Raw genomic sequence first — 277,832 nt, forward strand, 5'->3', positions numbered from 1 at the left:
AGCCCACATATGGATTTAAGCATTTCTCTTATGCTGACTGTTTACACCAATACATAACACAGCAGTGTCTCACTCTGTGCCATTCAAAAGGGAAGAAATGCCAGTAACTCAATCACCTGCACCACATATGAAGGATTTTTGGATTTACCTCAAGATGGTTCCAATGTCATAGCAGCTGAAAACTTACAGATTCATTTCCAAAGCTGTTTTGTCAGGGAGGCCTGCTAACAAGTTTACAGCTGCAAAAGCAATTGCTGCAGTGGTTAGCCGCTCTTTGTCTCTCTGAACAGGCAGAGCAGGGAAAACTCTGCCTAGTAGGCAACGGAACAAAGCCAGGTACCAGGCGTTTCCTTTTGGACTAAGTAAGAGAGCTAGGAGTTAGCAATGACACAGGAATACCTGGGTTCGTGTTACTTTTTACATAACTGAAGGAGTGTCTCTGAGGGTTTTAGTGAGAAATCTCTAGCTAAATGGAATATTCTGGTTTCCTCCTCCTTTGAAGGAAACTGTTACCTCCCTCCCCTGTTCAACACTCGATGTATATCAAGTTTTGTCTTCCTTTCTTCCTTTCTTCTTCTTCTTTTTTTTTTTTTAAAATCTATGCAGGAACAGGGGAACAGCAACAAATTAAAATGAAACAACAGAATTTTGACTGAAGCATACTGAATGTCTGAGTAGCTGCTGCAGTACAAATGTGTCTTCAGGCTGGACATCATGCCCATCCTACTCTATCAAAGGGACTGTTTCACTGCCAGAAGTGTCTTTCCCATCTCAGATATCTCAAACTTCTGCCACTGCATGTTATCACTATTTGTCCATGCAGGGATCCTCATTCATGCCACATCTAAGATGTAACTCAGTTTCTGTGTAAAAAAAATTTAACATCACCTCTAACCTGTTCACACAAAGACAGCCTAGCCTTAAAGCCATTAAGTCAGTGAACAGCTTCCATACAAAATTAAAAAAAAGAAAAAGCCTAAAACAAGTCATAGAAACTTTTTATATTAGAAGTTTGATAAGTTACAAAGATTTTTATACAGATCTGCTGTGAAAATGATTATTAGGTGTAAGATTGTCTCTGGGAACAATGATGCTCAAGAAAAGTTACCAGCATTTAGGGAAGGCTTTACTGCTGTCTCACAGGTAGCTTGAAGCAGCAAAGAAACACCTGCTGTGAAAACACTATTTTGAAACATCTACTGGTACACCACATAAATATGGTCAGGGCATGGCTAGGGGCAAGCTTCAGATAGCTGGCCAGGTAGGGCTTCTGGTCTTCTCCGGTGTTGTAGGCAACCACTCAGAAAGCAGGTTGTGAACCAAATGTGAAAAATTGCTGCAGGATCAGCTGAGTGGTTATTCCATAAGGGGAACTTTGAGTAAGGCATTGCCATGATACCATGGTCACCATAAGCTGTCTGTGAAGCACTTCTACTGCAGGCTATTTGAATGTCAAAGGAAGGAAAAGTACAGACTTAATATTTTTGTGTATCAGCTGTGGTAGGATAATATATTAGTGGATCTGTTGTTCTAATGTGGAAAATTGTGCTCGAAGATCCAAATTCTTTTCCCAAGAAGCTCCTGATCTGCTAAGTAACTTCATTTTATTAATAAGATGAGAGAATTAAAAAAAAGGGGAGCTCTGAGAGAAATGGCTTTCAAAAATCAGTGGTGTGCAAACAAACTAGAGGAGTATTTGTGAAAGTGAGTGGATTTCTGAATTCCGTCTATTGCACTATTATGTTAATTGGGCTAACAGATATTAAGTTTATGGTCCTGGACAAATAAGCATTTCTCTGTCCATACTTTCTTCTTTTTTTCAGTCATATTTCCAGCCTAGTGAGAATGCTTTATGCTGAAATTGGTGTTCACATTTGAAGACCCTAAAGTCTTCCATGCCACCCTAGTCATGCTGACACTATGTACCATTTAGGGCATCTTTGTGTGGCACATTGTCCTGCCTCTATTTCACTAGTCCTTGTGGCATCCCTGCCAATGTCTTCTAGAGCTTGGCTGTTCCTGAGTCACTTTTTTCATACACAACCCTGGACACCCTTCTCCACCAGTCAGCCCTTGTATGTGGAGCCCTGGACTAACTTGTGAGAAAGTATGGGGAGGCATGGGTCCATATTTTATTCAGATAAAAAGCCCTATTATTCAATTGGCCTCAATGTAGGTGAGCAACAGCTGTGTGAAGAGCTTATTGCCTGTTCAGCAGTGGTGCAGCCGCATGCAGCACTTTCTGCTTCCAATGGGAGACTGGATAGGGATGTGCTTGGGTGGGGACCAGATAGTGTCCTATACAGGAGCTGGAGGGGAAAAAATGGCATGAAGCAACTCTGTTCATGCAGTACAAGCCATGCAAGCAGGCTGTGTTCAGTGGATGTCATTGTGGGCTTCTGCCGTGATGGCTGATTAGGAGATTGGAGTTGTTTGATGACGTAAGTCTTTGGGCTGTGCTGGTAATGTCCAGTTGGAATTCTGGGCAGAAAGGAAAACGTGGTAGGCTGTGAAATCCAGATTGTTGGGTGGACAGTGCTGGTGTTGCTGTGGTTGTCTGTGGAGGTGGTGAGACAGGGTTTGGTTCAAGAACAGATACATGGTATTCTCTACCAAGATTCAGGCAGTAGTTTCCTGGGTGGTGCAGGAAGCCCTTCTTCCTGGTACGCTCTGTGTTTCTGGTTTGGCAAGATGATCACCCAATTTGCTGTGGGAATAGCAATGTATTTTGTGAAGCATGATGATGTGAACTTTCGAGATAAGTGCTGGTGCAAGAAAACACCTTCTTTCGTTCCTGCTAATCTTCCAGGTGACTGCTTAAGTGCTGCTCATTGGAAGCTTTCAAGGCAAAGACTGCAGTATTGACCTTAAGGTTGCTGAGAGAGGCTGTAAATACATCTGCGAATAGACATCATCCTTTCACCACCTGTATTGCCATTAATTGATGTGATCTCAACATAAAAAGCATTTAAATACTCCTATTAACTGTGGGGTTTTTCAGCACTGACATGACTTATCTTTCGAGATAAATATTGCTTGAAGTAAAGTCAAGATTGATATAGATGTCTCAGTTCGATACACATTTCTCAGTTCTGTATATCTTGATGGTATCTTCATGGAAATTGAGTGCCTGCTCATGATAATTACAACTGGAAAAGGTAAGCAACATTTTTTCTCTTAGTCATTTATAGCCTCGGAATTCTGAGTGCTGCCTGAAGTTTTTACATTTCATAACCATGAGGCACATGGTACTTGCCAGTGCAGCATTTCTGTTCTGAGAATCTAGAATTAGGAACTGCATAGGTATTGCTTTTTGTTGGTTTGCGCTAAAGAGCAGCAAATTCAAAAATTCAATGTTGTGTTTCCTGGCACGATCTTGTGTAGAAGCCATTTCAAAGAACCACAAGTGGCTGAAGCTGGTCAGCACCTCTGGAGATCACCCTGTCCGCCCCCACAGTCAACTACGCAAGTTACTCACAGCCTTGTACAGGCAGACAGACTCCACAACCTCTCTGTTCCAGAGTGTTTGACCACACTCATGGTGAAAGACATTTTACTTATTTCTAGTCTGAACTTCCCATGCTCCAGCTTGTGTCTCTTGCTTTTCATCTATTGATGTGCACTTCTGAAAAGAGTCTGGCTCTGCCTTCTCTGTATCCTCCCATGAGAACATTGAAGGTCAAAGAAAGCATACCCCCCAATGAACATGACTGGCAAACTGGTAACAACAGAGGAGAAGGCTGAGGTACTCAACAACTTTTTTGTCTTTCTTGCCAGTCTTCATTGGCAAGCTCTCTTTGCACACCTCTCGAGTGGATGGACCGCAAGACAAGGATTGGGGGAGCAAAGTCCCTCCCACTGTAAGAGAAGATCAGATTTGAGGCCGCCTGAGGAACCTGAACGTATGTAAGTCTATGGGTCCTGACGAGATGCGCCCCAGAGTCCTGGGGGAATTGGCTGATGTAGTTGCTAAGCCACTCTCCATGATATTTAAAAAGTCATGGCAGTCAGGTGAAGTCCCCAGTGACTGGAAAAAGGGAAACATTGAACCCATTTTTAAAAAGGGTAGAAAGGAGAACCCTGGGAACTACCGAACTGTCACCTCTGTGCCTGGGAAGATCGTGGAACAGATGCTCCTAGAAGCTATGTTAAGGCACATGGAGAACAGGGAGGTGATTCAAGACAGCCAGCATGGCTTCACCACGGGCAAATCTTGCCTCACCAAACTAGTGGCTTTTTATGATGGAGTGACTACATCAGTGGACAGGGGAAGAGCTATGGATGTCATCTATCTGGACCTCTGTAAGGCCTTTGACACAGTCCCCCACAATATCCTTCTCTCTAAACTGGAGAGGTATGGGTTTGATGGGTGGACTGTCCAGTGGATGAGGGATTGATTGGATGGATGCATCCAGAGGGTAGTGGTCAACGGCTCAATGTCCAGATGGAGATAGGTGACAAGTGGTGTCCCTCAGGGGTCCGTATTGGGACCAGTACTGTTTAATATCTTCATCAATGATATATGGGGATCGACAATGGGATCATTGCAAGTTTGCAGATGACACCAAGCTCAGTGGTGCAGTTGACATGCCTGAGGGATAGGATGCCTTTCAGAGGGACCTGGACAAGCTCGAGAAGTGGGCCCATGTGAACCTCATGAAATTCAACAAGGCCAAGTGCAAGGTCCTGCACCTGAGTTGGGGCAACCCCCACCATCAACACAGGCTGGGGGATGAAGGGATTGAGAGCAGCCCTGCTGAGAAGGACTTGGGGGTACTGGTGGATGAAAAGCTGGACATGAGCCAGCAATGTGCGCTCACAGCCCAGAAGGCCAACTGTATCCTGGGCTGCATCAAAAGAAGCGTGCCCAGCAGGTCAAGGGAAGTGATTCTGCCCCTCTACTCTGCTCTGGTGATACCCCACCTGAAGTACTGCGTCCAGCTCTGGAGTCCTCAGCACAGGAAAGACATGGACCTGTTGGAGCGAGTCCAGAGGAGGGCCACAAAAATGATCAATGGGATCAACAGAAACACCTCTACTATGAAGAAAGGCTGAGAGAGTTGGGGTGGTTCAGCCTGGAGAAGAGAAGGCTTCGGGGAGACCTTATTGCAGCCTTTCAATACTTAAAGGGGGCTTACAAGAAAGACGGGGACCTGTTGTGATAGGACAAAGGGTTTAAACTAAAAGAGGGTAGATTCAGACTAGATATAAGGAAGAAATTTTTTACAATGAGGGTGATGAAACACTGGAACAGGTTGCCCGGAGAGGTTGTAGATGCCCCATCCCTGGAAACATTCAAGGTCAGGTTGGCAGGAGCTCTGAGCAACCTGATCTAGTTGAAGATGTCCCTGCTTATTGCAGGGTGGTTGGACTAGGTGACCTTTAAATGTCCCTTCCAACCCAAACTATTCTATGATTCTATGAAGTTGAAGAAGCAGCAGATCCCCCCAAATCTCCCTTTCCTTTTTCAGGTTGACTTCAGAAGTCTGGGGGCCTCTGCTGAACTTGCTCCAGTGTATCCATGCCTTCCCTATGTTGTTGGGGATCCAAAACTGGACTCAGCAATCCAGAGCTGCCTCACAAATGCTGAGTGGATAGGAGGGCAGGATAACTTCCCTGGTTCTGCTGTCTATGCCCTTGCCAGTACAGCCAAGGATGTGGCTGGGCTTCTTTGCTGCAGTGCTGTTTCCCAGACGATCGGCCCTAAGGCTGTACTGCTGCATAGGGCAGTCATGAAAAATAATTGTTTAGTGCAGTTTGTCTGGATCAGCAAGAAGCACCAATTCTGAACTAGTCAAAGAGATTTTGCCTAAGAAGACATATTGGAATTAATTTTGTCTCTTTGGTTTAGAAACTGGGACTGGGATTGGAAGTCTGTGGAGTCATAACTCAATGTTTTCACCTTTGCTTTCTCCCCATTGACTTTTATGTGAAGGAACAGGTAGACCCTGTTGCTCAGTTAAAAACATGCAAGAGGCCAGAGATCAAAATATTCTTTATCCTGCACAAACTGTCCCTGTCTTGCAGCACAGTTACTAAAGAAATAATCCCAATAGGCAGACTGAATTGAATATTGTGTGGTTGGTGGTTTTATCTCCCTGTTGATAGCTGAGCCAGAGCCTGGTAACCAGAGGACCTCTCCATGCTGTAAACTTCGAAACCTAGCAAAACAGGTGGTTTCACAGAAATTACTCTTCAGAAACGTTAGTGTAGTCACAACTGGTACTTACATATCTGAAGGCTCCAGGGACCACTGGGGAGGTCTCTACCACACTGCCATAGCAGAGTTGTCAGGCACTCGGCGTATCACGGGCTGAAGGTCTGCAGTTTCTTATCCTGGTATGGGTCGGCAGAAGATCCGCGCTGTGATTAGGCTGGAGAAGCTGCAGCTGTGTCCAACATGATTATGACTTCCCAAAAGTGAGTCTGGAGCATGAATGGAACCTGTCTCAGGTCTGTCCTACAGAGGTCACTGCAAACCCACTTCTGAGACAACTGCAGTGCTGTTTCGCAATACCATCACACTAACACTGAATGCAGGCTGAAGGCTCTTTGTCTATGAACAGTATTTACAGCTCGTGCCTGTTTGCACAGTGACAAATAAAAATGTCATGTATTCTTCATAGACAGATTCCATATAACTGTGATACCAAGACATTAGCAAACACTGTGTTTTGACTTAACTTCTCTGAGCCAGGAAAAAAAAATTAGGACTCCAGGTCATTCTGCTTTTTAAAGATTGACCCTGAACTCTAAGTTGGAATAAAACTCGCACAATCTTGAATTTTGAATTTTGGATTTTCTCCTACCTTAAGCTGATCTGCAGTTTCCAAGATGTCTATGTCACTGTTTCTATGATTTTTGGTGAAAGATTTTTATTGTTTGGTAATACTTAAGAGTGGTGAAATAAAGTGTTTCAAATTAGAAAAATGCTAATAATACCCTTGAAAAAACAGTTTCAACATTTGGAGTGAATCTAAGATTGCATTTTAGCAAAAAGTTGTGTCAAATGTTTGCCCTCACTTAACAACAATGTGATTATATTTAATAATGGGTTTATTTTTCAGATGAGAGTTAAGTGTTTATCTGCAGTGTTGGAGTGCAAGGCGCGAAGGGAGATATGGTGCTTCTTTTCCCATGACACTGTTTTAGGAACAGTGTTTCTAAACCACTGAAATAAGCTTTAGGAAAAAAGCCCAGTTCATGCTTCTGGCTACATGCTACATTAGTCTTTTTAAAATTTATACTAAATCTGGCTCAAAGCCAGATTAGGGCCTCATGGTGTTTGATTTAGCACCTTCTTGATTATGAGCTGATGAAGCCCCAGCTTTGGCTCTGGTGGGACTCTGCAGCCAGTGCTTGGAGAGACTGTGTGAACTCTGTTTTCCCATGCGTGAGTCCTGGGATTAGAGCCTCACCACTTCTCAGAGTGACCCTGGTCAGACTCTAGAGATGTGGTAAGATGTATTCCTGCCTTAAAGACCCTGCAGTCTAGATAGACAAATTGAGCCATAGCAATGTGATTTCCCTGTGGGGATGTGAGGCACATAAATTTCAGAGGCCTGCTCAAGAATAGTCAGAAAATGTATAGCTGACCCCTTGGATATTTGTGCTTCCTTCTAGATGTGACTTCTTTGGATTCTGGCCCTCTAAAACTGCCATAGACTTCAGTCTGGGATGAAATTAAGGCCTTCTGTGACATCAGGTAAAACAGTGTCAAGGAGCTGAGTCGTGCAGTTGATAGGCTTGAGCGAAGGGATGCCATCCAGAGGGACCTGAACAAGCTCGAGGAGTGGGCCCATGTGAACCTCATGAAATTCAACAAGGCCAAGTGCAAGGCCCTGCACGTGGGTCAGGGCAATCCCCAATATCAGTACAGTCTGGGTGGTGAATGGATTGAGAGCAGCCCTGCTGAGAAGGACTTGGGGGTACTGGTGGATGAAAAGCTGGACGTGAGCCAGCAATGTGCACTCGCAGCCCAGAAGGCCAACCGTAACCTGGGCTGCATCAAAAGAAGCGTGGCCAGCAGGTCAAGGGAGGAGATTCTGCCCCTCTGCTCTGCTCTGGTGAGACCCCACCTGGAGTACTGCATCCAGCTCTGGGGTCCTCAGCACAAGAAAGACATGGACCTGTTGGAGCGGGTCCAGAGGAGGGCCACAAAAATGATCAGAGCGCTGGAACACCTGTACTATGAAGAAAGGCTGAGACAGCTGGGGTTGTTCAGCCTGGAGAAGAAGAGGCTTTGGGGAGACCTTATTGTGGCCTTTCAATATATAAAGGAACCTTACAAGAAAAATGGATAGAGACATTTTACCAAGGCCTCTAATGATAGGACAAGGGGCAATGGTTTTAAATTGAAAGAGGGTAGATTTAGATTGGACGTAAGGAAGAAATTTTTTACTATCAGGGTGGTAAGACACTGGAACAGGTTGCCCAGAGAAGTTGTGGATGCCCTATCATTGGAAGTCTCTGAGGTCAGGTTTCACAATTTGATCTAGTGAAAGATGTCCCTCCCCACGGCAGGGGCGGGTGGACTACATGATCTTTAAAGGTCCTTTCCAGCCAAAACCATCCTATGATTCTATGATTCTAACTAATAAAGCCTCCTGGTTGTTGATTTGCTTTACAGTAAAGAAAAAAAATGAATGTATAGTGAAATGCAGAATCTTGAAAAAAGATACTTGAATACAGCCACTTTATAATAACAAAAGATGACTCCAGAGTCTGTCATGCTTGAATACCAGCCAAAAATAAATCCACTGATTTTACGCCTGTTATTTGAGGTATCAGCATCTTCTGTTGCCCATACAGTAAAGGGTGTATACTAAGAAGCAGATTAATCTCAGAGTGAAGCTATGTTATAACAGCTGCTCTGTCTTGAGCTGAATAATCATAGGAACCTAAGAAATCACCTAATGATCTTATTATGCCATGTTACAGAAATTATCTTAGGAGCTGTGATTACAATATGGCAATTGAAGACAGAGGTGGCTGGGATTTTTTTCCATGTGGTTTATATTACTAATGTATTAATTTAATCTGTAATTTTAAAAAGATTCACCATTTAGCTTTAATAGTTGGCCAACTTCCAAAATCCCTCATCCAAAGCAGAGAGAAAGGAGAGTAAAATTTCATTCTATTAAGCCCTGAGATGGTGTGGTCTTTGAAGGTACAGGTTTTCAGGAGCTCCAGTAAGACCTGAGTGAAAAAATGTGATGCTAAGCTCTCAGTAAATAAGACCCAGTGCCTCATTCTCATGTTTGGGTGCCCTTTTCTTACTTTCTTTCCTTCCCAATAATATCAGGGCCTGTAGGACAGTCCTGACTTGGCAAATATATTCCATGGAGTAAGGAACCCAAACAGCACAAAAATACCTGGCAAAGGAGAGAGGCTGGTTGAAGAAGCATACAGCAGTTTTCCCTCTCCCAGCCACTATAACATCAAGTCGAGAAGCACTTATGAATGTATTCATGGCACCGCAATGAAAGTTAATGAGCATCTACTTGTGAGGTCAAGGTTTTGATTTGTGCCAGTACACAAATGCATATGCTTTAAAAAATCATTAGCTTGAGGAAAGTGCTTCAGTTCACCCATGGTTTCTAGCTAGACTGCATTTCTTTTTGTATTTTCCTTCTTTTCTAGCATTTCTACCTTGTGAGGCACAAAAAATCATGGCTGCAATCCAGCTAAACATTTAAAACTTGCTTAATTGTAAATATTGTTAAATTTTTCTGTTGAAATCCAAACAAATTCAATTACTTCAGGTCCTGGAAACGTTTCCCTGTAATAGTAACATGCAGTGGTGTGAAAATTGCAGGAAAAAAAGCATATGAGCAATGCAATGCAACAAAAATTCTCGTAAGTATTGCCAGTTGTTACTGACATGCAATATTATTTTGCAATTTTATTTTGATGGCTATAGGCTTGCATTAGACATTGATATGATTACTTTTGTTTGGATTCTTGAGTGTATATATGTGTATATGTGTGTACATATATTGAAAAAAAAATAGCTTGTGCCAAAGCTCTTGGATGCTAATAGGAAACAAAAAGGTGACACAGTGTTTTTAAAAAATTACTAGTATTTAATTTTCCTGTTTCTCTGTGGTCAAGTTTTTCCACAATTTATGTATCCCCACAATTTTATACACCCACAATGTATGTATGCAACGTTATGTGTTGTCAGAGTTGTCAGAAAAAAAAAGAACCATTTTAGCACATATTACACTTTGCATCTAACCCAGCAACAACAGGCAGTCTGAATTCAGCTGCACAAGAAATAATTTACATGAGTTTCTGAAAGTCAGGACTCTGTCTTCATAACAGGTTTAACTGGGAATCTAGAAAAGGAAAGGTACGAGATCTCATTAAGTATCACAGCACTTCTCTGGAGAGCTTGGAATATTTTCCTCCTAAAGCTAAAGTTCGCTGGATTTGTTTCTCTAATTCTCTAATTTCTCTATATTGTAGATTTTTTCTGACAATGTCATTTTTCCAACTCAGCTCCATCTTAAATCTATGAATGCCAGAGGTTTTTGTGGAAATGCAACCCCTTCAGTTACAGAGCACAGAAAATTAGTAACTTATGCTTTGAATGAAGAGATATTAAAAGGGAGCTTTAAGTGCCCTTACAGAATAAACTAAATACATAAAAAAGCAGCATATCAGAAGGATAAGAATATGTTTTTAGCAATGTGGAGAAAATGGATATAAATGTACCTAAATCACTTATTTTTATGGATTTATACTGTCAGGCTCACAGAAGTTAGTGAAGTGCACAGGCATATCATAGAGTAGAATTTCGTGTAGTATAAGAAATAATAAGTAAAAACACAACAGGAAGCATTCAAAAGCTGAAGTGACTACGATAAATTTTCAAGTGCATTGCATGAGCATTTGGTTTCATCCTGATGCTTAAAAGTCTTGGGAAGTACTTTCTACCACGGCCTATCAGAGTTATAGCTTGAACATAGGTGTAGAAATCTGAAAATAGAAACTAAAATAGTGGGATCTAATCTGCAACATTTGCTGTAATGCAAATGTGCTGAACTGCAGTCAAGCTATAAGCCTTCGGGACTGGAAAAAATACAGAATTTTGAGATAATGGGTTTCTAAAAGTTCTTGTACTTTTGAAATTATTATGAAAGAAGACACTTGTCTAATTTCAATGTTTTTACAGAAACGTTTCTGCAATTCTGCACTACAGAATACTACAGTGTTAAATTAAAAATACACCAAAGATACTGATGTCACACTAAATAAGCTACAGCTTACTAATAAATTTAGGTACATTTGCAGATTTTTGATCACTTTGGAGACACATCATATCGCTAGCAACAGTGGGGCATGTGTTCTTTTTATACTCTTTTCTGTTTAGAGTCCATTTAACAAGAACAAAGTAGTATAATAGGGAATTAGCAACAACTACATGTGGTTTGTGCAATGTGCACTACTGCAGCTTAGAGTACAAAAGTCAAATGGAATTAAGTAAAGACTGTAGTACTAGATCACCATGGCTGGTTTTATATCCATTCTACAAATGGATAAAAAGAGAGAAGTTGTTAGTGTTGCTTTACACAAAATCAAGGCAAGACTCAGGATCTGAGTTTCTAATCCACTATATCCCTGTACTTTAAGATTCTTATAGAGCTAATTAAATGTGAAGATATGTGTATACAATTATATGAACAGGGTTATATGAGTGTGTACTGTTGTGAGAATGAAATCAGGAAAGTCAGTATTCTGACACTTGCCTAGCATGTAGACACCTTTCTTATTTCTAACATGTGTCTAAACACAAACTTCTGAGAATACTGTGTGACCAGCCCTATATCTGAACCTTGATTTAACTTCAGTAAAGACTATAGGAGTCTTTATCTGACCCCAAGTAGGGAAATACTCTTTTAGGAAGTATATTCAACTGTGCAGAAGCAGAAGACATGAGAGAAACAAATTCTGACAGTGAAATACATGATGCTAGGAAAAAGTTAGACTTCTAATCTATTAGAAAGATTGCATGTAAAATTGGAAAAAAAAAAAGGTAGCATCAAATTATTCACATGTTGTTTTTAAATTGCACATCTTCCCATGGTGGACACATACTAAACAATGAAAATAAGGGAGTCTGGGTGATTTTCTTAAAGACATGGTATACAGTACAAAGTCAATACACCTTTTACTTGGGTTTTAGCATTGATTGAACAAGCCTGAGAAAGAATATTTATTTATAATGAGGATAAACTCTCCCTGCCCCTACACCACCAAAAATTTTAATTTTACAACTTTTAAATTTTTCATCTGCCAGATTGGATGATACAGCATCACTAATTGTAGTGACCGACATGGTGCACACATCTTCCTCTCCTACTGTATTTAAACACAGGAAAGGTGACCGGTCATCTTAAATCAGTTTACCAAAGTGACAGCCCATTCTCATTCTCCCTTCTACGGCTTGAGACAAAACCCATACTACATGGGCACAGTCACACTGGACATATCTCAGACAGTGTGAAAGGAGAATAAGAACTTTCTTCTGCTGTCAGCAGGCAGACTTCTGAAGATCTGGGGCTACCTCTAGCAGTCAGCCTGCCTCTTCCCAAAGATGACATAGAATTTGGAAAAGGGTTTGGGAGAAACACATCTATGAAGCTATTGCTGTTGCATGTATTGTATTGCCATGTAAAGCCCATTACCTGGAAAGAGAATCATAGAATCATAGAATCATAGAATCATTAAGGTTGGAAAAGACCTCTAAGATCATCACGTCCAACCGTCAACCCAACACCACCATGCCCACTAAACCATGTCCCTAAGCGCCTCATCTACACGACTTTTAAATACTTCCAGGGATGGAGACTCAACCACTTCCCTAGGCAGCCTGTTCCAAGGCCTGACCACTCTTTCAGCAAAGAAATTTCTCCTAATGTCCAGTCTAAACCTCCCTTGGTGCAACTTGAGGCCATTTCCTCTCGTCCTATTGCTAGTTACTTGGCAGAAGAGACCAACACCCACCTCGCTACAACCTCCTTTCAGGTAGTTGTAGAGCACGATGAGGTCTCCCCTCAGCCTCCTCTTCTCCAGGCTAAACAACCCCAGTTCCCTCAGCCGCTCCTCATAAGACTTGTGCTCCAGGCCCTTCCCCGGCTTTGTTGCCCTTCTCTGGACATGCTCCAGCACCTCCATGTCCTTCTTGTAGTGAGGGGCCCAAAACTGAACACAGTATTCAAGGTGCGGCCTCACCAGTGCCGAGTACAGGGGCACGATCACCTCCCTGCTCCTGCTGGCCACACTATTTCTGATGCAGGCCAGGATGCCATTGGCCTTCTTGGCCACCTGGGCACACTGCCGGCTCATGTTCAGCCGGCTGTCAATCAGCACCCCCAGGTCCTTTTCCTCCGGGCAGCTTTCCAGCCACTCTTGCCCAAGCCTGTAGCGTTGCATGGGGTTGTTGTGGCCGAAGTGCAGGACCCGGCACTTGGCCTTGTTGAACCTCATACAGTTGGCCTCAGCCCATCGATCCAGCCTGTCCAGGTCCCTCTGCAGAGCCTTCCTACCCTTGAGCAGATCAACACTCCCACCCAGCTTGGTGTCGTCTGCAAACTTACTGAGGGAGCACTTGATCCCCTCATCCAGATCATTGATAAAGATATTGAACAAGACTGGCCCCAAAACTGAGCCCTGGGGAACACCGCTCGTGACCGGCCGCCCACTGGATTTAACTCCGTTGACCACAACTCTCTGGGCTCGGTCGTCCAGCCAGTTTTTTACCTAGCGAAGAGTGCACCTGTCTAACCCAGGTAACAGATCTCTCCATGAGTAGCCATGCACATGGATTTTGCAGGTTTGGGGTGAATTGATCAACATCTGATTGATTAAGGACCTACTTTTTAATGTGCTTTCCACCACTGTTTTTTGAACTACAGTAGTTCCTTTGGTGGAAATCCTAAGGTACTACAGTGATGAAAGCTAACTACATACATGTAGGTATCTATTACAGGGTATGAAGTATAATTCAACACTAAAAATCAGTGTTGAAGTGAGTAGGTAGAGAAACAAGAGTAGGATAAAAATTGCAGTGGTATGTGCATACCACAGAAGTGATTAATAAAATGCTTACTCTCCCAAAACAAGAAAAGTGAGTTTCAACATTGCTCTTATCAGTTGTTCAATCTTAAATTGCTAGAGCCTACAAAAGAAATCATTATTAATATCAGAAGATCTTACTGTAGGACAAACAAACAGTAGTTCCACTTTATCGCAGCATTTTCTTCTAAGGTTTCTAGGTAGACTGTGGGAAATTTCCTTCTTTGTTGCTTACTTCACCCTCAATTAGTGCCCTACCTATAATGCTATTTCTAGCAGTGTCAGTCATCAGGAGATACTAGGGAATGGTCTGGATGTCACACCAGCTCTTGATAATGAAATCTCTTATACTCTCTGAATGGAAATTAGGCATGTTTGGTTTACTATAATTTGGTCCACATCAAACTCAATTTGACTTCAAATTCTGGTCAGGCATGAAGACTGAAGTTCCCAGGCAAATGTGGTCCCTCTGTTCTCTTCACTTATTTGTTGATACACGTGATGTTCACACTTTGTGACCTGAACCCCAGTGTATGAAACACCTAGTGAAAATGTCAGTTAACTATTGATATCTGACTATGTTAGCTAAACTGCATTGCTGCTATTAAGTCTTCTCCCTGATTAAATTTTTATGAGAGTTGGAAAATTCATTCCACTCATCAGTCTCAATTCCAGCTTCTTCAGGTGCATTGTAGGAACCTAGAACTCCCCTGCAATGAATTTTCATCTAATAATTTTAGTTTCTGACCATAAACTGTTACATGGTATCACCACATGCTGATATAGAAAGTGACTGCATTCTTCTGAAACAGTTCTGCACGTACGTTCGTACCATATATGATTGGTCTACATTTTAGTTACATTAATACTGTTTATCAGCAACTGTTTGTTCTGTAGAAGAATACTGGAGAATCAAACTCTGTTTCTTTGAGGAGGTAAGCAGAATGAGTATTTTTTTAAATATTTATTCCATGGACAGCTTTCTCTCCACCTGCCAGCTTACATTTAAAAATGTGAATGGAATGGTCTTTATACATCTCTTCACATCGCAGTGCAGGGTGAGTTGCTGGAGCTGCAAGGAGAGGAACTGATTTGTTGTAAGGATCTCTAGAAGCTTGCGAAATCTTAGCAATGTGCTCTTCATAATGTTAGTATATTGTGAAGGGGAGGAGAAATATGTGGCCTTGTCTCCTGTGTAGCAAGTAAAACCCACCACAAAAGTATTATTTATGAAATCTGGATATAGAAATGGGAAATAGAATTAAATAGAAAACAAAGCTCTGTGGCCCTGCTGTGTCATGATGGTGTCAGACAGCCCTCCTTGGTCTCATATGAGGAGTGGGTAAATGTAACCTGTGACTTGTGATTGGAAAGATGAAGAAAAAGGACCTGGCCCCAGAACTCATGCCCACAATACCTGATTTGTTCTTCCAGACCTCTGATCTCCAGATCTCACCTGCTCTGCTGCACCTTCATACTAAACAGAAAGAGGTATCAGCCCAGAGATGCTGCACCATGGATGATGGGAAACAGAGCACCCTTGCAGAGCTCCTTCTCGCCAGGGAGTCAGTCTAACCTGACATGGGGGAGGTGCAAGACTTGCTTTTGCAGCTAAACCAGGAAAACCCAATTTTATGATATTCGAATATATTAGTATCAGTACAAGATGGCTGTTATACATTATATTATTCAAGATGATTACTTTTTTTGTCATGTCACCTTAACTACTGAAAATATTGTTATTAGTTACACAGTAACTATGAAAATAGAATAGATACGAAATGGAAGATCTGAGGAAAAATTAAAGAATTAGACCAAAATGGTTAGTTAGCAAGATTTTTTTTATCATTTGCCACAAAAACATATTGAAAAAGCTTATGCATATCTGTTTGTATCTGAGAAGTGAATGTTCAAACTTAGGTTCATTCTAGTCAGCATGTCTATGGCATCACGAGGCAAACCCTTGTAGTTCTGTTGCTTTTCTCTAACCAAGTATTATTGTATTCTAGCTACTCTCTTGAATTCTCTTTATTTTCAAAGGTGACCTTGTCCTCCAGTTAAACTGACTGCCACTGATTCCAAGGTATTGGGGTCCAAAATATTTTTTCAGTCTTGCTACAGAAAGGCAACAAAATTAATTTGTCTTATAATCTTTCTACCTAGTTTTCTCTCCTAAGAATTCAGTACTGCTACTTTTGGTATACGGAAGAGAGAGATGAGGAAAACTAAAACCAGCTGTATCCTCAGGTTGTCACGTTCCTTGTTCTCTATTCCCTCTGCTACAATGGCTTTCCTCTGGCCCCTGAAGGAAAAAATTTGACTTTCCATAAATTATGCTTCATTGCCCAGAAAGTAATTCCTTACTCAAAAAGCCCTCCAAAAATACCAGTAAACAAAATAAATAATTTCCTCTTCATGCAGTTTCTCTCCCCTCATTGAATGAGCTCTTTTCAGACATCTTTAGCCACTCCTTTCATCTCACCCAGAAACATGGTCTTTCTCTAGGACAAAGGAGACAAGGATTTATGTGAGCAGGTGTCTTTCCCAGCATGCCTGGTAGTAACACTCTCTTGGACAACAAACCCAGTGGCATAATGCAACCAGAATCAGGCTAGAAAGAGACTGGAGTGGCACTGTTGGAGACCATGTTATTCCAACAGCCTATGAGGGGTGGGGGGACAGAGAAAAAGAAGAAAGAGAGCATGTATTTTTTCTCAAAAAAATGTTTGGAAAAATGCTTCTGTGTTTGACAGTTTGTAAACTGAAGGCTTAATTTAAAGGCGCACTGTACCCTCATATAGCATGTAACTATACAATTCGTCGAGAGGTAACTAAAAGATTTTACTGAACTAAGAAAATTTAACTGGGACTGAAGTGATAAAAATTTTTATCCTCAGGTCTTGGCTGGATGACAGAATAAGATCACAGACATTGCTGTGGATTCTAACACAGTGAACTTTAATGTATTCTTTTCTGAATCCACTACCTCCATTAGATACATGCTTTTAGCTAGAGGGGAGAAAATTTGCAATAGAGAAATACAAGTTCAATGTAATAAAGAGCAGTAGTTTTCTGAAGGACTAAGGCATAGCCTTTTCATCATCAAGATGGATGCTTTATGTGGGGAACGGGTATCATTCCACACATATATGGGTATATGCGGGCTCATACTGATGGGTATGAACACGCAATGGTGTTACCCACTAAGAAAACTTCAGATGTACTCACTTTCAATATACTTATTAGTCTTATCTGGTTTATTTTGCATAAATTTCACTTGCTTCTTCAGCACATCAAAAATTAAGGATGATCTTTAGATGTGAGTTGCGGTGTCTAATGTTAACTTTGGTAATATGAGATCTTTGTTGTCCTCTTTGCTCCCTGCTCAAAATACTTCTCAGAGGGCTTCAACCACGGCAGCAAAAACTCTTACCCTGTGTGTAAAGGCTGCTTTTACCTTGTGTTTTAGACCATGCGTTTCTCAAGGTGGTACATTGCTAGGATCCATCACTTTTTTCAGTTGAAGAACTGAGGCAATTTGCTTCCCATAGATAAGAATGACTTAATAAAGAAAATCGATTTTTTAATGGCTGTCAGATTTGTTTTCTGACAACATTGTCAGTGTTTATTTAAACCAATTTATTTAAAGCAAATTCATTGTTTATTTAGTTGCTTTGGTAGATTTGAATTACAATGAGTATTTTGACAATTCCCTTTTTTTAATGAGCCTTTTTTGTTGGCTAAACCTATATTACTCATTTGCAATGAGTCTACCACTATTGTTACAGTGGCTACCGTGTCAGTCCAGGGATAACCCTTGAAATGTTTAGTGAGGAGTTCCAATTAAAATATAATTGCATAGAAGATTCTGGCATATGGTACCAATAAAGAGACAGTAAACAAAACGGATACTTTAAGTCATTGGGCTCACAAGTAAATTCTGTGCTTTCACGTGGCAAAGACCCCTCCTTCAGTTGTCAGTTCTTTTAATACGCTTTTTAAAGTGAGGCACAGCTTACAAATACTTTTGTTTTAAATACGCTATATATAGTAATTTTATTTAGAAGTGACTCACTGCCTAAGCATCCATACATTTAGAAACAAAAAGACTGAAAAGCAATGTAACCTTACACAAAAGCCTAAAGCCTCAACATCTCCACCATGTTTTCTAGGTGTGTAAAGAACACACAATGTTGTCTTCGTACCAACTTTGCAGTCACATTAATTTGATGTAATATGAGTGAATGGCAAAGGAGCTTTAGCTCAGAAGAGCTTATTCAGCTAAGGAGATCAGGGCTGGCCTTGAGGAGCCCAGTGATCTGGGCACACCATGACGCGTCCCCCCTCCTCAACCCTCCACCTAACGGCTCTTGCAGCGCAGCACAGATGCAGGCTTCTCTTCTCCTTGGAAGAAGCAATCAGGACAGCCACGGTGCCACTCTCATTCTTTGAGAATTGTGATTAACGTAATTTCTAAGTGCTGGGCTGATCTTGCTTTGCATGAAGGGCCTGAGCCTGCTGCACTCTTCCAGTGCCCATGCAGGCAGGTGGGCGCCCCTGCTCCGAGACTGCTCTGCTGACAGCGTGCCCTGCCACAAGGTCTGCATATTCGTGCCCATTAGAGTAACAGGAAAATTTGCTGCTCTCTCAGCCTGGCTTTTCAGCTGCTTATCTTCACCTCATTTACACTGTCAATTCCCCAGTTACAGCAAAAAACCTACCCAAACTGAACCAAGTTAACACGTTTCAATTACTGGGCCATGCCCTCCACGTGCAGGAGACTCCTCCTGAGCAATGGGTGCACTTCGCGGCACGTACCTCTGGGCTGCAAGAGTTTCTGCAAGAGGCTGATCAACAGCCTGGGGGCTAAATATTCCTGGGGCTTTCTGGGTGAAGGGATGGGGGCAGCAGATCTGCCTGAATATTTTCCTTCCAACTTTTCTTAATCCATTTCCAGTCCGCTGGTGTTTGCAAGTAGGATCCCCACTTTATAAGAGAAGAGCTCCTCCTTTCACACCACATTCCTAAGATGTGCGCAGGAAAGTGCCACCAGGCATCAAGCCCCTTCATCCTCTTTCCCACCCCTAAGGTATTGTCCCCTCTCTTTACCTGCTCCTTTGCCCTACCATAGTTTCCCGTACATCCCACAGGCAGGTCCCGTGCAGGCCCCCTTACAGCCCCCTACAGCCTCCGTACAATCCCCCATGCAGCCCCTATAAAGCCCGCATGCAGCCCCCCGGCTCCCCTCCAGCTAGAGAGCTCCTGAACATCCCCCTCCAGCCCTTGTGCAGCCCCGCAGCTCCCCCGGCCGCCCCTACACGGTCCTCCGTGCAACCTCCTCCAGCCCCTGGGCAGCCCCCAGTCCCCCCTTCCCCCAGAGTGGCACAGCCTCCAGCGCCTATGCAGCCCCCCCAGGCACCTTCCAGCCCCTACAGAGCCACCCCATCACGCCCCCCCCCACCGTCTGCGCAACCCCCAGTCCCCCCCAGTCTACACAGCCGTCCCCCCACGCACGCCCCCCCAGCCCCAGGGAGCAAGGCAGCCCGATGGGGCACGCTGGCAGCGGGACCTCCCCGCTCCCCCCCGCGTGGCGGAGCAAGCGCGGCTCCGCGGAGAGAGGCGGCCCCGCTGCGGCGGGGAGCCCGGCGCCGCCGCGGGGCCCAGCCCGCCGCTCCGGCCAGCCGCGGCAAGGGTTAACGGCGGGGCCGGCGGGCACATGACAGCCGCGCGGCACGGGCCGGCCCGGCAGGGCTCTGCGCGGAGCCGCACGCTGCCGGCGATACCGCGCCGGCCCGGAGGCGGCGGCGGCGGACGCGGGAGGTGAGTGCGGCGGGACGTGTGCGGCGGCTCCGCGCCCCAGCCCGGCTGCCCGTGTGTGTGCGGGTGGTGGCTCGGCCCCTCCGCTGCTCCGCTCCCGTGAGCGGCCCCGTGCCCCCCGCCGCCGGGCCGGGCGGGGAGCGGGTGAGTCGGCGGCTCCCGGCCTCCGTGTCAGAGCGGGCAGAGCGGGGAGGGGGGAGGAGAAGAAAAAGCAAAACAAACCCTCTTGCGGTGAAAGTTACTTGGCAGTTACTCACCTCGCCGGCAAGCCTGCCGCGGAGATGAGGGCGCAGCGCTGTCTGGGAGGACGGGACAGACACCCGCCCGGGAGATTTGTCATCCCTCTGATGAATAAGCGGAGATAGGTACCCGCAGGAGAAAGCTGCGGCGCGGAGAGCCTGCCCGCCGGCCGCCCCTCCGGCGGCGGGAGCACAGCGGGTCAGCGCAGAGGCAGCGCGGAGGGCAGCGCGGGCAGCGTGAGCAATGCGGGCAGTGTGAGCAGCGCGGAGGGCAGCGCAGAGGGCAGCGCGGAGGGCAGCGCGGAGGGCAGCGCGAGCAATGCGGGCAGTGTAAGCAGCGCGGAGGGCAGCGCGGAGGGCAGCGCGAGCAATGCGGGCAGCGCGGAGGGCAGCGCGGAGAGCAGCGCAAGCGGTGTCAGCAGTGCAGGCAGCGCAAGCGCTGCGGGCAGTGTCAGCAGTGCGGACAGCGCGGAGCAGCGCGGAGGGCAGCGCGGGCATCCCGGAGGGCAGCGCGGGCGGGGAGCCCGGGGTCGGACGGGGGTGCCGGCCAGAGCGGTGCGCGGCCCGAGGCGTTGCCCCACGGAGGCCCATGGCCCCGATGCCGAGTGGTGTCTTGCCCGGGGCTTGCCGTCATCCAGACAGTGTCCCCGCGGGCAAAAAACCAGACATGTCGTGCCTAGTGAGGTGACAGCTCTTCCTCATCTGCGGGTTTCTGTGTTGCTAGTAACTCCAGCCTTTTAAACTTAATAGACTTGAAATGCATGGCTTTCAGCTGTGTGCTCCTCTCCCGAGATCCTGGTTAGCTTTTGGCCCTGGTTGAAGCTGCTAATGCTTTAGCTTGCGAGGTCTGTGGGATGTCATGGGTGTGATAAGGATGGCAGTAAGTATCTCTCGGGCCATCTGCCCGGCAGCATGTGGTGGTTGCCTGCACTGCCCCACAAGTGGCAGTCACAGCGAGGGCACCAGGGCAGTGCAGGTGCCCCTGGCCCTGTGCCTCTGCCTCTGCATTGTCACCGGCTCGCGTGGGGACACTGTTAGTGGTTTCCCATGTCCTGCTTGCACTGAAGCTCTCACCGTTGCTGATGCTGCAACATTAGCAATTGTGGCTGCACTCCTGGAAAGTCCAAAGTCATTATAGGGAAAGCTAGTAGGGCAACAGTGTGAGTAAAAGGTGCACGAGTCAGGGTTTGCAGGAGCCTTTGGTTACTGGGTAAGGATGCTGCAGCTATTGACAGCGTGTCAGAAAGCATGCCTCCCATTCTGGTACTCAGCACTGCCAGATTTGTATTAGGTTTTTCGGGCAGCTTGTCTGAAGTTTGTAGCTACCCCTAATGAGAATAGCGGTGCTCCCGGAAAGCTCATACTGTTCTGTTACAGCAACCACTTGCGGTAGCACAGTTCTGACATGGTCCTAATAAAGAAAAAGCTTAGGAGATCTTAATTATCATAATAAAAACCTGAGTTTTTTTCTGGCAGAATGGTAAAAATGCTTCGTCCCAACTACACTAGGATATACATCATCCTGTCCACTGATAACGGCTGCACTTTTGGTGGCAGTTGCAGCAGTATCAGTGATTGTGCTCTGCTCTGTGTTTGTACAGTCCCTCACACAAAGGCATTCCTTTCTGTGACTAATCTTCCTAGGAATTATAGTGATGCAAGTAATAAGTAATTAGTATATTTCATTACGCTAGGTCTCAGAAACTCAATCATGTTTGTGGCTGGTTGTCTCACAGTGCTGTAGAGGACCTCCTTTAGCTTTCACTTGCCTTGCTCGTTGATGTTGTATCAAGAAGGCACTCTGCCGATGTTTGAGAACTAGAAACTGTCAGATTGTGTGACCCTTTTCTAGTTTTCCTTGGCTGACCACCTGGGCCTAAGAAAAATGTGATATTATCAGAGTATTGCAGTTTGGAACGAAGGCCCCTGTGGTAGTCCAAGAGTACAATTGTCAAGAAATGGATACAAATGACCAAAACAGTGGATGCTAATGTGAGGTATTTATTATTCTCAGTAGTGCATGAATTCTGAGATGCTGGCTGGCATGGAGGGTGGGGAAGAGATTCTCTATCAATTGAGTGGAAAGCTTATTTTGTAGTTTCAGTTTTGAAGCCACATTGTCTTCCTTCATTGCAGCTGTGATTCTTAATGTACGTATTGTTCCAAGCCTAATTTCAAACTCTCAGCTATTATTTTTTTTTCCTAGTTAAATTTCTGTGTGGTTTTCCTTTCCAAGAAGAATTTATTGCCATACTTTGGTCTGTGAGCTATAGCTGTACAAAAGCTGTAATACAGCTTTTGTAATATAGCTTTTTTTTTTTTTGTATTACAGCTTTTGTGTGTGCACTTCCTATGTGTGTGTGCACTTTTTAAAAAATGAGTTGCTAAGTTGGTGGCTTACACCTATGTTAGGGTGTATCCTTGTCACAAGCAGTTGTGAGACACAAAAACCGCAGGAGCCGCCAAGACCCCATTTCTGTAGACATGAGTGGTCAGTGAGGCTGAGGTGAGGCATCCTTATAGCTTTTGGTGGCTGTCCTTTCCTCCTCTCCATGCCGGTCCTCGAGTCACCCAGATTGACTCATCAGGGGTGTGATGTCAGGGGAGGCAGTGACTTCTGAGTGTTTCACCATGGTGCCACTGACAGGTGATGCTCCAAATACGATGGCCATGCAAGGAGGGAAGGGCTGGCAGGGGAGAGCAGATCTTAAAGGGGAGGTAGCCCCTTTGGGTGGCCTTGTGGTAGCTCAGCCCTGGTAGGAAGTAAATGTTTTCCTGGACTTGTGCCAAGGAGATGGTGGAGGGGAACATGGAGAGAGGCTTGGCTGTCCCTGGTTGTGGTGGGGATGAGGGAAGACCCTCACAGTCTTGGAGCGCACAGTCCCAAGGGAGAGGGTTACGGTTCACATTTGCTTTCTGTGGTGCATGGTAGCTGTTGCAGAGGTGAGGTGTCTCCAGTGGAAGAATGGAAAGGAGGGACTGTTCGGTGCATTGTCTTTCAGTTTTCTCCTTTGGTTTGGGGTAGTGCTCGCTACCCTATGCGTGAAGTGCCAGTGTCTGATACTTTTGTGGAAGTGTCTCTTGAGCTGGATTTATTACAATTCCTTAAACTGATCTTTGCAGTGGAGTAATTCAGCTTTTATTGAAGTTGCAATGTATCTTATTTCAGTGGGTGAAGCAGTAAGCCAACTCTGATTACTTTTCAAAACTGCACTGTAAAAGTAGACTGTATGTCATACTGTACTGCAGGCACAGATTTGTGAATTCTTCTTTTGTTTTGCTTTCTGAAGGATTAGTGTTTGGATTTTCCAGGGCTTCAGCTTGAATTTTAATTTTACTACATGGCTTTCCGAAAGTGAATTTATGAATCATTGTTATGGATTTTGAGTAATTATGTTGTCATGCTGTTATTGATAGATGCAGAGTCATACAGCTTTGAGTAATGTCAGCTTAAAAAAAAAGAGACTTTAGAAGCAGTAGACATAATTCTATTTCCTTTAACATCTGTGGGAGCAGGAAAAGGTCACTACAGTATCTCACTGATGGACAGAAATATTTCATTAAGAGGTGGCAAGTGCTTGTGTTCCTTTGGTAGAACAAAAGAATTTGTCAGCACAGCCATTCAGTTTCAGGATAGTATTCTTTTCTATGTTTTTTTGTGTTTTAAATTAGTACCTATTAAGCTTCAACCCTGTTCAGGATTTCTAAGCTTATTTCTAAATAAGCTGTTGTATTTGGTGCTGTATTCCTACAGTTCCCAAGATCACTTTGGTTAGAAATTTATCGTGCGTTTTTACTATTACAGGTAGCTATAATTGGGGTCTATTTATGGATCTGATGTTAGACTTTTACAATATAATTCATGTCCAAGTGGCATTTAGTCAGTTATATATGCTTTAATGCACCTCTAGGTAATCCGTTGTTTTGGTTTGAATCAGTTTGGCCACTCTGACTTTGATATGAGAAGGTCCTGACATCATGATGGAAGTTGACACTAAACAAATCTATTTAATGAAAAGTCGCTCATGAACAAGTAAATAATAATGAATATACCACAAAATAATAATTAAAAAATGGGAAAAGTTACGCTCTCCAAGGTGCTTTAATATTTTAAAGAAAGGGAATGCTGATTTGCGGGTTAGTGTAATGTTATACATTTTCACGATAGAATCAGGGAGGAGACTAGAGGAAGAAAATGTAGAGAAATTACTTAACTTGTTTCTGCTTTCATAAAAAAGGTTGGTTTTTTTGTACTTCCAGGTCATTCGGTTCAAAATACAGCTTACTAGCATGAGGAAAGAAATTACGGGCCCAGAGGCCTTTCTCCAGGTGTAAAAAAACCAGCAGTAGTCAATGATAAAATTGAGATAACAATAGCATATTACACTGTTAGTCATTGTAAGATATAATATTACCGGAGAAGAATAGCAAAGGAGACCAACCTACTAACAACACAACTTGTATATTGAGCTGGATTTTATAGGGCTGGTAGGTCTGCGTAAGCTTGGTAGAAATATTCTTCCATTGATTAAACCAAAGGTGCTTTTTTTGAGTAAAGCTAATGCATTTGTCATGTGTAATCTTTTCTTGATTATGTTAGTACTTTTCTAATGTAGTTAAAATTGCAGACAAGAATTACAGGCAAGAATGATTTTTATTTGTAGCCAATTTATAGTGACATGGTGTGTAGCCTTGCCAGCAAAACAACTGCCTTTGTATGTCCTTTTCTAAGGATCTAGTCACCTGTGTTAGGGCAAGGTACATTCTGCTTTTAAAACAAACTCTGAGAATTTGAGAACATTCAGCTCTCCCTGTCCTTGGTTGAATTGCAGAGAGTGATTTATGCTTCAGCCAGGCATGAAAATAAATAATATTGCTTTTAATTGGTGTGCTTTACAATTTTTATTCCCATAATATAAAAATGTAACAAAAAAAGTATGTAGAATAAACCTTCTATGACCATTTAAGTGTGGTTAAAGCATATTTCTCTTACTAATGTCAGCAGGGATTTTGCTCTTGCCTTTGAAGATAATATGCTTAGGCCTTTCATTATTAGTGAGTTTTAACTGAAGAGTGTGTGTGAATATCTATGCATATATGTCTATACAGACAGATGGCTTCTACTCTAACGTGGAAGCGTGCTATGAATGCAATTTTGCGAAATGAACAGGGATGTTTCGTTTTGAGTTTTTTTGACAGTTCACAGATGGAGAAAATTGAGGCATTGCAGAATCGTAGTAAGCGAAGGGTTAAATATGAAGGTTTTACATGAAATTCCATCATGAATATACTGGTTATAATCTTACTGGCTTCAGTGTTGAAAATCTCGTGTGCTGAAGGTAAAAGTTACGTTTCAGTGTTTTGCTGCAGCAAGATCGTAATACTTAATTAAAACCTTAATATATAAATGAATGAAAACCATAATTGAAGCCATACTTCAGTTTTATTTCTGTCAACTTAATTTGTTTGTCTGAACAAGTTAACTAGGCACTGAGTCTATGATTGAACAAACTACTTAAGCATGTGCTTAATGTTAAACATATGAACCTAGTGATGAAAGTTGGGCATGTGCTGTTCAGCTGAGTTAGGGCTAAAATTACCCCATCTGTGCGATATCTTAGCCCACAGATTTACACTGACAAGTGCAGCTTTTGCCTACAAATCTTTTTTATGTCAGGAAATGTTTAGATCTAGTTGATTCTGCCTTGGGGTAGGTTGTGGCTGAGATGATCTCTCAAACCCCTTACCAGTCTTGTCTTCTAAGATTTAAGTAACAGGAAAACATACGTGACGAAAAGTCAGAGTTCATAAAATTATTGGTAGTATTTGAAACATGTCCTTGAAAATTTGCTACTCTATGATTACATTTAAATTATGGCATATTTATAGGCTTACAATAAGCATCCGCTTTTGAAGTGATTGCAGTTATGTTTATGAATACTTCTGTGCTGTGCTTTCTTGCAATACTTTTCTATTGTGAAGTGCTACAGAGTTTGAAGGACCATAGAGGCATTTCTATGGTTTTGTTGTTCCCTATTAATTTTGTGGTATGCACATCCTTTAGAATGTGAACTGGTATCTCTTTTCTGTTTTGTCTATATCTGCATAGTGCTGGCCTACTGTTTGTGCTTTTCAGCACCATTTTAATTAACAGACTGAGGAGATGGCAGAAAAAGGGGTGATAGCCATGTTCATCCTAATGACAGCTCCCTATCAGAGAGTCTCTTCACTCCTGGCTGCCTTCTTGCACTTGGTCAGCATTCACTTAATTTCATGGCTGGTTTAGTTAATGTGAAGGCAGCTGACCTTATTGCAAACTTCAGCTTTTGAAGAGGCAGGTTTTCTCCGTGTTACAGCTCTAAGTCATTGCTTGGCTTTGTTCTTTCTCCCTGACTGAGAAAGTGCTTGTACCTTGTTTCTTGTAACCAGTAATGTCAGAAAGTTAATAGTCATGTGCAGTCCTCTTTCTACTAAATGTAGACATTTACTACAATATCAATTATTTTTATTTATGTATTTTTTTTAAACAGGTGTAATACACAATGGATTACTTACTGACTTTGGATTGATATCAGTCATAGCTGTGGGTCTGTAAAAACACACTTTGATTACATTAACTTCTTAAAAATGAATGGGAGGTCATGCAGTGTGAGCCATCGGACAACAGGTATTTCTCATGGACCTAGGATGATCAGTGGACAGCAGATTCCACCTATCAGAGTTCATGCAGGAACGCCCTGCCCATCTTCAAATAGCAGCACCCCAAGCCCAGCTATTGGAAACTTGTCTGCCAGCCTACACTTAAAGATGCCCCTTGGAGAAGGGGTAGCTCCTCAGAGCAACATCATTGACAGTACTATTCACTTCCCTGCTCTAAGTTGCAGGAAACAAGTGGTTACAAATGGGAAGCCTTTATTACAAGTCCCACAGCCCCCAGGACTGCCAGCCCCACAGTCTTTAAAGCCAAAACAGCAAGAATTTGGAAATACTTTCTCCCCATGCACAGGTGAAGGTAAGACTCCTTTTTCTATTGCTATTAGTAATAGCATTTCTTCTCCAATATCACATACCCAGATGGTATTGGTTTTAGTAGATGGAATCCAGTCTCTTCTTTACCACTCTTCTACTACAAAGGACGAGATACTGAACCAAAATGTTTTGCTATTTTCCACAAAAGTAATTCATAATTTGATTATTCCCAGGGGCTTTGTATTACACAGCAGTTGCTCAGAATCCTTGTGCTGTCCTAAGATTCTTTATAAACGGTGTAGTGTGACTTTGCTTTGCTAACCTAGCCTCTTGACTCAACAAATCCAGATAGTCATTTTATGTTCTGTGGCACCGGAATTTTGTGAGTGCTATCTGAAATACTCCTTCTTGGATGCATGAACACAGCTTTCCACTGGTGACTAACAGCTGCTTACTGATGAAAGCAGCAATGTAGTCATGCTTTTTAGAGTGCTTAGGCTAGACAAGCTGTAAAGCACTTTGGAGGCATGTCTTGACCATAGATTTGCAATCCATTTTTTGGAACCACTGTTTATGCTGTAGAAAATAATGATGCATAGCCCTCACAAAATTTGGAGGCTGGTCCTCTGTGAGTAAGTGCTTGTGCGTCAGAGACTTACCTATCTATGAGAAAGTACTTGACTGTCTGCTCTTGGGATTTTGAAGTCAACACAACTTTTAGGTTTTCAGTACTTCTTGACTCTGGTCATGCTGGAGATGGGGATACTCTTTTGAAGGAATTTTGGTATCATACGTTTGGAAGTGAATGTACATAGACATGAGAATTTAATGTATAGAAAAGAATTAAGTGGTTTAAAATACCAAGAAAAGCTTGGGTTGATGTCTGGGTGAAAGTGCAGGAAAGGAGACAGAGATTTCCCATTTTATTCCAAGTGTGTTGCCTCTCTCCGTTTTCTGTTTTTCTCCACTATTTCCCTTTGAAAACTTAGGAAGTCCATCCCTTTTCGGCAAGGCTTGCAGCCTTGAAAGCAGTATCATTTCAGAACAAGTTGAAAGTTAACTGCATGCTTGAGTGCTCTGCTGAGTCAGACCAATGGTAACGCATACACATATTCATTGGGTGACCTCTGAGATCACCCGTCTGGTGCTCACTTGGTGGTGGTGGTGGGTGTAATTCACAGCATATAGCTTTAAGCTTCTGCTACAGCAAAGAGAGGTGGACTCCTCACATGATGAGCTTTGGAGGAACTTTTCTCTCTCTCTTTCATTACAGGTAGAGCCTGATTCCTGCTGTCTTCAAAATTACATGCCTAAAAACAGGAAATCCACGCTGGGATCTCTGAAATAGCCCTACATAACAGCTAGTCCACCTGCAGTATGTGTTGCAGAGCAGCATCACAGGGTGAAGAGAGCATCACCTAGTTTAATGCCCTTGGTTTGGGGATTTTGATCTGCTGTGCCTGACTGCTCTGTTCTTAGCTGCTGTCATTTCCATCTTTCCTTCTTGGCCTGATTAGCTCTTACATATGTAAAGCAGTCTGCTATTTTGTGGGATAGTGAGTAGAGAATTCAGTTGAAGGGCTGGCATGAGGGAAGCTTATGTATAAACAGTGCTGGTTAGATAAGATGCTGTGGACTTCAGACACAGACTTCAGATTCTGTGTTTCTATGGATTGGGATTAGTCATTCCTCATGCTTTTAAGTTCTTGTTATTAGCAGGACCACTTACAGAGTTGAAGCTTATGCGTGCTGGGAACGTACCCACTATGAGGAAGAGCTAAATCTCATTCACTTGGTCATGTCCAGATAATTTTCTAAGACTTTGAACCTTGTTATGCTGTATAAGGCATAGCACGTATGTAAATAAGATTGTAAACCTTATAAAACTATTCATGTAGTTTATGCTTGTGCAGCTCTTTCATATTTTGTCCTTTTCTAGTGGCAGGTATGTGGAGGGAACTGTCTTTTGGTAGGTACTTACTTTAGTTAAATCTTCATCTCAAGTTTTCCTTTTACAGTTATCTCAGTATCAGTTACAGAAGTTTGCACTATTCAAAGTTGGTTTTTGTTGTTTTTTGTTTTTTTACTTTAAAATAGATGTGATAGTGAAAGCAGCAAAATACACAACAAAATGACTTGCTGGTGGTTTTGGAATAGTTTCCCTGCATTCTTTCAATAATAGATAAAACAGTTCGAAAAAAAACCCCAGAAGCTTCAGTTTAGGATGGAGGAAAGAGTAGAACATTTTGGGGGAATCCAATTGTGTGTCTGATTTTTTACAGAGGTTTTTTCTTTGACAGGAGGTGGTGCTGAGTGCGTGAAAAGAGAACAGTAATAATCTACCACAACACGCAGAGAGTCTTTACTTTGCCTGAAGGCTCCCTTTGTCTTGTATAATGTTACAAAGCTTTGAAAGGAGATGATTTTTAGAAAGCATGCCACCTAAGTCACATTAAGAGTAACTGTTACACTTCCGTGCATGATGAGAACCTGAAGCACATTGTGCTGTGTTACTGTATGGAGAAAAAAAGCGAGTCTGAACATGCACTGGTGTACATCTCTGACTTTCGTTACTTTTCTTCCTGTGTGGTACTGATGGTATATATACTTTCTAGTACTATGTTGTGCATATGAAAAAGAAAATAGTATAATGGTGGATTTTTTTCAGTGTTGAAATGTGCCAGTACAGTGTTTTTTTTTTTTTTTTTTTTGCTAGGAGTGTACACTTTTGTGTACATATATTAGATACTTTCACATAGAAATTAGGTGCAAAATGCAGGCATAACAGTACACATATTCATATTTGGCATTGGAAATCTACAGTCTCTCATTTTGTTTGATATGCGTATTTGACCATTTTTTGTGAATAATCAGTTTCACACCTTTTAGATTTACTCAGGCCTAGAAAGAGATCTTTACTGACAGTATCTACTGAGGTGAAAGTGAGCTAGAGAGACATCAGGCAGGAATGAGCAGAAAGGGGAGAAGGGTGACAACAGTAAAGGAAGACACAAGACCATAACTTGGCCAGCACTGATCTTCAACTTGTCTCATCATCGCAGATCTTTTGACAGAAGTCTTTTAATGAAAAATAATATAATTTTAAAAATTTCTACTGAGTGTTCTATCAAGAAGGGATTTTTTTAAAAATTGTGTAGATTTCGGATACTTCAAATTAGAACTGTGATCTAAATGTAGTGATGTCCAAAAGTTATGTATTGAAGAATTTATTACCAGCCTATCTGCACTTTATACACAACTGAATAGTATTTTGTTTTCTAGAAAACCTAGTAGCTGTTCTTGTTGCTTGTCTTATTCACTCCTCTGTGCAGATAATGGACTTGTGAGTGTGAGCTGGACTATGTTCAGGCATATCCTGAGTGTTCTCATGTCTCATGTAGTAATAAAAGTCCCGAATCTTTCTAAAAACAACACATATTTTCTGAAAGGACCATTATGTTCAACACCTATACTGGTTTCTCAGTGAATGAAAATATGTTTTTGAAGTCCATCAAGAGGTATTAAAGATAAACATATCCCTGCTGGTGTAGGTGGTTGCGGAAGGTGGCTGTGGGAGTAGTTCGGCAGGACACCTTGTATTTTTCCCTCAGCATTATTTGTAAGCAGCACTGGGGGAGGGTCCTGCTGGGAGAGTTGGATCCTTGGTCTGAATCGCCGTGATCATGCTTAACATGCTTATGGCAGTTCATTCAAAGTTTAGGAGTGGATTTTCCTGTCCTGTAAGACAACATATTGTAGTCTTAAAGCAGCTTGGATTTGGCTGATGGAGAATTTCCATTGTGACCGAAATTGTGTGCTGAGGTGCTGTTGGTGGAGGTGGTGCAGCTGCTGCACCTCCGGCCACTGTGCTCATAACCTGGTGGAGAGATCCAACAGGGATATGGGGAGGGGAGAGGCAGCCTGTCAGCCTGGCTTTTGGTCTTCCTTATTGTGATTGTGGTTTGAGCTGGTATGTCTGGCACGACTTTCCAGAAATTGTGAGCAGCTCTCAGTCATGAGAGCCGTAGCCATCTCCTTGCGTCCTCTGTTCTCCCTGGGTGACACTGCACACGTGGCGACTTCAAGCCTTGGAAACCACTCTGGCCTTTTATTCCACCCTGACTGCTCCGCTAAAACCAGTGTAGTCAACGTGTGGGTATGTGACTAAGCCTATGTTACAGTCGTGAAGAGCGGACATCAGAATACTTGAGGTGGACTTGAAGAAGCAAATCTGGATATTTGTTTCTAAGAAATGCAGACACTTGTGCAGATAGGCATGAACCCCTTTTGTTCTCCTTCCCAGGGCCATTGAAAAGACAGTTGTCATCTTCCATTTCTGTCGTTCCTGCTGTGTTAAGTTTCTTCCTTGACACGAAAAATCATTATGTATTTTATTTCCTATTTTCTTGCAAATGTGACTGTAAATTTTTTCAAGTAAAATGAGTCAGTTAGCTAACGTTCGTGTGTAAGATGAGCATGTTTCCTGTTGGAGATCATTAAGGCTCTTCCTTATCCTGGAAATAGAAGACAGGCGTTAAATCTTGGGATTGGGATTTTTTTTCCCCCCCAGAGGCTCTGGAAGAAGCAGCAGCTCCAATGCTGCTAAGCTGTGTGAGAACTGTGAACTTGGTCAGGGAGGATCCTTTGTCTGCAGTTGCCAGGAGAGCCTTGTTTCACTTTTGAACAATAACCACACAGGTCTGTGTGGAGTGTTATATGCAGAAGTGTTAATCAGTAAGCAGCTTGAGCCACACTTGAAACCTCTTTAACATACTTATTTTGCTCTGTGGTACTGTTGTTTTTATGTGTCAGTTGGCACAGTCTGAAAAAAGATGTTCATCAGTATTCTGTGCAGTTCCTTACACAGAAAGCTTGACTCAAGACATTTTCTTTTTCAGTTGTGTTCTATAATCAATTGTCAGCAGTTTTAAAGTCTAGTTATTGATGATGTTTAGGTACAGCAAAGTGATTAAGTGATAATGATCTTAGTTTTATCCAGCATGACACATTTTCCAGCATTGCATATGCTTCAGTGGCCTTGATATGCTTGAAAAACAACACAGGATCCATCGAGGCAAAGAAATAGTAACTTACAGCTCTGGCAGTTGTTGGGGAAATCCAGTCCGAAGACAGTAGGGATGGGTCTTGGTGGATTCTTTTGTCTGGTCTAGGACTTTCCAAAAAGACATAGCTGAGAACATGAGACTCCCCGAGTTTAATTCTGCAGTTAGTTTTAGGGGCTGGATGACCAGCAATCCTGGTCAGGTTTGAGAACTGTGGTTCACTGTGGTTCCTGGTATGCCTCTCATAGAATGTACAAGAGGTTTACTTCATTTTTATGTAAAAGGTGGTGCACAGATTCCTGTTGCAAGACATTCCTTTGGAGTGCTTATTTCAGGTTAATTTTTTTTTTCCTACCTGTCACGTTTCAGTCATGGTTCAACTCCTGAACATAAATGATGTTCAGGCAGCTCTTGGACACAAATGATGGAAGGCCGTGATTAACATTGACTTTGACTCTGTACTTTTAAAGTCCTTATCTTAAGCGTTCAGACTTTTGTTTAAGAACAAAATGTTTAAGAAAATAAAAATAGCTGGTGATACCGAAACGCATGTTGGACTATGTGTAATGAAGGCCCCAGGCAACTTACAAAAATTCCCTGAAGAGTGTTAGGCTTAATGCCAAAAAGGATCTACTTTACACAGGAACTGTAAAATCCCTCAAGAGTATTAGGCATATTGCCAACACTTAGCCATTCTGTGTTAAGAGTGTAATTTAACTTCTCTCATACCCAGCTTTATACTTTTATCCTCTGCTTTGTGGGCCTGGACAGTGAGCTTTAAAATGAATTGCAGCTATCCAAAATATAGTATAGCGAAGGGGCAGATTTAAGTAAAGCTCGTATTTTATAATTTTCTTAGACCAAATATTATTCTTTCAGACAAGGGCAAACCAGTTGAAGGTGATAGGGTGTATTTATCAATAGCTTTATGACACCTGTTTTCACCATGATGACAGCTTGCTGTTGTCAGTAGCACCCATAGAGTATCTCCAGCTGGAAGGCTGCAAAGAAAGTGTGGGCAAGCTGGATGGGGGAGGCTACACCAAGCTCATGACCCCATGGACAACCTCCGGTGGAGATCTCAGTATGCCTTTGAGTGTCCTCCCCAGGAAAATTCCCAAAGGATAAAACCAAGGCAGATGTACCTTCCTGAGAGGGTGACTTCCAGGAATGTAGCATTTCCTGTTTTTTTCTCCATTGTCACTGATTAAAGGATGCTTATGTATCTGCACTTATGTCATCCTAAAAATGGCTGATGAATTTTGTATCCTCCTTCAAGTTTGCAGAGAGGAAAATTTGATGCCTCAGGTCAAGCCATCATAAACAAGTAAACCAAAACAGACCAAACTATATTTTCACTTTACTTTGTTTGAGAATCTTCAGCTTAGTGCATGATTTTTCAGTTTTGTTTTATCACCAGGAGATGGCACTAACAAAATCTGTTTTCATGCAGAGATATGCATGTTTCAGCCACCTTTTCATAGGAGAAATTTGGAATAAAACTCCGGTTGAAATATGAAAGTTCTGGAAGTTTTGTACCAAAAAATTCTTGAAAACTGCATTGAGGCCACATCTCCCTCTGAGTGAAGTAAGGTTTGAGTATTTTGGTGTGAACATGGGTAAGTCACTTAAATTTGCTGTGCTTCTATTCTTTTCATTGTCAAATCTTGGAGAAGTTATTTTTACACTTATACAGTGCTTTGAGATCTCCACCTGAAATACAATTTATTGATGTCAAACACAAAATTAATTTCAGGGCTGTATATGCACCTACAGAGAGAGAACAGGTTCGTTGTACCTTTATGTGGAGGAGCAAGGGGCCAAAAAGCAGCCTGGTGCACAGTTAAGCATAGATGTGTGCAAATACTGAATTTTGCAGATGGATTTGGCTTTTTTGCATATTACCATTGTGTTCTTCTTGAGCTGTGTTGCTTTTCCTAGCAGTACTACAACATGATCTTCACCAGGGTAATGTGTTCCTTCATTTGGTCCCCACTGCTGCAGACCCGTTTGATGATGGCGAACAGGAAGCATACCAACTGCTTGCTTTGTTTTAGCTGCTCTGTCCTACCCCTCGTCCATGGAAAACAACGAGAAGAGAAGCTGCTCTTCTGGCATCATTTCTGTACATAAAGTGCAAAAATGGTCTTTCATTTACTTTCAGGGTTCTCACATAGTTGTAAATACCTGGAGTAGTCCTGCGAGGAGCAGGGAGTAGAACTCAGTGATCCTTATGGGTCCCTTCCAACTTGAGATATGCTGTGATTTTATGATTCTATAATACCTCTGTGAATAAAAGGGGGAATTGTCTGCACCAATGAGATTTTTTTCTTTTCTATTTTACTTCTGGCTGATCTTTCTGAAGCTGAATTTGATAATTAGTTCTGTCTCAGAGTTCAAGGAAGCTAGGGGAATTAGTATGACTTTTTTTAAAGGACCATGCTTACATATTTGAACTTTGGCTTAGCTTGGACAATAAACTGCCTTAAAATGTATCTGACCTGTTTCTAACTGGGTTATAGATAGCCTGCACGTGTTCCTTTGTCTGTGTTTCTGTACCACTTATCCCTTCTAGGGCAAATTTCACCTCAGGCCAGTGAGATGTTTGCAGGCATTGTGTGTTACCTTACACTTGAATTAGTGGAGTCTGTCCTTCACTGCTAGTTGTAAGAGTGTAGATCATCTTTTCAGCAGACTTGAGATACCAGCTGAGTATGTATTGGGTGCAGCAGGTGGGACAATGGGCAGGGAATGCAGAGATGCAGATGTACAAACATGGCTCAATTGATGTTGTTGTCAAAACTCGGTATTCGCATCAGCATGGCAGAATTTTATTTTGGTCTCTGCTGTGGTACTTGCTTCTGGAGCTTCTTGAACTATTGTGTCCCGTTTTAGCTCTATGTCCCCCTATTCTCACTCTCTCCGTTTGTCTGTCTTCTCTGTTTGGATTCATGGTGAAGACCATTATTTTCTGTTTGCTCAGTGACAGACACAACTGCTACTGCAGCCTCTGGGCATCACTACAATGCAAGTCATAATGACAGTGATGAAAATATAATACATAGTGATGGGTGTGATGTAAGTGTCTATAGTGAATAAGTAAATGGGGAGATTATTCTCTCTTGAACACACAAAAAAAATTTAAATGTGGTATGAACAGTGAGGTACCAGAACAAATATACTGCCATGAAATGCTTACTGTAGTCTTTTAAACTGTATTAATATGAACTGCAGCAGCAAAGTGTGTTTTTTATCTTTTATCTCCCATGGTAAACTTGTTGGGTAAACAGAATTATGGTAAAATAGTCATTATTGACTGCTGTGACTTTACCGGTGAAACTTGTTTGATGGTAAAATGGTACTACTTCTGTATTTCAGCAAAGAAACATCTTCAGTTCTGGTGCCTCGAGGTGGGATTTTGATCTCCTAATTTGTCTTTGATTGATAGTTGATCTTGCAAAACCAATAAACAATTTCTGTTCATTGTCTTAAAATAAAAATTGAGGTTATTCATAAAGGGGGAAAATTTTTGAGACTGGGTGAACAGCTAGAGAAGTTTGTTGTCTGCATTTAACCATCATATTTATGGGGCTAAGTCAAATATTGCCATTTTTTACCGATGTTTGTGAAATTCTGCAGGTGGCAAGCATGCTCTTCAGCTGTTTTGCGGCTGGTGGTTCTAGAGAGAGATAGGAGATAGGACTAGTAGTGTTTGGCTGTCACAGGGCTACATTTGTTGCTGAAGCTGTTGAATTGTTTCTAGAAGTTGGAAGTCAGCTCCATAGTCCCCCCAAAATGGGAAGGGGGTATAAGGAACCCATCTCGCATCATGAAAGGCAGGAGGGCCTGGGGCAGGAGCAGGGAATGAGCTCTTTCCTTCTCTGAGCCCTTCCCCTCAGTCTCGTGATAGAGGATATAGCTGATATGTAGACTCTTGTGAAAAAAACAAAACCAAAACACGTGTCCCGGCAATATTCTCCTGTTGCCGCTCTAAACAGATGAAATGGAACCTTTCCTTGTGATAAAAATCTGAGTTCATTGGTGTTTTCTGTGGTCAGTTCTACAGATACCATGCAGTTGATGAAATCACTGGTTTAAGTGGTTTTCCCTGGGCTGTGTAGAGAAATCTATCCCTGTTTAGTCTAACTATTTGACACATTAATAGGCTGAAACAGAACATGATTCACTTTTGCTACTGCTGTCTTTTCACCAAAAAAAACCCCATTTTATAAGCCTTTATGACAAGATGATCAGAAAGAGGAATTCCTTTCTGGAGCAATTACCCTATTCTGTAGTGGAAGTTGTTCCATTCAACTCCTATCATGAATTTTATTGTCTGCTCAGGCTGAACCAGTATTTCGACAGTTAGGACTTTAGCAAATGCTTTGCTAATTGAGTATCTTAGACTTTTTTTTCTGTTGTGGATGCATATCATTCAGATTTCAAGGAATGAATGAATAAATGAATAGCAGCACTGCAGTACGTTTCTTCTGACATGATATTTTAAATTGCGTAAATTGCCAATCGTTGCAGTCAATTATCCTACTTGCTCTATAACAAGGCTGTACATTTGTACACATGACATTTCTAGAGACTGACCTTCAGGAGATGTTCTTCCCTTTTCTTATTGGTCAAAGGTAATATTAAAAATGTAAGTAATTAAATTTGGCAGATGTGATTTCTGAGTCTGGTCTGTAAGTGGTATAGCTGTGCTGAATAGTCCCAAGAAGGTTTCAGGAATGCTGTCTCCGTGCAATGTCTGATTCAGTTCTCCAGTTGTTTGTGGAAATAGCAGCTGTTAATGCCTGAGATAGAGAATGCTGGTTGGCCATTGTACAATAGCTGGGCCAAGACTTAAGGTAAGTTTTCCAAATTAGCCATTATAAAAAACAGGATAACAAATAGGGCTAGCTTCGTAAAAAGAGAAAAGTTAAAGTAGTAAGAGGAGAAATCAAAACGTTTATTCATAAATCCCACAGGGTCTTATATGGAGTCTTTGCTGGCAACCAGTGCAGGGATTTGGATGCAGTGGCAAGCCCTGCCCGGTCCTCTCCAGTCCTTTGCAAAGTCTTTGTGTCTGTCTCCCCTGAGATGTGACTGTCTGTCCGCCCACTGCCATCTCTTCAGCTCCATCTTGGCACTGTGCTGTACCCTGCAGTCTCTCCAGCCCTGTCTTCCTCCACTAGCCCAGCAGGTCCCGAAAGAAGGAAGGGTCTCTCTTCCCCAGGGGTGACCACGGCCCTGTCCCTTCTAATAGCAAGCACATGCGACCGAGAGCACACTGCTCAGGTCAGGCTGCCACAGCTTCATTGCATTTTCAGGATGCACAGGAGCTGTGGGATGGAAGACCTGCAAACTGCTCTAGGAGCTTCAAGGCAGAAGAAATGTTATGTCATTTCCAAAAAGAGGTTACGTTCAAATGGAGAGTGATTTTTGAGGCTGGATTATGTTTTATTAACATTATAATGTATTCAGGTTTTGTTGGTTATGAACACCAAGAGTGATGATCTCGTATGAGCAGCAATGAAATTGCACAGGTTCCTCTCTTTGGGTGGTATTTGGTATTGACTGGACTGAAGATGGAGATACAGTGATGAAAAGTATCCTCAAATCTTGGGGGTTTGATGAAAAATGTTTCTCTTTATTTCACCTGAATGGCTCTTTTCTTCATTGTGCCTTTTTTCTTTACTGTTACTTGCATGAGGAGTCTAAGGCTAAACTGAGTGCTTTTAACTGTTATATCCTGCCTTTTACACAAAAAATTTAGCTTTACTTTACAGTTCGGGAATATAGTTTGTCTCAGTCTGTCTGTTTCTGAGACTTGAATGAGATTTGGCCCCTGAAAAGGCTTTAGGGTTACCAAGAATTTTACCATGAATCATTTGGAAACATCCTAAATAAGTGTTTTGAGCACAGAAGTTTAAAACAAAAATCTATATACAGTTTAATAATTTTTACTTAGAAGGGTAAAAAGAAAATAGATATTCTTACTAAAATGGCACTTGAGAAAACCCAGAATAAATTTTAATATTTGCCTGAATTTATAATTCATGCTTTATTGAAATACTAGTATAGTATGATAGGCAGTCGTCATTGCTGACATTATCAACAGGAAGTTTACTTTGGCAGCTAAATACAGTTCTTAATTGCATAACACATGCTTTAACATCCTTGTTCTATTCTGCTGAGATGTTTTCAATGGCTTATTTGAGAGGGTAAGTCAAGAGTTCAGCAGTAGCATATTTGATCTAGGTTGAACTTATTTTTATTATATACTACTGTTTGAACATCTGTTAATAAATCTTCAGTTGGCTTTCAATTTCCAGCTAATCAAACTGTAATTGGTCTATCAATCAGCATTCCCAAATAAATGTTCTTCTGAAAAACTACTGACCCAGCATTGGTGTCAATTAATTAGTGAAATGTATCTTCTAACACAATCCACACTGTTTCTTGTGAATGTTGTGATGCTTTTGGCAGAAAGAGAGGACTGCTTGGGTATTTATTTGCTTAAGCATGTAGCTAGAAAATGAGTTGGCTTTCAAATAAGAGGAAATGTTTAAAAAATCTTTTGTAATGTAAGAGAAATGCTGTTTATTTTGGGACCTCGAGGCCTGCTGGAAGACCACTTTTGATGCCGTGTGTACCCTTCCTGGCCAGTTCCTGAGCAGCAGGATGGTTAATGCTGCTGCCTGACTCTTCTTTGCCCATAGAGGTGCAAGGCTGGTGGGTTTTGCCCACTTAATCTATACTCAAATTCTAGCTAGCTTTGCTGCACCACCTGGAGTGGCTTTCTATTTTGACTTCTTGCTGCATTGGCATCATTCCCATCTTGCATATATTTTCTCAATTACTTTCTTTATTGGTGTGAAATACGGTTACACGTCTTATTTCCATATGAAAAACCATTTATTTTTTAATGCATCATGTGTGTTCATAAGAGAACAGGGGAATTTCTGCCCTGAGCAATGAGTATTTATCTCTGAAATTCCTGGGGTTCACATGATGGGAATATTGTTTCTGGCATGTTGATTGGTTGCAGTGGAAGTGATTGTTATTTAACCGCACTTGTTTTGGTGTGAAAGTGGAAGAAGGAGCAGAGAAGTCATAATGAAAGGTTTTTGGATCATTAAATGCATTTTAGAAATGCATGGGGAGGAAAAGGAATGAGGAAATTAATTTTACATAGATTTGTATATTCACATCCATTCATTAATTGGTGATTACACAAATTCTGGGCAGTATTCAAAACCCAGTGAAACTGTCAATTTTTGGTCAGTCTGTTTATTACGGTTAACTTGGATGGGGATGGGAAGCATTTGTTTCATAAAATGGCTTTGTGTAGTTCATAGTCAAATTGCTAACTCTGCCTAGAATCTTGTGTAATACCAACACCATTAATTTTTTACGTTTTTTCCTGTGGTTGTTTTGAATTCCTTTCTCACAAAAGAAAAATCATTTTCTTGTTAAGTATGGAAGCTGCTGAAGGCTTTGAAACTTTTACTGACCTCAGGACAAGTCCTATGCAGAAATTAAGTAGGGTTATTATCTCATTGGGCATTTGAAAGGTGGAACAGCTTTGAGTCTGCCCCAGGAAATACTTGAAAAACAAATGAGACAGACCATGGAAGACTTTTCAGCCATGCCTGTTCCACATAGCCTCCTGACTGGTGGTTACAAAGGCCACTGGTCCGCACCTGTTGGGATGGTGGATAAGTCCTGGTATCCCCAGCATCACAATTCTGTCTTCTTTCCCTCTACGTCTCCTCTGTCAGCAAGCCTTTCTAAAAACCAGCATGCTTGTGCAGCATGTGCCTTGGAGCTTCATCTGTTTTCATAGATTTGGGTCTTCATATTCTATATATTGAAGGACCTATTTAGACTTGTGGATTTTCTTGTCGTTGTGTACTGACGTTTATCAGGGGAAGAATTAAGATGGGTTTTTTTTGGGAGGCAAATGGCTGAAGTATTCTGAGCCTTCAAACCTGAAACACAAGGCACAAGTCTTCCTCCCAGGAGAAGGAAAAGGACATTCCTGTGTGTGCATTCTGTAGAAGACAGTCACAATCACTGATAGCTATGGTACTAGGAAGGTGGATTGAGGAGAAAACGTGGACCTTCTTGGGCTGGTGACTCTGCATAAGGCCTTATGAATGGGAAGATCAGCCCCATACTGTGTGAGAGAGTTCTGAAAATACGAGCAGGGAAGCTCTTTCTACATGTCTGTGTCCCCCGTTGGCGGGTGGACACGAAAGCAGGAGTTTGTTCTTATTAAGAGAAAATATTACATGAACATTCCCTGATTCCGACATGAGTTTCTTCTTTAATCTGGATATTTTTTTAATTAACCTCTTCTACTGAGAGAGGTGGTGGGGTCTGTGCAGCTGCAAAGACACTTCTTTTAGATGGTAACAACTTCTCCCTGTCAAAGGATGAAGCTGAAACTCAGAATGAAAGGTTGCTGGAGCAGTTTGGTTTTTAGTCTTTGTGGACAATTCTATAGGAGTTTTATTAGAAAATGCTAGACTTTTATAGAACCTAATGGAAAACTATGCCATACTAAATATTTCTGCAGAAGTGTAGGAAAAAAATTTATGTTAGATTCTAGAGGTTTAAACTGATTTATTTATTTCATTCCAATTAAATTCCATAATATGGTATTCTTCATAGGAGAGATTTTGTTGAAATTAATATGGTAAAAATAATGTTGCAAGAAAGCTAATTGAGTTTAGATTACGAAAGATAAGTTACTTACTAAGGAATAATAGTAGCTTTGAAAGATAAAAGAAAAAGAGTATATAGGATTTTTTTTTGTCTAAGTGTCTTCTCTAAACTTTTCAAAAGCCTTGGATTATTTTAGAACAGGAAAAACAAACTGTTAAATAATAAGGTGCAGAAGACTGGCAAAGCATCTAGTTTTCCAACTGCAAACATTTTTTAAATACTGTTTTGAATTATTGAAAGAAAAAACTGAGCATCAGTATTTTCGGTTGTTCATACCTAATACTTAGTTGCAAAGGATGCAATCTGAAGTTCAGATGACGTCCTTAAAGTAAGTGAATGGCTGCTCCTAATGCAGTGTAGTAAGATTTAGTGTTTGATTCTTAGCAACTATTTTCATCCATTTTTCTGGTGAATATTCTAATTGTTTACAGTATTTCTGCTTATTATCTATTTACATAGTAATATATGCACATATCCTAAATTTATATGCTCATGACTAATGCAACACAAATTCAAAATACAAGATGCAAACCTACTTTATTCCCATGTACAAGTGAGTCAAATAGTGTAGCTGTCTAACTTGTGACCGGAAAAATAGCAGCCACTGATTACTCCTTGTGTTTGTGATAATACTCTCATCACCTACGTGAAAAAACATATCAGCTGCTTTTTTGTATTGCAGTAGGACATTATGCCAGATTTCTCCTCTTATATTAAAAAAAAACCCAAAACCCACGTGAAATGACCTATCTGTATTGTATTCATGTCTGTTAGCTTTTGTGGAAAACTACCATTTCTTTCCCTGATCTCCAGTTTTGCTGCTTTCTCACTAGCAATTCCTCTTCTAGGTTCTCTGAGTCATTGCTAATACTGTATCTGCCAAAATCTGCTGCTGTTACTGTACAAAAAATTTACAACTGCAAATTACTGCAGTGTCTTAATGTCTGCACAGTGCCTGTGGCCATACCTCTCAATTACCTGTCATATGCCTTCAGCATGTCTCTTTTTGTCTGAAAGGTAACTGGTCTATGAATATTAATAAACATTTTCCAGATGCTGCTAAGTCCTATTCAAAATTTCATAAATGATTCTTTGCATTAGGCCTGTAGTTGTATGTGGAGGGTAGCACCTCTAAATTAGTGCCCGTGGCAGGCGTAATAACTCAGTAAACACAGAGGCTGGTGTTTGTCATTTCCGCAAACTGGTAGTACGTGTCAGAAACTCCTTTGGGGAAGTGGTCCTTTAACAGATGCAATGAAATCAGATGAGGTGGAGGCAGTGGTAAGTGTAACTCTTGCCTTTCATCCCTCAGTGATTGTGTTCTTGCTACCAGTCTATCTTCTCCCAACCTCATTGTGCTCTGGTTATTTCCCCATCATTGCTACCTTTTCTTTTTTGACTTTTCAAAGCACTGTTCAAATCCCCCTTCAGTCTCCAGTTTCTTTACAGAGTGATGAAGAACTACTGGAACAGCACTCACAATAAGCAACAATTTTGCAGTATTAAAAACACATACTTTACATACAGCTACAGAAAGGCATAGATAGAGAGCAGGTATAGCTACAGTCTGGAACATCTGTGTGAGTAATTGAAGTCGTCTTCTTGCACAAGAAGGCAATGTTTTTTTTTCATGCAGATTTCTTTTATTACTTTGCCTTTTACTTCTAGTAAGACCAATACTGATTGAAATTTGTTTGGGTGTTGGAGCTGAAAGTGTGTGAAGGGATACCTGTGGGAGGAAGAGGGAGAACAAAGTGTACGTGCCCATGTTTACTTAACCACAATATAATTCTCTCAGCTGGACAAAGGGAATACGCCTGCTAATTGCCCTGCTACAAGCCAAGAGGAACACCAAGGACCAAATCTGTGTAAGTGACATTCAGGTTACTTGAGAAGTTTTGCAAAGCTGTACTTCCTAAGGGAGAGACCTGGGAAGCACTGTGCCTCAAGTTCAAAGGTTTCACTGGGAAGATGCAGTTTTGCTTTACTTTCTTTTCTATACTTCATTTTCTTTACTTTTACTTCACTATTGTCTGCCTTTGTCTAGACTGTAGGGTCAGTCTTGTTGGACTGTTGTCCTGTTGTTGGACACTGAGAAGAGCATAGCTGTGTTAGTCTGGTACTGCTTGTTGCATCTTATCTGTGCTCCTCTGAAATACAAATTGTGATTGTCTTATGGCCTCATACATGAAAGGGAAAGACATGCCACTGAAAACAAAATTTCCAGACCCAGCTTACTGCACTCTGATCCTCCGTAGCCTTCAGAAAAAAAAGGATGACAATTTCTTTATGGAAGCCAAGAGTAAAGGAAAGACAATGAAGGCTAGAATCTCTGCATTACAAGAAAAAAAAAACACTGTACTTGCTTTATTCCTTTTAAACAGCATAAAACACAACATACCCTGCAGAAAAGGATCAGAGTGTTACCACACATTGTACAATTCTTACTCTTACAGTGTACGGGGTGTAAAAGCACCTAGAAAGTATTTTAATTTTTCTTGTTTCTTGTGTTTTCACAAAAGCCTGTGAGGAAAATGAAGTCTCAAAACACTGACTACATGATGATGAGCTTGAATTTGCTATAGCTGCTTGCACATTTCATTGATGGGCTTTTTTAAAACCTTCAGCGATGGTCTCACTTTGACTGATCCTGAGGTCTGAGTATAGTGAAAGTGAACTAAAAACTTACTGGCACTTTTTGAAAATCTCATTTTACATTTATGGAAGTAGAGGCAGGGCCTGAGTGCAGTGGAGGTGTAAGACAAGTTCATATTCAAGTGCTGCTGAGAGTGGCTTATGTAGGGAGCTGGACTGCACAGGTTCCCCGCTGTTGTAGACAACACGTGTCTCCAGTGGTCACATTTAGTTGGGTTCTTGCACTGCAGAGTGCAGTTGAGACATCCTGATCTTGGTTTTCTTACTTTGCCAGCGGATTAACATGAACAACTCTTGAAAGAAAAAATTGTATACATTAAAGCACTGTGCAAACATTAACTAATTATGTAATTAGTATAATTGTATACAAACAAAATGGTCTGTTTTGCTATTGTTGGCACCATGCAAAACTGTGTAAAGGTATTGCACAGCCTTTTTGGTTTTTAAGTATGTAATGATCAGTTGATTATGAACTACCATAGAAACGTTTTGTGAATACCAGCTTTTGAGTTTTTAGGTAAAGAAATTAGGAATAAACTCATGAAAACAAGGTTTGCAGCTGTAGTAGTTTTTTAGCAGGTTTCAGGTTTTTTCAGTGTCTGCAGATGGTTTGACATACATACTTTCTCAGTCTAGACAATATTCTGAAGAACAGTGCTGACATTTGCCTGCAAGAGGTAGAACCAAGGAAGAAGCTCATTTTCATTTACCTTGAGTTAAGGAGCGTATTTAGTCCGCCAGTGGCTTGTCTGCAGTGGGCACCTGCAGGTGTGCATGTCCCTGGTGAGTATAGACCCCTCTGTTCACACAAGTGGCTCACCATGCCAAGACCAGGTTCCCCTTCTGTTTTGCCTCCTGATGGCAGGTAGGGGAAGAGCACGAGTAAGCTGGCAAATACCAAGAGACAACGCAAAATGTATGGGACAGCATGGCCGGTGTTCAGGGTGGAGGGCAAACAGGGTCTTCTCAGTACCCTTGCCAGTCCCTCTTAGCTTGACTTTGAAAAGAAAGTGTACATGAGTACAGTTACAGACAGCTCTGTGGTTGAAAAATGTTGAGAAATGTCAAGTCATTAATACCATTTGAGGCATGCAATGCCTTCTATCACTCCTATGTGTAATGAGTAACTCAGCAGAATCACCAAGAAAAAGTGTGTGTGAAACTGTGTATGTATTTTTAGGAAAAAAGATACATTTCTGACCTGATGTTTTACTGTGGTGAACCATATGTTGAGTGTGATCTTTAACTTTTCTTTCTCCCAGTTCATGTTTATAAAAATTGACTTTTATTGAGAGGTGTTGTTTTATAAATAGAATTGGGAGGGTTTGAGAATAGAAGAAAAATATATTCCCATTCTTGACTAATAAAAATGCTCTCTTAAGTGCTACAGCAATTAGCCTACAGTCATGCATCAAACATTAGGACATGGATTTTGTGCAAACAAAAAAAAATCACTGTTAATCTTTCATTCTGCATTTCTTCTTATATTCAGTTTTGGGGATTCTGGTTCAAGAAAGATTCTGAATTCCTCAGTCTCTGGGGAGACTTAAGAAACTTTGTAGTATGTTAAACCAGAAAGAACCAATCCATGTTGATTGGATTAAAAAAAAAGTAAGTTCTGCAAAACAAGAACAAATAGTCGTGAGCAGATTCTTTCCACATGATTGCTCTTGTCATGAATTCCTTCACCGTATACTAACCTATAAGTTCATTAATGGTCAAACTGAATGATTTGAATCATTCTTTACCCAGAGATCACTAAAATGAGTCTTTTAAATTAGATGCTGGAATCTTTTGCAAGGGGTTTGTTGTGTGTTGAACACAACGATAATAATCTCCTTTTTTTCTTTGCAACTACCTAGTGTGTTATAGCTAGACTAAGATTTCTTTCTTTTAAAAAATTCATGGAGAAAGAAATAATTTTCTAAGAGTTGCAAACAAGAAACCGGGGGCTAAATTACAATCCTAACAAACGTGCTCTTGATAAAGCATCTTTCATTGTTTCTTTAAAATAGAAAACTTGGGTGTGGCTATTGAGATTTGTATGATTTAGTTGTTTAGGTTAATGAAATGCATAGGTTTACTCTGATCACAGCTATGATCCAATCCCATAAATACTTAAGAATTTATACACCTTTACTGATGTGAGATACCCTGTTCCAGAGGATTTACTTTGCTGCATGTGGTCAAACTGATGGGTTGTTCATCCATTTGGCCGATCACACTGTATCTTTTCAAAGTAATATCACAAAGATTGCACATACGCACAAAGTAATATCATAAAGAGGCACCCTACTTTAGCCCATTGATAACTTTAGAAATATTTATGTTTTTTTCCTGCCCCTCAGCTGCAGCCTTTTGAAAAACATGGTGGCAATCTACTTAAAAGTTTTGTGATAACCATAACAGGATTAGAAGGGTAGAAAACATGGAGAAGATCAAAATCTAGTCATGAAGACTTCAGACTTTATAGGTGCCTGTTTATGAATTGTTAATTTAAGAACTGGCAAAGTTAAAGACAGGTGGCTAGCTGTACTTTTGCCCCTGTGTATGTATATATTAGATGGTGAAACATGCTTATCTGTGATAAAATGCAATATAGTTTAGTTTCACATGCATTCTTAGTAGTACCCAGGTATAATACCTAAAGAGAAACAAAGACATCGTTAGAATAGCAGGTATTTGTTATGTGAGACTATGATTGTGTTGCACTACTTCTTGTGGAATGACATTAAAACAATGACCCAAGAACTTGTTTTTAAAGATAATTTCATTAACATAAGGCAAAAATTAGAGCTGAAACTGACTCGTACCTATTTTGGACCAGAAATCAAAGGGACTATTGAGTAGGTAACTGATGAGGCTTAGGAGCAAAAATTCACAATCTAGTGTATGTGGGTATTATTTGGGTATGTGGGTGTTATTTGACATTGCAGAAAATGCTGCTGATTTCCAGATTTCAGCACCTGGCTTTTAGCAAGAAATATTGTAAAAGGGCCTACAACATTGTCTTAGCTTACAAATTTGGAGTGTCTCCAACAGTTGTTAGGCGCGTTGAAATTGTCTCAGGATATATGCTTCTGGCCTTTTCACCTAGGAAACTATGTAGGAGTTGTCTCGCGTGTTAGGCAGAAGGAACAGGGCAGTCCCCGTTGTTCAGTTTCTCTTCTGATCCTGAGGACAGTCAGGAAGAGCTACCAAAAGGAAGGATACCTAGTTGGTGTATGCACCTAGTGCTTTCATGCATTTATATGGGAGTAAAGCCAGACCTAAAGAGAGGATCTTTGAACAATTGTTGGAAATTTTATGTGAAATTTGCTTGCTGGCTTACATTTCCCTGTGAACATCCATATTCCTATGAGATAGTTGTTACTCCGGGCTGCTTGCCTCACATCCTAGCTTTTACCCCTCTTTGTAAATTGTATGAGATAGCTGTCACCTTACACGCTGTGCCTGTATGTGTGGTGCAGATGTGCTCCTCCTGGGGCAACCGAGAGGGCAGGCTGTGGTTGGGGTTCTCTTTTTAGTCTTGGGGGAGAAGCAATTTACATCACAGCTTTTCATCCCACCACTGCATTTGGCCCACTGCCCCGATTCTGCAGAGAGGAGCTACTGTCCCTCTGCCTGTCTGTTTCAGGGCATCTTGGGTAAGTAACTCCTTCTATACATCCAAGTCATATCTGCCTGAGAAGAGCAGGGGAAGGAATTGTGGTGGTTTAGTCAATATAATTTCTGGAAAGGAAAGAAAACAAGATCACCTCTGTGGTACCTACAACACTTAGCTCAGTTTGCAATTTTGGCTGAGCCTTCAGAATTCCTCTTTGCTTGGGTTTCTCAGGCAGAAACATCCTTTTGAAAAAACACCTGCTGATTAAAAAAGCAACAACCTTTGTGTAATGATGATTTAAAGGCAGAAATTGGCTTTCAAAGAATTATTCAGAGTGAATAGAGTGAAAGTATTCGTATTCATATTCAAAGTTCTTGCTGTTGTCTGAAACCGGTAAGATATCCCTGGTTATGAAACTAGTGACTTTCTTTCCTGAAAATGCAAGCCTTGTGAAATCCTAAAACTGTATTATTTGAACAGAAAACTGAATGTTTAATACCTATCCAATGTTTAATTTTCCTTTTTCTCACATATTTTAAAATAAAATCATAATGGGAGAGCATTCCTCTTTTCAAAATGGACTCTGATAATGTTTTTAGAAGTAAATTCGAAGCCTGGAGCGATGCCTGAAGTCCAGGCATTCACTGGGAAGCGCTTCCCCTCCCTACCCTGCTGAGCTGGTTCCCCACACATTTGCCTCTCCCAGAGCAGTCTACTGACATTTCTTTGGGTTTCTTCCATATCATAGTATACTGGGTCTGGCTGGCCGGAGTTAACTTTCTTCATAGCAGCCCATATGGTGCTGTGCTTTGTGTTTGTGACTAGACAATGTTGATAACACACCAATGATAACACACCAGTGATAACACACCGGTGTTTTGGCTCTTGGTGAGCAGTGCTTGCACAGTGTCAAGGCTTTCTCTCCACCACCCCACTTCCCCACAAAAAACAGGCCAGTAGGTTGGGGGTGAGCAAGAGGTTGGGAGGGGACAAAGCCCAGACACCTGACCCGAACTGACCAAAGGGATATTCCACACTGTATGATGTGCTCAGCAATCAAAGCTGAGGGAAAGGAGGAGGATGCAGGGACATTTGTGGTGGTGGCATTTGTCTTTCGGAGCAACTGCTACACGTACTGAGGCCCTGCTGCCCAGGAAGTGGCTGGACACCTGCCTGCTGATGGGAAGTAGTGAATACATCCCTTATTTTGCTTTGCCTCTGCACGCAGCGTTTGCTTTTCTTATTAAACTGTCCTTATCTTGACACAGGAGCTTTTCCATCTTGTTTTCTTCCCCTGTGTTATTGGGCTGGGAGGGGAGTGAGAGACTGGCTGGGTGGGCATCTGTCAGCCAGCCAAGGTCAACCTACCACATCTAGGCATTGAAAACTCTCCCAAACCCAGGCTGTAAATCCACACTTGTTCTTCATTCAGCCTGCCTGTGCAGACTTGATCCTTGAATGTTGCACGAAGAGGAGCTAGTCATATAAAAGGAAAAATAATGTAACCATTATTCTCGTTATTGTCTTTTCTTCAATTATACGCACTTTAACTCTGCTGGCCTGGTTTAGTCTTCTGGAGTCTTTTGGAAGTGGAATGGGCTTTGTTTTGCATCTTTAGCGTGCAGGGCACATCAGAAGTACTTCAAAAGCAAATGTTTTTTTAACAAAGTTTTACAAACTGTAGAATAGAGTGTGGATTTCAGTAATAGTGAGATACAACCACAGCTGACTATAAGGGGCGCTGATTTATATCCTATTCACCTTAACTTCAGGGAATTGCAATCCCTGAATCGCAAGGAATCGAATCCCTGCAATTTAATGAAAATCACAGCAGAATACTAAAGAAACACACAATAAATTGTATGAAGAATACTTGAACACCTGCATATGACAGAAGTTTGAATTACCTAAGCAGCTCATAAGGCCAGGTTCTGTTTGTAAAAATGACTTAGGTACTTGGGAATTTATCTTCACTGAAAGTCAATAGGATGAAGTCCTTGAAAATCACATAATCAGTTTTGAACATTTTACTCTAGCCTATGTAGCACATTCTTTCTGTCAAAGTAATGTAAAGATGGGTATCGCTTTATTTTTTTAGAGGTATGGAGGAGAGATACACAGTTGGGATGACCAGCTTCTTAAAAAGATTTCAGGCTCCATCAGGACATTAGCGTGGGTTTCCACCCTTTAACAAAGGTGCTTCAGCTCAGCGGAGCACGCATACATTTGCCTTTTTTATGCCTTTGTCCATGAACACTTCTTTCTGCCCTTCAGACGGCCCTTGCAGACACGCACACTCACCATTGCGTTGGTGTGCCAGTGTGGTTTCCTGTGTCTTCGCATCAGACCTTACTCAGTACCCAACTTGAGATGCCAAACCCTGCCAACACAGCAGCCTCCTCTTCACAAAGTAAGAGCTGTGGTTAAGATGTCATTCTCCGTGAATCAATTTTGGCAAGGATGACAGCTAAAGGCAGGAGCTGGAGTTGTCTTTACGGGGCCTAAGCCATTCAAGTGGCCTTAATCCTCCCTCTTATTACCCTGGCTTTGTGGAAGGTAGATGGACTCACTTTAACAAGACAGAATGAGCTTTTTTTTTTGTCTTTTCTTTTTGGTTACAACAACAAAAGAGCTGGGAAATTGCGATTAATTAGCACGCCTTGGGCTAATGAAAGAATAAAACTGAAAGAAAAATGTCTAAAGGTTTGCGAGGAGTGGAAGCATGTAGTGACAATATAGAGTTTAAATACTTGTGGCTGTTTGTATGATTTTCCCAGGGTTTGCCTCTCATTGACTTGAAGAGATAAGAGTGGAAAGATTAAGTGGAAGTTTTGTTTGGACCATGATGTAATAACATTTCAGCTTTTAAGCAATCTAAGTGGGCTATAACATGAAGGATGCTGATAGTGGCCTCGTCTAAAAGTCAGTTTAAATAGTAAGAACGGCTGTCATTTTATTGTTGCAATGCACCTTACTGACCATATATTTCATAGAACATGACTGCATATGAAGATAGTAGTAGAAATTTCCAGAGAAGTTCTGGTGGACTTTTAAGGAGTAATTTCTCAGTCTGGAAAATGTTCTTCTAAACTGCTCTGAGGTAATCTCATATCCTGAATTGAGAAAATGCATATTCCGCATAAGTAAGTAAACCTTTATATTAGAAAAAATGTTCTCTTAACCACAGAAGTTTCTTTTTATGAGTTGCACTTGGCTTTTGGCCTCTGTATCTTTGCAACTAGTAGTTTCATTGATCTTTATGCTTCCTTAAGGACATAGCTTTCTGACTTTCTGAACTTAAAGACTTTGACAAAACAGCCACAACTGCTGAATCCAAGGTATGTTTGAGCTGATTGTTGTGAAGGTGGAACAACCAGAGATCAATGCGGGAACTTTTTTAATGATGAAAATAACGTGTCAAAAACATTTTGTTTTTCTTGACAAAGTACTTTTGTTTTAGGCAAAAAAAATCTTTCCATTTTGCGTGGAATGAGATTGCATAATGCTTTGAGACACTGCTACTGTAGCAATTCAGACTTCGATAGTGTCTGATAGACATGCTTGAAATGTGTATATCAGTTAACAAGATTATCACTTGAAAAGACAATTGTATTTTTGCTGAAAAGTTTTTTGAGGTGATAAAATATATTGTTGCTTAATGAAGCGTGAAACTTTTAAATGAACCATGAAAGCAATAGTTAAACTAATTAACTGAGTATAAAGCCTCTTAGAATACATACGTTATGTGGGCTGTATGCTTGTTATTTCTGCCTGGTTAAAGTGACAACTAGGATAACATTCTTATACTATCTTTTAGGAGAAACAACATTAAACAGCATCTTGTTTTTAATGCAAGGAAAAAGAGAAAATTGTACTGCTCAGAAACTCAGGGCCAAGCAGTTTTAAAAATTACCCTTTAGTATCCTTGAACAATGGACTTTATCTGGGAAACAAAAACATACTGAATGTGACTGCAAGTTACTTACATTCCTGCTTGCATACTGCAAGGGCCAATTTCTGCAGTTCTTGCCATGTTACATTTGCCACCTGTTCTTAATTAGTATCAGTATTCAACAGGTTGGCATTTATTTTCTCCTGCTTGTGCATTTCAGTGTCTTAAAGGAGGAAAGATGCTTTTCTGAGAAGCAGTGGTCAAATACCTTGGGTAATCTGTAAAGATATAGAAAGAGAGCCTCACATGGGATGACAGTTTAACATTGAACAAAGCTTTATTGCATGCTTTTTTGCTGAATAGGTGTCTCCTGCTGGATCATGACATGCAATGCGGTCTGGCACTGATGTATTACGGTGCAAAGGCTGAGACCTGGCCCATGCTGGAGGTAGAAAGCAACCTCCTTGCTCTGCTATCCTCTGCGCAGGACTCCTGCACATCTGGCAGCAGGTTTTTCTAGGGAGAGGTTGTCATAGATCGTTGGAGTTAAGGCAGCCTAAACCTGCTGAGAGTCTGTCCCCTTACTCTTGGTGCTCTGCTGGATGGAGCTAGCATCCCCCTGTCTAAGTGGGTAAAGGAGACAAAAGATCTTCCCTTTGCCTGGGGCCTGGAGGAGGGAAGGGGTCTGCTTCTTTCTTCCCAACATTACTCACTGCCCATACATCCAGGCTCAAAGGAGAAGCAAATATAAGGTATGCGCAGGGAAGGCTGCCTCTGTGTTAGGTAGTAGTCCAATGAACACAGCAAGAAATCAGAAATTACATGTGAACAGTGGCTACATTGCTATGCTCCTTGCTTCGGTATATGGAACGATAAAGTCTTTTCAGTGATGGATCCGCATGTGCCTATTGTTACAGATAGCAAAGCTCTTATGTGGTATTTTCTAAAACAGTAAGGATATTGAGATAACAGAATTTATCTGATCTGAGCATCTTTTAATTCAAAGTGAGGAAAAAAAACTTCAGGAATTAATGGAAAAAATGGTAAGCATGTATTTCTAACGTGAAGAAAAGCACAAATGTGCAGTGAAGGTTGAACAGTGCTAGAAGTTGTTGTGGGAGATGAAGTGTTATAGAATCAGAGAATTATTTTTCTAAAGTGTTTTCTTATTGTCCCTCCATAGCTGACTGTTCTGCATTGCAATCAGGTGGCATCAGCAAAGAAGTATTCCAACAACACTGCCGGAATCGATCTGCTTATTTTGCAGTTGAATGCAACACTGTTTAATGGGCAAAGTGTTTCCCTATGGATTTCATTTGAGTCCTACCATTCATAATGTATGAGGAAGTTTTAACAATATTATTTTTTGGTTTGCCCCTCAAGTAATGCCGCTTGCAAGTCAGTTGAAATAATAGTCTGTGCTCTCACACATATACAGATGTATGCTCAGTGTTCATTTAGGTCAGATTCAAACAGTAATTTCCCAATGTCACTGGAACTGGAAGTTATTATTTCTAGTTCCAATACAATTCTCTTTTGTTCTTTCAAATATCTGTATATTTCTATTTTGATTATCATCATAATTTTCTCTCCGTCTGTATTGTAATGATATTTTAAGGAGCTGGCCAATACTGAAATTTAAAACATTAAACTCATTTTTTTTTCACCTGGTATTATTCACCATTAGATTAATATACCAGTAGAGTAACATATTACATTACTAGTGGAGTTTCTCTTGATTCATACCAGTTATTTGAGAAGAATGTGGGGCTTGCACAATGTATTAATTTTTCAGAAATACAAACTAAATGGTCACGTGAAGTTTTGTAGATAGAAATTTACCAGAAGCTGGTATGAGTAACTAATACTGTAGAGAAGTGGTAGCATAAACCAAACATGTAAAGCTGTATGTTTTCTGCAGTAGAAGAGCACATACTGTATATTATCCTAACAAGGACAAAAGCAGAAGTCATCTAATGTCACTGATAACAAGTAAGGAGTTACCCATTGCAGCTAAAACATTTATATTTTAGTTCAGTTAAACATTTACTGGTCTGTGCAGTAGTTAACTGATAACTTCTTACTTTTTATGCAAAATAAGAAAACAAAGTAGCTTTCAAAATAGCATTTTAATAGGTGGGAGGCGTTGCTGATATAAATAAAACTGATTTGAAGTTAATATGAGATATTACAAATGCCTGCAGATCTAATTGAAAATCTTTGTTTTCTCCTGGAAGTGTGCATTTTCTCCTGGAAGTTTTTTCCTGAACCTGACTGTTTCGTAATATATTCTTAGTTTAGTCATTACAGGACCACTGTTTTCATTTGTTTAAATTTAGTGGTTAAAGTGTTCCATAGAAGTAGGTGATCTCATTGCTGTCTGCTTTAAACCAGCTAAGTTAATCACCTGTGAGGTATTGTTTTCACCGGTCAGTTCTGGATAATTTTTTACCTTGGTTCCACTTGAAGGGAGACATTGTTTTTCATTGTGCTTTGTCAGTCTCTTTTGTCTCACAGCAGAGTTGCTGAAAGTACATGCTTGAGTACTTCATGCAATGAATGGCAAATAGCATTGGAAATTAGTGCAAGCTAATTTACCAACTGCACTCTGTTAGTGAAGAAACTGCCTATCCAAGATTCAAAGCATGGGGAGCTTTTAAAGTGCATACATAATATTTTCTCATAATACACTAAACAGAATTATGTGACAACATTGTATCTCCTCCAGCTTATTCTTCTTGATTGTAAAGACTAAGTCTCTGCAAACAGTTAAGAACATGGGAATTGCCAATACTAGTCAGATTAATGGTCTGTCTAACTCGCTGTTCAGAGTGGACGCTGCCAGAGGCTTTGGAGGATATTTCTTACTAACAAGGCGTTGCTAATTGTAAATGTTAGGAATATCATGAGCTAAGATCATAACCATGAGGTTAAAACCAGTGAGGTTTGAGGATCTCAGTTTCAGAATTTTCTCTCTAACTACAAAGCCTTGATTTTTTTTAAATTTTATTTTTTAAGAAAATAAAGGCCAAGAATCACTGTTTCACTTACATGTAGTGTCTGTGTGGTGTGGTGTAGTTGAGAAACTACTATATTTCATAAGACTTGCAATAAAAATCATAATTTGGCAACTTTTTGAGCCATAGTTTAGTAATTTACTTGTATCCTGAAAACTTCCAGATTGCATGCCATACAAAAATTTCTCATACCTAATGTAATTTTGACTGAATTTTTGTGTGTTCACCTACAAGCCTGAAGGTCTCCCAAAAAAGACTTGGGCTCAGAGGGTGATAGGAGCGTGAAGAAGCCCAGATTTCCAAATAAACAAAGATTTTGGCTGATCTTTTGCTAATAGAGGCAAGTGGTAATCTTCCCCCTATTCTGCCTTTTTTTTTTCCCCTTTGAAGCTCCAGTTTAACACACTTAAAGAGGGTTTCAGGGGGTCTGATATCCACTGCCCTGCAGCTGGTGTCTCTGTCTATGTGGTTGGTGTGAAACAGTGCCTCTTAGCCGGCTGTAGAAACAATAGAACAGTGGCCATTGTGCTTACGGACAAAGGGACAAGGGCTAGCTCTCTAGTAGTCATTAGTAATACAGCTGGAATTGGTGGAGGGGAAGCCTGAAAGGTTTGGCACGGAGGGGTTGGGATATTTCCCAAGGTGGGAGGGGTTGGGATATTTCCCATCTGGAAACAAGTCTTACACGCAAACCCTTAAGTTTGTTCAGTCAGCAGCTGCTGCAAAACCCCTCCAACTAGGGTGCCACCACCGCAGATGTGGTGATACACAGCAAAAATGTACGTGGTAGCTGGGGACTGCAACATCCAGAAGGTTCGCCATGTTGTGGAAAAAGACCAAATTTGGTTTGAAAAGGCCTTGGTGACTTATCTCTAATCTACGTGAAGAATACGTTGTCACAGTCTTTCTTACTGCTTTGGTCTCTGTCCTTTTTAGTATTTATTGTCTTACAATACGCTTTTTTGGGTGTGCCCTTTTCTCTGCATTTTGGTGAATGCAGAATCCACACAAACAAGGTTGGAAGCCAGTTACAAGGGAAACACTAAAACCGACCGTTTCCAAAACTCTCGATTACTGTACATCAACAGACAGAAAATCCCCTAGGGAAATTACCTTTTGCTCCTTTGTTGCAATTCTTTTATTTCTAGCTGTTATTCTAACAGTACCAACAGGACAGATTTTCAGATACTTTTAATAGCTTTCTTTCATACTTATTAATTCAGTTATTGCAGAATTTATTGATCTAAGAGATGATTGAATTTGACGTATTTGCTCTGTTGTGCGTTTCAGAACACCAAAAAATTAAAACTGGTTTTGCTGTTATATGTTTTGGTTGTATTATCATTTATACATGGGAAGCATAGTTTACAATTTCGAAGGTTTGGTGAAGCAGTTTCATTTTATAACCTGAGTTACTTGGGAGAATTAACAAGTTACTACTCTTGACTTGAAGAAGTAGGTAAAGAAATTGGTTGGTTTTCAATCAATATCTTATAAAAGAAAATGTGTTTAAATGGAAATAATTTCGTATTGGACTCTGCCTCCAAAAACTATGAGAGTGATATAAAATTAAGAGAATCTCATCTGAAATTCAGTGTACCTAAATTAAAGTAGTTGTATTTTTCTGTATTCTTTGAATGTTCTTCAGAAGATTGCAATGAAATATTTTTGCATGTCAAGGATGAGTGAAGCTTAGCTATTAACTAAGTATAGAGAATAAACAAGGAAAATAGGCAAGCTAATGAGTGAGGAAGTGAATGGATTAAAATATTTCTGTAAAATATTTTTACTGTTTATACTTGTTAACTATTACTGCTAGTTACTGATGAAGAGCAGTTTTGATTTATGTGTAATATGTTTATTTGGAATAAACGATATGGTAATCAACCATAGCTCTTCCTGTGAGCCAGCTCAGGACTGATTCCATCACCGCAACTATTGTTGCCTTTATTGGACTATCTCCTGGTTTATATCTTAGTATATAAGAAAATAAATTGCTTCTCTTGCTCATTTAAAATACTAGATCCACATATTTTTCTTAGAATCTACAGCCTCAGTCAAAACCCACGATGTCCTCCAGAGAGGTTCCCATTTATCTCAGCTGATGTGGATTCAAGGCATTAAGGAATTCCTGGATGTCCTTTCATTGTCCTGAAATTTTCAGGCTTTGAGTCAATGATACAGAAAACCTAGACTGAGGGCTCCTCTTGCACTGTGGGTATATGATGCCAAATGCTGATGTGGGACATAGTCATTCTGCCAGTTCACATTTATTCAGTGCTTTTGAACACATTCTCTGACAGCTTGCCTTTTAGCAGCAGGCTCATGCCAGGTCAGATGTCCATGTTGCACCATTTAACTTTATGCTAGATCATATGCGGTCTGCACTCCTGCAGCTGGCTCAAAGTCAGCATAAGCTTCCTATCTTGTGCTCTGACTTAGCTCAACAGACATGTGATTGTCTGCTCACGCCTGATTCAGATCAAATTAATACTGCTCAGACCTGCGGGACACAGATGAGGTATTAATGATGGTCTTTTGGCACATTAACACCTGTAAGAAACAGTGGATAAAATGTCATGACTTTGCTTTTCATAGCAGTAGTCTTTTACTTTGCGGTTTCTTTTGACAGCGGGAGCTGATGATAGATTCTTTCTTGATAATCTCTCTCCCCTCCCTGGCCTTTTAAGTGGAAGAATGGTCATTTTTCCCCATAACAGCAAATGTTTATCAATGATAAAAAGAACAAAACCTTTTCCTTTCACTTCTGCATCAGAGAAATGCTCAGGCAAATGTTTATCAGGACCGGAGTCTTGCATTACTTTTGTCTGTCATCCCAGTAATACAATTTCTCCAAAGTACTCCTTTTCTAATTTTTTGCTTTCAGTGGCCAGTGACCAGACCATCTTTGGCCTTCATCCTTATCCTTACACAATGAATTCTCTTAGCTGTTCTTGGCATCACTGAGGTTCTGTTTATGCACAGATAATAAGAGCAGACCCTATAATTGAAAGGGAAGCAGGATGTATTGAGGATGCAACATTCTGTATTTAACAGCACTGGTCTGACATGACTCCCTTTTCTGGTTTTGCTTTTGGGATTTTTTTTTTTCTGACGTGTAAGTTCCAAGCAGCTCAGGCTTAATCATGTATAAATAGCAATTTCACTGTATGGTTGCAGATTGTTATTTGAACTGTCCCTAAATGAAAATCTTACAAGTGCACAGCCCTTGATTTCCTGGATATGATAAAGTAGGTGTTATTGTTACCATTGAAATCTGTTGTTACCATTGAAAGTGGCTTATGAATGAAGGGCATTATGGTGTCATCCAGGGAAGAATCAGTATATGTTTGGTACATTTTTGTGGTAGAGCTGTTTTTCTCAATGCTAAATAATAGGTTTACATCTTACTATGTAGTCAATATATATAGGCTCTACAAGCATTACAGCCAGTTGGATTTCTTACGTTATTATACACGCTTCCCTGTCTTTTATATCCTTTGGTGCAGAAAGCCTTTGGTTCTACATACTAAAGACACTTTTCTAAAATACAGCTGACTGAACATATGTAATTTACACACACATATAGGTATATTATGTAGTATTATGTATTTTATGTGATGTGAATGTGTCATGTAAATTTTTAACTTCACCCCACCCCATCTTTTGCTAAGAGGAATAGCGTTATTATTATCAGGGGCAACTTATGCTTTTTGCCTAATTTTTGCTCGCTGGTTCCATTTTAGCATTCTGTAACATTATAAAAGCAACTGCTGAGTAACACATTGATTCAGCTTTAGTGAGTTCAAAATATAAACTGCTTCACAGGAAGAAAATAAAATGCCTTCTCTTATTATTTTGATTTAACTGGACATCTTTAATGAGAGCAGACAGTAATCCTACAAAGCTTAAAAGCTTTTTTTCTGGTACCCACAATGGAGTTGAGTGCAGCACAAGTAATTCTCCTTGCATGTTTGTCCTCAGAAATTTCCAGTCCTTGTAGCTAAATTTCAGAAAGGGTTATTAAATGTTTTCTTCTTTCCTTGCCCTTGAGTTTTCAGCCAGATGCTATATTCTTCAGTTATGTTTCGAAGTAGTAGCAATGAGTAAATCGTTTTTCTTAAAGGGTTGCCATATTTCATCCCAAGGAGTACGTTGTGGTCGTGGATCATGCAATCAACTTGTAACATCTTTACGTGAATTTACAAAGCACTTAGGATCCTAGTGGACTGAGAATCATGTATGTGCTCCTCACATTTATGTGAGATATTACGAATCAGTCAAAGAGAAGAAGAATGATTTGAAAAGAAGACACAGACATCTGAAACAGGAATAAACGTATCTATTTGTTCTCCTTAAAAAAAAAATAGAAAAGCTATAATTTGAAATTTCGAGGGTGAATTGCAAATTTTTAGGAGAATCCTGTTTGATCTGGAGGAGATTGAAGGATTTGGATTTTCTTCCTGTGACTGTGAGGGCCATAACTGCCTTAATGTATTCCTTTGTGAAGTTCACAACCCATTTGAACATCCTTGGAAAAAACTAGTATGTAAGTTGTGCAACCAAGTAAAAAGTAGATTTAATTTAGAAAATGGTTTAAATTGAAGTATTTTTCACTATTTGTCCTGATGTTGCTATCCTGCTTTGGAGATTAGTCGGAACATGGGGAAGCAGCTAGAAATGTGAATCATCTAATTATTAATTTCCAACTGTGATGAGGATTTGCTAGGTATCCAACAACTTCCATATTACGACCTACATTTTAGCTTTTTCATCTTGATGTGTTTTAATGCAGGGCATCTTGTAAACCACCATCTATGACCTAACTCAGAACACAAAATACACAGAGCATTTTGCAGATACGTCCCACTTGCCAGCTACCTCTGTAATCATCTTGTGCTACCATGTAACAGCCATCAGTTTGAGTCATCGCAGCAGTGATTATGAGCAGATTGTGGCCTTTTAAAAAAAGTCCAGAATGCTTCTCTGCTTGATGCAGCTCAAATTTTTCTGCCCTGACCTCTGAGGAATGCTGGGTTCCAGCTGTTACTCTCTCCTGCCAGGGAAACGATGCAGCTTCACCACACCAGACCTATTGCAAGGGTTGCAATTTGCATGCATGCCTGCAGTCCCCTTGCTTTTTGGGTGGCTAGTGGTAGGAGTGATGGAGGGGCTTGCAATGACTTGGAGCTGTGGGGTTTGGTAGGATTCAAGGCTCGGTGGTGTTCCTGCAGCCTCCTTGGGTTCTCTCTTCCCTCCCTCTTCAGAGAAAAGTGCGTTTATGGCTTTGCTGTCCCTCAGCTGAGGGCTGATCTTTTACCCACACTCTTCCAGTGTTTTTTTTTTCTGATGTTTATCCATGATGCCTGGTCTTCAGCTTATGTATTTCAGCACAAGTTTTAAATGTGCATAATTTATTAATTCCCCTTTAGAATATTGCATTTTGTGTTTGGAGAAGTTCGCAAAATCCTTCTATTGGTCTCCTGTTTCGTCCTCATCTGAAGATACTTGGTTCCAGTCACTTGTCCTGCTTTGCAAAGTGATGTGAGTTCTGTGGCCTCATCACGGGTTCATGGGAGATGAATACTAACCTGCCTTGTTTATTTTTAGGAGGTCTTGGTTATGGACCGCAGTGCAAGTCCATTGGAAAAGGCAGCTGCAACGATGTAATAGTCACCAGCAGTCCCATGACAGTTCAACAGCTGGGACCTGTTTCACCTCCTCCTAATCAGGTTTCAACAGCATGCAACCAGATCAGCCCTAGCTTACAGAAGTCTATGGATGCTTCCAGCCTGAGTGCTTCTTCATCAGACACAAGGTCCCGAGTTACTTTTTTATATTCAGTACTTTAAAAAGAGGGTATTTTAATTCTCCTGTCATTTAAATGCAACCTTTCTGATTATTAAAATGGCTTAAATGATGCTCTGTTATGCCATGGGAAATTTAATTCAATGCAATTTAATTCACATCAGCTATAATCATACTGTTTGGATCTTTCAAATCATGGGTGAAATTTGGCCACACATTTTCTATGTTTGATAGGGCTTTTTGTTAGATAAAGATTTTTATAGTCACTTAACTATAGTTTTGTACTAAGAACAGGTAATCTGATGGGCGATGAAAGCAGAAATAGTCCACATGTTGCATCTTCAGGGGCAGTGACCTGCTTTAAGCTTACCATAGTGCTAAGAGTGTTATGTTGGTCAGCAGAAATATGCTAATGTCAGATGAAATGAACTTAAATGCCCTGCTAACGTTCCTCTCTGCTCATCAAATACCTTTGCTTTCAAATTGTTTAATTGTTTACATAATTAAGTTAATCAAATCAATTGTTCGCAGTCTGCACTGAGCCAGCAGTTAATTTTATCTGTGTTAGACTTGTGTCCCTGAAAACTTGTCCTTTTTCCTAGTCTGGTGGGTAGTTTAATAAAAACTATGGCCTCTCCCTGTAAATGTTGCCTTTTTATATCACTAAACCACAGATAAATATTTGTTAATTAATTTTTAAATGCTTAAATAACTTTTGAGATTATAGCTATGAGCATTGTCGACAAGCATGAATGAAGGAAAAATAGTTATTTGACAACCTCCATACAAATACATTAAGCACATCGCTGGATATTAGCTAAACATACAGTGAGAAAACATTCTGGTGTGTTATTTCAGAAGCTATGTTCCCACTTTTGTCGATGCAACTGAGTTGAAATGTAACTGTTCTTATTTACAAAAGGCCACAAGAGTCTTTATTCTCAAAACAGTTTACATTTCAGTATATTACTATTACTTATTACAAGCCAAGGAATATTCTTGAAATAATTAAATTTGATATTATGTAATTGGAAGAAAATCTTGCTTCACTCTTCTATAAGATAGTTTGTGACATTTGTGTCACTTCAGTTGTGAAGACGGAGTCTCTCGGGAAAATTTACAAAATTAATTACGTTTCCTATGTAAACATGTCAGGGAAAACCATTCAGTGCTAAGATGATGACAAATCCAGAGACATGCCTTCGAGACAGAACAAAACTGCTGATATAAAAATATCATTAAGTAATTATTACTTACTTAATAAGTTTTAGGTGTGCCTGTATGGTTCCAGACACTGTTACTTTCATCTGAATGTGTGGTTGGGTGTACTATGCCGGTACTGAGTTATACATTCTTGTTTTTATTTTAAAGAAACATTTACTAAGGGCGAACTGAAGTTGAAACTCTGGCACAGTCGAGGCTCTAGTGTCCCTAGAGTCTCTTTCAATGATTTATCAATGAAGATGTTATAAGATCAGTTTGTCACATAAAGAATGTCCATTTCAGCACTTTTGCCCTCAAATTGACTATTTTATAGCGCTTTAAACTAAAAACAAGTTTAAAGTCAGATTTTAATTCACAGATTCTTAAAACACTTTTTTTTTTTTAATTGCTTCAGCAATAAACTGCATTTGCCTGAACTGGTTGCCTAAGTTGACTCCATGATCTTTCATGGGCTGAGTGCCTTCTCTGGATTGTATCTCTCAGGCGTCATGAATTGTGCTCTGGCAGCTCAATCCAAATCAGATTATTTGCTGAATTGACCCAAACCAAAATTACTTGTCTTGATTTTTACTGATGGAAGAAAGAAAAAAGTTGGCAAAATCTGAATTTTGCTACAGATAACATCAGATTTTTGTATATAGACCACGAGAGATAAAACCTTCCCCATCTTTTTTGAGAGTTTCCCAAAAACTTTTTCAGAGTATCAGTTATGCTGCTTGAAACCAAACGTAATACTGCCATTTACTTTGATGCAAGTCAGAAAAGGACCTAGGAAAGAGCAAAGGGTTCTTGGCTAGTAAAACAGAAGACTATGAAAAAAGATAAGAAAACATAGTTTTCACTCTTCCATGTTTATGTTTAAGATTCTGGATTATACTTGACACTGTGGCCTCTGTACACAGAAGGAGAATAGAAAGTAATTGCAGGAATCTCTTGTAAATGTTCGTGAAAATCTGGTCCAAACTCAAGCTGGTTTAGATTACAATAAGCAGACGTGCCGATTAATACCATCTGAAGATCTGGCACAGTGGTGTAGCTGGCCTTTCATTTTCGTATTAGGTATATTTCTTTTGCCCCAGAAAACTACTTAGTCACAGTGTGGGCTGGGTTTTAAAGAAATTTTCTTTGTTTTGGGAGCTGGAATCTTTGTTACTTTTGAATTTAGAGGCTTAAGTGAGAACCAGACTTCCTCAGATTATCTGGCTCTTACTTATTGTATACTTGAAATTCTGGGCCAACTTTTTATTTTATTTTATTTTATTTTAAAATGCGGTTTTTCTTCAGCTTCACTAGATGGGTATGTCCCTTTGTGTTAGGCATTAGTAGCTTTTCGAATGGTCCTACTATGCATCTGATTAAAATTCTTGACATTACAAAAATAGACTTGTTATATTGATGCATGATTTTTTTCCCCTACTTATAAAAGAGAAAATAAAAATTTAAGTAATCAAACTGGTAAAAAAGCCCCCTACTATATTTTCCAGATATAAATATATAGAGCCTAGCATGGGAAAATCAAACCTTACTTACTTTCTTGCTCTGTTGAAGGCAGCGGATCTGTATTGGGGGTCACAGTGTACTAACATGATTTAACTGCCCTATAATGAACTGTGCTTTAACAAAGCCCATTGATAACAGACCCAACAGCCTGAACCAATTTTTTTCATAAATAATTATACCTTTAGATCTAAACCTTACACAAGATTGACCTGATAGAGCAATCTCATTTTTCTCATTTCACTCAATGCAAATTGTAGTCAGCATGTTAATCGTGCTTTTCTTCAGTGCTCTGTTTTGAAAGTGCCATTTAAACCCTGATGGAGTAACATAGCCTCCATAACAGTACCCTATACTGACATTCAATCTAAACAGGATGTTTCCTATTCTGACACGGCAAATCAACCACCCATTACAAAGCAAGTATCTTGAGCAAAGGAGCATTCACCCATCTATCCCATAGGTCACCATAGCAAGGCTGGGTGATATTTACAGCTACGTTTTCGCTGTTGGTGAGCTGTCTCAGTGCGCAGACATAGCACCTGCAAACTGCTTCCTCTCTCCCTCAGCTTGTGCCAAGCTTCCCCTCTAGACAAAAAGGGGCTGAGGGGGCAGCCACGGTGCCCTGAGCACCAATTGCCCTCCTCCAGCTCTTCGGCAATGACCGGGCTGTGTTCTTGCAGCCCGATCCAGCCCTTAAACCAAAGTGACTGCAAACTGACTTTTCTTTCTTCATGTTGGTTCACTTTCAAGTGCTGGAAAATGCTGTAATATTAAGTAGTAGGAAAAAAACCCATCGCTCAGGAAGTGCTCCTGTGTTGGGCAGAATAAGATATAACAAAGACACTGTGATTTTTCAGCTTTAACCTCTGTGGCTAGAACTGAATGTGGAAAGCTATATACATTTTTCTTGCCTGAATGGTTTTACCTAGTGTTTTCATATATTCTTTCAACCTTGCTGATCTAATTGAAAGATAATCCACAGATCTCTGAGGTGAAAAGTCGATTTACCAAGCAAAATCATGGAAATTTGGTAAATATTGCCATATTCACTGGGAATATCTCCAGAGCCATTGTTTAGGTTCTGTTCTTGCTCTCTTGGGTTGTTGGGACTGATGTTGTTGAAATGGGATTCAGATCCCCATTTTTAGCCTACCAGCAATTCTTAAATTAAGCATTTTCATGTATCTCCACCGAAGCTGCAGTCACTGCAGTAGGGCTATGGTGCAGACATGCGATGCATGAGCCTTAACAGATCTGTCCCAAGGATCCTTCTTTCCTGAAGCAGTGTCTATGAGAAAATCTTGCAGAATTCAGAAGCAACTGCAATATTGCTTACCCTGAGTAGACATCAAAACCTGCTTCCCTATTAAAAAAAAAGCAGCAAGTAAAATAGGTAGAAGTGCCTCCTCAAAGGTGCTTACTGCAACTGTGTCTGTATCAAGAAAGAGATGAGATTTGTTTTTATTAATTTTCTTTATGGTGCATACTTTCTCTTTTAGAAGTTTGAAGTTTGTGGTGATATAAAACCATGCAGTAAAATAATTATAAATAACTGACTATAGGAACTTACCTTTGTAAATAAGAATACATTATTCCTTGCCTACATGACAGTTCCTTTGGTTTATTGCATGTAAATATTTCATATACTGTTTACTTAGAGCTTTAAGAAATACTTTTCAACACCTGTATTTAAGGTACCTGTTAACACTTATTAGCTGTCTTTTTTTAAGTTAACTTGACCTCCTGGAGTCTTTGTATGATAGGAGGAACTATTGTGTATCTTGTTTTTTGTGTGAGAAGCTGAGAAGCAGTGATCGACTTGTCCACTTTAAAAAATGCATTTTAGATTTAGAAGAGAAACCAATTTTCCTATGATGTACTTGATCTACCATTGAAATTCCATGCTTCTTCAAAAGTGTATTGTGAAAATAATAAATCCAGGAATTAAGCCCTAAAACATAAGATGCAGAGGCTTCTGTGTCTGTGAGATCTCCAGGTTTATCTAGATACATACTTGGTTCTTCCTACTGTTAGAGACCCTTAAAAATAGAAATTAATATACTAATAGCACCACTGGCTGACAGGAAATCCACGTCTGCCAAGATGTGAACTGGAAACATAAAGACATAAATCCACTTGGCCTCTATCCAGCATTTGCAGCCATGAATCAGGGCCCCTGATGTGCTTGTATTTCCCTTTTATACTTTCTATAGAAAACGGTATTGTTAAGAGGTTATGAGTTCTTTTTTTAAGCTACCCATAGGACATTTGCAGCGTAAACAAGTTTCATAATATTTCTGTGAAAAAACAATGGTAACAGCAAGATTACACTTCTGTGAAAAATTTTGATTGCTGACTCGGAGGTAGATACATCATCAAATCAAAACTAAATAAACCCCTTCAACCAGTTCTTCTACATTATTTGTTTATTTTGTTTGTTTTGTAAAGTTAGATATTATCTGTATTTATAAACTTGAGCTATTTCTGTAGAGAATACTATTTGTATGCATTACAATTGGCAAAGTCATTCAGGTTAAATATTTATTCTTTATTAATCAGTTTTCTTCCCGTTCTTTGCCAGCAAAAATAATAGTCAACTCAAATCAATATGAGTTTTATACAAGGTGGGAGCATAATGCTTTGGCTTCAGAAGCCCAAATGTATTTACACCACAGTTAATGAAAAAATTTGCTTTGATTTCTGCAGTATATATCAAGAACCTTTCCAGCAGCTTTTCTTCAAAATCTTGACGTTTTAAAGTTGGTTTCCAAAGTGACCTTGTTACATATGTATTGCCTGTGTATGCCTGCTGGTACGTTAACTGAGAGTGCTAAAGTTGAGTACCTAAAATTAGGGAGAATTTTTCTCACATGTAGCGTTTCTTTAATTTTTTGTGTGTATGAAGGTAGATGAGCCACTGCTAAATTGTCTAACTGCTTACTTATTTATTGTGCCTTTATTCCAGGTCGCTCTTGCCACGTGAGTCTCTGGCCTCTACAACGTTAAGCTTGTCAGAAAGTCAGCCCACCTTGAGTGTTAAGCAAGAGTGGTCGCATGGGTACAGGACATTTCCCTCTGATCCTCCTGACCAAGGTTTACAAAACGGCAGTGAGCTGGGGGACTTACTAAATTTTTCACCTGGAACATCTGTGTCCAGTAACTGCGTCTCTAACTCGTTACCATCCTACTTATATGGCATGGAAAATAAGCATTCCCCTTACTCTAGTCCTCGCCATTCCTCAGCCCGGTCTCAATCAGCCCGCTCCAAAAAGAGAGCACTTTCTCTATCATCTCCTCTGTCTGACGGCATTGGGATCGACTTCAATACAATCATCCGTACATCCCCAACCTCTCTGGTGGCCTACATCAACAGCTCCAGGACATCACCAGCAAATGTCTCCCCACAGCCTGAGGTCTATGGACATTTTTTGGGAGTGAGAGGAAGCTGTATACCCCAAAATTGCTCTATTCCAACTGCCCAGAAAGGCCTTCTCATGGCTAATGGCAACGTCACCTTCCCAGGGTACGTTGAGAATGGGGCAGGTGAGTACCAGCGGATGCAGCAGCTGGAGCAAGCCAGCTTGCAGATGGCCACCACAAGTAACATGGTGATCCAGCAGGGCGTGCTGCCTGTGGACAACCAGGCGGTGCGCGTCCTGAAAAATGAGCGGCTGGATGACTTCTCAGGCCATACGGTCGACGTGCCTCTTCCACCCCTGCTGCCACCACCTCCTCCACAAGGGCCACCCCCACCATACCATGCTCACCAGCACCGGCATCCACACAGTCTCCCCAGTCACATTCACCCACTGCCTGTGCCTCCTTCTGCCCCAGGCTCCCTGCTTGACGAAGATGGTGAGCTAGATGATTTCAATGGCAAGCATGGCTGTCGCTGGGTTGACTGTGGTGCACTGTATGACCAGCAAGAGGAACTTGTGCGGCACATAGAGAAGATCCATATAGACCAGAGGAAGGGAGAGGACTTCACTTGCTTCTGGGCAGGGTGCCCACGAAGGTACAAGCCATTTAATGCCCGTTATAAACTGCTGATTCACATGAGAGTCCACTCAGGAGAGAAGCCGAACAAATGCACAGTAAGTCTGAATTCTGTCTCTCTTACAATAAAAGCCTCTGTATTACTCATGAAAATACAGAAAAGTTGTAATTCTGCCTTTGTTTTTCCTAGTTAATGGTGTGCTTTTTTAACTAGTCTATATGAATGAATGACTGCTCCATCTTTCCACCTAGATAGAAAGGAAAGGTATTCTTTAATTTAATATGAACCAACAGATAGAATTAGACAAAATTTTATTTTCTAAATTTATAAACTTTTACTGTAGACTGCAAAAGTGGCATGGTAGAACTTCATAAAGCAAAACTTAAGTACCATCAGTACTTAAGTACCTGCATAAAGGATATATGCGGGAAAAATGCTGCGGAATAAATGGCAGAATTTATCCTGACATATTCTTGCATCGTGTTACTCCTTTTTGACTTGAGGAATTTTCAGGATCTTGCATAATGTTACCATGACAAACTGAGAAGAGTTGGGTATTTTTTAAGCAGTTGATTGTTTCATTACTAACAAAAAACAGACCCACAGCCCTGTTTCCATGAATACGGTAGGAATAAAACATATAACAATTTCTCTGTTCGCAGATTCTAGCAGTGAGCATTCAACCCTCAAAGTCATGTTTTTCTTGCTGTTTTTCTTAGGGTCACTGCAAGTCAATCTCACACGTATGTAATCACATGGGGTAACAATCTAGCCAGTAAACCCTGGAATCAGTTTATGTTTAGACTCCAGTGAACCATCTATAATCTCTGTAATTCAGATTCTTGACTGGCCTTACATATGGTCTGTATTTTGAATGACGATTAGCTTACCCTTACTAAGTGCGTATTTAGTGTCAGCAGAAAGCAGCCTCACCAGTGCTGTTTCCAGTCCTCAGCATAATCTAACAAAACAATGAATATATAATTTCTGGAAATAACTGCTGATTATTATTCACTTGGAAGAAAAAAATTTGTTTATATGTTATGAAATATAAATTGGTGCTAGGAGTCTATTTCAGTGTGTGCCTAGTTGAATAATTTTCTTAGCATAATGTAGATGTTTGCTTGTACAGTAGATAGAGGAAATTTTTTTCTTTCACTTTTTTTTCACTTTTCACTTCTTTCACTAGTCACTACCCTAGGAGGACTCTTTATCCTTCCCTTTTGTCACAGCAGAGCCTGAACTCAGGATCTCTGCTCTCCGAATATTTTTTTTAAATTCAGTAATATTCTCTTCTCTCCTTTCCAGACATATTGGATCACAATTTACCATTAATTTCAGTACCTCCTCAGGGATTTCTCATGAGCTTTGTGGGGAGAGAGAGAAGGAGAAAAAAGAATTATTAAGAGTCAAGAAAGTAATTTTTCAAGGGAATAGCACATGGGAAAAAAGAGACGGAGACAGACATCAGCAGATGAGTGAGGACAGACAACAGTATGAAGAAAGAGGGCAGGAATGGTGAAAGAGCACTGAAAAAAAGAGTAATACAAGTACCCAGGGTCTTTCTAGTAGGAGAATTATGATGAGGGATCCAGTAAGACTGGGGAAAACATTGTGTTAGTAGCACTCTATACTCCCTGCCCCTCAGAAAGGGTGCTTACAGTGACCTCCTCATGATTATGAGGCCTCCTTGACGAGTCCTTAGCTTTGAACGAATCATCATTCACTGATGATAAATATATTAATGTTTAAGTGGATAAGGTACTTCATACGATAACATTTTTGAGATTATTAAACCTAAACTGTGTGCCACGTCATCCTGTGTCACAAAAAAATGAGAGGTGTCTATATTAGCTTCTCAAAGAGTGATTGCTTTCATAAACATGAAAAAGTGTGATTAATTTTACTGAACTTCAGCAAGTATTGCTGGATAGTGCCAAGAAGTTTGCATATCAGAAGCAGCAGCCACATGTTTATCTTGCTTTCATATTTAGAAGTGTAATGAAATGTAGAAACATGCAGGGTGACATTATAACCCTCATAAGGGTGTAAATCTGGAACATAAGCCCCCTTTCTTGGGACAAGCACGCAGAAATGGCATTCTTTAGCAGGGTTTCAGTGAAACAGCTTGATGCTTTCTTCCTTTACCATTTCACAAATTGTGTGAATTTGGAAAAACATGTTTGGCTTTCTAATGCCAAGGGGCCGTGGTGTGGAAGTCTCTCAATATATTTACGAAACTGTACTTCAGCCAGACTTCACACTTTTCTCACCAAGCAGTGAAATTTACAATCATATCAATACAATTTAAGGTTTTAAACTGAGATTTTAAGTGAGGTATTAGGGAGAACACTTCGGGCAAGATGATAATGAAGTATGATTTCTGTAATTAACAACAAATTATGCAAAAGAAATCTGAAACTTTTCACCAAACCTGTATGAATTTATGCATTTAAGTGATAAATCAAAACAATCCATTGGTAATCTTTATTTGTCCACCTAGGATCTTTCTATAATTTATTTTCTGCTTCTACGTGTAGGATGCCTCTTTCTCTAAAGTGAAAGTCGATGTCCACGGCAGTCTGCAGAGTAATAAAAAGCAGTCCAGTAGACCAAGCAGGGAAGGAAAAATGCCAAATACACATCTATTATGTGAACCACAGAATCACAGAATCATTAAGGTTGGAAAAGACCTCTAAGATTATCAAGTCCAACCATCAACCCAACACCAGCATGCCCACTAAACCATGTCCCTAAGCACCGCATTGACATGTCTTTTAAATACTTCCAGGGATGGTGGCTCAACCACTTCCCTGGGCAGCCTGTTCCAAGGCCTGACCACTCTTTCAGTAAAGAAATTTTTCCGAAAGTCCAGTCTAAACTCCCTTGGCACAACTTGAGGCCATTTCCTCTTGTCCTATCACTTGTTACTTGGGAGAAGAGACCAACACCCACCTCGCTACAACCTCCTTTCAGGTAGTTGTAGAGCATGATAAGGTCTCCCCTCAGCCTCATCTTCTCCAGGCTAAACAGTCCCAGTTCCCTCAGCCGCTCCTCATAAGACTTGTGCTCCAGGCCCTTCACCAGCTTCGTTGCCCTCCTCTGGACACGCTCCAGCACCTCAATGTCCTCCTTGTAGTGAGGGGCCCAAAACTGAACACAGTATTCAAGGTGCGGCCTCACCAGTGCCGAGTACAGGGGCACGATCACCTCCCTGCTCCTGCTGGCCACACTATTTCTGATACAGGCCAGGATGCGTTGGCCTTCTTGGCCACCTGGGCACATTGCCGGCTTATGTTCAGCTGGCTGTCAACCAGCCCCCCCAGGTCCTTTTCCTCCGGGCAGCTTTCCAGCCACTCTTGCCCAAGCCTGTAGCGTTGCCTGGGGTTGTTGTGGCCGAAGTGCAGGACCCGGCACTTGGCCTTGTTGAACCTCATACAATTGGCGTCGGCCCATCGATCCAGCCTGTCCAGGTCCCACTGCAGAGCCTTCCTACTCTCAAGCAGATCAACACTCCTGCCCAGCTTGGTGTCGTCTGCAAACTTACTGAGGGAGCACTCAATCCCCTCATCCAGATCATTGATAAAGATATTGAACAAGACCGGCCCCAAAACTGAGCCCTGGGGAACACCGCTCGTGACCGGCCGCCAACTGGATTTAACTCCGTTCACCACAATCTCTGGGCTCAGCCGTCCAGCCAGTTTTTTACCCAGCAAAGAGTGCACCTGTCTAAGCTGTGAGCCTCCAGCTTCTCTAGGAGAATGCTGTGGGAGACAGTGTCAAAGGCTTTACTGAAGTCCAGGTAGACCACATCTACAGCCTTTCCCTCATCCACGAGGCGGGTCACCTGGTCATAGAAGGAGATCAGGTTGGTCAAGCAGGACCTGCCTTCCATGAACCCGTGCTGGCTGGGCCTGATCCCCTGGTTGTCCTGCACATGCCTTCTGAGTGCTCCATAATCTTCCCTGGCACTGAGGTCAGGCTGACAGTCCTGTATGTCCCCGGATCGTCCTTCTGGCCCTTCTTGTAGGTGGGCGTCACATTGGCAAGCCTCCAGTCATCCACGACCTCCCCTGTTAACCAGGACTGCTGGTAAATGATGGAGAGTGCCTTGGCAAGCTCCTCTGCCAGCTCGCTCAGTATTCTTAGGTGGATCCCATCTGGCCCCATAGACTTGTGAGCATCCAGGTGGCATAGCAGGTCGTTAACTTCTTCCTCTTGGATTATGGGGGGTTTATGCTGCTCCCTGTCCCTGTCTTCGAGCTCATGGGGCTGAATACCCTGAGGATAACTGGTCTGACTATTAAAGACTGAGGCAAAGGCAGCATTAAGTACGTCAGCCTTATCCGTGTCCTTGGTGGCAATGTCCCCCCCCCCCATCCAATAAAGGATGGAGATTCTCCTTGGCTCTCTTTTTGTCATTAATATATTTGTAAAAACATTTTTTGTTGTCTCTTAGGACAGTGGCCAGATTGCATTCTAGCTGGGCTTTTGCCTTCTTAATTTCCTCTCTGCACGACCTAACGAGATCCCTGTACTCTTCTTGAGTTGCCTGCCCCTTTTTCCACAAGTGGTAAACTCTCCTTTTTTCCCTGAGTCCCAGCCAGAGCTCCCCGTTCAGCCAGGCCGGACGTCTTCCCCTTCCGTTCTTCTTATGGCACATGGGGACAGCCCGCTCCTGCGCCTTTAAGCCTTCCTTCTTGAAGAATGTCCAGCCTTCTTGGACCCCTTTGCCTTTCAGGACTGTCTCCCAAGAGACCCTCTCGGCCACCGTCCTGAGCAGGCCAACGTCTGCCCTCTGGAAGTCCACGGTAGGGGTTTTGCTGGCCCCCCTCCCTACTTCACCAAGTATTGAGAATTCTATCATTTCACGGTCGCTAAGCCCACGCCAGCCTCCGACCACCACATCTCCCACCAGCCCTTCTCTGTTCGTGAACAGCAGGTCAAGCAAGGCACTCCCCTGGTAGGCTCACTTGCCAGCTGTGTCAGGAAGTTATCCTCCACACTCTCCAGGAACCTCCTCGACTGTTTCCTCTCTGCTGTGTGGTATTTCCAGCAGATGTCGGGAAAGTTGAAGTCCCCCACGAGAACAAGGGCTAGCGACTGTGAGACTTCTGCCAGCCTCTGGTAGAATATTTCGTCTGCCTCCTCATCCTGGCTAGGTGGTCTATAACAGACTCCCAGCAGGATATCTGCCTTGTTGGCCTTCCCCCTCATCCTTACCCACAAGCACTCGACCTCGTCATCACTACCATTGAGCTCTAGACAGTCAAAGCACTCCCTAACGTACAGGGCTACCCCACCACCTCTCCTTCCTCACCTGTCCCTTCTGAAGAGCTTATAGCCATCCATTGCAGCACTCCAATCGTGACACTCATCCCACCATGTTTCCATGATGGCGACTAAGTCATAGCTACCCCGCTGCACAATGGCTTCCAGCTCCTCCTGTTTGCCGCCCATGCTGCGTGCATTGGTATAGATGCACTTGAGCTGGGCTGCCGATTTCTCCCCCGAGATTGGCGTGCGGTCCCTAGGCTCTTCTCTAGTGAGCCTGGTTTTATCCCCTTCTCCCTTCGAACCTAATTTAAAGCCCTCCCAATGAGCCCCGCCAACCTCATAGGCGAGAATCCTTTTCCCCCTGTGAGACAGCTGAACTCCGTCCGTCCCCAGCAGGCCCGGTGCCGTGTAAACCTCCCCCTGGTCAAAGAAGCCAAAATTCTGCTGATGGCACCAGCCCCTAAGCCATGTGTTGATCCGATGAGTTTTCCTGTTCCCTTCAGTGTTCCTCCCTGCCACTGAAGGGATCGAGGAAAACACTACCTGTGCTCCCGATCCTTCCACCAGTCGCCCCAGTGCCCTGAAGTCCCTTTTGATCCCTTCGGGACTTCTCTCTGCAACCTCCTTGCTGCCGCCTGCTATAACCAGTAGCGGGTAGTGATCGGAGGCCTGTACCAGACCAGGGACTTTCCTAGTAACTTCTCTAACCTGGGCCCCAGGGAGGCAGCAGACTTCCCTGTGGGATGGGTCTGGCCGGCAAATTGGGCCCTCTGTCCCCTCAGAAGGGAATCACCTATGACAACTGCCCTCCTTTTTTTCTTAGCAGAGGCAGTCGTAATGCGTGGGGCTGACTGACTCACCCTGGGCAACCCCCTGGATGGACCTTCATCTACATCCTCATTTGCCTGGCCCTCAAGTTCCAGGGCTCCATATCTGTTGTGTATGGGCAACGGGGAAGATGAGGGAGGCCAGGCGGGGATTCGCCTGGCGCCCTGAGCAGGGACCTGTTTCCATTCCCCCCCATCTCTTTGGTCCCCGCCTTCTGCCTGGCGACAAGAGGGCAGGGGATCCTCCGCTTCTTGTGGAGCCTCCATGTGCTGCCCTTGCCTCAGGGATGGTAGGGTCTGGCTCCACCAATCTATCTCCCTCTCACACTCCCTGATACTCCTTAAACTCTCTACTTCCTCTTTCAGCTTTGCCACCAACCAGATTTACTACAGAGAATATAGCAGAAGTCTATGGAAGGAACTATGTTAATGTAACGTATCAAGACAGCCTATAACCGAAGGCAGCCAATTACACTAGCCACCTTAGTGACATCACAGACTAGTCACTATGTGAGCATTGTATGTGTTGATGGTTCCTAACATTTTGCAAGAGACAATCTTCTCACTAAGCATATTGCAATGGGTCCTAGTCAGTATATTTATCATGCAGTGCTTGTTTCCGTACAGCTGAGTGTTGAAAATGTATTATTATATACTGTGTTGTATATCCCAATGGATTGCTGTGATAGTTCAACAAGCTTTGCAAGGTTTTAGAAATACAAGGTCAGGGTTCCTTCTAAGCTGTACTATTGCAACACTAATAGAGATAATGCGGAATCAAATGCACAACTAATTATAAGCTGAACTTCATAAAATCATTTTACTCTGTTATCGATCTGTGATGATGAAATCATGCATTTGAGAAGACACTTGAAGAACAGCTGGGACTGTAGTACTTGATGTGCTGCTTATAGTTAAAGACAGGGCCAAGTAGAATATTCCTTTGACCTCAGCATTTGTTTTGCCACATCTGAACTAGTTTCTATTTATCTACGTAACAAAAATCTGAAGTGATAAACTATAGCTACAAGCCATACTCTAGTCATTAGTTCCTTCTCATTCTGGATTAGTAGTAGTCTTCGATTCTGGAAGATAAAAGTGTGGTAGGGTGAGTATTAATCAGGTAGCAGCACATAAAACATGACAATCATGATAATCAGATCTAAAGTCAAGCATTCTTAAGGTCAGAAACTCAGAACATACTTGTCTCTCTGTACAAAGGTAACTAGGGTGGAGTGGAAAATAATTGCATACTGGTCCTGATAGATTTGTTTCGTATTGTTGTTTTAATGTGAATCAGGTTCTTTTTTTCCAGTTTTAACTGCACTTGCTGCCGAAGCTGCGTGTTCAGATTAGGTCTTGGCAATTTGATCCAATATTCTTTCTTTGTGTACTGAAAAATTATGATGTATTTTTCATTCCTGCCCATTTTTAGAAGATTGGTTCTTGTTCTAAAAAATGCACTTTGATTTTAAAACCCATGAATTTCATGGAGTCCTGCATTTTATTTTATATGGGAAGCCATAGTAGGTGACTATGCTTGGCCTCGCTTTATTACATGGCAATTTGTGAAGTTGAAGAGTTTGTGCAATCTTAGTAACCTACTAGTTTTGGTTATGAAGTTTTAGCTGTTTAAAGGAAAAACAAATTATGAATTGTGGGTGTGCCTCCACAAACAGCTCAAACTCATGTGATCACATCAGATGGCATCTAGCTCAAGCTAATAAATCTTACCTCTCAGCAATGGTACTAATGCTCTTTTAATGTTATTCTTTCAGTATACATAATGCGCCCGTAGTTCAAAATTTAATGACGTGTTTTTCCTGTGGCTGCTTAAGATGCATAACTTCCACTTGAGTTCCATGAGCACCTGAAGACTTATGGTATCCAAAGTACTGACCTTTAATATCAAAGCATCTCCTTATGCATTAAAAAATGCAAAGCAAACTCCGTTCTTCATGCAGATGTAGAACTAATAACAGCGAAAAATGATAGCCAGAGAACCATATTTTATGTTACAGAATAAAATTTATGAAACCTCTAATTTTATTCTTGTTTTTCTAATGAATAATTTGATTTTCCTGTTAAGTATTTGAACCAGCTTTTCTTGTCTTTTGACTTAGATATTTGGAAAATTTAAGACAGATTTTTAATGAACTTTTTCAAACAGGCATCTTTTTAATTTCACTGTAATCCAGAACATGACTGTGAAGTATCCAAAAATAACAATGAACATTCCTAATTGCACAAACACTTATGTTTGTGTGGAAAGGTTTCAATTTATTACCTCTTTGGGCTTGTGGATAGGCACAAAGATTATATTTTATTTATTTTATTTCTTTGTAACATGATTTTAATGGAACATTTTTGAGATTTTGTTCATTGCTGTACCAAACTATAAATAAATGGTAAACTGAAAAAATGAAGCCCTCTTAAAATTTTCATCTACTTGAAATGTGGAATCCCAAATAAAACTTTGTATCTGCCAAAATTTCAATTGCAGAAAATTTAGAGGTTGTTTTTGTTTTTTGGTTTGGTTTGGTTTGGTTTGGTTTAATACTAGGGTTTTAAACTAGAAAATTATTTGAATTCTAAGCTGGGGGGCTAATGCTAAGGTTGTGGTTTTGTAACACGTCTGTGTGAAGTATTTGGAAATTGGATTACTCTCCAAGCCACAAAATCTTTTTAGGTAACTTATGCTCTTTTCTGCCAATTTTACTTTGCATTTTCAGCATCCCTGTTTGGTTGATGGCTGGACCTATATCAGGAACAGAGTGAGTAAATTATGAAGCTTTCCATTTACTGATAGAAAAGCCTAACAATATCTGATGAGAAAACAGAAAATGCAAGTTATGATACAGTCACAACAGAAACAGACAGAAACCGTTCCCAGAAAACATGATTCTGTTTTAAAGGAAGGAAGAGAGAAGTAGAGGGAACTAGTTGATAGATTATACTGTGCATTGCAGAGTTAGTTTTTCAGAAAAGAAATACAGTTTTAAGCAAAGGTAAACACACTGTCAACTTTTATTCAGGTGATTGACACTGATTTCCTAAGGATTAGAGGTTTAATTAATGCTTTTGGTACTCTGTGGACAACTTCCCAGACATCTAAGTCTGATGGTTTATCTGTCAACATAGGCTTTAAAATCAAATGTTGAGAATTAAGCATCATAGAACAGTCATTGGATTGTTTGTACAGACTATTTAAGAAATGGAAAAATGCCATGTACTTTTTTGTGCACATATGATTGCACTAATTAAATATCTTGCAAACCAAATGCAAATACATTCTGAAGATATTTTTACTGACTTAATGTTTAAAAGAATCAAGAGAAGGGACTGGTCCTGTGAATTTTTAAAGGGTAAATTGCACAGCAAGGTCTCATAGACTTTAGTGAGATTCTTCCAGGCAGAATCCTGAAGTCAGTGACAGACAACTCAGTGATTCCATTGATTTCAATGGCATGTCTTGGATGCAGGTTTATACACATATTTACATAGAATCATACAATCATTTATGTTGGAAAAGACCCTTAAGATCATCAAGTCCAACCATTAACCTAGCACTGCCAAGTCCACCACTAAACCATGTCCCTAAGCGCCACATCTACACGTCTTTTAAATACTTCCAGGGATGGTGACTCAACCACTTCCCTGGGCAGCCTGTTCCAATGCTTGACAACCCTTTCGGTGAAGAAATTTTTCCTAATATCCAATCTAAACCTCCCCTGGAGCAACTTGAGGCCATTTCCTTTCATCCTATCACTTGCTGCTTGGGAGAAGAGACCAACACCCACCTCGCTACAACCTCTTTTCAGGTAGTTGTAGAGAGCGGTAAGGTCGCCCTTCAGCCTCAGGCATAGTAGCCCAAACACTGAGGAAGACAAAAATCAGCTTGATTCACTCTGATCTGTGAAGCAATTCTGTTTTACTGCCATTGTAGTCCCAATTAGCTGGGGTGGCATTTAGCAGATGCTAAAAGCTTGTTTGCTTTTACAGATAGATACTTGCAGGATAGGTTTCCAAAGGACTTGGCCAGTATAAAAATTAAGCACTGTTCAGAACATGATTATAGTGGACTCTCCCCATAAATGGTTGAAATAGGCTTCTTGGACAAGGATATTAACACTACAGCCAGTGCAGTGGAGTCCTCTGTTACAGAAATGCAATTGCTGTTGATCTTGTGTTAACTGCTTGAATAATAAGGGCTTGAATAACTGCTGAACAAACCTTTCTGAACAAGGCTGCGTGGAAACAGAGAGGTCTTTTTAGAGATAATCACTGTGAAGGTGCAGTCTGTGTCTGTGTAGAGTGCTGAACTAACTGAGAAAAGGAAATTCAGGAGGAGCTAGTGAGGATACTGTTACTGTTCTGTCTAGAACTGCCCTGGGACTCAGTTAGCTCTGTTCAATGCATCTGCATTTGCTAAATGTTAGTATAGCCACATGATGATTGTTTTCTAATATCACCTTTATCTACTCAAGTGCTTGTTCTTCCTGTCTATTAAAGACTGTTTTGATTTATGTTTGGTACTTTCTTACCATCATTTTTAAGGACATATAGCAACTTTATTCCATGAGTACTCGTCTCTCGAGAATTAACATACATCATTACAAAGTTCAAGATCACAAGTGAATCATTTTAGACAGATGTCACTGTGGTAAGAAATTCTTTTTTAAGAGCTGTTTCTGCGTGAAATGTTGAAATGTAATGTTCCTCATCTGTCCATGAAGTAGTGTGCTTGATACAAAGAGTTGTTATAAATAATTTCCCTCCCTCTCTTTTCTCCCTCTTTGAATGCTTTCTGTTGGTCATCAACTGGCACATGCTCAAGGAAAAGATGACAACGTGCCTTTATGGGTACTCTTGGTACATTTCTATAAATATATTCAAACAAAATTAAATTGCTTTGGTTCTTTACTATATTCTTTACTGTTTAACATTTGCAAAATTGCCTCCAAGGTTAATTAGATGTAAACATCAAGCAATGCCACTGTTCTTCAAGGTCTGTTGTACTGCAGATGGATGTATTTTCCTAGTAACGTTCAGATTTCTGTTTTAAGAAATCACAGCTATGCAAACAAGCTTATCTGGGCCACAGTAAAAAATCATTGATTCTAATTAGGAGTCGTCACATAATAGAAAAAGACAAGGCTTCTTTTGTTCCATGAACAGTCTGCTTTGCCTGCTTGCAAAAATGCATGGATTTCTTTCCAGTGGCATTACATAATTGGTATGACAAAGTTTCAGTCCTGTGATCTTACAGTTTCCAAGTGATTCAGACACACTTGTTGAACCTTGTTTAAGGTATTTGATGGTAATCTGTTACAGAAGTTGGTAGATGGCATGAACATGAGGTTTGCTTGGTTTGTTTAAAGGAGTGGGCTATGCATAAACTGAATTAAGGAATATTTATGTTGAGACTCTGAGATTATCAAGAGTCCTTTTTTAAAAATGAGCCACTGTTGAGAAATAAGGCTACTTAGCTCTGACTGACTCACAAGGACTCTTGGCTTTTGAATGCCTGGACAAACGTGGTCTGAATCCATTGTGTAAATTAACAATGTTAGTTGCTAAGTTGTGACACTGATTTTGTCTGCACCAGTGAAGCAGGTCCATTATCGCATAACTTGTCAAGGAAAGAGACATACAGATTGAGCAAATACTGTAGAAATCATTATAATTGATAGTTCTGCAGGCAGTGTGATTGAAATTATACAACATATCACCAGTTAAACTCAGACTGTTTAAACTCAGTTAAATGAATCTCTGTGAAGGCTGGGTTGGGAAAATGGCATTTCAGTGAATCAATGGAGAGTTTGGTTCCAAATTAAAAGCAAGACATCTGCAAGATTGTTGATCTGCTTTAATTGTGATAAGGTTCTCAAAAGTCTGTCATGCATATTTGTGAGAGCTGACATTTCCTCTGAAGGCAGAGGTCTCTGCTACTTCTGCTTCTGGTTGTCAAGAGTCGCTGAAGGGCCACTGAGTGCAACACTAATCTCGAATACTGAGTCTGCATCATCACACATCTTGCAAAATGGTGATGGCCTCTTTGGAAACTCATCTTCTCCCCTCATCCTTCAGCCACCCACAGTGAAAAGCTTTGGAGTTAATTTTTTTCACTTTTACGCTGATCAGTGCAAGATGCATAGTGGTCATACGCTGCAAATAGTCTTTGCAAGGTTTAGAAGACAGCAGAAATGAACTCATCATAGCAGGTTCTGTTTACTAACTTTAGTTCTTTTACTTCTTTCATCATACTAGTATCTGGGTACTTTATTTTTTTCCATTATGTAAGAAGAGATGGGTCACTGAATCCATCACCATGGGCTTTTGCAGATGAACTAAGGGTAAAATGTTAGTATCCTTCTAGTTTATGCTGTGTTTTGCTGGTGTGGTCTTCCGTCACCATCAAGCAAAAATGGTATCTGGTCAGCAAGGAAACGGTATACCTGGCCACTCTCTGAACCTGAGGGAGACAGAGAAGACTAAAGTGAGCTGAATAAGGAAAATTCTTGATTGCTTATAGGAAGGAGGAATGTGTTCATCCAGCCCCTGGAGATTTCCATGACTGTGAAGTTCTGATACAATTTTAGCTCAAAGATGTTAGGAGTTTTTGAAGAGGAACAAAAGATGGGAATGAACTGCTTTGGTAAGGATGAATAACTATGAGAAGTTGTTGCAGTAAAAATGCAGTCTTTATAAAGGAAGGAGAGTGAGACAAAACTGTGCTCTCTTTATATTCCCAGAAAAATGAGAAAAGCTAGTAGGTTATCTGTCTCTCAGGCCTTATCTTGACATACTGTTTTTTCCTTCAATAGTACGTAATGTAACTGAGAAGCAAGAGACCTTTAATGGCTCAGAGCACACAAGTCAAGGTTGCAGCAGGGTGAGGCAGCTGCATGTTCCCTTTTAGATGTAATGGGGGAATCATGTCTCAGATGTGGATACAGAGAGCATGTCTGGGGATGTATGGACGTAGAACATTTCTGTAACAGACTATGCTGGTGGCAGAGACTGGAAACGAATGCTGTGCAGTGTCTTCTTAGACAACCTGCTGCCTACATGGGGTGTTTCTTGCTGCTGCTGCTTGTTTCTCTGGAGGATGGGGAGGAAGGACATGGGTGTCTAGTATGACTTTGACATGCTGTCACAAGGAAGAGAAGAAAATTAGGCTGGCAGACTTTACATTATGTGATGAGCGCAATACACCAGTTTTCGCTATTCTTGTTTTATGCGTACCTGCAATTTGCTTTTTTTTTTTTCCTATTTTCAACCTTTATAGACAGGATTAAGTCAATTTTGTATTAGTTGTGAAGATTTCTCTTCACAGTCCTTGCGAAATTCTGTGCAGCGGGAGCAGTCCACAACACTAATCATGGATAGCTGGTATTTGGATCTATTGTGGCATGTATCCAGCAAGCTCAGAGTTTAGGCAGAGTCAGCTCATTTTTGTCTAAGACCATGTAGGTACAGTCTTAGTGATCCTGAGAGCCTCCTTCACTGGACTAGTGACATGAACCATACAAACAACAAGGTCATCTTTATGAAGTTCTGAAGAAAATCACAAACTCGGTTATTCTGTTTTACCCCTAGAATGACACTGGGGAAGATACAAGAAATGTTCTGTTGGTGTTTCAGAATCTCAGTCATTGCTATGGGTTTGGTATATATAACCTGTGGTGCTATGTATTCCATGAGCTTCCATTTTTATTGAAAGGCATTTAAAAAAAAAAAAAACCAAAAAAATCCCTACTTTTAAAATCCCTTTTTATGGTAAGAGTAAGCTGAATCAAATAGCTTGAACTCTTACCATTTTTGAATGGTACTTGGGGTTCTTTGCATTAACTCATTCAGTATTTTGGCTTGCTTGATCAGTAGACTTTCCAGAAACTGCATGTTTTTCCTTCTGAAGTTAATAGTTTAGACAAAATGCAATTTTTCTTAATGAAGTGTGGACTTAATTTATTAACAGATAGGCTTTTCTTTTTAAGTTGATTAAAATCTTTACAAAGAAAAATGTTTTGATTTGAGTCCCAGAAAAATAATTGTCCATTCTGTAAATTCACAGTAATTTAATTTTTTCAAGGTCATGATCTGATAAAACGTTGTGTCATTGCCATAACACCCTCCACCCCCAACAGTCACCACTTCAAAAACAAATGCAGGTGAAGAAAATAATTTAAATGTGTTACTTAAAGTTGCACAGGAAGTTGTGAAGTATTTGACCTGTGTAGAAAAGACACATATGTTTTTGGAAAGCTAAAACAGTAAATGAGACATCTCTCCCTGGTAAGGAGCAGGCACAGTGTGTTGTATTTATTTATTTGTTCTATTTTTTTTTTTTTTTGAGTATTTTCATCTATATTGGCCTGCAGGATAAGATAAAATGCTCTGTTCTGAGGTTCTGTCTTCTGGCTTTGGTCATAACAGAGTGGCTAGCAACGTTTGGTCATCTAAGCTTTGTTCAGTTGTTGATATGAAGAGCTGATGAACAACTTCTCAAGTTAGGAAAAAATACTGTAGTTTTTTTCATTTGCTGATATAATTATATACAAGATTTTGTAACGTCAGAAGATAAGCTAATCTATGGATATAGGCATTCAATTTCAAATGATGGTATTACCAGAGCTTTGCATGTTACTGGCCACCTGCAAAGCCATGGTAAATCATAATTTCTGAACACTTAGTATGCTACAGCTCCTGAGGTCAGACATGCATTTTATTTTGCATTTGGAAAAGACTGGTTATATACATATGGTATACTACAACTCAACTAATAGGTAGTAACTTGCAAAGTGTTAGTATCTTGATGGCTTGCAAGTGTACCTGTTGACAGTGTATGAGGAGGAACTGTCAGAATCGTAAAACATCCTGGGTGGTTTTCAGTAAGCCTGATTTTAAAAATGTTTGGCAATTTTTGTAGATTAGCCCCATTTTTTGACAGGAAAATTCTGGAACATATTGTAATTGCTAGGAAAAAAAACCTGTTACAAATTAGAAGTATTTTTTCCTAGTTAATCATGACCTTGTAAAATGCACTTGAATCTATTAAATTTATGCATTGGTTCCCATGGTGCAAAAACTGAACCTTGCTATAAATGAACTGTAAGAGCTTTGCGGCTGAGGTGAGAAATGTGATGGAAGGGTAGGGAAGCAGCAAAGAGCTTGATGGCTGTCCTTACAACAAAGATACCCAGCGTGTTTCTGCTGAATTTTCTGTAGGGCGTTGAGCACTTCACAGTGAATACATGACTGTCCTTGAACGTGGACTCCTGGGGAAAATGTCATTAGCACTTGGAACAACTTATTGGCAGTATTGAGGAGGTCAGGTGGATTTTATCATGCCATTGTTTCATTATTCAAGAAAAGTTAATGAAATGCATCCTGACAAGCATGCAGGTGTATACTACATGGCCCGTACACCTATCTCACAGGGGATCCATCCCAGGAAATGTGAAGTTTGGCCTTGTTGGCTTTCCACACAAGTGCATGTGTTAGAATCTGGAGCTAGGTATGAATTGCATTCTTACGTAAAGAAGCTGTTTAAAACCTGTTCTGCTTAGTTTTGCTTCACAAGGTGTATGCAAATAGACATTTTAGTTTTTGAGAACTGCAATTTCAGAAAGCTCAATTTTTGTTTGTTATAAATATCTCTTCATAAAATATCTCTTATGTAAAACACGCTGGCTCCATTTGCTGCCTGTAAGAACAGCAAACAAAATATCTCAATCTTGGCTACTCGACAAGTATATGGTCTTCCTGGTTTGTGGTAATAAAAATATGTTATCCGTAGTGTGGATGCCCTTTGGTTTAAGTGGTGATGTTTCAGAAAACCCACATGTTGGGGAAGATTACAAGTTTTTCTCTCATATTTTTGAGGAATTATTCCATCTGGCAGAACATTAATTAGGTTGCTAGAGGTGTATCGAAGAGTAACACTGGTTTAGGCCACTACAAATAGCTAAGTTGCAAGACACTAATTCTTTCACAGAAATAACGGATTTCTTTTAAGAAACTTGGATGATTCAGAAATACTTGAACAGAAATCAAGGCGCAAGTATCACCATACCCTCTAAGAATAACTAAAGCTGACTGTGCTAGAGCTGTAAACAAGACTCTCATCTTGTTAAACTTGCATTGAAACTCCAATTGGCAACTGGATTTGTGCATTTTAAATAAAGCCAAAATAACATAACAGCATATCCTGTCCTGTCATTTGACTTTTTCTAATAAAAATGGCTGTTATTGCTTAACAATGTCATTATTTTTGTACAAATCTCAGAGTATCTGCTTAACAACTCTTTGTTTTATTAAGATATTAAACATATATTTTCCTTTTTTAATATAAAACCTGCCATCAATGATATAAAAGCATTCTTAAACATGGAAGCTTTTTCAGTGTTGCTGTACAGACCCCTCAAATGATAACCTCCTTTTAAAATGCATTTTTCAGTTAGCTGTAAGTAGAAGAAAATACCTGTGTTTCAAGGGCTGATAACCTCTCAAATAGAGAACCAAACTGACTTCCCACTTTGGGCAGGAGACCATCAATGGGAATGACAGCAGCGTGGTTAAGTGGCTTTTCCTCACCACCAACGTACAATGGGAACTACAAAACTCAGCTGACTCTGGAGTAGTATTGATTGCTGACTTTTTTAAAGGGCATGCCTGCATTGTGTTTTTTTCTGTTGAAAGAAATGCTGTAAAGGCCTTACTTTGCAGTCAATTAATCTTCTAGAGTAATTTGTTTGCCTGATTCTGCTGCCAGATGTACTATCCAGGTACAAGCCACTTTTTGTGGTGGATAAAGAGACTTAGCTGATAAAACAGTTCATTATAACAGATTCTCTGCTGTAAAGTACATTGATCTTGCTCACGGAAAATGTTAGTACTTTCTCCTTTGTTTGAACCTCTATTTTTCCAGTAATTGTTGTCTGTGACTTAGATCTCATTAGGATTATGCCAAGGTCACTGAATGGCATGTCAGCTTAATTACAGCGGCTTTCAAGCTGAACAGTTCTGACTCACAAATAGGAATTCACAGTTAGGTAAATGAACAATCTGAAGTCTCTGAGCTGCATACCATGCGATGCTTAGCTCTTTGCCGTAAGATGCTGAGTGAAGACAGTGTTCCTTGGCTCCAGTGAACTGCAGCTGAAGTTCAAAAGCAACAGGACCGAGCCACCTGAAGGGTTGGCCATAAGTTGCAGTTTTCAGCTGTCTAATTTTAAGCAGTTTAGAAATGAACAGGCCTCTGTTATCCCAGTTGAAAAGTTGTATAACAGTAATGGGAAGTATGAGATGTCTGGTACCCTAAAGGAAAGGCATCAAGGCATCTGTTAACAATGGAGTGACTTGTCCATTGCAAACAGTGAAGTACTAAATAGTTCTAAGCGAGAGGTGGACATAATGTCCAGTCATCAGAGGTTAAAAGTCCAGTTCTTAAGGAAAGGCATAAGCAGCCTGCACTCATTTGCCCCAGAAGTTTCCGTGTGTTGAAAACAACCTTATTATAATTATGTCAGGGCATGTGTCATTGCATGTGTTGTTGCTCCAAAATTTTAGGTCTTTCTGCAGCTGGATGATGAAGAACATGAGAATTCTGTTATGAAAAACATAAGAATTCTATTTGCAGTGAGAGGCAGCTCCCATTTTTAGTGGTCCCTGTTTCTTTTTAAACTCTGTGTTTTACCAAACCGACATTCACATATCTTATAGATCAGACTGCCATGTGCTTCTATAATATAATTGGCTTTATTTTGCACTTCAAAGGTCTTTTACAGTGGTGCTTATCTACACAAACATCAGGTGGATCTAATAAAAAATGTCAGAATACAGCAGAAGGCATAATACAGCAAGAAACAGAATCTTTTTTCATGCATTCCCGAGTGGATACATCAACAACATTTATCATTTATGCTTATAGTCTTAGTGTTTATTCAGATTTGAGCAGACTTAACTCAGGTGTTTTTGAGTACAGGGGAGACAAGAGAAAAGTGCATTTTTCCAGAAAAAAAAAAAAAAGTGTAACTTTCATATTGTCCCTGAAGTTAAAATAACTGAAATCTCCATTGGCAATAGACATAGGCAGTTCTAGTGGTCAGACCTAGGCAACGGTCAAGGGTAGAGTTGGGTATCATGATCAGGTTAAATTATGATCCAAATCAAAGAAGCAAAGAAATGCAGTGTTTCAAAACCCTTGTCAAGAGCATCCAGCATCCAGTGGCTGAAACCAGCAATCTAAGGAGCCTGTGCTGCAAATTTGGATTTGAGCTAGAATGGAAACCTAAGCAGACCATGGGCAAATGGTTAAAAAGCAATAACTAGAACAGAGCAGTGAGGACCAGTGATTCTTATCCAATACAGAATGAAGACTGCTGCAGGGCAAGCAGGGATTAGGACTGAGCAGTGAATGAGGATCTCCGCTGTATCCTAGGGGCTGTATCTTACCACCTGTGTTCTGATTGTTCCAGGCTACTCTGTCAGCTTCACAGGCTTGCTTTTCATCTCCTGGAATATTGATTTATGGGAGCACAACTGTGGCTAGCTGTATCTTGGTTATTTTATTTAGGTTGGACTGTTCCTAATTAAAAAAGAGACATTGCCATGTGGCATCGTCTAATTGATTGCCTGGCTGGGACAGATAAAGCGCTGACAGAAGAAGGAACTTCTTGAGAGGCTCTTAAGTTTTCTGACAAAGCATAGCTTTCACCTTGGCCTTGGTTTCTTAGGATGTCTGAGAATTATGCTTTGGTTTGCAGTGGCTTGCAATCTCTTGAGTACCTAGTCCAGGGAGAGGGAAGGAACTCTATGGGACATGTGCCTTGCCCATTTCTCAGCACTGTTTGCACAGGTTTGTGTATTCTCAGTGTGATGTATACAGTAACATGTTGTAGGTACAAGACCAAATATAATAAAAATACTGGACCATTTTAATGGAGGGAGAAGGAGAAAGTGGGTAGGTTCAGGTTTTTTTGATATGTCATCTGTTTAATTCATTCTCAGTAATTAAACTCATAGGCTGACTATGGAATGGAAAAGAAAGATCACAAAATAGAATTATTGTGTCCTTTAATTTAAAATGCATGTGGCTCTTGACTTAGATTTTTAAAGTACAAAAATTTTTCGAGCTAGTTTCAGATATGAGTTCTGAGCTTCTCTTAGGAAACCAGCAACAAAATGAACCACTAACATGCAAGTCATTACAGTCTCTTTTATCAATATGCTATGGCTTGATTTCATTTTCTGTGGCATTAGATTGATAGATGAAAAGTCTCACAAATACTTCAATATAAATTAAGTAGCTAAACTCCTAGTTAGCACATCAGATATGAATGGTTATTACTGAGTACATTTTGCTGTGGTTGACTTGGCAATTGACAACAGCAGTGCTTACATGTAGACTGATGATGGTCGACCCTAATCAGCTTGTACAGTTCATTGTGACCTGATGCTTCCTGGGACACTGATCAAAGTCCTGTGAATCCTTCTAATGCAAAGAGTTATTCATTATACTCCTCAGCACATTCTTTGAGAGGATTGTCAGAAGATTTGGGATTTCTATAATAAATCTGAAGCATGTAGAATAAGTCCCGGTCAGAGGTGGTAACCTGATATTTCTGCATGATGGTTTTCAGGAGACTAGTGGCTAGTGTTACATAGAGATATGGAACATCTTCATTACAGTATATAGCAGTCTGGATTTAAAAAAATTCTTTTCAAAACTTGGTAGCTCAGGAGTATCTTTCTGAGGAGCCCACTATGCAAAGATGTTTAAGAGGCAAGGAGAAGTAGACTACTGTACTTGCAGGGTATTCATTGATGTTTTCCTCTTCAGTGTTTCTGACTCATGGTTATGAAATGTTAAAACAGGAACGAACATTGCTTAAGACAAAAATCTGAGTTCTCTGAAATATTGTTATTACACCATCCAGATGAACATGTTTAGCTCTATAATTTTCTGTCTGCATGAACAGATTAATTTAGGGCTCATTATGCAAGTGATGCAAAGAACAGGATATATAATTTTCAGAATCTCTTCCAAATTTTTCAAGTGCATGAATTGCCTGTATACTGAATGGCAGCATGAGGTTATGTCACTTTAAGGGAAGGTTTGCCGTACACCTGACATCACTGCAAAATTTGGGTAAAATTAGATCAGTTTCTAGCATATACTTTCTTCTCCGTCACTGTTAGAATTTTAAAGTCAGAGTGAAAAGAATACGGTCTCTCCTAGGAGACAGGGGCAAGGGAAGTCTGTGTGTACTTAATTTGAGGTTTTATTCATATGGGCAAAAGTAATGACATTACAGCTGCATTGAAATACATGGTAGTTCAACCCTGCTGTCACAGCTGCTCCTTGACAACAGACCATGCCTCTGAAGACAGCAGTCTTCCCTGTGGAAAGACTCAGAAGAGAGGTCTGTGGTCCTCGGTAAGCTCAGGGAAGATTGCAGGCGCAACTCCTTGAACAAGCTCTAAACAGCATAAGGTTTGCACCCAGGAGTCTTAGTCTGTCTCTTCACTTCTGCTTACTTCTCTGGGAGGGACTTTGTTCCGCAGGCTGTAACAAGAGTCTGCTGTCTGCAATGACCTCTTCCATGTACCTCACAACCAAAACAACAACAACAACAAAAAAGGTATGCTTTCTTTAAGGCTAAAAACTTGCTCACATGCTTAAAAGAACTTGAAGACTATGTTAATAGTGCCCTCTGGTGACATTTTATGTAACCCTATGCTATTTCTGAGGCAATGCTATATTTTAACATGGTTTTTTTACCTATGTATGTGAGAGTGTTTTCTGCCGTGTCACTAAAATAACTAATGGAATAGATCCTCAAGCATCTTCTGCTCTTTAGTCTCATGAAGTGCTTTTGAGGCTGTTTCCGAACTTGAAGGCAGTTCTTTAGACATGATGACAGGACAAATGGTCTGCAATGTTGCCTTGGCTGGGGATTCCCCACTGTAGGAGGGATCTTGGTCAGTATCGAATTGACAGCTGTTATTTAAAAAAAAAAAAAAAAAGCTTCTTGTAACTATTGGCTATAGTATTGTTCACTTCTACCCATAGCTGGTTAAGTGCTGTATCAGTTATGTGAGGAGAGAGCCAAGGTACACTTTACTCTAATGGGAGACATCAGTAGAGATGCGTATGTAATCACACCCTCCCAAGAAGACCGTACACAGCACTGGAAAATTTGCAATGCAAATTAAGCTGCAACATCAACTTAGTAACACATAAACTGAGAATCTGGGTGCTTTTAGCACATTTTTGCTAATGTGGCTAGTGTATGTTCCTACCTGCTTCTGAAGGCCTCACTTAAAGCGGCAGCAGCATTAAAATTTATGTCTGCAACTGTACCTCAAAGTAGAGAGAAACCAGAAATGCCTGAACTTGGCAAAACAGAAGATGACTGTTGAATTGCATTCCTTAATGCCTAACGTCTTTTTTTTTTTTTATTAAGGGGAACAGACTGAGTTACATTTCCAGAATGCTTAGTGTGTAGTATACTCCAATGGTCTAAAAAAAATACTTTAACATCTGAAGGGATAAGAGCATAACAATCTGAAAGTGTGGAGGGGGGGGGAAATTAAGCCCTATGTTTGTATGTCCCCAGTATTTAAAATTCTTACTCTCTTTAAGTACATAAAGAAGAGTATAAATCTTTACCATGTCGTGAAATGACCCATTCCTGTTGACATTCAGTGAAACCTGGAAATGGTCCACAAACAAGGATTTTTAGTGAGGTTAAGAGTTCAGCTGATGTGCAGCTGACGTGTTGAATAAGTTCTGAGTAAGTAAGTGCTGTCTCTATGATACAATCGTGATTCACAGGTGTGAAGCAAAACAGCAGACTCTCAAATGAATGAGCAAATATTTCAAGACCTCAGGACAAAAGGGACATATCTCTCTTTTTGCTGAGAGGGACTTTATTTTAAGAGATAGTATTAGTGGGACAGGGGTAAAGTAAAAGCAGTCTGCTACATAATCTGTCCCAACCATCTGCTGGGGACTTTTATTTTTTATATAATTAAACTTTGAACCAATAATTTATGGATAATTGAAATATCCCTTACAGAAAGACATTTAGTCTTGAAAAACTTCCGGAAGGAGGAATCAGTAGTTACGCTGATAACTCATTTGCATGGTTAATTAAACTTATTGTTAAAAATGTGGCCTTTTTCTTATTTTTATTTGTATAGTTTCAGCTTTTGAACATTAGATTAATGCTTTTCTACTAAATCAATCAAATGAAGTACTAAGTTAAGTGTACTTTAAATAGCAAGTAAATACTTCCAAGAACTTAAGACCAAACTGTAAGCATTGTGTTGTGTTACTAGTCCTGTATGATCAGCTGAAGAAAAATATTTTTCAGTCTTGCTCAAATAGAGATATTAAATAAATTTTGCTGAAGAAATTAAAATTTCAAGCAGTTAAAAAGCTTCAATCAAATAAAATACGTGGGCTACAGTCTGTTATTAAGAAGAATTTTTCAATCGTTCAGGAGGGATAACAGTTTTCTGTAATCTGTCACTGCAGATATTCATGTCTGATTCTTTTTACTTACAATAGTATTCTTCTGAAAATATTGTAACATCTGTCTAAATATCTCTTTTTAAGCATGGTTTAACAATGTTTTATCATTACCTAAAAGGTGAGGTTGCAATCTGATAATTTTAAAATGCTTTGACCTCTGAAACAATGTTTAAAACAGATTTTAAATGTTCAAGAAAAAGTTAAATGATCCCAATGTATACTTGTGAACTGTGTCAAAGATACTACAGGCTGTGCTACTAAGGGCTGTTGGGGGCTTTTTTCCTTCGGTCATATAATTGACTGTTTAGCTTTTTGACAGCATGGAATCAAACGCTAAATGCTCCCGATAAACCCATTCTAATTCGGTTACACAGGTTTGAGTGATGTATGGCTCTGATGTGACATTCTTAGTTTAAGTGATTAAATTTACATTAAAACTACCATACTATTTAAATCATTTGAGGTAAATGGTGATGAAGCAGCATATCCAGGGCAAGACTTTGGCCGTATGTTCACCATGCAAACCAATTAAAATCATGTGCTGTTGTATCAGGTATTTTTGAATTACTTTCTTGTTTGCCTTGTAATAGATTACATTCAGGTGCTTTAATCACATGGTTTCTGTTTAGGATGCATGATGACAATGTAGAGAGGTATACAAATCTTCAACTGATGTATACTCTGTTATCACTTGATGTAGAACTTCATATAGACATGGTGGCCTTCCTTATTTACTGAAATATTGGACAGAAGGTTTGCATATCAAGACCTTTTTTGTAGGCATGATCACTAGGTATATCTCTAACTGAAACTGTAATACATCATCGTGTATTATTCTTCTCTGCAATTTAACTGCCTGTGCTGTTGCAAGGTCCAGACATACTGAGTAAATATAATCCACTGAAGGATGCGTTGCTGCTTTGTCTGCTCATTAGCAGTGACTGGAAAATCTTGCATTGTTTTTATATTTGCTGGAAAAAGGGTTTTCTCATAAGAGGGTTATATGGGGTACGTAGCTTAGTGAGACTTGTCACTAATTTAGGAATGAATGATTACAAAATTCTGACCTGAGAGGCTAAATATGTTGATTCTCATGGTCAAAACTCTAATGTAATGTTCATTGTTCTTGTAGAGGGTTGGTGCTGTACCATGAGGCGAGATGGGATTTATCTGGAGGAGGACAAAGAGTCCTATTCTGCTTTCCTTTAACATCCTGTAAGTGGTGTTAGTTCAGTTTCTGTAGTCTTGCCAGGGCAGGCTGCCTATAGGATGGCTGGATCAGCACAGGCCCTAATTGTCCATACTTAGCTTTACAGTTTCTTAATAATGTTCCCTCTACCAGTCCTCTTCTGCTTCTAAGGATGTATGTTGTATCCATTGAGCACCTTCCCGGAAACGTGTTGTAGTGTTCTAGTTGTATTCTCCTCAACTGCCATTTCACTTGCCATCTAATTTATCGGCAGCTTCCATATTTCCATCCGTAAGCACCACAAATGTATTTGGCCCATTAATGTGGCTGATATTTATGCATTTCAAACTCCTTCTGTACAACTGGTATCATGAAGCAGAGTGTAGGTGCATAGTTCTGTTCCTTTTTATGTCCTCCTGGATTGTGAGAACAGAACTCAAAGCCATCTTCTTTGTGTACCATCTGCAAGGCCAGTGACATTTTTCGGTGCCTACCTGCCATGATGGCAAAAGTAACATCAACAAGCCCTGCTGTGGGAAAGTGAGCTCTGACACTTTCACATCTTTGCTGTGGCACATACCCAATGCTGTAAGTCAACATTAGGTAGCAAATAAATAACAAAAAATACACCAAAAGGAATTCTACCTTTTTTTAAAGTAGAGTTTATGCTTTCACTTCTAAAGTGAGTGAATTTGGAAAGAAAAGGGGAAAATTATTTATTTATATGATTATTTAGATTCATTTCCCCTTTGGTTTCAAACATCAACACTGACATTGGATGTCTTCTTAAAACCTATTTTCTACTTAAATCATAAGTTAATAAATTAAATCATAAGTTAATAAATTAAATCATAAGTAAATGTAAAGTTTACTTAGAAAGTGAGCAAGAATAATTTCCTAAACTCAAGAAATTAATGGTTGTGTATTGTGTTATTCAGGATGCCAGTCTAGATGCAGGGGATGGTCCCATCATGCTTTAAAAACTAGGAATTGCTCAACTGCTATTCAAGTGGTGCTGTAAACTTTTTAAACATTAGTCTTTGCTTATGTCTATTCACATATCCATGAAAGAAGTTGGCTGGGTCAGAAAATTAACATTCAGAATACTAGTTTTTGAAAGTTTATCCCATGTGTATTATGAAAACATCCATATAAAATATATAAACCTCAGCCATATTTTGGATACTCTAAAATGTTTACTTCAGACACCAAAGTGTTTTGTAACTGCACATCTTCAGTTTGTTTCCTCATATGTGATGGAAAGTACTGGCAGCCCAAGGAAAGGAGAGTTTTTTAACATTACTGCATATTAAAGTATTCAGTAAGAATAAATAAGACGACAACTGTCTGACAACATATCAACAAACCGGGAAGCAAAATTACAAATGAATGGGTAGTCAATTTTGCAGAGCAGCTCAAGCTCCCAAACCAGTTATTTAGCCATTGACTCTACAGAGCTGAGATTTCAGCTTGGACCACTGCTTGGTATTTCTACCCTGTGCAATGAGGAGCAGTAAACTGCCACACATTCAGCCAGTTTTGCCACATCAGTTCAGGAATAAGATCATACTAATAAACCTTGCTTCTCATATTTGAGAGGGCTGTGCTGCTTTGCACTTGCAACACTATCCCAGTGTTGCTGTTGAACTTGCTTTGCTGTCTTTGGGCTCTGTGCTGGTCTCTGTACCAGCCGTGCTGTCCACTTTGGACTGCTGCGGAAAGGCGTGCTCCTTGCAGCTGCAGACTTCTTATTGCTGCAGATTACTTCTGGTCCTCAGAAGACAGATGCAGATTCCCCAAGAAAGCCAAACAGTTACTCTGGTTGTGTGTAGTACCAACACCCACAGCTACCTGAACTCCCAGGCACACTCCCAAAATAACGAGACTGGAAAATAGACTCCCAAAGAGCTGGCCTGTTTAAGCATACTCCAGTCTTGCATTCTTTTCCCAGCCAGCAGAGACCATACTTACTATATCCCATCCCAACCTTTTTTTTACCTTCTCTGTTCACCCGAGTTTGAATTGTGCAATACTGATAAGTAGCTATTTCTACTTTGTGGACAAAGTGATGCGAGTTTTTAACTCCTGAAAAAGTATACATTCATCTTGTTTTGCAAATATAATCATCTGTCAATGACTGTTTAGAAAAGGATAAGGAAGCAGCTGGGTTTCTTTCCCCCACATCTTTTTCTGTGCTCCACTGTATCAGGGGAGTGTGTGTGTTTGTGTGCGTGTGTGTACGTGCATGCTGCTGGCCCCCAAATTCTTAATTTTCCATCTGGCTGCTGCTGTTTCGCAAGAAGCTGAAGACACATTACTGTTATTCAGGCGTGCTTCTTCTGCAGGATGTTTAACCAGGTCTGTGTATTTGAAATGCTACCATTGTTCATGTCTCCACATCAGTTACAAAGTTTTTGCCTTTGATAGATTTGTCCATCAAATTTGATGTTGTTACTGCTGTTGTTACAGGTAAACTGGGACATGTTTTAGCTTTTTCCCATTTAGAGAACTTTCCAGACTCTCCTCAGCTGAAATTACTGTTTTGTTTCTGTAGAAGTACCTTGCTCCCAACAGTGTTACCTCATTGAATGGGAAAGTAATGTTAATAGAACTAATCAATATATGTCAGAGACCTGCTGATGTTGCACACAGTTGAACAAATATTTTTAAAAAAAATGAAACATTATTTATACTGTCACTCTAAAAAAGGCTAACAAGTTTCCAAGCCGGTTTGTCCCTGACCCCTGTGTGGTATGTGCTTTTGTATGGGAAGGGCATGAATACCCTGCTGTTTTTGTGTGCCCTGTTTAAAGGGCCAGCACAGCTCTAATCCCAGAACAACACAGGCCTAGCGAATGCAGAAAGACGATATAAAAGCATGGAGCAACAGTTGTATTCTCTTTCTGCCTAAAAATGTGGTGAGAGAACAGAATGCTCTGAGAGGTGATTCTCCCTTCAAAGGTTTCCAGGCCATATCTGTCTGTTCTTCCTATCCAGAGCTGATTCCTGCGTGCATAACACCTCCCAGCTCCTTCTGGCTGATACAGGTGAGCTAATCCAGATACTGTGGGAGAGCAGGATTCAGCTGGAAATTAGGTGGTTTTTATTTAAGTTTGAGGATATTTTGACTTCCATTTGTGCACTTTCTGAACTATAAATGGATATTTGAAGATATATGCTGTCGTTGTTCTCTCAGAATATATGGCTCTGATAGAACAAGGAAGCGATAGTGGCTCATGCTTAAAAATTACTTTTCATTCAGAAAAGTCTTAGAGTAGTTTACCAGTATTACATATAGGAATGGTTTGCTACATACCATACAAATCACATCTTAACTATGCACAATCATAGGTAAAAACTACTTCTGAGTTGGTTAATTTCCAGTCTTCCCTGATAACACATTAGGCACTAATTATAAACATACTTTTACTTTTGTTGTGGGACTTGCTGCTTGGCTAAGTTGATGGTGTTGCATAAATCACTCTGTTTATGCTATAGACGTCAATTATAACCTACAATGTTATTTTCCACAGGGAACATTTTCATTAAAAAAACCACACAGAAAACATTCAGCTTCAGTTGTTTGTTTATGTACACACCTGCAGATGTGCACTTAGGCTATTGGTAGTACAGAAATGCAGCTGTTGATGTGAGTTAGTAGAACAAGCAGGTACATTCCTGACTCAGTTCCTCCAGGATCTCTGCTAGGACTTTGTCTACTGCATCTATCCAAACTTGCTTTTGTTAAAGGTTGTGCTGCATAAAATCAGGAGCTTTTATCTTGACTTTTCTCATTTTGCAAAGTAGGACTTAAATCGACATACCATAGTATGTGAGGTAATTCTTTTCTAAGTATGCATCCCAATCTCTTGCTAATGAGCAAATAATTTAACATTTAAGACTTACTTCCTCTGTGCAGTCTGTTAGAAACCAAATCTTGGAGATAATGGAGTGCTTTCTGTAAACTGTTATGTCTTCGTATATGTTTGAGAAGGTAGAACAAAAATATGTTCATTGCTTGAGAATGTTGGAAAGACATTAAAAACTATGAGAAGACAGACATTAAAACTTATTCCGTATTTAACCATGGAACAGAAATTTAAAATAAGAAAGGGCAAGGCAGCTTGTGTAATTAATCTCTTTAACATTCAATACTGCAAGCAGAGTAGGTAGTTGCTGGATGGTTACGGCTGCCCCCCACCAAAAAAAAAAAAAAGAAAAAGAAAAGGAAAAAAGAAAGAAGTGGGTAATACACAAGGGAGAATATAATGTGAGTATGGAGAGGGGACAGAGTGGAGTCGGACCTTGAAAAAAACACTGCCACCAGTCAGTTATATTTCCCAGAAGATCTTCTTTCCGATCCCTGGAAAGTTTTCAAGGTCAGGTGGGATGGGGCTTTTGAGCAACCTAATCTAGTGGAAGATGTCCCTGCCCATGGCAGGGGGGGTGGACTAGATGATCTTTAAAGGTGCCTTCCAACCCAACCCATTCTATGATTCTATGAAAGGACATGATCATTTCCATTGATGCGTTTTATTAGCTGAAGCATTGGAAAGTTTTTATCAAAAAACCTAATTGTTCTTTTTAGCGGTCTGGTGAATTGTGCCCTTATTACTCCTTTCCAACTTTCTATGTAATTAAACATACCAACATAGACATATGCACCCTAGATATTCTCTTCTGTACAGATATTATATTTCTCTGCTGTATTTCGCTTATGTATCTCAGAGGGTGTCTTCTTTTTTATCAGTACCAGGGAGACAAAGTGTAACCATTGCATATGGGGGGAGGCAGTAGAGGACTGAAGGAATTTCCATGGCACTGTTGGCTTTTTGTGGGCCTTCTGCAATGAGTCAGAAAGATAGAAACAGAAATAATTATGTGCTCACTCATGTGCAAATAGATAAGTATTTTTCCATGGTTCAGATTCAGGGAAGCAGCCCTATTCAGGAAGGATGCTGAGGCATGTGAGTAAAGCACATGCTTAAGTGTTTGTTGCATCAGTGTCAATAAGCTGTGAAGGAAGAGTACTTGTTTTCAAGCTATTTGTACACCTGCAGCTCTATGGAATTAAAGAAATTGTTGAGGTTCAAGAAGAGCAGGCCATTCTAACTTAATGTCACCATCTCTATTTAGTGGTTTGAGTTGTTTTCTCTATTTATTTGGGGCTGGAATGAGATTAGCCCTATTCTGGTGAAAACCAGAAGTACGGCTGTCTCCTTGCAGCTCTGTGTGCCCATAATGCACAGTACAATTGTGTTCGTCTTCTGAAAAATAGATTTACTGCAAATAAGTGTTGGCGCAGACATCAGTATCCCTGGTAAATATTTAGCCATTCCACACCTTCTCTCACCTTACTGGTACTGTTTTGCTGCTTCTGCTTGGTACTGGCCATAAATACTCAGATTGGTTTGAAAACTACTGCAGGAGCTGCTAACTCTCATCTCCCTATCTTCAGCCAAGCCTGTGCATGCAGAAATACAAACACATTGTGATGTCTGTCTTTGTTACATTGATTTCTTCAGTCATTCCAGTGCCTGTTGTGCTAGCAGCTATGGAAATAAAGAATAATTCTGGCAGAGTTACTATGCTGTTTTAAAATTGTTTTTACCCAGTGCTCACTTCATAAAAATTTTCTTTCAGTCTTCAGGACACAAGAGTGCTTTAGGAGGGATGCTGTTCCTGGACTCTTGTTCTCCATTCAGGAGAGCAGGCTTGGACTTTTTAATGAAAAACATGCAGAAAACCATTACAGTATCAAAGAGGCCTCCAGGCTGCCCTCCTACAAAGTCAAATATCATGGTGTCGCAGCTGCCAGTCCAAAGTGGGAGGGAAGGAAGATACTTCAGTGAGGAATGGAAACTTTCAGCAAAAGCTTACATGAAAATCCTGTTGTCATTAGCAAAAGTCATGATAATACTGGAGTGCCTTTGTCTGAAAAAATAAGAAATACACATGGTGAGGTCAGAAAGGGAAATCACCTAGGTTACACACGGTGAATTCAGTCATACCTGCTAGGCAATGACCACAAGTTAGGCTGGGTTGGATCAGGCAGCAGGTACTCCTCGTTTTCCAGAAAGACAGAACGTGTGCTCCTCAGCACCTGTGTGGGTGATGAAGTTGATACTGATGGGAATGTTTTTGGTGAGACATGTTTTTTAAGAAGTTTCTGACTAGAAAAAAAATCAACCCAGTTTGTGGGATTTTCTTTTGCTAAATAATAACAGCTAGAGTAGAGGTTTCAAAATGGAGTTAAAGCCAAACAAATATGTTAAAAATCCTTACCAACTTGTTATACAGCTGTATGGGGTACAACAAATTAATCCACCAAATAAATAGGACTTGCATAGTAGAAAATAACAGGCTTTGAAGATTGATTAACTATTTTTATTATAAACTTCAGAGGTGTTCACAAAGGGCATTCTCAAAAAATAAAAAATATTACTGATTCTGAAAACTATTTCAGTGGCATAAATACAATAAACTCTTGGGTAGCAGCATTTCTGGCTGAAAAGCTTTTGGAAATAGATTAATCACCATACAATAACATGAGGATTTGTGACTTTGACATGCTAATGCCACTTTCATACCAAGAAATAGTAGTTTGACATTGAGTTTGATGGAGTGTCCCATCTGCATCAGCCTGTCTGCCCCAATTCTCCAGCACTTTGATTTCCTGGGATTTCAGTCTAGGAAGGATCTGGGGCACATTCTAGTTCCTAACCTAGGAACCTAGGTCTCTCTCCTGGTTGAGAGACCAGGATGCCGCAGAGTGCTGATGTACACTTGGGCACAGCCTGTTCTGGCATTTTACTCTTCTGTCAGCGGTGTAGGAAAGACAAGTAATGCCTAATGGTTTCGGCTGCCTTGGCTTTTGAGTACCTAGCTAGAGCCTCTTTTAAGAAGCTTTTTTATCATAGGATTGTTCTCTTGCCTCCTGGAAATGGGGATAATTTGAGATTAATGAAGCTGGACATAATTTGAGATTAATGAAGCTGAAATCAACACTGACTTTGGGCAATATTGCATGATTTTCTGCACAGAAATGCCTTTATTCTAGTAGTAGTAAGAGCAATTGCTGTGGTAATGTGGCATCTAAACTTCTGTTTTGTATGCCCCTATCTTATAGTGAAGCATATCTCAACTGATGTTAGTTCAGTTTTCCTACTTCCCACCTCAGTCTTTGCTAGCTGAGGCTAGGTATGACCTCCTGTGTAGCACATGGCTCCTGCTCCCCAGCAGCAGAAAAAAACAGCTGCAGGTCAAACTGATCTGCCTTGCATGGCTGTAGATAATACATAGCGGTAACATTCAGCCCTTTAATATGTTTTTTTTTTAAATTGAGAATTTTATAACACTTTGCTATATCTAGAAGAAATTTACTACTTCTGCTTGCATGGAAATAGAAGCAGGAGGAGATGAAAAGGAGGAATGAACTGATTTAATCAATAACAAGACAAGGTTTTCTGAAAGTAACTGAATTTTCCTAACTTAAAGCCCTCTAGGAAACCAAATGGAACAGGCTGATAGAAATTAATATGCCAGAGAAGAGGAGACCCTCTTGGCCTTTCCTCCTAAAGGAAGCTTGTTCAAGCATGAGGAGACAGTAAAATAAGCATGATAAAAATCATCAGTGATCAGAATATATTCAATTTTGTGAAAAACAGTCTTTTAGCGTCTCGGTTTCTGATTTTCCGTAATGGAATTTCTGTTTTCTGTAGGGACTTTTTTAGCATGAAATAAATTATTATTTTGTTCCTTGAGTGAGGAAAAAGATCCTGGTACTTCACAACATAACACCAAATAGTTGTCAGGAAATATTTCTTGAATTATTTCTGCCATTAAAATAAACCTTTGTTGTTGAAGCTAAATGCCATATCTGGTCCTGAAGGCCAAGGACTAAAAATATAAAAAAAATAGTGATAACAGTAAAAGCAACAGCTCACAGAGTAGCAAAATAGAGATTTCGTGTTCAAAAGGGGGCTTGCTTTCTGATCAGAATATGCCATTAATTTTGTAAAAAAACTCAAGGGATACCTTTTTTTTTTTTTTAAAACTTTTTTTTAAAGACTGTTCAATCAATGCTATTAGATTGATGGATGTACCCAAACAATTCATTCTGATAGGATCTCATCACTTTTGCATTCCATCATTATTTCCTTTGTAAATAGATGCTTCATGTAAGACATGAGTAAATGGCTAGGCATCACACTTTTCATCAGACGTTATCTCTTCTATAACAATTTTTTCCAGTTTTTTTAACTGTTTATTCAGTTGTAAACCTCCACTGACTCATGTAATTAGAGGTTTCCATGGGTGTCAACAAAAGTAATCTTTATGGCTTGGAAATGAGCTGTGTAACTGTCTTCTGAACTTCAAGAGAAACAATCACTGAAGGAATAATATTTATGGAGTGTCAAAACTGGAAGATGACTGCATGTTAATCACCTCAAAAGAAAATACTCTCACTCATAATTACATTATAAGAGATCTCTTTATCTACATGATTTATTAAGTCGCATTTTCGGATTTGAGAAGCCTAGAGCACTTCTCAAGGCTCTTCTTAAGTCCCACAGACCTGTAGCTATTGTGATGTGCCAGCCACCCTTGCTTTCAGCCTGGGATCTGAGCACCAGCAATTACAGGCATCCACTTCCCCAGGCTCCATAAAACATGGTTAGCGTGACTGAGAAGCAGATTGGATTTAGCAGGAGACCAGTGTCATGGTTTAACCCTCCCAACTTCTTGCGTACCCCCAGCCTACTTGCTGGTGGGGTGGGGTGAGAAGCAGAAAAGGCCTTGACTCCGTGTAAGCACTGCTCAGCAGTAACAAAAACATCCCTGTGTTATCAACACTGGTTCCAGCACAAATCCAAAACACAGTCCCATACCAGCTACTATGAAGAAAATTAACTCTACCCCAGCCAAACCCAGCACATTCTCCACTCCTTATTCCATACTATTTACATCATGCTCAGGTGTCACACTATCCAATACATTCTCATCACCCACCACCACCCTTTCCATCCTTTGGTGTAATACACAGGTATCACTCCCTTAGGCTATGGACCACGCCTGTGAAATGTCTGTAAAATGTCCATAAATGTCCATAAATGTCCACAAAATGTCCACTGCGTTCATTTAGTCCATGACTTTGGGCTCCATCTGTTATGTTACTCAGGACAGGAGAGGTGGTGTGTTGTGTGGAGTTACTGGGCACCAAAGCCAGGTCAGGTCAGGTCACTGCTGCACTTGCACTGCTTCTTGTAAGGCTTGTCCTCCATTGGTTCAGGTGATTCCTGCTATAGTAATTCCTATAACATGCAACTCAAATCATGGGTTACAACAGTTCAAAGGTATTTTCCATGACAGTCTCCACCCCTGGTCCCTTTGGGCCAGGTTATAGGGTTTAACCTTGCAATGAACTCCTCCCCTTACTCCTAGCCTGGCTAGCAACAAGGGGTTCCTGCTGTAGTAATTCCCGTAGCATGCAACTCAAATCCCGGGTTGCAACAATTTAAAGGTATTTCCATGACAGTGTCCACCCCGGTCCCTTTGGACCAGACCATAGGGTTTAACATTGCAATGAACTCCTCCCCTTGCCCCCGCTCCAGCTTGGACTTATCCACAGACTGCAGTCCCTTAGGGGCATACCTGCTCTAAGTGGAGCCTTATCTATGAGCCACAGTCTCTCCAGGGGTATACCTGCTGTGGCATAGACTTATCCACAGCCACAGTCACTTTGCACCTGTTCCAGCGTGGTCTTATCCATGTGCCACAATGCCTTCAGAGACATACCTGCTCCTGCATGGCTTTGCCCACAGCCACAGTCCCTTCAGAAGTAAACCTGCTCTGACATGGCCTTATCCATGGCTGCAGTCCCTCCAGGGGTGTACCTGCTCTGTTGTGGGCTTATCCACGGCCACATGCTTTGAGGTGCTCCAGCATGACCTCATGCACAACCACTGATGCTTCAGGGTGTACCTGCTGCAGCATGGACTTACCCACAGCCATAGATGCTTCAAGAGGAGTACCTTCTCCAGCGTGGACTTATCCTTGGGCCACAATCCCTTCAGAGGTATATCTGCTGCGGCACAGATTTAACCATGGCCACAGACGCTTTAACATGTACCTGCTCTGGCATGGGCTCATCCATGGCCACAGATGCTTCAGGATGTCCTGCTCCCACGTGGACTCATCCACAGGTCACAGTCCTTCGACTCAAGTTCACACTGGAGTTCCAGCCTGTCCAGTACAGGAGCACAGAAACAGCAGCGATGCCCTGGCCACCTGCCAGCCCAGGCGCATCCCCATTGCTGTTATCAAAATGTTCCCAGACACAGCACAGTGCAGCAGTGCAGCAAGCAGCGAAAGCAAAAAGCAGCCACTAATGAGCACTAGACTCTAATTTACAGTAAGGCCAGCAAGCCCCATGGCAAGCACAGAAGGCTGCTGATTAATAGCTAAACAGCAATAACAGCTATAAATTCGATCTAGCAGATTCCAATCAAATTTGTCATTATCTGAAACCCTTTGAGCCCCACATTGGGTGCGAAAAAGGACTGTTGTGGTTTAACCCCAGCTGGCCACCAAGCACCACACAGCTGCTCGCTTATTCCCCCTGGGTGGGATGGGGGAAAGAATCAGAAGAGTAAAAGTGAGAAGACTCATGGGTTGAGATAAAGACAGTTTAATAGGTAAAGCAAAAGCCGTGCGTGCAAGCAAAGCAAAACAAGGGATTCATTCACTCCTTCCCATCGGCAGGCCGGTGTTCAGCCATCTCCAGGAAAGCAGGGCTCCATCACGCATAGCGGTTACTTGGGAAGACAAACACCATCACTCCGAATGTTCCCCCCTTCCTTCTTCTTCCCCCAGCTTTATATGCTGAGCATGACGCCATATGGTATGGAATATCCCTTTGGTCAGTTGGGGTCAGCTGTCCCAACTGTGTCCCCTCCCAACTTCTTGTGCACCCCCAGCCTGCTCACTGGTGGGGTGGGGTGAGAAGCAGAAGAGGCCTTGACTCTGTGTAAGCACTGCTCAGCAGTAACGAAAACATCCCTGTGTTATCAACACTGTTTCCAGCACAAATCCAAAACGTAGCCCCATACTGGCTACTACGAAGAAGATTAATTCTACTCCAGCCAAAACCAGCACAACCAGTTAACTGTCAGGCTCAATTGTGTGGTAACCAGTCTGAGTGAGTGCTGTGCTTGCCCAGGCTCCTGGTAAGGTAACGTCGTGTCTTTCCATTTAAAGAGAAGCAGAACTTGTTCTGTTCTCATGTGCCTGCAGAAATGTACCAGCGTGTCAGCAGTAACTGAAACAATAAATTTTGTAAAATTAACTACCTGCACGGGTAAGGACGTAAAAGCCTGAAAGCCTGTTTTCTCTTTCATTTTCTCAGGAGTAAGTGAGGCATATCTGCATTGAACTCAGTTTCTCGGCAAGGCCACTCAGCTGTTGTAAAAGGAAAGTTTGTCTATATACCTTTGTTCACGCCTAAAGTATATTTGAAGCAATGAATAATAAAGAAAACAGGGTTGCTTTTTTAAATTTTCACTGAAGTCTAGATTACCAAAATTATATTACATTTTAAAGAGTAAAAGGAGGGTTCAGAAGGTACTAAATGTTTGTTTCTCAGTGTGATTTGAAATTAATACACAGGTTCTTCTGCCATATTAAACTTTTCCTATTAGTGTATCTATGTTTTAAACACTGTTTCAAATTTGGATATATTTGTAATATATCAGGCAAACTTCAAATAAAATAATACCTCTCAAAAAATGTTCTGAATAGCAACATCATGTGCAAATAGAAACAATACTGATATTCTTCCTAAGCTACAGAAATATGTGCACTTTGGCCGTTCTCCAAAGCAAGTAAAAAAGTATAGTGAGAGATCTTTGAAAGCCCTTTTGGATCACTGTTAGTAGATAAATCTTTCTAGAAAAGATAGATAAATCTAGATAAATCTTTCCTAGAAACCGTCCCAGTAGGTTAGTATGCTTTAAAACGTGTTTATCGTTTTTATTTGCATGTGTAACTTGAAATCTAGTTGTTAGCAGCCAGAGCTCTTGTATTACATAGATGCTGAAGAAAGCCACCATGGGGATGTGGACTGTGTCATACAGCTCTTTGCATTTGTTCTTGCTCCGTTGTCATTTCTGCAGTGGTGGGGTTCGTCTCTCCTCAGCAAGTTGTCTAGGCTCTCCAAATTTGGTGGAGGGAGACACACAGGCAGGCACAGACATTTCCGAAGGGGCGATTCATCTGATCCTGAAACAGTCATTGTTTGGGACATCTTGAGCTTTCTGCAATGTCTCTGCTAACTTTTTCCAGCAAATAGATGGGTAGAGGAGATGCTGGCTGCCATAAACCAGTGGCTTTTTGAGGTCACCTGTTGCTATAGTTTTGTGTGAGCATGGTACAAAAATAACTATCCACAGGATGCTGCTGCTACACTGCCCACAGGAGTAGTCAGACTCTTGTGACCACTTAATCTTGCTAGTGATGCTTCAGCGTTTTAGCAGAGAAACTGAACAACTAAGGGGAAAAGAGTCCTTAACGTGCTTTTTTATTCTAGACCTTTCTTCTTCTAACAAAGTTCACATCCAAGCTGGGATAAAAATACTCAGGCACAGATTTTCTCTGCGTCTTTCCTTGTTCCTTGTTTACTGCTGGTGTGATGCAGCCATTATTAATTTGCTGCTGCCAATTTGTAAAACTTGTTTCATACTAATTAGAACAACAGATTTAAAGTGCTGGAAGGCTCAGGCCAGCATTTATGCTTTTCTGAGAGCTGCCATCATTTGCAAAAAGGGCTGATCTGGGGAACGCTGCAGCATAATGTGAGTCTTTACAGCTCGTCACAAAGCTCGGTTCTTTAATTCGGAATCACTCTGTAGAGGGGGTCACAAAGGGAACATGCAACTCATACTGACCAGTTGGTTTTGTACTTCTTAGTGATAACTGAATGGGGGCTTGCCTCATTAACAGGCATGAGCTCCTACAGAACTGAGTGAACATCCAGCTCCTCAAAGTAAGGGCTTGGCAGTCCCATGTCCTTTCTAGTGCAGAAGAGGGATCAATAACTGCAGTGAGTCACAAAACACTTACTTTGGCTTGTTTTACAAGAATGTTTCTGACTTAAATTTTATTTCCTGTCTCAGAAATGTGGAAAAAGAAAAATATATCTATAAATACTTGTTAAAATAAAATGTGAGATAGAAAGTGAGATTAGATGAAATATTCATTTGAAAAGGAGATTAACCTACAGTAATGAAGCTAAAAGTTAAAAGGTTGAGATAAAAAGTTTGAAATAAGGAAAATTAAGTTTTTTACACCCGAGACAGATTTTTTATAATTAAATAAATGCTGAACCAATGTTTTTTTTTAGATCATTAAATCATTTAGGGAAAAAAAAATATTTTTTGTAATAATTTCCAAATGTCCAATCAGTATTTTAAAAGTAATTTTTCCCTCTTGAAAAATTTCTGATAGGTTGGTTGTAAATTGCCATTTTTCATGTTATCTTGTTTATGTATGTGCCTTTTGCAAGTGTCTGTGTGCGTTTGTGAGAGGTTATGGTTTCCCAAAGGTTCAGGTTTTTTTAAGGGCATTTCTGATAAGTTAACTGAAACAGAGTTTTTAATCACTGTACTCAGTTCAGAAGTAAAAGGTTTTCTCTACATGAAAACATCAAAACCTTTGTTAAAAACTATGTGTAAACTATTTTGTACAATTGCTGCTTCCCTTCTATGTTGAGGGAGATGATAATTATTTTGAACAGCTTCTGTAGTCCTCCATCTTCATGTACTTTTTGGTGTCCACCTGCATTTTTGATAGCTCAGGTGAAAGGACAGATTGGCATGGAAGGAGAGATTTGGAAGAGAATTTGTTGTAGTGGTAGGAAATTTTACTTCAGGTAGAAATAGCTGAGAGTTCTGTTGCTTGTAAGTGGGGAAACAGTGCAGTTATGCTATTCTTGGTATCACTTTGTGTAAATATAATTTAGTCTTTTACCATTTGTCCATGTAAACTAGCCACCATATGAAAGTTTTGGGTTTTTTATATGCCTCTTGCCCTTTCTTTCTCTGTGTGGAAAATGTTTGCAGTTTTATTTATACATAACTTCTTCAATTCTAATGCAGTGATAATTCATACCTTATTCACAGGACCTGGTTTATCTTCTGCCTGTCACTGTGTTATTAAATAACTGGAGAGTTAACTCCTAAGCCTGACTCCTGAAATGTCAACTTTAAGCACTTGAATGGAGGAAAAGGCAGGAAGGAAGCTGCTTCTCTTTATGGGTTGGAAATGCTGTGTCACCCTTCAGTGCTGCTATGAAGCATTTACTCAGTGGCACAGAGCATTATTAGAGGGCAAGTCTTCATCTGTTACAGAGGGAGGGTCAGACCCAGAAGAAGAAACCCTGTTGGCATCAGAGTCCTGGAAACCCTCGGTAAACTACTGCCTGGCTTTGGGCAGGTCCATAGGCATACAAATTCTTGAAGTCCCATGGGCACCTGCATTTCTGGTTTAGGATGTGTGCAGATACTTGGTGTTGACAGAGCTGAGTGACTCAGCCCTGTTTTCATTCTTGACTCCTAGTCAAGTCCAGCAAATAGATGTTCTTCTGTCTGTTCCTTGAGGGCTCAACCGAGCTGGCATTTTTGGGGAATACCAATTATATCTGTGTATGAGCCTGGCAGAAAATGTGATGGTCGCTGCTGGTTTGGCTCCCTTCTTTTCCCTGTGCATTGCTTGCAACCCAAGAAATCCAAAACTTACCATTGAAATTGTTAAGGTATTTATGTCCCTCGTTGGATTTGGTACTAAGTAACTTGCTCAGTGTCCAATAATGTTTTATTTGCAAGGCTAGAATTGACGAGATTTTGACTTTTGACCTGTGCTCTCAATAGCTGATCGTGTTGTCTCTGACCAACTGTTTAGATTCAGCTAATGACTATTTCTGCTGAGGAAAAAAATGCTACAGAAGATCTGACATTTGATTATTTTTAATAGATTAAATGAACTAGTGTATCTTATTTACGGTCTTTATGGCAAATGTACTTATTGCAAGTAAAATGTATGAAAAATAGTAATTACTCAAAGTTAGCATGATTTGTTATTGCCTAGGCTAATGTATTTCTCTCAGGCACGTATAATCTTAGTAAGAGTATGTGACTTTGAAACACTCAGAGAAACACTGTTTGAATGGCACAGTATTTTCTGAAGAGAGAGGAGAAGCTCTGGTCTGTATCCCTCTCAGCACTCAAGACTAGATAACATGACCATAAGAGCAAGCTCATGTTTGCTATTCAACAATACAGGTGTTGCTTGTTGAGAATTGTAGCTGCAGATGATATATCAGAAAATTTCCTGAGCTGCATTGTCCACCACGGAGACCTCGATCAATCCTTCCAGTGTTTAAGTGTTTCTGTGTGATGGTGGCATTATGTGACCATCTGCCATCTGGTGATGGGATTGTAATGGCTTTGAACAACAGCGTAGTCATCAAAAATCTCAAGAAACATAACAAATAATGAGTGGCAGTATTCTTCAATGTTTCAGTTAGTAAGGAGAGAGTGAGTTAGCACAGCCTTGTGTGGGAGTTTTAAAGTATGCGCAGAACCGCATAACTCTCAGGAAGGAAGGTCCATGCTTAAATTGGGGGCTGCAGTATAATGCTGCAAGCCCACATTGTAATCTTCTGCTTGGATTTTGCTGTCTCTTTGCAGAATACATAAGCACTGATTTCTTTAGGAAGGCTTAACTTGGTCATCCAGCTCCCCTCTGTTTAATCCCTTGGGCACAGAAAAAAAGCCGTAACGAGATCTTTATTTCATGTGTTTTGTATCAAAAGGTAAAATGACAAGCTAATTAGAAGATTGTTTCCCTGAGTCTCAGGGTGAACAGTTACCCACAGATCTGCTAACAGAGTACCTGGTGTGTGAGGATTTAACCTATAAACAGCAGCACAGAAGCACAGACACGTGCTTCTACCTTAGTCATATTCTGGCCTTAGTGACTAGGCCAGTGTGAGAGGAGAGACTGAGCTGGAGCAACAGGTAACAATGGACCAGGAGATAGCAACAGAGAAGGAGGAGGAAGGGAGTCTTTCCTAGCAAGACACAAGGAAGAAGATGCTAGAGAGATCAGCTCCTGCAACCTCCTGCTGTGCCCAGGGGTGCCCAGGGGTGCCACAGGACGGGCTGAGGCCAGTGCATGTAAACACAGTAGTGAAGACAGATGCTGGTGCACCCCTAGCTAAGCAAAACTCTGCAGTTTGATTGCACACCTGCGCCCTTTAGGTTAAATGGGAAATTACCCTTGTTCCCTGTGAAGAATTGAGTATGATCCCAGAACATTTCTCCCAACTGCACCTTGGGTTTTCCCATAAGGAAGGAAGGGAGGGCTGAAAGCACGACCTAGATGGCACATAACTCTTGAGCTGAGGCCTGTATTCAGCTGTTTATGGGGTGGGGTTTTATTTTTGTATTTTAGTTAGCTTTACAAACACATATTGTTTGACTTAATTGATTTAGGATCCTATATATGCTGATCTGTAAGCCTTAGCAACAAGTACAAATCACTAATTTAATACATACATACATGGAGTTGAACATTACATATTTAGTAACAGAGATGTTCATTAAAATCAAGATAAATTGGTGAAGACTGGTTAAAAAGTCTACAGGATGCTGTTGAAATTTAAATCTAAACTAAAACTTGGCCTGTCCTGCACATGTATAAATTGTGAGTACAGTGCATTAATTTTATCTCTTGCACCCTGTCTAGAATTCTGGAAAGTCACTCTTAACTTTGTGTTAGAACCATAGGTTCTAGAGGTTGAGTATTTCCTTATGTCTATCAGGAGCCTAACAAGTCTCCGTGTGTCATGAGCCCGGTAAGTACATATCTGGCCCACAAAGTAAATAGAGTAATGAAATTTGCAGATTCAGACTTATTTGCCAGAATTGAAGAGAGCTCTGATGTAACAGTGACATGCAGCAGTGCATTCCTTTTTTATGTGGAATTTGTTTCCTCATCGGGATAGCGCTTTCTTAAGATTTTTCTAAGAGTTTTTTGGTGGTGTTCTTTTCATCTAGGATGAAGCAGCTTCATGCAAACTTAGTGCAGGCTTACTTTTTCAGTCCATGTTTGTGATTTGTATAGCACCTATTATTTAATGTATTTTGCAATCCAGTAAGTCATCACAAGGCTGCCAAGCTAGGGCATTTGCTTTTCTTTAGCAAAGTTTGCACAGGTGGAAAAAATGTTGCGAGTCTGGGCACAGCAGAGCAGCACAACCTCTTCAGAGCACCCCTCCTGGAAACTAGATTTGAGCAGAGAGATCTGGCTCGGGATGTGGTTCTTAGGTCCACATCTTTGCCAAATATAGTCAGTGGTTAAGCTAGTGTTTTGGTCCACACCTATGTCGGGGTAAGGGCCTGTACTTAAGTCAGGGATGGGGGCTGGCCGTCTGCTGTTTGATCCCTCCTGTTGACTTTCCAGGCCAGAACTGGCTTCTTAGTCATGTTCTCTGCCAGACATAACCTACAGCAGCACAGTAGCTATGATTAGCCTACTCACAATTTGTGGCTGAGATGACAGAGCTTACACAGTTTAGCCAATATTATGTATGACCCCGGAAATGTAGCTTAGAAACCAAAAGTATATATTCTTTGCACAAACAATTCAGAACAAAACCCATTATGGTCTATATCAGATGGATTTTATATATCCACATATGGATTATATGGTTTTGCTGAACAGCTGCATCTAGAGCTTAGGTGGAACATTTAAAATTCAGTAAACTGAAATGTTTGTAAACTTTTAAACATTTCTTCTGGTATTCCCATTTACATGTATAATAATTTAATAGTAAATAGTTTCAAACTGAAAATGGAAAAATGCTGCATGAGGATATGGAAACAGTGTATGTCCAACTGGAAAAAAGGGTTTTCCCATTTAGTGAGACCTGCTTATTCCTGTGAAAAGTTTCTGTTTTGGCTAGTTGGCATTGTCTGACTTTCTTTCTGTAATGTTCCTGACCAGCCTGATTGAAGCATCAGACACAGCAGCAATGTTCAAAATTTGCAGCCCAGGCTGAGGCCCAGCATGCAAGGCTCAAACACAGAAGAGAGAACATCCTTGCTGAAATAGCCTTTTCTACTCTCCCATCAGTGGTTGTTTTAAACCAAAATGTAACTGACTATAGTGAGTTCATATTTTAGAGTGTGCTACCTGAAGAGATCACTCATCCACCCACCCACGTCGTAGAAATTTTGCCCAACCTAGACTTGAAGGCTATATTCAGGTTCCTGCCGGGAAGCATGGTTCAGAGAGGAGGCTAAGCGAGGCAGCCGTCCCGCTGCCTCCCGGCTGCGGCTGGGACAAGCTGTGCTGCTTCCTGAAGTGCCCCTGGGGCTCTTCATCATTTCAGAGAGTCCAGGTATGCCTCTGTCCTTCACAGTCCCATTTGAGATTTCATTTAAAGAAAAAGACAAAACCAGCCAAACAACAGAAATAGATGTTGGGTATTTTGAACGTCTGATTCACTTCAGGGAAACCAGCGCTCCTCTGCGTTGCTGGCAGGGTTGCTGAAGAGGGACGGCAAGCCTGTAATCACAGGCTAGGGCAGGGCCCCAGGGACCGCAGAGCCTGGGGCCCCTCCCGCAGCACCATCACCACATCCCCACGCCCAGGTGGTAGCACTGGGGACGGCTGGTCTGTCCTTTGGGCACGACTAGGCTTCCCAGGCGCTGCAGAGGGTCAGTCACTGTGGCATATGGTGTATGGCACCCACCTTGTGTGCCTCTGTTGCACTTGTGTATTATGTTAAAACCTGTGGGTGCTTAGGGCAAAATTTTGCAGGGTTGAGTGTAAGGTGACAGGTGCATTACTCTTTGCTGGGCTAACCTTACAGCTCGTGTGGTAATGTAAGAAACACATACATATATCAACGTTTCTCAAAATTATCAGGACAAATCCATGGGTGAGACTGAATTACAGTGCAGATTTCAGGCAAGTAACTAGAAAGTGGCAAACTATTTAAGCAGTATGAAGAACTCATGGAGTTTAGATAACGCAGTCAGGAAAACACTGAAGATTGAAAAAGCACAGTTAAACAGCCTGCAGATGTGTAGTACTGTTTGTGGCATTTCAATCCTTTCCTTGAACTGCTCTTTCCATGTTCAGAGTTTATAGACAATTGTTATGGTAAGCAGTCTGTGCTTTATGCTGTATCTGATACCTTTGCTAGCCGTTAGTGCTCATTCAAGATTTTTGGTTTGTTTTTTTTTTTCCTTTTGGGTGTTCATGTTAATTGTGTTCACTGTCTCTTTCCCCTAGTAAAGAATTACAGAATTACAGCTGAATGACTGCTTCGGTCATTCGTAAACATATTTTTTTTTAAATTAACTCCCTTCTAGTCCTGTCAGTTTTCTAAACTAACTTTATTAGCATTTGCTATAAGCTCTCTTTCTGTATGCCTTTAGGCCTGGACTAGTCTGATAAGATCACCTTAAAGATCTGCAGTTCTCTGCAGTTGCTATTCCTTATTCCATGGTCTACTATGATTCTGATTTCCACTGGCATTTTTCTTTAACCTTTGAGAAATCTTGTATCTGAGTTGGACTGTCTTCTTAAATTAACATTGGAGCAAATAATTACTTAATTTGCTAGAAATCTAGCCTAACTTCTAGGCCTAACAGCCTAACTTCTTGGTCATCAAATTACCCTTGTAATATATTTGAGGTTCTACTGTTTAACATATGGGCCTCTTGATCTTTGAGTACATAAAAATAACAGTTTATTTGAACCTCACAGGCACATACGGTTTTCCACCTCATATACAGGAGATGAGTTGTCTCCTGAGCTGTGTGTGCCCACGGTTTGCAGAAGATCCTGTTTGGGGCTGTTGAATATATGGACCCTTACTTCACTGAATCATGATGTACTGATTTCAACTCTGAGTGGTTTGCCGTAAATGATAGGTGCTGCTCAGCGGTAATCACCTGCAGGTTTAATATCTCTTTACTTCTCATGGTGTGATTCACAATACATTGTAACACGTGAGACGTGCCTGGATCAAGCCTCTAATAGGACAGTTTTAGCCACGCTCATAAAGTAGTCGGGAACAAGAGATTACTTCATATGAGGAATGCAGTGTACAAAATGGGGCTTTAAACCTTGCAGTCAATTCTGAACAGTGTCAGTGCTAGACTTCAGCTGCAGTCAGTCTTCATAGGAGGCAGGGTTGCTGGTGGCACCTGTGTTTGACCAGGGAGCAGCAAAACTAAGGAAGATTAAAAACAATTTTGTTTTTACACTTTCAGTCCATGTGCTTTTGAAGCTTTAGCTAAAATTAAAAAAAACCACAACAATCACAAACCAACCAAAAAACCCTATACATAAATGAATGCAAGTTTAAAACTATACATCATCACATTCACATATGCTGAAACATGAATAGGGACATCCATTCCAGTCTCACATACCATTGTAAGGTCCTGTCAGAGGCAATAGACATGGACATATTTACCATAGACATCTTAGTGGGCCAATCAAATGACATTTTGCTGTCCGCAGAAAGTTTTCTTTGACTACGTGTCCTCCGTACATAGTGTTTGGTATTTCCAGTGGGTGTTAAGCATCTGCGTTTTTCATTTTAAAAATCCTTTCTTAAAAACAAAAAGAAAATTGCTGAAAATGTATGGGATCCAAAAGTAGGCTAGTAATTTGACGCTGGATAGGTATGCTTTGACACCAAGTGAAAATAGGTTTAGAGAACTTGACTCATATACTTGGTCACTCTGTATTTACTCAGGCGTTAGATGTTGAGGTAGGAAAAAATCCTGATGGCATGAATAATGTGGTAGCAGACTAGACAAGGGGGCAGTAGAGGTTATCACTACAGACATGTAAATACAGTTGAGCTGAGACTTCAGGAAAATACAGTGAGTAGCTCTATGGATGATGCCGAGTCAGGCTGCATGATTCAAGTGATTCCTCCCTCCACAAATTCCTTTATCTGTGAGTCAGTGTGTGCAAATAAGGACTGCAGTCAGACAACCGAAGAAATAATTTGGATTCTCTCAACTGAGGGAAGACATGTCCATGACATCATCCTTGTTCTCAAATATCTGCTCTATTATTAAAGGCACAGCTTCATTCTAAAGAGCAATTGTTTGTTGTGCTTGGTTTTGTTTTTTTTTCCCTAAGCCCGGTACCACTTATGAGAGGATACTTAGGAGTTCATAGATGCTGTGACTGTTCTATATGCAAGCTTTTGATGCTTGCATGTGATACATATTATAAGCATTGAAGAAATGTAATCATAGAACTGTTGAAGGGTGGCATGCCAATTCACTGAGTAATCCTGCCAGAGGTACCCTGTCAGCAGACCCCAATGATTTGTGTCAGAGAGAGGGATATATCTGAGTGGGGTTTCACAGTCACCTGTCATGCCTAGTCAGTAGTTTGCTTAGCAATCCGACATGTTTATTCAATTTGCAGATGAAGCTAGAAGACTGTGTGTATCTTGAAGGATTAGGATCAGAATACAAAGCTGTCTTGAATTTTTTTTTTAGTTGGTATTCAGTAAGAATAAATACAAGGGATTGTAATTAGGCAGGAATAATGAATCTCGTAGGGGTAACATTTGGCTATGTGACAGATTTTCAGGAGAGAAAAAAAGGATACAATAATGGTGCTCAAGCTGAATATCATTAAATAATGCTGTTCTGCTGCAAATGAGACTTTTAGGACACAGGGACTTACAGGTAGAAGTAAGTAAGACGTGTCTGTAAGACGTGAGATACCATCCTTAGCTTATTCTTGGTCCAGTGTTAATTTGTCCAATTTAACATTGCAATTCAAGTAGACATGGACCAGTTGAAAAGCATTACTCCTGGGGTCCAGGAAGACCAGTGTGAATGATCAGAGATTTAGAAAACACGACCTAGACAACATGCAAGGGCTGTGTTAGCTTTAGCTAAGGAATGTAGGACTGAAGAAGAGTGGAAAGCAGGTATAAATTCTTTGAGTGCATAAAATGTTATTCTGTAAAAGGATCAATCCATTCTTCTTGTTCTGTCCTTCATGGATATAGAGGCTTCTTTCTGAGAAGGGAGATTGTTAGAAAAACCTAGTATCAGTAAGAACGGTATTGCAGTGAATTTCTGGACTAGATTGCCAGCAGAAGCTATGCAATAGTGGATGTGGAGGCGTTTGAGAAAAGTAGCTAAATGTCAGTAAGCAGTATTTTCAGTGGAAGCTGCAAGGTTATGTTCTCTGGTAGGGACATGAATTAAATGCTCTCTGTAGGCATCTTCCATACTTCTTCTGCCACCTGTTCTGTCATCCCCTGAAACGGGTACACTCCCTGAAGTAGCTTTTCCAGGACAACCCTGGCTGAAGAAATGTTGTGTGCCACTCGTTAGAATGATACAGAGCTTGAACATGGTTATGAAAGAAAATGCTTGTGAAATGCTGTACACATTTCTGAAAACACGCCTTGCAGTGGAGAGAATGAGGCAGAGCATGCAACTTCTTCACAGTGAGAAAGGAGACTGGAAGAACACGGCTGGACAGAATATTAAAGTGTTGCAAGATCACATCCTGCAGTTATCTGTACGAATAAATATTTGGCATTACTCAGCAAGCAAAATTTAGCTGACAAAGTACAAACCTCATTTAGGTAAGCTGAACCTATGGAAGCCAACTTTAAATGAGTCATTATTGTGACTATGAGGATAAAGATGTGATGAAATATTTTACCAATGAGCATTGTAGCTTCCAAGAAATAAAGAGATTTTAAACTGCATTTGGATAGCTCCATTAAAGAAATGCCTGTTTCAGTTCATAATTGTCTGGGCTTGACACACAGGATAAAGAGCTATAGACTGCAGGTAGCCAAAATGGTTTTAAGATGTGTACAGCCTAAATATAGGAGAACGGATAGATCTGATACATATACAGAGTGAAATTTCTGATACATATACAAGGTGAGGTTTCAGGAATCTGAGAGTAGACTGAAGTTCTGATCCTCACTCTCAACTTTTTTTTTTTCTTTCTTTCCCTTCTTCAGTAGAAGAAAAGCTTCTCTACTGCAGTTTCTGTCCATCCAGAGAAGGACCAGGGAGGGCAGGGTCTGTCCTGAAGCATGTCTGAAGTTCCTGTAGCTTGTGTGAAAATCGGTGACTGGATACATTAGGAGCCCAAATTATTACTTCCGTCAAGGGAAGGGCAGTTATAAGGCATTCATTCAGACTGGTGGAGACACCCTGTCCAGTCAGTGCACTTTATTCCAACCTTGCTGTGCCACAGGTTGCCATTTGTCCCACCAGTGGCAAGGGGCAGGTCGTGGGAGGGAGCTGGAGTTGTAGGAAGGGCTGAAGAGGTGAGGCAGGGTAGGTAGGAGGGGAAGGCACGGTGATCACAGGCACATGAAGTAATACCCGAAGTGCTGAGAGGAGGTGAGGAAAAAAAAAATAAAATCTGGGTGGAACATGTTGGCAAATGAGGACACTTACTTACAAAAACATTCTACTGGTCTGCCTCTGTGGGCAATAAATTTTTGTGCTGTGCTGTTCACTCCACATCCCATACTCCTGTGCTCAAACTGGACACTTGTCTTTAGCACTATAGCTATTCTAATGTCCTCTGCTTAAACTATTACAAGGCCATGAAGAATTACTCCCTTTTCCCATGAAATAGTTTTCCTTGGATTTATAAGCTAAATACAAGCTATAGAATTTAAAACGGAATGACGATAAAATTGTATAAAATTATAATTCTAGGCCGAGATACGACAGCGGGTATTTAGCACTAAGCTAAACTATAGAAATTTGTTCCATTATTCACTTTAGATTACAAATTATGCTCCTAATTGAAATACTTTTTACTTTTAAGCACAGTTATGTATTTATAAGTCTTGCAGTTGTAAACCGATTTGATTTTTTAACCAAAGAGACTAGACCTCACAACGTCATTTTAGAAATATTATCTTTAATTTTTCTCTTCTCTTTTTTATGATGAATAAAATGTTGATTTATATTTGTAGCATGAACATAATTAAGCTGAAGAATGCAGCTGGTATTTTTTAATTTTATAGAATTAAAAATATGAAACATAAGGGCACCCTCAGCATAGAAGTGAAGAGGAAAAGCCATGCATTTCAGCTGATGGCACCGAAGCAGAGTAGTGTTTGGACTAAAGCATTCTTAGCTATGCTTTGGGAAGCGACTGGAGAGATTCTTAGGATGCTAACGGTATTCTGAATGCAAATCTGATGCCTGCAGTACTTCAAACTTATGCATATAATGTACCGTCAGCAAAGTCCCTCCAGAAAAGAAATTGCTCAGCTGCTTGGAGCTTTTGTATGATTTATGTTTTTATTATTTCCTGAATCAGTTTTGTACGATGAGTAGAAGGAGAGGCCCACAGAGACAAAGAAAAAATTGTCTTTATTCTGTAAAGGGACACTGAAAAAGAAGAATGCAATAAACCTATTAGTGTTAAAGAACGTGTCAGCTTGCAAAGGTTTAAACATTTCACTGCAAGAACAAATGGCAAACTGAGATGCTCCTGGAAGTGGGCTGTAATTCATAGGCTAGTCTTTTCTTCTTTTTTTATCCATCCGGATACTAGAGTAAACATTATTATTTTGTTATTTATGCAGTTGTATTAAAATTCAGAGTAGTCTTACCACATGCTGTTAGAGGCAGAACAAATCATGGGAAAGAGTGCATTTTGGAATGTCATGTTCTTTTCTGTCTCTGCATTAGCAAGTAAATACAATAGTTCTGCAACAAAACAAAGGAATTAAAGTGTGCTATTCTGTAAAGTACTAATGAACTCACAGAGGACAATTCAGAATAACTTCAAAAAAACCCCAAACCAGTTTTATTGCAGTTGAAGTACAGATTCAGGTTTTTACATGAGCCCAGTATCACTGATTTAGAACAGCAGGGTACTGGAAGAAAACTCCTGAAATATGTAAAAGCTGATCCTTGGTGGATACCAAACGGAAAGCTGTTCTCACACATGGTATTTTGAGAATGACTAAATGTGGAGTCTGTTCTTGTAATCATTCCAGGGCTGATTCTGCTAAATCACAATGTCCAAATGTAGGATGTTTGTACCAAAGTTAGACCTGTATCACTGACTTTTTCCATCCATGAAGACAGTACTCCATTCATGTGGACTGTTTGCATCCTGAGTTGGGTTTATATTGACCCTCTTTTTCCACGAGTGTTTCATAAGTATGCCAAAAATAAAACCACAGTGTTTCTCTTTCACTCTGTCTCGGTAATACTCTGAATTCTGTTAAAATGAAGAAGCATCCATGATGTATGAACTCCTTATGCTATCATACTAATGACACAGGAAGAACACTGCAAGTCTGTGAAGCTTTTTATACTGAGCATGACTGCAGAAGCTAGATGTATTTAGCCTCTCAAGGAGTCTATATATCCTGACCAGAGAGTAACAAAACTCCTCTCTTTTCCTCAAAGAACTCAGTACTGACATATGATACTGTCATATAACAGTAACACTTATCTTTATATCAAGTTTGTCCAAAACATCCTAAAAAACGATTTTGGAGAATTTACAGTGAAAACATTACTGTGAATTGATAAGGTCTGCATGATAAATTGCTTTTGCCAGCAGTTGTATACTTTGGACAGCACAGTGTTAATAAACCTGTTGCTTTCATGTGCAATATGTTAGAAGAAAGAAAAACTGCAACTTAGCAAGTTGGTTTTAAAATTACGGGAATCACAATAAAGAACATGAGTGAGTGTTTCATGGCAGCAATACCATTAAGAGCACTAATTTCATCTGTTCAGCAGCATGGGAGCTCTTTTTAAACAGTAATTGCAAGGGTGATACAGAATCTGTGTAGCAAAATGCTCATGAGCAGAGCATGTAAAAAAATTCATCCTGTAACTCCTCAGGTATTTATTTAGAGAAGCTGTTCAAAGTTATATTTCCATTCCAAGGAACAAATCAGAGGGACATTGTTTAGTTGTATTGCAAAGAAGAAGAAAGAATTTTAAGGATTAAGGTCTCATTTGTTCAGCTCCAAAATGACTTGTATCTAGACCTTAGTCAGAAGTGTTAAAATTGGAGCCCTAGAAAGGGCAATGTGTACTTTCTGACTGGGAGGATTCTTGTTTGTGAATTTTAAAGTTGTGGTTATTCCCTACTCATACATATGCCCCTGCTAATGGCATACAGAGTATCTAAGTATTAGGCTTTTGCAGTATGATAACGTACATGGGACTTCAGCATTGATTCTTTGGAAGACCATATATCAATTTGTTAGAAACTCGAGGATAATTTATCTTTAATTGTAGTAGGTTTTGTTTGGTTTTTTAACCTTCATAAGTATGCCCAGGAATCTGATCAAGAAAGTGGGAATGGGATGTTTTTCTTGCCTTGATTATCCTACCTCCTTAAATTCCTGTTTTCCTGCTATTTTAAAGATTTAAGGAGGTGCTCTCGAACACTACTGTTGCACACCATGTCACACCTAAAAACTGTAAGCAGCATGTCTGGTTGGGTGTATCTGTGATGATACTTTATAAAAGGCCATGGATGTGAACACCTCCCACGGTTTGGAACTTAGAAATCTGGTATCAGAGGGCTGCAGGGTCTCCAGGTAAATCTTCTCTAGGTCTTCCACCTCAGTGTTGACCATTGGGAATAAACCATGTCTCAGACAGGGTTGTCTTTGCCTTGGTTTTGTCATCTAAACCCAACTCCTGCAGTGGACATACATCACCACTTTGGGGACACAAAGTTGGGTAGCAACAGGAAAAAGTTGCATTCAAATACTCCGCCTGATAGAAGCATCTGCTGAAACAGCTAAAAGAATCTTTTCATACAGAATTTTCTCTCCATTTTCTCTGCCCTGCATAAATCAGAAGTTTCCTCCAGTCTTCCCCTCTTTACCTCCATTGTTGCTCCTTTACATTCTTCACCTCCTTCCTTCACTTTTCTTTCTTTTTAGCTTATCCCCTCGCTGAAGCTTTTTCATTAAATGAAAATCATGACATTGACATCTTTGCAACAGTGGTATTTTTCATGCCATACCTTTTCCTTTATTGCTTATTTTCTTTATTGCAAGTACTTGCAGGGACAATTAGCTACCCTGTTCATACAGCATGTAGTATAATGCCAACCCATCTTTTACTGGGTCAATAGGCAGTATATGCAGAAATACGATGAACCTGCTTCAGCTGAACAGCGCAGAACTTGTCTGTTGGCTGAGCTAGGAGGCTGGCAAGAGTCCACGGAGTAATCACATAGTACTCATTGAAATTCACTGTCACCACTGTGGTATTTAATTAGCTGATTTGCTGGAAGCTGGTTACAGGGAAGCGAGAATAAAATTCTGAAAGAAAGCAAGCAAGAAACAGGAGAACAACAGAGCCAGACAGTCTGTACCGATTCAGACAGAAGATAGGGTCAGTAGTACTTTTTCCATGAGCCCATTTTCGATACACTTGATTACAGAACATGAATTAAGAAATATTTCTTCTTGAACTGACAGCCCCCCCCCCGTCTTTTACAGAACCCTTGTATTTTATGATATCAAGTACAAATCCTGTTATGATCGTGGGTCTAAATAGCACAGATATTCTATCCTGTTAAAATAATTGGCCCTCATTTTTCACTGATGGCTGCCGTGAGAGTTAAACTGCTGTTGAGTAAGATGTCCTTATTCATTTCCCTAGGCTTACGTGCAAAATATATGCTAGAAGTCAAAAATGTATTGTGCTGGAAGCATCTTGTTATAAACTTCAAGCATTCAGCTTGCAAAAGCACATGAGGGCCAAGATTATGTTCTCTTATACAACTGATGGAGAAACTTTGCATAGTGATGTTCTTGAGGAATAGGTTAGACTGACTTCAGTTTAGCTCCATGCATTCAAAGATCACAGAGATTTATCTCGCAGACTCATATATCTATGAAGCACCTGGAAGATCCTAGAAAATGAAGGAGGGTCTCTTACTACTCACTTTATTTCCTGGAGAAGTCTGTGACATCTTATGTGTTTCCTAAATATTTCATTTGAATGGGAGAGTGTGCCTCTCAGCACATTTGTTTGTTTTATAAATTTCTGAGATGGTTAGTTATGTGAGTTCATGTTCAGTAAATTTTGCTCTTTTTTGTATCTGATTCAAGTTATTTTGCTGGTTGTGACTTTAACTCTGAATTTTCTAGGTTTTTAGTCTATGTTTTGTGAATAACACTCTATCATTTTCAGCCTTCAGTTATTCACATGTATCGTTTACCTTTGACTAAGCTAGTAATTTGCATCTTCAACTCTGTGATTTAGTATGTGTAATTATTGTTCAGATACTGTGTTCGAGTATCAAATTCTTCATCGTGAGAGTCATTTTGATAATTTCAAAAATAGCAACTGCTAGTATGAATTTACCAAGATTTGTATGTCCTTAGGTTTTAATGGGTTTGAATGAAACAAACAAGTATCCCATAATTTCTGAGAAAGGAAGGGAAATTTCTCTGAGCAGTGAAACAGTGAAATAACTGAATATAGTACTCACAGCAAAGAGCAGGGGTATTAGCACCTCCGTTCTGTTTGTGTTAGATTCTCCAAAACCTGAGCTGTTTACAAAAGCATCCTTTGCTGCCAGTGAGTAGGCAGCAGCATCACAATGTGGAGCCAACAGATACAGGTTACTCATGGGCATCCTGATGACGTGCACTATTTTTCCCTGCCAAAGGTGTGGTGGTGGTGGGGAGCTTTTTCAGCTCCTGATTCCCATAGCTGCAAAAAAGGAGGCTTAAAACCTACAGAAAGCTGTGGGCTTGTTTGTTTCCTAGGGCTGCTAAGCTTCCACAGGTGCTGTAAACTTTCTTGAGATGTATGCTGAATGTATGAAGTTTTCAACAATGCCAAGCTTGTGCTCTCTCATGTGGAAAATACAAAGCATTCAGATCATGAAGCTTTTTATTCCTAAAAAATATTATTAAAGTGGCTGCAAGCACCCTGTCTAGTCTGGGAGGAGGTTTCCTGCCTCATGGTGGGCTTTTTCTGCAACAGGTAGGAAAAAGGTGATGTTATCAGCCTCCTTCCATTCTGGTTTATGATCATGGCCTTCCTCTTTATCAGCTAATGAGTTGTTGTCCCCGGTCATTCTTGGGCATCTGCTCTTCGTCCTTTGAAGGCTTAGAGGATTCACCTCAATTCTTTCTGTCATGAGAAAGGAGATGTTGCAGTAATTAAAAAAAACAGGAAATAAGTGTAAAATCAAAAGTTTTAAAACTTTTCATAGTAATTAAGTTAAAACAATTTAGAATAAGTTATAGTAGCAGAAATACACTTTAGGATTGTTGCTTTCATCATATTCAAGCTTAGCAAAGCTTGTTGTGTTTTAGCAAAATGTGAAAGACATGTTCATACTTTTCTTCTGATCAGCCAAGAGAATTTTTAAAAACAAGACTAAAATTATGGAGTTTGATCCAGTCTGAACCAGTGGCTGACGTGGCCCTGGAACTAAGCATATCGTGTTCTTTGACAGTGTCTTTGTTTTGGCTTTAATGGCAGGAGAAGTTTCATTAACGTTTGCTTTACCTTTCCCAAAAAAACACCAACACCCTTCACAATTAGGAATTGTAGTAGAAATCCATCTGTGCTTGGAAAAAAAGAGCAACCAAGTTTAACAAAACAAGTGAAATCCTTCCATAGGCTATGCCAGCATGGAAAAAATTAAGAGAGAAAATGTTGCCTCCAAAGTAGTTTAGAAAGGTGAATAAATTCTGTGTGGATATGAACTCTATTGATATATGTTACTGTCCATGTTTCACTGGGCTTCCAAGAGGAAACTGGAGAGGAGACCTTTTTCTGTGCTGTTTGTGGCACTTAATGCACTGCTGCATTAAGGCTGAAAGGATAACAAGACATTGTAACATCTGTCCCGCTCTCTGACTGCCTATACCTGTCACTCCAAGTATTGACTATAAATTATTGTTCCCATTTTTTATTTCTAAATAACTTCACACAGGGTATTTTGCAGCAACTAACAAGAATGCTGTTTGTTGTTCCTCCTAGCAGTGCCACGTAAATTTCTCAGTTCACATTTAAAGAAAAGGGTGCTTTTCTAAAGAGACTGTCCAGCCAAATCAGGCTGAAAATTGAGGCAGATTTTACAAAACTCAGCCATCTGTTAATGACCTGAGTATCCACAGCCATAGACCTTGGAAGAAGCTTTTTTCAAAAACAAACTCTTAAAGTGTATCTATGGAGGATCATTAAGGTAGTGGAACAAGGAAAACTGAGAATATTATTTAGAGAGACAAGACTACATGTCTTCCATCATCAGCATTAGTTTGTTGAGATATAGCCCAGTTTTGTCTGCAAAGTGCTCTGTTTTTTTCCATATAGATTCATCCTTAAGGTAGTGATTTTATTAGCTGACGTATACCTGATCAACAATGCACAATCCTTTCCTGTTAGTGGGAGCCCCGCTTCAAGTAAATACTCCATTGCCTTCTCATTAGAGAGAAAACAGTGATTTGCAATCCAGCTCTGTGTTCTAAATAGCCGTAATTGGAAAATTCTTCTAAGTGTTTATTCTCTCATTTCTTGCAAAATGTAAATGGAGGAAAACAAAATATTTGTAAGTTATTATAACCCTGTTTTTGAAAAGTTAATGTTGCTTGTTTTAGTCTTGATTTTCCAGCTGTCTTTTGATGTGGAAAAGACTGGGAAAATACACTTTATTTTGCAAGTAAGGGGATTGCAGTTAATTTACCCTGGGGAAGGTGAAATTGTTTTAATAAATTAGATTCTTTTGCTACTATGTTCTTGGGTTTTTTATGTCAGACGTATTAAAATCCTGTAAACTGAGATTCCAAGAACTCATTCACCTGCAGTCTGCACTCTAGCTTTTCATATATGAAAAAAAATCTGACTTGTTCTTTTAAGCCTTATAACAACCTTGATCTAAATTCTCTGTGAACTTTCTGATCTCCCCACTGCTGAAAAAAAATGTTTTTCACAATGATGTGAAAATGCTGATTTACTTTGTGAGAGTAGCATAAGCCAAATCTGTCTGCTAGTAATAAAAGAAATACCATTTTTCACTAAATGCATGAGCTGCATCAACAGTAGCTATTAAATAGGAGTTTTCACTAGAATAGCATTCCTTTGAAATTCACTGTGTGTCAGTCAGCCCTTGTTAATGGTAAAAGGTGAATCAAAGACAATCTAGCAATTTCTGTTGAGTATAGCAGCAACATTTTTTGTTATTTACATAATGAAAAGGACTGAATTCCTAAATAATAAAGATTAACAAAAAAACCCTAATATTATTTTAGACTACATAAGTTTTAGACTACATCGGTTTTTCCAAATCTGTTCTTGACTTGTAGTCAAACTCATAAAATTTTATGCTTTCAAACAAACTGTAGAGAAGATCAGGACATACATTTTCAAAAGAAATACAATTCTAATTAGAGACAATTACAACTATAACATGAGGCTTTCAGTTTCATTAAATTATGTCATCTTTACAGCAAGCATATTCTCTTATGACTAATAAATATTTGAAGACTGAACGTGGAAATCATCAACAGTTTTCTTTCTAGTTTTGGAATAGAAATAAGAACTACTTCTGAAATTACAAAGTTCCTGAGAAGTCAGCCATACTTGCATCTTTTCTCTCTTCCTGACTGTTTTGTTATCAGAACACTTGTAGTTGTGCGTCGTCTTCATTTCCAAAGAGTAAGCTGTTGGAAGAAAGTTTTATTACTGGCTTCTATGTACCTAAATATACCAACATGCCAAAGCTTTAAAAGATACCAGTCAGGGAGCCTAAGACCTCTCATTTGGTTGTGTTGACCTCAGAATTTTGCAAATTATGTTTGACTTCAGCATTGCAATCTGGTGTTTGTAAATTCAACAGGCATGAATTATCTCAGTTGTGGACAGGTCTTAATTACGTAGCTGAGGTAATTTTTTTTTCTTTTTTCCTGAAAGTAGTGTTAAAGAACAATAACAAAAAAATGTTTATTAAGAAAGCATGCTTAGCTATGGTGTCATCACACATTCATGGAAATATAATTGACACTTACTTTGTGTATTCAATATACAACTGATGGTGACCTTAGCTTACGTCAACCTACTAATACCTTTATAGAGAACGCATGTACCGAGCTGATTAGAATAATGATTATCAAGTCCGAGTTACCTGATAGAGAAGAATAACTTGATGATAGCAGAAATACGAAGTTATAAATTTTCCTTATAAACTTGCAGTATATCCCACTTAATAAGGAAAGTGATAAAAATGGAGGATTTAGAAAGGCATGTGCCTTGCATACATTTTATCAAATCACATGATTTAGTCTATGCTCCAAGCCTGAGGCTATGGATGATAAAAAAATCAAAATGATGCCCCAGTTGTCATTTTCTTGAATATCAGTTATTTTACATTGCATTGTCAATTTGGTTCACAGGCATGATATTTAACTCAGTTGTGATAATCAGTTAATGATTAATGGCCCCCCTTTAAAAACATTTCATAAAAGAATACTTTTAATTTTACAAAATTGAGTAGGAAAACAAAATTACATTGTTCTGATACATGTCCTCCATATTTTTCATGAGGAACCATGGTTTTGATTTCATCACAGGTGGATAAAATAGATGCCAGGAAGCCCTAACTCTGATTCAAACTGCAGTAGCACATTTGTTTCTCTTTCTCCGCTTCTTCCAAAGAACCTCCTTTGGGATCTTTACTTGTTTATTTCTGCTCTGAGCTTTAGTGCCAGAGTAATGGTTGTGTTTTACCTCTTACTGGAAGCCAAAATTATAAATGTTTTCAAGTTACCTTAACAGCGTTCTGCTTGCATTTAAAGTAGAAGAAAACCAAAATTAAAGTTGACTGGCTGGCTGCCAAAGAAAGCAAGAGAGGGGAGGGCTAATTATCAAACACAAAACCTATGGTAAAAGCATAGAATTTCAATACTTAGTGGCAGTCTGATAAATCTTAATCATGTTAATCACTATCAAAACATTTTTAAAATTAAAGTGGAAATTAATACAATTAAAGGGGAAAATAATAATGACGTGGATACTGTAAACACAATTGGAAAACCAATAAAAATAATATTAGTAAATTAATTTCTCTTTATACTGGTTAAAAGTGTCTTAGTGAAACATGTGCACTGTTATCTTTAGGAAGGGAGGAGTACTGGAACAGCAGAGATCAGCAGGCACTGTGGTTATTGGGCTGAATGGGGAGACTGGGGTTGAATCCTAACCCTACAGAAGTCACAGGCAGTGCTCCTTCATTGTGGCCTGGATATCAAACCCCTCACTTCTTCCACTGCTGTGTGGAGAAATTACATTGTGAAACTAGTATGTCCTGTAAGCAGAAATATTCAAAGAACTCCTAAATTGGAGTACCTCACTCTTGTTTGTGCTCAACTTTAAATGCTTTCCAAAATTCTGAGATGCTTGTGTCTGAGGGGAAACAGGTCATAAGTATCTCTGAAAAACCATCTGGGAGATTTTTCAAGTTGCGTAGTCAAAATGGTAAGCGACGTCTGGTAACTATGCCATGCCATAGCTCATTTTGCTACTTGCAAAATTAGTGATAAAGCTCTTGTTGTCAAGTGCTCAAAATTTACAGCTGGCAGACACCAACTAAGTTGTTTGCATACATTATTTGTATAACTCAATACGGAATTGTTTCCTGTGATAGCAAAGCACAGGACACAACCAAGCCAATAATGAGTCAAAAGTTTAACTTAACTTTGACACAAAAAATTGTTAAGTCATGCAAACTTACGCACAGGTGAACTATCACTGTTTACACAGCAAAAACAGCACACACACCTAGAACCATCACTGTCTGTGCCTAGCTAGGAGGATTAGAGGAGAGGATCCTTGCAGATGATTCACTGCATTGCTGATGCCAGGTTCTAGCCTTGAGTGAGGTGAAGTTTCTCTGCTGACATTTTTTTTTTTAGAAATTCAACTTTGTATTTGGAAGAGTGAGAGCTTAATAACTTGCACTGGAATCTGAGGATGAATGTTAGAGTTTCCCTGGAAGTGACATTTGCAGATTTCTCATCTTCCCTTGTTTTTGCTTGTTTTCTTTTTTATCATCTGTGGAAAGATACCTGTCAATTTCAGATGCCTGTGGATGAAGTTGTAAATTCACACCCACCAAAAAGTTGATCAGTAGCTCTTTTGACCATGTCATTTGCTTGAGACAGCTCCACTGAGGTTGTTACCAGCTGACAAATTATTGAAACACATGTGACTACAAAATACCGAGGAAGGAATTTGTATTCCTTGGGAATAAAACACAAGTACTAACAAGTTGAAAAAATAAATACCACTGAAAAAATCCAGGCTGCTCAAACATAGTCAGAAATACTATGTTTTGCAGACAGTGGAACGGCAGAAAACAAAGCTTTCCTCAGTAGCTGCTTTTTGCTGGCACTTACTCTCCCTATATTTTGCTGACTTTGGAAGTCATCTAATAGCATAATTTTTTCCTAATCACGTGCATATGTGTTAAGCCATCTTGCTTAAATATTGATGACATAAACTAACCTGCCTGACTGTGCCTGTGGATGAGGGAAGGCTGTAACATCATCACATCCATCAGCAGTGTTGGTGGAGCAATTAGCAAACCATTAGGCAGCACTGAGCAATTAAAGTTGGAGCAGCTTTGGCTGGCACCAGTACACTTCAGCAGCCTTATCTCACTGAATTCATCCATATATGTCAATCAAGTGAGAACATTTGAATACTAAAATCCCTAGTTTAAATTAACCGGCAAAGTATACTTTTGATTTAAAATTATAGTCTGCTGGTTTGTGCTTGTATGTTTGAAGGTGCAAACAGTGTGTCTTTAATGACAAATTTTTCACCAAGATCTTTAACCATTTTTCAGTGCAGGTCACTACTAAATGATTTGATAATTCTAAAAAATACAGATTTGGATATAGTTTGTCTTATATAGCTAGAACTAAGTATAGAATAGCTTGTAAGCACATCCATTTTTTTGTATTCATAGAACACCACATTTCTATAGCACATTACAATCTCAGATGTATTTTGTAATATGGAATATTAGGTAATATTTCTTATGTATTTTTCAGGTTTGATTCTCAGTGTTCCTGCATTTGTGTAGATATTTATATTTCATTAAAATGAATGCAAAATGCCAGTTCTTTTATAGGTAGTTTTTTATCTTATTAATTTCTCACTGGTGAAATTCTCTGCATAAAAGAGAGCAGCAGTGAGACACAACTCTTAACTTATATCTGCATACTGATCCTAAGCTTTTTCATTGAGCCCTTTTCATAGAATCATAGGATAGTTTGGATTAGAAGGGACATTTAAAGGTCATCTAGTCCAACTCCCCTGCCATGGGCAGGGGCATTTTCAACCAGATCAGGTTGCTCAGAGTCCCGTCCAACCTGACCTTGAAGGTTTCCAGGGATGGGGCATCTACCACCTCTGTGGGCAACCTGTTCCAGTGTTTCACCACCCTCATTGTAAAAATGTTTTTCCTTATATCTAGTCTAAATCAACCTTCTTTTAGTTTAAAACCATTCCCCCTTGTCTTGTCGCAGCAGGCCCTGCTAAAACATTTATTCCCATCTTTCTTATAAGCCCCCTTTAAGTACTGAAAGGCTGCAATAAGGTCTCCCCGAAGCCTTCTCTTTTTCAGGCTGAATAACTCCAACTCTCTCAGCCTTTCTTCACAGGAGAGGTGTTCCATCCCCCTGATCATTTTCGTGGCCCTCCTCTGGGCCTGCTCCAACAGGCTCATGTCTTTCTTGTGCTGAGGGCTCAAGAGCTGGATGCAGTACTCCAGGTGGGGTCTCACCAGAGCAGAGTAGAGGGGCAGAATCACCTCCCTTGACCTCCTGGCCACGCTTCTTTTGATGCAGCTCAGGATACGATTGGCTTTCTAGGCTGGAGCACACATTGCTGGCTCATGTCAGCAGTACCCCCAAGTCCTTCTCAGCAGGGCTGCTCTCAATCCCTTCATCCCCCAGCCTGTGTTGATAGTGGAGGTTGCCCCGACCCAGGTGCAGGACCTTGCACTTGGCCTTTTTGAACCTCATAAGGTTCACATGGGCCCACTTCTCGAGCTTGTCCAGGTCCCTCTGGATGGCATCCCATCCCTCAGGCGTGTCGACCGCACCACTCAGCTTGGTGTGTTCGCAAACTTGCTGAGTGTGCACTGGATCGCACTGTCTCTGTCATTGATGAAGATATTAAACAGTACTGGTCCCAATATGGACCCCTGAGGGACAACACTCATCTGCGATCTCCATCTGGACATTGAGCTGTTGACCACTACCTCTGGATGCAACCATCCAACCAATTCCTCATCCACCGGACAGTCCACCCATCAAATTCATATCTCTCCAGTTTAAAGAGAAGGATGTTGTGGAGGACCATGTCAAAGGCCTTACAGAGGTCCAGATAGACGGCATCTATAGCTCTTCCCATGTCCATTGATTAGTCACTCCATCATAGAAGGCCACTAGGTTGGTCAGGCAGGACTTGCTCTTGGTGAAGCCATGCTGGCTGTCTCGAAACACCTCCCTGTCCTCCATGTGCCTCAGCATAGCTTCCAGGAGGATCTGTTCCATGATCTTTCCAGGCACAGAGGTGAGACTGACTGGCCTGTAGTTCCCCGGGTCTTCCTTTTTACCCTTTTTAAAAATGCGAGTTATGTTTCCCCTTTTCCAGTCAGCGGGAACTTCACCAGACTGCCACGACTTCTTGAATATGATGGATAGTAGCTTAGCAACTTCATCCGCCAGTTCCCTCAGGACCCGCAGATGGATCTCATCAGGTCCCATGGATTAATGTCTTCATCAATGACATAGACAGTGGGATCGAGTGCACCCTCTGCAAGTTTGCAGATGACACCAAGCTGAGTCATGTGCTTGACACGCCTGAGGGACGGGATGTCATCCAGAGGGACCTGGACAAGCTTGAGAAATGGGCCCATTTCTGGGTCGGGGCAACCTCTGCCATCAACACAGGCTGGGGGATGAAGGGATTGACAGCAGCCCTGCCGAGAAAGACTTAGGGGTACTGGTGGATGAAAAGCTGGACGTGAGCCAACAATGTGCGCTTGCAGCCCAGAAGGCCAACTGTATCCTGGGCTGCATCAAAAGAAGTGTGGCCAGCAAGTCGAGAGAGGTGATTCTGCTCCTCTACTCTGCTCTGGTGAGACCCCACCTGGAGTACTGCATCCAGCTCTTGAGCCCTCAGCACAAGAAAAACATGGACCTGTTGGAGCAGGATAGCTATGACTTAGTCGCCATCACGGAAACATGGTGGGATAAGTCTCACGATTGGAGTGCTGCAACGGGTGGCTATGAGCTCTTCAGAAGGAACAGGTGAGGAAGGAGAGGTGGTGGGGTAGCTCTGTATGTTAGGGAGTACTTTGACTGTCTAGAGCTCAATGATAGTGATGATGAGGTTGAGTGCTTGTGGTAAGCATGAGGAGGAAGGCCAACAAGGCAGATATTCTGCTGGGAGTCTGTTATAGACCACCTAACCAGGATGAGGAGGCAGACGAAATATTCTACCAAAGGCTCGCAGAAGTCTCACAGTTGCTAGCCCTTGTTCTCGTGGGGGACTTCAACTTTCCAGACATCTGCTGGAAATACCACACGGCAGAGAGGAAACAGTCGAGGACGTTCGTGCAGTGTGTGGAAGATAACTTCCTGACACAGCTGGCAAGTGAGCCTACCAGGGGAGGTGCCTTGCTTGACCTCCTGTTCAGAAACAGAGAAGGACTGGTGGGAGATGTGGTGGTCGGAGGCTGGCGTGGGCTTAGCGACCATGAAATGGTAGAATTCTCAATACTTGGTGAAGTAGGGAGGGGGGCCAGCAAAACCGCTACCGTGGACTTCCAGAGGGCGGACTGTGGCCTGCTCAGGACAGTGGCTGAGAGGGTCTCTTGGGAGACAGTCCTGAAAGGCAAAGGGGTCCAAGAAGGCTGGACATTCTTCAAGAAGGAAGTCTTAAAGGCGCAGGAGCGGGCTGTCCCCATGTGCCATAAGAAGAACTGACGGGGAAGACGTCCGGCCTGTCTGAACGGGGAGCTCTGGCTGGGACTCAGGAAAAAAAGGAGAGTTTATCACCTTTGGAAGAAAGGGCAGGCAACTCAAGAAGAGTACAAGGTTCTCATTAGGTTGTGCAGAGACGAAATTAGAAGGGCAAAAGCCCAGTTAGAACTCAACCTGCCCACTGTCGTGAGAAACAACAAAAAATGCTTTTACAAGTATATTAATGACAAAAGGAGAGCCAAGGAGAATCTCCATTCTTTATTGGATGCGGGGACGCCGCATCCAAGGACAAGGATAAGGCTGAGCTACTCAACGCCTTCTTTGCCTCAGTCTTTAATAGTCAGAGCAGTTATCCTCAGGGTACTCAGCCCCCTGAGCTGGAAGTCAGGGACAGCGAGCAGGATAAACACCCCATAATCCAAGAGGAAGAAGTTAACGACCTGCTACGCCACCTGGACATTCACAAGTCTATGGGACCAGATGGGATCCACGCGAGGGTACTGAGAGAGCTGGCGGAGGAGCTTGCCGAGCCGCTCTCCATCATTTACCAACAGTCCTGGTTAACAGAGGAGGTCCCGGACGACTGGAGGCTTGCCAGCGTGACACCCATCTACAAGAAAGGCCGGAAGGAGGATCCGGGGAACTACAGGCCGGTCAGCCTGACCTCGATGCCAGGGAAGATTATGGAGTGGTTTGTTTTCAGGGCGCTCACGAGCCATGTCTGGGACAACCAAGGGATCAGGCCCAGCCAGCACGGGTTCATGGAAGGCAGGTCCTGCTTGACCAACCTGATCTCCTTCTATGACCAGGTGACCCGCCTCGTGGATGAGGGAAAGGCTGTGGATGTGGTCTGCCTGGACTTCAGTAAAGCCTTTGACACTGTCTCCCACAGCATTCTCCTAGAGAAGCTGGAGGCTTACGGCTTAGCCAGGTGCACTCTTCGCTGGGTAAAAAAACGCCTGGACGGCCGAGCCCAGAGAGTTGTGGTGAACGGAGTTAAATACAGTTGGCGGCCGGTCACGAGCCGTGTTCCCCAGGGCTCCGTTTTGGGGCCAGTCTTGTTCAATATCTTTATCAATGATCTGGATGAGGGGATCGAGTGCTCCCTCAGTAAGTTTGCAGATGACACCACATTTGGCGGGAGTGTTGATCTGCTGGAGGGTAGGAAGGCTCTGCAGAGGGACCTGGACAGGCTGGATCGATGGGCTGAGGCCAACTGTATGAGGTTCAACAAGGCCAAGTGCCAGGTCCTGCACTTGGGTCACAACAACCCCATGCAACGCTACAGGCTTGGGGAAGAGTGGCTGGAAAGCTGCCCAGAGGAAAAGGACCTGGGGGTGCTGATTGACAGCCGGCTGAACATGAGCCAGCCGTGTGCCCAGGTGGCCAAGAAGGCCAATGGCATCCTGGCCTGTATCAGAAATAGTGTGGCCAGCAGGAGCAGGGAGGTGATCGTGCCTCTGTACTCGGCACTGGTGAGGCCGCACCTCGAATCCTGTGTTCAGTTTTGGGCCCCTCACTACAAGAAGGACATTGAGGTGCTGGAGCGTGTCCAGAGAAGGGCAACGAAGCTGGTGAAGGGCCTGGAGCACAAGTCTTATGAGGAGCGGCTGAAGGAACTGGGGTTGTTTAGTCTGGAGAAGAGGAGGCTGAGGGGAGACCTCATCGCGCTCTACAACTACCTGAAAGGAGGTTGTAGCGAGGTGGGTGTTGGTCTCTTCTGCCAAGTAACAAGTGATAGGACAAGAGGAAATGGCCTCAAGTTGGCCCAAGGAAGGTTTAGATTGGGTATTAGGAGAAATTTCTTTACTGAAAGAGTGGTCAGGCCTTGGAACAGGCTGCCCAGGGAAGTGGTTGAGTCACCATCCCTGGAAGTATTTAAAAGTCGTGTAGATGAGGCGCTTAGGGACATGGTTTAGTGGGCATGGTGGTGTTGGGTTGATGGTTGGACTCGATGATCTTAGAGGTCTTTTCCAACCTTAATGATTCTATGATTCTATGATTATAAGAAAGATGGGGACAGACTTTTTAGCAGGGCCTGTTGTGACAGGACAAGGGGGAATGGTTTTAAACTAAAAGAAGGTAGATTTAGACTAAATATAAGGAAAAAAATTTTTACAAGGAGGGTGGTGAAACACTGGAACAGGTTGCCCAGAGAGGTGGTAGATGCCCCAACCCTGGAAACATTCAAGGTCAGGTTGGATGGGGCTCTGAGCAACCTGATCTAGTTGAAGATGTCCCTGCCCATGGCACGGGGGTTGGATGACCTTTAAATGTCCCTTCTAACCCAAACTATTTTATGATTCTATGATTCTGTGACTTGTGTACCTTTAGATGGTCTCAACCCTAATCTTCTCCGACAGTGGACAGCCCTTCCTTCTCCCAGTCCCTGCCTTTGCCTTCTGAGGCTTGGGTGGTGAGGCTTGAGCACTTGCTGGTGAAGACTGAGGTAAAAAAGTCATTCAGTACCTCAGCCTTCTCCATATCCCAGGTAACCAGGTCTCCCGTTTCATTCCGGAGAGGGCCCACATTTTCCCTAGTTTTCTTTTTATCCCCGACATACCTGTAGAAGCTTTTCTTGTTGCCCTTGACGTCCCTGGCCAGATTTAATTCTATCAGGGCTTTAGCTTTCCTAACCTGAGCCCTGGGTGCTCAGAGAATTTCTCTGTATTCCTCCCAGGCTACCTTTTCTCTAAATCTTTTTGATATGATTCTGACTAGGTACACAAGTTGTGTTTTATTACTTAAAATTATTTATGTTCTTGTACAGACAGCACGAATATTTAGGAATATCCAGATAAAAGTTTGTTTTCCCTGGGTACTCGTGCATGTCACTTTGAAATCAGCTTTTTATCAATCTTTGTGCTAAAGTATGTTGACTACCAGAATGTTCAGACTGAATAGAGATGTGACTTTAAACTTGACAAGAAGTGATACTTCAAAACCTAACTCCCAGTCTTTACGTGTAGCTGTACTGCGCTGCCTTTCACAACTCTGTCCATTCTGATATTTATAAAGCGTGGATTTCGTACAGTAGCCAGATCCACATACCAAGTAAGGGGATGGATTTTTAGGAAACTGTAAGTTTAAAACTGAAAAATGTTCTTTGTCCCCATATGAACAGAAAACAAGAGTGTTTCTACATTGCAGAATGTTAATTAGGTAATGGTGACTTCACCTTGAGACTTAACTTGGTATGCCTAGTTCTGGGACGAATGACTGGTCTGAAAAGCTACTATCAAGATGCAGTATTTTCATTGCTGCTATCCTTCTCTCTCTGTGCCTTCAGGAGTCACGGGTCCCAGATTTCTGGTTAAAATTGTGACAGTAAACTGAACAACTCTGATTCCTTCCTGTCTGGCCCTGGAGCAATTACGTGTTCTGGGCACATTGGGGGACTTATGAGAAGATGACTGAGGATTATTGGCATGTAGGTGGTTTATTGTGCATCTTTTGTATGGTGCATCTTTTCCTTTTCTTTCTCTCTGACACCTATTGTCAGTCCCTGACACCTGTTGATGACATAAGGTAAATTACTCTTAGTAGTGTAAGAATCTGCATTTAGTGGGTGTAGTTCTTTATTTTACAGAAAATAAAAACTATATTAATTGTTTTCTTTTTCTATTCCTTTCTACTATGGGAATCCTTAAAAAAAAAAAAATGCTTTGCAGCTTAAGGGGCGGCTTTCCTGACATGGAATCTTTGCGGAACAGTCCATATGCACTTAGCCATTATTTTTACGTTGAACTTTGTCTGCTTTAGGCTGCTAGTGGACAATCATAAAAAATTCAGAATTAAGTTTCACTGATGTAAGCTAGCAATACTGTTTTCGGATATTTACTGGACCCATCCAAACACATTGACTCTGTAAAATTTTTATGTACATGACATGAGAGCAACAGTTCATCCAGCGGCCTGTGGATGCTAACCATTAAGTAAAACAAAAGGAAAAAAAAATCTTTCCTTTTTCTGGAAAGAAATTGACATTTCTCTTAATGTCAATGCTGTTCCATGAAATAAAAGCCATTTGTTTTAAATGAGGAGTGTCTCCCTCCAGAAGTGATTAGTAGTTAGGGAATATGAAGACTGTCATACCCATTTCTTTGTCTACTCTTACTTTCCCTCTCCCCTATTCTGATTGGTTCACCCAAGCCTGATTTTAACAACAAAAGGTGCTAGTCGAAGAATGTGCATATTTTTAAAAGCTTTTGTTTGTGATGCTTGGCAGGTTGCAATATTTGGCAGTTCTCCAGTTACTCATACCACAATGACCATTGCCTTTATTTATTTTTCTGCCAATGAATGTAATCGCCTTTTTGTAAGACCCTATCCCAAATACAAATGAAAAACAAGCTCAAAATAATTATGTGGCTTTTAAAGCATATTTTATTAGTTGTGGCTACTCTCTATACCCAGGGGGAAGGGATAGAGAAGGCTAGGAGCAACTTAAGATTCACATCCAATCTTGGCTTCAAATACAGAACTTTATTCATGTTGAATTTGCTGTCTTGTTGAAAGGAGGGAAAAAACCCTTCATGTTACCAGAGATTAAATACTGAATGACAACATTAGGACTCAACAAAATCCTGGGATCCTGTGCAGCACTACTCTCCACTTCTTTCTTCTTTGTCTCTTTTCCTCTTCCTTCTTTAGTTTTCCTTTCTTAAATGGGAACAGTGGTGTTCAAAGTCATTACATTGCTGATGAACTGTAAGTCACTCAGACTTGTTTAAGTAAGTGTAATTCACATAGACAAAAAAACCAACAACAGTCATTGTCTCTTAAAACTGAATCCTGTTTGCTGAGGTATCTTGCATCTGCCTGTTCTCATTAAAGAGGTATCTTTCCAAAGGCTTAGAAAAATACTGCTTTACAAAAAGTATGGAGAAAAGATGATGGCATTTGAAGGCTTCTAGGGGGAAAACCGAACACCTCTTGCTGTCACTGTATTTACAGAACTTTTCTTGTACTGCAGGGTAGCATACAAGCGAAGGTCCTGACACCGCAAAGATTTATTCATGGGATGAGCTTATGGCAGTACAAGTCATCTTAATTGAACCAAGTAGGACCTCTCAGAGTATTGGCCCTTCCAGAATTGGTGCCTTGAATGGTTAGGAATGGGCTGAGAGAACGTGTTCCTCTTTCCCTTATTTTTGCAACTTTATTCTCCTGTTAAATACGCTATAGCAACGGAGGACATGGTGCTAATTCCAAGTTACCCTATTAACCTGAATATAATTGCAACAGTGAAGGAAGGATTAAAATCAGGTTATGAATTATTTGTCACCAAAATAATGTAGTGATACAGATAATTAGAAGGGATTAGTTCCATTGTAAGACTCTTGCACCCTGTGCCTTCAGTGAAGAAATTCTAGGTATATGCAGATGTTTCTGGTATAAACTTTACCTCACTGCAGTAAGTGTGAACTGATACCAAGTACTTTGTGGCTAGTATTACTTCAGATGAAGAACCTGCCACTGGCCTGATTCAGATGTCACTTGGGTGGTCAAGAATACACAGAGGATTACGCAGTAATGATCTGCTGGATTGGGCTAAGAGCGCTCCGCTGCCAGCTGTTGTGTCTGAGCAGCTGGTAATTTCTTTCATAGAACTTTGTTTCAGACTAAGTGACTTTCATCATCTCTTTTTAATTAAAAACAACCCAAAACTTTATTGTCATCATTGCAGGTCACATATCGTCTTCAAGTGTTCTTTCACTTTAGCTCTTTAAGGCTTTTTTTACTTATTCTACAAAATGATTAGTAGTGTCGTTTGGTGACCCCATGTCATTTAGCTAGGACTGTTTCCACCTCTCATGGGGTCAGAAGGCCAGACTGTGGCATACGGTCAGGATGCTTGGTGGGCTCTGATCAGTCATTTACTTTCTTGTAATGCAAAGGCCTGTTTAGTTTGACACTTGTGCTGCTGTCAGAGGCAATGAGGGTCAGCAGTTGTGGTGACAAATTAGTTTTGACAAGCTTAATGACCCCAATGAAGAAAAGTCTGCAGCCTTGATAGCAACTGCAGAATAATTGGTTAGCTCAGCCAAACTGGGAACGTGTTAAAATCCTAAATCCTCTCTGTCAGGCCAATTACGCCATTCAGCAAAAGAGGTGGAAGGTTGCCATCAGCTTCTATAGTGATACAAAAGCATCAACGGGCTGTATTTCAATCAATTCAGTTTTGTTTGGTGGGACATCAGGACACTGAAGGAAACAACTGAGCCTTTTAAGCAGTGTTCATACTATAAATTGAAGCAGAAATGAAAGAGAAATCTTCGTAAGAGCCCTTTAGGCCTTTATTGACAGTAGTGGCTTGCAATGTTTCAGGTCAATGTGTATTTATATATGTTGAATTAGCTAAATGCAAAAGACTTATTCAGGTTTTCCCCAGGTTTTCATACTGTAGAACAAAGCAACCAAAGTCAAGTAATAAAGTAATGTAAGTAACAGACTAACAGCTGGCATGCACTTAATGGAGAGTGTTTAATGTTTGATTTATACATAGTTTTCGTAAATAGAGTATAATCACTATAGCGGTGTAGCGTTAACATCAGGATCCCATAATGTATGTTGGTTTTGGAATTACAGCATATGCTGTTAATAAGCATCAAAAGGTCACTGCTAGCAGGGCTAGCAAAGGTGATTAGATGTGAGCAAACACTCACGGAGGAAAAAAAAATCTGTAGCACCATCTTCTTACCAGCAATATCATCATTACCATCTTCATTGCTGAGCTCTGATTCCCCCTCTGACTAACTATGAAAGTAAAAATAAATAAATGAAACCCTCACTTGCTCTGCAAGTGGTCAGTTTTCTAGAGGAAATAAAAGTTGCCAGTGCAGTACACCCAGAACTTCCACTGAGCCATCCTTGAGTCATCTCTGAGGTCTGAAACTCGGGTGATCTTCAAAGATAAACCACTCCGGTTTATTGGTACATAGGATGCAAAGGGAGGAACAGAATACAGATGTCACGGGTGTTTTGCACAGTGCTGCTGGTGTGACTGGAGTCAGTAAGTGCTTAGTCCAGCAGGATCCATCCTGAGATCACCCATTCACTTCAGTTTCTTGATTCTTCCAAGTCTCTGAAACCATGCCTGTTTTCCCCTCACTCATCATTCCCTCCTTCCCACACGCTCTAACAGAGAAGTTGTTATCTGAAGATAATCAGGGCTCTGTGCGAAGCTATCAATAACAAACGCCTATCAGATTTACCAATCTGCCGTATAATATAACACATGTACCAGATTTGCTCACCCTGCATTTGGACATCTCTCCAGCCAGATGTTGACCTTTTCAATAGCAGTGTAAACATAAAGTTATTTTGAAACAGAAACTCCAGATAGGTAAAGTGCAATAGAGCACCATTCTGCTCGTTTCAACTGGTTTTGTGGCGCAAATCAACATGCACTTTTAGCATTGCATTTGATTAGGAGGTGGGCATAAATCCAGGCTCAGAGTTAGTCTTCTGTTTCCATTAGCTCATGTAAGCTTCATCTGCTGTTCATTTTCAATTAGTCTTTGTGTTGTGCACTTATCTGTATTTTTATCATCTGGCTTTGTCTTAATGGTACAGACTATTAAAATAGAAAATAAAGTTTTTATTGTCAGTTAAAAAAACCAAGCACGATGGTTTCGTCCAACAGTGCAAAAAATGCTCCAATATCTGTTGTAGCATCTCTAAGACATCCTTTCACAGTGGGAAAAGATTCACTTTAAGGGCTATTGAATGATTCACAGTGGATGAGGTAAATGTTCAGTTGCCAAGGGGAAATACGTACTAAGAAGAATGCAGTGTCCACCAAGGAGAGGAGAAAAAAACCCTTAACTTCATGCAATGATGGTATATTCTAAGGGTAGTTATGAGTCATCCTTTTATTTTTCTTTGGTGAAATTCAAAGCTTCTTATCCTTGCCCTCAGAAAATTGCACAGCTCATCTGCTACTTGTGCCTCTGAACCTGCAGGTATTTTGGGTTTTGTTCCTTTTGGCTGTACCCATGAGCAGTAAAAATTAGGTATAGTCATTAAGCTATTATTATCTAAAATGTCCTCTAGGTATTCCACAACCAGCTGTGGTGCCAAACATACCGCATAAGTAAATAAAAGTCTTGTAACTCACTCACTGAACAAACACTTCGCTTGAGGAATGGGCATATGTACTTATCTTTAGTAATATGCCATGCTTAGCAATCTTCTTTTTCTTCCTGTCCCTATTTTATGCATCTCATTCTTCTGCTTGGCCTTGCATGCTCTGGACTGGCTTCTCTCATCATAGCCTTTGATTTATTCCCAAAGTGTTCTGCTGCTGTAAAGTCTGTAAACCCGTCAAGACTTCCCTCGAAAATGACATCTGTTGCATGATAGGAACAAAATTTTAGATTCATCAAGGCTTGTGATTATTCTATTAACACCCTACATTTATTCTGAATTCCTCTATTTACTCGTTCTTGCTCTTGCTCTATAATGATCATTTAAGGTTTATCATAGCTTAAGCCCCAGTTGCATGTTGAGAACCACTCGTGTGTAAGATGCATAAGAGACCCATCTACTTACACATTCAGAGGAAAGAAATGCATTGCTAGATGCATTGGAGGATCTGTGTTATAGAACCAAGAAACTGGTTTATTCCTAAATTACTTAGTAATTCTCTTTCTGCATCACTGCCATGCCATTTTTCTCAGGACCCTCAGAGAAAGAAAAGGGTTCAGCACACCTCTAAGCTATGCCTGACGTGAAATAAGTATCTAGGTTAAGATATGTAGATATCTTTGGTATTTTCAAGGTTGGTTGTGGGCTGTAAATGTTGTATGAATGATTTAACTTTATTAAAAAGATGGAGAATAAAAAATAATCAACACCCCAGTATCTTTATTAGCATATTCCTCAACTTTTCCTATATTACATTTTTCAGAGATGAGCAGCTTTTTTTGGCTCACTCCAAGGGAACTCTTTTGCATTAATCCCTCACGGTCCCTTCACCACAGGCCTTTTGTCGCAAGGATTTTGTTTACATAAGGTATCATCTCGGTAGACGGGACCAAAAGCCCCTATATGTGACTTAAATGAGTGCAGCTTTTCAAGGAGATCCATCTAGGTTTTGCGTTACCTTATCTTGTGGTTTTGGGAACTTGAACCTTTTTGCACAGTCCATGTGGCAGGAGGAATGACAACCCTGTCATGAGCCGGAAAAGACCGGTGGTGGCCATTGCCCTTAGGTAGAAGCTGTTGACTGCTGAGCTCTGTAGAAAAAAAATATTGTGCCCCAACCACAGTTTTACAACCAGCGAGTATGCGCCAGCCGCTCTGCTGGGTGTGGTCCAGCTCCATGCCTTGCCTGGTCCCTCCGATCACGTCCCGTGTGCTCAGCCTCTGCTCTGAATCCCGAGTCCTTTACCTGCTACCCAGACACATTCATTGATTTCGCTGTGGTCCCGCCTGCTTCCAAACCAAGCTCCAGCCCTCATGTTCGTACTCCCAGATTCTGCATCGCGTTGTTATCTCAGGCAGTGGCCTTAACTCACTGGTGACAGTCTGAGTGCAGTGACTTCTGTTTGTCCATGGCCTAGCCCAGGCTCGCATGGGCTGAAATACAGCCCCGACTGCCCTCACCGTGTGGCTTCTGCTGACACCGAATGTTTTCTTCTATCTGCTGTGAGGAACGTCTGCAAGAGGCTTTCTTGTGCACATGAATTGAGTTGCAGGTGATGCAGTATGAACTCAGTTTGTTGGAATTGAGAGATGAGCTTTGGTGACTGCAAATGGGATGTCAGAAAGCTGTAAACCCTAACCATTATCTGAAGTTCTCACTGCTTCCTTACTATGTCTTTTCTGATGTTAAGAGGGAGGAGGAAGGGGAGGAACAGCAGCCTTGTCTTCTTTTGTTTTGGATGTATTTGTACATATTGGTTCTTTGCACTTGGATACATTGCACCAAAAGGAGGAAAATAACTTCTAGAGTTTTCTCTTGCTGCTGTTTTTACTGGCATGGGATCGCAGCAAAAATCTTTCACCATTTGACATGGCACATACAGGCAAGGTGATTTTCTATCCTAGAAAGAAGAAGGTGCCTATTTCTGCTTTTAGCATTCTCTTTTGACTTCTCTTTTTTTCATCAAATGTTCTTCATTTTCATTTTAAATTCAAAGCATAATCATTAGATTTCAGTTAATTCTACTGCAAAGAAATAGTAAATGGAAACCAACACTTTACCTTTTCCAACCTCTGGTGTCTTCCGTAGGTTTTCTCATCCCTAGCTAACTCATACCCATCAGTCAGATCTGTTGGTCATTTTGAAAATTATTTTCCTTCTGAGGCCACACCACATTGAAGAACTGCAGTGCCAGGACGTAAACTCTTGTCACCATCTTCTCACAGTCATGGCTTGCTTGCTTCACGTCCATATGACCTTCTGTCTTGCCCTTTGGATCTGGAGAGCTTGCTCACCAGGTGGGTTTCTGTAAGCTCTCCCAGCTCTCTTTTTAACTCACAGGCTTATAACACGTGGGAGCATTGTCCGAGTTGTCACGAATTTTGAGATTTAGTTGCAGATAGTCAAAAGCATGTTTTCAGCTGAACAAATCAAATGAAGCAAAAAAGCTTCTTTCTTTCTTTATTCTTATTACGCTTCCCAGCAGGACAGAAGATTAAAGAATGCATACTATAGATTTGAAAAGAATTTCTAATTTATGATCTTTCTCCATAAGATACAGGGCTTAATCCTTTCTTTAGAGCTTTTTTTTTTTTAGCTAAACAAACAGGACCTAATTGAAAAAAGCTGAGGGTACTCAGCAGCCAAGAATAGAAAACATTTAGTGAGCTGGGAAGTGTGTTTTGAATGTTGCTGGAAATTTGCATATGGTTTACTTGTGGGGTAAGAAAGAAATATCCTCTGGCTCTTCACTATTGCAATGGACTCCCACTGATTACAATGCAACCACTGTTGCCTTGTTTTCCACAACTGTTCTTTTCTGCAATCTCTCTCTCTTAAACTGTGAGGTGAATATTCTCCTGTGCTTTGCCATGAAAGGAGAGCTGTGTAAGGAGGTGTGCTCGGAAGAGGGGAAAGCTAGATTTTAAATGCTGAGTTGTATTACTGACTTCCCCTTTAACAGGGGACAAATGGGGAAGAAGAAGTAAGACTCCATTGCTGAATAGCTCAAAAAGCATTTTTCACTCTAAACTTTTGGTTGCTTAGTTTAATTTACTTATTACAGACAAGAGTGCAGAGGCAAAGTCCTGGTATGATTTTTAAACTAAATCAGCAGAATCCTACTGTTATTGCCCTAAAAGGTGCTGCAGAGCTGTTCAGCAATATTATGAGTTGAGGCACTATAATTATCATGGGTTGTGGCCTAAGGATTAAGAAACTAATTCTACATTCCTTGCATATCCAAAATTGCCACTGACTTCAGTGGAAGTGGTGCATATTCAAGGAATGCAGAACTGGGACCTGGTTATTATGACAGAACTGTTACAGTATGGGCTGGCAGTAATAAAGCCATGTTAAGGATGTTCAAGAAGTCACATTTGCTCTATCTTCATTTGCTTACATTTTTGCTGAATAGTAACTTTTGGGGAGTTTTCTGTTCCATATTTTTTCAGTAGCCATACAGATACTAATCTGAACACTTTTTAATAAAGCATAAATTAATCTGATTTAAAACTAATGTATTTATTTCTCATTTCTTCTTTGGAGGAAAACTATTTGGCAAGGGATGTCCCACTTTGGTGTCTGTTGTTGTTTCTGAGCTAGTATTTTTGATGAATATTTTATTTATTGGGAAATGGAGCTAAGGGCTAGCAAAAGCATTAAACAGATTCATGTCAAAATCAGCAAATTGGCTCAGCTGAATTAGGAAGAGAGCAATAGGAAAAGTCTAAACATAATTTTCACACTTTCAATGTAAAACTTCAGTTTTTATTTTGCAATAGCATATTTCTTTTGAAAATTGCCATATTTTAATTGAGTAGTTTTTAAAAGTTCTGAAATTCATAAAATGAACATTATAATATGATCTTTTTTTAAATTTCTCGTTACCTAGTTTTGGGGTATGTGGGCTGGTTTCTAAATACTACAGAGTGTATTCTGGATGCCTCAGACCATTGAAGTGAATGTGATACAACTGTAAACTCAAATTAACCACTTGAAGTATTAGAAAATGCTGAATATTTACTGATGAATATGGCCATGAGTGTAACTTCTGTATGCTTTACATGCCTCCAGATAGTTAGAAATATCTCAAAGTAACATACTCTTGTTTGCTTTTTATGTACAATTGTCAGGATTAAAATTTCCTATGAAAAATCACTGAGATGGCATTGTTGTGGTAGAGAGTGAGTATTACAAAATGGAGGTAGAAGAAACTAGTATGTGTCTTGTCTATTCCCCAAACAGATGGAAATCCGAAGTTAATAGTACAGTTAGAGGATAGCCAAGTAATCCTTATAGCCAAGTATCCAAGTATAGTGGATAGCCATAGCTATAAAGATGCACAAATTATATTTCAAAAAAATTCTACTAAAAGACAGTGCAAGGAATAAAAATTTGGAATAATTTATTTAAAAGGAGATTTATCTTGCGACCACAACCCCTATAATGTTTTGATCACCACTACACATTTATTATAAAATATTATTACTGGCAGAGCTAAGGCTGCTAAGCTTAATTTATATTAACTCCCACTGTATGACCATATCCATTCATCTATATGTTTGGCCTAAGGTCCTTTGTGTAGGACAAGAGTAATGTTTCCCCCTTTTCTCACATAGATGTTGGAGGGATTAATTGATATAATAACATTCAAAATGTAATTTAAAAGGAAAATGCTAAGTACATTGAAAAAAGAAACTGTACATTTCATTTAATTACACATCTGAAGTTCCTATGCTGGAGTTGGTTACATGCCATTCTCAATTTAAAAAGAGTACTTTTGACAATACAGGTGTAACTTCTTCTATTTTACGATTCAGCAATCAATCTATTGGGAAAAAAAAAGTTGTGTGTATGAACACATCATTTTAAACGACTCCAGATCCCTCCCTTTAACTGTCCAAAAGTACTATCTTCTATGAAATTAAATGTTACAACTGCGTAGTGATAGACTTTTCTTTAAAAACAGCATTGTGGCTCTGACATTGCAGCTAAATTCCTTTTTCTTTTTCATAGTGAAACACCTAAATTACTCAATGAATAAAAAGAATTAAATCCTCTAACAAAAGCAGAGGACTTGCATGCAATGAAAAGGATGTATGTTTTGAAGTTTCCCTCATCCTTTTGAAGAAACTAGCTGACAAAAGTTGGGAAGCCTGTTCTTTGGACTTAGTGCTATGATAATATATTTTCTTTAAATATAGAAGAAAATATATTCTTTCTGTCAAATACAGAATTTAAAATGAAAAAAACCCCTATTTTTAGCTTTAATTTTTTCATAGACTTGTGGCATGATTCTGATTTTCTTACTGTTTCTTTGCCAGTTAAGTGAGGTTGGTTGGTTCACAGACGTGCTTTTACAAATTGTTAATAATGTAGAGGAAAAAAAAGGAGGACTATTATCCAAGAGGTTTTTCTATCTTTTTGAATATTTCTTGGTTCTGCCAGAGTGTAACAGAAACAGTCCTTTCTACGTTATGAACTGAGCGGACCATGAATACACCATGATTGAGTGGCTTGAACTTCTCATTAATTCAACAAGAGACATTCAAGAAACATTACCTCCCTTGCAGAAAAATGTCAAATTAATTCCGTCATATGAAATTTGCAAAAAGTTCTGTCCCCTTATGAGGTTGTTGTTGCATAATGGAGAGTCTAAGACTTTTTGATTCTTGAAATCAAACAGTATGCTTCTGTCTATCCCTCTGAGACAGCTTACTTGGAAAAAGGTACTCCTCACACTATTACAAATTGGAACAGCAACATAGTTTAATCCTCTGTTATTTTAACAATAAAATATTCTGTTTATATGTGTAAATTAGAATTGTGTTTATGGAAGAAGTTACATATGATTGAGACAATTTGGCAGGGAAAAAAAAGTGCAACAGATATGTAAATATTGTATAAAAATCAAGAGAGTTGCCTTTTTCAGTATATTGTTTGGTGCATTTTTCCAGTGAACTTCTAAATGCAACTCAAGGCTTGGCCAAGCATATTTCTTTCTCCTAATGGTGCCTCTTCCTATATGCATTATGCTTTTCTGTCTCAAGCACTTTAATTTGAACAGCACTTCACATAAACAAGCAACCAATTAAATTATGCCTTATGCTTTTGCTTTAATAAAACCTCTTTAACCAGGCCCTTTAATTAACATCAATGTCAGTTTGTCAAAACTGGAACCATTCAAACTTTTTTTCCAGGATAACTTAAGTACATAATTTCTTTGGACACAAAGTTAGTGCTTATGGACATGTTCTACTGTATTCTAGCATATTTTCTCTAGGCAAATGCTGTGCTCACGAAAGATCAAATGGATCTCTCACTGCCTATTTTGCTCTTGGCAGTGATCTGTATGGCTTTTTTCAATTAAAAAAAAAATCTGTAAGAAAAATGAATTTTGGCTCTGTAAATAATAAATGGAGTTTACTAAGAGAGGCCATGCCAGATAGCAGCTGGCCTTGTGTACATATGCTGGGGGTACAAAGAACCTTGTACCCAGGTCTGTAAAAGGCTGTGCTAAAAGTTTTACAGTGTCAGTTGTGAGCTATGTACAGTAAGTGTGAGAGTTTACCAATACTCTAGTTTAGGGGGTCATCTTAGTGGTTTCCTGTCTCTAATATCATTGTCTCTGTGAAAAATGGCCATCAAGTGATATATTTTCAAATACTCTAAGAAGAAATACTTGGATAGTATATGTAGAATAGCTTGCATGTTTGTTTGAATTTTTCAGTCCCAGTTTGCATATTCATAGATGGGCTAGGCTAGGCTAGGCTGGGCTAGGATAGGACAGCATGGAGCAGAACAGAATGGAATATTCCTATTTCTATGTATAGATATTTCTATTCTATTTCTATTTATAGAAAATAGAATGAATAATCTTAATTTAGACATGGAGTTTGGTGAGAACCCTCTAGACTCATGTTTCTTTCCCATTTGGGCTATGGTTACAGAAGGTTCCCTGATTTTTTATTCCTTTTTTTCCCGTGGTATAATAGAGATAAAAATTTAGTCCTTTGTGAAATTCACAAATAGCAAAATGCTCTAAAACAACAGAATCTTCCCAGTGAGAATGTGATTTACACTCCCTCATCTCCATGTTTGAAAGCCTATGGTCTCAATCTATAGCATATCTGTGTCATGAGATCCTATAGAGATTTGAACTACAGAAATGAGATGTAGCTACATGTTTGAATTTGTATTGGAGGGGAAGATAGTGTTCCTGCATATATTTTTTAAAATTCCTGCAAGGAAATAACTGGTTTTTTACTTGACAAAAGTTTATTTACTTCTTGCAAGTTTACTAGAAGGAAGAAGTATTCAAATCTAGATGACTTCTCTGGGGTTTAGCAATAATAGTAGCTACTTTAACAGTGAACAATTTTAGAACCGTGTCGACTTTTAGTAGAGAAAGCTGCATGAATACAGATAGTGACCTCAGTTACACGAGGATCAAAGACAACCTTTTAGAAAAGCCAAGAAGGAAGAGAAAGAAAGGAGAAAAAAACAGAAAAATCAGGAGCACTGTCTTCCAAAAGGAAGCAATGAACGAATTCCCAAATTGTTCATTCTTCCTCTAATGGTTTCTGTACCATATGGTTTTTGAATCAGTAGCAGCTGATGTGTTCAGTAATAGTTTCTTTTGAAGGGACTTGTCATAATATTTACCTTCTCTACAGCAACAGAAATAACTTCCAAGGCTGAAATGGCCATGCTTACTAACACTAATGAAAACAAGAGACATTTCCATGGTGAATGAATCTCTTGACACCATTATTTCAGGGGATAAATAACATTCAATGTACTGTGCTTCATTTCAGCTGACGTATTTGTGTCTTTAGGCATGGTGTTACCTAGAAAGTAAGAGTATACGGTGTGGTGCAGATCTCTAGAATGTGAGAAGTAAGAAGATCTCCAGAGTATTGAAATGGAAATGCTACATTTATCAAGAACACATAAATAAAAAGAGCCATCTATAAAGAGAGCTCTCACAATAAAAGAGTATTGTGGTGGGGACAGTTCCTTACCTGTTTTCCTCTTCCACCTTTACTGTGATTTGACATCCTTAATCCACTGTTCCCGTTCATCCTGTCAGAACTGACACCAGAGTGTTCTCTGTGAATATTGATCTTCTTGGAAAGGAGATTAAAATTAAATTTTATTGATAAACTCAAGTAATCTGTCTACATATGGAAATACTCAGCCAAGTGTGTACAGTGTGACTGATAAGTGAGATTTTGTTCAAAGAGAATGCAAGAGACTAGCCTCTCCTGTGTGTCTGTCTGAAAAAGTAGCCCAATTCAATTTCCCGTATGTTAATCAACGTCTAACTTTTTGCTCTGCATTAATAGCTCCTTTTTTCCATTGATTTCATTGCATTTTTCAGTTATAGCAGCAGTATGTAGCTCTTCTTACTTAAAATATACCCGAAGAGATGGATGTATTGGAAAACTGAAATCAGATTAGGATATAGTTTATTAATCTTTTTCTGTCCACACATACACACACAAAGCATTACGCGCTCCTTAGTCAAAAGCTCTTAAAATGTGAGCCTTATAGGCCTAAGCACTGACTAGTCCCATAAGTCTTATATCTGACTCATAATATGAACTTTCTTGTACCTCTATTGAGTATAATAAGCCTTTTAGCTTAAAGTAGGAAGTACAAAGAAGATAAATAACAATTTACTTTAGGCTTTGTCATGTTCTGTAATCATCTTTTGTTTGCATTTATACTTATGCAATGCTGGATCATAAAATTTTAATGGAATCTACCAGAAATACCTGAAGTGAGGCTATTGCAGTGGAGGGTACCTTCTTTTTTTAAGACGAAAAAAAGATAATAATTACCTATTGACTTCAATAAGTTTAGGACCAAATTGTCATTGAATGGTTGGGCAAACAAGCATCTACTATTATCATATGCAACACATATAAACATAGTCTGTCATGGTTTACTGGAGCAAAGAATTCCAAGACATTGTGTCATTTCATAAGCTTAACTATAAAAGCAGAAAATAAATCCCAGCCTTTGCATAGCTTTGAGGAAAATACAGCCTTACATAAGCACTGTGCATCCACCAAAGCATTCAATCACCATGTCACAAAATGCGTTCTGTTCAGATAGAAATGGTTGCAGTATAATGAAGTGCTGCTCTGAATGCTTCATTTTTCCCCATTTAAACACTTTAAGTGTTAAAAGCACAGCACTTATTTTACATGAAAGGAACCTGGGCTTTTAAACCTCAGCTGTGGCATGCAGTCTCCTTCTTGGTGAGCACCTGATGTCAGCAGTTTGAATGATGTCTGACACTAATTATGTGTCGTTCACAAGATTGCCAGGCAGGAGAGTCTGGAGGAATAAAAAGCTGTTTAAAAGGTTTTCATATGAGGTCTTACTCTCAATTTTTTGAAAGCCCTTACATCTCTTGCAGAGCAGCACCCTTCTAATGCTGTTGAGAAAGGGAAATGCTTTTTAAAAGACTGTTAATTAATGCTTGAAATGCATCGTTCTTGTTTGAAAGCCATATAAAGAACAGCTTTTGCATCCGTTCATATGATAAATGCAAAGCTGGGGAAAGATACTTTGTCCTTGTCATACCACCTGCCTTGGTGCTGACACAGAAGAACTTACCTGGTCAGCATATCAGAGCATTCAAAATTAATTGACAGATAGACATAAAACATTGTTAAATAATTAATTTGCCCTTTATCTGCTAATAAATATCTTCAAAACGCTACATGACTACTGAACAATTCAAAGATTTGGTTTGGGGCCTTATGTATATGCTACTCTGGATTTATTTTTTCCTCTGTAGTTCTTAGGAATATCATTCCCTCCATTTGTGTATATGCATTCATGTATGACAGCATTCCATAAAATTCATAAATGGCTTTTATTTTCATTCAGATAACTTTCTCCAGAGTCTAGGATTTAAAACTTTTATTTGTCATGCTTATGGTCAGCTTATGAATATTACTAAAGTAAGCAAGTCAAGCAGCTTGTCAAAGCAATCTCAGACAGTAACTTGCTGTTGTGAATGGGATCAAGGTCAATGTCCAGACAGTACATCTGCATGAGAAAGAGGCAACATTTTATACTGTCTTCAAGCAGGCAGGCTCATACTGGTTTGGATTTTTCAGCACATGTTATATCAAGTTATCTCACTCTGTTTCCAAAGACTCTTCTAGAAAGCTACATGAAACGTCTTGGAGTCCTTCTTCGCCTTTGTAGAATCCCAACTTTGTAGAGTTGTTTCATTTTCTTCTCCTATATCCATCAACTCTTCGAGGGAGCATGTGTTATCAAGCTGTTACTTCTACAGTCTGGGATGGAAGTACTAGAAAACTAGTACTATGTTTCTGTATTGATATTTTACTGAAAAAAATATTAAATAAAATTGTAAATGATAAGCACAGAATATTTTAAAATAATCCAATATTATTCATTAATGATTTATTAATTAATAATTTATCAATGAATAGATCTTAAATGTAATTCAGATGTGGAATCATAGGCAGGTAATGCTGTTTCCAAAGGAGGTCTTGCACTGAGTTTTGTCCCAGTGCTGATGGGGATCAGCATGGAATGGAATATAAAATACTGCTAGTGAAATGCCTGCAGTTCTCTTTTTGAAAAAGACAGTATACACTATAATTGGGTATCTCCAAGGCTTTTCAGTTTAAACCACGTGACATTTTGAACCTTATGTGGAGGGAGATCTCTACAACTACCTGAAAGAAGGTTATAGCGAGGTGGGTGTTGATCTCTTTTCCCAAGTAACAAGTGATAGGACAAGAGGAAATGGCCTCAAGTTACACCAAAGGAGGTTTAGATTGGATATTAGGAAAAATTTCTTCACCGAAAGGGTTGTCAAGCACTGGAACCTTCCCAGGCTGCGCAGGGAAGTGGTTGAGTCACCATCCCTGGAAGTATTTAAGACGTGTAGATGTGGCGCTTAGAGACATGGTTTAGGGGTGGACTTGGCAGTGCTAGGTTAATGGTTGGACTTCATGATCTTAAAGATCTTTTCTAACCTAAATGATTCTATGATTTTAAGTTTTTTGTATTAAATTCCATTAGTAGGGCATATATTAGATAAAGAGTGCTTTACTTGTTCTCAAAATAGTGGTGCTAAGTAAGTAAACTTTGTACGTTTAAGAGGGACTAGTAGAGCCATAAATAGTGAGGATATCACACTGTTACAGATGATCTGATTTACTTCGCTGAATTACTGCGTTATAAAAAGGTGCACTGTAAAATAGCCAAATGTAAAGCAATACAAGCAGGAAAGAAGACATATAGCTTATATTTACAAGATGAGAAATTATGCCTAGCAGAGTGGTAATTACCTAGTGAGTGGTAATTTAATAATACCAACTGTAATGAAAACCCTCTGTAAAATGCTATGACTTAAACAAGACTAACAAACTGACTTAAACAAGACTAAACAAGACTAACTTGAATGAGTGAAAAAGATTCTGAAGGTTTGATTCAGAAAAGTCACGTTACTTGAATGCCTAGCACTGGTAAAACTACTACTGAAATATTGATCCTGTATCTTGTATCCTGGGTGAATATAGAAGTAGTCAGAAGGGGACCACAGAAATTATCAAGGGAAAACCAAACTGTATTGTGTGAAGAGTTTTTAGAGTATGCATCTATGTGGTCATGTGCAAACAGTCATGGATTAATGCCTTAGCCATGGGTTAGCTGGCAAAGGAAGAGTTAGGTCTGATCTGAACTGTACATCTGTGAAACTGCTGGTTTTCCTACCTGTGTGGATGTCGTGGGGAAGCCCAGTCCCACACTGTTATGACGGCATATGTCCTTGGACCAGAAGTAGCATCCATTGTGCTTAATGAAGAAGAGGCACGGAAGGTAGAGATGTTGATTATTTCGACACTTTTTAATGGAAAGCATGTTTTCTAGGGTGAAGCGTCTTATCTTGTTGACCTTGTAAAATCAGGGAGGAATTTCTCCCCTCTGATACATATCCTGGTTTCGGGGTGCACTTTTTTCTTCTCTTTGCATCATCAAAAGTTCACGGCTGAACAGGTTACTAAGCCAAACGAACTGGTATTCTGCAACTGTATAGGAACGTATTTGAAGTATCTGGTTAGTACGTCCTGGGTGTATATGTAGGGTTGGGTTGATTTCCTCCAAGTCAGTTTGGCAGAGATTTGGACAGTTCTTCACCTTTCTGTCGAGCACAGGCCACAGCTAACTTTCTGAGATCATCTGGATGTATCTCATCCAATCATTTCCCTATATCACAGCCTTTTGGGGGCCTTTCAGTCTCTTCTGCTTCTTGCCCGAGGCATGTATTCTGTTTTATTGAAGAACAAAATGTATTCTGTCACTGAAGTATCTAGGTTTGTTACTGAGACTTTGTGTGGACACTGGCTATCTCTTGATACACAGAAAGCCAACTGTTGCAATTTAATGGTTATAGGAAAGTTGGTGTTCAGAAAGTCAAATTTACAAAGGAAAAACACCCTTTCCCCGTAACCTTAGAGAGAGACCAGATTGGGAACATGTAATGAAATGCATTCATTATAATATCCCATAAATATTTCCCCACACATGGCAACAAACTGGGGAAATGCTTATCATTCACACTTAAAAAATAAAAGATGACCCTCCCCCAAATGCAGTGATGCTGAAAAATATTTGAGGATCACTGTGTATAACTGATTCAGATAAAAAAAGATATTAAAAGCCTAAACGTGAGAGTATCAGAATAGGACAGTAACATTATGTTGTATATTGGATCAAACATTACTGTAAAATCAAGTACTGCTCAGGTGTCAATATTTCTAAGAGTATTTAATTTTATTTGTTTTGCTTTTAGAATCAATTTCAAAGTAGGTCTGAGAAAGCATTGTTTATAGTGAGAAAGCAGTTTATATATATATAAATTATTTGGGAGAAAGTTAAGTGGCTTGATAACAGAAAATACCTAGAATCAGAAGTTATCTTTTACATTACTTATCATGTTAATATAGCAGAAGAAGACAAAAGAGAAGATACTGTTTGGATGCTGAAGCAAAACAAATTCAGATAGGAAAAATTGAAGATTTTTAATTTTTAATACCAGATAATATTAGGGGATATGGATTAAGAGGAAGTTGGGCTGTCTGTCACTGACTGCTAAAATCAAGACTAGATACTTTTCTGTGAATGGATCAGATCTCAGACAGATGTTGTTTGCCAGAGCACTATCTTCAGCCTTTGTTACACCGGTGATCAACTGTTCCTTTTACAGTGAAAACTGACTAATTTCTTAAACACTTGGCCACTGAACACCTGCTACTAACATTAAAGTATTCACGTAGGTATTACCATGCTGTTCCTACAGTGTAAGGGTCTAAATGTATTTCATAATCAATGCTGCTGTCTAATTCCAGACAGGGCTCAGAAGTGCATGGTGCATCCAGCAGGGCTTTAGATGCTGGACGGATTATTTTATATAAATCTATGTAATTATATTGTAATTTTACAGGATGGTTGCCCGGTACACTGAACACTGTCTCTGTGTATACAAACATGAAGAGCACACTCATGAGAACATGTGTTTTAAAGTCATAGCAATGCTTTTGCTTTTTATTGACATGCTTTACCTTTTACTGTAAATATATTGTTTCTTGCTTTTGACAAGTATCCTTATAAAAAGATAAAGTAAACAGGGATATGAACACTCCAATGAATATGTTTTAAAAAGAACTCCCAAGTTTAAGAAGCACAGAGAGGAGATTTTCTTTATGAGCTACTTACCCGTTTCAATTTGCATGCAACAGTAAAAACAAAAGCTCAGTAACTATGATTTCTGTATTGCAGTTTAGGAAAACATTACACAATTAATTCCACATAATACTTCCAAAAAATCTGGTTTAATCAGGAGTATGTTTAGGAGTGTTAAACAGCTTCAGAACGCCAAATGCATGCCATGTTCTTAAGTGACTAATTGTAATAAAGGTGTTACATCCTCCTCTTCCACCACAGTTAATAACTTAGAAACTACGAAGAGTTCCATTTCAAAATACAACTACCACCTACCTGACTTTTTTCCCCCAAAGGTGTCTTCTCTGGAATACTTTCATTGAAATCTGGTTGTCAGGAAAGAATGTATGTTTCGTGTTGTTGGAAAGAATATCTTTTCATTCCTTTTATTGTAAGCATCGGAGATGCCCAAGGCTTCAAAAAGTCTGTTTTTTAGAGCAAATATTCATGAACTGTTGTGTAAAGATGGTATTTCTAATAATACAGGCTTGTAGTTTCTGTGTTTTGCTAGAATGACTGTTTCTGCAACACACAACTATATGTTGTGAATATGACACACAGCGATTTAGGGCTTCCAAGTTGTGATCAGCAATGCAGGAGTCTTTAGAAATCACAGTTTTTAAATTTGTAAGATAACATTCCCCAGTTCTGCTCAGTTAAACATTTTTGCCCAGTTAAATTCAACACTAATTTTACAACCATATAAACAATTATTTACACGTTTAATTTTGTTTGCATGCTTGAAGATTCAAAGTTTAATAACTTGTGAAATAAACAAAACAGAGGGCCTGCTTTTAGAACATGTTCTCTGGGCTGAGTTTTACCCTATGAAATAGAAGGTTGCTTGAGATACTACAATTTATTTCATACTTATGTACAGCTTAGTTACTGTCAATGGAATGGATGGTTGTTCTTTTATGAATTTAATAAGAAATAATAACTTGTATACATAAGATGGGCTAATCAGTACGTTTCTTTGTTATTTTAATAAAGCTGCTCTTGAATTATTTTGCTTTTCAAAGGCCATTTGTTATACCAGTCCTTTTACTCTCATGTTTTTTATGCCTTCTCCACTTTTTACTTTTTGCTAAAAAAAAATGCGGTATTTTTATCTAGGCAATTATAAGAGATATCTGTCTAAATTTCTTTTTATTTATCCTGGAATATTTTCTAATAGTAGTTCTGTAAAAGTAAAAATATTTTTACACTTGCAACAATGTTTTGCTTGCATACTAAACCTTCATAAACATAAAGGCAACACTATATGTACAAATATAAATTAATATTTAGTGATCAAAATTAGATAATCTGAAAAGCACTGTAGGTGCGCTTTGGATAAAGGGATGGGATATAAATAGCTTCATGGGTTGAGAAATTTTCTGAAATTGATGTGTGTGAAAGATAAAATTGCAGTTATGATATAGTGGGGGGTGGTTCATCCCCTTTCTCAAGCTTTAATTTCTTAAGTTAATTTTAATATTGCTAATTTATAGGTAATATGTATTTTCTCCTATATACTGTGTTTTCCTGGGCAACATTCAGTCTGTATTTCCTTCTGTTGCTAAAATTAAACAAAAGGTGTATTCTTTGAAGTTGTAACTCTCTCTAATCAAAAAACCTGAAGTGCTTAAAATTAAGTGATGACAATTTTATACCCCGTTTTTTCTCTTTTTTTGAGGGTCTTACAGATTTGTAAGAAAGGCATGCTAATATGTCAGTGTTTTCCTACCTGTGCTTTTGTAAACATACGTGCACTGAATAATATATTATAAAATTTATTTGTGTTACTCCAACATCAGTGAAAAATGGCCCGTTTCTTTTCAAGTGAGTAAAATGAATAGGAAGAGAAATGGTGGAAAATTTTGTGTTAACATTAGAAATGTTTGGCATCTCTGTTAATGCATTATTATTTCTGCAAGTATACAAGAACTGCAAACTAGCATGTTATGCAGCAGATGACTGATAGAATTAAAAAAGCCTATACTTCTTACTAATATTCATAAATATTCAGGTCCAATTGAAATCAAATGTACATAAAAATGCTGGTGTCAAATATAACTGACGTTTTTTAGTTTCCCTTTGGATAAAGTATACTATGGGAACATGATAGATGAAGAACTGGTTGTTTGCTCATATAAACATCGGTTTCTCTGCAGAGGCAGTACTTGATTAGGTGTAGAAATACTGTGCCACAAGATTATTGGTTACCTATAGGGATTAAATCCTGTTTTGATGGGCTTTCATTATTTTTAGTACCTCATACACTTACTCATGGCAGAAAGGTAAAGAAATATTTCAAAACAATTTTACTTTTTACATCACCATCAGCAAGGTAGAGCAGACTGACATTTCCCTGCGTGATGTTGTTGTTGCTCTGTAGGTTGGGTTGATATTGGGAGATGCCTGTGTCCAGCTCAGTGGCTAATATCCAAACAAGCCCAGAGCTGAGGTGAGCGTAGCTCGCGCAGGGCTTGGGAACCCCACAGTGACCATTTTGCTTTCTGGGTGCTATCGGGAGAATCAGCTGGGGCCGTGTTTCCCTGGTAGGCTAAGTGGTGCTGCACTCTCAGCTCACCGGTCTCTTGGGGTCTCAGTGTCCCATCTGTAAAATGCGAGTAGGACATAGTTTCCTGATTCAACCATGTGCAGGGAGGATGAATGCATTCTTACGGTCTAAGCGGTTCAAACCCTGCAGCAACACCCACACTGAGAAGCCAGGCTTTCCTCAGCTCTGGAGAGGCATCCAGCCATAGCAGGCTGGAGGTCTCTGCAAGCCCTTTCACCCTCCTGCTTGGTGTTTGCTGTTGCAGTTTGCTGTGTGTGCTTTTCTTTCAAATAATTTCTTTCTCTTTTCTAGTTTGAGGGTTGCAAGAAAGCTTTTTCCAGACTAGAAAATCTCAAGATTCATTTAAGGAGCCATACGGGTGAAAAGCCGTACCTTTGTCAGTACCCTGGCTGCCAGAAAGCATTCAGCAACTCCAGCGACCGCGCCAAGCACCAGAGGACACACTTGGACACTGTAAGGAAGCAGAAGTCCCATTGCAGTCCCCTGTACATTAGCCTGTGTGCTCCTTTCCTCCAGCTTGGTGGCAGCAGGTAGCCCATTACCTTAGAGATAGGAGGGAGAAGTGTCTGATGAGGCTGTTTAAGCTGTTTCAGAAGTGACCCAGTAATGTAAGCATGGATGAAGATGGGCCAAACTAGTTGATAAAAAGGCTGCAGCTCCATGGGCTTTGCTGCAGGTAGAGGCAGTAAGTTTCTCCCACTTAGGTGATCTTTAGGGAACCTGAAGTCACTATGCAAAGACACAGAAGCCATCTGCGATAACAACTGCTATTCTCTGACAAAAACTCAATTAAACTTAAAGCTGGAGCATGTACCAGAAGAGAGAGGAAGAATAATTCTGAAAATCTAAAAATTTTGATGACAACAGATTGTTGCTTGTGAATTTGAGTCACAGCTGAGATTTGTTTAAAAACTTTTTTTTCATAACAAAAGATCGTGTTTCGTCAGAGACAAGCAGTTTCCAAAGGGCAGAAGTCCAAAAAGAAAAGGAGAACAATGCCATTTGAATTAAATGGCGGTCACAAAATTTATATTATCCATTTCAAATAGTCAATAGTATGGCTGGTAAGTTAATAATTTGTACAAGGTGTTTTTGGAAATGCTTTGTGAAACGTAAATGGCCAAGTTGCAAAATAGCTGATTTCAGCAAACAGTTGGACCTAATAACGTTCATTTAATACTCTGTACTGTGGACCTACAAGTCTTCAGGGAAGACAGACAGGTTAGAACAAGCAGAAGGAGGTCTTTATAGAGATTTGTATTTATTTGGTGAGTTAGATTTATTGGGCTTCCTTTTAAGAAAACTATAAAGGTATTACACGACTGGTATCTTTCTAAAATGACACGTTACTAGAAAATGTGAGCCGAAGGAGTTTGTCTTGTACTTCACATTAAAATGTGTATTTTTGCGCGTAATATTTTTGAAACTTCAGTATTCAATGCTTGCTTTGGTTTTTGCTTGCTCTCTTTGTAATGTAGTAAACTAACACTTTCTTGTTCTCTTTTTCTGAAGCAGATTCTTCTATAATCCTAAACAGTCTATCTGGGCCTTTACTGCAGTTTCTGATTCACTAAAGAATGTAATTTCTGATTAAGTCAAAGATTGCTCTGAGGGTGGAAGAATTGTGAGTATAACTAGCAATATTCATTGTACTGATTACAAAAAAAAAAGGTAACAATGAAAGGTGCCATAATGAAAGCTTTCCTCTGGTTTGTCTTCCTCATAAGCCTTACTTCTCTCTTTTCCCTTTCTAATAAATTGCTGAGCATTCTGCTTGTAATAATGTACAACATTTGTGTTCTGTAGTAATGTGGATGCAGCATCCCAAGGCTCAAAAGGGGTTCTCTTGAGTTAAAATAATCTGTGATATAACAGCTGCTTTATCTTTTTTCTTTTTGACTTAGAAACCTTATGCATGTCAGATTCCAGGATGTACTAAACGATACACAGATCCAAGTTCCCTGAGAAAGCATGTGAAAGCCCATTCTTCCAAAGACCAACAAGTCAGGAAAAAGGTAAATTTTCTACCTTGTTGACTGGTGTAAAGCTTATGTGGAGAAGTCAGTGTTCTAATATTAGATGTTTCAATTCATCTTCAAGTACCTGTGCTGATTTCAGACTGTTGATTAGGAAAAACGTTAATGGGAAATAATAGATATGGTTCTTATATAGATGATAATTTCACCTTTGACTTGATGAGGCTGCCTGCTTTAATGCTTTTTATTTTCTGATGTGGTGATTAATCGCTAAACATACATAATAAGGCAAATCAAACATAATTTTTGAAAACAGAAATTTTTCTTTTTAAAGTTCTGCCACTTGGTAAATACGTAGTAATACAAAATCCAGTTTACATGGCCAGTCTCAGATGGAAGGATGGATTTTGAGGGCAGATGGACAGTATGTGAGATTAAGCTCTAAATTATATTTCCATATGCCAGACACTTCCAAATACCAAGACATTTCACAACGCCGGTTCCCTTTATATGTATAAGCACATCTTTGAAGAGCTGAGTTGCGACCTAAGGGAATGATTTTTTTTTTTCTGAGCATTTTTCATCATATATCCTATTAATCACTGGTACTATTTCATTAGCTTGTTCAAATCATTGAGGATAAAAATCTAAGCTTTCATTTTAAAGGAAAGTGGTTCTGATACAAGGGGAACATGCATGAACTGGTGTAGGGATAGATAAACCTTTGAGATGTAAACCCCCACGTAAAACAAGTTATAGTTTAGAAGTTTTAACATTAAATGCACAGCCATTCATAAAAAGTAGCAAAAAAATCGCTTCATAGAGCATTGGAAGCACTAAGTGGCAGTCTTTAAAGCTGCAGTGTAGAAATTTGAAGAGTAAGTTTTGATTCAATGGTTTGTTGAAGCAGGACACGGCAGCAAAGACCTGCATGTCAGCATCTGAGGAACTGGCCTTGACAAATTTCCTTTAAACTTATGAGTGCCCACTCCTGTATCAGGGACAAAATAACTCATTTTCACCTTAATAAGTAGTGCTTTGGCTCCCTTGCTCCTGTGCAGGCTGCCCACAGGCAGGACTGCTGAAGGAGGTCTGTGAGCCCTGTCCTGCCCTAGGAGGGCAAGTCAGCCACCCAGACACTGTCTTTTACAACCATGTAAAGTAAATGCCGATCAAGATGTTGCATTTTGAGAAATTTGTGTGTGATGCCTCAACTAAAACTGGCATAATGGACCTGAATACAGGTATTAAACTGCACTGTAACATTAGTGTCATTGAAAGTGAAATAATGTGTTATCTCCTCTCTCTCATTTTGTCAGATTGCAATACTGTGGGGGATTTTCATTCCTGCATTTCATTCGCTACGTGATTTTGCTCATTTTCCATTCCTTCTTTGTGCCAAACAGTTTAAACCTGGCCCTTTTTACTCCTCGCTTGAGTCTCTGTGGGTGCATTCTAGACTTAAAATTGCTTATTTTTTCATCCCTGTTTGATAAGGATTAATTTATGCTCATTGGTCACCTAAGATACGTTGATATATGGAAGGGGAAATAAGCCAAACTTCCACAAAAAGAAAAGAAAAATTGTGGCATCTATCAAGCCAGATACTTAAAGCATGGATAAAGTTTGCAGTGTATAATGTTTACAAGGTACAGCATAGTTACTGGACCTTTGAGAACTTATAATTGCTAACTAGCATCATGCTTTGGTATTTGAAATATTTCCTGGCAATAACAATAATAGAAAGTAAGAAACAATAAACCTTTTAATGCAGAATTAAGGTTATTTATGGCTTTAATTAAAAGTGAAAATTGGCTTAATGTCAAAAAAGTCTTTACAAAAATGTGAATTCATCAAAAATAACCATAAAAATTCCAAGGTGATAAAGGCACAGTGGAGTAATACTTCCAGCCCTAGGGATCTATTCTGTTGAAAAGAATGAAACCCTTTGCTGTCACACCCAGTTAGTCATGGATTCATTTAATATATTGTGCCTGACTGCTTTTAATCCTCCTTTTAACCTCCCCTTACACACCAAGTGACATTATTTTGGTGTCTTAAGCTGCTGGCTCTCCAAGACTGTACCTGCAAATGTGTCTTTGATGTTGCATAGACTTAAAATGGATGAAGTATATTCATAACAGCAAAATCAGCTGCTTGCTGTGCTAAACATTACATTGAGATTTCAGCCCACATTTTCTAGATCTTTCTTCAAAGCTTTTACCCTTTCCTTGGCCCTCTAGGGTGGGGCCAGATTATGCAATGTGATATAGATAAATTTCCATCTCTGAATTATTTTAAGCAACTTTTGTTGATATATATTTATGGTTTACCATGTAAGGCAAAAATGCCTTTTCTGCATATCTTGTAAGGCACCCACTGTTCCTCTTTTCCTTCCAACCCCCAGCCTCCGGCCATCCACCAAATACGTTTAACTGGGAATCTCTCCAGGTAGTGGGATGAAATTCTGTAGGCCAAGAAGATCCCAGCACGTACATTTAATGCAAGCAATTTAGTGGATAGTACAATAAACTTTCATTTACTTTTCAAAGGAAAGCAGAAGAGTAAAGAGAACCATGCCTGCTTTAATCATCTTTGTGTAATTTGTAAAATTCTTCATTAGCATGAGGGCAAACGTACACAAATACCATGCAAACACCTGGGAACAGATGCTGAAAATGTCCAGCAAAACATTTTAGGCATGATTTCTATGCATCATAATATTCAAGCAGTACTTCTAAAATATTCTGGTGGGATAAAAAGCAGTGCTTCCTATCTTATTTTAAAAAGTAAAAATTGCTGACTGTGCCTGGATTTCATCTTCCCTTGGGGAAGATGGATGGAGCTCCTTCTAAGCAGGGAAGTCAGTGATAGAAAAGTAGACAGCACCCAAAATGAAAGCATAAAGTGATGCTGAGAGGAACACTAATGCACAACATGACCCTGGACTAAAATTACTTTTAAAACCTGTCCTCTTCTTTGTCTTCTCCTCCTTTCAACTTTGAAAGGACAACAAACTTAAAAGATTTCTTTGTAAGTTGAACAGTTACCATGTGGTGCTTATTACCACAACACATAATGGAAGCTAAGAGCCATGTGGGATTCAAAGGGAATTGGATATTTCTGTGGATAATGAGACAGGGTTAAAAAATAAACATGAGATTTGCAAGGGATATCAGTGCTTCAAGATCATGCTTCAGGATAGAAGTCAGCATCAAGCTAAACAGATTAGGGAAAAGCATGGTTATTCTGTACTGCTCATTTGCAGTTTCTCACTCTGTCTCCTGAAATGCCAGCCGCTAGTGGACACAGTGTACATAACTTAAAGCAGTCTGGATGGATCTTGGGCCTGATCTGGAAGAAGCATCTGCTTCTAAGTTGATACTTTAAAATAACCTTCAGGTTGCCTAACCTTAATTTATGTATTCTCCTGCTTTTCTCCTTCTCTCATACCATTTTTATAAACCTTTTCTCTTTCAGTTTCCTTTCTTATTCTATCTTCCACCTTTGTAGCTTTGGCTCTTTAGGATATGCAACTCAAACTGAATATCTGTAGGCGGCTGAGGTGCGTATGCCGTGGTAAGACCAGTCCCAGGACTTTCTTTCGCCCCAGATATTCCTATATTTTCTCATCTTTCACCCTGTTTCTTTCCTTTATTTTTTTCCACATGCAGAGTTCAACTAAATTATCGATTTAGAAAGCATATTGGTACATACAGGCAAATGCCACTTAAACATTTGACGTGCTGTGTGTTTGTTAATCTTTAGCTAGCTTGGACCTCATATTAATTTAGGATCTCATGAACCATTTACCTTTTCTTTTCACGTCACATCAATAATTACCTAACAACTGTTCAGCTTTTTCAATCTTCCATGCACTTTCAAGGCAGACTAGGACCAGAAGGGGAAATGAGTGGTTTTTTAACTTTTGGGAAACTCTAAAAAGGAGAGAAATCCAGTTTTCAACTGAGTCACTTCCTGAACTAGCAGCTTTTATATGAAGAGGGGCTATAACAGCCTAAACTGATTGTTTCCCAGAATCAATGGTAAACGTGAAGGATTTTTGAAAGGAAAGGACAAGGAGGAAAAATTCATGGGTTGAAATTGCAATTTCATTTCTTCTTTCAAATACCCAATAAAAACAATATAGTTACTTGGCTTGCTTTGTGGAAGTGCAGAGAGTCAGAAGAAAAGGTTAGGAAAACAGAAGAATGAGTGAGGCAGGTATTTGCTTCAGCAAATCTTTGTATTATTTATTCTTCTTACAAAACGCTAACACTATTTTCTGACTTCATAAAATCTGAAAACCATTTATGCATTGATACTTTTTGTTCTGAGTATAGACTGGCTCTGAAAATTGCCAGCCTATAATATTAGATGCAGCTGTTAATGGTAGAAATATTGTCTATGTGAAATCAGGGTGAATCATTATGTCTATTAGATCCCATAGATCTTATTTGTAGAACAGCTTTAATAAGGAAGACTACAGTTGAGAGCTTTGCTTTGGTATCTTGAACAGGGCTGAGTAATTTTATTCCTTGAGTCATCCTGTGGAGTTTCTGACTAGGCAAAAAATAGGGCACTACTTGACACAGCTAAGCTTATTTTCAGTTGGTTACTGTCGTGGTTTAACCTGGCAGCAGCCAAATACCACGCAGCCGCTCGCTCACCCCCCCCGCCGGGTGGGATGGGGGAGAGAATCAGAAGGGTAAAAGTGAGAAAAACTCGTGGGTTGAGATAAAGACAGTTTAATAGGGAAAGCAAAAGCCGCGCATGCAAGCAAAGCAAAACAAGGAATTCATTCACCACTTCCCATCGGCAGGCAGGTGTTCAGCCATCGCCAGGAAAGCAGGGCTCCATCACGCGTAACGGTTACTTGGGAAGACACACGCCATCACTCCGAACGCCCCCCTCCTTCTTCTTCACCCAGCCTTATATGCTGAGCATGACGTCATATGGTATGGAATAACCCATTGGCCAGCTGGGCCAGCCGCCCTGGCCACACTCCCTCCCAGCCCCCTGCACATCTGGCAGGACATGGGAAGATGAAAAGTCCTTGACTAGCGTAAACAATACCTAGCAACAACCAAAACATCAGCGTGTCATCAACATTATTCTCACACTACATCCAAAACACAGCACTATACCAGTTAATAGGAAGAAAATCAACTCCATCCCAGCCAAAACCAGGACAGTATCCACCCCTTATTCCATACCATTTACATCATGCTCAGGTCCCACACTATCCAATACATTCTCATTACCCACCATCCCCCTTCCCATCCTTTGATATAATACACAGATATCATTCCCTTAGTCTATGGACCACCCCTGTAAAATGTTCATAAAATATCCATAAATGTCCACAAAATGTCCACTGCGTTCATTTAGTCCATGACTTCGGGCTCCATCTGTTATGGTGGTCACTCAGGTCAGCAGAGGTGGTGTGTTGCATGGAGTTACTGGGCACCAAAGCCAGCTCAGGTCGGGTCACTGCTGCACTTGCGCTGCTTCTTGTAAAGTTTGTCCTCCGTTGGTTCAGGTGGTTCCTGCTATAGCAATTCCTATAACATGCAACTCAAATCATGGGTTACAACAATTTAAAGGTATATCCATTACAATCTCCACCCCTGGTCCCTTTGGGCCAGATCATAGGGTTTAACATTGCAATGAACTCCTCCCCTTGCCCCTGCTCCGGCTTGGATTTATCCACAGACTGCAGTCCCTTAGGGTGTACCTGCTCCAAGTGGAGCCTTACCTATGAGCCACAGTCTCTCCAGGGGTATACCTGCTGCGGCACAGGCTTGTCCACAGCCACAGTCGCTTCGAGGTGCACCAGTTCCAGTGTGGCCTTCTCCATGGGCCACAGTCCCTTCAGAAGTAAACCTGCTCTAACATGGCCTTACCCATGGCTGCAATCTCTCCAGGGGTGTACCTCCCCTGTCATGGGCTTATCCACGGCCACACGCTTTGAGGTGCTCCAGCATGGCCTCATGCACAGCCACTGACACTTCAAGGTGTACCTGCTGCAGCATGGACTTATCCACAGCCACAGGTGCTTCGAGGTGTACCTTCTCCAGCGTGGACTTATCCTTAGGCCACAATCCCTTCAGAGGTATACCTGCTGCGGCACGGACATAATCACGGCCACAGACGCTTCAAGATGTACCTGCTTGGGCATGGGCTTATCCACAGTCACAGACGCCTCGGGGTTTCCTGTCCCGCACGGACTCAGCCACAGGTCACAGTCCCTTCAATTCGAGTTCACGCTGCAGTTCCAGCCTGTCCAGCACAGCAGCACAGAAGCAGCAGCGATGCCCTGGCCATCTGCCAGCCCAGGCGCATCCCCGTTGCTGTTATCAGAATGTTCCCAGGCACAGCACAGTAAGACGATCAGCAGTGCAGCAGTACAGCAAGCAGCGAGAGCAAAAAAGCAGCCACTAACGAGCACAAGACTCTAATACACATTAAGGCAAGCAAGCCCCATGGCAAGCACAAGAGCCTGCGAATTAATAGCTAAACAGCAGTAACAGCTATAAATTCAATCATCTAGCACATTCCAATCAAACCTGTCGTTATCTCGAACCCTTCGAGCCCCACGTTGGGCGCCAAAAAGGACTGTCGTGGTTTAACCTGGCAGCAGCCAAATACCACGCAGCCGCTCGCTCACCCCCCCTGCCGGGTGGGATGGGGGAGAGAATCAGAAGGGTAAAAGTGAGAAAAACTCGTGGGTTGAGATAAAGACAGTTTAATAGGGAAAGCAAAAGCCGCGCATGCAAGCAAAGCAAAACAAGGAATTCATTCACCACTTCCCATCGGCAGGCAGGTGTTCAGCCATCGCCAGGAAAGCAGGGCTCCATCACGCGTAACGGTTACTTGGGAAGACACACGCCATCACTCCGAACGCCCCCCTCCTTCTTCTTCACCCAGCCTTATATGCTGAGCATGACGTCATATGGTATGGAATAGCCCATTGGCCAGCTGGGCCAGCCGCCCTGGCCACACTCCCTCCCAGCCCCCTGCACATCTGGCAGGACATGGGAAGATGAAAAGTCCTTGACTAGCGTAAACAATACCTAGCAACAACCAAAACATCAGCGTGTCATCAACATTATTCTCACACTACATCCAAAACACAGCACTATACCAGTTAATAGGAAGAAAATCAACTCCATCCCAGCCAAAACCAGGACAGTTACACTTTGTGTTTTCAGTAAACAAATTTCTTTCATCTGTGAACTGATGATACTGTATGTGAAAATATGAATCCATAGCTCTTTTAGTTTGTAAGTCTTTTTATTGAAGTTAGTGAAAATGAAATTATGCACCATATCATTAACAAAATCCAGAGCCTGCACTATTACCTATCCAGTGATTTGAAACCAATATAGAAGGCAAATACCACCATTATGCTCTTCAAGGAGATCTATTTGTTGTGCGAGCTAGCACTCAGCCTCGTACAAGTATGAGAACATTATCTTTTTCATATGAGTATACTATGAAAAACAATCTGCTATTTCTGCAGGAGTCTTGCTGAAGAAATCTGTATTTGTAAATCTAAAGAAAATATTTCACTTTTAAGTATTACAGTGCAAGTCCCACTGTGAATGGAATGGGCCCTTCACTGGCTTTGTGTAGATCTTGTCATGTACATCTGCAATGTCTAATCCCTTTTTTAAAGGTTTTCTCTTTTTAAAAAGTGCATTTTAAAACACATAAGAGATAATAAAAAAAAAGGACAAAAGATTGCTTTGATTTCATACAGCTGTTTGGCAAGGACAAGATCAGTTTGGTAACATCTACCTTATCATCTGAACAATGCAGCGATTATGCTTTTAGATATGGTTTTAATTTTATCCATAATTATACCAGTGAACAACTGTTGTCATGTATAATAGTTCTTTAAGCCAGTGTGTCCTGCCAAAAAAAAAAAAAAAAGATTTAAAAGATTGTTTCCATTTAATTAAAGGAAAGTGTAATAGATAAAGATACAACTGGTTAACTCCATCTTTGGGGAAAAAAAGGAAAAGATAATTTGAGCAGTTCGGATAAACAAGACCAGCTAAAGGGAATGTAAAAGTCTTAGTTTGGGCCTTGACCTGAAGGACAATTTATGCCAAATAATATAATCTTTCACCTAGATCAGTCTTTGATTCTTTGGCAGTTTTAACAGTGCCCAGACCATGTCTTTGATCTTGTTGTGTAAATTAGTTGTGTATCAGGTACGTTATACAGACAAGCTTTGAGATATTGAATGCTTACCTGACAATTGCCCCTGAAAGCTGTCTGTCTCTGGAAACCTGCATCACCTTAGCTCATTCAAATGGGTCTTGAGGAAACCATGCATGGATTCAGCTGACCAGATAGCTTAACACCTCAGCAGGTACATAGTAAGGGATACTACTAGGTCTCTACTGGATTTTTCAATATTATGCAGAGGAGCATAGATCAGCTAAAGCGTGCAGTGTTCAGCCTTAACTATATTATGCTCCTTATTTACTTATTTGATTCATACTTAGTCGTAGTCTAACATAGCAGTTGTGCTTGTGTCTATTTTCCTGGCTTTTTCCACAACAGGATTTCTGTACTGTCTCTGCCAGAAAGCAAGTATCATGAAGGCATTGCTTTGAGAAAGGCAGTCCAAAGGACATTTTTGAAAGTTGTCTACACTTGGTGGAGGTTTTTTTGAATTGTTGTGTATATGGTACATCTACCAAATCACTAAGTAATGAAGGAGGTGGTGAGACCTCAGGAGATAAGGGCACAGACTTCCAGCTTGGTTCATTTCTGCCTAATAATCTTCCTTTTTGGCACAGATTGGTCAATTGTAAAATGATGGCTGAACAGTGGCTTTTGGGGAGTTGTCAAAACATTCTCCCAATGAAGACGGACTCTTCCAAGAGTTTTTCCTGTGATATCTGATTGGAAGGAGATCTTTTCAGGTGTTATTGTGCTGAGGAGGAATAAAGGACAGGCAATCAGGGTCTCTCTAATCCTGCTGCTATTTGTGCATGATTTCTTCCATGTTGCATTTATTGCTCTTTCAAAAACGGATCAGCTAGCAATGGCTGGAAGTTTTCAGAATACTTTTCCTGATTACAATAAAGAAAAAAGGTGCTATACTGTACTACTGAGATAAACAAAAGGCTGTATGACACCTCAGCCATATCTACTCCTACTTCGGACGATAGTAGAGGCTAGTAGAGCAGAGCAGTCCACACTAAGTGTGGAGCATGTTGGAAATAATGAAATAAGGATATGGATCGTCTGGCCAAAGCAATTCCTGGGATTGCCTTGCAGAGTGGCCTGCGCTGACCTTGATCAGGGTTCCCATCTGAACTGAGGGGGCTTTACAGAAGCCACCTTGCACAGCTAATAATGATCCTGCAGATACTGCTCTTCTGCCACTGTGCAACCCCTGTATTAGCAAAAAGCAGATATAAAATCTCCACCTTTAGAGGCAGATCTCAATAACTGACGACTTCTGAAGCCTAGTCATTTTATGTCCCTTTTCTAACAGTTCACTTCTCTGTTAGAGCCCTGTTATGTATAATGTATATAAACCTGTCCATCTTACAATGAAACATTGTAAGAGAAATGGGAAAAAAACCAAGAGCTTAAAGACATGATTTCCCCCTGTTGAACATTATTTCTCTGGAAATAAGACATACAAGTGTTTTCATTACAGGTTAACATGGAATTTTCTATAAAGTTTTGAGAGATTGTCTACCTTTGTATTTTGCGGGTCATGTCAGCAAATACATTATTGCTTCAGCAAAATAATACAGAGCTCGTGCTTCTTACAGGGCTGCACACTTGATTGTTCATTGTTTACATTGTTTTACAGTAGAAGCAGGCTTTTTTATTGTGGTTACATGTTGATTTTACTGTAAAATCGATGAAGCTACCAGTTTGTTTAAAGATTTTGGGATAAACAAAATTTTACGCCAGCATTTAGATTTAGTAGAGAACATTAATAGAAAACAGTGTCTGATGATTTTCTTTAGCTAGTATCTTCGGTTTATTTAATTTTGCAACACTTATTTCCAGTTTTTCCTTTAATTTCCGTTCTCAGTATTTGAACTAGTTTTTTGTGAATCAAGAAACACAATGCTTAACGTGTTTCTTACAGGAAATAAATTCACTTCTTTTTTATTTTTTCTAACTTAGAATGTTTAATTAATGAGGAAAGAGGGAGCCAAAGAGGGTTAGAGCATTACATCATTGGTATTTCAGCAGGTTATTCAGGCACTAAGCTAGTTACCAGTGACATTGTCCATTATGTGACTATATTAATCTGGAGAAACTGCTCTGCTTGTGAACACCTGCCTCATGGGGAGCAAACAGCCAGATCCTACAGTCTGAGCCCAGTTTGCTTCTGCATCTTTCAGGTTTCACTTGCCCTTGTTCAAACCCTTAGTTCAGATTTCACTGTTAAAACTGCAAAAGGGAAGAGAATGGATTGAAGGGGAAGCAAATCTATTTTCTTGCTTTGAGAGCAGTTGAACATAAGGATATTTTCCCTCATTTGTTCTGTATGGAGTCCATTTAAAAGATGTCACTAATGCAAAAAGAAGTGCATTCAGGGGCTAAAGGTCAGTGAGCAGTGCCCATGGCAACTAAGAAACTATTCTGCAGAAAAAATGCAGTAAAGAGTAAGTGTTTTAATCCCCAACTTTAATCCCTTTACTTCCTGTTTTCAAAATGAAATATAAATCAGGCACCATGGCGTGCAGCAATTTTTCCTGAAAGGGATGTTGGCAAAAAGGGATTAGGAATGGGCAGCAGTGTTTAAGGAATTTAACCATACAATTTGTTGGAAAACTTTTGAGACTATGAATGACCAGTTCTTTTGAGAGTGGTCAGTGAGAAACAGGAAAACAGACCCTGAAAGTGATGGAGGACTGGCTGTGGCTGACCCCCCCACAGCTGCTGCAGAGCAGCGATGTGCGCTGTAGTGGGATGCACGAGGCGTGCCTCGCAAGGATGCTCCATCATGGGGGATGTGCTTTGCCAGTGGTGCATGCAGAGCTCTGCTCTCCAGAGAGAAGGAAACATTGACCCCCACCTATGGTTTTGGTGGTGCTCTGGCAACTGTGGCAGTTGTTATAACCAGGAGATTGTTGGTTCAATCTGATGTTAACATTTGCTATTTTCACATCATGATTCCTCCCTGCATTTGATTTCTGCCCTGAGCTTGTACTTCTGTGAGCTTCGGCAGCATGATGTGTTGAAAAGTGCACCAGAAGTAATAGTGCTGTCACCATTGTTACATTTACACACATGCCAAAAAAAATCCATATTGTCTCAAAACTCTGTAAACAGATGTCAGCGCATGCCCGTAGCATTTTGTATTCTTCAGGTTCATTTTTGGTAGCAAACAATATCCTTTTCTGCATTTGTGTGTCTTTCCTTCCCTGCCACAAGCATATACATGAAGGTGGGCTTGAGAGAGCAGGATCCCTTCTTTCTTTAGGGGCCTGGTTAACAGAGTCCCTTGGGAGACAGTCCTGAAGGGCAAAGGAGTCCAGGAAGGCTGGACATTCTTCAAGAGGGAAATCTTAAAGGTGCAGAAGCAGGCCGTCCCTATGTGCCGAAAGATGAGCCAGCAGGGAAGAAGACTGGCCTGGCTGAACAGAGAGCTTTGGCTGGAACTCAGGAAAAAAAAGAGAGTTTATGACCTTTGGAAGAAGGGGCAGGAAACTCAGGAGGACTACAAAGATGTTGTAAGGTTATGCAGGGAGACCATTAGAAGGGCCAAAGCCCAACTAGAACTTAATCTGGCTACTGCCGTAAAAGACAATTAAAAATGTTGCTATAAATACATTAGCAACAAAAGGAGGGCTAAGGAGAATCTCCATCCTTTATTGGATGCAGGGCAAAACATAGTGACAAAGGATGAGGAAAAGGCTGAAGTACTTGATGCCTTCTCTGCCTCAGCCTTTAATAGTAAGACCAGTTGTTCTCTGGTTATGCAGCCTCCTGAGCTGAAGGCAGGGACGGGGAGCAGAATGAAGCCCCCATGATCCAAGGGGAAATGGTTAGCGACCTGCTACACCACCTAGACACACACAAGTCTATGGAGCCGGATGGGATCCACCCAAAGGTACTGAGAGAGCTGGCAGAAGTGCTCACCAAGCCACTTTCAATTGTTTATCAGCAGTCCTGGCTAACCGGGGAGGTCCCAGTTGCCTGGAGGTTAGCAAATGTGATGCCCATCTACAAGAAGGGCCAGAAGGACGATCAGGAGAACTGCAGGCCTGTCCGTCTGACCTCGGTGCCAGGGAAGGTTATGGAGCAGATCATCTTGAGTGCCTTCATGCGGCACGTACAGGACAACCAGATCAGGCCCAGTCAGGATGGGTTTATGAAAGGCAGGTCCTGCTTGACTAACCCGATCTCCTCCTATGACAAGATGACCCACTTAGTGGATGAGGGAAAGGCTGTGGATGTTGTCTACCTAGACTTTAGTACAGCCTTTGACACCATTTCCCACAGCATTCTTCTGGAGAAACTGTCTGCTTATGGCTTGGACGGGCATACTCTTTGCTGGGTAAAAAACTGGCTGGATGGCCGGGCCCAAAGAGTTGTGGTGAATAGAGCTAAATCCAGTTGGCGGCTGGTCACACATGGTGTTCCTCAGGGCTCAGTATTGGGGCCAGTTCTGTTTAATATCTTTATCAATGATCTGGACGAGGGGATCGAGTGCTCCCTCAGTAAGTCTGCAGGTAACACCAAGTTGGGTTGGAGTGTTGATCTGTTTGAGGGTAAAAAGATCCCTCTACAGAGGGATCTGGACAGGCTGGATCGATGAGCTGAGGCCAATTATATGAGGTTCAACAAGGCCAAGTGCCGGGTCCAGTATTTGGGTCATAAGAATCCCATGCAATGCTACAGGCTTGGGGAAGAGTGGCTGGAAAGCTGCCCAGAGGAAAAGGACCTGCAGTATTGGTTGCCAGCCAGCTGAATATGAGCTGGCAGTGTGCCCAGGTGGCCAAGAAGGCCAATGGCATCCTGGCTTGTATCAGAAATAGTGAAATCAGACTAGAGAAGTGATTGTGCCACACTCGGCACTGGTGTGACCACACCTCAAATATTGTGTTTTGGGCCCCTCACTACAAGAAAGATGTTGAGGTGCTGGAGTGTGTCCAAAGAAGGGCAATGGAGCTGGTGAAGGGTCTAGAGAACAAGTCTTATGAGGAGCGGCTGAGGGAACTGGGATTCTTTGGTCTGGAGATAAGGAGGCTGAGGAGAGACCTCATCGCGCTCTACAACTACCTGAAAGGAGGTTGTAGCGAGGTGGGTGTTGGCCTCTTCTCCCAAGCAGCAAGTGATAGGATGAGAGGAAATGGCCTCAAGTTGCTCCAGGGGAGGTTTAGATTGGATATTAGGAAAAATTTCTTCACCGAAAAGGTTGTCAAGCATTGGAACAGGTTGCGCAGGGATGTGGTTGAGTCACCATCTCTGGAGGTATTTAAAAGATGTGTAGATGTGGTGCTTAGAGACATGGTTTGGTAGTGGACTTGGCAGTGCTGGGTTAACAGTTGGACTTCATGATCTTAAAGATCTTTTCCAACCGAAATGATTCTATGATTCTCTAATTCTATGATTCTCATTACCCAGTCGCACTTCAGTCAGGGCTTTAAGTGTGCTATCCTGTCCATGATGCTACGTAAGCATAACTGGTATCTGAGCAAGCAAGATTGAAGCTGTGTAAAGGACGCCTAAGAGGTTGCAGTTAACCACCCTGACAGCAGCCCAAACACCCTTCAAGTCTTTAAGACTGTCCTTATTGAGTGTCCCTGTTCCAGGCTGGGACCTCCTCTGCGTCCATCATCGGCGTGCAGATTTCACATTGCTGGAGGTGGGTGTTGGCAGCTGGCCTGCATTGGCACGTACTGATTTTGGAGTCCTGAGTACTACTCCTGAAGCAGTAATATACTGGCTTCACTGACAGTCTCTGTACGAGGAGGGCCTTCATCTGCCCATTTGTTTCCTCCCCATGCTGCAGAGCTCTGCCCCGTCTGCTGAGACAGTTGTTTGTGAGACTGCACTGTAAGCTGAATTAGGGCTTTAACAACCACAGAAACCCCAGCCTGAAAGGGAAATGCCCCACAATAAATGGGAGGCTGTAGGAGCTCTGAAAGTTAGCAGTGCCAGCCCAGCCAGCACATCACATCATCATCTAGCCAGGAAACACACAAAATGGGCAACTCACAGACAGTGGATGAAACTATACACGGATGTCCTACGGAATCTTTGCAAGAGTAAAAATCACGTGCCTGAAGACTAGTAATTTGGATCTCTTACTAGTAAAGCTGCCAGACTTTTTTCAGTTCTAGTCTTAGGCTCTAATCAAGGTATTATTTTGAACAGATGAGTATTTCCTTGTAGGAACAGTACATGCATGAACTTAAGTTCCAGTGGAGATTAACACAAAATCAAATATTTAAAGTGAAGGCCAGTGTTATATTAAGGATGCTACAGAGTTTAAAAAAAGAACGTGAAATCTGAAAATCTTTGTTTCTGTATAGTAACAATTGCTAATGTTATCTACGGATTTTCATGGCAATTTTTGGTAACCTGTGACAGGGAGAAAAAATGAAGCACCAGGTGGATGAGTACTTACTTATTTTCCACATTTTTCCACTCATGAAGTGAAAATTTGCTGAACAGAGATATTTTGAGAAAGGGAAAGCAAATCATTCTGCAGTACAAGTGGTTTCTTTGTCAGGCTGCGTTTACTTGGAAAAGCTGATGTTTAGCAATACTAAACTAGCTATATCTCGAAATCAGTCTTGCACAAAAGTGATTTTTTCCTGCTTTTTGAATGGCACACCTTAGCCTTTAGATTGCTGTTGACACAAAAATCAGCTACAAGCCTTTTAGAACTGCGAGAAAAAGAGGATGAAATAGGAAGGGTCATAGATATAATATAGGTAGCATTTTTTATAATATAGTTGCATGTTGTCAGATTTGATACAATCTGATATGGGGTGGGGAGAGAGGCAATGTGTGTGTGTGTGTGTGCGCGCGCTTGTGCATGCATCTGTATGGGTGCTTTCCAGTTCTATGACTAGAATGAGAAAGAAACGAAAGCAAGATTTGTGAAAATGTAGACTTCTCCAAGACAGTGGATGTCACAACAAGGAGCGTCCTTAGGAGCCTTCTATGTTAAAACACATTACTTCCAATTATGCAGAGCAAAATAATAATCAGTTTTCAATGGAACTATGACTGAACAAGCTTTTTTGTTTATTTCAGAAAATGGCCACTTACAATACATCTCACTGAAACTGTATTTCCCTTCTTTAAAGTAAGATACTCAGTTGGATATTTTTTATTCAACGTTTCCTTTCAGATCTGTTCCAGCTGCAACTTTTCCTCTTAAAATGGTGTTCTTGGTGCTCTATATCATTTTAACGAGGCGATAACCCAAACTATTCCTCATATTAGAATAATACCAATCAAAAGAAAACTCTGTTCTATATATAACAAAGATAGAATTCATTCCAGTGTCATCAATCTTAATGTAACAGTGTTTTCCTCTGGTAGTATTCCTTCAAAATCAGAATTTCTTCTTGACTTGAATTTTGCCATGGTTATCTGTTTGTGTAGGTTCCAGGTCCTTTTGATTTTTAATGCAAGAAGCTGAAAAACATTTTTGGTATGATTTCCTGATTTACGCTAGGTTACAAAGATGGAAGCCGTTTTTGTATTTGAACTCAAATGTTTGTAGTAAAACTTTGAGAGGAGCAAAAGTAACTATTTCTTGTATAGAACCTAACGTCCCTGCAGTGCAGATAGGCTAGTTGAACCTGATTTTTTTGTGTTTTCCTGGCTGACCGTTTAATTGAAGCAGAATGTAAGAGCAGATGAAAATAGCATGCACACATATCTGAAAGCTGTGGTAGACAATTAGCAGAATAATGAATGCTATGGCTCTCTAGAAATCCTGACCAGATGACTCAGTGGAAACAAAGGTTATTGAGGAATCCCTTCTGTCTGCTTTGCTTCTTTGCCCCAAGATGTCTGTAGCCTCCAGAGGCAAGAATTAGGACACTGAGCAAGCGTAAACTTTTAGCAAGCGTAAACTGTTATTGTCTGTTTTCAAAAAGGTTCAGTACTGTGCAAGAAAGCACTGGACCTTGAAGCTGATCTGCGTCAGTGAAGGGATGATCTAGCAAGCAAACCTATAATATAAGTAAACACTGTTACACAGCATGGCTTCATATTGAACGTGTGATTTTCTAGTGGTCACATCTGTGTACTGTCAATGTCATGATGCTTAACGGGATATAATTTTACTCTAACTGACGAGCAAATATTAAATTCTGGCTACTCCTTCAGAAGAACTAGTACAATATATAGCTCTGCGTAGACAGGTCACGCTTCCTTCTCCCAATGCCAGCTTAACTTACAGACAATAAAAATGAGTGGAAGACTACTGGCCTATTCTCTACTTGACAAATAGCACTTAGTAAACTTAATACACAGACTATGTGAATAACAGAAATTCCTCCTTAGCTTTTTAATGAAAACAAGAACATATTTATAAAGCTGTTCCAGTTAGTGTAAAACAATTCCTCTGAAAGAAAAAAGTATTTAGGGTTTTTTTGCTGGTTTTAGACGTGGCAAACACAGATCTAACCTGCATCAAAATAAATAGATTATAACCAATGTCTCCCTTACGTATGGAAATACTGTACTAGATGAACAGCATACATACAGTCCATTAAGCCTGCTTTCCTGAAAGCAAGATTTAAAATGCTGTGATTTGATGACATAACTGGCATGTTTGAATGACTGGAGGAGTCCAGACTTTGCTGAAGAATTACTAGAGTTAATCTGAGTACAGATAGGCAGGTTTTGAAGTTACTGAGATCCTATTTTATGTGGTTTGGAAACAAACCAATAATGTTTGAGAAATCCTAAGCTACTTCTCTTCTGACTAAGTGTATTCATAAACACACATTTCTTATGTTTTCCTTGATGGTGTCCGATTTCCATTGAACAGCAATAATGCTGAAGAAACCAGCCAGATTGTACAAAAACATGCAGATCTCAGATAAAACACACATTGCTTAGAGAAATATAAAACAAATGATCTTTTCTTTTAAGGAGACATTTTCTCTGGAATTATGTCATGCATCAAATTAACAGCAGATCTCTGCTCTTGGACTCAAATATAATGAAATTGAAAATTGAAGAATGTAGAATCTTACTGACTTCTAATTACTTCTACTTGAATCATTTAATCTTGGGTAATTATTTAATCATATATAAAATGTACAGGAGTAGAATTTCCATCCATTGTCTGAAAACTGATAAACATTAGTTGATTGTCACAGCAGTAAAACAACTGTAAATCACGACTGACAGTGATTTGTTTTGTGTATTAGAAAAAACTGCCACATTGTAATAATGGGAGTGTCTCAGATTTCCATATACAAAACTTCACAAGTCTACCATACAACTGTGGTATTAAAATCGAAAATCTATCATTTAGAACAAATATTTCATACACGGAAGTTATAAGTGAGCTGAGCGTTGATTGTTAACTTGCACCTTGGTCAGCCATAAATTTAGGCTACATTACAGCACACGGAAAACATCAGTGCTCAGCATGGCAAAATTGTCAGTTACTGATTTTATCATTCAGCAAGGTAACTTTCTAACCTTATAGTTCTCAAAGATAGATTGGCAAGTTTTCAGTTCCAGTGTGATTGTACGGGTGCTCAACTGACTGATGATGAGAGAAGAAAGGTGATCACGGAGGATAGCAAGGTATTGCAGCCAGGATGCTGGGAGATTTGTGCTGGGATATGATTTATACAGAAAGTCAAAGAGAGTGTCAACTGTCTTTTACAATTGGTTGATAAGTCTACACTCTAGGCTGGAAAGGAAATGCATTGTCTTTAGAGCAAAGCAAGAAACAGACTACAGCAGTTAGATCTAGTCAATTATTATTTCTCCTTTATAACTTTTTTAACTGAAGATAAAATTTTATGGATGCAATGAATGGTTGGTTTATTTGCTTGTTTTTAAGATCATCTGTCTGTTCTGTGTTTCTTCACATAGTAAAGAAAAACCATAACTCAGATTTCCCTGCACTTGACAAAATGGAAAATGTTGGTTTCAGTTTAAAACTTTTTATTAAGTTTTCTATAAAATATGCAAAAATATTTGACTGAGATAGAGAGGGTTTTCACCCTGAAGTCTTTACAGGAAAAAACAATGCCTTGATCAGCCATATTTGAACCAGGGTCTGGGTTTTGCAGTCTGTTTTGTTCCAAAAAGGCCACAGCTTATGCCAACCCTGTTAATGGTACAGAGGAAAGATCTCAAAAAACATTGCACAGAGGATGAGCTTTAGCTGGCAGAGGAAGGAGGACCCAACAACCAAAGCATGGTTACTGTCTCTCTCAAGAGAAAACAGTAGTGGTGGGGAATGGAGTTTTCCAGAAGGTATGTCTAGTTTGGGAAGCAGCTGTGATTTAATGGCTGGTTCTGCTAAAGGAAGCTTACCCATTTCTGGTTCTGCTCTGCTAAGCAGTAGAGTAGAGAAGAGGTCCTCTACCGCTTGCTCCCTACCTTTTCCAGTGGTGCAACAGTCATTACTCTTAAAGAGCAACTCGCATACATACCCTGCAGTAAAAGTTACTCCCAGGACCTGTTGTCTGGTGAGGGTTTGCAGAAGGCCTGTGGTAGTATTTTAGTGGCAATTCAAATTAGTAGTGTGTGTCTGCAGTTGCACAAATCAGTGTAATACCCACCTCTTGCTCAGGATATTTCATTATATGTATGTTAAATACATATATTGTCATTCTAAAATTACATATTATAATATGCAATACATGTGTGTGTGTGTGTATGTGAGTTTATAAAATCTATATTTCTAACCCTTGTGGTTGAAAATATAAATCAATAATAACCAATGCATGGATTAAGAACTATCTTCAGAAATCAGATCACAGCTGTCTCCCAGTGTTTGTTTCACGTTTTTTGGTTTTCTGTTGCAGATCCTTTTTACTCACAAATAAAAAAAATTGTGCAAACAAACAAACAACTTCATGCAGGCAACCTCTTTTAATTTGTATTCTGTGTGATAGAATCCTGATCTTTTTATAGAAGTCAGATTTTTTTCATATTTATTTTCATATTAGATTCCATAGAAATTTAAAGTCACATAATGCTCATTAATAATGTAACAGATAAGAATTTGAATCTGGATATATCTGGCATTTAATTTCACATGCACTTAATTTCATGAAAAAGCCATGTTACTAGTGATAGTAGTAAAAACAGAATAATTAGCCGATAACAGCAGACAACCATACATGTTACACTGGAAGAAATATTTGTACTCAAAATAGACTGTAAATATGAATAATAAATGAAAAGCATTTGTCAGGGTATTTCTCCCTTTCTTTCTCCCTTTCTTCCTTTTCTCCCTCTTTCTCTTCCCCCCTTCCCCCTCTCTCTGTACAATTCTAAAATAACAAGTTCTAGAATAACAAATATACCTCACAAAGGTGGTGTACCTTGGGGCTTAATAATGACTCACTAGATTTTTAAGAGAAGGAATAATCTACAGCATGCAGTCTCTGCATAGGTATCATAAGCTGCATAATATCTCTTATTACAGTCACCCTACCTCAGGTGCTTATGATGTGTAAGACCATCTCTCCATTCAGTTGCAATGGTTTTATACTGATGCATATCATCAGAAGTCATTTGATTGATTATCAGCATCTTGTGGCACAGTAAGGGGTTGTTCTACAGTTGCGTTAGAATCATTCCCTCTTACTCTTTTTTCTTCATTTCTGAGTATAGGATGGCAGAAATTTCTCTTGTTGCTCCTTCTCCCCTTAGGAGTTCGTTAGAGGTGCTAGGTTACTGTTACCTGCTCACCTTTCATGGCACCAAACAGAGAGGAGAAGCCTCAGCTGCATCTGTGAGATTTGCTTCTTGGGATTCTGATGCATGAGTGCAGCAGATCCTACTGCACTAGGTCAGGTTTCTGTCCATCATGCTGCATGAACTCTCTCTTCATCAGCATGGGTGACAGGACAGGGTATTTATCTGCATCTCAGCCACTGCAGTGGCCCACATGCATATAAGCACAGACCCTCCTTTTTCATGCTTTTAAAAGAATCCACCAGCCTGTGAGCCGACATGGCTGTAAGGAACAGGTAAATATTTGTTATATATAATAGTAACAACAGGCAGGGGGTTGGGACAGGCATCCGTCCCAGCAGCCTGCAGCAGCATCCATCTGCCAGAAACCTCAGGGTGTAGTTTTGCATTACAGCTAAGACAGCCTTGTGTCGGGGTGCTGCAATAGGCTTTCTCCCTTTTCCTTATTTTGGTTTTGGGATTTTTTTTTAATTGTACTTTTTTATTGTATTGTATTGTAGCCTCAGGGTCAGACTGTTCATCCAATTTCATCCAAAGGAAAACTCTTCTTATGAATCTGTTTATTAATTGTTTGCAGAGTGAATTTTCTGCTGGATCAGCCAGATAAACAGACTTGCTGTTGATGGATCAGGTACCAGGCAAGTGGCCATGCATGCAGCTGAGACTAGTGGCAGTGACGGAGCACTCACTTTCAGATCAATTCAGCCATAATGTGAAACAAATGCAGTCCTAGCCACTTTTACAACGTGGTCTCGAGATAACTTTGGTCCATATAAAGTGGTACCACTTCCATCCTGACTGTCTTGAATGATACCACTGGCTGCTCGCTCCCAGTCCCTCGTTTCCACTGCCACAAGCACCTTTGCTTTTCTGGTCGTTCAGTGAGCCAGTTCAGGGCACTAAACCAGCAGGAAAATATTTGTATTTTTTATAGTATGCCTCTGTTGATATAAGAGATGTCAGACATTTGATAAATCTCCATTATCCGTGAATCCGGACACTCTTCTCTCTTTTGCAGTGTATGAAAAGAGAACACACGTAATTCCGTCTGTCCAAGGTCCCATCTGTAGAAGTAGCCCTTGTCCTGAGTACAGTCTTGTTAAGCATTTGGAAGAGTTTCCTTCTTCAGATTAAAAAAATGCCTGCTATAATGGAAGGATATTAATCAGGATTTAAAAGAGAAGAATTCTGCTTGTGCTCCATTTCTTTCTCTAACCCCTCAACATTCTTCATTATAATTTTGCAGTATCTTAAGGATTTTTGTGATTTATTTCGTTTTTTTTTGTCCATGTTATAATAATTTCTCCTTTTTTGTCTCTTGTGTTTCAGTTGCGATCGAGCTCAGAGCTTGGCCAGGACATCCTGAATGACTGCCTCGCAATCCAGCCCCTCCAGCCAGCCCCATCACCGCATGATGCTGCAGATAATACCATGGAACAATCCCCAGGGCCTGCTCACGATATTTACTCAGGTATAGAAAAAGTCAGATAAACAGCCTGCTATATTATTGCTCACTTAAGATTAGGGATAATTTTGCAGAGTAGGATGTACTCTAAAATCCGTATCTATCTCATGAGAAGGATAGAACCTGCAAAGTAATATACAAAGGTAGATTTTGAACAGATTTTTACACATTTTTTGAAGGACAAATCGTATTTTATCCATGAAAAGACCTACTGCAACAAAGAGCAATATTTTTGCTTTACAGACACTTGACTTCTGCTAGCAATTCACTTCTACCATTCCTTGTAGACATCTTGAATTCATTAAGCTGTATTTAAAATCAAAGGAGTATTTTTCCTTTTCCTTATTCATGGATCACATATCAGTTTTTCAATAGATCTACATTAATGAACTTATGAGCTCTCATATTATGACTATAAATATGCCAATAAGCACATTTATGCTATAAATATGATAATCCTATTTTATTGTTTCAGTTAGGTACCTGAGATTTTCATATTAAAATACCAAACTCTGTCATACCTGGCTAAATGTACAATTGTTGTTCACATTTCAGCTAAATTTGAAACATTTGATGAGTTATGAGTGATAATACATCTCAAAGCTCAAGACAACGATGGACAGGATGTTAATATTTTTTAATGCAGTATTTTAGTAGTTGTAAAGACATCTGGTTTTAACTTTCAGGCAGAATGCATTACATATTCTAGCAATTCAACTTTTAATCGAGAACCAGATGTAGGGAGTGAAAGAATTGGCTGAGTGTTATATGCAGTGTTGAAAATGACATTACATTGAAGTGGCCACTTCAATAAGTGGTTTTATTTTACCGAGAGGCTTGTAAACCTATCAATTCTATGATATATTTTTGTCAAGGCTGTTGTGAGCTACACACTAGTTGGTGATGATATAGGTTTATATGACAAAAATCAGGAAATCTAAAGCTGTGATTGACTGTATCCTAATTTATAAAATAGTTGGTATTACTTGTATGCTGTTAACTTTTAAATGCCTTAGTCCGAGTATAGGCTGTGTGTGGCATCTGTGACTTGAAAGCTAAAGGAGATTTCAGATTTTAAAGGCCTGATTTTGGCCAGGGAACGTCTAGCGACATGGTGTTGGTTACAGTTGCTTATTTTATATTGTACTTTGAGAGGGAGTTGGATAGTGAGGAATGTTAAGATCTAAAAAATTATTTACTGGCATTTAATGTGCAAAACTGAGAGAGAATAAAAGACTCAGCTTTTCCTTTTCCTTTCAAGTCCCCAGATAGGATGGAAGCTAGGTGGGAACAGTGTGTCCCCTGAGACCAAGTTTTCAGAAATTGAGGACATTCACACAGGAGATTTCTACTGGAATCTGTTGAGTACTCAGCTCTTTCACCAGTCTCGCTTCCAGACTATGATTAAGTATCAAACTCCGGCTGCTGGGTCAATCCAAACCTAGGCTGACAGCGGCCTTGAACAAACTGCTGCCCCTTGACTCGTCAGGATCCTAAGCAGAGTAAAGCTATTGCCTCCAGCCAGCCCTCAGCTGGCAATTGTCTGCAGTCATGGTGTCCCATAGACAGCTTCTGCGACTGAGGCATTACTTCTTGTAATCTCATTCATGCCTTGTCTTCCAATACTTGGGGTTTACAGCACTACTAAGGACATTCTTTGACATAATAATTCATTTTGGTTTTTTCTTCCTTGGCACTGCTTCCTGTTGTGCAGCAATTTTTATAGTATTAATCAACATACTTTTATCAGCATTAATTTCTCTGTAAGTAATAAACTGCCTTCCCTTACGTGTGTCCACAGCTATCTGTAACTTGGCAAATTTCTCATGTTTTTTTTTGCTTGTCTTTTTTCACATCAATTAACTGAGGGTATTATGTCAGGTGTAGATGAATCCATGTCACTTCATTTTGACAACCACCCAATCCAGTTGAAATGAATTGTTTCATTAACTACTCATCAGGGCTGCTACATAATAATACAGTATGTGAATAAGTGAGATAACTCCAACAGAGAGGGAATTATTGTATTGAAATGGCAACATGAAAATTATTCATGCCCCAAGGAGGGAAAAACAAAACATACGAAAGCTTAAGTGTCCTGCTACTCCTCAAACTTCTCTGAAAACAACATTTTTTCTAAATATAAATAAAAACTTTGAGACTTTTCTGAAAAATAAAATATGTAACTTTCACTGGGAACTGTTAGAGACAGTATATTAGCTGAAATGTGTCTGTGCTACTTTTCAAGTAGAAACGGGAACAGGTTTCCATTCTTCCAATGCCGTTAAATCAAACTTTTCTCACTTGAGGTTACTTTTCTTATAATTTATGCATATTTAAAGCAAAGGTAGGTTTTCTCCTTTCCTAAGAGATCTACAGAACAAATGTTTGAAAGCAAACTATTAGAAGTATGTAAGAGATGACAAAAGTAGACATTTAGATGCTAGTCCATTTCCACTTACCAAAGTACAATGCCTGTAATGATCACCATTTCTCTGTACTGTTAAAGTACAGGATCTGCAAACGTAGATATATTTAAATGAAATACAACAACAATCGTTTTGATTACCTACCTATTACTTAAAGTTAAGACTGCATAAATGTTTTTTCTTATCTTGTGCCCTTTGTGACTTTGTAAAAGAACCGAGTATAATCTTGTTAATACAGTGAGGTACCATGACAGATCCTTTGCTTAAAACTAACACAAAATTACATTTACAGGTCTAAAGTTAAGCAAGCATACATACTCTTCTAGGGCTAAGCATAGTGATATTTTGTAAAACATAAATTCAAAGTCTATTTCTACTGAAGTGCGAAATTTCTGGTAGAATCTAGGTTTTAATTTTTAAAAATACATAGGCTTTTGGGTTTATTCAGTTCATAGAATGAAGATGTGAGCAATTCATTCATAATAAGAACATATGAATGATGTTTTTTCTACTATGAAATCATATCAACTTCCTTTGTACAGTGCAATCTAGAATCCCAAAGGCTGAAAGAATCATAAATAATGCAATACAAAAAAATTTTATTTTTACTGTGCTGTTTGGTTAAAACTTCACCATTTCATATTTAAGAATAAACCAGAATGTGCCATTCATTTATAGTTACGTGAATATCACACTCTGCTCTGCTCCAGAGCAAGCAAATGATATTGCTAAATCTTGTCAAGTGCATGATTTTCTCTGCAAGTTGGAAATTAAAAATTCCAACTTTTTAACTTGGAGACAGGCTTATTATGTTCATAATGTGATTTTGTCTTCTGCTTACTTCTTAATGCATGGTGGCTTCTTAAGTTCCATGCACACTGGAGTCTTCAGGTCTACAGATGAGCTGGGCAGGCTTGTCGTGGTTTAACCCCAGCCAGCAACTAAACCCCACGCAGCCGCTCACTCACACCTCCCCCCCTCCAGTGGGATGGGGGAGAGAATCGAGAGAGCACAAGTAGGAAAGCTCCCGGGTTGAGATAAAAACAGTTTAATGATTGAAATAAAACAAAGTAGAACAGTAATAATAACAATGAGAACAACAACAATAGCAGAATACACAAAGCAGGCGATGCACAATGCAGCTGCTCACCGACCCTCGACAGCGTGTCACAAACGGGGGGGGGCGACACCCCCTCCCTTCCCCCCGCCCCGGTTTTTATGCTGAGCATGATGTCACATGGTATAGAATACCCCATTGGCCAGCTGGGTCAACCACCCCGGCTGTGGCCCCCCCGCCCCCCACCGCCCCAGCTTGCCCTGCACGTGGCAGGGCATGGGAGGCCGAAAAGAGAAACAAAAAGTCCCCGGTGCAAGCACCGCCCAGCAACAACCAAAGCATCAATGGGCCATCAACGCTCCTCTTATACCAAACCCAAAACGCAGCACACCCCCCCAGCTACTGGGAAGAAAGTTAACTCTGTCCCAGCCAGAACCAGGACAGGATCAAGGCAACATAAGCAGCATGTTTTACATTTGCTGGGTTTACCACTTACGGCTCAACACAGCACATGCCCACGTACTCCTGGCCACGAAATCCTGTAGGGAAGTATAGGCTTCCTAGGGGAAGTGAGAGGGGAGAATATCTGGAGGTGTTGCTCCCAAGTGCAAAAAGCATTTCAGATTTTTCCTTCTGTGCACTAGTAAATCACTTGTTCACAAGAACCATGTAAATATTCCCTAGAGAAATGGAAGGTTAAATATAGTAATTAGAAGAAACACTCTTGCAAATGTATGTATGTAATTTTAATTGACTGAGCTACAAAATGAAACCTTCACACTGTCTTATTCTATATGGAAAGAATTTTTAGCCCTACTCCAAATTCATGCTGGCAGTGGTAAAAGGAGAGGTATTTTGGGGGCAGAAATAGATTTACAGAGTGTTGATTTGACAGTAATAAATCCAAGAGAGTAAGTTTTACCATTATTTGTAATTTGCAAAGGAGAGGGTCATTCTTCTGCATTTAAAAAATGTTCCATGAAATTACAGGTTTCTGGCTGCATTAAAAAAAAAAAGAATTTTTTTTTAGGCTTTGGATTCTATAACTTTTTAAATGCTACTTTTCTGTCTTTTTTTTTAAAGGAACCTTATTCAGAATCAGTTTTTTCTCTTCCAACCACCTAATTTGTTCCTATGCATTATGAGAATGCATGTGAATTTAGCTGCTCACAGAGAAGCCTCTGCAGAGATATTCTCATGGAGAATTCTTATGTGTTGATAAATTGATTTGTGATGAGACTCCAGAAATGAAAACATGGCTCTTCTCCCTCTGTGGCTGAAACTTTGTGAGTGTAACCCAATCCAAGGTTCATAATCAGGTCTAACAGGCTATATCCATCTTGTAAATTGTGGTGTAGCTTAAGCTTTTTAAGGGACACAGAGGAACAGCATCAACAATTCTTTTTTGTTGTTTTTCTGGTGGTTTGTTTTTTTTTTCAGAATATCTGAATCTTTTAAAAATTACTTTAAGTGTGTTAGTTTATCTTGTATTGATAGAGAGAAAAGGCTTGGTTTAGGAAGCCTTTTTGTTAAGTAATACTTACACTTAATTCTGCATCTTTCTATGTGGACCTACCTGGTGGTGGTATATTGGAGTCAGTGAGCGTGCTGGTTGCCATGTACATTTGTTTAGTTTCATACCATTCAAATAAGGTGTTTAATGGGATCAGGCACTGAAAAGGCATTCCTTTGTGTAGATATTTCCGGCCAGCACTTTGAGCAAGCAACTGACATTTACAGCTAAACCACTAGAAAAGCTTGCCGCACACACAGCTCCAAAGAAAAAGTGGTCGAGTTATCTAGCAGTTTCTTAAATAGTGTCCAAAGTTTTCTGTCAGTCTCTTAAGACTAGCTCTACTAGGGAAATGACCTGTCACTGACAATATTTGTTGATTGCCATAAGTCTGTAGACTGCCAATGGCTGACAACGTTTCCCTTCAACTTGTACTTGCAACGTTGAGGTAGTAGCTTGGACCAGTGCCATGTCTACACTAGGAAGTTTTAATAGTAGCATTTCCACTGGGATGCAGCTGCCAGCATTGCGATTTCATTTCATTGGGTGCCCACAGAGGTGCTTTTGTCAGCACAGTACCTCTCTGCAGCAAGGAGCTGCACTGACAAAAGATGTGTTGCGCTGCCTGCAGGTGTTATATGGTCTGCCACACCATCATTCATGGTGTTGCTCTTGGAGGCTTCGTTACAAGGCACTGTGGGAGCCCAGGTATGCTCTTCTGTCATCCTGTGATCATTTAACATACCCTGTGTACAGGAGTATGTTTTTGCAGCTAATATGTATGCTTTTTCTTCCTTAAATATCCTACCTGCCCCTCTAGTGCCTGCCATAGTTAGCTCTTACTTTACACTGTGTACTGTCTCTTCATCAGAAACAGAAAAAAAGTACAGAGAAATTGCTGGGAAACCTAGCCAAAAGGTACTACAGTAGCAGATGCTGCTACGATGGTGAATATTGCAGTGGGCTTTAGGTTGCTCTAGTTCAGAGAAGGGACAGATGGTTGCCCATGCCTGGCTGCAGATAACCTTTTCCCAAGGACAGAGTCGCCAGGTCTTGGGCAGTGCTGTGGGAACCTGTGCTACCACTGCAGCCTGGACCAGCTAGAAATGTGCAAGCACAACTTAGAAAATACTTGCCTGAAATCCTTATTATGGTTGTGGCAGAGAACAGCTATGACAGGGAAGAACAACTCTTGCTACCTTCTGCTGGAAACGAAGTCATAGTCCAGCCTTTTTACTCCTTATCAACCACAGCCTTGAAGAAATTTATTTTAAACTCAAAGAGTACTGGGAAACTAGGTTATTGTATTTTCTTACACATTTTAATGTTTTTCTCATGGAAGAATGCAAGTTACCCTATTTTTGCAAGGAATAATTTAAATAGTCTCTGTTTTTATTTAGATAATTGGGCTTCTCCTGTGCAATGTACTGAGTTGTTAAATATTCCCTCTGCTTCTTCTGCCAGAATGTGCATTTGGTCATTTTTCAGTATTTTCTTCTGTGCTGCATGTAAGCATAAAATAATAAATTCAAAAGGCCATTCCTTTGTTTTCCCCTCTGCATTTGTCTTGCTACTCTGAGAGATGGATGTAGAGAGAGTGATTTTTGGGGTGCATGAGCAAAGGGAAAAAACAAAAAACTTACCTTCCCCTGTCCTTGCGGGGGTCCTTCCGCAGCCCTTTCTTAGTGAGTTACTCTGCTGGCTTAAGTGATGTTTCATCTCCCTGTGGGATCTGCATCCTTTCTACCTTAAGGTTTGGGATGCCTTCTACTATCAGATGTCTGTTGTCATTTGGGTTGTGATTAGGAGGCTCTGGTCCATATAAGAATTTGCAAACAGTAGAGGCTAGTGCCAAGGGCAGCCGCGGGTGTTTTTGTTGGTCCTCCTGGCCATGTGGTGGGGCAGCCTCCACTCCTCCAGCTTTGCCCACCAGTGTGGCTCATGCCCACTTTCCCTCAACTTTGACATTACCTTTGTAGCATCTATATTAGATGTTTTTATTTACAAAGTGGTTTCCTCTCTGTCATCTTGTACTGTCTGTGATCTCCACCAGCTGAAAGATGTCCAGGACTGCTCTTTAATGATGCTACAGCATAATTAAACTCCTGAGCCTTTCCTTAACTCTGCCTTCTCCTGGTGAATATCAGTGTGTCACAAAGGCTGGCTTGTGAGGATGAATAGAGGCTTTCCAGAAATAGGCTGAGGACTTGCGAGGTGAGGTGGACTTTTCACCCTTTTGATCTTGGGTAGCAACATTCAAAATTGTCACCTGTGAAATAATTTTCTTGAAGACAGATCTGTGGTGGGGTTACTCCTAAAGTAGTGTTTGTTTTGCTAGGACTGCAGCATCCATGCAGGTATTTTAGCCAAGAAAGGTCTTTTACTAGTGACAGTGCCCTTTGAGGAACTGGTTTAAATTCTAGGATTTTATCAATAAGTTTGAATCATTAGCTCCAACATATTCACTAAGTAAGTTTTATAGGTAGAATTTTATCCTGTAAACTAGGCCTAAACAATACTTTTTTATAAAGACACTGGAATATATGACAACCAAACAATGAGCCATCATTTTTCATCTCGTAGACAGCCTATCTAATTCGTTCTCAGGGTTCATAAAATATTTAAGAGCATGTATTCAGCTGCCATTCAACATCGACATAAGCTACCTGAAACAGATGAGAGTAAAAATAATTGAGTAACTGGATTTTCAGAGGGATTTGGTAATCAGTGTCTTACCTTTTGACTGCGTGATTTCTGAATTTCTGAAAATGAGGTTACAGGATTTGGGGTCAACTAATTAGGATATTCAGAGGGAGTCCTGTATTGCTTTTTGTTTAATCATCCAGAACCTTTCCTTATTTGGAATGTGTACAAGAGCAGCCTCATAGAAAATTATGAAACTGTTAATGCTAGTTTAAAATTTTTGTATGCATTACTGGGGAGTCTGGGGGCAATATTTGAGTTTGGGTTGACCTCTTCAAGAAATTTGGGATTTTTACAGCTGAGGGGAAAATGTAGAAAGTATTTCACTATTTACAAAACTGTGCTTTCTGTTCACTAGCTCTAAAAATATATATCTTAGGAAGTATTTGTCACCTCTTCTACAACAGGAAGTTATAGAAGATTTGCAGCATTATTCAGACAAAATTCCCAAGACAAGAAGCACAGCTATGTCATGCCTGGTTTCATGAAAGTGTCATTTGGGAGCAGCAAAGATTATTCAGTTATTTTTTCTGTGGTTTTTTCCTTCCCTTCGGACAGAAAACAACACTTGAGAAAAACAAGTTAGTTGCTAAGAATTGGCACTACAGCTGTAGGGAAGGTGTTACCCGCTGTTAGTATTTGGTCAGTTATTAATGCTTTCGCCTGCCTGATGAGGGTTATTTCTCTCCTTTTGCTTTCAGCGGCTGTGTTCCCCAGCACACAGACAAGCCGAAGTGGAACAGCAGCTGGGGCAGTGTCCTGCTCCCACCCCAGCAGCCGCCCCTCCCCAGGACGTAACGTACAGGGTAGTCCTCTCCATCCTCCCCCCCAGTTACCTCTTCTCTCAGCTGCGGACTCAGAGAGGTAAGACCAGCCCCTGCTTTTCCCACGCTGAGCCTGGGGCAGGGCTGCCTTCAGAGCTGCCGGGATGGGTGGAGACTGAATCGTCAGTGTGCAGAGGGTCGCTGGTGGCAGCCCCTGGATAACAATTGCGCTGGGTATGGGTTTACCAGGGGAAGGAGAAGTGAAAGGGACGCTGTTATCCCAGCCTGGGCGGGGAGGCTTTCCATCCACCTCCATTTCTTCCTCCAGTCCCCTCTTGATCTCCACCAATGGCCCGAGCAAGTAAAGTCATAGTGGCTGGGACACTAAACTTCAGAGGATCCCAGCCATACCTTACAGAATGGGGCCCTGAAATTCAAGTTTCGGTTTACTTGGGGTAGGAGAGTCATATTCTGTCAATATTCTCTCAATACTAAGTATTTCTGCAGGAACTTGGCATTTTTTTTTCTTGGCATTTTATTAAGACCAATAGATAATGAAAGAATTTTTAATTCACTGGTTTGAGAGCTTGATTTATAGTCAGAATTTATTTTATGCTGGCTAGGTACAAACCCCTTGACCTTTGCTGTTTCCATGATTTTAGATATTTCAGTGATGTGAAAGCAGATGCTTGGAATTGGTTTAATTTTCATGTGTAGACATGAAATTATTTTCAGCAATCTTTCCAATTATTTATATATGTCGTGGTTTAACCCCAGCCAGCAAAAATAAACACCACGCAGCCGCTCGATCACCCCCCCCCGGGGGAGAGAATCGGGAGGACACAAGTAGGAAAGCTCCCGGGTTGAGATAAAAACAGTTTAATAATTGAAATAAAACTAAGTAGAACAGTAATAATAACAATGAGAACAACAACAATAACAGAACACACAAAGCAGGCAATGCACAACACAACCGCTCACCAACCGCCGACCGCGTGTCACGAACGGGGGGCCAGCCCCCCCCCCACCTGGTTTTTATGCTGAGCATGATGTCACATGGTATAGAATACCCCATTGGCCAGCTGGGTCCACCACCCCGGCTGTGTTCCCCCCGTCCCGGTGCAAGGTGCAAGCATCACCCAGCAACAGCCAAAGCATCAATGGGCCATCAACGTTCCTTTCACACCGAACCCAAAACACAGCACACCCCCCAAGCTACTGGGAAGAAAGTTAACCCTGTCCCAGCTGGAACCAGGACAATATCCACCCCTTATTCTATACCATCTACATCATGCCCAGGTCTCACATTTTCCCATACATTCCAATTAGTCACCGCTACTTTTCCCGGCCTTTTGATATATACACACACAGAGATATCATTCCCTTAGTCCATGGGCCATCCCTCTAAAACGTCCATTGAGTTCATTTAGTCCATGACTTTGGGTTCCACCTGTCATAACGGTCTTGCAGGGCAGGAGAGATGGTGTGTGGTGTTGGGCTCTTGCATGCGGAGGCCAGTTCTGGGTGCTCGTCCGGTTCATTGTTGCACCTTGCTCAGTTTCATCGGAGTTCATCCTACATTAATATGAGTGATTCTTACTGTAATACTGTTAATATGGCATATGGTAACCATAGAAGTGATGACATACAGTACTATGTAATAACTAACATCGTACAATTCAGTTCATTGGCTATTTTCACCCAAAATTAAATCCCCCTGAGGTACACACTGGACTTCCCCATCCTTTCTCATCACCCACCAAGTGCACCCAGGTCCCTGAGCAAAAGCAATCCCACGGATGGGTTTTCCCTTGCCAGAGGCAGGAGCAACCCAGGCTGTCTTCCCCAGCATATTTCTCATATGCACGACAGGGACTTTATCCCCCTCTACAGCACGTAAGGGTTTGGATTGGGCAGGGCCAGCTCGAGTGACAGATCCCCTAGTGTTGACTAACCAGATGGCCTTTGCTAAATGTGTGTCCCAATGCTTGAATGTCCCACCGCCCATTGCCCTCAGTGTTGTCTTTAACAGCCCGTTGTATCGTTCAATTTTTCCGGAGGCTGATGCATGGTAGGGGATGTGATAGACCCACTCAATGCCGTGCTCTTTGGCCCAGGTGTCTATGAGGGCGTTTCGGAAGTGAGTCCCGTTGTCTGACTCAGTTCTTTCTGGTGTGCCATGTCGCCATAGGACTTGCTTTTCAAGGCCCAGGATGGCGGTCCGGGTGGTGGCATGGGGCACAGGGTATGTTTCCAGCCATCCTGTGGTTACTTCTACCATGGTGAGCACATAGCGCTTGCCCTGTCGGGTTTGTGGGAGTGTGATATAATCAATCTGCCAGGCCTCCCCATATTTATACTTCAACCATCATCCTCCATACCAAAGAGGCTTTACTCGCTTGGCTTGCTTGATTGCAGCGCATGTTTCACATTCGTGGATAACTTGTGCAATAGTGTCCATGGTCAAGTCCACCCCTCGATCACGAGCCCATCTATATGTTGCATCTCTCCCTTGGTGGCCTGAAGTGTCATGGGCCCACCGAGCTATAAATAATTCACCTTTATGTTGCCAGTCCAGATCCACCTGAGCTACTTCGATCTTGGCAGCCTGATCCACCTGCTGGTTGTTTTCGTGCTCTTCACTGGCCCGACTCTTGGGTACATGAGCATCTACATGACGTACTTTTACAGTCAGGTTCTCTACCCGGGCAGCAATATCTTGCCACAATGTGGCAGCCCAGATGGGTTTACCTCTGCGCTGCCAGTTGTTCTGCTTCCACTGCTGCAACCACCCCCACAGGGCATTTGCCACCATCCATGAGTCAGTATAGAGATAAAGTACTGGCCATTTTTCTCGTTCGGCAATGTCCAAGGCCAGCTGGATGGCTTTCACCTCTGCAAACTGACTCGATTCACCTTCTCCTTCAGCACTTTCTGCAACTTGGCGTATAGGACTCCATACGGCAGCTTTCCACCTCCGATGTTTTCCCACAAGACGACAGGACCCATCAGTGAACAGGGCATATTGCTTCTCGTTTTCTGGTAGTTTGTTATATGGTGGGACCTCTTCAGCACGCGTCACCTCCTCCTCTGGGGATATTCCAAAATCTTTGCCTTCTGGCCAGTTCGTGATCACCTCCAAGATTCCTGGGCGACTGGGGTTTCCTATTCGGGCCCGTTGTGTGATCAGTGCGACCCACTTACTCCACATAGCATCGGTTGCGTGATGTGTAGAGGGGACGCTCCCTTTGAACATCCAGCCCAGCACCGGCAGTCAGGGTGACAGGAGGAGCTGTGCTTCTGTACCAACCACTTCCGAAGCAGCTTGAACCCCTTCATACGCTGCCAATATCTGCTTCTCAGTTGGAGTGAAGCGGGCCTCGGATCCTCTGTATCCCTGACTCCAGAACCCTAAGGGTCGACCTCGAGTCTCCCCTGGTGCTTTCTGCCAGAGGCTCCAGGTAGGGCCATTCTCCCCGGCTGCGGTGTAGAGCACATTCTTTACATCTTGTCCTGCCCGGCCTGGCCCAAGGGCTACTGCATGGACTATCTCCTGTTTAATTTGTTCAAAGGCTTGTCATTGCTCAGGGCCCCATTTGAAATTGTTCTTCTTCCTGGTCACTTGATAGAGGGGGCTTACAATCAGGCTGTAATCTGGAATATGCATTCTCCAAAAGCCCACAACGCCTAAGAAAGCTTGCGTTTCCTTTTTGTTAGTTGGTAGAGACATGGCTGTTATTTTATTGATCACATCCGTTGGGATCTGACGACGTCCATCTTGCCATTTTATTCCTAAAAACTGGATCTTCTGTGCAGGTCCCTTGGCCTTACTTCGTTTTATTGCAGAGCCGGCCTTCAGAAGGATTTGGACTATTCTCTCCCCTTTCTCAAAAACTTCTTCTGCTGTGTCGCCCCACACGATGATGTCATCAACGTACTGCAGGTGTTCTGGAGCCTCACCCTGTTCCAGTGCGGTGTGGATCAGTCCATGGCAAATGGTAGGGCTGTGTTTCCACCCCTGGGGCAGTCGGTTCCAGGTGTACTGGACGCCCCTCCAAGTGAAAGCAAACTGTGGCCTGCACTCTGCCACCAAAGGGATGGAGAAGAACGCATTAGCGATGTCAATGGTGGCGTACCACTTGGCTGCCTTTGACTCCAGTTCGTATTGAAATTCCAGCATGTCTGGCACAGCAGCACTCAGTGGCGGCATGACTTCGTTCAGGCCACGGTAATCTACTGTTAGCCTCCACTCTCCATTGGACTTTCGCACTGGCCATATGGGACTGTTGAAGGGTGAGCGAGTCTTGCTGATCACTCCTTGGCTCTCCAGTCGACGAATCAGCTCATGGATGGGGATCAGGGAGTCTCGGTTGGTGCGATATTGCAGCCGGTGCACTGTTGTGGTAGCGATTGGTACCTGCTGTTCTTGGACCTTCAACAACCCCACAACAGAAGGATCCTCTGAGAGACCGGGCAAGGTGGACAGCTGTTTAATTTCCTCCGTCTCCAGGGCAGCTATACCAAAAGCCCACCGATACCCTTTTGGGTCCTTGAAATACCCTCTCCTGAGGTAGTCTATGCCAAGGATGCACGGAGCCTCTGGGCCAGTCACAATGGGGTGCTTCTGCCACTCATTCCCGGTTAGACTTACTTCGGCCTCCAACACAGTTAACTCTTGGGATCCCCCTGTCACTCCAGAAATACAAATGGGTTCTGCCCCTTTATAGCCTGATGGCATCAGGGTACACTGCGCACCGGTGTCTACAAGAGCCTTATACTCCTGTGGATCTGATGTGCCAGGCCATCGAATCCACACAGTCCAGTAAACCCGGTTGTCCCTTTCCTCCACCTGGCTGGAGGCAGGGCCCCTCTAGTCCTGGTCATCGTATTCGCTATCCACTTCTTGTAAGTATGAGTCAGAAGCCCCTTTGTTAAGGTCGGAAGTGGAATCAGCCCTTCTACTCTGGGGAACTCACTGGAGACTGGAGCAGCAGTTTTCCTGGAAGAACCCCCTTTTGTGGTTGTTTTCCCTTGCAATTCATGTACCCGTGCCTGTAGGACTGAGGTAGGTTTTCCATCCCACTTCCTCATGTCCTCCCCATGGTCACGCAGGTAAAACCACAGGGTGCCCCGGGGTGTGTACCCACGATGTCTCCTCTCTTCCGCAGAGGGACGCTTGCTCCTAATGGCTGAGACACTGGCCCGTGCAGATGGGGAGCAGGACATATCCTCTTTGAGTTGCTGGACCTCCTGAGACAGTTTCTCTACAGCAGAGACACAGGCCCGTAGGGAGGAAGAGAGACTTTCTTCATATTGCCGGAGTTGGCCACCCAGTTCATCCACTGTTTGTTCCTCTCCATCTCTCCAGGTCGTTACTGCCAATGAGTTTGCATGTGACGCTGGTGCGCTCCGTACAAACTTCCGCCACATGGGTCGGGTGCATTTGACTTCATCTGGGTCTTTGGATAACTGCTCGTTGTTCAGGTCATCATAAATCACTTCCAGCACAGCTAATTCTCTCAGGTACTGGATACCTCTCTCCATGGTGGTCCACTTACCTGGGTGGCATATAACATCTTCCTTGAAGGGATACCTTTCCTTCACACCTGACAGGAGTCGCCTCCAGAGGCTGAGGACTTGTGCCCCTTGTCCAATTGCTTTGTCAATGCCCCCTTCCCTAGAAAGGGATCCCAGCTGCTTGTCTTCCCTCCCCTCTAATTCCAGGCTACTGGCCCCGTTATCCCAGCATCGTAGCAGCCAGGTGACGATGTGCTCGCCTGGACAACGGCTGAAGTCTTTTCGCATATCTCGCAGCTCACCCAGAGATAGGGATCGGGTGGTCACCATCTCATTTACGGGTTCTGCCTCCTCCTCCTCCTGTTCTCGTGATGGCCCTGGTTCATCTTCATCCCTTACTAGACGAGCTGATTTTCTTGTCCATTTTCTTTTTTGTATAGGGGCGACTGATACCGGCAGGGGTTGGTTCTCTGTCGCAGGGGGTGGAGTAGCTGCTGTGCCTGCCCTGGGGGGTGAGGGAGCCGCTATGCTTGCCGTGGGGGGTGGGGTAGCCACAGGGCCTGTTGCTTTGTCATCAGCTGCAGAGATGTTTCCTTCCCCTTGAGGGTTCTGAGTGGTGTTAAACAGGGCTCGGTAGGCGTGGGCCAGGCCCCAGCACATTGTAGTGATTTGTGTCTCCCTAGAATGGCCAGGGTGACAGCATACTTCTTCCAAATATTCTACTAATTTTTCAGGGTTCTGCACTTGTTCAGGGGTGAAGTTCCAGAACACTGGAGGTGCCCACCGCCCTAGGCATTTGCCCATGCTATCCCACTCGCCCTGCCACTCATAACTATCCAGCCTTGGGGCAGATCTCTGGATGACATTCTTAAATTGCTTACTAACCTTGGATAAAACCAAAACAGTATTCCCAAGGAGTACCAAGAGATGTATCTTAACTACCCAGGGATGTTCAAGGTACTGGCAAGTTATTTTAACAAAGGAGATGACATCATAGAGGAAGGTAGCGAGGGTGCCATTCTCTATTTCCTCCATAAAAAAACTCTCGGAGGAAAAGGTATAATTGCTAATGGTCTCCATGAGGTGGTACCCGAAATGCAGAAACAGCTTCATTACGAATCCCAAATACCAAATAACCCCCAATGCCAGCGTTTTAGTAACAAATCTCCCAGGCAAAACATCATTAATCACGGCAGAGCACAACAGACTACAAAATCCAACTCCAATTTTTAACAAGTACAGTAAAAACAAGAGCATGGTGCAGAACAAATTAATATGTTACCAGATATAAATTCCTTAATATGCTCTAAATAATCTGTCGTTATCTCAACCTTTCATGCCCCACGTTGGGTGCCAAAAAGGACTGTCGTGGTTTAACCCCAGCCAGCAAAAATAAACGCCACGCAGCCGCTCGATCATCCCCCCCCCGGTGGGATGGGGGAGAGAATCGGGAGGGCACAAGTAGGAAAGCTCCCGGGTTGAGATAAAAACAGTTTAATAATTGAAATAAAACTAAGTAGAACAGTAATAATAACAATGAGAACAAGAACAATAACAGAATACACAAAGCAGGCAATGCACAACACAACCGCTCACCAACCGCCGACCGCGTGTCACGAACGGGGGGCGAGCCCCCCCACACACCTGGTTTTTATGCTGAGCATGATGTCACATGGTATAGAATACCCCATTGGCCAGCTGGGTCCACCACCCTGGCTGTGCTCCCCCCTCCGGGTGCAAGCACCACCCAGCAACAGCCAAAGCATCAATGGGCCATCAACGTTCCTTTCACACCGAACCCAAAACACAGCACACCCCCCAAGCTACTGGGAAGAAAGTTAACCCTGTCCCAGCTGGAACCAGGACAATATAGTGTATGGTATTATAGATTTCTACTTAGTTCATTGAACCAGAAGTCTACCAAATTGCAAGACTGAAGAGACCTAAGCAAATAGGTTTTCATTGGAAAAGTCAGGAAGATACACCATAATACAAAAAAATGCTGAATTCTTACTGTATGTATATGGATACTTAAACATTATTTCGTTAATCTCCCTATTTTTCAGTGCTCTAAATGATAAATTGCTGTATTTCATTAATGTATTTCAAAGTGTTTAATTTCCTTGAGTGACAGAAATGCCAGTAATTTGGAGAGCACAAAATGTCCAATTATAAATCTGAAAAGAATGTTCACTAGATTTCAATTACTGATAAATGAGCATAATTTCTCTGGAGGAAAGCAATACTCACTCTGCCTTGTATCAAGAAGATGGAAGAACATGATGGCTTAGGGAATTGACAACAGGTGAAAGTATTTTTTGATTTCAGACGGCACGTGTGAGTTCAGCCAGTTCTGGAGCCGCTGGAAGTTTTTGAGCTTTTTGTACACCAGTCTGAGATGAAACTTGCCATTTCATGATCATTGGAGCTCATCTTGTGATTCAGTTGTTTCTCCCCACTCCTGGCCACACAATCCTGACTTTTTTCCCTTGCCCTGGCTCTGGCCCTCTGTGCAAACTCTGGGGCTGCCCATGCTCTCTTGCCTGACCCAGAGGCTTTTCCTTCCCAGTATAGTTTTCTCTCCAGTGCGTGAACTATCCAACATCCGTATCCAACAATTGCCAGAGCACGAAGTGACAGGCTGGGACGGATCAATAGCTATTACCGGTATAAATTTCATGATGAAAGACAGTGACCTCATCAGCCCATTTCTGAGGCAGTTACTGGTGTAGGACCATAGTAGACGCATTTAGAGTATGACTTAACTCATGAAGTCCTTGAATGTGTTACAGACCTCGGGATACTACAGTACCCTACAGAATAACAGTAACAAAAAGCTAGTGTGATACACTCCATTCTCATACATTAACTGTATACACTCTCTCTAAAAAGGCTTTAAGTGCTAATTCCCATACGTGGAGCTACTTTGGATTAAAAAAAAAGGTGCCAGTATCTTCATTTAGATAGTGTGACAAATGGCAACTTTAATTCAGAAAAGAAGAAAAGTATTACAGCAGTGTTGGTTTGATTACAGAACATAGAGTACAAATTAAAGCAAATGCTTAAAAGAAGAACTAGTGCAGAATCTGCATCTTGAATCTAATACAGTCCACTTGCCTAGGGGCCCTGTGAGTAGGCTGTCATTTACACCACTTCATGGGTGTGATGATAGCTGTGAAAATGTGAACTGAACAAGCAACACTTCATATACAAAGTGCCGGAGACAGCGTCCTTGACAGATGTGAATCACCCTGTTTATCCCAACCCCGTCATCGAGAGGACTGCAGGATTTAGGGGTGCAAGCAGGGGATTTGTCCCCCCCCAGGTCGTGTGGTTCCTGACGCGCTGTGCATGCCTGGAGTCATTCCAGAACTAGGTCTGGCTGACCAGCACTCGCCCCTGCGGTAGCCCGCATTTGTTGGACTGAAGCCGATCCAAGCTGGCCTGGCCGCTTTGGCAACTCTGGGGGCCAGTCATGTGCCCCTTCCATTTTGGACAGCAGACTCGGGTTTGTAAGTGACAGAAGCAGAAGGAAATAAGCACTTTCCCTACATCTCCAGGTACCATGGGGTAAAGGAATAACTGGAGGGCCTCTCTTGCATATTTCTCCACCTAGGTGATGGGAGGGAGAGTGTGGACTTGATTAAGCCTTATTAATGTGAGAAACTGAACCAAACATGGGACACATCTTACATTGCCTTCATTCTGTGTACAAAACTCAGTGTACACAGAGTGCAAGTCAGATAGAGTTTGGATCAAAGAAACAACTCCATTTATCAAAGGAGAGAACATGCATAATAAAAATGCAGATTTACATTTTGTTTTCTCCAGCTCTTTGATACTAAATTTCAGTGCTCCCCTAAAATGAAGGTACCGAATGGTAATAGTACCCAAAAGCATATGTATAAAAGGGACTATGTACTTGGCTTCCTTTTCACTCATTTTTGTAATAAAAGAAGACATGGGCATTCAAGGAAGCTGAAAAAACAATCTAATTAAAACCCAGATAAAAAATTTCGGGTTTATACGGCATAGTTAACATGTGCAGCTCAGTGCTCCAAAATTGATGGTGCCAAATGCTTGAAATTTTTTTTTATTTACTTTTTTATTATTTATTGAATTACCCAACATACACGTTTTGCTTTTTAAGGCTTGCTTTTGTGCAAGAAATAGCCCGTTAACCAATGTGAGACCAGAACAGAATTTTTCATTTGGACTTGCTGTTCCGGATGATTTTTCACCTTCCTGTGAACCAGAGCTAGTGATATTTCCCTGAAGCATGACACATCCTGGCTTGACAGGAGTTTCTAGAGATTGTGTAAAGCTGGAAAGAAGGACTTGGGGCTGAACTGTTCAGTTTAGCATTACTGTAATGCTATAATAAGTTCTGCAGCAGTGCTTCTTTTTGCTTATTTGAGTGTGTGGTTATATTCCTTTTATACTTTTGCTGTAAAATAATAAGTAACTCCAACCCAGACTTCCGGAAGCAAAAGCCTCTGAGTAGTTCTATCCAAGGAGTCGAGACATCCAGTCTTCACATACTACAAAGCCCTTTGTATGTGATGTACAAGGGGCTGCCTTGAAGAAAGTCTTTAGTTAAAGACCTTAAAAGTGTGGTTTTTAAATCAGTACAGTAATTCCTTTCCAGATGATTGTCTGCTAAGGCATTATCACTTTTTTTGTCAGTGAGCAAATGATACATATAAATGAAAGACGCTAAAGAGTGGCAGTGGCAGCAACTCTAACCTTGAACCTGAGCCATAGAATCATAGAATCATAGAATCATTTAGGTTGGAAAAGACCATTAAGATCATCGAGTCCAACCGTCAACCTAACACTGCCAAGTCCACCACTAAACCATGTCCCTAAGCACCACATCTACGACTTTTAAATACCTCCGGGGATGGTGACTCAACCACTTCCCTGGGCAGCCTGTTCCAGTGCTTGACAACCCTTTCGGTGAAGAAATTTTTCCTAATGTTCAATCTAAACCTCCCCCTGGCACAACTTGAGGCCATTTCCTCCTGTCCTATCGCTTGTAACTTGGGAGAAGAGACCAACACCCACCTCGCTCCAACCTCCTTTCAGAGCCGACTTAGCAAAGCTTGGAATTTGTCTCCAACCTGTTTCCACACTTCTTCTTTTTTCCAAAGGCACTCTTTTCCTTTTCTTTGCATTTGCAAGAAACTCAGTTCTCTAATACAATACAGCCACAGAAAATGCTGAGAGAGATTTTAAAGTTAAATATCTTTGTCTCCAGGGAGTCTGTATATTGAGGTGGCCACTCGCAGCTTCCCTCCTTAAATTTGACTTTAAAGACCACTGAAATTCTCCTTTCTTCTTCTCACCAAAAAGCACGTGGTGCTGGTCAGAGGGGCTGTTCTTTCTTCCTGCCATCCCTTCTTTGGGCTAGATGGTCCACTGGTTTGATCTGAAATAGCAGTTCTTGTGTTCTTAAAGCTTGAGCATGAAAAGGATTTTCAGACTTTTATTTAAGTCATTTATTAATGACTTAAAACAAGGATATAAAATTAAAGTCTACTGGCACATGCAATTTACTCCCCTGAGATATCATGGGGATAGAAACCTGCTGTGGGACCATTGCTGTGCAGGGTGTGAGGCAGAGCTTGACGAGTGCAAATTCAGTGACTGAACAAAACTATGGACAAAAATTTTGTTTTGTGTTGGCCAAAATATTTCTGTTACATGAAAAGATTCCCTTCCTTTAGAAAAAAAATAATTTGCAACAGAAAAATCATTGGAGAGAAACATGTTGTATCACAGGTAAGTAAAAAATTTAGGATTTTGTTATTTTGGTCAAATGAATGCATCCATGACTTTTGGGGAAAACATTTGATTTTTCAAAATTGCGCTTGGCAAAAGCTATGCTTTCCTTACAAGCATTTTTAAACTATGTTTATTTGATTGCCATTGATAGCTAGCTGCACTAACTTACAGTGCAATACGTTGGGTTACGGAATACTGTATTATAACAGAATGTTTCCCCCACTGACAGTGGACTGAGGAGCTGCAAAGTCACTAGCACACAGCATAAAGTGTGGAGCCAAACCAAAATGTGAGATCACAGCAGAATGACAAGGGTGTTTAAAGCAGAGAATGAAGACATCACCCCAGATTTTCTGGTTTTGCCTAGAAATACAAGGGCAATCAAGAGGGAGTGAGCATAGATTGTTCCTCAGTTAACATTGTCAGAGAGTGCATCACTGTACAGGACACTGTTGGAGACAGCAACCTGCTACAGGGAGTTTATGGTTTTGTCCTCTGTCCAGCCAAAACTTCAACTGTAATAAGATGAAAGCCTGATCTCCTGGCTGTGTCAGCTGCATAACATCTGGATATGTTCCCAAACTGTTGCAGCCCAATAAAAAGGACTAGAACTCAGCTAGTTAACAGAGCAGCAACCCAATAAATTGTGTTTACAAATTGTTCAAAGAAAACTATGACTTCTGAAGAAAAAAAAAAGACCAAAGTTTTCAACTTTAATGTTCCATTTCCAATTTGGAAGCATATTGAAAGCAACCATAAGGACTGATGTTGTCTAAATGATGGCACATGCTTTACTTTTCAGTGCAAAGTTGAGAAAAAGCAGAGAATGAAGACATAGTTACATCCAACATAGTTACATAGTTCCTATCTCAAATAATTCCTGCTTGTGCCATAGTATAGCATGGATTAATGGTAGGTAAACTATGTCTTCTCCTCTTTCCTCATGTATATGCAGATGCGGTTTCCTTTCTTTTCAAGTTGCAATGCAAATATTTTCTTTGCTGTTCCCAAGCAAATAAAATATTCCCTTCACTTGCTATTATTACTACTATAGTACAATATGCTGTTATCATTATTTTTGTCATGCTCCTAGTCCCCTGCAGAATTTCTTTGAAACTGTAGCATAATTGGAATTAACCTTTTTCCCAGCAAACTACTAGTTGGGAAAAGTGAAACACAGAATTTCATGTAATACGAAATAATGATCTTTTGCTAGATTTAGCAAAAATCAACTTTTTTTCTACAACTCTGAAACAGTACAAACAGGAAAAGCAGAAATATACTAACCCCCCAGGGATCTGAAATTGACAGAGCTGTTGTCCTGCAGTCCAAATGGTTATTTGGTATTTGGGTTCTTAACATGTTTTTTCTGCTAAAAAAGAAAAATTGGTTGCATCAGACCATTTTGTATTTTTGGTGTAATCTGGCTTATTTGCCAAAAGCCAGTAAAAAGTCCTGTTTCCTAGAATAGATTAGCAGCTCTCAAAGATTTGACAAAGTTGATTCTCTTTGACTACAAAAAAGGGTCAGAGTAAGTTTACCTTCACACTTTTTTTTTTTAAAATAAGTTTGCCCTTACACCTTTTTCTGGTGATTAAAGGTAATCTTTATACCCACATTTGAAATGTGCTTTCTGATATCCTGTGAATATGGCCGCACAGGAAGGAGAATTTGAGAGAGAGAGGAAAGCCAGAAGCATGAGGGGCAATTCATGGTACCGTTAGTGCTAAAAACAATAGTTCAGAAATTATATCTCAGATGCCAAATCAATGTGATTGGCTGCCAAATTATAGATTTTTTTTAATGACTATGCACAATTTTTGTGTGCATTTTGAAATTTGAACTCTTGGTGTTACTTCTTTCCACCATATGTATGTATATGTATATGTACATGTGTGTGCATATATAGCAATTAGATTAGCCACTTCTTCCAGATTTCCTCACAAAGATGATATGCAACTCCAGCTTTCCTTTGCTGTAGTGGCTCTCACTTCTAAGTCTATCTTGCAGTCAATCATTCCCCAATTCTGCCCCCAAAATGCCCGTCTCCCATTCTTCCCATCCTTCCTGCGCTTCTCAGTTCTGCAGAGTGAGGTTTCAAGCATTGAGGGAGGAGGACAGAAGAACATAAAGATTTGGGATGCTGCCTTGTGTTCTTTCTGTTGCCCTTTTCCTAATCTCCTGTAAAAAAGAAGCAAGGAAAACTCAGCCTCTTGTTGCAGCTCGGAGTTGCTATTCTCTTTCAGAAGGTGGATAAGTGAAGCAGGCAGTGAGTCAAAGGGGTTTCCTTTTAAGATGGGACTGAAATCCATGAGAGACCTGGAATTTTTCTTGTCATCAGGACACTGATGTCTTGGCCCAAATTTCCTGCTCTCCCTTCTACCCTTAGGAAGGGGAGCTGGCTATCTAGCTACACAGAGCTCTGAAAGTGGATGCAGGTGACAACTCTTGGAGACATCAAGCAGTGAAGGTGGGAGAAGCCCACTGAGGGATTCCTGTATAAACACGATGTCCAATATTGCAGAACTAGTCATGCACTTCCATGAGCTTCCTGAGGCTGGGAGTGTGAAATCAAGTGAAAGACTGCCAGCCTAAAAGAACAACACCCAAGATAATTCTGAGGTGAAGAGTCTTTCAAATTCCCGTGGAAATTGGGGAGCACCATCAAAAGCTGTAGGTCAGGCAGAGCTTTGAATGGTAATTCTTTTCTTGCTTTCCTTGTTTCCAATCAGCTTGAATAGTGACAACTTGATATCACAGTTATAATACCTGTCTCCACTGTCTTGGATTGCAATGGTGGTTCTGCTTGGTGAGAAGTTTAACAAAAAAGGGTTTCTTCACCACCCAGTTCTCGGTATTTTCTCCACCTACAAAAATAACCCCTTCAACCCTTTGATGCCCAGACAATTCAGCACAGCCAGTTCTTTAATTAAAGAGTCTCAAAGTGCTTAAGATTCTAGGTGAAGAAACACCTTGTATACGTCCTTGCTACAGAGACGTAAAAGGTTGTTTCCCCACCACACCAAAGATTCATTTATAGGTGGCCAACCATGCTAAAATAAACTATATAAATAAAAACACTATTTATACTATGTAAATATACTATTACTATTAGCTTTCCTCTTCCCTTCCTTTTCCACACATTGCTTAGATTGTGCATGTAGTTTACATTTGGGCCAGCTCCAGTCAACAAATACTAGAGTAAAATCTTTTTTCCATGTAGCCGTGACCGGTACTGGTCATTAACAAAACCTGTGTATGTGTGCCATTTTAACTCATCAAATCTCATCAAAACAGGTAAGCTTGCTTACTACCAAATCTAGTCATTCCCCAGCAGGACACTTTTTCCTAGCTACTATTGAAAAGGGAGAGGCTACTCGATGGCTCCAGAAATGTTTCTACTCTGATTTTGCGTCCAGCAGGCATAGGGAAGGGCACCTTTCTGCAAATTTGGCTGGTTTGTGATTGCATCAGCTCCAGGGCTTGGCCACAATTCTTGATGGCAGTTTCCGAGTAGTTACAAGCTGGTCCTGATTGTTTCAGGAACAAAATTAAATTTGCAGTTCCCTCAGTAACACACTGTGATTTGTTCAGGGACAAATCTGGACTGAGACAAGTCCAAGTTTCTCTTTTGTTAGGCAGAAGGGAAGTAGAAGTAGATAACTATAGTCACCCATATGAGTAAGCCAGGAATTCATGAAGTGATTCATAAATCATTATAAAGACCACTAAAGTCTACTAAAAAGGAGTTCTTTCTGGCTGTACAGAGTAGTGCATTATTATTGGGAGGGTTTTTTGGATGTTAAATCAAATGTGAAATCTGTAAAACTGTGCTTTTCACTTCGAGTTTTGAAAAGGATTTTTTCCCTGTTATTGGCTGCTGGTTAAAACCATTTTTCAGAGATTAATTTTCACGAGTGAATTTTGAAAACACAGAGGATGATATCCCATGATTTTTTAAATAATAGTAGTAATAAAAGACTGCCTGTGCATTGCTTTTAATCTCTGGCAGCAAATAACAGTCTTTGTGTGTGAGGGCTATACAAAAAACTAACTCCAGTCCTTATTCAGGAGACATATAACCAGGTAGTTGTAGCACTTTTAAAAAAACCTCTGATATTTTTATCACAATATAGCTACTGATTTCTCTTTTTTTAAAAATTATTCTCTAGTATTATCGTGAAACACATGCATGCTTTATTCTTTTCTTCCCTAGTATGCGTTTAAGTCTACACAGCATCACATATCTGAAACGATATGTGAAATGAAATATTTGACACCTTAAAAATTCAATGACTCAGTAGTGACATCTTTATTTCCTCCATCTATGCAGCATATCTGAAGTAATATGTGCTTATGAAGTTAATACCAAATCGGCACAAAGACCATCCAAACCCTATCTAATATGCCTAAAAATGTAATTCTCAAAGAAAACTGAATAGGCAGTAGATCATCCAAAGTTCATCTTGACACTTGCTATACTCCAAATGTAAATTATGGATCTACCAGAAATGTAGAAATAGGTTCCAAATTAAGTCAAAATTACACAGATAATGTGTGGCAGATACTGATTCTGAGCTGCAGCATAAAAGATCTCAGGTGTCTTGGTTTTAAATGCAGTTACAACCTGTACGATGACCATATCCAGAGGGGTTCTGTAGTGCTACTACTGCAGTTGCACTTTCTGTGTTCAGGGTGAGATTATAGCTTCCTTACACTTCTGCAGGAAAAACGTTCTTTATTGCTAGGTTAAAAAAAAGTCACTTAGTGTATTGAGGTCCAGTCTCAGGAGAAGAGGGACCAGATCCATGCTTTAAAATCCTGGCAGACTGTGTTAACTGCAAGCACTAATCCCTCCTAGCAGCAGCTACTGAGCACACCTACCAGAGAAGGGTAGGTGGGTGCTCTTGCTGGGCACAGACTTGCAGCTTGCTTTTCGGAGCGGAGAGAGAGGCTGATCTGTGACAGGAATACCACATCAGCTTTCACTCACCCTCTTGCAGAAATATCCTGGCTCTTTTATGTTGGCCTTCCAGCTATCCTCTCATGGATGAGAAAGTGTCCCTGAGCCATTCCTGAGCCCAGGCTGAGCTTTCGTTTACTAACCAGATCCCATTGGTCTAGTGGGTAGTTTGGTCCTCGGAGCATGGACCAAAGCTTTTATAACCTCAGCTTTCCATCTGCAAAAATGACTGTGGCACCTATTTGTAATGTACTTTGAGGTATGCAATTTTAAGGAAATGTAGAAAAAAGTTAAACTTACAAGGTCTGTAAAACCTTCATGTAAAATCTTCGAAGTAGTGTGTATCCTTGTATTGCCAGTAGTGACAGAGCTGTGCAAAACTGCTACTGAACTGATGAACCTCTGTGGCAGCTGCTCCACCAGGTTCAGTCTGAATAGTTCTCATCCTCTGCTGGGCTTGTAAGTTTATACTGTGAGTCCAGATCAACATTTTGATGTTGTCAGACTCTGCCCAGCTGGAAGCGATTTAACACTTGCCTTTATATACATTATATTGACTTCAGATTTTCAAATACATCTGTGTAACATACAAAGATTTCTAGAACTTGAAACCTGAACCTGGACCTGAACCTAATATGTAACTCCTCAGTGTCCAATGACCAGAATTGACCACTCACTTCCAGTGAGCAAGGACAGCTTTTTATTGACAGATAGAGTTGATACAAAGCCTTACAATGAGTCAGCTGGCAATGCCTCAGAAATCAGGTCCCCCATGAGGTATCTCCTCCCATTAAGACTTAAACCCACCCACAGAAGTTAAAAGTAGTTTTCCATGATAGGGTGCAATTCAGCCTTTTAATTTCCCAGTTGTCAAATCTAATGATATGTCACCATTTGAAAATATATCTTCTCTGTATCTAGGCTGCACACTGTTCTTTTGGAAGTCTGTATCTATGCAAACTGCTAAACATTATAGTAATTTAAGTAAAGTAGAAACAATCTTTAGCTCTTATCTATTAGGGATTTACAGTTTTGTGTTTTTGAACTCCTAGGTTTGTTGCTCCGGCTCCTTCTCCTCACCACATCAGCCCCCAGAGAATTTCAGTTCCGCCTCACATGGTGCAGAGAAGGACTCCACAACCTTCCCACCTTCAACAGTCTGCAGGAATGCCTTTAAAGACATACCAGCCAGCAGCAAACCCTTCTTTTCAACCAAATAGTCTCCATATCCAAGGTAAGAAGGAATAATCTTCATCATTTATGTTAGTTGTTTGTCACTGTTGCTTGGCTTCAAATTAAGTGCTTCAAGGGCTGGTATTTTTAAGGCACCTTTCCTTTTGAAAGACTCTGGGAAGTAGCCTTCAGGACCCTGCCTTCAGACTTCTTCAAAATTCTTAACTTAGGTAATGGTTATTCATCTTACTATGGAGTTATGGGTTTCTCTTCAGACTGATTTTCAGAACTGTTGTTGAAATAGAACTGCAAATAATTCTGTGATGGCCTCTGCTTTTAGTTTTCTAATGTTATGCTTCTACTCCCTCCTGACTTTACACGTAAAGTGCTACCAGGTTTTCAAGAGGTGGAATATTTTTCTCTCTTGCACTTGTGGAGTGATGGAAACCTCTTTTTTTGTTAGCATACATGTCTCTTACAGCTGTGTTCCCACTTGCACTCTGTAAACAGCTTCTACAAGATTTCTTTCTCCCTCTTTGTTCAATCAAGTATGAACTTCTGTGGTCAAGAAGAAAATTAACAGCAGCTGAAAACAATGTTGGGTTGTTTTGGTTTTTTTTTCCTAGCTGGTATGGAGTCTGAATGTAATTACCTTAACATTTCAGAAATGTATTGACAGCAGTAATGCTGTTTCCTCTCAACCGTTTAAGTATATGGTTTGCCATATTTACATACACAAGGTACATAGCAGACTGAACTTTTATAGGCCTTGGGATTCTGCTTTTTGATCAGGCTTCCTGAGAATTATCACAGTAGGTATCATAGGAAACATCTTGAGAAAACCAAGGCTTCTTTTATTTTCTTCCACTGATGGAAGCAGTCTCTCTAGGCAAAGGAATAAGACAGGACACCAAGACATCTCCCAGAGTTCATGAGTGTGAAGGGAAGAAAGGAAAATGCCAGTCCTGTTTTGTTCTTCTTATCATACTAGACCACACATGAGCAGGATCTGAGCCGGGTGCTTTTCTTCCAGGAACTGGTAATCCTGTACAGCACTGATTAGTACTAAAAGAAAATGAAGTTTACCAATGGCTGTAAACAGTTATTATTGTTGGCTTTCTCTATTCTCTGATTAAAGTTTCACTGATAATCTAAGGCCAACAGAGTACAGGATGAAATTTATTAATATACTGTTCATTGTCATATGACATATGCAAAGGTATATGCCAGAGCGGGTCCAATAAATTCCTAGCATATGGGGTATGAAGGGATCAGGTTAGCCTTCCTATTTCCACAGTACAATACATTTTACTCAGTTCCCTTTTTTGCTGAATGTTTGGTAAGAACTCATCTTCCAGAAAGGCGTCCAGTCATTAAGGTCTGTCTTCCTGCCTGGAAGAAAAATTGTCTTTGAGTACACAGATGGCTTTACCTCCCTCTTCTCATGGTCATGGGAGCTGCAGTAATTGTAGAAGCCAGGATCACAACCAGTGGCTGCGAAGTTGAACAGTTTCCAAAGAATCCTGCCTCCCAGAGGCTCACAGATCACCTCAGATTAGTTGCTGCTCTACCCAGGAGTTGCACTGGCTGGTGCCGCTAGCTCCATATCCGCTTGGGCATCTTCTCTTTAGGGCAGGCCAGAGCAATGCTACTGTGTTCTCATCTCCCCCTTCTACAGTCCAAAGAGGATTTAAAAGGACAAAAGACGTGGGTCATTAAAACCATTGTAAGAAGGCGGCCCATCTGGGCGAATGTCACATATGGACTGAAGCCCCATTCCACATCCAAATTTAAGATAGATCTTAATACTGTATTCTGAGTGGATCAAAAAATGGATAACCTCAAGGGCTTGGATCTTAAACCCATACCTTACTTAGTCCCACGTTAGCATTACTGTGTTTGCGTCCCTGTCCTAGGAAAACCCATGTTGAAAATAGACATTGCTGGTAGGAATTATATACACATAGATAGCAACTCAAAGTTGCAATTGCAAAGATCTCTGCACTTAAAACAGGGAGGAAGACAATGTGGCCTGAACTCTAATTTTTTTTTGCGGGGTACTAAATGTTCTTTCAAAGATTAAGTAACTTATTGTCACTATAAGAGGTATTTTGTCAGAATGTACTCCCTCCAACTTAAGCACAGCTGTCTCACTCCTATGTGTCCTGTGTGCCTGAAAGGCTTGCCTAAACTCTCCCTCTCAAAAGCAAATGTTTCAAGAGTTCATGGTCATGTTTTCCCAGCAGCCACACCAAGATTGCCATCTTCCTTGGTCACATCACTATAATGTAAAAAAACACCATGGAGTTATCTGACCACCCTGGACTATTTGGGATATAAAAAGTGTCTGTGGGAAGCTCTGTTAGCTTCTGTCTCCTGCAATTCATAATCTGCCTTTTCGTGATTTAAAGTGCTGTAGCTATAGCCACTTCAGCTCAGTCCACTACCAAACAATGATGACATTTTTGTCTCAATGTGTAGTCTTAAACTTGTCAACTCCATTTAAATTGGCTGTACCGAGGAAGAAAGAGTTTCATTGCCCGAAAGCTTTTTGAAGAAAACAAGTTCTAAACAGACTCCCTCATTGAAAGCCTGAGCATCTTAAAAGCTCATGGAGATCTCAGAATGCTATCCTTTAGAAAGAAATGATGTAGGAGATCCAAGACTGACAAGCCTCTTATATCTAATAGCTAGTTGTACTGTGAAACTGCTTTTTCTTGGAAGAACATTGTCTACAGTTCAGATTTCATTATTTATTCTGAGTGATTTTCAGCATCAGGTACACAGTAATGTCAGAGAGGGCTTTTTATTGCCTTGGTTACTATTACATAATGGACTAAATATTCCCTTTCCTTCCTCACGTGAAATTCACTATTTCCGTTGCTGCACGGGATGTTTGGAAGTGATGATGTTAGACAACTCACTGAGCTGCAGAAGTGAAGCTCTTCTTTTCCTTTCATTAGACTGTAGTATCTATTATTGGATTACCATAGGCAATAAATCTGAAACTATCTTGGACTGGGGACTCGAGTGACGACTTCCCAGCTTGACGCCATTGTATGCCATTGTACTCTGTGTTTGTAGACAGAATAGGAGACAGTACAGGTCCTGGAAATCTGCAACAATATAGGCCCAGGACCTGTATCGTACTGGTGAACCTTTTCAGCCAAGAACAACTACAGGGATCTCAGCAGAAGTACCTGAAGACACAGGCATCTGCAGCACACAGGCAGCTTCAAGAATAAGGTATTGCTCCGAGACAAGTCAGAAGAGATGCGTGAGGTAGGAAAGAAAAGAACAGCAATAGAAACTCCTTCTTCACAGTGAGCAAGCTTCTTGTGCTTATAGTATAGAGTGAGGTAAAGCTCCTTTGGGCGTGGACATAGCTGACTTGATTTTGGATGCTTCTGATGCTATGAACATTTTTGCACTAGAAATCTGACTGTCCTTTAAAATTGTGCCTGTAACTCATGTCATATGTGTTTGTGAGTTAAGCTGATGACCAATGTTGGCTGAGTAATGGAAGAAATAAAAAAGTCATGCAAAATATTCAGTAAAGAAAAAATGTTGCCATTTCTTTAAAAAAATTGTTAGCTGATATGAGTTAGCTATACGAGTGTATCTATACAGGCAGCTTTACTAGTAACAGTTATCCTTTAATTACAAATAATCAGATTTAAATGAATAGAAACGTTTCTAGTTTTTCACATTTGCAAGTCAGTCTGGCAGTACAATATGTGACTCATATCTCTGTCTTACTCTTTCTTTTCCTTTTGTTCTTTACACTCAGATGGTATCAAATGATTACTTGACGTTTGTGTAATTCACCTAGTGGACGCGGTAGAAATATACTGCAGAGGAACAGTATTTTGAAGTAGTTCAGGCCAAAGACAGCTGGAATTTTTGCATACCATAGCAGTAAAGACAACTCACCCAAGATGTGTATTTCTTAATGGCAGTTATAATGATTTGCTTGAGAAAATATTCTCTCTTTGTGGTGCCAGGGAGAGAGCTGACTGAGGAGGAAATAAATGTTCATCAGAAACTTCTTACTTCATGGAAGTGATAACCGTGGCAGTCATTCATTACATATCTGTAATGAAATCTTTGTCCACATCAGTTCAATGGGATCAGGACTCTATCACAAACCTATGTGGACCCTGATTTCAGATGTGAATTTGAGATGGGCTGTGCACCCGCGATTTTCAGATGCTCAGCATCTCTCAGGACGAGGCTCTGTCTGTGCTAAAGAAGAGCTTCACTACTTGCTTTTAGAAGAGATTCTTGCATTATACAGCTATTTTATCATATTTAAAAATATTTCACTTTCCTCAGGAAATAAGGCTATCATGCCAGAAAAATAACTGTTTATTCTCTATCTTGACACCATAAATCTTGGCTATAGTGTACTGATTCAAAGAAAACAGTTGACGTAACCTTGTGCGTGTGCATTTTAAATAGTTTAATAAGAGAGCAACTGATAGAATCCAGAGTTGCAATCCTGAGAAGAAATGTTCAGTTGCTGGAACATTCATTAGCCAACATGTTTGCCTTATTTTATTTTTCCAGTGCTGCATGAAAACACAGAAAACTGATGCTACAGGTAGTTCTCTAATAGATAATCTCGAACGAGGGGCCAGCTATGGTCAGGGTCTAGGACCTGAATTGCATATGGTTTCATGTTATCCTACATTCAGCAGTAGTGTAGATTATCTTGGGCATGGCACCAGGTGAATAAAGGAAAGAGCTCCTGATGCCAAGTTAGGAGATTTTGCTCTATCATGTTTGGGCTCCACTTCAAAGACCTGTATACTGTGACCTGATGCACTGCAGATATGGGCAAAGACATTTAGAACTAAATAACTGAGGGGAAGAGAACGATGTATGCTCTGTTCTGTTTTTTTCCTATTTATGGCTCTCCATTTTATAAGATGGGTATTTATGACACTGAATCATGAAAAGAACATGTATCTAGGAAAGTTGAATTACTCTTCTGTGTTCTCTTTCCATATCAAAAAATTATTTGGGGGTTTATCAGTTAATGAAAGTGCTTTCTGCACTTCCCTGGTTCTTTCTGCAATATAGCAGTTAATATACCAATGGGTCAAAGCTTGTAAGACTCTACTAGACAATATCATTTTGCTTAAGTAGAGAATGAGTAAACACAGAGGATGTGACTCACAATAGCTCAACCCCAAGGTAAGAAGTTTTTCTGCCAGACTTCAGCTAGCAATGGTCAAAGTTACTGCCAGATTGTTCTGCATCGGGAACAGGAACTGTGAGAAAGGCACAAATAGAGAATGAGCACAGAGCAATGTGAAAGGACATTTCAGCATGTGTCTTGAAGGGTCTTGCCAGCTGGCTCAGACCACTATAGACTGAAATGGTTGTTTCTGGTAACTAGTCTGACTCAACAGTAAACTTTCACAGTGTGTCCTCTTGCTGGTTGAGAGAAAAGTTGATTTTAAAAGCATTTTTGAAGGAGGCAAAAACTGTCAACAGCTATGTAGCTTCTAAGTCAAGTTTCAGATGGCTATTGTTTTTTCTTTCATTTTATTTTTTTTTACTACAGTTGATTCTTAAATGTCAGGACTGAACATTTAAGGATTGACGGGTTGTAAATTCCTAACATGCTTTGTAGTCTGACTCAGTTTTGTTGCAGTTAAACTTTAAAAGAAAAAAAAGATTGAAACCATCATTTTACAGCTAGGGCTGCAAAGTGCCTACAGCCCCTGCAAAAGACAATGAAATCTATGAGCGTTCAGCCTCTCTAGAGTGAGCACAGAGTCTGCAAATTGAGGAACCGTGCTTGTACTTCTTATTTTTCTTTCTTTTTTTTTTTCCTTTTTTTTTTGCTTCTTTTATATGAAGTCAAAATACTCTTTTTTCATGCAGGTTTTCAGACACAACACTGACAATTGTTTCAGTGTTCTTTCATGTAACTCTTTCCCTGATCTAAACTCTTGTTATGTATGTGTAAATTAAGCATTTATCTCATTGTGTGTACACAGAAGTGTCTTACAAGACTACTAAATAAAATGCAAAGACTATGTTTCACTCACCATTGTTACCTAGACCTCCCCATAAGGTCTCTTCTGAGTTCCCGGGTGCAGGTTCAGACTGTCTTTTCCTGTCCATAGTCCTAGCCTATTCTGATGCATTTAAATATTGAGTTTTCTGTTGCAATTCAAGCACATCTTATGCATGCCAACATTTGTATGTTTCCTCACGGACACCACAGAAATGAGTCTCAAAGGAAAAATAATTAGAATCATAAAACTCCTAAATCATGCATCTTTCCTCCTACTTGGCAGAAAATCAGTTATATCACATAAAGTGATACAGCATGTTTTCCACTGCATCCTTCTGCTTTCTCCATCCTCATTATTTATGAAATGCATTATCTGTACATAAACAGTCAGTGCAGCTTTAGCAAAGAACAGTCCCATGTGCACACTTCCATAGGAAAGTTAATGGAAATACACATAGCTCCTAGTTACAATCCAAAAAAAAGTTTGCCAAGTGCCTTACGTTCATAACATGTCTCTAAGCATAGACTATCCCTGTAAAGGGATTTGAGGTTGGAAGGTTTGTGTGGGTTGGCGTGTGGAACTGCACCGATATAAAATTTTTATTTTTAAAATACTTTTTATTCATAAGTCAAAACTAGATGCCCCATGCGAGGCATTTCTAATTTCTAGCAATGAATAAATAGGCCAACAGTTATGTTCAGGTGTCATATAATACCCAAGATATTTAGACATGTCCGTCTCAAATATCAATAGGTTGTGATTCTGTATTTCATGCTTCCCCTAAAAGAATCTTCTCCGTTTATAATCTCCTATCCTTTGGGATATCTCCTTGATCCTTTCTGAACTGTTAAATGGTACCCACAGGCCTTTTGTCATATGCTGCTCACACAAACATCCCATTGCTTTCAGGGAGGGAGATGAGCTTTTAATCCTGTCAACTAATTTGCTTACTACTCATGGTTTGTTACTGCTCATGGACATCAGTAGAATCCCAGGCATGAAAGCTGAATGTTTGGTATAAATATGCTTTCCTAACTACACAGTATGGATGTACTGAGGCTAATTCCTGAACACGTGGAAGGATGAACTTGAGCTGGCTGTCCCTGTAACTATCCAGATTAGGATTCCTTATTCCCTCCTAGTACTAAATGCTCTCTGAAGTCAGATTTATGAACATCTATAATCACTGAAAGTAACAAGGTTTCCTCCTTTTTTATAATATCCAAAAGACAATAAACAGATGCCTAAGGAGAAGGGAGTCATTTAAGTTCTTGAATTGTAAGCCAGTATCTGCAATACAGAGTTTATATACAGAAGATGCATGAAAGATGTTTTTCAATCCCTCTTTTATCCTTTTTTCTTTTTTTTCTGACGTTGATGTTTTAAGGGTTTAGGGAAGGTTTTGTTGTTGTTTCTTTTTATTGATCTTTCTACTCCAAAAAGGAAATTCAGCTGGAAGGACTTTGTCATAGGGATGTTGGTTAACTAGACTGGTTAGAGGAGACAGCCCTGCACGTCAGCTTTTTCTATTGACAGTAATGTCAATGAATAAACTTGAGACACAGGAAATTCCTTAAGATGCTTTCTGAGGTAGGGGGTCATTTTTCTGACAGTGGCTTTTTGGTATGACTTACCACAACATATTTTTCATCAAGAGAATAGCACACCAGCCCTTAGGCAATAAGCTGTTTGCTAATAAAATCTTCAGAGACTGTATCACTCCTGGGCCTATTTTTGGACAAACAAGGCCTACACTTTCTATGTAACACCTTGGAGGTAATGTACTGTCTTTTTCCTTTTTCCTTTTGCACGGAAAGAAAGTGGTGAGAACAAGGAGCCACAGCACTGGCAGAGAGGAGCTTGATTCACAGTTTTTCTTAAAAGAAAAATATGTATATATTGTAATACTGAATTTATAATGGTTTCATGTCTGACATACACTCTAAGAACATATTATAGAAAACAGAAATAGATGCAGTCTTTTACCTATGAAAGCCATCCTTAGACTCTGAGCAAAATCTCCAAAATTTAGACTTAGCAGCAATTTTTTAAGGAGGAGAAAAGACCTTGCTTCCATGAGAAAAATATTCAGGCCAACCTACTGCAGAACATCTGTCTGTGCCTCTTAGATTGCATACGTGTCCGTGTTTTACCAAGAAGCGTGGTTTTAGTTATATAAATATATATTTTGGCATGGACTTCAAGGTGAATTTACTGAGTGCTTATATGCCTCTCTCAAATATCACTTAAGGAACAAAAAACAACCTAAAGAACAAAAACCCTGGTGGGGATCTTTTATGTCATGTGGCACAATGGTCTCGGTTCTCTTCCATGTGGATTCATTGCTACCGATGAGTGGGTGAGACTCCTACCCTGTATTTACAAAGAGCAGGCCCCATGGATCATCAGCTAGCAGCCCTTCTGAGTCTCTTTTGCATGTCCCTGCTGTCAGCCAGCTGTCTGGGGATCAGTGACAGACCCTCAGATTTTATTCAGACCTTACTGGGGTAATCTTCCTTTATTCTGAATTAAGCATTTTCTTAGATTTTTCAGGCAGCAGCCCAGTGTGAAATCTGGAGAGTACCAGTTCAGACAGCAGGACTGCAGAGTAAAGGGAGAAACTTCCTGAAAAATTTCAGCTTCTAGCCAGTCAGTGCCTCTCACAAGTCATGCTGGAATCAGGATGTCCATGAAGCGGATTGCGTTCAGAGTTAGTAGCAAGTGGAGGAAGTCTTAGGGAGCTTCATATCAAAGCTGGGTGGAAAATAATTGAAGTCCTGGTGCTATTGCAGTTGAGGTTTTTATCGTTCCATGGCCACAGTTCCACATGCTATCCCTTGTATCTCTGTCCAGGTCTTTTACTGACCACTTTCTTCTCCTTATAGGTTTTTATGGGCAGCTTCAAACTTTCTGCCCTCCACATTATGCTGACAACGTACAACAAGGTGTTTCTTGCAATATGGTTCCTCCTTTTGAAGACTGCTTAGTTCCCACATCAGCGGGCCAGGCAGGGCTTGGCATTTTCCATCGAACTTTTTCAGCTCATTCTGGTATTACAGGTAAATGACAGCTGGGGACTTTGTGGACCGTTGTGTACAGTTTGTGGGCTTTGACAGAAATGCTTGAGCTGCGTATGTGACTGGGACCTGTCATGACAGACTTGACTCTTCACAAAGAGGAGATGGTTTTCAGACCTTTGTGGAGTGGTTGGCATTGGGACCCAGTCACCATGGGTCACAGTAACATCTGGCCTGTGTGCAGACTGCACGCTGTTGAGGGATTCTCAAGGTTCTAACCTCTGGGGGTCAGACAGTCATTAGCTTAAATACAGTCCATTGAGCCCTGTGTGATATTTGTGCAGCCACTCCACTGCTCTAAGTATTGTAGCAGGGACCTGAAATGATTCAAACCATCGATTTTGCTTTATGCATGTTTGATTTTTCTGTCTTGAACTTCATTTATTCACATTTCCATGACAAGAACTGCGTGGGTGCACACTTTTCTGTGCACACTTGACTTAGTCTCTGCCTAGCTGAAAAGTACTTAAGGGGCTTGCATGCTGCTCTGCAAGGGTGAAAGTTACCTGTGTACAGAGGACCAGCACAAGACAGTGGGCCTAATCTTAGGGCCTAAGCACAATTGATGCCTAAGTATTTTATTGTCCTTCCACACAGGATGATTTCACTTAACGTTTATTGTGCTTTGAAATCTCTTTTACATCTTGATCCTTCAGTAGTGCATTAAAAAGCCAATGCACCTCTAACTTCAAAGAGGCATCTCATAGCCTGTGAAGATGTAATCCAAAAGATGGATTTTTTCCTTTCCTCTGTATTTTAAGCCATACAATATGGCCATTGCTATTTTTCCAATATTCCTTCTGACCCAGTGCTTTATGCAATGAATAAGAAGGGTTAAACGCACTACATGAGAAGTTACATGGATTTTGTCTATATTTAGCACAGCTGCTAGATAAAAATAAGTATGTTTTAACTTTCTGTTGATTTTTAATTAATCTAATCCAAAAGATGGAAGTTTTTCTGCAAACAGTTACTCTTGTGCTTACTATTATCACTTGTAGAAATTAGTCATTTCTGTGCCAGGGTCTGCTTTACAGCAAATGAGTTCTGCAATATTTTATTGCCTCTTATCATATGTTGGGTATGATGAAATTCAATAAACAAGCATGAAGTTTATTTTTAAAATTATCACAATTTTAGCACCCATTAAATTGACAAGTGTTAGTTGTGATGAAATCTGCTGTACGTCAGACTTGATTCTGACAGAACTGAAATTCCTCCCTTGGTAAGCAGTAAGTTATGTAAATATTAATTTCATACATATCTTGACTTGTTTGTTTTGTTTGTCTATTTGGTTTAAAGCCATTTCCAGTTCTCTGCGTAAGTATTAGGACATTCTCCATGATACAGTTATCCTAGTTAATTAATTATTTTTGTATTTTTTCCAGTTTATGACTTTCCAGCAGGATCCACAGGTATCTTTGGTGATTCAGCTCGCAGCATGCCAGAGGATAGCAGTTTCCTACAAGTAAATGCAGTGGATCGTTGTTCTAGCCAGCTTTCTTCCGTCTACACTGAAGGCTAAAGTGACATAAATCTAGTTACAAGAACTTGATTCCATTTCATCTTACCCTTCTGATATTTCTCTACAAAATTTTTCTCTCCATGAAACTGCCATGTATGTATGGGGATATAGGTTGATATACATACATAATGGAGAGGAAGAAAGCAATCACTGAGCATTCATCATGTTATCAAGCAGTCAACTGAGAAGGAGAATGTTTGGAGAAAACAAGCTTTGCCAAAACCTTAGCAATTGTTTCTTTTCTTTTCATCTGTGGCACAGCAACTCTACTTTTTTTGTTCTTTCTTCTTTTTAATTTCTCAAAGGGAATTCACAGACTGAGTAAGAAAACTGCTTGTTGGCTGTAATCCTTTCAAGTTGAATGGGTGGACTTATTGAAGAACACAGCTTTAGAAAACTCCTTCTTAAAAAAAAAAATGGAAAAGAAGTAAAACCAGAGCATACTGCAAATGTTTCAAAGGCACACAGCTTTTTGCACAACCTGTTCGCATGTGATGCTTCCAAAGTTAAACACACACCAGCATCAAAAAGGGACAGAAATTAGACATATATCCTGGCACTATCTGTTTGAGGCATTGGTGCGGCTTCTTTTTGGAGCCAAAGATCGCTGGTACTGAATTTCTTACAGGCCTTGGTTTAGGTGTCTTTTCCTTTCCTCTTTATTTTAAGCCATACAATATGGCCATTGCTATTTTTCCAATGTTCCTTCTGACCCAGTGCTTTATGCAATGAATAAGAAGGGTTAAATGCACTACATGAGAAGTTACATGGACTTTGTCTATATTTAGCACAGCTGCTAGATAAAAATAAGTATGTTTTAACTTTCTGTTGATTTTTAATTATATTGTAGAGCTTTATTGCTGTATGTGCTATAGTACTCTGTAGGAAGGTTTAAAATACCCTGTAGAAAAGATATTCTTCCTTAAATCCCACAGATTTTTTTAAAAGCAATCTGTACTGATTCAATTAAATTTTTGTTGCCCTAACATTTTTCATTTCCATAACACATTTTCAGGAAGAAGAGCTACTTTTAAGTTTGCTGTGTTCCCTCTGGTTATTTAAAGATGTAAAACTGAACTGTTTTGGTAGTTTTGATTTTTCTACTCAACAGAAAAATCTCTACTCTATCAGGCTCTGGTCCTTGAATTCAGTTCAGGATGCAGGCAAATGAGGTTGCCTTTCATGAAAGCTACAAGGGTATGAGTTAAAAACAGTATTTTGCAGTGGAGATGTGTCATCGCTGTGATCCTGTATACCTTGGGAGCAACTCTTACATTATGTAAGACTGAGTTTTTAGGTTATTAATCCCTGTTCATCCATTTTGTGGACTTCTTACTGTGTAGTGTGCATCTTAATATTCTCATGACCTGATTTAACAAGAAGGACAAAAGTCCAAAGTTCATTCTTAGAGGCTAGACCATAACTATGCTTCTGAAATCATTCGTCTAGAAAGACAAACTTTAAAAAATGTTTATACAAACATTTTCTTATCCTGAGAAGCTTTTGAGAGTTGTTGAATGCAGTTTGGGTCAAATTCATAATTTAATTTGCCATTATGTTGCGTAGATTAATTTATGTCCAGATGTTTATAAACACTGGCAATCTTTTGAGGTTTATATCCATGAAGTATATTCTTACATACAGGCATATGTGCGTATATATGTAAATGGCAGATTTTCATCCGATAAATGCAAAGTATATATGGATAAACCGTGCACATAAATGATGTACAATAAGAAGTAATATGGCTTAAGTACAGATAATTCTAAATTCTTCCCCCTTTTATTCTGCTTCTCACATTACAAGTGAATGTGTCCCTGTGCTTCAGCTTGCAATAGTAGCTCTAATTGTTGCTATATGTGGTTTGCATTGGGTCGAATGACATCAGGCTTCCCTACACCGCTATACATACACAGGCAAAAAGACAGTCCTTTTGCATTAATGTATGATCTGGCGCAGTGCATACACAGTGAGTTCCGCTTTTTAATAAAGCTTTGATTTTGTGCTATCTTAAAGCCCTTTCTGTGGTCACTGCACATGCATAACTTGGTTCAGCAGGAGTAATTAGGCATGCTGAATACTTCAATTTCAAATGTGTAGGACTATGTTTTGTTCCACCGAAGTCAGTAAGCGCAAGAACAGGCCAGGTTTGTACGTATGCATGTATATGTACATACACACTTTTGTATATATAAATCCTTCACGGTTCTTTTAACCACATGGTTGTCCAGAATTTGTGAGTTGCTCCGTACAAAACTGAAATATTGCTGCTGAACCACCTTGACTTTTAAATCTTTTGAAATATTGTTTCTAGTATCTGAATATACAAGCTATCCGTAAAGAGGGGGCTCATACATCATGAAAGATCCTGACCAAAGGGAAAGTCAGAAGACAGAATTCAAAAAGGGTATTTGTAATTTGGAGGTTCATCAGTTACATTTTAAAAAGGAAACTTTTGCAAGTCTTTCATTCATTCTTCCATACATATATATTTACAGCTTTCTATGAGTGTTAATCTTAAAAAGAAGGAGCTAGAGTACAGTCAAGCACATGAGAGTGGGCTACTGGTCTGTAAAAAGGTACTCTCTTGTTTACTTCTGTATCAAAGACAAAGAGGATTCTTAATGATTGTTTCATTATTCTCTTTGGAGTCAAACTGACTTTGGGGGATCAACTTATATCACTGAAGGCAGTTGTATAAAAAAGAACCATTTTATCTCATGTATTTTGGGTATTTAAATAGGGAATCGTGTTTGTCACATGTTACAATGAAAAATGGTGCTTGTGAAAATGCATAGCGTAATGCCAGTTACTGACTTATATGCAAATACTTGTGCCTCAGTGATTTTTGTGTCGTTCTTCTACTTGCTGGATTGTTAACTTTCTAAAGGGATTCATATCTAAGAGATGAAGTTATTTTAGATTATGGACATAAAACAATATCCTAATGAAATTATTTACAATCATTCGTTTATGCAGTACTCTTGTTTTCAGACTCAAATGGTCTATTTATATCTGCATTAGAAATGGGTCTACACTGGAGTTTAAAATATAGTGTCAAAGCACATGTGTACATGTGAGAGTATGCGAGTGCATGTGTGTATTTGGATCTCCCTTTCCACGTATATATATACATGTATATATACACACATACATATAGGCATTATGGTTTACTAATACTGGATGCTGAAGTATTGCAATTGTAAGGCCATCTGTCACATTGTATTTTGTTTTCAACTTTCATTGAAGAAGTGTGAATGAGTATAAAAATTACCTTTTAACTGTTTATTCCCTGTTTTCTCTGTGTAATTTTATAGCAGATTTTTTTAAACAGCACTTTTTTGTTGTTTGTGTGAAATTTTGTGGGTTTTTTTTTTTATTTCCTAGGAACAGATAAAGCAAAAGAAGAAGACCACAATTTAAAATTAGCTGGGTGGGGTTTTACTTAAGAAAAAAATCCCTTTATTCTGTACAGAAAACAGCATCTTGTGTAATGTTTTTTACACAAAGCACTTTGGTGAGGAAAGAAAGCGGGAGTATGTTTTTCCTAAACCTTACAGAGTATTCTACATATTTATACATGCTTACATATACAGATATGAACTCCATTTGCCATACTATATATGTGGCTGATATTTGCTCTAAAGACATATCTGTTGCATACCATGAAAAACCAATTTTCAAAAGAATTAGTTACACTTTTTCCTCTACTAGTATGTATAATTTTGTGATTTGTTACAGTTATTTTTCATATAATCGTAAGTTATTTTTGTCCTGTGTCATAAAATTCTTTTTTATGTAAAAGGTAAAATCGAAAGGTGTATGTGCATGGTACAAAATGAAACTGGAAAATTGTAACTCAATGACATGACCAGTAGAACATCTCATTGTGAGATGCCTTTAAAGAATAATGCTCCGCCATTGTCCTGCACCATAAAACTACTAGTATTTGTATGGATTAGTATAATTAGAAACAGAAATAGAAAAAAAAATCTCAGCGATTTCTTCTAAAAAACACTTGGGTCAGTGTTTTAAGTCTGGATTTAATTATTGTTATAGTGAGGCTAGAGATTTGTAGAGATAAATGAATGCCTCATTGTGTGTTTACACCCTGGGTGGAGACACAAATAAAAGAAGAACATTTAATTACATTTTTGTGCTGTGATAATTTTTATTAGTTTCTTTGTTCATGTGGTTCTACAATACAACATGTAAAGAGATTTTGCTTTTCTCTCTGGCTATTGTTTCTAACATAAGAGATTAAGAAGTTATTTCAGAGCATTTAATGTAAGGAAAGGAGCATCTATTTTTACTGTGCATTAGGCAAAATGCCAAAAAAAGATAGAGACAGAAGTTCATGCATGGTAATGTCCATATTGTCCAAAACACATCCTAAGAATCCAGCATGCTTAGGAAATGAGAGATTACCTTTTACCACACCCATAAATTAGACTAGAAATCTAAGGACAAAATACAAACGGATAAATTAATTAAGTGAAAAAAAAAATCCTGTTATATGTTTGCAAAGAAACCTTTGAAAATAATGGTCCAAACTGATTTTACTATGAAATTATTAGCAAGGTTGGCTCTGAGTCAACCATGAGCAGAACAAAAACTAGTAAGCCCAAATTCACTGACTGGAATACATGTGACTTTAGTAGAGCTTTACTAAAAATGAACTTGGCCCAGTGCGTTCTTATTTACACTGCATCTTAATTTAATGTGGGAAACTTGCCCCATGATTTAGCAAATATTGTTAGTGAATCCTGCAAGCCACCATGAAGAACTGAGAGTTGCTGGATTCAAGTTGAATGGAGAGAGAGCCCTTAAAATGAGAAGTATACAAGTTCCCTATGCAATGGGGAATACCTCAAAGCCACGTGCTTTTCTCTGGATGCCTGAGCTAGATCAATTTTTCATGATGTCCTGCAAACCCTTTTATAGCAAAATAGTGAAGTGTAAGAAAGAAATTATGTGACAGCTATATTCCTCCAGGGAATATAATTTCTGAATGAAAGTTGCCTGAACTTTTTATTCTATAAAGTGTTGGTATTTGTTTTTTTCCTATTTCAGAACAAAACCCCATTTTGAAACATAAGAATAGATATAAGATAACATAAGAATAACATAAGAATAGATATAAGATAGAAATTCGGGGGGAGGGGTGGTATTATTTCGTTGCTTGTATGTAGTACTCCCATGCACCTGCGCCAAAGCCAGAGTGTGTTCCTGAATTTATACCAACTCCTCCCTAATGGAAAATAGTTCAATAAAGCTCCGTTTGCTATCCAGCTATCTCCTTCAATAAGAGTGGAAAAAACCAAACAGCATTCTTTCATTTCGAATATGAATCTATTCATATTTACTGCACCTAATTACAAGATACCTTGTAACAGAGTGACTGTGTCTGTGTGAAAACACAACTGTCCATTTTCATAGGCCATGATCCTCAGGAAAATGCCTCTTCACATTCAGACTTGCTGTTTCCTGCCTTGGGTCACTTTATCACCCCAAATAACATCAAATGCATTTTGAATTACCTGATTTTAAAACTCTCTCTGTAAACCACTGTAAATAAGCCTCCTCAAGAAGCAGCTTTAAAAAGCTTCTCCTATAATGGACAGTCTTAAAGTGGACACTTCTGCATGACCGTGTATACTCACTTATGCAATATATAGCTACAGGAAACAGAATGGTAAAATTAATATAACAGAACGAAAAATGTTAGCTTTTAAAGGTTGCTGAGTCTCCTTCCAAAATGTTAATTTATATTTTTCCTTTACCTTCCTTGAAACTATAATGTTCTCATTTAAAAGCTAAGTATGAAAAATCATTCTACCACATCTTCCCATGCCATTTATAGATTTACAACCAAAGTAAATTTACCCAGCAGTCAGTATCATTAATGATTCACAAAAGAGATGGGCTAGTTCAGTGAACTGTAACAAAGAACACCTTTCTATGTGTCTAGTTAAAAGTTCCAACATACCTTTGTTATAACTAGAAAATGCAGACCTCATGCATGATTGCAACTAGGTACACAGGAGAAGGCATTACAAGTACATCTAGGTGGACAGAAGAAAACATAACCATTTCCTCAATATCATGCATTTTTTCCTTTTGACCAAAAATATACTTGAACCTGTCAATCAGTGGACACACTGCAGGCTTGGCTACACATGTAAATCATCCGACTTCAGCTATTCCAGGAATGGACACAGTGAGGTTAATCAAGCTCATGAAAACCAGGATGTCCTGGCCTCCTCATTCCCTGAACATTCTCTGAAAACTCCAGCATAAATCTTTTGGAAAAACACAAAACAAAGTTGTCACTAGAATTGTGGCTGACGTATTTACAATCACAGTAACAAGACTGACAGCATTGTGATTTCACTTGTTAACACACCGTTTCACATAGCACATAGTTGTAATTATGCTGTATCTATCTCTGGTTGGAGAAAGAGGAAGGATACTTTGCTTTAATGGAAGTTAAATTAGTAGTGCCTGAGTGATGATCCTAGGCAAAAGTTAAAGCAGTAATACTGGACCAGCTTATCCATCAAGGAAGTGGGAGTAGTGTTAGATGGCACCGTTGTTGCACTAAACCTTCAATCATGATCAATTCGACTTTTACCCAATGAGGAGTCAAAACATTTCTGCAAAATGGAGATTTTTCCCCTGGAAGCTTAAAATCTGCGGAAGCTGCATTCTATCATATACTTTTTTTTTCTCAATCCTTCTTTAGAAGCCAAAGAATGCTGAGTAAAAGTTGCCTAGTTTCAATGCCAGTTTTCTCTTTTGTGACTTCGTTAAGACAGTCCGCAAAAGCATTAAATATGGTAGCAATTTTGTGATCTAGATATACGTATTGAAAAGAAATTGTATTAAAATGATTAAACTAATTTTAGGAAACCTGCTGAAATAGAATCTGCACAATACCAGTAATTTCTATCATAATTACTCAAACCAAAGCTGAACTAACATTTACAAAAAGGTGAGATTACCTAACTAATGCAAATGCTGCTTAAAGGTTGGACCAGAAAGAAAAAGAGTGGTACTCAAATCCACTGTGGTACTCTTACTTGTTGCTACACTTTTTCTACTACTTGCAGTTCTGTGTCCCAATTACTCAAGAGCCCTGTTTCACTGTAGAGACTGGTAGATGCGGAATTTGTGCTGGCAGTTGGGGTTTTCAGCTTGGTGGGCCTTCTTCATGGAAACTGCGTGCTATATACATCGCTGAGCAAACCTGCTTTGAATAAAGGTGGGGGCAGTTGTTTGTTTTTAGATAAAAGGGATTTACGTAATAGTGGCTTCGTTGCATTTACTTTATGCTCTTTTCTTTGATCCCTAACCCGAACATGACAGTCAATGAGGCTATGCTCAATGGCTCAAAGGACAAAAAGAATTGAGCTTGCCAATCCCATTGTTCCTCATTTTACTTTCACATCACTGTGTCACCTCCAACAGGACATTTAACATACAGGAACAAGCTGAGGCCAGACTGCTTGGTCTGATGAGTTTTTCATGCCTTAGTGATGGAGTTGTTACTTTCTCTGTATGAGTTATGGCCTCATGCAAGGCTATTGTTCAAGTCATCACACACGATGAAGGCTGTTAGCAGAGAAATAAGGGCCTTAGGGGAAATTATGACTAAAAGTGATCTTCATGCTCCTTTGGACCAAGGGATTGCTGGTGTTGGGCCCGCTGGTCATGCAAACTGGAGCACTCTATCGGCAAAAGGTTTGCTGGAGACCAGTGTGGCCCAGGGCTGACCGCAGCTCGCGCCTCTCCCAAACACGGTCTCTGCACAGATCAATGGTTTTGGTGACTCTGTGCCACCCAAGAATCCCACCACAGAAAGGATCCTCAGGAAGCTGACCCTCTGGGTTTTACACTGGACTTGGGAGGATCATGGTTATTGAGCAAAGCTGAGGCTGCTGGATGTAATTCTGACCACTTGTTCTAGGGAAAAACTGAAGGAAAAGACTAGTATCTGGGTTTGGGCCAATGAACACAACAGATTGCATCAAATTAATTCCCACTGGACAGTCTAATATTTATTATTATTACTGCTGTTTCTTTGTGTTTAATGGCTTTAGGATAATTTTTAATGCTAAAATCAATACCAAGAAAAGAGAGGAAAAAACTTTTCCTATAGTATCTTTACTCTTCTGTTGTTCAGAAAATCTTCCTGACAAAGCACACTAAACATTTTACTCACTTTGGGGCTGCACAAATGTGAATGAGGGTGATTTACCTCTCTCTGCTTGCAGAAGAAGATAAGTAGGATAGCTGATGTTGCCCTAAGTTGTATGTCCTGCTTGAGAATCATACTCAAGGCTAAATTTGAAGGGAAGTTTAGGTTTAACCTAAAAGCAAAAAGAAGTCACGGACATGTTCAAGTGCTTTTTGCCAATTTGCTCAAAACATACCACAACTAAATCACCTGAAGGCACACATGGAATTTCTACCCAATTACTTTATACAGTTTAAGCTAATTGTGGAATCAAACTCAGAGTGCTGTTAGACAACCCCAAACACAATGAGTAGTGTTATGCTGCTCTTCCCAAGATCCACTGAGAAACAGTGGTCCTGTGAACGGAAAAACTACATCTCTTGCTCGCTTAGTATGTGAAGTGTGGCCTTCTGTGTCATAGGAGGCATCATTGCTCTGGTGAGGATGAAGTGGGTTGTAAACACATAGGTCTTACGGGCAAAGGAGATGGTAGATATATAACCCAGTTCTCCACTTGAAAACAGCAACAAACATTTAGCCTGCAATGAAAGGTCCTAATAACTTGGTTTCAATTGCAAACAGAAGTATCGTTATAGCAAGCTAGTGGTAGCAGTGAACTGATCACAGGCAATTGAAACTAACTTTAAGTGTTGATTCAAGAGGCTCATGAGCATTAATTTTTCAGGAAAAAAAGGTGAAGGAAAGAACAAAAATAGTCATAGTACAATATACCTATAAACTATATATGTACAGAGGCACAGGAAGGACATGCAGGAATTCATAAAAGCTTTTTCCTTTCGAAGCTCTCAAGACTCTTTCCTAAAACAAGAATGATTCCTAAAACATCATTAACCTTAATTTGGACTTGTAATTGCCAGTAACATTTATAAGACTATCAATTATGTAGTTTCAGTCCAGGTCAAGCCATTGCAAACATCATCAAAAGCAGAAACTACTACTTACTGGAAGATACAGGTTGCTTATAATCTCTAAGACCTTCCAGTGGTGGTTTGTTGCCTTCTAAATTTGTCTTACTCACCTTGATTTTATGTTCATAGCACTTGAAAACCTTGGTCCAATTCTGTGTAAACCCTTGAGCAGATTCTCAATGGCACTGTACGATATGTACCTGCTAATAGCAAGTTGCCATGGTCACAAAGTACCACCATTTTGACATGGCAGAGTTGTACACCCACTCTTCCCTGACATAACTGACTGCACAAACTCTACTGCAAAGGAGAATTTTGCATTCACTGGTTCCTATTCTTTTATTCCTCTCTATTCTTTGTCTCATGTTTTTGAGAGAGAACTGATACCAGGTATGCAGTCTTCCTTGGTATTGATATTGCAGTTACTGAATGCCCTGAGATTCACTGTCAAGCTCACTCTACACGGGAGGTAGGGAAAATCTCACCCCAAAGTCAGGAAGAACATCTGCCATCCACTCTCACAGGTTTTTGCTGGAGTGGGGGATAATAGAAAAGTCTATAGAAGTGTGACATTGAAATGTTAACTGTAATTCAGGCCCCATTTGCACCGAAGTGAACGATGAGTGATTCTGCTAAAATCTATAGCGAGAGAGCATGTCATCAGCATGAATACCAAATCAGGCCTAGTAAGTGCAACAGTAAAAGCTCATCTAAATTTCATATACTTGGGTTTGGGTGGAAAGGAGAGAAAAAGTGAGTAATCCACTTTTTTGCCTCCGAAGGCTGCTCCCTGCTAGACTATGTGTGGGTCTGTAAAATGTTGGAAATAATCCTACAGCCTTACCTCATCCTGCAAGCATTTAACAAAGGCAGTATTCTTGAATGCTGAGTTTCAACTAATTATCAGAAGTGAGTGAGAGAAAAAGGGGACAAAGAGCACCTGACATGATGCCATGTTAATAATTCACCCAGACGTCTAGGATAACATAAGCTTTCTGTGCAACAACATTTCATGAGCTCCTGAAATAGGCTCTTATTTCTCAGCAAAGGAGATGAAAGACTTGATGAAAAGTGGCAGCTAATAAGTGTGTTAGAAGTGTGTCACCTGTTTGTACATTATTTAACCTGCATAAGTGTGTAAAGGCCTCTTGCTGCAGGGTTGTATTTTACATGCAAGAATCATTCTTTGCTTCGCTGAGTCTCCTTACAGCCCCCAGTAATTAATCCTGGAAATTGTACCTGGGAATTCCAAACATCCATCTTTGCACAGTGACAAAATGTAATGGGGTGCAAAGGCACTCCAGAAACAACAGGGTGAAACAGGATGCCAGACCACACTTCTCCAAGAGGTCACATTCTTAATGAATTCTTTGCATAGCATAAATGCGATGGCCCCAAAAATATATTCTTGCCATAGCTTGAAAAAAAATTGAAAACCAGAATCAATTTATGCTCCAGACCTGATTCAGAGCAAAGATGACTCCCATTTGTGAGTCTGCATTTAATAAGTGAGGATACATCGGAAAGACACATTGCCCAGATTATCTTCTGGACTCAGTGTCTTTATACAAGGCCATCATCATCAAGCAGCTCTAAAAATAACAAAGCCATCTTTTATGAGTTACTCATGTTACTACAAGGTTAGAAGCTGAGGAAATCTCAGGGATGCTGGTGAACATATCACCTACTCTTCAGTGAAGGCAAGTAAGTTCTGTTATGGAATAACATGTTGAAACAGTAAGACCTGCTGTCTAAAATGCAGGAGTGGAGTGAAACAAACTTGAGGCTTTATGGCCTTCGTCTGGCTGCAGCAAGAGGAGAGCACTGAAAAAAAGTAACCTCACGTTCTGCCTAGACCTCACGTTTTGCATTTGCTGAGAAGGGATCCAGGCCCCATGCCTGCCTGTTCCTTGGGGTCGTGGGTTTCTAAAATATTCTTGGGAATGTCAGGAAAAGTGTCTTCATGACTTTTTGAACTCCAGGGACTCTTGCTCTTTGCTCTGTAAAACAACTTTAAAAGCATCCACAACAAAGAGAAAAAAAGCCCCCTCTGAGCTGGTAATGGCCACTGAGTTACTTCAATACCATCCTGAAAACAAAAAGTGAAATTAGCAACAGGCATATTTCCAGCAGCAGATCAACTGCAAGCATTTGTTTCTTCTACCATTCAATGGATTTTATTACTTTACATAAAAACAAGAAAAAACAGGGGATAAGGCCCCTATCTGTTTCAGAGCAACAGCCATAGTAACACATGTGGCAGTTGCACAAGACATGTAAAAATATATAAATTCTTAAAAAAATCCAGTCTTATGCCAACCCAAATAACCTTGCTGAGTCATAGGATTCCAAGAAACCGTGGCATCACTCCTGAAACTGTTGATGTGATCTTTCCAAATTTGCCGACCCTCTCAGTCCCGAGTACTGCTCGACAATGCTAATTTTGTTTGCTGACTTCCTCTCTTTATTTTGATGGTCCTGGTTTTGAGGTAAGTTACCCTAACTTTGGAGTGGTGCCACTCTCCATGGAATTAATTCTATGCTTACACTGGGAAGACATAGACTGCTTGTGTTTAGCAGAAACGTGCTGTGTGCTTTATTGATGTTTGAAAGGTGGCACTGATTAAAATCTTTGGAAAATTAATATGGTACCTATGTGTACTGCTAGACTGAAAGATCAGTTTTCTTCTTCCTGAGAAATGAAAACAGATTGGAACAGTAAAAGGAAAACTACAGTCAAACTTTAGAAGGTATCTTAAAAGGAGCTCACAGGATTTTTTTTCCTTTCCGTGTTAAGCTGGTACTGAGCATGTATGTACTTGCTTAATGAGGGCAATTATCATTCCACAGCAGTTTCTCTGGAACTAGGCTGACATAAATCAATATTAGCTGAGTCAGAATCAGGCATTCAGCCTTAGAAGGTGACTGTGCTGGAAAGTGTGTGCAGATCCACTCCCTTGGAGCGCTGACTCTAAGGACTCAAAAGAACACTCTTTCTACTGTAAAAATACTTTGATGAGTTTTGATCTTTAAGATGGCTGGTAGCATATACCTATTTAGCTTATACTTTGCTCTGAGAATCTTCTCTATGATGTTATGGATAACAAGATAGAGAGGGTATAAAGAAACTTCAAACTATCTGCAAACAGATGCATAAAAATTTGTCACCAATGTCATGTTCTTTACTTTCCAAAAGCAAACCTGCCACAGGAACATGTGGCAGCGTAAGGAGGCCTAGAAGTGAATGAAGTGAGAAATCTATTGCTTGGCAGTCTTAAAAAGTGAGATGAAGTGGGGATAAAATGGGCTTATTGCCACAGTGAAACTACAGTGAAGCCTGGACTGACGTGATTATGTGTTCCTAAATTCAGCTGAGAAAGAGAGCACATAGCAAAATTATTAGTAATTTCTTCTCGGAGACAAAGACCTCTCTTATTGGTCCTTTTTTTTTTTTTTTAATGAGATCCCTAGATAGACATCCCTTACCTTATATTTCTTCTCATATGTTACACCAATGGAAAACAGCCCCCGAAGTAAGCACCAGAAGAAAACTTCATGACTTATATACTTCATGGCTAATCATTAATCCCATTTTTGTGATCACTGTATGATAATAATACAATGTCTAAGTAATTCTCTTGGAAATGCTGAGAGAAACTATTTGCACTGGACAGCTTTCATCTTTGTCTACTATCCATTACCTGCAAACTAAAAGGATTTGAAAATACAGATGTCAAATCTGATGGGTTCTCATTGTGCCAAAATCTCTGTAAGAAAGATTTAGAAAGAGCCATAGATGCTGATGAATATTTGATTCATGCATCTTGGAGCAGAATTTAACACAATTATTTTTTCTAAGAGCTGTTTAGATTTAAGTCCAGGCATATTCTTGTACATTTTGTACTGTAAAGCAGTGCAAACTGGCTGTATGTATTTGTAGGATGGCTGCGATTGGAAGAGAATGCAAAGATAAAAATCTCCAATATGACAAGTGATGGGAAAATTACAATTTTTTCCCGAAATTTCTGGCTGTTCTCAGTCATGATCAGCTGTAGCAAAACTGCGTCCAGATTTCACAGTTTTTTCATTATGCATTCTGACTCCACTCCAAAACTTCCAAGAAATGCTGGATTTTTATTTTATCCTATTATCTCAAAAAAATAAAGCCTATTATTTTTCTTCTCTGTTGTAGTTTTTGAACAGTTGTAACTATTCATGAGCACATTTTTGCAAATATTGACCAAGCACACTTAATAAATTTTTCTCAACCATGAAGGATATCATTCAGGTTGTAATGAAAGGTTTTTACTTTTTAATGGCAAAAGCCTCACAGAAACTTCTGAGGTACTTTACTACCATTGGTCTGTAAGCATAACTCATGCTGACTAAGCCCAAGGACTAAATCATTCCCTAAACTTGGTCTAGTTTAATTGCAATGGCCTTTCCCTAATGATAGTTGCTACACAACTTACGATTTTTTAATGTTTAGTCATTCTAACCACTTGCATGTAGTAACATCAGTTCACTATTTTGCTTAACTGATTTTTCTTGGTGGAAAACCCAAATGTTAATTCCTTCCCATATTTACAGTCTCCAAAGGAAGAATAAGACTATTGAAATCACAGAGAGTTTGTGTAATAAGGGATCTTTGGATCAAACTTTTATACTCTGCTCTTTCACTGTTCTCTTAAACCTTTTAGCACCTGCTCTTTGTGATCTGTCTTTATAATACCAGACTGCTCAATTTCCTTGTAAGAAGAGGACAACATTTTTATTTGGAAAAGAAAGAGATTTAAAAAGCAACAAACAACTCCCTCACTTTTGAGGAAAAAATCACAAAGAAGAAACAAAACAAAACAAAAAGGATTAATGCTGAGATTTAAAATCTCTAAACAATTTAAGACTCGAACACATCTAAATATTAAATAAAAATTCTCTCCAGTCTTTGATTTGCAGAATCTTTACCTCATGCCAGAAGATTACAGTACATCAATGGTTACTCAAGAAGTTATTTCCTAATCCACATACTGGCATTTTTTGGTGGTAGTTGACTTTACACAACGAAGGAAAACATGAGAAAGCAATAAAACTTTGTCTTTTCATGTAAGATTTATTTATTGATGGTTTTTTCAAAGTGTTTTTCTGGTATGATTTTATGCCTTGCAGATTGCCAACGCCCTATGGTTTGATATATAGTTAAGATGCCAAAATGCACTGGTACAGATCACAGTTTAGTGTGTGAAGAACTTCAGAAGAAACGCAAGCTGCCTTAAAGCTGTGTAGGCTGGAGGTGTTTCTACCATTTTGTTTTAAGTTGAAAATGTCTAGTTTTTCCTTTAAAAATAAAACAAACCATCAGCTCACTTGGTATAGCTCTGCTCTAGTATCATCATAGCTACAATAGACCCAAACAGCCTTGAAACATGCTGCTTCCTGCTAATATGTTCTTCCAGCTGCTGTAGAGCACCTCAGAGAGTGGCCCTGGACAACGCCTTCAGAGCAGAGTCCAGGATGGACCTACTTGCTGGCACTGAAACTCTGTGCTTGGCCCACTTGTCAACCCCAGGATATCAAGTGACCAGTGACAGGCAGATACCATGTCTCAAGGTCTTCCCTGGAGAATCCCTGAAATGAACAACCCATGACAGATAGGTTTTGTCTGGACCCCCAAGTCAGACCATATTCAAGCTGCATGAGGATTCAGAATTATTAATTACAATTCTGTATCCTAAAAATATAGTGTTTTAAAATATGCAATAAAACCTTTACTGGATTTGAGAAGTGCCCTGGGCGTCAGGACACTCTCAAAAGAAGGCAGGATAGATCCACTGCAATCAGAAACAGATGTGAAAGTGGTGACTTTTCTGGTTGGGTAAACTGGAAGCAGGCATTGGTTACAGAAAACACAGGTACAACTTCTGGATGGAGAAACGCACAATGTGGCTAGCACATTCTGACAAAGGTGCAAAGACCTGTTTTTTCTGTGAATTATAGCTCAGCATGCTGTGATGCTCCTTCCCCTCCCATGAAATAAAACTGGATGACAGTCTTCAGGCCAGCAGGCAGCATCCTCACACTGAACAACATTACAAGCTTGATTCCTGGTTGTAATCTAGTGACTCCAGCTAAAAAGTGTTCATCTTTAATCTCATTCTGCAGAAGCTCAAGTTTATTGCGTTTTTCCTCCGTTGTATCAGTGGGGAAAACTTATTTTAATTTTTCCTTAACTTAAGATTTCTCTTCTCTTTGTTTGCCAAATGGAACATCTCCTGGTGGCACATTTGTGTACCAGAGACCAATGAATCATGTTCCTAGGGTGTTAAAGAGATTACTGAAAGTTTTGGCTGTGAAGTTGTAAAATCTTGCTTAGCGTGTTTTTAATGGGCAAGCTTGCACTATCTACTACAACAGGGAAGTTTGAAAAGACCTTAAACAAGAAAGCAACAAACGGATTTTTCAAGTAATAGTAAGTGCCCAATGTAAAAAAAAAAAAAACCAACAAGCTAACACCCTGTGATCCCTCTGTTAAAGAATTTATACATCCAGAACAAACCAGTGCATTGTCTCAAGTCACAAGGAAGTAAAAATAGAAACAGAAATTTAAAATCTGGGAAAGCTGAAGGTAAAGATCAAGATCAAGATTAGGGAAGCGTTGAGAGCTTTTGACAATAAGAACAGGAAAATCACTCATTTCTTATAAGTATAGCGCCAGGAAAACTCTTTAAAGCAGAATAAAGGAAGTAGCTGAGGTGAAGAGCAGGCTAGATTTTTGACCCAGAACATCTTCATCCTGGCAATATTAATAACAGAGAGCATTGAATAGCAAAAATCTCTCACCATAGACATTTGGGTTTGAAGAAAGCATTTGAGAGCCTTTATCAAATTTCTGAACACCATATTCCTGGAACAACTTGAAATGTTATTACATGATAGCAAAACCAACTAACAATGTCACAGCTTTACATACAGGTACAGCAAGTACTTTTAAAGTAAACACGGTGAGCTTTAGTGTAGCGTTTGGTATCAAACTTCCAGTCTCTCACTTCTCACTTTTGCCACTGAATTTATTATAAAAAACTTGCTTAGACAGACTTAACACAAACAGTGCTTAGCATAATAGCAGCAAATTAGGAAAGACATTTTGAGTTTCCTGATTAACAATTTTTTAAAATACAGACTCTGTCAGCTAGTAAGCAAATAACACAGGACCCTGCAGTGCTGCAAACAGCAGAACTGATAATTGTTTAGGAAAAAAAAGCAAATCTAATGGAAACTCCAGCAGATTCTAACTGAAGCACTACTTAAAAACAAAGAAATACAATTGCCATACCTTAACAGTAAACTATCAGTCAAAGAGGACATTTGGGAGGGAACAAGAGCACAGGTTGAAAAGGTACCAAATTACAACTTAATGAATATCTCAAATTACAACTTAATGAATAAACTACTAGTCTTCAATTCTAAATGCATTTCTGTCTTGGAAGCCAACTCAACAAGCAGATAGGTGCCTAAATGCTTTTGAAAGCAAATGCCTTAGAAAATTACTTTTGAATACATTATGAAAACCCAAGATTTGTCAGAGTTCAACAACACCTTATATTCAAAGTTATCTGGAAAGAAATGTAAGGATATATGATGCATGTGAAAATGTGCTGTTGTATGTTTGCCAGGTGATAGCAGTCAGCTGAAGGAATTCCAGTACTGTATAGCACTTAATAAGGGGAATTATACAGCACTTCAAGTAAAGGACATGCAAAAGATAGATCGCAGAATCCAGATTTGCAGCACTAAAAATCTTCTCACACTTCCCCTTTCTTTAAAACTTAAGAAGAAACTTTCAAATCAAAGATATGGATTCTTAATGCATAAAATGAACAGATTTCACAAGTACTTCAGAGAACTTTACAAATTTTTCTACAGGTAACATAGGGGAAAAAAACCCAAAAACCTAGAGGTTTTTTCTGTAAGAGTCAGGAAAGACTGTGAATGGGAGGTAGTACTATGACTACTCACTGTGTTCTGCTTTCATACTTTCTAGTGCTATTGCTTGCTTCTGACAAGTAATTTTATCTGTTTTGTCCTCCTATAAACTTAAAAAGTTTTGGCTTTGGTATATTTACCTGTTCCTCATATAATCCATCCATTTATAGGGAAAATAGTCTACTGAGTTAATTACTTTTAAAAAGTAAATTTACTCTTTTGCTTAATCTGGCTTCCACATTTGTCCAAAGAAAACCCTCCAAAACTTTTTCTACTTACTTGCATAGAATTGCAGCAATGAATTTAGAGGCTACTTTTAGCCTGATTCCTTGCACTTATGGTTATGTTGTTTCCCCCAGTTAAAAAAAGTTATGTGCATGAAAGGTAAAATTGAATAATTTTAAACCAGCAGTTTTCTAAAGGCAATCAAGGAAAACAGCAGTCTTAACATCAATATACTAATTGCTTTCTAAATGGAGTTTCAACTCAGAAAGCTGTAACGCCTTTATTAAACAGAACAAATAAATAAAAGCATCTAAACAAGTGCTGGTCTCCTAGCATTGTTCTTTCTGCAGAGCAGTTTCAATTGTAGTTTGGCTCTTCTGCAAGGCATGGCAAGGTATTGTGAAACACGTGCTTAATCAAGGAGAGTGATTTTATCATAGACAATATTATTCTGTGTTACTATTATAGTTTTCTTTCCACTTTTTTTTCCTGCTCCAATACAGAAATATGTTTTACTCTGGGGAGTGCACAGAGAATTTCATACTAGTATACAGGTTTCTGAAAGATCGTAAATGTTACTCAACTCCTGTAACAGTCTTCTAAATAGAGTGAAGAAAGAAATGAATATTGAATCACTTACATCCCTTCCAAGGATGGCAAGAGATGGTAAAGCCCCAAACCGAAGCACCCTCATGCCTCAAATTATCAACTTCAGTATTACTGCACTCCAGATTTAATGGATAATTCAAAACTTAGGACACATTGTCTGCAATATATCCCATTGTTACAATGAAATAGGTAAGTAAACTGATTACACTGATAGTGAATCAGTGTGCTACTTTTGACTTTTTTACATTTTCATAAATGAAAGATAACTAAAGACAAACTGCCTGCCTGTCAGGAAACAAAAAAAAAACACCAACAAAAAAGCAAACACACACCCCCACCCCAAATGAAAACCCAGATTACCTGTGTGTTTGTAAATTAGGAATATTTTGTAAATGTCTATACACATGTTAATAATATGTTGCCTTGAGTCCCTTCTAGGTCAGAGATCAAATTTGTTGTTCCAAATTAGCTGTCTCAGAGATGTTTCCAAAGAGTAATAATTTCTTTGCTAAAAGAAATTTCTTTTGACTAGTTGCCATTCTTCACTGAATTTGAATATAAAAGGAGGTGAGAAGGGAATATTTCATTCAAAATGACTGTCAAAAACATCGTGCAGCTAGACTTGGAAAAAGAGGTTTTTTTGGTCATTCATTATATTTTTGATTCTGGGAAATGTTTTTCCACAATGTGTATGTGAAAGAATTCAGTTTAAGCTTTGTTAGATCCAACAGAAGAAGCCAGACAGCATAAGCCATGTTTGACAGACGTATCTGTTAAATGATGCAATATAGCTTTGGTTCTGGAGACTGACAGTATGGTAAACTTGGTGAGCTGATTCTGCAGCCAGGCACGCATATATCTGCTCCTTGTCTGTAGAAGTTCTTCAGGTATAAAATAAGGCAGGCTAAGATCTGAGCTGAGTGCAGATACACCAACAGCTTGTGGCCTTCTCCCTATCGCCAACTTTTGCAGCTTGAAGTTGCAAAAAGTTAAATTTATAAACAGTGACTTTTCATAGCTGAGCTGAACAAGGCCTGCTTACAAAAGATTAGACTAGCAGACTCCTCAGATATCTAATTGCTGCCATTATTCCTCAAGAGGCAAAATTGTTTCACAAGTATATAAGGAGTATTGACACCTGCTGAGCTTTTTCCTCAGTGTTGCCAAGTAACTATTCTGAGATCTGTGAGATAAAACCAGGTAAGAAACTGCTGGCAAAACATTTTTTCCTGGGTGCAGTTTTGAAGTATTCCAGTAGTCTTCTCTCAGGGTTACTGTGGAAAACGCTTAAGCTTACAAAGATGCCGTTGTCTATCAACAGCATCAAAGAAGCATCAACTCTAGACCATTAAAGGCATTAAAAGTACATTAATTAGTGCTTTCCTGTTTGGGAGCAAGAGACTGTATTGCTACCTTTTGTAGATATATATATGGAGATATATATGAAGCATACATAAGAGGAGAATTCTGACAGGTAAAGATCAGAGCAGATGGAAAAAAATGATGGGAAATTCTTATGGTGTACTTATACACATTCAGTGTATTTCATGACAGCTACTCAGTCACAGAGACTGCATTTGCTGAACCCTTTCTTGCTTATAGCTACTTAGCACACTGTCCAGAAACAAGCAGTTAATAATATTCATTAAACAGACCTAAGAATCCTTTATTGAATTAGGAATAAATAATCAGCTGGCTGTCCTGGTTTCGGCTAGGATAGAGTTAAATTTCTTCCTAGTGCTGTGTTTTGGATTTAGTATGAGAAGAATGTTGATAACACACTGATGTTTTCAGTTGTTGCTAAGTACCTTGTCAAGGACAGCTTCCATGCTACCAAGCAGAGGATGGGAGGGAGCATAGTCAGGACAGCTGGCCCAGCTGGCCAACGAGATATTCCATACCATGTGATGTCATGCTCAGTATATGAAGGGTAGGCGTGATCCAGGAAGTACCGATCGCTACTTGGTTATCGGTCAGCGCGGGTGGTGAGCAATTGCATTGTGCATCACTCATTTTGTATATTCTATCATTATTATTATTATTTTCCCTTTTCTGTTCTATTAAACTGTCTTTATCTCAACCCACGAGTTTTACTCACTCTTACCCTTCCGATTCTCTCCCCATCCCACCGGGGGAGTGAGTGAGCGGCTGCGTAGTATTTGGCTGCCTGCCAGGTTAAACCACAACACTGGCCTAAATCTGCTGCATTGATATCAGCCAAAGCTTGTAAGTTTTCTGTCTGGTTACCTTAAGCCTGTCGTGATCATCTTGGTAAGTCAGATATAGCAGTATGTAACCTTTTTGAAACTTTTAAAAAGGCCATAAGGCCACTTCAGGAACATACGGAACATACGGAAACTGTGTTCAAAAGGAAAATTTTAGTTTTTTCCATATTTTAAGTATTCCTTTACAAATTGCTCGCTTATCTTACTATTTAAGTTATTTTTTTTCCTATCAAGCTTCTTGTCATAAAAGCATTTGAAGATTTTAGTGATATGTGTAGACAAAAATATATATAAATATCTAGATAAGGACAGAAACCTAAAGTGGTGGCACGCATTTATATGGTAATTGTCATGAATGTGTTACAAATGAGAGCACAAAATTGCAGAAAAGATGAGTGTAAAAATTCCCTCTCAGGCAATGGTGTAGCTGTGTTAAATGTCTCTTTCTTGAGGCATCTTTCTGGAAGTAATGGCAACACTAAGTTTTACTTTTCTAACTTAGCTATCTGTAAATGTTTCTGCCAGTCAAGTCTCCCCTGAACATTTTTTAACTCCGTTGGTCAATTTCAAGCAAATATGGCATAGGTACCAATGATAAAAGCTCTTGCAGAGGCACTTAAAATAGGGCAAAGAAGAGAAAAACATATCAGTGCTCCAGTGACCCACCGACAGGATACAGCATGAACCCAATTTGTCTTTAGAAACCAAAAATCTACAAAGGAGAGAAAAACTCCTTATAGGACAAGTTTTAATATGCGTGCATCTCTTTCAAGATACGTGATAATGCAAGCATGAAACAGAAACCATAGGAAATAATGACTTACCGCTCATGGAACTGGATGCTTTAAAAGTGGGGAAATTTTGAAAGTGGCTGATGTCTTGGGAGGAAGGTATGATTTACACAGAATTTAGAGGTCCTGTGAAAAGAGACTAATCCATGTGACACAGGTTTGGTATTTAGTCTAACGGAAGTGAAGTGATCACTAAATACACTTATAATGGGAAGCAGTGACAAAGTTTAGAGCAGCCAGTAGGTTACCTCAGACTTTTAGCCATGACAGAGTAATGTCAGGACATTTATTACCCTCTGAACAATAGGCTGTCAGGATCATTGAATATTCAACATGGTTTATCTATGTGGCATACTAATATGCATGCTTTAATTACACTACTTGACTATCTCATCCTTTTAGAAATAATTTTCTGTACAATAGACTCTTGGGGTAGGGAGTTGCCAATATTCACTGGCAGAAACAAGGAGAGAAAAGCACCTCAGACCCAGTGGCTGAAGCTGCTGGTTTTGCTCTTGCCACCCAGCACTTACCTCTCACTGACTCTGTTGTCTGGCTCAGATTAGGAAGTAGATCCTGAAGTGCCTGGCAAAGTGAGGTAAACTGTTTTCAGTTTATGTCCAAAAGTCTTTGAAGTTGATGGAAGGCATACTTGACCTGATACTTAAGCATCGACAAGTTTTGCCCAGGACAATATGTACTTATAGTGTTTTAGTGATCCAAGCCTATAGATAACATGAGTTATATTCACCTTATACTGCATTTTTTACTCCCAGCAGTACGCATTTTACCCAACGCTGAAAAAATAATTACTAGAAGTGCTTCACTAGGAAAATTCATACTTGCTTTCTTCATTGTTGCTGCTGTTGTAAGAGGCTATAATGTAGGCAGGCCTGAAAAGTCTGATTTTCCTGCTGTCTAAACTGTCCAGAATTCAGAGGAAAACCAGATTTGTACCTAATGCAGTTTTGCCACTTTATCCCGTATTTGCTTTTACAAATATCTGCAAGGAACAAATAGCTGTTATTACTCCTGCGTTTGCTAATAGTTTCATTTAAATATCACACAGGGAAATTTAAACTCTCTAACAGAAAAATAATAATGCGTAAAAAAGTGACTCTCAGATTAAGTTGTCTGCCAAAACAACCACTGTGGTCTTAAATATTTGAAATAAGTCTTCAGAGTGCATTGTATAGTTATCGCAGACTGAGCAATAGAACTGTAAAAGGGTACACGAACATTTCCAAATGCCAAGTCCTGAAGAACGCTTTGAAATGTCATCATGCAGTTCATCTCAGTAGACAAAGAAAATCCAGACCTTTGATGACCCCTGGTGAATAAACTAAGCACTGCATTGAAATGATAACTGAAGATGTACTTGGAAGAACAGTTCAGTCAATTCTCACTGCAATCAAAAAAACAAAGAAAAGTTATTCCCATAAAAAGCAGAAAGAAAAGGTCAAAGCTCTTTTATGGCATGCCAAAGAAAACAGCTCTTCTGGAGCTGGACTAGCACCAGACCTGAGAGATGTACAAGATACCAGGTTATCTTAAGCAGATCCGAAGCTAATGTACTACATTCCTGCATCCCTATTAAAAAAAAGGGCAAACTTATCAGATGGAAATTATTTTACTGTACAAATACCCTATTTTATGACCCACAGAAGGGGAAGCTTTAAACGGTACAGCAATCACAAGGAGCTTTGTGAATCCAGACACTTCCTGCACCGTCAGACATTGCTTAGGGCACTGAGAAGGCTCCCTCTGTCCCTGTCCATCCCAGCTCTTTCTGTGTACGCTCTATGCCGAGCCTGTATTAAATTCTCCCTTTTGGAGTAGTGTGTAAGTGATGGGAAGTCCTTCATCAAACAGACTGTAAATAAGGCTGTGCATTGCTCTGCCGAATAGTTAATTAAAATGTAGAGTTACAGAATTATTTATCTCTGACTTTTGCCTTAAATATACCAATTCCTACAATGACTAAAGTAACATAGAATATAAACTCCTCCTTAAAAGGACAGCATCATGTATGTTGTTGCCTCACAAATTTCTCTGCATAGGCTGTAGTAAGCAAAAGCATACCCATTTGGAATTTTTTACACTATGAATGAAAAGTTAAATTAATCTGATTTTTTTAAGAAAGAAGCTGAAATGTGAGAATTAATCTCATGCAGCTGTAATTTTATCATGGAGATGCATACAAAGTAGAAGGTGTTTAACCTAGACCTACCCATAAAACTCAAAATTATGTCTGTCTTATATCTAAGATTAATAATTTATTATATGTAAGCAATATGTTTGATTTCTGAGGAGTCCCAAACTCAAGTATTTGATGTACAAAAGAGACCAGACATAGATATTTCTTAACCATTCATGATCTTTTGGCAATGAAATCTCGCACATGTGTAGAAGACACAAGATTAACTGCTAACATAAAGCTGAAGTGAAGGACTATTTTTGCACCAGAATAAAAGGGGAAGCACTAAAGCAGCAGAATTTAGACACAGCACTTCTATTTACTGGTTGTATAATTTATCAATAACATTCAAACTAGTAAGGGGACTGAAGAATTTCTTAATGTGTCATATCTTTGTAGGCAATTCTGAGTTTTACACATGGTTTTAAATTCCCCCTCTCTTTCTTCTCCATCGTCTTAGACTCCAGTCTAACAAAGCCAGACAAATTTATTTCTGACCAGGACTTTCAGAAATCTTAAAGAAATCTAAGGAACAAGCCAGGAACAAGCCATGGGATTAATCAATTTGTTCGGGAAGCGGGAACTGCGGAAGGTGAAGGATCACTTGCAGCTCCAGCAGATGCTGCAAAAGTATGGAAGATGCTGTTACGTCCTGCCCAGCAGCTCCTTTCAGGAGAAGGTATGCAGGCGGAGCTGGGGAAGAGAGCATCCCTGAAATGTCAGGGCAAAAGCATATTCCCTTCTAGCTCTGCTGAACTGTGGAAAGGAGTGTCGGCACATAAGTTTCCCACATTTCTTGGGGAATCGAGGCTTGACTTACACCTTTCTTCTAGGTCAGCACCAATTTAAGGAGGGCAGCTCTAGGGAATGCAAGAATCTCCTATTTCTGTCAAAATGTCATTAAAATACATCATCTTTGTCTCTAACCTAGACACAAAAGGTTTCAGATTCAGAAATCCATGACTCCAAAAATTAAAACTGATGCCAGTCTCAAGCATAAAAGAAACCTTTCTTGATCAGGCTAAACTGTCCAACTTTGATTAACCATCGGGTATCCTTGAGCTGTGAGGGACAATTCAAAGACAGCCTGTGATGCTATATATACATCGTTTGTCACTATTGTCTTGGGCTGTCACTTGACATTTTAGGTTATAAGTTACACATGATCCAACCCTATGTGTAAAAACGTTACAAGATACCTGTGCCAATGTTCTGAAGAAGAGATCGATAACTTTATATGGGTGATGAAGAAACCTTTTCTCATTATATTTAAGGATTTTTTTTTCAACTTGAGTCAGGTACGTTATGTAACTTAAAGCACTGACCTACTAGCAGTGGTACTGACATAACTAAAGGGGGAAAATAAGGGCCTTGGGAAAGTACCTCTTCAGTCAAAACACTAGAACTGCATTATCATCTGGCCAGTGGTTTAGGATACAGATGCACCACTGGGAATATGTTGTCCACATAATTAATTTACATGGATCGGCATTGGATCATCTGAGGATGACAGCAAAATCAGTGAAGATACAGGTCTTTGCAGTTTTTCTATACTAGTAGGAAAAAGGTAAAGGACTTCCAGATACATACATAAGAAAAGGCAGAGGGATCCCAGTCAGATCTCATTGCTGGCCTTGCCAAAATATCTCACCACATTTGAATTAGATAAGCATTGCACCCAATGCCATAAAATAAGGCGCTAAAGACCGGGTAATCTTCAACAATAAGAACATATATTTTTTAGATTTGTGTCTGTCCACACATAAATTTTCTTTCATGCACCAAACACACTGTGATTTGATATTTACACACACTGTTTGATATTTATAAACACCAAACACTGTTTTCAGCTACTCTGAGAAACAATTTGATGCTTCTAGCAACAGAAATTAATATTATCTGATTGCTCGATAAGGCAGCCATTACCCTGAAGAGATGCTAGGCCTCTCTTACAGTCAGAAAGAGTTTTTCTGTTGTAATTTGACAGTAGCTTTACTGAATTAAGCATGACTAAAATACAAGCTATTTGTATTACTTCCATACGACTTGTGTAGATCAGTTTCAGTTTTTGTCTTTATAGCCCACTATGGAAAGAACAATAGTGTTCTCTCAATTTCTTTTATAGTGTGCTCTACTTGGTGAAGAAAAGTAAAATGCAATATTTCAATCATATAGACAATTCCTCTCTCTGAAAAGTCCGGAAAATCAAAAGTGGAAAAAACCATTATTTTTGCAAATGGAAATCTACTTATCTTACCAATTGCCATCCTTCAGGGCAGTGTAATTTGTGCTGATACTTATGAGGTTGTGCAGGTATAAGTCGTTTTTTTGCCTGATCTCACAAACTGAAAGCGACACTGTCAGACTAAAAACCATATTTTAAAAAATCCTTTGTAAAAACTTCCATGATAAAAATACCTTTTATTTGCACCACTTTTGCTGGCTATCTCTTTTTCTTTTTCATTCAATATGAACAATAAAAGCAGACCAGGCAGCCTCATTTTTGTGTGTATTCATTTTAACATGCTGTTTCACATGTGGTAATACAATATTGTGGTGTTTGAGCTGAAATCCCCTGCAGGAATATTTTTACTTTCAATACACTCTATGGTTACAAACTATTTTTCAAACATTTTAAAACTTTAAATACACATTATAATTAATCCCCAAATGTTAATGCATTTTTGTTGCAAGTATCATTGAATATCCGAACTAGCAAAGTGAGAAAGACTCTTTTTTCACTATTGTGATATATTTTATCCTACTTTATTACCTTGTTTCCTTCATTATTGATTTCAGTTTCTCCTGTTGATTGTATGGAACTTGTACAGAGTACTTAAAAAGGGTAAGAAATTGTTATTGCAAAACTACAAGAATTAGTGGTGTGTTTCAGTAGCTGCTTGTAGTACCCAAAAGTACTTCATGGTTTTTCCCCTTTTTTTTCCCCTCTTTTTAAAGCTAGCTCTCTCCTATGCCCTTCTTAATGTATCTGGAATTTTTTTACATACCACCTAAGTGACAAGAAGTTTTTGACAAGACAGACAACCAATCCAACTTAATGAATTTTGAGATACCGTGATAAGGTGATGATAATTTTTTTATTCAATTCTCAGCTGCAACATTCTGTTTGCAGCTCCAGGACAAAATGAAAAGTCATCTGTAAGTCATTCCAAAGTGATCGGTACATTTGCATGTGCCAAGCAATATGATTTCCTATTATGAGGCCATTGCTTATGCAGAAGGCACCTTAATACTCATCCGCAATGTTCTTGGAATACAGATAATAAATGGTCTTGTAGCTCTCTGGGACATTGTTATTATATACCCTCAGGGAGAGATCATCAAATATGTGTTTTCATGTGATGCATGCTGAAATCTAAGCCAGGACTTCTATACACTATCTAAATGCTTTTCAGAAATCAACTTCACAATTTCTAGGGATTTTTTTTCTGAAGCAAGAACATTCCAGAGATGCAGAACACTATTGCGTATAGATGTCTATTACTTAGAAAAAGATCTGGGTTCAACCTTAAGCCTGCATAAATCTTTCAGTGTGTATAAAAATACTTTAAAAAAGTTTGCTTTTCACCTGTCAGTTGCTATCATTCAGGTTTGTTTGCATGAAGTTTAAACCTCAAAATATATAGTAGACTGTAAGCCTAGTTCAAGAATTCACTACAGGCTACAGACTGCAGAATGACTCAGGTGCTATAGGTATAATCTACCACTGTCACTGATGTACATTGTATTTAACAGTATTAATTTGCATAAATTGTAACTGTAAAAGGATCATGTTGTGATAATAGAATGGGAGGATCTGAAGACTGAAAATACATCTGATGGGTGGGGCTAAAGCTATTATTTGAACTAGTGGGAAATTCCGCCCCCTGTGAAAAATCTTTATTAATGAAAAATTAACATGTAGCTTTTAGGAAAAAAAAAAAAATAGAAAACAACCTACCCACCCCCAAACCCCAGATTTCAGATTTTGATGAAATATCTAAATTTCTCTGGGGAAAAAAGATCCCTTCCCTTCCCTTCCCTTCCCTTCCCTTCCCTTCCCTTCCCTTCCCTTCCCTTCCCTTCCCTTCCCTTCCCTTCCCTTCCCTTCCCTTCCCTTCCCTTCCCTTCCCTTCCCTTCCCTTCCCTTCCCTTCCCTTCTTTTTGTCAAATCCCTTTTTTTCATCAGTTTTTGATGGAATTCCCTCATCCTGAGTTTCCAGCATAAAGGTCTTACAAAATTTTTTTTAAATCATCCCGATCATTAACTGTCATCAAGCTACTGTTGTGCTGTGTGCTACCTGGAGTTCTATCATTTTTAACATTAAATCTTTATTGCAAAAGATGTGCTTTAATTTTAAGTGAGCTAAGACAAATTAGCTGCCCTAATGTAAAGTCCTGCAGGAGACATGACACAGGCTGCCTTTATCACAGTTTAGGTAGTAGGTTAAAAATGCCTTGTCTCAAGTAGGATTTACATTCAGATGGTCAACTTGTGGTGCCTCTTTTTAACACAAAATGCACCCTTTTTCTCAGTGAGGACAGTCTCACTTATCAAAGATTGCACTACCAAACTTGTATATATGTTATATACATATTTATATATATAAAATATGTGAGTTGATAATTTACTGTTTTGAGAGTTGACAGACTTCTCTGAAAGCTGAAATATTTCTGTCTTCATTCTTAACAGCTTTCCTACACACAGCCCTTCCTGTGTGCATCAGCCCTGACTTGGAGGGGGTGATCCTCACTGCAGGACACCTTAACTGTTGTCTGTCTGGACTGCTAGCTCTTAGATACAGGACCCAGAGCAAAGCTGGGTTTTGTTTACTGAAAAGATTGGTACTTCTGGATTTAAAACAAATATCACCCAAACCGCAGGTGTTAGATTTAGGAGCAGCAGCTGGTATAACACATGTGTTGCGACTGACTGAGACCACAACCCTACCTGTTTTTTCAAAAACAGTGTAGAGCTCAGTGAGTTCCTGTCATCCCGTAACAAAAGACCCAATGGTATCTAGGCCATAATCAACTGTTCTCCTGTTTCAGGTCAACAGACGACACTTACACAGGGAGTCCAGTGTCTAATTTAGTGATGTCTCTGTCTTCTGAAGGCCAAATGTGAGGTGGAAGAAGTCTCTCAAAGTCAGGAGTAACATTAGAGTAAGCAATAAATACTAGTACAATTGCTTTGTTTCACCCTGCAGAGAATATGGCTGGATCCCAAACCCCTCCACAATTTTGCCTATGAAAGGAATGAAAAATAAATTCTACGTTCTTGTTCCTCTTTCCTCCTGTCTCCCCTGAAAGAAAAAATAGTATTTCCCCACCTCATCATATATTTTAATCTAAACATTCTTACCATTGCCTTATCACTCCCATTTTCCAAAACAACTGTTTTCTTTTAATAACTTTATTTAAATGGCTGGAGAAATCGGCCAACAGGAACCTCGTGCAGTTTAGCAAAGAGAAATGCCAAACCCTGCACCTAGGGAGGAATAACCCCATGCACCAATATGTGGGCCAACTGGACAGACAGCAGCTTGGCAGAGAAGGCCCTGGTGCTTCTAGGGGACGCCAGGTTGGACATGAGCCAGCAGTGTGACCCTGTGGCAAAGGCGGCCAACAGTCTCCTGGACTGCATTAGGAGGAGTGCTGCCAGCGGGTCAAGGGAGGTGATCCTTGCCCTCTCCCCAGTACCTGTGAGGCCACACATGGAGTTCTGTGTCCAGCTCTGGGCCCCCCAGTAAAAGAGAGATGAGGAACTACTGGAGAGAGTCCAGCAAAGGGCCACTAAGGTGCTGAAGGGGCTGGAGCATCTCTCCTATGAGGAAAGGCTGAGAGAGTTGCAACTGTTCAGCCTGAACAAAAGAAGGCTCAGGGGCACCTGACAAGCCTGAGGTTAAACTGGGGGGTTTAAGGCTACCAAAACATGACCAACATCCTGTGAATCAGCAGCTTTCCTCCTTTGGGGTATTTGCCAGCCTCGCTGGCAGCAGTTGGGGTGCAGCCCCAAGACTCCTGTGACGTTGCCAGGGCATATTCGTGATGGCCCCAACCTCTCTGCTCTCCAGCAGTCACAGGCTCTGTCCCGGCACATTTGGTCCAGGCCTCCTGCGAGTGCACACGCAGGGCGTGCAACCTCCAGCAGGACTGTGGACCTCCACCTGGAGTGCTGCCTTTGTGGAGAGACTTGGCTGGTGCGGGTGCTGCGGGTCCTACATGGCGGCTGTCCCAGGGCTGTGGGCTTGAGGAGGGTGCAGGGGCCCTTGGCACCACTGAAGGCTCCCAGCCAGCTCCTCCACCTTCCCTGGCCACCTCCTGCAGGTACCCTGTGCTCGCTCGAGTCATGCTGGCTGTCTGGGGGGGAGTGCAGGGGGTGGGGGGTCCTGGAATGGGGGGCCAGCTTGCTTGGGGGGAAGACAAAGGGGCAGGCAGATGTGGAAGGCAGGCCGTGGGGCTGGCTGGCCACTTTCCAGCCTGCAAGGAGACCCTTTGGGAGGCCCCTACCTCCCCTCTCTCACCACTTCCTGAGGCTTTCTTTGCTCTTCCCTTCCTGGCACCAGAAATGCCCAGGCACTTTGCACGTCTCTTGGCAGGACATGGTGTCAGGTGCCGAGGAGGCTCTGCAGGACAGCAGCTCTGCCGCGACGGCCGCACGAGCCAGCTGCAGCGGGCAGGGCGGCGGGAGGCAGCAGCGGACGGCCTGCACCCCATCTGCCTCGACCACGCGGACAACGCAGCCTACGTGGACGTCTGCTTCCACGCCTTCTGCTTTGACTGTATCTGGCGGTGGGCTGCCTCGAGAGCTGCGTGCCCACTCTGCAGGCGGCCTCTCGACCACGTCCTGCACACAGCGAGGGCGGATGACGGCTCGCCCACCCGCCGGCAGAGGACCGCCGCCAGGCAGAGGGTGCGCAGCAGATCCCCGCAGCGGCGCTACCACCTGCGCCCAAGGCCCACTAACAACCAGCCCGCCGCCGGGAGAAGGAGGCCTGCGGGGAGGGACCGAGCGGCATGGGGGGACGCAGCTCCAGGGGCCTCTGATGCCTCCACCCGACAGGCTGCAGGGGAGCGCCCGGCCAGCCCTGCCGACGGACCTGTTCTCTGCTTTGACATGCTGGCACTGCAAGCTCAGATTATTGGCTTCGTGGACATTGAATAAAGATCCAGAAGCTTTTCAGAATGTTTTTCTTTCAAAATCAAAGCACAAGCCACTGCAGGCAATGCTTTCTAGCAGGGTCTCAACAGTGTAGGAAAGCAAAAGGGGAGAATGTCTTGGAGTGTGCCATGAACTTTTTTAATGTAAATGCTGCAACAGAGCCGCTTTCACTCACAATCTCCCAGCCTCCCCCTTCCAAGCACTGGAGTAAGACTGTCCAAGCTCCTTGACCATCAGCTGGGCTGCCTGTCCTGAAGCAAAGCCAGGTGCCATGGACAGAGGCCATGCTGACAGCCCTCTCCCTGCTGGGGCCTCCTGCTGGTACCTCCACACCCAAACTGCCCCTGTCATCTTCCAGTTACCGCTCTCTGAGCCTTTGTCTGACAGTCCTCTACAACAGCAGCCTGACTCCTCCAGCCCCAAACCCCATGGCCATGGCTGGGAGGCAGGTGGGGGATTACTTTGCTCTTCTGGGGACAGGCTGCCTGATTCCCAAGAGCTATTGCAGGGGAATGAGGCCCATCTGTTGATCTGCAAGCCTTGGCTTGGTCTCTGTCAGGACAGCAAAGCTGCAAACCCCAAGTATCCCGGGATTTTGGGAGCAATCCAGAAGCGCATTCAGCAAAGCACATTTGTGCCACAGGCTGAAACACGCTGCTTCCCCCCACCTTGCTGGACCCATCCCAGTCTCCTGCTTTTAAGCCTTTCCCCAGACACGCCAGCACCAGCCTTACACATTGTCACAAGCCCCTCAACAACATCCTCTCATAACATCTGGGCACCCCGTACGCTCTTGCCTCGCATCCCACAAGGACTCCTCCTGCCCTGCTGGCAGATACCCCCTGCAGCCTGCAAGGCCCCTGCGCAGCCTTTCTGCAGGTGATACATCTCAGCTTTGCAGAAAAGGACCTGGGGGTCCTGAGGGACACAAAAATGCAAAACGCGCCAGCAGTGTGCCCTGGTGGCTAAAAAGCCAACAGTCCCCTGGGCTGCCTTAGGAGGAGTGCTGCCAGCAGGTGGAGGGAGGTCATCCTTGCCCTCTCCTCAGCACTGGTGAGACCATGCGTGGAGTACTGGGGTCCAGTTCTGGCCTCCCCAGTACAAGACAGACATGGAGCTACTAGGTAGAGTCGAGAGAAGAGCCGTGAACATGATCAAGGGACTAGATTATCTCTCCTATGAGGAAAGGTTGAGAGAGTTGGGACTGTTCAGCCTGGAGAAGGCTCAGGGGGATTTCATCACTGTTTATAAGTACCAGATGCAGTGAGTAAAGAAGAAGGAGCTGGACTTCTCTTGATGGTGCCCAGTGACAGAACAGAAGGCAATGGGCACACAGTGAAATAAATGCACTTTTAAGCGTCAGACAAAACTTTTTTACTGTGAGCGTGGTCTTAGACTGGGAAACTGTCTATACATTTAATCATCATCTCTAGCCTTCAGTATCATGAAGAAAATGGCAAGCAGAAGGTAATTTTCTTCCCTCTACCATCTCACTAGGTACACGGTTGTGAAGAGTTACCCTGTCAAAATAAGCCAGGAACCAAATACTGGACCCCTTACACTTCTAACAACAGCTTTGATGAAGTTATCACTGATTACATATTACCTATTATAAAATATTAGTGAAAAATGCACTAAAACATAGAATGAAGCCAAATTACAGTTCTTGGATGGCATGTTGGCTCTAAGCCAACGTTGCTGAACCAATGCATCTACTCCTGTGTGGGACTCAGCACCAGTTCATGTCTTCACTCCTTAGATAAATCTAGAAATTCACTCCCACAAAAATACCTTCCAAAGTCAGTTTAATGCTGCTATGTCTTGGCAGAAAAACTACGTATACAACTTAACACAGGAAAGTAATAGAATTACCATTTTGTGCTTTAGGCAAGTTGAAAAATATTTTTGCCTTAAATTCAGGAACTCTTATGCAATAACATAATTAGGTACTGTTTTCAAGTTTAAAATAGCCAGTGTTCTTCTCTGTATGAAGATTCAAAACTAATTTCCTTCAAGTGAATTCTATGAAGCTTCAGAAGAGAAAAAATATTTCAAAAATGCCCAGAATTTGTTTGAAGAGATATGTTTTTTAAAAATGGCAACCCCCCCCTACATAGTTAGAAGATCAGGAGAAGGCATGAAAGATTAAGCGGCAGATGAGATAATAGACAAGATAATTACAGAGCATTAAAGCCTCAGATTTATTTTTAAGACATCCAAGCTCTATTTAGAAAAGCCCTTTGCTAACTTTTGTGAATCTAAAAAGAATTATTCTCACATATTGAACAATAATGTGACTAATGGTGTTAAAGCTTCATAATTCCCTATTCTAAATCAATCCATACAATAACTGGCCACAGTGTGTTTCTGCAGCACAAATAGAAGATAACAAGACTGGAGGGGTTGTAGTGCAGCAAAACCTCAGCGTGCCACAAGAAGAGATTTGACGTGCTTTGTGCTCTCAGTGTGGGAAGTGACAAGGGAGTCCTGAATTTTCTCAGTGAGCTAACGTGCACAAGGAAGTGAACCACACTTCCCCTCGCAGGCTGCTCGCAAGCTACCATTTTGCTGCTGTGGCACAAGAGAGGTAATGCTAATTCAGGGCGAGAGCTGAGGATGTGAAAGCCAGGTAGACAGTTCTCTGCAATGGAGCTGCACCAGTCTGATAGGAGAAGGAGAAAAGCAAACATAAGCCCATGTTGATGGGTTTGGAGGCAAGCAAAGTGTGTGGCTTAGCAAAGAGACAGAGAACTGGCTTCTGTATTGGTTTGGTTTTGAGTCTGCGGAGCTGTCTTGAGATTCCCCTGGTTTTGTTTCACCTTTCTGATTCAATGAATAAAGAAGAAACTGGTGCCTATTGTCAAAGCCATCTGCACACCTTCTGGTGCTATTACACTACTGCAATTATCACCTCTTTTCAAGAAACTTCTAGGCGCTTCTGTTTAGGAATCCTGCTGTATTCCTTGTATTTTTACAGAAAAGGATAAGAAAATTATCACTTTCCTCCTGTATTTTTCCCCCCCTTAGACAAAAAAATTTAAATGCATACTTAAATTAGAACTTAAAAAAATTTAAAAAATGTACAGAGATATATTTTAGATATATACTTATATACACATATATTAGCAGATATAATTATATATGCATGTGTGTATACATTACACAAAGCTAGAATGCTTGTGCTTGATTAACCACAATAGATTGCAAAGTGTGGACAGGAGCACAACACATGCGATGTTCTATTTCCCTTCTGTTATTTGGTGCCTGAAATAATACCAAAATAAAAATATTCACATTTAATTGCATTTTTAAAACCATGAATGACAAAAGAAAATTCTACAGAGGTTTTTGAAAATGTCCTTAGTTTTATCATTACGTTTGCAACAGAGATTAGCCTTAGATGTTTACTGAAAGTTCTTTCAGAGCATAAGGAAGTATGTGAAAATGTTTATTTGTATGTATAAACAAGAGACAACAAAGGCTACTACTATGGGCAGATTAGAGGAAGGAGCTGAATTCCAGAGTGTGAAGAACTAAAACACGGTGGATAAGACTGCTGGAGCCATAAAAATGAAAATCAATATTTTATGGTTGGTGAAAGAGAGAGAAATTTCCAGAGTGTGGCAGGGCACAGGTAGATGTTTAAAACCCCAGGTTAGTAAAAGTGTGTTTGTGTTAGCATGCTGAAGAGATACTAGCGGAAACAACATTGCTTTGCTCAGAGAGAAGAGAGTGTTGACATAATTACAGTTGAAAATGAGGATGGCTCTGAGCCCCGAAAGACATTTCTTACCTGTGTGGATAGATAAGAAAGGCCTTACCTCAGATATTATTCAGGAAGTGTATGCAAGAGTTAGTCGTTACAAGAATTTGGGGATCTAGACAAAAGACTATATTGAAGATGGTGCCACATTATAGACCTGAATACCAGTTGGTATGATCATTTGTTCTACAGTAATTAACATGGGTATAAAGAAGGGTTTCTCTTCTGAAAGGCTGCAAAAGCAGTAAAAAGAAATCAATTAGAATTACCATGGCAACAACCAACAATCTTATGTGCAAAAATGGAAAAAAATAAAACAGGGAAACAAAACAGAAAATCGAATGAGAATTTAAACAATGATAAAGTACACACTTTAGAGTGTCATTCTCTGTCACCTATTTCAAATGTGATTTTAGATTAAACAATTTTCATGTAGTTGGTAGTTTAAAGATTCTCAAGAAACTGAGGTCTGGCAAAGTAGGAGTATAAAATAAAACCATAAAATCTTACGTCTTTTTGGGGTGGTAAGACGAGGAGAAAACAGGAAGAAATTGATTTTTACAAACTTATGCAGAAATAATTTTTACACCCTTACTTTCTTAACATGACATACAATAACCGCTAGAAGGTAAACTTACTTAAGAGTCTTAGTCTTCATTATTTCTGTGCGCCAAATTCCCACCAACTTCAGGAATTGTTCAACAGCTAATGATGTAATGGCGTACTTTCCTGAGCCTTTCTGAAGTTGTTAAATCAAACTGCTGTGGACAATAGACTACTGTCCTCATTACAGTCCCTAGCAATGGGTCCACACTTTCTTCTGGAGCAGTGGACCTACAGTAACTTAAGCTATCTCACACTGTGACTTAATAATAACAGAACATAAGCAAAATTCAAGTTCTTAACTCTCTTTCTAAGACAGAAGAAGAAATAGTAACATTGCACAAGAGAGGAAAGGGATAAAGAACTGGAAGAGAGATAAGAGGCAGAAACTGAATGAGAAAGAAATACGAAGGCATTCATTACATCTGATTTTTCTAAAATTAGTTTGTCTCAGAAAGCATTTGCTAATATTCATATCCTTTATTCACATAACAGGAAATTTTTAGACATCTGCAGGAGAGTTTGCTGGTTTGATCAAAAACTAGTGACACAATTTGGTAAGCCTTGGTGAAAAATATTAATAAAATATATAAAAATCCTATTTTGTTGAGCAGTAGTGTTAGCAGATTTTACACAGATGACTCTTCTGGGGAGGAGTAAATTTTTTTTTTTTTTACCCCTAGCTCCATGGTTTTATATCATTTTGCATAATCTGCCTGTCTATAATCAAGCTCTGCTGGTGAAGCTCTCAGGCACTTGCCCTCAATCTATAGGACAGTTAGCAATTTTGATCTTTATATACAGATTCAGTCTAAGAACTTTCTGGATGGAACTGGGCACTCTCCTAGTGGAAAACACACAGCTCCAGATTATTTTTTACGGTCTGTCAGGCACTATTGTTTTTCCAGCTAATACTTACACCACCGTATTTGGCACTAGGATACTCTCTTGTTTCTGCCTTTGCAGTTCTTTGTCGTAGCAAGCAAGGTTCTAACTCTTGCAAGTTGTGATCAATATGTCACTATTAATCGTGACTCTTTTAGCTGAATAGCCATCTACTGGATATTTAATGGGACTGACCAGTGTAGACTTCATCACTAATGTTGGACCTTTCACCTTTGTAAGTGTGAATCAGGCTCTCAAAAATGCACAGGGAACAAAAATCAGCAAGGCAAGCTTGTTTCGACTTAGAAGTTAACTTTTTCAAAGTGAGTGATTTAAGCCAAACTACTCAAAATTCTGAGAAATCTGGGGGTATAAGTGTGTCATATAGAATTCGAAAAATGATTTGTTTTTTTTAAGAATCAGGTATGTGTATGTATTTGATATCAAGTATCCCTCTTCCCTACCCTCCCCCAGAAAAAAACAGAATAAAGGTTGCATAAGTGCATTTCCTATCCACTCAGTCAGTAGAAATCAGGTCAACCCTACTTACAGCTACATTAGCATTCAGATCAAGCTCAGTTAACTTTCATTCCTGCCCAAACATCTTATTACAGCAGTCAGTCTAGGCTTTTCACAGCACAACAGATTTTCTCATCCTTTCTACATTCGGCCACTTGAAAGGTGCGCTCTCAATTCCTCTGACTTGCACTACAGCAGCCAGAAGCAGTCCTCGTGAGGTTGTGGACCCAAGTTTTGCTCAGAAGTTGTGAGTCATCCACATCCAAATCCTGATTCCACCCAAGTAAAGTGTTATCTGCGTCAATGGTTTTGAGCATGCATTAGGTATTGTCTCAAAAAAACCCCTGATGGACCAAGTGCGGTAATGTTGCATTGGAAACAAATGTGACAAATTTTGCAGTTTCTGGAAAAATCCTTTGAAAGACACAATATGCTCTAGGTTACAAAGATAAATATTTGAGCACCTGCAACACAGAAAAATATCAAAAGTGAACAGATAGACTTATGCTATTTCAGGACAGAGCATGGTTAAAATAAAATCAATAGCTGATTTGAAATGTACTAAGATACTGCTTTTGGTAGATCTCCTACTATCAGAAAGTCATGTTTTAAGACATTGTGAATCTACAGAATGACTGAGACACCCTAAGACAGAAAATATACCCTAATGAGGACCTCTAGCTTTAAAGCTTAGGAATACCTTCTCACTGTTTATGGGAACAGCTTTTCCACTGGGAAATGAGACTACATGCCACTTCTGACTAATTCCTCCACCCTTTAAAGAGCAGACAGACAGAAATGTCAGTAGGTGGAGCTGCCTTTCCCGGAGCCAATATAGAAACTTCTCTGCAGAAGGAAGTTGCATTTGCAGGCATCCAGTCAGCTCTTCCTCGTCCCTGGCAGATGGTCCTCGAACAAAACATGAACATGCAAGAATGCAGTTTTTACATCATGTTACCAAAGTGCACAAGGCAGGAGAAGACAGAACACAGAACTGACAGTGCTTGTCAGCACAAGCTGTTTGTTTCTTCCTCATCTCTTCCCCCCCCCCCCCCCAGTCGTGAGGAATGGCATCATTTTAAAGTGATATGCTTAGCTCCAGAGCATCTTGTACGCAACAGTAAAGCACCCTATTATTCATGCTTGGACTGAAGGTGGTGCTAATGTAAATATGTCTATTTTCATCATCTTCAGTGCTGAGATACATGAAGTACATCTTTGCAGATGACAATCAGGCTGACAGCTTTTTCTTTCATTATTGTTCTGGTGAAATAAATATGCAGATCATCTATTTATTACTAAAGAGTACTTCAGCTTCGTCTCTCAACTTGAAGTTGTACAGCATATATAAGAGGGCTGCGATCAATCTATCGTCTTTATTTTAAAGGGGAGCTTCATTAATCTGATTAACTGAAAGAATGCACGTGGCATGAAAAATTCTGAGAATCACCCATGTAAGGTGAAGAATAATCATGGCAAGAATTTATGACACATGTCTGAACAGCAGTTTATTTCATATGAAGAATTTCATGTCTGCTTTATTTCTCAGGCCTTGAATAAGTATCGCAAGGAAGCTTCTCTGACTGCCATGCCATCTTCAAGTTTGACTCTGGCTGAGTGACTACAGTTCAGTCTTTTTCACATGGCAGGCCACACACCAAAACTTTAATATTAAAATCAGTAATTCTGGCTGTGTGTAAAGAGCTGATCCTGCCCTGGAGTCATGGATATCACAGTAAAATCAGCTCCTCTGAGAAGCTTACAAAGCATATAGAAAATACGTCATCTTCTGATTTTATACATCTCCATATGGCCTTCTCCAGCATCCTAATTTCTAATCTTTTCTCCAACATGCCTAAAAAACTCAGAGAGGCTGATTACCACATATATGTCCATCTGATGTGCTGTACAAAGTTAACCAGTCAAAATCTTTGAAGATTTTTTAGTGTTCCATGGAAAGGGTAAAATGCAAAGAAGTGTTTAATTTGTGGCTATGTGAGCAAAAATATGCAGAATGCTACTTAATTTCACTATCCTGGTTACATGTGCAGTTCCTTCGGGCTCAAGTCTTCTGATACCTTTCTCATGCTATGATTTCTAAAATAACCAAGAAAGACACTTTTAATGAGGACCAGGCATACACATCCATATGACCACCGTTGGTGCTTGAAAGCATCTCTGAGCAGTAAGGCACTGCAGTGTTCAACAGACTGTGGAGGTGCGGGGTTGATATATCTCTCCTCAGAGTGCCATTCAGCCGTTCATCTGCTTGGGCTTGGGAAACGCGGTAAGCCACATTCCATTTGTTTCGCTGCAATGAACATTAATGTGCAGCACTCCACAGAAGACGGGAAATAGGAGGTGCCTGTGCTAGTCACTGCAGGACAAAACTGAAAAGCACAACAGACAGCGGGAGCCCATAGGTCCAGCGATGCAGTGCATGACTGCAAGACTTTCAGGTAATACACCCCCCCATCCCCAAACTCTGGCCTTGTTAAGATCAGAAGGTGGGGACAACAATGAAAACTATGCAGTTTTGTTGTTTTTTCCTACAGCTAGCCTCAGCGAAAGGAAAATTGACGCTCGTGAGCTACAGTTCCATGAACATTGTCACAGCTACTGAGCCCTCTTTTTAGATTGCCTTTGCTGTCTCTTTTAATCATACCAGGTTTTGGCTTCCCTTATGAATGCCTCAGAGCTGGGGCATCTGCTTCTTTCAGCGAAGAATCTCTAGCCAGTGCTGATTTCACTAGCCATCAAGAAGATCAGTAGTATTACGGCTGATTGTTCCTTCCACCCAGGAGATAAAACTTTATTTTTGTTTTGGTGGATACACCAAGAGTTGCACACTTTTGAGAAGTAACTTCTGTTCCACATATAACCTCGATCCAACTAGTAGTCACTAGAAAAGTATCAAGAGGCCAATGTTACTGGTCAAGGCTACTCTTTAAGGCTACTGGCTTACCACCTTCAGTTTGTTTAGTCGGTTACTTAATTTACATGGATAGCCTGTAAGTAATACTTCTTTAGAGTTCCAGATGTTGCTTCGCTGTTGGTTAAGTGTATCCCTGTGAACTAAGTATCCTGCAGTAATGTCCTTGCAGCTATTAACCCAAATGTTGGCAGCAATTTAGGAGAAAAACGCAGAGGATATTTTTCTGCATCTCTCTCTGTTTCTTCTGCCAGGAAGAAGTTGGACCTGGCACCACAGTTCACCAGCTGACATCTTTGGGGGGCATGGCTCCATCACCTCTGTTACGCTGTGATAATACAAAGGCATAGGTCTTATTTAAGTTTCTGTCAAATAGCACTTCTATTATTCAAAACCAATCTCAAGAGAATAAAGTTGGGATCAGGATGGGATCAGCACTGAGGGAGATTTCAGATAAAGAAATTTTAAGTTAACAATTCCAAAAACGTTTGTTGCCAGGACCAATGTTGTATAAAATAGCATTTTCATTCCCATTCAGATATGTTATTTTTATTTTAACAATTGGAAAAGCAGATGGAGAAATGTGTGGAGCTCTTTACTCATTATTGTTCAATAGCCAAGTCTCTTTTGTAGGACTGCTGCCTTGCAAAAAGTAAATTTTAAATGTGTAAATGAAATGCTTCAGTTTCCTAATGATAAATATCTGAAACAAGGGTGATATTCCTTAATACCGTGATTGGTTTGTCTTACTTTTGTGAGAGTTTTAGGTATGATAGGAATGATAGGAATCAAAATCAGTATACTGGAAAACTATACTGGAGAAATTTCATGTTGAGATCACATATTTTTGAGCAGCAAGAATGGGCAGAAGGCAATAGTCCCATGAGGTTTCCATTTTAGTTGGCTAGGTTAACCGCATTAATACAGAAGCCTAATTTCTTAACTTATTGTTATCTGTTTATATCCTACTTTATAACAAAAGCTCTGCTACTACTACTACTTCTTAAGGTAAAGGGAACAGAGTTTCCAGCTCTATTGAATGCTTTTATTCTGAACCTATTCATTCGGGTTTCTTACCTTTTCTTTAACATTGTAATGAGTGGAGATCACGACATAAAATGAAAAAAAAAAAAAAAGAGATATGACAGATAGGAAAAATAATGTTTACTCTTAATGAAAAATCCTTTAGCTTGAAGTCCTAGAAAGCATTGTGTATTCCAACCTTAGCCATACTTTCCTTTTTTTTTTTTACCACCAATTCATTCATTAACTTGTGTCAGGAATTTACTTTGTTCTAATGTGTTTTTACCTTCATTTTCTAAATCTTAATGTCCCATACAAAAGATAGATTAAAATGTGCATTTCCTCCACTCAGTGGAGGAATGATGCCATCCCATAGCATGATTTGTGAAAGATTTGAATTATTTCACTTGGTACGTGTGATACAGTAATTTTCATGAAGGCCTAAGCAGATTTCATCTAACCCTTTTGTGTAGTTAAGGAATAATTTGCACTAATGACAAAGCTATTAGTTAATTTCTCAAAAGAGTTTTAGATTGTAGTTTGATAAATATGCATCCTCCAAAATGCTGAGGAAATTCCTTAAAGCCCTATTATCTATGAATATGTTCTAAGATGGCTTCTTTATTTACTGCACAGTATCTTTGGTAACTTAACCATTAGAAAAGTGTAAAATGTTTCAATATCCTCATCACCGCTCTTCAAAGAGGTGAGAATAAAGCATGATAAATAGAAATGACAGAACAGATTTTACTTAAACAGCCAGATCCCGAGTCAGATTTAACTATTTCTTGTTCTATAGACTATACTTTAGAAATTATACCTGTCTCAGTATATTACATGCACAAGAGACTATCACTTTACCTTTAGGTCCTTTGTAACAAAGCTCAGAAGTCTTATAAAGTCTTACATGCGAACCTAATCCACATTAATTTGGTTGGGTTTTAAATATCAATTGTCTCTAGAGATCTGCTGAGGATTTTTGCACTTTATAATACTATATTTTTTCAGACATGTCTGAGTGTAATGTGGGTTACTCTAACACGTAATTCTTTCCCATATTTAGTCTTGTTTGGGGATGGTTGCATGCAGTAGGAATAACAGCTCTAATGATGTACTGTGCTGTGTTGTGAACATTTTTGATAAATATGATACTATATATTTAGAGTAGAATTGAAGATTACTATAAATACTTCGAGGATAATTCTAGAATCAATTACAGATGTCCAGCAGTGAAAGGAGTTGTACTAGGTATTCTTAATGACTGAGACTAAAATATAATCTAATTTAGCTTTTTTACATGATAGGGATGGATCTTGCTCTGTTACAAATAAACCAGCAATCCCAAGAGAAGGTGAAGGTGCTATCAGGCCAAGCAAGAAGGTTAGTAAAGGTTAAAGGAGATATTCCTTCACTTAAACTGGTGAAGTTCCCAGTGACTGGAAAAGGGGAAACATAACCCCCATTTCTAAAAAGGGGAAACATAACCCCCATTTCTAAAAAGGGAAAAAGGAAGACTGAGGGACCTACAGGCTGGTCAGTCTCCCCTATGTGCCTGGCAAGATCACGGAGCAGATCTTCCTGGAAATAATGCTAAGGCACATGGAGGACAGGGAGGTGCCTGGTGACAGCCACCACGGCTTCACTATGGGCAAATCGTGCCTGACAAATTTGGTGGCCTTCTACGACGGCTTACAGCATGGGTGGATAAGGGAAGAGCGACTGACGTAATCTACCTGGACTTGTGCAAAGCATTTAATACTGTCCCACAACATCCTTGTCTCTAAAATGGAGCAACATGAATTTGGCAGGTGGGCCAATTGGTGGATAAGGAATTTGCTGGATGGTCGCACTCAGAGAGTTGCGGTCAACAGTTTGATGTCCGGGTGGAGACCAATGATGATTGGGGTCCTTCAGGGGTCCGTATTGGGACCAGTATTATTTAACAACTTTGTCAGGGACATGGACAGTGGGATTGAGTGCACTCTCAGGAAGTTTGCAGACAACACCAAGCTGAGTGGTGCGGTTGATACTGTAGAGGGAAGGGATGCCGTCCAGAGGGACCTTGACAAGCTAGAGAGGTGGACCAATGCGAACCTCATGAAGTTCAACAAGGCCAAGGTCCTGCACCTGGGTCAGGGCAACCCTAAACATGGATACAGGCTGGGGGATGAAGGAATTGAAAGCAGCCCTGCAGAGAAGAACTTGGGAGTACTGGTGGATGAAAAACTGGACGTGAGCCGACAATGTGCGCTCGGAGCCCAGAAAGCCAATTGTACCCCAGGCTGCATCAAAAGAAGCATGGCCAGCAGGTCAAGGGAGGTGATTCTGCCCCTCTACTCTGCTCTGGTGAGACCCCACCTGGAGTACTGCATCCAGCTCTGGGGCCTCCCCCATAAGAACGACATGGACTTGCTCAAGTGGGTCCAGAGGAGGGCCACGAAGATGATAAGGAGGCTGGAGCACCTCCCCTATGAGGACAGGCTGAGACACTTGCGGTTGTTCGGGTTGGGTTCTCTCTGGAGAAGAGAAAGCTCTGGGGAGACTTTATTGCAGCCTTCCAGTACTTACAGGGAGCCTATAGGAAAGACAGGGAGGGACTCTTTATCAAGAAGTGTAGTGATAGGACAAGGGGTAATGGTTTTAAATGAAAGAGGGTAGATTTATATTAGATACTAGGAAGAAATTCTTTACTGTGAGGGTGGTGAGACACTGGAACAGGTTGCCCGGAGAAGTTGTGGATGCCCCCTCCCTGGAAGTGTTCAAGGCCAGGCTGGATGGGGCTTTGAGGAACCTGGTCTGGTTGGTGGAAGGTATCCCTGCCCATGGGATAGCAGGGGGGTTGGAACTAGATGATCTTTAAGGTTCCTTCGAACTCAAACCATTCTATGATTCTATGATTCTGTAAGTGTGTAAGGAAAACCAATGAATTTTTGGATCAGTCCTAACTAAACATTTGTCTAATTTTCATTAAAAATTTTTCATTAAAAAAAAAAGGACTCCATCAGACAACTGAAAAGATTTGCAGGCTTAGTTGATTAAAAAAAAAATTATTATATTTTATTTTTTACTTTAAACAGAAAAATCATTCCACTGGGTTTAGCTGAATCATTCTTCTTCTTTAAAATATACATGTCTGAGTTTTTGCAGGATTAATGACAGTTTTGTCACAAAGATCTTCTGCCACATGAGGTCACCAGGTGTGATGCCAGTTAGCTCATAGGTCTCCGCATAAGACCGCAGAGGTCAGGCTCCCTGGTGACAGCTAGTGCTTAATTCAACTAGTTTGCCACTCTCCATTTTAATATCAAATCGTGGCCTTTACTCTCAAATAGTGAACTAACATTCATTTTAATACTGTGAAGGAAATGTCTCTGCTAATTATTTAATTATTAATTTCACATCTGTGGCCAGTTTCCTAGCACAATAAATTCAGTATTAACTGTAATACAGAATTAATTGGAAAAGGTCAGACTCAGGCTGCAGGGACTAGCCAAGAGCATTGGCGCTGGAGGTCTCCTGTTTCACAGCTCCCACAGGAAACTGTGGGACCCACTTGAACGAGGGGTTTTGGCTGCTTGGAGCCAAAACCTCGGAAGCTTCTCAGCTTCTCAGCTCCTTCTGCGCACTCAGGGCCAGCGCGGACAGACTGCGAAGGCTGTAAATTGTAGCTTTATCTGCCCCCTCCTCCCTGTTCCTCCAGGCCTCTGCCAGAGTTCCTTGCTATAAAACATGGAAAGACCTGTGAAAAACCTCATCGTTTACTTAACTGTGACATGCTGGGTTTTGCTCATTGTACTAAGATCTCTTCTACCTCTCCCCACCCTTCTTCATTCCTTCAGTCATTTCATATCACTATCTCTTCTATTGCCACAGGAGGAGAAAAATTGACGTGCTTAATTTAAAATTTAAGGGAAACAAATATCTAATTAAATTTGTGCATCGGAAGGGTAATAAAATGACAGCATTCCCACTGCTATCTGATTTTGCTTTGTCTACCTCTCCTCTCACCTTTTGGTCATGATTTGGCTTTTTTAGATCTTTATGTCAAAGAGACTCTTCTAAGTTCTATGAAAGAACTATGGTTGAGTATTACTGCAGTAACAGTAATAATCATAGTAGTAGGTTTTGTTCCAGTGACTCCAAATATTCTTATTCATTTCTTGGGAGTAAGGCATTTAAACTAGTTAGGAGTGAACAGCGGGCTTCAAAGCAGCCTGTAGGGCCACAAGTCAGGCTCAGCTGATGAGCCATTCCCTTTACACATTACAGCAGGTAATGGATTACATAAATCAAGTGCTAAGGTAACCACTTAAACCTTAGTGAGTCCTAGCAGGGCTTCCTCCAACGTAAATTCAGATAGTCTTTTAGTGTGTAGAAAACTTTTTGCAATTTTTTTCTGTTCTGAGCTATTTTAACTATTTCAGTGCTGTCCTTAGGCCTATATAAATGCTCTCTTTTGTCTCATCCCTCAGTCAATTTACATAATCCTCTTTGAAGAGAAATGGTTAAATGCTTCTTAGTTCCACCTTGGCTTGAATTTAAAGTTCTTTTTTTATTATTATTATTATTATTATTATTATTATTATTATTATGCACAAGGTTTGCACCTGGACAGGCTCCAGCTTTTTCCAGGGCATCCTAGCTCTTTACCTCCATTTGTTCATTTATTTATTTTAACACTAATAACAAACCTTGGTGTGCGCATTTCGGAATGCAACAGGTAATGCTTAGCAGTCTCCTTTTTTCCCCCAGAATGTCCACGCATTTGCATTAGTCTCTGCAGGGCTGAAGTCAACTGGATGGATGCTTTTTCTACACATTTCTTTAAAACTGGTGCTTGTTTTCTGATTAAGTTATGTAAGCTAGTACAGCTCAGCTGAAAATTCAGACTGCAAAAAAGCACGCAGTTACATATATGGATTGAACTGAAAAGTATCCCAAGTCCAGTTGCTGCATTACATCAACAGCCTTTGAGCTCTGAAGTCCTGATATTGCTCTGCTAGCTTTAAAGTAAAGCATTGCTTGCCCTGAGCCAGGGAATTTGCATATGGACGCTTCTGTGTGCTAAATTGGTGCAGAGTTCAATTTGCAGTAAACAGGCATTCTTAGAAGTTAAGTGGTTCCTAAGACGTTTGCTACAGATTTTTGTTTTTAATAGAATGAGGCTCGTAATTACCAGCACCGGCTGTCATTCTGTGCATGGGGGAGGACAGGGGATATGAACAGGGCACTGTGAAATGCTGCTAAGATATGGGAAGTGTGGGGAGCAAAAGGGATGTTGGAAAATGTACGCTGGGAGCCTAAAGTGAGAAAAGGAGGTGAGTAAATGAGATACAGGAGCACAAAGAAGAAAAGACTGCAAAGTTTTTAGAGGCAAGACCAAGTAAAATGTTGCAAGAGACTAACTGTGTTTTAGGAGGATGGAAAGGCAGCTCTTTTGTCTTGAAAAGTGGGGATTAAAAAAGTTGTCTTTCAGCAACAATAGGAAATATCTCACACATATTTAAGGCTGTATTTTGACCTTTAAAAGTTACTTCATTTTAGGGAATGTGGCTCAGGAAGAATGTTTGCAAAGCTAAACTGAAGCTGCACAAATAGTCTTTAAAAATCTTCAAGATTTCAAACCCAGTCTTTTTCAGGGGTGCTGACTAGTTATTTTCACTTGGCTACATTGACAATATTATTTTTTAAAATCAGCACCCATGAATGCCATTATAGGGACAAGTAGTGTATAAAAGATCCAAAAAAGCATTTTCTTATCATCTGTTTCTTTCATTTCACTTTTTGTCTGCAGTTTGTGACATGCTGTTACTCCTGTGAAAGTGGAAATACTACTAGTAAATTAATGTTCTCTTACAGCAGACACCTTCTGGTTGGTTAACCTGTTAAGAAAAACACGATGATACACCATCATGCTGCTAAATATTTCTTCCTACATTAGCTTTCCAAAGGTAAAAATAGATAAAATTGTTCTAGCAGCATCAGGACTACTGAAGTTTAGTTTCCTACATAGTTTTGCTGGAAGTCTCTTAAACACTCTGCCTTTAGTTATTTTCACCTCACAAGGCTGGCAATTTTTTTGACTCTAGCTCCTATAAATGCTGCTATCAGGGGCAAACAGGGGCCCGGCGAGCTGTACAAACACTGACCCACCAGGCAGCTAGTGCCTCGTGGCTGCTGGCTTTGCCAAATGGGAAGGGTCAGGACTGAGTTTCCCCCAGTTTCTCCCAGCAGTGGACACACTAGAATCTGTACTTCCATTTTTGGAGGCTAAAAGAGCCATTAGCAACCTACTTGTTTTGATTTGTTCCCTACTCTGTCATCTGATGGTGCTGATCCTGGATACTGTGGCAGTATTTCTTTATCCAGCCGTAAAATAGGTGTTGATTACATCTCATATATGTTCCCAGTAGCTTTTTGCAGGAAACTGACACCTTGGCAAGATTGCAACTATGATAACTCAGAATGCTTCCTTACACCCTCCCTGCATTTTCGGCACTAGCTGGTGTTCAGCACTACCATTTCCTTAATGCCTGTGTAGTATTGATACTTGCTAGTTACGTATATATAGGTATACATATGAGTATTTAAGAATACCAGAAAATAAGATGCATTATTTCCTTCTTAACCTGCAAGTAAAGTTACAATATGAGTTTTCAGGGGGAAAAAAAGGCTTTTCAATGTTTTAGAAACAGCAGAGGAAGGATGGCAGAAACCACCTGTGTTCTTAATGGCAGTTTTCCATTATTAAAGCTTTACATGCTACGGAAGCTTGGTGCAGAAGGCTTGACAATTTTATGCTTAGTTTGCTTTGGACTGATCTAAGAATGCCAACTTCCTCATATTTGAAAATCCACACTCAGATCTCAGAATGACTTTGAGACAATATTAGAGTTCCCCGGGGAGGCTTCCTGAGAGTGCTGAGCTGTTCTCCCTTTACTATTCCAACAGCTACTGATTAGAAAAGGACTTTTGTGCCAGGTTGCAGTCACTGTCAGTAGAGATTTACTCACACAAACATACCTTACAGAAAAAGAATATTCAGGCTACTTGCAGTATTATGCATTCAAAATTTCAGTGCAACTTTTTTGTTCTCAGGCAGTGCCAGGCGGATTTACTGGGGCAATGGAAGGGGCTAAGAGAATGGTGCCTTCCCTAATATAGCAGCCTGCAATGGCAGCAGCATGTTGCCATCCACAATGCAGCTGCTCAGCCCTGCAGTATCACACAGGTACTTTCCTCTTCTGCTTTCAATTATTTCTGATAGCTCTTATATGCTACTCGGCCTCTGCCTTCCTACTACTGTAGTCACTCATGCTTTAGTTATCATTGTCAAAATGTTTCCCAAGAAGGCATAAACACATGCCAGTAAGGACAGAAAGCCAAGGGGCAATGGAGAAAGTCAATGCCTGGCACATGACCTTCAGCAATGGCTAAATGCACCCGGAGCTGGCCCCAAGCCACTGGCTTCCTCTTGAAGCGTAAAAACAAGCAAACACTGCAAAATCTCAGGCTCTCCCTTTAATACTTTTCTTTTTTGGGGGCAACAATCGCTGGACTCTTCTCTCACTAAAAGGATGGGAACTCCTACAGGGCTTACACGCACCTGTGAAGGCTAGTTTTTCCTCCTCTTCTGTTTAGTTCTTCCCCCATCTCTTATACTGCTTATGAGATCTCCAGGATTCTTGCTGCACCTGTGTCTTGTCTGTACACACAGATTCCTTGTCTAATAAAAAAGGTGCCATATTATGTAGTCACTTTTCAGATAGGGTTGTACTTTAATTATTAGTATAAACTGGAGTTTTATTTGGTGTACAGTGAAAAGATCATACTTTGAAATTAACTATGGTGCAAAGTAAACTAATAACTTCATAGATTTCCTAAGAATGAAGCTTAGAGACTTAATCAAAAGGTCCAACACCAGGAAAATTACTTTTTACATTTTGATTAAATGCATTTGAACCCAGACAAGGAAAATGCAATGTATATTGAGGGAACAATCCAACAGAATAACATTGATTTTGCATCATACATTAAAATAAAAACACAGAAAATGTGAAAAAAAATATTTTCAGCTGAAATTGGCTGAAGAGGAATAATCCTGAGATCTCCAAGGAATTAATCCCCATTCCTATCCCTGCCCCTCCCCCCCCAAAAAAAAAAAAAAGAGAGTGAGAAGGGAAAAAATACAAAGTAATTATAAAGGAAGCATTATTGTGTGAGAACTCGTAAAAAGAAAACATTCTAGTATTGAAAACATGATACCTTATATTTATAAGAAAATACGTAATAGAATTAATGTATATTTTTACAGAAGTTATGCTCTAGAATCCTGTTATTAAGTATTTCCCTCAACTCCTGAGAAAGTACATAAACATGTAAACTAAATTTTTCTGAAAGCATCTTCCTGGCTCTTGGGTTTGCAGACAAACAGAGAAGTACATATAATCGTATGCGGATATTCTAAAAGTCAAAGAGAGCCTAATTGTCTATGAATATACATGATAACAGAATTATCTCTAATGCTTATTCTTCTGACATTCTCTACAAAAACCAGGTTGAAAGAATATTAAATTTGTGAAGTTATGCTTAGAATCCAGAAATGCCACAATCAAACTTTAATTTTAAACTTAGAGCTGCCTCACTAGCTCATCTATTATGCCAAAATCTTTACATACAAAAGGTGGGGTTAGGAATAAAGGGACACCCCTGCATCCCAGCATTTATAATCACCAAAATCTCTTTGCTGTTCACATCAACAGCAACATGCAGTGTTGACATCCTGCAACTAAGGGTAACACACAGCAAAACAATACCATGTACCAAAAGAGGCAAAGGGTAACAAGCCACAACAGATAGCTTAATATTTTATTTTCTTCTTTTACTGTCCTCAAAATTACACAATTGTCTGCCAAGATCCTCTCCATTAAAAAGCATTAGCCTTGCTGGTGAGACAATTTTCTTCTCATCTGCTTTTAGGCTTTGCCTCAGGACATATTCTCTTCCTCTTCCTACAGGCTTCTTCATTCTGATTTGCAGAAACTGGTATCTTCATGCTGCTTTTTTCCCCTTCCCAGGGTCTTGCTCTCAAATACCCACTAAGTTACGGTGAGCAAGGGGAATCAGTCAAGTGCCTCATGGCTCTGCTGGTCTCTGTTGTCGCTTCACCAGGATGAAAGGCTTAAGTGCACCACACTGTGAACTACATGTAGACTGACACCTGCATGGGTTTCAGCCTTCAGGAAGGACAGTGAATCCCTCCTGTGGCAACTGAACCTTCCTGTGAGCTGCATGGGCACCCCCCAATAAGCAAGTCAGGACCCTAGCTTCTGCTTTTGGTAGATATTGCATACTCGCTTTTGCAACATTTATGTTCCTGTGTGTATCTAACTGAAAATGTCTTTCCTTCCACCATGACTCCCTTTCCATTGCCTGGACAAGAGCTACCCACAATTTCAGCCAAATTCCTTCCCTTCTGTCCACAGTGAGACTATGAATGTATACACTTGCAAAAGTTGAGGGCTTTTGGACTGTGTGCTAAAATTGCTTATTCTCTGTCTGCAGCCACTGAAGACAACTTGTAGGTGGTACTCTGTGAATGGGCATAGAGATAGTATCAGTGCCTGAACCTTGATATCACGAAGCTCAGAGAGGAACTTTGCCATGAAAGTTCTGTTTTTAAGTACTGCCTTATAAACTTGTGTAATAATTATGCAGTTACAGGTGAAGTTAAATATTCTTACCAACGTGCACAATATGAGGATCCAAATTTCTTGATCTTCTGTTGGCTCAGTGTGTGATCCTGGAAAAGCCTTTACACTTCCTCATGCTTCTGTTCTCCTGTCTTCAAAAACCGTATTTGTTCTCCTTTGGATGATAACATTGTATTTGAATAGACACTGAAGTTGGCAGTGAGCAACTTGCACAATCTAGATCTTACTGTTCCCCCTACATCTTGCCAAAAATAAAAGACAAAACATGCTAAAGTTACTTGAAATAACTTCTAATTTGTGATACATCCACTTAATCATGGTCATTTTAAAACGCGTTCATCTAAAACCTTACATGAAATTCTGTAGAAGGGATGTCTAAATTCAGAAATTATACCTTTGTTTTTCTTAAAAGTGATGGAAAGTAAGACTGCATTCTTATCACATATATTGCATTTAATATCTCGTGAAATATGGTCCAAGTTCTGAAGTGCAATAGAATTTCTGTGATTCACAAAGATAATGAAAATACCTCAGCTGTTGTAAGACTGCCAGTTACTTAATGCTCAAAAGCACCAAAATGCAATAAATATAAGGCCTGTAACCAGAATTGGTGATCAGAATGTTGGGATAGCTCACACAACTGGAGTGCTGCATGGGCAGATGCAGGGTCTGTAAGAAGGACAGGCTGGGAAGGTGAGGAGGGGACACAATCTTTTATGTGAGTGAGCAGTGGGGACGCATGATCTCTGCATTGGGGTGGATGATGAGGTGGCTGGGAGCTGATGGGTAAGGATTAGTGGGCAGATTCTAATGTTAGGAAAAGTGTTTATGAAGGGTTAGGAAAGTTGTCTCTGATGCGGGATGTGGGGAGAAGAAGAAAGCTTTCTACAGGTACGTCGGCAGGAAAAGGAAGACTAGGGAAAATGTGGGCCCACTGCTGAATGGGTCAGGGATCTAGAAGTAAGGGACATGGGAAAGACCAAGGTAGTCAATGTCTTCTTCATCTCAGTTCTTAAGGTAAAGCAATCCCAGGTCACTAAGACCAGTGGGAAAGACCAGGGCAAGAGTTACTTATCCTTGCTAAAGGAGGATCAGGTTAAAGAACATTTAAACAGACTGGATATTCATATATCCAAAGGACCTGACAAGTTGCACCCATGAGTGCTGAGGGAGCTGGCCCACGTCATTGTGAGGCCACTCTCAAATATCTTTAAAAGGTCACTGCAACTGGGAGAGGTTCTTGAAGACTGGGCAAAAGCAAACGTCATCCCTATCTTCAAGAAGGGCCCAAAGGCGGATCCAGAAAACTACAGACTGATCATCCTCACCTCAATCCCAGAGAAAGTGACTGGGAGCAAATAATCCGGGACAACATTTCTAGACATTTTGAGGAAAAGAAGGTGACTGGGAGTAGCCAGCATGGATTTATGAAGGCTAAATCATGTGTGACCAACCTGATAACATTCTGAAATGAAATGACTGGCTTGGTGGATGAGTGGAAAGTAGTGGTTGTTGTTTATCTCAACTTCAGCAAGGGTTTTGACACTGTCATCTGTAACATCCTCAGACAAACTGATGAAGCATGGACTACAAAAATGGAGGTGGATTGAAAACTAGCTGAATTGCCAGGCCAAAGGGTTGTGGGCAGTGGCACAAAGTCCAGCTGGTGTGGGGTGGTCACTACTGGTATGCTACAGGGATTGAGACTGAGTCCAGTACTGTTTAACAATTTCATTAATGGCCTAGAGGTGGTGGGACAAGAGTGCAACCTTAGCAAATTTGCAGATGATACAAAACTGAGATGAGTGCTTCTATTCAGAGGGACCTGGACAGGCTGGAGAAATGGGTCAACAGGAACAGCATGATATTCAAGAAAAGAAAATGCCAAGTCCTGCACTCAGGGAGAAATAACCCCCACACCAGCACAAAAGCAATCCCACGGATGGGTTTTCCCTTGCCAGAGGCAGGAGTAACCCAGACTGTCTTCCCCAGCATATTTCTTATGTGCACAACAGGGACTTTATCTCCATTTACAGCACGTAAGAGTCTTGATTGGGCAGGGCCAGCTCGAGTGACAGATCCCCTGGTATTGACTAACCAGGTGGCCTTTGCTAAATGTGTGTCCCAATGCTTGAATGTCCCACCGCCCATTGCTCTCAGCGTAGTCTTTAACAGCCCATTGTATCGTTCAATTTTCCTGGAGGCTGGTGCATGGTAGGGGATGTGATAGACCCACTCAATGCCGTGCTCTTTGGCCCAGGTGTCCATGAGGGCGTTTCGGAAGTGAGTCCCGTTGTCTGACTCAATTGTTTCTGGGGTGCCATGTCGCCATAGGACTTGTTTTTCAGGCCCAGGATGGTGTTCTGGGCAGTGGCATGGGGCACAGGGTATGTTTCTAGCCATCCGGTGGTTGCTTCCATCATGGAGAGCACATAGCGCTTGCCGTGTCAGGTTTGTGGGAGTGTGATATAATCAATCTGCCAGGCCTCCCCATATTTGTATTTCAACCATTGTCCTCCATACCAAAGAGGCTTTACTCGCTTGGCTTGTTTGATTGCAGCGCATGTTTCACATTCATGGATAACCTGTGCAATAGCGTCCATGGTTAAGTCCACTCCTCGATCACGAGCACATCTATATGTTACATCTCTTCCTTGATGGCCTGAGGCGTCATGGGCCCACCGAGCTATAAATAATTTACCCTTATGTTGCCAGTCCAGATCCACCTGAGCCACTTCAATCTTAGCAGCCTGGTCCACCTGCTGGTTGTTTTGATGTTCCTCAGTGTCCTGACTCTTGGGTACGTGAGCATCTACGTGACGTACTTCTACAGTCAGGTTCTCTACCCGGGCAGCAATATCTTGCCACAATGCGGCAGCCCAGATGGGTTTACCTCTGCGCTGCCAGTTGTTCTGCTTCCACTGCTGCAACCACCCCCACAGGGCATTTGCCACCATCCATGAGTCAGTATAGAGATAAAGTACTGGCCATTTTTCTCGTTCGGCAATGTCCAAGGCCAGCTGGATGGCTTTCACCTCTGCAAACTGACTCGATTCACCTTCTCCTTCAGCACTTTCTGCAACTTGGCGTATAGGACTCCATACGGCAGCTTTCCACCTCCGATGTTTTCCCACCAGACGACAGGACCCATCAGTGAACAGGGCGTATTGCTTCTCGTTTTCTGGTAGTTTATTATACAGTGGGGCCTCTTCAGCACGCGTCACCTCCTCCTCTGGGGATATTCCAAAATCTTTGCCTTCTGGCCAGTTCGTGATCACCTCCAAGATTCCTGGGCGACTGGGGTTTCCTATTCGGGCCCGTTGTGTGATCAGGGCGACCCACTTACTCCACGTAGCATCGGTTGCATGATGTGTAGAGGGGACGCTCCCTTTGAACATCCAGCCCCGCACCGGCAGTCGGGGTGCCAGGAGGAGCTGTGCTTCAGTACCAACCACTTCCGAAGCAGCTCGAATCCCTTCATATGCTGCCAATATCTCCTTCTCAGCTGGAGTGCAGCGGGCCTCGGATCCTCTGTATCCCCGACTCCAGAACCCTAAGGGTCGACCTCGAGTCTCCCCTGGTGCTTTCTGCCAGAGGCTCCAGGTAGGGCCATTCTCCCCGGCTGCGGTGTAGAGCACATTCTTTACATCTTGTCCTGCCCGGACTGGCCCAAAGGGCTACTGCCTGAACTATCTCCTGTTTAATTTGTTCAAAGACTTGTCGTTGCTCAGGGCCCCATTTGAAGTGTCGTTCTTCTTCCGAGTCACTTGATAGAGGGGGCTTACAATCAGGCTGTAATCTGGAATATGCATTCTCCAAAAGCCCACAACGCCTAAGAAAGCTTGTGTTTCCTTTTTGCTAGTTGGTGGGCACATGGCTGTTATTTTGTTGATCACATCCATTGGGATCTGACGACGTCCATCTTGCCATTTTATTCCTAAAAACTGGATCTCCTGTGCAGGTCCCTTGACCTTACTTTGTTTTATGGCAAAACCAGCCTTCAGAAGAATTTGAATTATTCTCTCCCCTTTCTTGAAAACTTCTTCTGCTGTGTTGCCCCATACGATGATGTCATCAATGTATTGCAGGTGTTCTGGAGCCTCACCCTGTTCCAGTGCGGTGTGGATCAGTCCATGGCAAATGGCAGGGCTGTGTTTCCACCCCTGGGGCAGTCGGTTCCAGGTGTACTGGATGCCCCTTCAAGTGAAAGCAAACTGTGGCCTGCACTCTGCTGCCAAAGGGATTGAGAAGAACGCATTAGCGATGTCAATGGTGGCGTACCACTTGGCTGCCTTTGACTCCAGTTCGTATTGAAGTTCTAGCATGTCCGGCACAGCAGCACTCAGTGGCGGCGTGACTTCGTTCAGGCCACGGTAGTCTACTGTTAGTCTCCACTCTCCATTAGACTTTCGCACTGGCCATATGGGACTGTTAAAGGGTGAGCGAGTCTTGCTGATCACTCCTTGGCTCTCCAGTCGATGAATCAGCTCATGGATGGGGATGAGGAAATCTCGGTTGGTGCGATAACCTGGCTACTGTCGTGAGAGACAACAAAAAATGCCTTTATAAGTATGTTAATGACAAAAGGAGAGCCAAGGAGAATCTCCATCCTCTATTGGATGCAGGGGGGTACGTTGCCACCAAGGATGAGGAAAAGGCTGAGGTACTCAACGCCTTCTTTGCCTCAGTCTTTAGTAGTCAGAGTAGTTATCCTCAGGGTATTCAGCCCCCTGAGCTGGAAGACAGGGACGGCGAGCAGGATAAACCCCCAAAATTCAAGAGGAAGAAGTTAATGACCTGCTACGCCACCTGGACGCTCACAAGTCTATGGGGCCGGATGGGATCCACCCAAGGGTACTGAGGGAGCTGGCGGAGGAGCTTGCCGAGCCGCTTTTCATCATTTACCAGCAGTCCTGGTTAACTGGGGAGGTCCCGGATGACTGGAGGCTTGCCAATGTGACGCCGATCTATAAGAAGGGCCGGAAGGAGGATCCAGGGAACTACAGGCCGGTCAGCCTGACCTCGGTGCTGGGGAAGATCATGGAGCGGTTGGTTTTGAGGGTGCTCACGAGCCATGTCCGGGACAACCAGGGGATCAGCCCCAGCCAGCACGGGTTCATGGAAGGCAGGTCCTGTTTGACCAACCTGATCTCCTTCTGTGACCAGGTGACCCGCCTCGTGGATGAGGGAAAGGCAGTGGATGTGTCTACCTGGACTTCAGTAAAGCCTTTGACACTGTCTCCCACAGCATTCTCCTAGAGAAGCTGGTGGCTCACGGCTTAGACAGGTGCACTCTTCGCTGGGTAAAAAACTGGCTGGACGGCCGAGCCCAGAGGGTTGTGGTCAACGGAGTTAAATCCAGTTGGCGGCCGGTCATGAGCGGTGTTCCCCAGGGCTCCGTTTTGGGGCCAGTCCTGTTCAATATCTTTATCAACGATCTGGATGAGGGGATCGAGTGCTCCCTCAGTAAGTTTGCAGATGACACCACATTTGGCGGGAGTGTTGATCTGGTGGAGGGTAGGAAGGCTCTGCAGAGGGACCTGGACAGGCTGGATCGATGGGCTGAGGCCAACTGTATGAGGTTCAACAAGGCCAAGTGCCGGGTCCTGCACTTGGGCCACAACAACCCCATGCAACGCTACAGGCTTGGGGAAGAGTGGCTGGAAAGCTGCCCGGAGGAAAAGGACCTGGGGGTGCTGATTGACAGCCGGCTGAACATGAGCCGGCAGTGTGCCCAGGTGGCCAAGAAGGCCAACGCATCCTGGCCTGTATCAGAAATAGTGTGGCCAGCAGGAGCAGGGAGGTGATCGTGCCCCTGTACTCGGCACTGGTGAGGCCGCACCTCGAATACTGTGTTCAGTTTTGGGCCCCTCACTACAAGAAGGACATGGAGGTGCTGGAGCGTGTCCAGAGAAGGGCAACGAAGCTGGTGAAGGGCCTGGAGCACAAGTCTTATGAGGAGCGGCTGAGGGAACAGGGGTTGTTTAGTCTGGAGAAGAGGAGGCTGAGGGGAGACCTCATCGCGCTCTACAACTACCTGAAAGGAGGTTGTAGTGAGGTGGGTGTTGGTCTCTTCTGCCAAGTAACTGCGATAGGACGAGAGGAAATGGCCTCAAGTTGCGCCAGGGGAGGTTTAGATTGGACATTAGGAGAAATTTCTTTACTGAAAGAGTGGTCAGGCCTTGGAACAGGCTGCCCAGGGAAGTGGTGGAGTCACCATCCCTGGAAGTATTTAAAAGACGTGTAGATGAGGCGCTTAGGGACCTGGTTTAGTGGACATGGTGTGTTGGGTTGGCGGTTGGACTCGATGATCTTAGAGGTCTTTTCCAACCTGTATGATTCTATGATTCTATGATATATAACATCTTCCTTGAAGGGATACCTTTCCTTCATGCCTGACAGCAGTCGCCTCCAGAGGCTGAGAGCCTGTGTCCCTCTTCCAATTGCTTTGTCAATGCCTCCTTCCCTGGCAAGGGATCCCAGCTGTTTGCCTTCTTTCCCCTCTAATTCCAGGCTACTGGCCCCATTATCCCAGCATCGGAGCAGCCAGGTAACAATATGCTCACCTGGACGTCGGCTGAAATCTTTCCGCACATCTCGCAGCTCACTCAGGGATAGGGATCAGGTGGTTTCTGTCTCGTTTATGCGTTCTTCCTCTTCCTCCTCCTCTCCTCGTGATGGCCCTGCTCTTCCACCGTCCCTTTCTAAACGACCTGATCTCCGCTTCCAAGATTTCCTCTTCTGTACAGGGGAACGGATACCAGCGAGGGTTGGTCCTCTGGTTCAGCTGTAGTGCCTGTTGCTGGGGTTTGGGTAGCTGCAGTGCTTGTCAGGGGGGTTGGAGTAACTGTAGTGACTGTTGCTGGAGTTTGAGTGGCTGCAGTGCTTGTCGCAGGGGTTGGAGAAGCTACGGTGACTGTTGCCGGGGTTTGAGTAGCCACAGGGGTTGTCGTGGGGGTTGGAGTAACTGCAGTGCCTGTCGTGGGGTTTTGAGTAGCCACCAAGTCTGTTGCTGCCCCCGAGGCTCGCCGCTCCGCCTGCCCCGATGAGACACCGCCGCTTGCCCTCCCTCTTTTCTTGTTCCTGAGGGTTGATCTCTGGGCAGTATTCCTGAATAGTTGTTTAACCCTAAACAAGGCCTAAACCACATTCAGGAGACATAGTAGCAATATGAACATGCTTGTTTGAACATCCCAAGGATATTCAAAATTCTCAGGGAATATTGTGGACATCTTCGTGAAGAGGATAGAAGAAAAAGGAGTTTCTGACGATATGGAAGGGAAGATGAACAAGTGGGAGAAAGTGTCCCATCCTGTCTCCCCCTTAAATTCATTCTCTGAGGAGAAAAAAGTGCAATTACTAATAATTTCTAAGAGGTGGTTCCCGAGGTACAGAAATGACGGCAGTGCCGAGTACAGATACCAGATTAGACTTACGACCAATGATCTTATCACCTCATAAAACAGCAGCAAAATGATAATCTTGGCCCAGTTCCGAATAATGATAAACAGCACAAAAGGGAATACATACTGCAAGCAAGGTATTACATGACCCAACATTGAGAGCCAGCCCCACAACTTTGACAGCCAGTACATCAACATTGTGACCAATCAATATAATGGATGCTTGTAACAATTTTTCCTTAACACACTTAATTTTTCCTTTGGTCAGATCTATCGTTATCTCAACCCTTCGAGCCCCACGTTGGGCGCCAAAAAGGACTGTCGTGCCTGCTTAATCTGGCAGGCAGCCAAATACCACGCAGCCGCTCACTCACTCCCCCTGCCCCCCCAGTGGGACGGGGAGAGAATTGGAAGGGTAGGAGTGAGAAAAACTCGTGGGTTGAGATAAAGACAGTTTAATAGAACAGAAGAGGGAAAATAATAATAATAATAATGATAGAATATACAAAAAAATGAGTGATGCACAATGCAATTGCTCACCACCCGCGCTGACCGATAACCAAGTAGCGATCGGTACTTCCTGGATCACGCCTACCCTTCATATACTGAGCATGACGTCACATGGTATGGAATACCCCATTAGCCAGCTGGGCTGGCTGTCCTGATTAGGTTCCCTCCCATCTTGTGTACCTAGCTCAGTCAGTAGGCACAGGAGCTGTCCTTGGACTAGGAGGGCACTTAGCAACAACTGAAAACATCAGTGTGTTATCAACATTCTCCTCGTACTAAATCCAAAACACAGCACTAGGAAGAAATTTAACCCTATCCCAGCTGAAACTAGGACAGTATGTCAAAGCACTGGAGCCTACTTTACTGCTAGGGTGATGAGCCAAGGAGCAAGCTATTGGGAGCACCCGCACTTGCCTCATCATCAAGCTCTTGGAAATATTACTTCTGCTCTTCCTGCCTCCTTCTGCTTAAACAAGCACCAGGTTTGTCACAGTCTAGCAGCCCAAGTCCCCCAGTCAACCTCCTGGGACAGCCCTTTTGGGCAGTCACAGCCCACCTTGCTTGACCACTGCTGCTAGGTCAGACACGTCTGCTTCCATTTCACAGCCCTGCAACCACCACCAAGGGCACAGCCAGCATCTTCACCTGCTCCCCACCTCCACAAACAAACCCATGCCTGGCTTGCTGGGGCGCAGGTCAGAGCCAGTGAGGAGCAGCAAGGGCTCCCGCAGAGACTGATGTGCCCAAAGCTGCCCCCACATCAGGCAGGGTGTTGTGACTCAAGTATTTGCAAGGCACCCTACAAGCCTGTAGTTTGGACCACAAAAAAGCTGTCGTGCTAGCTCTGAATACCGTGTAGGATCAGCCTCCAGGAGAGGTACCATAGGACAGTGAGAATGAGCTGAGGAACCCCACGGAGCCTCGAGTAAATGGGACTCTGCCTGTGCGGAAGGGGGCATGTACTTTTGAGTCTTTTTACATGCTTGTAATTTTGGATGCCACCAAAAAGAAAAAATAAATCCCAAAATAGCAACAGATTTTAAGCTTTAGTATGTAACAGGTTTTGAGTTAGACAGATTTGATTGTACAAATTAGGAAAGAAATGAAAATACACATAAGAGGCTTGAATAAATGTTTTCTCTAGGCTCACTGCAATGGGGGGAAAAAGTGTCATGCAAAACTGTACATATTTATACCAAAAGCAGGCCACAATGCCCTTGATTGTATACCACAACTCCCACTGAAAATTTGTTTTTTCATAACATTGTATGTGTTTGGCTAACTGACTCAATATACAAAGTGTTATATCACAAACAAAGGCTGTTGTTTACAAATGCCAAGCCTACCAAAAGACCCTAGACTGCTCTACTCTAGCCCAGCCTAGTGATGAAGTATCCCCATTTGACTTCAACAAAGAAGCCAAATCTATCTAAACACGTGGATGATTTGGTTTATAATTGTATGCTGAATTTAAATTAAGATCTACTAGGCATATGTTCTTGAGGGTGGTTAGTTGCATTAGAGAAGTTCTCTTTACTAGCTTTTTAAAACTCATCTGCAAAGTTACCTGCTCATGGAGTAGGTAGTACAGTTCGCACAGAGAGTACTGTATTGCATTCTCAAAAAACATTCATTTACTACTTCAGGTGTCTGAACTTTTTTTTCTGGGAAGGGCAGTGCTCACTTGGACTTCACAGCAGCTACGAAGTCCAGCCACAGTCTGGTGAAGGCAAGGACTTGCACTAACTCAGCAGGACACCAGAGTGCAGAAAGTGACAATTAATTACTTTATCCTTTGTCACTGTCTGGAGTGGATTGATTTAATCAGGACAGATCAAGGGGATAATTCCATCCAACCCACAGACTTTCCTGCCATGGTCTTCGAGCATAAAGGAGAAATTTTAAAGCTTCATGTGTGGCCAGACAGCTGAACACCTTCTCTGGTGTCTGTACAAAAGCCAGTGCTTTGACTCAGGAACCTCTGGCATTGCCACACCTACAAAGGTCATTATTTTGGCACTGTTCCCTGACATTAGAAAGTTGGAACAAAATGATTTTTGTAGAAATTGTTTAAATGGCTACCCTAACTCTGGTTAAACAACTACAAATGCTGAGTTCAGTAATCAAAGGAATTTTTTCCAGGATTAGGGCTGGAGATTTTAGACATTTTCCTAAAGAAAAGTGTATTCTCAGAGGCTGGTAAAATCTCAGATTTCACATGGCAACCAAACAAATCTGTATTTGTTTATTTAAGATACAATGTGGCTTAACATATGCCTACTCAGTGTTTTTTACATTTGTTACATCAGATACTGAAGAATGATTAATTTCTTTTATACTGGATTGTTTTTACTCATTATATAGGTAAAGCTGCTCTAGGAATATTTCATTATTACTGATTCATCATTACTGATACTTCTGTGTATGATACTCGTTTCTTACAAACTCAGTGTAACCAAACTGTAAGAGACTTTAAATACTGATTAACATGTCAAGCTTCTAAATTAACTATGGATATGCCTACTACAACCTTTTACTTCATATCAACAGTGCACTATCAAGGCAAATCTCTTATCACCCCCACTTATCATGCTTTGATTCTCTTCAAGATACACTCTTGGTGCATGCAAACTTCACATGCCTTTTCAAGGCACCTTTCCAATGCAACCGAACTGGAAGATGCATTCTAAGAGTGCACATAGCATGTTTCAGTTGCTAATGTGGGTGCAAGAGCCTCAACTCAGTGAGTGGGCTGCACTCCCTTAAGTCCTCCAGTGTATAGCAAGCGCAGAGGTAGCAGCTGAAATCTCTCAGTACATACAGCTTATGCCACATCCTGGAGTGCTTTTCATGCACATAGAACGCCAAGTGCCACCAGTTTTACACTTGCTCTTCACAGTCAGCCTTTACGGTCAGTTCTTGCCATCTTGTTCCTTCCTCATCCCTGCAAATGATGCTATTGTCCATCTCTTCCATGTCTCGGAACTGACAACAGGGTGCCACATGGGAAACTACAAGGAATCCAGGAAAGTGCACTTCATGTAAAACTGTGTGGACAGAGAGCTTGCAGTACCAGGATGATACTAGACTGATGGTCTGCCAGTGATCGTCTCATCAACCACTGATGAGAGCACCAGCAGCTAGGGTAAAATATAATTTAAGAAGATGAAGTAATTTCTATGTCGAAAAGATATAAACTTACCTTCATTAGAACCCAGGACTTCCAGAGCAGCATGGCAATATTGTCCATGTAACAGAGGGCCTAGGCCACCACAGGGTGGGCACATTACCGAGCCTCCTGCCCAGCAAAGCAGTGTGGCCATCTGTTCCCACCCCCAAGGTCAAACACGCAGGCTGCACTGATAGCCAAGTCAGTATAGAAAAAGGAGTCTCAGTTCCTCAACTATCTGGTACAGATTTATAGAGGAATCCTGGTGTTCCTGAATGAACGGCAAGGACACACGGCCAGCAGCTCAAGGGAGGTGATTCTGCCCCTCTGGTGACTCTGCTCTGGTGAGACTGCACCTGGACTACTGCGTCCAGCTCTGGGGTCCTCAGCACAAGAAAGACATGGACCTGTTGGAGCAGGTTCAGAGGAGGGCCACAAAAATTATCAGAGGGCTGGAACACTTCTCCTATGAGGAAAGGCTGAGAGAGTTGGGGTGTTTCAGCCTGGAGAAGAGAAGGCTTTGGGGAGACCTTATTGCGGCCTTTCAGTACTTAAAGGGGGCTTATAAGAAAGATGGGGACAGATTTTTTAGCAGGGCCTGTTGCAATAGGACAAGGGGTAATGGTTTTAAATTAAAGGAGGGTAGATTCAGACTAGATATAAGGAAGAAATTTTTTACAATGAGGGTGGTGAAACACTGGAACAGGTTGCCCAGAGAGGTGGTAGATGCCCCATCCCTGGAAACATTCAAGGTCAGGTTGGACGGGGCTCTGAGCAACCTGATCTAGTTGAAGATGTCCCTGCTCACTGCAGGGGGGTTGGACTAGATGACCTTTAAATGTCCCTTCCAACCCAAACCATTCTGTGATTCTGTAATTCTATGGCACTCCAGGATGCTAACTGAAGAAGAAAAGCCAGCATAAAAAAGCACACACTGTTCATGTAAACAGCAAGGGACCGACTCTATGGTCCAAGCCAACCTCACCTAACCCTATTAAAAAAAAACATATTAGAGGCATGTGTATCACATATAGCTGGCCTACAGGTATGCAGATCACCAAGCAAGAGGGGACATCCACATCATGAGGGAGATAGGTAGAAAGTACTCAAGAGACCAGTGAATGACTTCTTATGGCTGTAAAACAGCATAAGGTAAGTGTAAGATTATTGCGTGTACTAGTATTTACCAATTAGGTAAGTAATAAATAACTCTTTTGCTTAAGCAGAATTGTGTGGTGGTCTGTGTATTTACTACAGTATCCAAAAGAACCATGACAAGCAGCTAGACAGTGTAGCCTCTAGATCTGCACTAAGCTGCCTATTCCTTAACATCAACATCTATACATATCTCCTTTGCTTTCTCCCCCTCATCATGAGCACTCACAAGAATGGGAAAGACAGAAACAATGGGACTTTGAGACTTCAGAGAAAGCAAAAGGGCTTGTTTCTTCATATAACAGTTGCCAGACAGTTGGCTCTTCTTGATAAAAGATGTTGCTAATTCAAAACTTACATACATGAGTTTAAGGGGAAACTGGACAAATTCTTGGAAAAGATTCTCTAAAGGTTATAAAAAAGATAAATCATGCAGGGTTCGGAAAACCCCTGAGGTGAAAATAATCATAAGGTGGCAAAGTTAACAAGTGAAATGCACATATATGCTTGTTCTTGCACTTCTCTAGGCATTAACTTACACTAACTGGGCCAATAAGAATACTGGATTAGATGTACCCATGGTCTGAATCAGCTTGATTGCTCTTACACACTTTACTTTAGTATTTTGGATTGTCTTTATACTGTTTCATAAGATATATAGATATTGTGTTCTGCACAACATGGCTGATAGGAATGCCTTATGGTATGTTTCAGATGTGCTATAAATGACAGACTGTATCTAAAAACTACTTGGAAATGCAAACAACCTATGAAGTGGACTTAACAAAAAATGGGCTATGTTGTATGAGATTACTAGACAGGCTAATTATGACCTTGTAAGAAGTATCCAAACTCTGTAAGATTCTGTATTTTGGAAAAGTCCTGAGGGATGGCAATATAATTCTGTTGAAGATCAAAAACTGAAAGCATTACAAATCTAGTATCAGAAAAAAAGTAGTTCATAGGAATAGCCTTTCTTCTATTATCATTCTCAACAAAAGAAACTGCAGTATAAATTTCTGCATATGAAACCAGTTCTTTTTCAGAGGTGTTAAAGTTTTGATTCTGACAACAAAAAGCGATACTTTTCAAAGTACACGAACAACTTCTATCCAACCCTGTTTTAGTTAACCAGTGAAAAACTTTGATTATATTCTGATTATTCCTTATCCACATAAGAATGCATAAAATTATTTTGAGATATACAGTATATTCTGTATCTAAACATAAAATACAAGGCTTATAACCACTTTTAATCAATAGCACTTTCATATTTCAATTTGGCAGGCTGCTTAATACTGTCATTAGTTACAGAAGTTCTATGAAGTGACTGAATGTTTTTATTATCTTGCAAGGAGTAACTGTTGACAAGTTTTTAAAAAAAGAGATCATCTCTTAAAACATTAAGATGAGATATGTTCTTTGATAGAGATCAAATTGATAAAATTTTGAGATAAATATTTGTAGAAATGTGTTTGAAATTATTTGAAACAGAACTTCAGTCTCCATTAGACCCTGACTGATCTAAGAGGGTACCTCTGCAAATTAATTTCATAGATGGAAGTATCAAAACATTGAAGTGATTAAATAATTTCTCTGTAACAAAAGTAGCTACTACCTTCTTTCTGACACAGCAAGTGATCTTTATTTATAGACTGAAATGCTGGTATAGAATAAAATATTCTGCAAATATACTGGCCCAAGGAAAGAAGTACAGTGATATTTATATGTGTATATTTTAAATTTTTGCCAAGGCCTGAATTAGGTTTGATTTGTTCTTTCCACACAGACAGACACATAAATTTCCATGATTTGAGAATGCAAATCAACAGCCAAGTGCTTTTATCCTTCAACTTTAAGACATTTACCACAGCTCACCCTGGTCATCTTGCTAAGCAAATAAGCATGCAAGTGACAATTGACAGAACAGAAAAGACAGTACAGTTAGACTTAAGATCAACTTAAAAACTTAAGATCAACACTTTCTTTAGCAACATGGATGAGATGAATGTTGCTAAAGCTTTACTGTGGAATTGAGTCACATTGCTCTGGCAACACTCAGTGTCCAACACCCCTTTTTGTCCTTTCCATTCCTCAAATGAAATTTAAAATTCAGTGAAACCACAAATCGTGAAACCTTTCAAAGTACTACCAGCTAAATAAAATTACCTGTATTTGCTGGATAGATAGAATGAAAGATGCTTATCAAAGCATCTTTTACCTTGAAATGAAATGACTACTTAAATGCATTGCTATATTGTTATCAAATTAGATTGCTTATGGTTGTGTCTCATCTTAGTGTTTCTGCTTGACAAGGATACTGTTGCAAGTGAGTGTGAGCTCTTAAAACACCCAGACATCCACTGAGGTTGAAGATCCCAGCAGAGCAGTTCCTACTTCAGCATTAGGTTCCACAGTAGAAAGTAGTAAGACATAGCTTCAGCTGTAGAAGTGCAGAGTTTTATTAATTCAAGGTTGTTCTGTTACAGACTTAATGCTCCGTCAGTTAAGGCTTTATTTTTATATACTTACTGATTTTTCAGTATTTTTTGTAAATAATTGTTATGGCTATGAGGGTTACATGGGGCCCTGAAAATCACAGTAAATCTATTAATGTTTTGAAAACGCTTCTGTGGTGTGTAGGAGCAATTTCGATCGGCTCCTGTAGGGACAGGTGTAGTGGAGTGGTTGTAGGGTATGTGAGGCAAATGTCAGCTGCTTATAGCTGCAGGTCTGAGAAAGATGTCAAGATTGTTCAACCATGTGTTGCTAACAGAACATATAAGGATACAAACCAGTACGTAGGAAACAGTCATGAAGGAATTCCATGGTTGACATAGATTACAGGCAAGCATT

General features: G+C 40.5%; 1 protein-coding gene across 1 annotated transcript; it reads left to right on the forward strand.

Moving 5' to 3' along the window:
- The first annotated feature begins 26,765 nt into the window (after nt 1–26,765).
- On the forward strand, nt 26,766–213,493 carry GLIS3 (GLIS family zinc finger 3). Its single transcript, XM_075136275.1, has 10 exons — nt 26,766–27,150; nt 59,676–59,883; nt 65,563–66,691; nt 153,332–153,493; nt 154,945–155,055; nt 176,266–176,407; nt 184,805–184,967; nt 202,187–202,368; nt 211,225–211,398; nt 212,805–213,493. Exons 1-10 carry the CDS (start codon nt 26,766–26,768, stop codon nt 212,939–212,941), a joined length of 2,793 nt encoding a protein of 930 aa, XP_074992376.1. The 3' UTR covers nt 212,942–213,493.
- The last annotated feature ends 64,339 nt before the right edge of the window (nt 213,494–277,832 follow it).

This window comes from Calonectris borealis, chromosome Z (assembly GCF_964195595.1).
Source record: "Calonectris borealis chromosome Z, bCalBor7.hap1.2, whole genome shotgun sequence".
NCBI classification, from domain to species: domain Eukaryota; kingdom Metazoa; phylum Chordata; class Aves; order Procellariiformes; family Procellariidae; genus Calonectris; species Calonectris borealis.

What these genes read in the sequence shown, in the direction of transcription:
- GLIS3 (XM_075136275.1), top strand. Translation starts at nt 26,766, where the DNA reads ATGAATGGGAGGTCATGCAGTGTGAGCCATCGGACAACAGGTATTTCT. An exon ending in AGAAGCCGAACAAATGCACA is followed by an intron (nt 66,692 to 153,331) that starts GTAAGTCTGAAT and finishes TCTCTTTTCTAG; the next exon opens with TTTGAGGGTTGCAAGAAAGC. An exon ending in AGAGGACACACTTGGACACT is followed by an intron (nt 153,494 to 154,944) that starts GTAAGGAAGCAG and finishes TTTTTGACTTAG; the next exon opens with AAACCTTATGCATGTCAGAT.